This window comes from Miniopterus natalensis, chromosome 12, assembly GCF_054644295.1.
Source record: "Miniopterus natalensis isolate mMinNat1 chromosome 12, mMinNat1.hap1, whole genome shotgun sequence".
In the NCBI taxonomy this organism is placed as follows: domain Eukaryota; kingdom Metazoa; phylum Chordata; class Mammalia; order Chiroptera; family Miniopteridae; genus Miniopterus; species Miniopterus natalensis.
This window is the reverse complement of record NC_142092.1, coordinates 41,168,576-41,456,933: the sequence shown is the minus strand read 5'-3', so window position 1 is coordinate 41,456,933 and position 288,358 is coordinate 41,168,576. Positions and strand designations below refer to the sequence as shown.

General features: G+C 40.5%; 1 protein-coding gene across 4 annotated transcripts; it reads right to left on the bottom strand.

The window, feature by feature from the left end:
* Positions 1-72,972: 72,972 nt before the first annotated feature.
* LOC107544921 (transducin-like enhancer protein 4) lies at positions 72,973-208,211 on the bottom strand. 4 transcript variants are annotated; one of them, XM_087822713.1, is made up of 20 exons: positions 208,024-208,211; positions 207,065-207,162; positions 205,860-205,923; positions 204,626-204,670; positions 175,196-175,258; positions 161,437-161,511; positions 141,010-141,214; positions 139,609-139,625; positions 94,668-94,787; positions 93,626-93,679; positions 92,975-93,127; positions 91,532-91,664; positions 90,987-91,180; positions 90,434-90,510; positions 80,868-81,117; positions 79,500-79,747; positions 77,901-78,048; positions 77,298-77,448; positions 76,859-76,935; positions 72,973-74,648 (listed from the first exon to the last, which is right to left on the bottom strand). In XM_087822713.1, the coding sequence occupies exons 1-20, from the start codon at positions 208,066-208,068 to the stop codon at positions 74,541-74,543; spliced, it is 2,325 nt and encodes a 774-aa protein (XP_087678839.1). In that variant the 5' UTR covers positions 208,069-208,211; the 3' UTR covers positions 72,973-74,540. The 4 variants fall into 4 exon arrangements, with proteins under 4 accessions (XP_087678839.1, XP_087678840.1, XP_087678841.1 ...); XM_087822714.1 differs by having other exon boundaries at positions 141,010-141,211; positions 208,024-208,209; XM_087822715.1 differs by lacking the exon at positions 208,024-208,211 and adding an exon at positions 207,469-207,533.
* Positions 208,212-288,358: the final 80,147 nt, after the last annotated feature.

Genomic DNA, 288,358 nt, shown 5'->3' with positions numbered 1-288,358 from the left:
GGGAGATCTAACAAGGCATCCCAGGGCCCTAGTGAGGCCACAGTTCACAAAGTTTCGTAATGATTAGAGTCATGGTAGTATTAGAATGATGGTGGCTTGCTTAACCATATAGTTGCCGTGATTCCTGATTGAGCACACTGCCTCCTGTAAAGAACATTTCTGTTTAGCACCTGACACAGCAGGTGTTCATTCTTACACCAGTCCCTGCCCACTGTCATTTGCTGTTTTATAGTAATTTTAGAAACTTTTTATTTTGCCAAAATGTCAAAGTTACAGCAATGTTGCAAGGCCAGTTATGAAAACTGTATAGCTTTTACCCACATTCACAAATTTTGTTTTGAATGAACACATGTTAAGGATAGTAACTCATTATTAAGGAGGAAAGCAGGTGAATGTTACAGCCAGTTCAAAGGTTCATTTATAGATCAGGAATATGGAAATGAGTTTGCAAACGAATACAAAACTAGCTTCCTCCACAGTGGGGGGTGGGAGGTCCACAGAACCCCCACTGGACAGAATTCATTTACATTTCTTCAGACAAGAATTATTCTGCTCTGTTATGAAGATTCACTAATTTTTAACATTTTGCCACATATCCTTTATCGTTTCCTCTTCCTCAATTAAATTTTTTCTGAACCCTTTGAGAACAATTTGCAAGCATCATGCCCTATACCCATTCATACCTTTTAATTCACTGTGAATTGTGAAAGAAAACACATTCCCTTACATAATCACTGTAAGTCATCACATTCAGAAAATTTAATATTGATACGCTATAGTATAGTCCACATTCAGTCAGTTCTAATAATATTCTCTCTTTTTTTTTTTTATTCTCACCGGAGGACACTTTTTTTCCCATGCTTTTCAGAGAGAGTGGAAGGGAGAGAGAGAGAGAGAGAGACATCCATGTGAGAGAGAGAGAGAGAGAAACATCCATGTGAGAGAGACACATCGATTGGCTGCTTCCTGTACACACCCCGACTGGGGCTGGGGATCGAGCCTGCAACCGAGTACGTGTCTTTGTCAGGAATTGAACCTGGGACCCTTCAGTCCGCAAGTTGACACTCTAACCACTGAGCCAGACCAGCTAGAGCTCTAATAATATTCTTGATGGCATCTTTCATTCTCTAGTACTGAATTCAGTCCAGATCACATATTTCATATAGTTATCATGTCTCTTTAGTCTTTATTTTCTAGAAAAACTTAAAGTTGAAAATTTAGCCAAAGATTGTGGCATTTCTATATTTGCACGTGTGATTGTGTTGCTTCATTTATGATAATATCCTCAGCTATTATGTCAAAAGCTGACATTTTTTAAAAATGCATTTTGACTCCAAAGTAATGCTTGGGCGGGGGGTCGGGAAATAGAGAGCATAAATCAGAACATCAGAGTAAGTCCCACCATGCCTACAGTGTACAAATAGCTGCTGATGAGTTTGCCATGCTTACTGAACTGAATAAGTATGAAAGCTTTTCCTGTGCATTTCTATTTTCAGGCCCCATACAGCACGTTAACCTCAGAATATCAAATGGAACCAGGGGCTCTGAGAAGAGCCGCCCGCAAAGCAGTTAGAGTGACACTCTTTATTACACTATCTAGATTCAGGTTTCAGACAAGCATAACTCGGCTTTTCCAACCTCTCACCTAAAGTCAGACACACGCCGCCACCCAGAGCAGGGCCGCCTTCCCTCCCGCATGGGCTCCCAGGCCTCCGAGAATGTGGACCCACCGAGGCCCGGAAAGCTGAGCCTGAGATTGTTAAGAAGAACCTTCCTGTGAAGGATTTCTTCTGGCGAGGCCCAAATAAACAGCCCCTGCAAGGCTGCTCGCCACACAGTATGTCAGCACGTATTATGCAGCCTGGAGCTGAGGGGATGTGTCAGCTGCCCATTAGACCACACTAAAATAGAATTGCTGGGCGCCTGAAGCATGAAGCATGATATTAGATAAAGTGATGAAATTGCACTCGATTAAAGAGCCAGGTCAAGGACAGTTACCTCGGGAAATTCCTTTTTTCCCGGAATATTCTCGCAATTTTGATGAATTTATCGTTTTCTTGCTTATTTTTCATTATCGTCTGGGGTTTTATGAACAATAAAATGTGCCCTCAGCAGGCACTGACATATTGGAGTGATCAGAATCATAGGGTATGTTGATTCAAAGAAAGAAAGTCAGGGGGAGGGGGTAAGACGGGATTGACATTGAGGCAGGTCAAAAGCCCCTGGAAACGTTGAAATGATTTGCTTAGACAGTTGTTTGATTTCTCTCTCTCTCTTTCTCTTTTTCTAGCTCTTTTTTTCCCCCCTAGTTAAAGGGATAGGAAAAAGAATAGAAAAGGGTAATCTTTTTTATTTTAGGCCAGTTGAAGGATAGGAGCAAAAGCATATGGCTTGGCAGAAATTTTTATTTTTATTTATTTGATTTATAAGGACAGGAGAGAAATGCTTCTTGCAAAGGGCTTCTTTTATCAAAAGGACTTGCCGGCTGAAAGTAAATGACTGCCTACCTGCCTTGCTTCTTAAAACCTAGGTTGGAAAACTATAGCTAGACAGGGGAAAGCTGGCTGGCTGCTCCCAGAGTAGGAAGAAAATGCCTGTTGGTTCATTAGCACTGTACTCTGGCTTAATTTCATTTATAGTAACATTTGAGAAGGAGAAGTGAATATTCAGAGCACGCCAGTTTCACCTTTAGAGCTTACTGATTCTCCCAACCCCTCCCCCGTCACTCATAGCCTGCCGCGGAGATGGAGGTTTTGAAGTCAGAGAGACATCCCTGGACATCCTCGAGGGAGCAGCACCAAGGCCAGCTAACCTAATCACACAGAACTCTAATTCAGTTGGTTCAGCTGCTCCTTCTTTAGGCCAGAAAACCCACAGTTGCAAACATACTCATCGGGAAGGTTGAGAATATTTCCAAGGTATAAGCTTTCAGCATCCTTGAGGGTCGTTGCAAACTCAAAGTCAATACGTGATCGAGTAGCCTGAGTCCAAGGACTTTCCCGGGCAACATTTTAACTTTGGTACTCAAGTCCGTTCTAGGTATGTAGGCTGCTGGAGCTTTTAGATTTTTCTTTCTCCCTTCATAAAATAGGGATTGCGTTAGCATATTGTACCCCTTCTAACTGACAGGACTGTTAATGAAGATGAAATAGTTCATCTATGTACAGGAATGTTGAGTTCTTTAGGGAAAAAGTATTATCTAGATTCCAAATGGTGCCATAATTATATTTTCACGACAATATTATTTTTTAATATTGGGGGACCAAAAATTTGTGCCACCCATTGAGCTGCACTTACTGGGAATGTGAACCCTAGATACACTTAAAATTTAGATCTTCTGCCTGGCTGAGTGTGGCTCAGCTGTTGAGCATTGACTTAGGATCCAGGAGATTGAGGTTCAATTCCCGGTCAGGGCACAAGCCTGGGTTGCGGGCTCGATTCCCAGTCGGGGGTGTGCAGGAGGCAGCCGATCAATACGACTCTCATCACTGATCTTTCTATCTCTCTCTTTCCCTCTCACTTCTTCTCTCTAAAATCAATAAAGATATATATATATTTTAAATTATCTTCTGTAATTCCTTAGGCATTTTCTGAACATTTCCATTAATCAAACTTCTTTTGTAACAGCATTTCCCAGGTAAAAATCAATGTCCAGGGGAGGAATCTGTTAAATAGCCTGGTGAGACTGGTAGAAAACGCAGGACGTCTTGCTGGGCATAACGTTGGTGCCTCAGATTCTTCCTATCAGATAGGACAACAGTGAGAGGACAGACATTTTTTCTTTTAATTATAGGAGGGGAAAAGTACAATTACTTGCTACATAGAAATGTTAGACAATTGCTTTCAGTTCTGATCAACTGTAATCTTTCTTTTCTTTTTCCCCTGCAACCAACAGGTTTGGGGGGGGTTGTTTGTTTGTTTTTCAAAATATTGAAGTGGTTTGAAAGATCGTAAGGCAGCTGTGCTAAATTTTCTATTATCAGCGTGGAAGTGATAGCAGCTCTTTTATCCCCCGGGAGCAGCAGCAGCAGTTGGAGGCTGTGGATTTCTCAGTGCAGTATCGGCAAGCTTTTCACCAAAATAAAAGGCGCAAGGCTATCTGCCTGTAATAAAATGATGGGTCTGTTACTTTTTGTCAGTAGGAGTTGAGGGTTAGAGACACACGGATTAAAGTGTGTTCTCAGCGAGCTGGACCCTGGTCTGTCGGAGGCCGTGGGTCGCTTGGCTTCATTTGACACGTTTTCTTCTCTGCACCAAGCACCCGGGCAGCACCAGACCAGAGCCGGATTCTACTTACGGCCGCCTGGCTCATGCTGAAAGTTCCATGTTTTATCCTGAGCAGCAATAAAAAAATTACCGGGAAACCTCTCGCCGGCTCTTCTATGAACACAGTAGGTAGAAGAATATGCTGATCAAGATCCTCCTCTCTGCATGATAAACTCAGTAAATATTCCATTAGAAGAAGGGCCTGGTTTCCCGGCGCGGGTTGTGAAATCTCTTGGGTTATATTAAGGCAGAAAACGCAGTTCAAAGGAGCTCAGGGCTTCGCTGGAGGCAATGGGTGCTTTTTATTTTTTATTCTTTCCCAAGAGGCTCCGATTAGGCCAGAGCTCACTTGTGTGATAATGGAGCAGGAGGTTTCCGGCAAGGGGCTGGAGCAGAGCCTCCCTGGGGTGCGTGCCACCGTGGGGGAGTCAGTGCCACCGTGGGGGAGTCAGTGCCACCGTGGGAGAGTCAGTGCCACCGTGGGGCAGCCAGTGCCACCATGGGAGAGCCAGTGCCACCGTGGGGGAGTCAGTGCCACCGTGGGAGAGCCAGTGCCACCGTGGGGCAGCCAGTGCCACCATGGGGGAGTCAGTGCCACCGTGGGAGAGTCAGTGCCACCGTGGGGGAGTCAGTGCCACCGTGGGGGAGTCAGGGCACTTTCGCATCTGCTGGGGAAACACGTGGCCCCTGAGAGCAGGCGGCCGGGCAGCGGCCCCGCTGGGCCCACAGAGCTTCCTCGGGCCAGGCGGCGCCACAGGAGAGGGCCCGTCTCCCAATCTAATTACCTGCACGCTTTCGCCATCTCTCTTCTAAAACTGATGTCTTTATTTTACTTACTTTAACCTAAGAGAGCCAAAAGGACGAAACACTCCAGTGTGCAGTCATCTCATCTGAAGGGCGCGTCATTTCAGTTCTGGACACCGATTTCTGTCACCTCGGCCAGCGCGAAGGGAGAGACACATTTCTTTTTCTCTCCCCGATGCCTTCAGTGACATGACACACGAATGACGGACTATGTAATGATTTAAGCAAGCCTGATCTTTCCTCCTGGGGGCACGCACAGCACTTAAAGCCTCAGCGAGCCAGGCGGTATTTATTTATTTATTTATTTATTTATTTAATCTCTCAAGTAGACAAGCCAGGGTATTTAAAAATGTTAACTACTTTTGTAATCCTTTACACAGATAATTTTTTTTCTTCTTCTTTTTCTGAGCAGCTATTCCCCGACAGTCAAAATGGTCAAGTTCTAGTTACAGGAAAATTCTACAAATATTGTAATCGTAATTCTTTCATTTTTTTAATTATTGGGGTTTTTGTATGACACCCTCCCTCCCACCGCCACCCCCTTATCTGGGCACTGTGCAGAGGACAAATTGCTTGTCCTTCAATCTTAAGGTTACTCCATCAGTCATGTCACTTTGACTGATTATTTTCTTCCCCCGGGTAGCACACGGCGCGCGCTTTCTGCTGGATTCAGCTCGATTCATTCCCGTCTGGTTCACTGTGTTTCAGGTGATGTGATGGGCCAGGCAGCTTGCTCACAGCCAACGATGGGTTTCTTAAGAGCACTTGAGCACCTCTTGAATGACATGGGAAATCCTTGAACATCGCTGACATGGTAACTTCTTTAGCATAGGACATGCCACAGTCTTTTTTTTCTTTATTTCTTTCTCCCTGGCTTATCCAGGTAGGATTTCATATAAGGATGAGTGGCTGAGCAGAAAGGGAGATGAGGTAGGTCTCATAGAACTAGGTTTTAGATTAATTATAGCCACACGGAACATTAAAAATTAAACTACATTTGAAGTGGCCTCAGGAGAAATCTGTCAGTTCCCAAGATCCAATAGCATTTAAGTATCATTCAGGACAAAATTGAAAAGTGGCCAATTGGTCTTAAAATTCATCATAAAGTGTGTAAACAAAGAGCATGAAGGAACAGCAGAAACATATTTTGCTTAGGAGGGCCTTGAACAATTTAGGTGTGGTCAAAGACAGTTCTCGGTGGCCCTGTCTGCAAGATGTTGTTAATTGTGCTTAAGGTCAGTTATTCCCTAAATCCAATCGAGACTGAATTTCAGGTCCCAACCAATGAAGGAGAGAAGAGGGAGGGGTAGGTACTGCTGGTGACAGAGGGACAGAGGGGTAGAGGTTAAAAAAAGTATCATTGAGAAAATGACATTTGATCAAGAACTTGAAACAAATGATCACGTCAGCCTTGTAGGATCTTTCAGGTAGAAATAACAAAGTCAAAGGCCATGAGGCAGGGTTTCCTGGTGAGGTTTGAAGAAAACTGAGGAGACCAGGTTTCCATGGAGAGAAATGGGGAGACAGAAGAAAATGTGGGTGGGTTCTCTTCAAGATGCTTGACACTGGCAGGCATGACCCAAAAGACAGGGAGAAATTCATAGTGTAGAGAGAAGGTTGGGAGAGGGGGATGTTTCAGGAGTTAGATTCAAAGAGAGGGGCGATGAAGTCTGGTATACATGTGGAGGGTTGGCTATGGAGAGGACCCTAAATAGTTCACCCATCCATGGGCACTCCTCTCCTTCAGGGAACAAGGGAAATTTGGTTTGGGGAGCTTTCAAAGTTATCGTGTGTGTGTGTGTGTGTGTGTGTGTGTGTGTGTGTGTGTGTGTGTGTGTGTGTGTGAAGTCACTGACTGAGAGTAAGAATGAGGAACACATGTTGGAGGTCTGAGGAGGAAAAAAGTCATAAAATAGTCATCCACGCAGTTCTCAAAGTGTGGTCCAGGCCAGCAGCAACAGCATCACTGGGTACATGTTAGACATGCAGTTTCTCAAACTGAATGATTCAGAAACTTTGGAAATGGGGCGCAGCAATCTGAGCTTTCACGTGTCTCTTCCTGGTGAATCTGTGGTAGTCTTAAGTTCGAGAACCACTAGTTCAGGGTAACAGGAGAGTGATGGATTATGGAAATGTTGTATGATTGGTGGGCAGAACAAAGGACTTCCTTTCAGACAGTGGTCGGGAATTTAAAATGAGATCAGTCAGCAAGCTTGTATGGCTTCCTCTAGCCGTGACAATCTCTGTGAGTGCCAGGAACAAGCCAAGAACAATGAAACAAGACTTAAAAATATATGCAAACATAATATAACGATGGATCATCACAAACTAGGTAAGGTAGGAACCAAAGGATCATGAAACTATATGAACAATGGTTAATAGCTCCTAGTGGGACCAAAGTTTCTTAGAGTTGGGGTATTAGTGAGAAGGGGCCAGAAAGAGAATGCTTGAAATTGCAGTTCTGGAGGGGTTATACTTGTTACAGTGACATACCTAGGGTATGAACTTTGGAGTGAGTGGTTGAGGCAGAGTAGAGGATATGAGAATTGGAGAAGATGGCATCAAGAAACTGAGAGTCTAGAATATTGGAAAGATCATACATATGGATAATGAAGTCATCGAATATGCTGGAGAAGTGGTAGTGAGCCAGAAGCTAAAATCTTCAAAGAATTAGAGTTGTGACCGGGGAAGGGGGGGAGGGGGAGTAGGTGACTGCAACAAGTTGGAACAGTGATTGATAAAGACCATAATCTCTGGTGAGCTACTTTGGCCAATGTGTTGGCATATAGTTTGAGATATGAATTCAGCCTACAGTTTAACTTGAGCCTTTGAAATAACTTAATGTCCATTCATTCCTCCCGGCATGTTTCCACACAAAGAGGCATTTGGTTTACTCTTTGGAGAAGAGATGCTCTTAGGAGGCATCCTATTTGGTGGCTTGAGCACGGGTCTTTGGTGTAAGGAGTGTGTCTAGGATATAATAGTGTATACTTTTCTGGGGATGCACACCTGGAATGCAGTGAAGAGGATTACCAAAAAAGCAGTTGTTTTGGATGCAAAATCCTTTCAGAACAGCTAACTCCGACAGAAACCTCAAGTCTGGCAAGAATTCCAAGGTCTCCAGACAGCACATACTCAGTTTTCACACTCTAAGCCCTTGCTTAGTGTGGAAATGCTCAAATGCACTAGAATTCATGTAATGTGTCTTTAGTAGCATAATACTGTATGCAGAGAGGCAAGTCCCATTAGAAAATGCACTTGCCCTCATAGCTAGGCTTAATGTGTGGCAAAGGAAGGGACTGATGAAAAATAATACCTCTTGATGATTAAAGATCAATTGTAGAAGAATTTAAAGAAGGTATTTTCAAGAAAATGGGTAACAGAGGAATCTCTGGACAGCTGCTGGCAATTTGGAGAATCTGCTGAGAGCCAAAGGGATGACAGAAAAAGATTTGCTTCTTTAAGGCATGAACTAAGGAACAAAACAAAACCAAAACAAACATGAAATGACAAACAACCCTTTAAACCTGTAAAGAGGTCTTACCTTTCAAGTGGACGTCAATCCGTTTCTCAGCCACTTCCCTGTCATTGCTGTTACTACTAACCACTGTCAACAGGTTCCTATACAGATATTTTCTATGTTTAGAAAATATTATTTTAAAACACAAATGGAATCAAACTATAAATATTATTCTGCAATTCTGTTTTTAATGGAATGTGTTTTTGACATGAAGATTTACTATAATTTTTTTCAATTGTTTAGTGTTCTTTGTATAGTTATGGCATAACTTATATAACTCATCCCTATCAACATTTAAATGGCTTTTATTTGGGTCTATTTAAAAAAAACAACCTGCAGTTAATGTCCTTGTGTATATATTTTTGTGCAATAATGCAAGTCTACCTATGGCTTAAATTCCTAGAAGTGTAATTCCTCGGTCAAAGAATACAGCATATTTTTTTAGCTTGATAAATAATGCATGTTATTTTAGGTTCAAAGTGTTCTTATGAAATCAGTCAGTAAAAGATGAATAAAAAATATAAAACTAAGTAAAGGAAAAGGTATATGACAGAAAAAGAGATACAGTTTGTTAATCAGCAAATGATAAGATACTCAATCTCACTTATAGTTAAAGAAATAAAAATTAAAACAAGATTGTATTTTACCTGTAAAATTGATAAACACTTACAGGTTTGATCTTACATATCACTGGCGAGAGGGAGGGGAACCCAGCACAGGCATGCCCTGTTGATGGCGGTGTAAGCAGTCCTCACTTGTTTTGGAAGGCCCCTTAGCCATAGCTTTGCCAGCGCTTTAACTCCCTAACGCCGTGCCACTTGGCCTCAAGCTACATACACTCTGCTCACCTGATGAGAAGATATTTAGACATTAATTATTGTTTATTTCTCAGTTTGGAAAGCTATCTGACTTAGCTCATTATGGATTGATTTACTAGTTTAACTTTGAAGGCATTTTGTTTCATTCATTTAATGAATGTTTGTTAGGCATCTACTATATGCCGCTGGAAACATCATGGGGGGCACGGTGGTGGATAGCAGTGGCCGTGGCAGACAAGGCCCCTGCTCTCTCAGAGTTTTTATTCTAATGGGAGAAGGTGGCAACAGGCAAACATACAATCTGATATATGATGTACAGCAGGAGGTGACAAGTGCTGTGGTGGAAACAAGGCAGGTAAAGTGACAGCTAGTGACTGGGGGCTATTTAGATAGGACAACAGATACTCTCTAAAGAGATGACATTTAAGCTAAATGCTAAATGTCAAGAAAGAGCTGCCATGCAAAGACCTGAAAAGAGCCCTCCCAGAAGAGAGCACAGCACGAACGAAGGTCACGGGCAGGCAGAAGAACCAATGTTATGAAGTGAATCGCAAAAATTCATATGGGGAAGCCCTAACACCCAGTGTGACAGTATTTGGAGATAGGGCCTTTAAAGAGGTAATTCAAGTTAATGAAGTCAACAAATATGAGGCCCTAATCAAATGTGACTGGTGTCCTCATCATCAGAGGAAGAGGCCCCATGAGTACGCAGGCGCAGAGGGAAGGTGAGGTGAGAGGCAGCCATCCGCAAGCCAAAGACAGGGGCCTCGGGAGAGACCGAACCTGCTGCCGCCATGATCTTGAGTTTCTGGCCTCCAGAATTAGAAGGAATTAAAGCTCAAAAGTGAAATCAAGATGGAAATCCCTTTCCCTTTTCCTTAATTCTATACCTTCTTCTTCCATTTCCCAACCTGCTCGGAGTCCGAGAGTCCCACCGAACTGCTGCTGGCTGTGCCAAACCCTCTTAAGAATGGATTTGTCTACCCCCGAGATTCTAACGTGCCCCGTGTTTCTCAAAGAGTCAAAAAGTCACCCGACTCAGGAGGTGATTGATCAGAGCATCAGATCCATGCAAATAGCATTCATATATGATCCCCGATGGAAGTATTTCACAAATAGAAGCAATGTGCCCCTCTTACTTGAGCCAACCATGGATCGAAACTGAGGAAGTAGCACAGAGGGGGAAAGCGTATGAAAGAAAAAAAGTATCTTGTCTTTAGATTTGCCAGGTTGACAGTTACTCTGTGCCAGCTGTCTGGAGTATACAACATGTTCACTTAAACCCAATGGGGAAATTTTTCCGTCATGAGCTTCCACATTCTGCCATATGCTCCTCCCTGAGCCTTACATAAGGCCAGAGCTTCCTTGCCTGAGCCCCTGCTGTTGGAACTTTCCCCCTCAGTACCCTGAGGAGAAGCAGACCTCTGTTTGCCTCGTGCTTATCCCCCCAAAACTTGCAGTAGCTATAGATTCCTTTAGCTTTATGTGGCTATCGGAATCCCCCAAGCCTGTGCCTCAGTGGTCCCTGAAAAATAATGACCCCCAAAACTTTGTCTTCTCATTTTTTCTTAATTTAACTGCTTAAGAGGCAACACAAAATCCCTTGTTAACCACCCATTTCCTGGTACATTAAGGCCACCAAGCAAATAGCATGGCAATCCTGGCCACTACTAAATGTGGTGACATGAATGTTTGACCTTCTAACTCAAACAGCTCCATAGGTGAGGACTGGAAGCTTGCTGAAACAGGTGTGCCCCCAGGTGTGCATGCCTGGGCATGGGATTTGAAAGAGAATGCCACTCTTTTTCCAATTATAAGAAGGAATAACTCCACCTATTAGTAAAACATGAGCCACTGACTACCAGCCTCTGACTATTTGGATTGGCTACTTCTCCAGTAAGGAAAAGTAACTTAGAAAGAAAGAAGAGAGAGGAGACAGAGACAGAGACAGAAACGGAGAGGGAGAGGGAGAGACAGAGAGAAAAAAAGGGAGGGGAGAATAACAAGGGCTGACTGTAATACTTTCTCCTTTGTTCAGAATGCCGGTTTGAGAGGCATGAGTGTATCAGGATTCCAAGAGGGAAATAGCACAACTAGGGTGTGTGCATGTGTGTGTGTGTGTGTGTGTGTGTAAAATAATAAGTATTGCAAGGAATTTGCTCATGCAATTGTGAGGGCTGGCTAGGCAAGTCTGAAACCCATAGAGTGGGTCGTTAGGAAGGCCAGGCTGGAGACTTGGGCCAGGAGCTGCCACTGCTGTCCACGGGGAATGTTCTTAGTCAGAGAAATCTCAGTTCTGCTCCTCAGGTCTTTCGGCTGCCTGGATTGGGCCCAACCAGATGATCCAGGATAATCGGCTTTGCTTAGAGATAACCAGTTATAGTTGTTTATAGCAGCTACAAAATCCCTTCACAACACCTAGGTTCATGTTTGAATAACCAGGGGCCACGGTGGAGCCAAGTAGACACATAAGACTCATCATCACGAACAGTGAGAACTGTCTACCCATCTCCAGCAGCTGGAGGGAGATGAGGGGCCGTTTCAGGCAGTGAGAGCAACATGCAGAAAGAGGAACCAGGAGGAACTCAGAGCAAGGAAGAAGGGATGTAAGCACAAGAGGTGGACTGAAAACTAGGCAGAGGCAAAATCATAAGTTTTCCTGAATTTTAGAGCTAGAAAGTTTGAATGTTATCCAGATAGATAAGCTTTGGGAATTTAAGTTAGAGAGGGATATGACAAGAAATGTGTTGTGCAAAATCAAGTGGGTGACTTATTGGATGGGACTGGAAGAGGCAAAGCTGGGGACCAGATGGCCAGTGAAGACACAGTGGAAAGGATCCAGGTCAGAAATGTGTTTCTAAGGGTAGTTGGAGAGCAGGGAATAAATTCATCATCCCTTTAGAATATTTAAGAGCTTGAATTTACAACACATGGTAAGGATTGCAAATGGGGTTGGGAGGCAGAGAGAAGTCCAGCTGTCTGGGATTTTGGTCAAGCATTTGCTGAATTAGGGAACTGGGGAGGAAGTAGGACTGGTGTCCCCTCTGCCCATGTGTCCTGTGTGTAATGGGTTCAGTGTGTGAGGGTGTCTGTGAACATCCACATGTCCATAGGCAATTCCAGAGCCCTGGGGAGATGACTGAGCTAAAAGCAGAAATTTGTGATCTGTTAATATATATTTAGTAGTGAGTTTTGCAACTGGAAGGGATTATTTAGGAAGTCTGTGAGCAGAAGACCCCAAAGAGAATAGGAAAAGAGGAAATGAGAGAATAAATGAAGAGAAAAGGGCCAATGAGAGAATCCTCAGGGACAATAACATTTAACGGGCTGCATAGGAAAAGAAACTAGTAAATAACAAAAATTCAATGAAGAGGAAGTGTGTGCTCTTTCCAACCACTCCTTAAATGATGGTTTTTAATGAAATCCTGCCTTTCATGTTCTTCTGTTCCACCAAGGATTTGTCGAGTGCCCTCTGGAGCGAGACCACATTCTGGAGACACACTGATGAGCAAGTTGTGACTTCAGTCCTCAAGGCCTCAGCATGGGCACTACTGACATTTTGACTCAGATAACCCATTGTTGTGGGAGGCTGTCCTCTACATTGTAGGCTGTTTAGTAGCGATCTCTCTGGCCCCATTGTAACAAACAACCCAGAGTGCCTGTCAGTATTGTCACGTGTCCCCTGGGGATGGAGCAAAATCACTCCCAGTTGAGAACCACTGCCCTCAGTTCAAATGGCAGAGACACACATATAACCAGAATAAAATTACATCACGATCAACGTTATAACAGGTTTACCATTGCTCGAGATAGTTGCAAATGACTGAATCCATTCTTGCTATGTAAGCAGGAAGAAATGATAAACATCACCAGGTATTAGGCGGCTTATGGAATCCACGGAAGGCTGCCCAGAACAACACAGCCAGAAGCACTGCAGCCCGAGAACACTCGGAAGCACGCCTCCGTGCCACCCTGGTGACACGCCACCGCCTCCACTTGACAGCCAGTGCGTGAGGGCCTGGGTGCCAGACCTGCCCACCCCCGGGAAACCTGCCCACACTTCTGCCCCCAGGAGCTCCACAGGACCTTCCCCTCTGATGCCTGCTCGCTCCCAGATTGTCCACGGGGACGTCTGATTGGCAGAACCAAGGTTACATGCCCGGTTGTGGGAAAGCAGTGCCAGTTTTGAAGCAAAGAAATGAGACTTATCCATGACTTTAAAATATCACGCCTCTTTCCAGCTTATAACGTTTGAAATTTATGTTGAAATTCAAAGTCATAAATAAATCTCCTTACCCATTTGCCCGAGCCTTCTATGTCTAATGGACTTCTACATATCCTCACTGGCCGTCCCAACCTGTATTGCGACTTGTCTTCCCTTAATGACCACTCCGTTCTGCTAGGTGTCTAGTCAAGAAAACTTGGCAGCAACTTCAAATGTCCCTTGAGCCTGTGTCTACTCAGCTGTCACATTCCATTGACTCTACTATCCCATTCTCTCTGTGCTCACTTCAGGTTTTGGACATTTCTCCTGATTTATGTGAGCCTAGACACTTGTCCCATTCAAGCTCCTTCTCTCCCTGGCTTCCCAAGTGCAGAAAGAAGGAATTAAATTCATTGAAATTCTGTGATGTGTCAGATGCTGGGACTTTGCATAACTGATCTCATTTAGGAGCAACTGGATAGTGTGAGAGGAAGAACTATAAAGTAAGATAATTCTAAAAAGCACAGGCAGCCAAAAAATAGATCAATTAGATTTTACAAAATTAAAGTCTTTTTGTGCATCAAAGGATACTATCAAGAATGTGAAAAAGACAACCCATGGAATGGGAGAAAATACTTACAAATCATACACCTGATAAGGGACCAGTATTCAGAACACTAAAGGAACTCTCAGAAAGAGACAACCCCGGTATCACACAGACAAATGCATTAATTTAAAAAATAAAAGATATAATTTACCCAATCGAGGATACCTGAGCTTTCAGATCTTAAAGAAGAGGATGTTCTTATAATTTCCTTTTTAAACATGATAACCAACTAAAGCCTTAACAAAATGATGAGAGAAAGAGAAATCTGTAACATATATTAATCTTGTGCTTTTGTTAGCAAAACAAATATGGAATGAACGTGTTTTTACCACATCTGCTTAACCTTGGAAATTCATCGTTTTGTTCCCTCTTGCTTTGGAAGTTCTAAATGCCAAAGTCATTCCTGGTTTCATTTGCAGTCTGAGTGAGTAATTCAATAATAACAGTGACATCTGAAAAATGTGTGGTTTTGTGTAACATTCCCTCTGAGAGTTATAAATAAACCAAAAACATTGAATAATGCAAAGAAGACCCTCCTTAAAAACCATAGAAGAAAACAAGACTCAGTGAAAAAAGCTTTTTTTTTTTTTTTTTGGCAGTGTAGCCTCATTAATAGCAGAACTCACATGACCCAGACTTGTCTTTTGACTAATAAATTCATTAGTAATAAATTTCAGTACACATCAGTGAATTGACATCTAGGTCTCTGCTTCTGAACTAGTAACAACCTTTGCTCAGTAACAGTAACATGCAGGTTTTCAAAAAATTTTAGATTATGTAAATTCTACAATAGGTTCACAGAATATAAAATGATTATCAAACAGATTTTTACATATGTGTTTTTACATATGTATTTTTATATATTATTATCCCCTCTATTTTAGCATAAGGGTCACCAGGGGAGGGGGGAATCGTATGTAATGTTCTAGTTCAAAGGATGTTTCAGTAAACTGAGCCTAAATCCACTCGTGCTATATGTGGGCATATTTTTAAGGTGTACACACAGTATTAATTGATCTCCCAAACTATGTGTTTTTAGATCACCAGCATTTATATTAACTATAAATCCTTTATGAATTAATCAGACCATCAGCCACAATACCGAAACACTTCAAAGAAAGTTCATAAAAATAACATGCTTAAGTTTTCTCTGTTACTTCTGGCTAAATGCACTAAAGAAAGAAACAGAAATTTCCCCCCAAGCCAACACATAGCAGAAAGAAAAAAGACTTCAGAAATCCATGCGAATGACACACATTTTAAAAATAATACTGGATTTTAAATTAAAGTCTTAACTAAAGGTGGTTCCAAAACTCCATGTGCTCTGCGTCGGGGCCAGAGGGAGAATTCCAACACAGTTCTAAGTACATAGTAGGTGCTCAATAAATCGTCAATTGATAGAAAAGCAGTGACAAAAATCTCGTGTCTTTCTATAAATAGAGGCTGAATCAAGGTTTCCTTTCCATCTGAGAGTCCACTTTTTTTCCTGTGCAATGATCCAGAGAGTGTGACATTCAGATGGCAAAAGGGAGTGAGACGGAGACACCCATAGAAAGAGGGACTTCAGAATTGGCAAACACAAAGAGACTAACTTTTCATTTTCCCACCACTTCAAAAACAATTTTTTTAACTGAAGGTATTTCCTCCTTTTTTCTGTGATGTAAAGAATAAATCTGGGAAAGGCCTAGATCTCCCTAATCGATTGGTCCTCCTTGCTCTAGAAGGTGGGTAAGAAAAAGATGGCTCCCAGTTTGGAGAGAGTATTGATCCCTTCCCCCTCCAGATCTTCCTCAATATCCAAAAGGTAAACAAAGTGGGCGACAGCGGGACCATCTGGGGAACTCCCCCGCTGTTTCTTTAATCTCCAATTGAATGACACCTTACAGCGCCCAGATAAATATTATTGCTCCAGGGGGGAGCTTTGGGTATTTGTACAGAAGGTGCAACCCTGAGGAGACTAAAGTACAGAGAAGCTGAATGATTACTCTTCTAGGCAACACAGAGGATGACAGGTGGTGCTTCCATGAGAATTAAGGAACATTTTTCCTAGTGCCCCGGTCAAGCCGATGAACACTGCATGCCCGTGCATCAGTCCTGCGCAAAAACACCAGCGCTCCTCTCTCTTAGAAGTGTTACCGTTAAAAGGGAACGATCCTATTTGGGAAAGAGGGCTGTGTGTATTTAACTTGAAAACAAGATTTGACAAGGTGACCATCTGTTTTCCTTTTCCCACTTAATTACAAAAAGAATGGTACTTGAAGCCAACCCAAATACCCAGGGAGGAATTGGGATTATGACGTATTCCTTTTCTCTGCAAAGTGGAAACCTCACACTTGCTCATATGGCCACATTGAAGAGTAGCAGAATTAGCACCCCTGCAACTCACCTCCCACCACAGCCGCTCGGCTTGAAGCCAAGCAAGTTGAGAACAGTGACATACTCAAGCCATTGGCAGCATCTTCCCTGGGGAGGGACAAATGCCCCATCGGATGGCGCTCGCCTGGAATCATCTCCATCCAAGATCAGAGTCTTCCCAGCAGAGTTTGTTTGGTGTTTATTTGTTTTCAGATAAAATATGCTTGAATGCCAAAGTGGGGAAATAGCCTCTTGTAATGGAAAGCACAACGCAGAAGTAATTACTTCAGAATATTTGCCCTGGTGTAGGCATGACTTCGCAAGAGTAAGAGTAAAACGTGTGTCCCCTAACTCTTTGGTATCATCCTGAAAATATGATGACCTTCATTCTAGGGCTGCGCTCTAGCATGGGAGCCACTAGCCACGTGTGCCCATTTAAGTCGAAATTAATTAAAATGAAATAAATGTAAATTTTAATTACTCAGTCACACTACCCACATTTCAAGTGTTCTTCAGCCCCACGCGGCTCTGAGCACCGTGTCGGGCAGTACAGGTAGGGAACATTTCCATCAGAGAAAGTGTCACTGGATAGCACGTTAAAAAAAGAGTAAGGCTTCCCTGGGGTGGAAGCGGGGAGGTACACATAGGGTAACCTTTTAAGTTCAAGCTTTGACTCAACTCTGCCTTTTACTTGGGCAAATGACTTAGACTCCCTAAGACTCAGTTTCCTTCATCTGTAAAATGGCAACAATAACAGTACTGCTTCATGGGATAATCATGAAGGTTAAGTGAAATAATATAGGCAAAGTATCCGGCATATTATACCACACCCCATAAATGTCATTTATTACTGTAGTTCATCAAGCCTAAGATGCAGAACTTTTCACATTTTAACATATCTCAAATTCACATGGAATTCACAGTCAGTGCCAAAAGGAACTTGGCAGAGGAGCGAGTTGTGACATAGATGTCAATGCCTGCACATGTGCAAATTAGCACGTGCCCAGAAGGTTACAGATGCTTCCGAGTCTCACCTAAGCTCAAGTAGAAGCCTTGTTAGCATGAAATGTATTTGAACTTTATTTTAAATTTGCACCCTAATTGTCATTTAAAATGTCTTCAAAAAGATATGTGAAAATGTAACAGAGAAACAAACAATCATTGTCTTTGAAGAATGTTGTCATGCATAAATTGCCAAATCTTTCGGAACAGGCATGGGTTTCTCAGAACGATGAAGGTTTGATGATCTCTATTTTTAAATGCCAAATGGCTATCACTCTGGTACCATTATCCATCAATCAGAAATTCCTGGCTGAGTTTTAGGAGCTGTTTAATGTCCATCAATATGTAATTCAATAAAGAGAGAAAAATGTAATGATTATTTTAACCACAAAGGAACTGTTCATCAAGCCTGGCATACTGATATGCCTTGAAATTAGTCTTTTGTTCCGAAATGTGCTAGAGAGGGACAGATTATAAAAGATAGACTATGAGGTGCAGTGGAGGAGGTTACTATGACAATGCAGATGGTGTCCAAAATAGACTAGGAGGACATTTGAATTCTGAATGTAAAAAGGTTTACACTCAGACCAAACTTATGAGCTGAAAGGTGTCTATCAGAAAGAAAGAAAAAAAAGTTGTGTCATTTTATAGGTGCTCTTTTTTTTCTAAAATGTATAAAATTCATGATGTATGTAGCAACTTATGGTATCAGGTATCATGGATATGTGGGGATTATCAACAAAAGACACATGAGGGAAAAAACAGATAAATCCCTAAATCTCCTAACTTTAGCAGCAGAACAGTTTTTTTAGTTGTTCTTTTTAGTCCTATTGTTAGTAATATATTTCATTAAAATTGATGAAAACTTAGTTGCAAAACACACAATTATTTTCACAGCAACTGACAAAAAGAACATGCCAATTAATCTGACAAAAGTGCCTTCTTATCACTTAAAATTTTTATTTTATATTATTGAAATGATTTCTTAAAACTTCTTTTACAGAGACTTATGTTATTTACCACTCCTGTGTATCCACAAAAAGGAAAACATTAACAAAAATGTCAATGATTAAGATACTCCAGGAACCCTTCACATAAAGAATCCAACAGGCTTGAGCTCCAGGCTCATCATGAGAATATTGTACCTGACTACCCTGGAGGACAATTAACAAGGGTTGAAAAACATCCGTCACCAGCTGGCACTAAAACAGCTCTGGAGTGGAGAGCGGCTGGGGCAGATCCCAGGCGGGAGAGGGAGGCAGGCGCCTGTCCACACAGAGGCTGCCAAAGGCCCCCTCGGTCAACAGCTAAGGCCTCGCACCAGCCAGCCTGAGAGCATCCTCAGCCTCCCCTGCACGAGCCGTCCCACAGGCTCGCATGTCACTTTTCCATCGCGGTGTTTTAAAAAAATAATATTTACTGGAGGTTTTTCCCCCCTCTGTTGTTTAAAGATGTCCTTTGTTCATTATAAAGAATTCAGGAAAACAACAATAAGATGTGGAGAGAAAAAGTTAATGTCCCAGCATCTCATCAATATTGCTAGCAATTTGATATATTTCCTTCCAATCTTTTTCCTGTGCATTATGTGATAAGGCTGATTATGCAGTTTTGTTTGTACTCTTTTCACTTAGCATTTCCCAAAATAATGAATGTTTTACACACACAAAAAAAAAAAAATGGAAAAAGAAATCCAACAGGAATCACTTTTATGTTCAAAATGGTAGATTTCTGTGTTTTTCCAGTTTTATTGAAAGGTAATGTATATTTTGAATAGAACTTGAGAGAGTGCTTGACTGCTGACTGTGGAGTGTTCTTGCAAGCGGCTGACTCGCGGCTGGCGGTTGCTGACGCTGCTGCTCCACCTTTTCAGACGTTGGGACTCACACTCCTTCAGACGTCTTTGCTTGGTTGGCCGGCTGAAGCCTCAAAGGATCCTAGCGGCCCGGGCATGAATAAAGTAAATGCATACCCCTCTGCTCTGTTTCTGTGTTTTCCTACACACACGGTGACTTTTCTTTTCAATGTGCAATCATAGGGTAATCATTTTGGGAAAAAAATGCTAATAAAGATTAAACTCAACACAGTAGTGACGATGCCCATAATTCAATTGAAGTGAAAACAATCTAAATTGCCATACCCCGTACGAGGCGAGGACAAAGTAGTGCAACGATCACCTGAGAAATGCCACAAGGCTTCTGATGGTAAGAGTCACCCTGACTTCAGTGTGTAGAAAATGCCATCTTAAAATCAATGATTATCAGTTTGTAAGGAAATATTAAGGACATGCTTAACTGATACTGCAGGGATCCAGTCAGCAAAACCCAGACCGCAGGAAACTCCACAGGGCAAGCAAGCTGGCTTCTTCAAATAAATTATAAGGGTGTGGGGGAGGAAGGAGGAAGAAAAAGAGGCTTAGGGGGTATTTAAAAATATATCAATCTATTTCAGTGTATTAGCATATTCATGAGATCATTGGAAAAATGAACACTGATTAAAATATTAGAGAATCATTGTTCAATTTTAGGTATAGTGATGGTATTATGGTTATATATATTTTTTGAAAGATCCCTTCTCTTAGGGATACCTGTTGAAATATTTACAGAAGAGATGATAAGAAATGTGGGATTTGCTTCAAAATATTATGGCAAGTAGATGTGAACGGGCGCGTGTCTGTGTAATGGGCAGACCCCTAAAAGAGCCCCCAGTGATCCCCATCTCCTGGTAGTTACCCCTTCATGTAATCCCCTCCCCTTTTTCGAGTGTGGGCTGGACCTAGAGACTTTTTCTTCAAGAGCAGAGTTCAGCAGGGAGGGGAAACTCCTCTCTGGTGACCGGGTTGGCTGGGCTCTGCCTCCCGTAGTGCAGGCCCCTCCTGCCCTCTTCGCCCGGTGCCCTGAGGTCGCTCCCTGCCCTGGTGTGACAGGCTCTAAACGAAGCCCCCTGAAGGGACTGGAGGGCGGCCTCTTTCCACGGGCTCGGGCTCAGTGAGTCCTGCCAGCAGCCACCCGAGCACGCCCGAGGGAACCCTTCTCGGGGAGAGCTGAGATGACGACAGCCTGTGGGAGACCCGGGGCCAGGGAGCCCAGAGTGGCCCTATCTGGGGACCTAATCCACGGAAACCGAGACATGATAAATACATGTTGTCTTAAGCTGCCAAATTTGTGGGTAATTCATCTCACCCCAGCAGATAATTAATACATTCTGTGACAAGACTGGCCATGGTTTGTTGACTTTTGAGGCCAATGAAAAGTGTATGGAGGCTCATTTCCTATTCTTTCTACCTTTGTATATGTTTGAAATTCCCCATAATAAAAATACTTTAAAAACAATCAGTGAAATGTGGTAGTAACAAGCCACTGCTTTTCCTATCTTCCACCATTTAATGGAAGAATAGTGATTTTCCATTCTGCTAAGGTTTGTCTGTTTCTTATGTTTTGGTGTGTTTCTTACTCTGATTTGTCTACTGCGCTCCGTAAGACGGTAAATATTTACTGAGTATCTGCTAAGTACTAATGAAGACATGACCTGATGCACCAATTAAAAAAAACAAAACTAAGAGAAAAGACTCTTCTTACATTACTTTTATAATCAATTTAGGAAATGACAACAGGATAAATGAATATAAACTAAAGTGATGATTGAAAGGATATATAAATATAAAAGGAGGGAAAGAGTTCTGGCATTAAACTGAAGGAACATAGATAAGGGCAAGTTTGTTAGTTCAGTTTCTAGGCTGTGGATTAATTGTTGTCTCTGCTTTGGTTTGGTTTTATTGTGGTCTGCTTTGTTCAATCTGCCTGAATTTTGACTATTTCACTAGTTTTTAAACCCCTATTATCAGGGCAGGAGAGGAAACATGTAATGCAGTAGTCAGATATTTCCCCCTGTCAACACATGTAGAAAATACTAGAGATGATGGGAACAAATAGCAAAAATTAAATATTGAGTTAATTAACACAAATTAAATATTGAGTGGGGATTTGAATTCCTACCGAGCACACAGCTTGCTGATACATTGTAGGTCTAAGTTTATAAGGTCACATCTCGATAAAATTTAACAAGTGTTTTAGAAGAGATATAAAATGTTTTTTATCAAACCCACATGTAATTTTCTTATCTTCTTTTGACAGGGATAATTTTAAATGAGCTATTTGCCACTTTGTTCTCATAAAACGATTATAGGATGTGACTCACTGAGGCCTAAATTATGCAAAAATGCTAGAAAGACATCTGCTGAGCATCAGCTATTAGAGGCCAGTAACAAGTCAGCCCATGGGAGCAGGTTTCCTTCCTTTGCCATCTAGTCCACATAGGGAGAAACTGTATGTAAGTAGTTCAACCTACAAGTTCTGGGTGGAATCACCTGGATTTAAATACAAACTCTGTAATTTACTCAGAGTACAAGCTTGGGCAAGTGTTTTAAATGCTCCAAGCTTCAGGGTACTCACCTGATAAGATCATCTGATAACATAGTTAACATCTCTGTGTGTTACAGGGATCCAGTGAAACAGCACATGCAAGTGACTTAGCACAGAGTGAGGCTCCATACCTGCCCCTTGTTGAGTGGCAACGATTATTGTTATTATTACCAAAACCAACAGAAGATCATCTGAGGCTCTTGGCTACCCAAACCCATACTCTTAGGAAGTGTGAATGTGAATTATGGTATAGAGTGCAATTAACTTCCCACTCCTCTTCAGTTAATATTTTCATGTTAAAACTGGGGAGGTAAAATTAAAAGGATAAGTTTATACCTATAATTTGCTTTTTTATGATACTGCAATGTAATGTACTTTGAAGATCCTAGTATTGGCCTAACTCGGTGGTTTTCAACCTGGAGCAGTTTTGCCCCCTAATGGGTCCTAGGGGACATTTGACAATTTGGGACATATGAAGACATTTTTGATTGTCACAACTGGGAAGGTGCTACTGTCATCTCTTGAGTAGAAACCAAGGATGCTGCTAAACATCCTGCAATGCACAGGACATCCCCCAACCACAAAGAATTATCCAATCCAAAATGTCAGTATTACTGAGGTTGAGAAACCCTGCCCTTAGCTAAAGCCAAGAACAGGTTTCTCCCTTTAGGTGGCCTTTAAAAGTCTGGAGCAAGCATTTAACAGCTAAGACTGCTCTGAAGCTCTTTTGCTTTCAGCCAATGGAACTACTCTTGATTCTTTAATCACACTGACCAAAACTTCAGAAGGCCTCTTCCTGATGCTGTTAGCTAAAACAGACTTTACTTTTTGAGAAGAAAGAAGAAAAGAATAACTGTGCCTTGAAAAACAAGAACAAAAAAACACACCCATATAGTTCCTCATTGTTGTGACCTGGAAAAACTGATACATATTATATTGTCTGCATTATAAATATATGACATATAAAAAAATATAATGTACCATTTTGTACTTTCCTATACCAAGAGTTTTTGGCCCAACTGACCCAATATCACTGCATGTTAAAGATGGGTAGAAGGTAGAAACCAAGCACCACTTATATTTCTTCAGTAGCCCTGATCTTCCAACCAGAGCTCCTCTCCACTTCAGTCAAAACACTTCTGTGAATATATCTCCACTAAAAACCAACAATAGACCCCCGCCACCATCAGCTAACACAGCATTTCACACCACCTATTATTATTTGAAGAGCTTGAAACCAGAAGTCATCTTTTTTTCACATTGAAAATATTTGAATGGGCTGTCAAAAAGCCTCTCAGAAATGTGCCCCATCCAACAGCAACAAACCCTGTGCAAACAAATCAAGTGGTGCAGAAATCCTTTGCACAAGATGATAGGGGAGGCCTCCATGCTGACACTGTAGGCGAGCCAAGTTTTCATGTACTTGGATGGCTGACCTCCAACTTCTGACATATTCATTATATTCCAGCATGTCGGCTGCAGATTGCATTGAAGTGATGACAGCTACAAGACAGCCAACGAGGAATATGGCCATTCTGGCAACAGGTGGCCTTTCACTTGTACTGGGAAAGTTAATCTAGTTTATCATCAAAGTATATTATGTTCGAGGAGTGTCATGTTTTGAGAGCTCTAGTGACAGATCAAATAGAGAAAGCATTCTTCCGTGGAACATGACATTTTGGGGAGACGAACCCTTTCAAACCACTTCATTGTTTATGCTCGATTCTGATCTGTTAAGTTACTCTATTGTCTCAAGGTTTACATTACAGGTTCCAAATTATGGTTTGTGTCCCCTGTCAAAGGCTGACAGAGCACAATCTCACCTTAAACAATCAAATGCCTCTACTGCAAGGGATTTTAATGGCCTTAATTTGTCAGCAGAAAAATATTTTGAAGAAAAGGCCAGCAGCAAAAGTATAACCATATCCATGCAAATTGACCATCACATTTCCAGATGAATTTTCAAATTATAGATGTTCAAAACCACTTCTGCCTACCCTCATTCAAAATATAATTTTTAAAAAAGTCAGTAACATGATGTCCTATCCAAGTCTCGTAATGGGGAAACAATGGCCCCTGGAGGGTACTAACTTCTCTTTGGGTTTAACCTTGGGTTTTGGCAGGAAATCCCTCTCCAACCTCTCTCACATTCCCACTAAAGCCTGAGATAAATGATGCTTCATGGTAATATTTATTCAGTCATCCGTTCCATGGCTGCCTTCCAAGTTAGATGATTATGTTTTGCTGCACTTTGGACCTCATTTGAAGAAATCTTAATACTTCTAAAACATAGGGAGACAATCAAACTGCTCATTTGCCTTATGGAAAATAATTTTGATTTGCTCGAAAGACTTACAGCCTCCTTGGGTCATTCTTTATGAAGACTCTTAATGTGGGAGAAATAGAGTAACACTGTTTATATTTTTTTTCATCTTATGTGAACTCTTTTTATGCCCAGGAACAGTTCAAAACATTTAATCTCTAAAAGCAAATTAATGTTTTTAATCCACAAATACTTTTCTACACTTAAAAGGTTGGCAATGGCCCCATAAACGTACGGAGAGAAGGTTATCTGTTCGTAATACTTCTCTTGTGATCTTGGGCTCTACTGAAGAACCTAAGAGTAGACATCAGCTGACTCATCTCAGATGCCGATGATTCTGGAACATTGACCTTCCATCCTAGCAGTCTGGGCAGTGCTTCACTGGGTATGGGTCAAATTAAGTACTTTCAGGCCAGCGGTCTCAGGCCATGCAGTTCTTCTGGTTATTGAACACTTCCGAGAAAAAGAAATATTGACACATGTAAAAAATAAGAGTGACGCGATGTAGTTAGGTTCTATAAGTACTCCATCCACCAATTACTTAAAACATGAATTCAGGATTTTATTTTAACAGTCATTATACAGCACTTGGTACGTACCAGATGTTGTTCTTAGTACTTTTCATACATATTAAGATATTTAATCCTCATAAAAATACTATGGGGTAGATACTATTATTATGCAGATGTGGCAAAAGTAGGGTTACAGTTATAAGTATGTGAAACGCAGAGTTAATTCTTGGGGTATTATTTATTAACTATTGTATTATTTTCCATATGAACAACTGTAAACCTACTTTTGTCCCACCCTGTTCCTTCTCACGGGTGAGAAAACCGATGCACAAGAGGAAAAGTGATTTCCCACAGACACAGAACAGGGAGCCACAGGCCGTGTTTGAGCTCCGTTAGCTTTCCTCCGGAGTCCCTGGTAACCCGACGGGACGCTGTCTCCACCAGCAGTGTAGGAACAATACTAATACCTAAAATGCATTAGCTATTATTAGCCACTATGAGGACATACTTAATCCTTACCACACACTTATCATCCCCATTACGCAATAAGGAACCGAGGATTAGGGAGGTTCAATCATTTGTCTAAAAACTCACAGTAGCAAGTGGTAGGACTTGGGCCGGAGATTATGAGGTAAAGAGGTAAAACACAAAATATTTCTGTATCTTAAGTTTCTAATAGTTTATAAAAGAAGATGTTCATTGGCCTGGAAGCACCGGGGACATTTTCAGAAGTGTGATCTGTACTCTCCCTAGCAATGGAAAATGAAGCTGAGATTCTGGGGTGCTGCCTTCCTCACCCGTTGTAAGTCCTACTCCTAAAGGGCCTGGAGATTTAGTTGTTACTCCGTTAGGTGAAGAAGACCCTAAATCTTTCAAAATACCCAAAGCTAATTCACTTATGAAAGGAAAGTAAACAAAATTGAATCCTTTAGCAAAGGTAAAATTACATTGCCTTTAAGAATCTCAGCATTATAATGCTTCTTTTAAAAAATAATAATCAGAAATGTAAGACATTGACTTAGACATGTACTGATATCAGGAAGTAAATCATACTAGCAGATGTCATTGCTTTATCAGGCAGAATACAAAGGCTTTCATGAAAAAAAATAACACAAATAAAAAATCAGAATAAAATATTAAGTTTAAAATCCACACACATACTGGAATGTTGTGTAATCAATTAAATTGTGTTTACAAAGATTTTTATGGGCTTGAGATAATATTCATGTTAAACAACAAAGTAGCATAAAGTCTGTATGTAGAGTATAAATCCAATTCTTTTTTTAAAACTTGTTCTTTTAGCCATTTACATACATATAAATTCCAGGTAGTAAATGCACCAAGATGTTAACAGAGGATAAGCCTAAATTGTAGAATTAAAAATTGTATTTGTACTCTTATTTATGCTCTTTATATTTTTTAAAGTTTTTACAATTCAGCATATATTACTTTTATAGTCAGGAAAAAATAACAGCAATCAGAAAACCGTGAACTAACTGTCCCACTCTGCAAGAGCCCCAAATCAGGAATCCACGGCCCAGGTCACAGCAGGACTGAAAACAGGCTCTCAAACTAAACCGAAACCTAGCGAGAGGGCTCTTTAACTGAGGAAAGACATGGTATAAAGGAATAACAAAAATCATTGTCGAAAAGGCCTGAAAAACAAATGAAGTCAATCAATGGCAAGGTCATAGGTGAGAGCACAGCAGTACCTGCCCCGTGGGATGTGTGGAATGAAGGTCGTGTCTGCAAGAACAGAGCAGAAGAGTAAGTTTGGAAAGGGGACGGGCCTGGCAGGAAGCTATAGGCCTTTACTTTTGTGACTTAAGTAGCTAAGGAAGGCATGCAAGGCTGGACTCGAGTCAAAGAGACAGATAAGCTCCCCCCCCTTTCCTGGTCTGGTAAGTGGCTTTGCGCTTTGATGATCATTTGTTTGTTTGGTGCCCCTGCCCGGATACTGCCGTCATTTAAGGTAATTCCCTTTAGGCTCCTATCTGTGGGGACTTGGGGTGGAATCAGTTTCCCTTCCAATTCCTCTCCTTACATGGACCAGAGAAGCAGCTCCTGTTTTCTGCTTTGTGGCCATTAAAACGAACGCCTGTGATCTTCGGAGCCAGCACCTCACCCCCATCACAAGGCAGACAAAAATTAACTCCTACATTCAGCTTAATTTCTCTTTCCTCTTCATCTTTGGTCTCTAAGATTTTTTTTTAACATTCGTGAATTTCAGCTCTTTATTTAGAAATATCTTTGTTATATTTTACCAAGCAATTTCAGCTATTCTGTAGTCCAAGATTTTGTTGGATTTTTATGTTGTCTAGTCTGCCTTATATTGCCAGGAATTTAAATCCCATTAAATTTAAAATATAGCACTTCCTTTCTCTTTATAATCTTTTGCTACTACAAATTCAAACACCCTTCCACGTGGAACTTACTATTAATCTTATAGAATTTGCTATGGGTTTGTCCATCAACCATGGGTAAAGATTTCTCAACACCCAGGAAACTATAGCGCTTCACAGAATGATATCCTTAACCATAGCCAACCATGTGGTCAACATCTGTTGGCTGCCATGAAGAAAAAGGCACATTGCTCTCCGTGGGCCAGACACTTCCTCACCAGCTTCCCCAGGCCAGCAGCTCCAGTCGGGGCACATGTGAAGCTTTCCCTTTTCTCCACTATCAAGCTTTCCCACTCCTCTGCCTGCCTTTGAGTCTCTGCCAAACGCAAGTGTGGTGGCTGACTCCCTTGGGACAGCAAGCACTAAATAAACAGGCTTTGTTTTTCGTATTTCGTTGCTCTTCATTTATTTCCACATCACGAAAGAACAGGGAAAAGGCCATGACCAACGTGTAGAAGAACTCACACAGACACAGCATCATTTAGCTACTGCAAAGTGTGTTATGGAATGTATACCCGAATATGACACAGTGTAATAAACACACCTAAACATATTAGCAAGTCCCCTCTGAGAGTCTCTGCATCTCTTTTTCATATGCATTCTCACTCACCGTGATCTCCGAGCATTTTTAATGCTGAACACTATTGATAAATTTTGGTGAACATACCCAAAATATAGATATTTATTTACACATTTATACATGCAGCAAATTTAGGCAATTTAAAGGATGAAATAAAACTTTTTTTTTTAAAGAATAGTTTATTGATTTTCAGAGAGAGAGGAAGAGAGAGAAACATCGATGCTGATAGCCTCCTGCATGCCCCCTACAGGGGATCGAGCCCTCAGCCTGGGAATCAAACTAGCAACCTCCTGGTGCATGGTACGAAGCCATCCAACTGAGCCACACCAGCCAGAGCGAAATGAAACTACTTATAAACATTCTGTGAACCGTGATAACTTCACACTATCAGTAGTTAATCCCTCTGTTGTGGGTGTAAATTCGAATGTGAAAAAGCCTCCCTGGTAATTTTTAAATATCAGGTCCAATATATTAGATGGCTAGCTTGCTATTGTTTTTACGTCTTAAATGGCTAAATACACACTCATATTAGGGGTGGGTTAAATATCAGCTCTGCCCTGTTTTTGATATTTGCCTGTGCTTACTCATTGTTAATATGTTTTATCTGGGGCGTCTGCAGGAATCCTTTGGTCCACTTTCTATCTAGACATTGGGATGCAAACAACATAATATCCCTATAAAACCACTTGGACAGGCCCATATAGGTTATAAAAGGTTGCAGGATGATAAAAGTAAATACATGGGCACTTATCTGCCAGTATCCCATTTTTTGTGGAACACTCCAAAATAAGGATGCCAGAGTCAACTAATAAATTAAAAATTAAATATTAGAAAATTTATTTTTCTTTTTAAATAATATGTTAATGCAGTTAGAAGATTAATAGATAAATAGAACTTTTAATATTTCCCTCACAGAGCTCAATAGATACTTCCGAGGAGACGTGCTTTACAAGCTAGACAGTCTACTATATTTTTTCCCTGAGTGTAATCAACAAAGAAGCTTTTTTCCTTTTTGCAAATAAATGTGAGGAAATGTACTTACATTTCATTAGCTTAAATTCACAGTAGCTAAAGGAATATGCATAAGTTTTTGAAATTATTGGCCTTCTGAGATAAAGGTAGGAGAAGGTCAGTCTGAAAAATAAAACCATAGAGGCTTCAAATATTTGTTATTCCATTTTTTCTACTTTCCTTCTTTGAAAATTGGCAGCTCTAGAGTTCGATGCATTTAAATATTTAGTTTATGTTAAATCAGCACAATTATCTTATAAAAATTATGCATCATAAGTGGTTTGGTAAGCACATTAGCTGATTCGCATATTACCCAAGAGGAGACATGTCAACCAGATGTGCTGATAGATCTAAGTTTAAATTTTCCAAATACAAACAGTCACTTATCTGCATTTTTAGTAGCCATGTCTGCAATTTTATTCATTACTCACCCGTGATCTAAACTTCTCTTCTTTATTTCTCTTGGTGATGAGAGAATTTAAACACCAATATCTCAGCCGTTGTAGTCACTCATATTATGCCCATCTCTACTGATGACCAAACTTTTAAAAAAGTTTCATCTGTTTCTTCCCTGGTGCATTTGCGAACATTCCATTACCATTATTTCCTTCTGCTAACAAACCCCATTTGCTTTTCGGCTATTATCTTTTCCTTGTCAGTCATAACTAATGGGGCAGAATCTTGTTTCATTTTTTCCCCATCAATTCTATTCATGTCATGCTTTTATTTCCCCCCTACATATAGATCTTAAAATAAGTCAAAGGAAGCAGTTCATTTAAAAATTATCTGAATGCTTCTCACAGCACACTGGCTTTCACTGGGTGTCAGTTTAGATTCTTCGTCTCATTCTTATTTTCCCCATTGGATCTTTCTCTTAGCAAAATACAAGAAAGCCCTTTAAAATCATCTTTCTTAAAGTCTGATACCCACTGTTATGATCTGTAAAACTAATTTGCATCATAGTTCGCCTTCAGTTAGCCATGGTAACTGGGAAAATATTGGCCTGTTGCAATTAATTGAAATCCCTTAAAAGCAGCCAGGATTCATGAAACACAGCTCTTTACCTTCCACCAAACCTGCTCCGATAGTGAAATAAATTATATGCATTTGAGAGGTAGTAGCCTAAACTTTTCCATCTATTTTCCAGTAGTCATGCTAATAGACATTAAATTAATTGAAGGAAGAATATCAGAAATAATAACCAAAAAGGCAGTATAGAGTACTGATACCAATTCTTAAAAGTAATCACTTCTTGGAAGGAGTGTGCGATTAAGGAGTGAGAGCAAAGGTGAAGAGATATTCAATAGCAATTGAAGTTCTATACCCTCTTCTGTATCAATGTAATACTTTATAGCGAGCGTGTATGTTCAGTAGTTTAAAATAATATAAAGAAAAGGAAGGGAGCATATGGAAAATAATCACCAGTTTAAGTTCAATACCTCTATAAACAACTGTAAAAATTAATTCATTGCCTGGATAAATAATTAGCTACTTCCAGCAAATAATATGTCCAATGTTTTAGTCAAAACACTAGTTGTTTTTCTGAGTTAAAAATAGCTGCAATAGATTTAAAATATATTAGGTCCACATTTATAATATATTAAGTATATTTACAATATATTAAAATATATGTTTATAAGTCAGGTATACCTTTTATACAACTTGCGTATTATGTTGTAAGGCCTTCTTATGGCTGAGGTCTGCACAGGCCGTGGTTAGGTGCCCCGATGCCAGCTCTAGCCCAGGCATTCAGTTCCGTTCCCACCCGCCCAGCAGGAAGGAACGAGGGGCTTTGTCCAGAGCGCTTCAGCTCAGGCCCTGACTCGGCGGCCCAGGCACGCGGGTCACCGGGATCATGCAAAAGGTCGGCAAGAAGGCATTACGGTGAAAATGTGCAGGCTACGCAGGGATCTCCTGACCCCTCCCTCCCTGGTTGCCTTTCAGGACTCCGGCAGGCAGTCTCCTAACCTGCCCCCTGCTAACAGGCAATTGAGAAATTTGGATGATCCCATGAAAGTGCCAGAGGGAACCCGCCCAACAAAGGCCACTGGTTGCTAAAGCCCCAGAGCTTCCACTCACCTTTACTGCCTTGTTCTTCCGTGTGAGCATTTGGCCAGAGATCACCAGGGCTCACCACCAGCAAACATGAAAGTCCAAGATCAAAACAAACAATGGGAAAAAAATTGCAGAAAAAAATAGAGAAGAAAATTATAATTCAATTTTCAGGACGTTAGAGAAACTCATACCCGTGGAACAAGAACAAAATGCTATTTTTCAAAGAGAACACAGGAAGAGTAAGAAAAAATTTTATGAAATTAAAAATGACAGAAAAAAATGAATGACCTAAAAAAACTTAACCTCCTGTGCTCCTTTTCTCCTAAATCAACTGATGTATTCCACCAAAATAAAGAAATAAACTAAAAGTGAAGAGTACTTGTCAGATAATTCATTTTTGTCCTGATTTACATGAATCTGTTTATCTGTCTATCTAGTATTTTATGAACTATCTCGCAAGAATGATATCATACTTTGTGTACTGTTTTATAACTCACTTCTCTCACAAAATAACATATCAACATCCTCTCATAGCAAGTAATACAGATTTTCATCACTATTTTTAAACACTGGCTAGTAAGGCTTATAAGCATTATTGAATTTTATTAATCCCAATTTTATTTACATACATAAAAAATGTGGCATATACATTATGGAAATGTCTTTAATTGGGCCTCTTGATGGATGTTTGGGGACACAGGGATCCGCAATATCTCTGCTCCATGCTTTCCACGGCCCCACACATTGGAAACTACAGCATTATAGAGAAAAACAAGCTCATAAGCAAGGAATAAAAGTCCCTTAGTTTTGTGAGTCATTTATTCATTCAACAAATACTTACTGAGGACTTACTGTGTGGCTAAGCACAGTACACCTACTGAAGGTAGCAAAGCACCATGAACATTTTAAGGTAGATGGAAATATGGGTGAGGTTGAAAGGGTGAAAAAAAAAAGCTAAAATAATAGCCAAAAGGTAGTTATGTCAAATTTTCATGACCTTGACGTTTTACTAAGGGCCAACCATCCCTGCTTGAGACTTGCCACATAGCCACCCAAATAGATATGGCATTTCTTAGACATCCTTTCTTCCTCAGAGGAGACAGGTATATTTAGGCCAAACCTGGAGGGAGATGTGCTACTTACTACTGTGGTAAACGAGACCCTGTGAGTTCATGGGTTACAGTCAGGATGTCTACAATCCCTTTGTAAATGTCTTATGGGCAGTTGGTATAATCATCATTTTCATAGAAGGTTGGTTTTGTTTGTTTGTTTGTTTGTTTTTTACGTTTCCTCAGATATTATTATTCTCTTTTTTGGGAAAATTTTACAAATCAAATTTGAGTGGCAGCGAATGGGTGAGGTGGGAAGATATGGTAAAAGAAACCCTCCTACTGATAGTGGAGCTTTTGGAAAATGTTATGTCAGACCTGGCCAAGGTTCCAAGACAAAAATGCTCTGTAAACTTAGTTCTCAGCAAGATAAAATAACAAGAATGAAACTTAAGTCAGAAGCACTGAGCAGCAAAGAGGGAAGCACTCCTGCTTCCCTCAAAAAGAAGAATTCATGAAGTTTATTTTAACAAGTGACAAATAATATCTTATGACTCAAAGCAGAAATTTATGTATATGCTCCTGAGAATCAATTATTCAGGGTAAAGCATTTGAGAATTTTAAAATGTGCATCTCAGCCCTATATTCCTTATTGAAAATGCTGCTAAGTTTAAAAACAGTGTGCCTTAATGTGTTTAGGTAAAAAAGGGTGGGGAGATTACACAGAGCTACATCAGGGAAGGATGACAGGGGAAGCGTTGGGCTACCCTGGCATATATAAAATAGAACTTAGAACAAGGTTATCCAAGCCACAATAATAATAAAAAATGCTCTCTATTCAATTGAGTTACCTACGAAAACGACTCTCCCATGATTAGAACAGCATTGAAAGTAACAGTGACTGAAAAGGTTGGGAGGCAGGAAAATGTGATGATGATCATTTGAAGTGAGATCACACAGGGAATAAAAATATCTGTCCAATGGGGTCTGAGTTCTGTGCTTTCATTTCCTCTTTCAGTCAATCAGTCAGTCAGTCAGTCAGTCAGTCAGTCAGTCAACATACACCACACTAAGCATTTTATACAATCCTTACAAATAACTGTATCAGCTAGATACAGTATCCCTATTTTAAAGATAAGAAAAACAAAAACAGAGGAGTTAAATAAATAACTAGTTTATTGGATGGGGCAAACTCAGAAAAGGGAGGTAACATACTGTCAGCTTTTTTTTTTCCATTCCCCTTGACAATGTCTGAGACAGATTCCATAGCTTTCCTGTCATTTTTAGGCATCAAAAGAGCTACAATTTTAGGTGTTGAGAAGTCCAACTCATCACAAAAAATTAACTCAAAAAGGATTCAAGACTTGAATGTAAGACCTAAAACCATAAAACTCCTACAAGAAAAAACATAGGTGGTAAGCTCCTTGACATGAGTCTTGACAATATTTTTTTTCCAATATGACACCTAAAGCACAAGCAACAAAATCAAAACCAGTGGGATTACATCACACCAAAAAACTTTGCAAAGCAAAAAAAAGATCAACAAAATGAAAAGACAACCTAGGGGATGAGAGAAAATATTTGCAAACCATATATCTGATAAGGAGTTAATATCCAAAATATATAAAGAACTCTTACAAATCAATGGGAGGGGAAACAAATAATCCAATTTAAAAATGGTCAAAGAATCTGAGTAAACACGTTTGCAAAGTAGATATTGAAATGTGCAATGGGTACATGAAAGGACACTCAGCGTCACTAATCATCAGGGAAATGCAAATCAAAACCACAAAGAATAATCAGCTCGTGCCTGCTAGAATGGCTGGCATCAAGACAAGTGATAACAACTGCTGGCAAGGAGCTGGAGAAAAAGGAGCCCTTGTGCACTGCGGTGGAAATGTAAACTGGTGGAGCCACTATGGAAAACAGTATGGAGGAGCCTGAAAAAATTAAAAATAGAGCTGCCAAACCCACTGCTGGGTATATAGCCAAAGGAAACAAAATCACTATGTCAAAAAGATATTTTGTAGCCCCATGTTCATTTTAGCATTATTTATAACAGTCAAGACATTGAAACAACATAAGTGTCCATCCATCAACAGAGGGACAAATGAATACAAAACATGTGCTCATATATATATATATATATATATATATATATATATATATATATATATATATAATGTTTAAATATATATATGGTGTCTGAGTGTGGCCCACTAGTGCTAACTCCCCATTTCCCCCGGGAAGGCAGGTTCGGGCTGACGTCTTCTACGCCACCTCATGCCTGCCCCCCGGGCACCTCGAGCAATCTTGCTCTTTTAGGGCCTTCACTCCAGCACCCCTCTTCCAGGACAGGGCTGCTCCTGTAGCGTTCATGCCTGGCTCTCCTGTTCCTAGTCAACTCGGCCCTGAGGAAACATTAAAAATGCTGATCTAGCGAACAGTTATAGTGTGGGTCTCTCCCGGTCTCAGCCTAGGTTGCTAACGAGCCTGGGACAAAGGCGTGCCTGGTGGTTATGTGCCAGGAAGCAAGAGAGCAGGAGAGAAAGAGAAACAGGAGGTAAAGGCAACCCGGCCGGGCGTGCCTGAGCAAGGTGGCCCCAGCGAAGGACAAAGATGAGGATCTTGAGACGCATCCCTGAGCTGGGCCAAGGGGCAACTGAGAACAGTAGAAAGCACTTATCTATTGTCTTTCGTACCCCAGTGGCCAAGTGTGGCCTCACTGGTATTAACTCCCCACAACTGCAAGCTGAGTATAAATGAGTTCAGGGCCACAACCACAAAGGAACCCTAGGGCAGGAAGGCCAGGCTGTGCGGTGTGGGCCTCAGGCCAGGCCCTGTCCCTTTGGACCTGCAGGAAACAACGGCGGTGACTGGAGTAAGAGGTGAGAGGCCAAGAGAATTTTGAAGGAATGCACGAGAGATGCCCTACACGCTTCCTCTAATGCCTTCTCTCCCTTCCTCTATGTTAAAGGATAAAATCACGACTCTCATGCAAACATAAAATGAACATGTGCCTGGCTGGGCGTGGCTCGGTGGTAGGATCCAGGCAATCAGGGTTCGATTCCTGGTCAGGGCACTTGCCTGGGTTGTGGGTTAGATCCCCAGTTGGGGGCGCACAGGAGACAGCCAATCAATGACTCTCTCATCATTGATGTTTCCATCTCCTTCTCCCTCTCCTTTCCTCTCTCTGAAATCTATAAAGATATATTTTTTTTTTAAAAATGAACACGTGTAGAAGATCATCTTTAACTCATTAAATAATGAGGGAACCAGTGAGATGTTAGAACTAGTTCAAAATAGAATCCAAAGTGCAGATTTACATTCATGCCCTAAGGAACATGGAAATGAAAAGAATTTGCTTAATAGATATGAAACTGGCTTCTTTGGAGGAGAAGAGGGAGGAATCCATTGCATCTCCATCAGAGAAAATTCACTTGTGCCTCTAAGAGCAGGAATCATTTGCATTCCTATCAGTTTTCTGTAATTTACAAAGTTGTAAAGTAACTCAAGGGAAATGAATGCTACAGACCACAGAGAATCATATAACCGAGGAGAATGTTCTAGACAATGCCACGCTTCCATTAAAAAAAGACCCAGTTTTCTTCTTTGCCCATTTTGGTCTTTCACAGTTTTTCTTGACAAAGCCATGAAGGGATATTCTAGTCCTTATGTTCTCATATGCCCATCAGACATTCTTCCCGGAATTCCTTTGTGATCCAACCTAAGAATTAAAGGATAAATCATTAAGTCAGAAACCAGCAAACTAACCCATAGGCCAAATCTCACCAGTAAACTCTTACAGGTGAAGTTTTATTGGAAAACAGCCACGTGTGGGACTCCTTTCACTCCAGCTGCAGAGTTAACTGTTGCCTCACTAGGACCTCGTGGTTCATCATGCCTAAAATGTTTGGGTTTTATTATTTTTTTAAGCTTTTTTTTTTTAATTTTTAATTGAATTTATTGGAATGACATTGGGGAATAAAATTACATAGGTTTCAGGCATATAATTCTATAATATATCATATTGTAGTGTATGGTGTATTGTGTGCTCACCACCTCAAGTCAAGTCTCCTTCCATCACAATTTGTCACCCCTCTGCCCTCTTCTACCTCCCCCATCCCCCCTTCCTTCTGGTGACCGCCACACTGTTGCCTGTGTCTATGAGGTTTGTTTGTTTTTTATCCTAATATGCTGACTGTTTGGCTCCTTATAGAAAAAGTGTGCTGACCTCTGCTCCAGGTCAATCAGCAAACAGCAGGATTGCTCAATGTCAAGGTTCCTTTCCATCAGATGGCCCTGGTCTCTAACAATGGTTTTCCAGGATTTGAGGCCAAGAAAGGAGTACAGGAACAACACCTGGGCACTTTCTAATCCTGTGTATACTCTTCAAAGAACCCTCTTCTTCTCTACCATAGCATCTTCCTTTCTCTTCTAGAGACAGAAGCTGGGCAGTGAGGGCAAAGAGTTTAATGACTGGTTTTACCACTTTCTAATAAAATCTACAGAGAAATGCTTAGGCCGCTCCTCATGAAGTATGAGCCCTCACCATCCACTGTCTTCAATTTATGAACCTTAATTAAAATTCCAAGATCTTGGGAAAGGTCTTGTTCTACATTCTCTCTCGTTGCTACCTCAAGACAAAGGTGCTTCTAAACTATTAGGGCTGAGGTTCCAGTCCAAGTCTGACCCAGGATAAAGCTGTGCAGCTTTCAGGACAGGCACCAGTCACACGTTTACAGCCTTTAGGGGCTCACCTCACACTAACGCCATGTACTTTCAGTGCCATTTTGCTGTTATTTTAAAAGACATTGAACGTGGCAAGAGCACTGGGGTGAGAAAAAATCCTTCCTTGCTGCCTCCTCCACAGTTCAGATCGGGGAGGAGACGTGGGTCGGCTTCCACACCAGCCTGGCAGAGGAAACAGACATCTGTCTCAGGACGGCATTTCTTGCTTTATGGTAGCAGCCAGGAGTGCTTTCTGATCCAAAAGAAAAAAATGTGGCTCAGCTAAGAAATATGAGATGAAAATTCAAGCATATTGAAACTAAACTTCGAATTAAGTTTCTTTCTTTTTTTATTTTAAGGAACTGCTTAAACAACAACAATGAAAAAAATCTTCACATCCCTAAAGCACCAGGTAGGAAGTTTCTGATTAAGTCTGGAGGAAAAGCATTCAGAAGCCAAGTAGTGGAAGGGGAGGGGAGAACCAGACCATTGAAACGCAGCATTTCTACCACCATCCATCTTATCTATCCCTTTCAACACCCAGAAAAATCAACATAATGCTCCCTTTTTTCTTTGGTTATAAGAGGAAAGTAAGAGACTCAGATTTTGAGGTGGCTGTTCTGTGGCATAGATAGGGATTGTCCATCTAACTGTCAAGACTGTGCCTTGGGCTGGTGTTGGGAGACCTTCAATGGTTTCCCTCATTTTCTGTGAATTAATCCCTCTGGTGGCTCTCACTGAGGGAGATCCAATGTCACATTTGAATCAATTGTAAGGATGTCTTGGCTCACTCTTTCTTTCGGCATCGTGAAATAAAATAGTCTATGGATCCCATACACAGCTTGGCGATCGTAATGCACTGGGGAAAGTGAAAGCAGTTAGATTCAGATTTGGGTTTAAATACTAACTCTTTCATTTACTAGCTGTGTGATGTGGCACAAATTGTTCCACATCTTTGAACTCTAGCTTCCTCATTGGTGATTTAGGGATAATAATCATTTCTTAATTATGTTGTGAGAAGGATTATGAAAATTATAGACAGAGTCTCACACGCGGCAGTTATTTCACTAGGTAGTTGCTGCCTCCCACGCTGCTGTACTGAGCAGTTACCATGCTTCAGAGAAACTTTATAACTTTTGATTTTGCCACTACCCAGAGATGCAGTCCACTCTGTTAGGAATTTCTCCTATTTTCTATCCCATCCATATCACAGAAAGATTTGTGTTTCTCCTCACTTTAACTGGCAACTTCTTGACCAAGCAAAACAGAAAGACCAACTAGCTGTCCACAGCAAAACCCATCACTAGGGTTGGGTATGATTTCATAATTGTCCTATAAATCTTCAGTATTAAAATACCAGAGAGCCCCTCAGGAGACAACAGTGATGCGGTTGGAGATGATTAGTAATGATGGGCATTAGGGAAGAGTAGAACATGTATGTAAGAACAGGATGCTAGTCTTAGAGTTAAACACTCTGTGTGTGTAACACACCATCAGCTGCTTTGATGGAAGAGTTTCAGATCAAAGCCCTTCAGTGTCTTGAATTCAGAAGGAAAAGGAGTCTTAAACAGCATGGTAATAAAAAATAAAATAAAAATGTCCAGAAAGTCTAGAAGCAAATAGTCTATGAAAAAGATATTGGCTGTTTATTTTTAGTTAGATGGGATTTTTTTATTTTTAAGGTGAACTGTTTTGGGGTTTGTTTTTATTAAAATGACACTAGCGGGGGGGGGGGGTAGATTGTTAAGCTCCTCAATGGATTGAAAGTAAAAGCCAGATGACAATTTAAAATTTGCTTTTCTGCATCTTTCCAAACCAAATAATTTTGCAAATTACATTAAGGTTAGAATTTGCTGGAAGCCAAGAATATGACCCAAAATAAAGCATAGTCTCTGCCCAATATAAATATCACCAAAGATGTCTAGTTTCAACTGCATGAATGGTTTTGTGGTATTTTTCCTAGTTATTCTTCTGGAAAGTCCCTATGAACATTACCAAATACCTCCAGTCCAAGAAAGAAGTCAATCAAGATAATCTGAAGTCCAGAAATTGGCCCGCAGTGATCCAGCACGATCCATAACGTATGAGAGCCAAGTAGACCAGTGTAAGATGACACTTCCTAGTTCTTTCCCTCCTGGCAAATGCCTCAAACAGGTTTTCTGCCATGAACAGCTGTCATCATAGAGGACTTCCCAACTGCACCTTACCCAACGCAACATGTGTCAAAAGAAAAATTATTTTCTCATCAGTCTTGCTACATTAACACCAAGATAAACACATCCTCTTTCCAAGCTGAGAGGTAGGAAACTCTGATGGCTCGAGCTGCGAGCCAGTCACTCGTTCTTTCCTAAAACACTCACCATCTTCAGGACACATATTTTATGTTAATGTAAATTTCTACGATAATATTTGAGTTCCGTTGGTGATGACTGCCAGCTGAAAATCAAATTCACAAGCATAAAACCACTAAAAATGTTAAGCTCCAACTGTATCCCCAGCTCTCAGGAGAACGCCTGGCTCACAGGAGGCACTCATCAACCGCACTCATCAACTGCACTCAATAAATGTCTGTGGAGTTGATGACTGTCCACAATAAACAGTAATTAAGCCAAAGAGGGGATATGATTTTGCTTGGGGGTGTGGGGAGGGAGAAATAAAGGGAAAGTCAGGTAAGAAAATGGAAGAAAATGAAGGCCTTAGAAGTAACCATGAAGACACCTAATGGACAGAGGAGAAAGAGGCTACAGAAATCTGCGTAGGAGAAGCCAAAGAGATAGAGAAAGACCTCAAAAAAAATTATGGAAGAGTAAACATTAGACTGTTTCAGGATAGGGTCCAACATTTCCCCTTTTCTCACCAGCCTTTTTCTTTCTCTACAGTCTTAAACAAATGGATCCATTTTCACCTTTAAATTTTATTCTGATCTTTTGTAAAAACCAATTTCACAGATTCATCATTGACTCTAGGAGTACGAGAACATATATTAGAAAGGAACTAATTTCAATAGAAGCATTTTCTCTTATAATAAGATAAATGGATGGATGGATAGATAGATGATAGATGGTAGGTAGGTAGGTAGGTAGATAAATAGATGATAGAAGATAGATGATAGATAGAGATAGATGATAGATAGAGATAGATAGATGATAGATAGATAGATAGATAGATAGATAGATAGATAGATAGATAGATAGATATAAGATATGAACGGTTTAGTTATTCCTTAACAGTATCAATTTCATTTTTATAGAAAGTAGCCTGAATAAAGCAAGAGTATGCCATCAAACAATGAGAAGCTGCCTCACTTTTTGTATCTTGGAAATCACACAGCATTCCTTCTGCCTATTCTATTGGTTGAAGCAGTCATAAGTCCACCACATTCAAGGGGAGGAAAATTAGACTCAGCCTCTTAATAGGAAGAAAACAAATTCCTTCTCCTGTGAACTCCATCCTTCCTTTTGTGGGAGAGTGGTGGGGTACCACCTTCCATCCTCAAGGATGGTAAAGAGAGTTTTGAGGCCCCCTCAGAAAATGTTGAGGCTCATTGTTGGGCAAAGGATCCTGGGAACTGATGTGAGTCATACCAGAGAGAGACCCGCTCACCTGGTCCTGCCCAATAGAGCAACACAGCAGGTGAGAAGACCTCAGCAGGAGATAGAAGGGTGTCCCTGGATACCTACGGGCTGAGAGAGGAGTTACAAATGACCAACTGAAATAGAAATGAGTCCACATAGGTAATGGAAGCTGCAGGAGGAAGCACTCAACAGGGTACCTCAAAGAGCCCAGAGAAGCAGTCATGAAGCAAAGGTCTGCTTTAAGCATCAGCAACCTAACAAATCTGGGCAGCTTTAGGCTCTGGGATTACAAAGCTGTCAGTCTAGTGAAAAAGGGTAACGTTCCCTTCTCTCTTCTCCTACCTTTGACCTTGGAAAGGAACCAGCAGGTGAGGAAACGTGCAGGGAGGAAAAGGTGAGCAAGGAGGGCAAGGTGGGCAGGGAGGAGAGAGGAGCGGAGAAGGCAGGGGAACGGGAGGGGCAGCCGCGAAGCAGAGGCTGGAGGGCCGGGCCTGAAGCAGGTCCCAGCCGAAGGGGAGCTAAAGATGGAATGCTGTCACATTCAAAATTTTGATTAACATCTTTTCCATGACATTCTAATTACTGAACTGAGATTGTATTTGCAACCTAAAGTGACCTTGGAGTACCTTTTATATAAGACTGGAGGCAAAAACTGTAAGATCTGCCAGAGCTGACATCTCGGGGCAGGGGATATTAATCTCATGGCATCAGGCGTAAAGATATGTTGGGTGAAAGATTGACTGTAGTGCCGTGTTTTGTTTATGTCACAAGTGACGCTTGTTAAACTCACCTGTTATATCCTGCTGAAGCCGACTTTTCTACTCCTGGTGATTTATACACATTCTCTCCAGTGTCTTGTCTGCACTTAGGAATGGGTGAAATTCTTTTGCTTTCAGTCATTGGATCCTGGTTGTGGTCAGAAAGAAACTGTAGAAGGTGAGACTTGTTAGGGATCAACACTATTGGAGTATAAAATATACAAGGTAGACTGGAAGGACCAGGGGACATTTTTTTATCTCTTTCCAGGTTTTTACTGAGCACATGGAGTAAGTGAGATCTGTCCAGTCCAGTCATGTGCTTCCAAAGACCTCTCTTCTGTCTCTTCCACAACCTAGATGGCCCAGCAGAGTGGCCCGGGCTTTCATATTTTGTATCCATGTATTTTTATAAGATTTACCTACCACAGAAGTCTGCTAAATAGCCAAAAACCAGTCTCCCTTGAGAAAGTTAAGATGAGAATTAATATCAAGATCTAGAGATTGTCTAATACTTCATTCAGCTAGGGGCCATTACAGATGCCATTCCCTAGGTTTTAAAAACATACAGAAAACAATAAAGTATAATTTAAGACACTGGTGTAGAAAAAGAATCCTTTATTTACTTTTTTATTTTTAAACTATTGGGTCCTGTCCTGAAGATATACAAAAATGATCACAGCTTGTTATTTTTTTAAGAAAGCAACAGCACACTTTGCCTTGGGACTGGTGAGGCTAATCCTCAATCAGGATTATTTTTTATTTAAAGGTAAGTTGTTGCTTACATTACCCTGTCATCTCCTCATCCTGTACAAGCCCAAGCCTGGTGGCCAGGTCAGAGCCGCCCTGGCAGGGAGGAGCTCGCCTTGCACTGGAGACTAAGGCTAAGAAAGGACAGCAGCAACCCCAAGGGAACGCAGGGAGGCCCCCTTTGCTGATAAACCACGCTCTCTAAAAAGCAAAGGAGATGCTAGTGAGGCCGTTAGAGCATGCCAGAAAGCAGAAGGCTATTCAGTCAATTTTTGAAATAGCAAAAAGGAAAGAGACCATCCAGGGGGGGAAAAATGAAGATTGATTGTTTAGGGAGGAAATGTAGTTGACCCTTGAACAACAAGGGTTTGAACTTCACAAGTCCATTTATACACAGATTTTTTTCAATAAATACTGTCAATGCGTTTTCTCTTCCTCATGATTTTCTTAATAACATTTACTTTTCTCTAGCTTACTTTATTGTAAGAATACAGTATATAATACATTTAACATGCAAAATATGTGTTAATCCACTGTTTATGTTCTTGGTAAGGCTTCCGGCCAACAGTAGTTATAGTAAGCTATTAGTAGTTAAGTTTGGGAGAAGTCAAAAGTTATATGTGGGTCTATGGCTGCACGGGGCTGGGGGGGGCAAGGGGGTTCTGTCCCTAAGCCCTGTGTTATTCAAGGTTCAACAGCAGACCTGGGCTGGCTTGATGTGGAAAATCCCAACCTGCAGATGTCTCTCCTCCCTTGGAGGGCTCATCTACTACTGTCTCCATCCACCACACACATCTTCACATCTGCCGAAACGATTGATGTTCTCAGTTCAAGCTGGACTATGGAAGATTTTTAATCTACTTCAATTCAACAAGAAGTTACTAAGCATCCAGTTTGTACAAGGCACGGCGCATGGTGATATGGAAACGGCGATCACGAAGAAAACATGAATCCTACCCTCAGGGAGCTTTCGGTCAAGGTAAGGCATGAACCAAAACAATAGAGATAACTGCAGGATAGTCTTTGGTGCATGCTATGACACAGGAATCACGAAGGAGAGAAAGATTAAATCCAGCTCAATGCATGAGGTAACAAAATGTTGGGGAAGCTCACAGAAAAAGCAGCCTCTGGGGTGCACATTGAAAGGTATAAAGGATTTCAAGAGGTGGGGCAGAGGGAAGTGGCATGAAGAGCCTGAGGATAATGAAATAGTAGCATTTGCACCCTCTATGGGACTAGCCCATCCTAAGAGGCCAAACGGACAGAATTCCTGAAGATTATGGCATTGGGGGGAAACCAGAAACACACAGTGTGTTGTCACTAAGGTCATGAGAATCAGGCCCTGCTGCTTCTCCACCCTTAAAAATGCCTGTTGCCCTGGAAGATTTTGCTCAGTGGTTGGAGTGCTTGCCCTCGGACCAAAAGGTTGTGGTTTCAATTCCAAGTAAAGGGCACATACCTCAGTTGGTTGCAGGTCCATCCCTGGCCCCAGCTGGGGCGAGCGCTAGAGGCAACCAATCCATGTGTCTCTCTCACAGCGATGTTTCTCTCTCTCTCACTTCTCTTCCCCTCCCCCCTCCCTTCCGCTCTCTCTAAAAATCAATGAAAAAAATATCCTCATGTGAGGATTTAAAAAAAAAAAAAGCTTATTGTCATGGATAACTAAGCATTTCTTGGTTCATAATGAGCTAGTCCAGTGCTGTCCAGCCTAGTGTCCTGGAGCCCTTCGCCTACCACTTTCAGGCTACTCTGAAAAACAACAGTGACGACACTTGAGCTAACGGCCTAAGTTTTCAACCACTTGCCTTAGTCAGTTCCACATCCTTTCTTACTCACTTTACTCTAATTTTCAACATTATTTGCCAGCAATCTCCCAATAATCCAGCTTCTCCTTCCACTGCAGTATCCTAAGTGCTTTGCTAATACCACCACAGTTCAACCAGCACCTGGCTCTGGGCCTCCGGCTCTGGGCCTCCTGCCCCGGTCACGTCTGCAGGTAAATCTCACCCAGAGTCTACTGAGTTCAAAGAACAGGAGTGGATCTCAAAGGCAGTGTGAGAGCTGCTACCATCCTACCCAATTATTCTTCATTGCCAATGGAGTAACTGGATATTTAATTCCATTTTTCATTTCTCTTTATTTGTTTTAAAGTAGCTACAACAGAAGGTATAATTTGGAATTTGGATTTGCTCCACAGTTGTGTTCTAACTAAACGGGCCATCGAAACCCCTTTAAAGGGTCATCTGAGAAGAGATGTGTGTTGATGCCTTTGCTTTGGAAAGAAACGTGGGATGTTTTCTAAAACCACAGGTCTAAGGTCAGAGATCAGTGGGAGATCTGAAAACTACAGCTGTCTCCTATAAACATGACCATCGGGCTGCTTGCCCCATGGCATAGACAGGTCTAATGTTAATCAGTGACTCCCCAGTGTCTCCTTCACTCTGCATTGTCTGTCACTGTCTGAAACAAACATGTTAATCACTTAGGGAGAAAATGGTTCAGACCAGATCATTTAGAGGGGGGGAAATCTCTGGAAATTGCCACCTTCAAGTCAATAACTCTAAAGCTAAAATGATTCCTAGTAACAGAAGGGCATGGAGAAAGCTTCATCTCTCTCTGACTCAGTTTCTTCCTTTGTGCAGCAGGTATAAAAATGGTGCGCACCTCATAGAGGTGCTATGAGGAATAAATGAGTTAGGACCAGTAGAGCGCTTAACAGCAATCCCTGGCGCACAGCGAGCGCTCAGTAAGTGTGCACGCGGGATGAACGAGCGCCCTGTCGGCCATCAGTCTCTCCGTGGCAGCCTTAGGCGCGGGATCAATGCTCCGCCTGAGCAGATGCAGTGATGGGGGCTGAGCGGGATCCCATTCCTGCCTCTTTGCTGCTAACCAAAACCACACGCCGAGAGGGCAGAAAGGCTTTCTAGAGAAAGAACCCCTCCTTAGTTATGGCTTTAGCTCTCTCCCTCACATCCAAACCCACCCCTCTGTGCCGTTACAGTCTCGACCACAAGTGTGGTTATGTGGCTTTTCAAATGACCACAGGCTCCCCCAGTCCTTTCCGTGGCGTAACAGGCATCTCAGGCGGTTGCATGCTCCATTGTCTCAGATCACAGTCAGTAAGGGGGCGTCAGGAGCCCCACGGAGATCCATTCGCATGACTTCAGCGATCACCCCTAACCAGAATTAGATGAGTGGGATTTCACTGCACCCTTTCTGCTTGAAGGAGCGCACACCAACACACCCATGAAAGAAAACCCAGCCTTCCAAATGGCTCGCGTGGGGATAGGATTCTTTCACCCCTCGTCCCTGACTTACTAGAGACTCTGCCAGGAATCTGGAGGTGAAGGCATGTCCAGCAGGCTCTGCTCCAAGGGAAAAGGGAACTGACCTCGAGAGTCTCCACCACACGCTGACTCGACTGAGCTATCAGTTAGTCCAACTAAACTTCACAACACACATTATTAGAAAATCTCTAGATTTTGATGCTAATGTCCTTTTCTGCTTTCTTAAGAGAATCTGGCTTTTCGCTATTAAAGAGAACATGTATGGTAAATCTTTATTTTTATTTATTTATTTATTTTTAAATATATCTTTATTGATTTTAGAGAGAGGAAAGGAGAGAGAGAGACAGAAACATCAGTGATGAGAGAGTCATTGATCGAGCCTGCAACCAGGCATGTGTCCTGACTGGGAATCAAACCCCGATCGCCTGGATCCTAGACCGACACTCAACCGCTGAGCCACGCCTGGCTGGGCATGTATGGTAAATCTTTAAAAAGATGTATGGCCCAGCCGGGCGTGGCTCAGCGGTTGAGCGTCAACCCAGGATCCAGGCGATCGGGGTTCGATGCCCAGGTTCCTAGCTCGATGCCCAGTTGCGGGCCCGCAGGAGGCAGCCAATCAATGACTCTCATCATTGATGCTTCTTTCTCTCTCTCTCTCCCTCTCTCTTCCTCTCTCTGAAATCAATAAAGATATATTTTTAAAAAAATAAAAAGATGTATGGACACTAGGTCTCAGGGGAAGTCCCTGGAGAAGGGGATTCTAGTGGCTACTGCTGACTCAGCAGGAGCATGTGTACACCCATTTTACAGATGAAGAAACTGCGTTTCGGTGAGGTTAAATGGCATCTGACGATCACACAGATACTAAATTTGCTCGCTAGGAGTACTGATGCTGCTATCTGTCTGCTTTCAAGTTCAAAGCTCTCTCCATTCCACTCCACGGTCCTCCAATCCCATGAGCATCTTTGGTTCTTGCAGGAAGTAACTATAAGGCAAAACAGAAAGTGGCCACTGTGGCTCGCACGCAGGGGTGTGTTCGGCAGAAGGATACAGGCTGGGAGCACCCGGCCTGTCATTAGGTGCAGTTCTGCTGGTCATTTCTGAAGCAGAGGGAGGGACTGTTAGAATTTTCCTCATATCTGCTTTGTCCAAAGTGAAGATAATTAGAGGCAGGAAACGGGCGGCAACTCGGTGGCAAGAAGGAAAAGCAAAGCCATGCGGCAGAAGTGAATCTCAGGGGGTCTCTGCTCCCTTCCTCCAAGAGGAGCGCACTATACTTCAGCAGCCAACACGGGGGACCCGGGAACCAGGCAAACAAAACGGCCGACTCAGACGTCCCCTGGAGTCTTGCAGAAGTTCCGAGGGGACCCTGGCCAGGGGGCTTGGGAGTGTAAGATCCCCAAAGGAGGCAGAGAGTGAGGAAGATGGACCATAGGGCAGGTGTCCTGGGCGGGAAAGAGCCTACAGGTGTGAGAGTAGTTCCGATCATCCTATATAGCCTGTATCTATGTATCTATGTATGGTTTCCGCTCTGCTAATTGAATTTCTTTCTACAAACTTGCACTCAGAGTACTGATGAAAGGTCAGTACCTAGAGAAGACATTCCCTGGGAATGGAAGAGAAGCTAATGAGCCTGGACTAGGCCCTGAGAGCAGCTCTGAGCGCTTCCCTCGTCCTGGCATAATGCTTTCTCTTTCCAAACTTGGGTTTCCTTGCCTGGTGTGTGGACTCTGGTGCCCGCCAGGACCTTTCCTCCCCATGAAGTGGCCACATGATCTGCAAGTGGAGCTGGGGCTGCAGGGCTGGCGAGGTATTTAACTGCTCACCAAAAGTGGACCTCATGGGTCCCTGGGGAAAGAAAGATGCCATGTCCAAACGCAGACATCATTCGTTCTGAAGAAAAGCAAGAGAATAGATCATTAAAGCAGGTTTGGAGGGATGTGTTTTTTGTTTTTTTCAAAGAACTTACAAGGAAAAGACAGCCCAGATGAAAGGCTGGTTTCTCTTGTAGGTGCTTTTTGTATTTCTCTGTGTTATTAGAGGTGAAAGCTGTTAGGTATGAAGTCCTGCCACTTCAAAAGCTGGAGGTCTGGCCTTAGGGGATCAGAATTATTTTAGTTTCAACCTTCCCATGGTATCACTGCTACAGTGTAAGAAGAGAAAATGCCTAGAGTTGAGGGCTTTTGTAAAATGACATTAAAAATCTATAAGGTATAAACTACAAAGTACACAAGGTATGAACTCTAAAATGTGAGGGGGGGAAAGGATGTGTCAGAACTGTGATAAACTGTAACAGGAGGAAACATGGAAGTTTGATCTTGTGCAAACAGGAACACCACTGTAATTCCTTTACTATTTCTTTAGAAAATATTTCTTTACTATTCCTTCAGGTTATTCATACTGACTGTTAATGTCAAAGCAGTAACACTGAGAAAAGAATGTTAGTTACACTGACAAAATTCCATCTATTTTATTCAGACCTAGGATGGGTGTTTGAACTGATGTATCTCACTTTATGTAACAGATGGAGTGTGTGGGAATTGGAAGTAATTTGGGCACAGTATTATACATGTGTAAGGAAATGTCACTACTTAAAGGTATTTATGTATTCAACAATTGTTAGGTATTCAGTAAACTATTTTGTAAAGAAATCAGTCTTTTTGTACAGACATTAGCACTTTAAATCTATCTGGATTTTCCCATCCTGAGATTTCCTACAGTGAGGCAGGACTGTGTTTTATCATCTTATTATTTCTGATTGGCTTGATTTTCCTTTAAAGAGTCTTGTACAATTTGTACTGCTAGTATAAAAGTATCCGAGGCCTGACCCTATAAGTGAGAAGAGAATAATTTGGAGGCCACTTGGGTACCATTCGGCATATTAACTCACCCTTGATTTAAATTTTAACCTAATAGAATGAAGTCACAGCTGGGTGGAGAAAAGAATGGTTTCCTGCCAGTCAGTATAGCCCCTGAGTCAGGAGAGACAGGGACCACTGGCTCCTCCGTGGGTAATAACATGGGCGGAAGGGTCCAAGTTTCCTTAATTCACACATAGCCACAGATACACATGTGCACCAGCCTTGTCGCATCATTTAGAATGTAAGTTGTTACAACGAAGATCCAAAATAATAGGAGTTTTAAGAAAGCAATTTATTTGTCACTCATTAACAGACAGGTCAAGTCTGGCACCTGCTCGCTCGCCTGGGACTCAGTCTGCTTCTAGGCCTCCTGTTCCCAGTCACTGGGAAGTGGCTGCCATCCTTGGGGTACAGAATAGGGGCCAGGCAATCAATCATTCCATTCTCCAAAAAGTATCAGAGAAGAAAGACTGCTGAGGGAATTTCAGACTGTGATCTAAGATCTGGTCCCCCTTTCCGAAGTAATGGAGGGCCGGTCAGACGGGGCACCGTGGAATAAAATCCCATTCCCAGCCTCCCTTGCAGCCAGAACTTCTGGCTAATGGGAGGTGAGGGAAGGAGAAATGTGTCACTGAGTCGTTATGGCATTAAAGGCAGAGGCACTGTACCACTTCTGCCTTCCCTCCATCTGGGACAATGAGGCCAAAGCTCACAGGGACACACAACAGAGCCACTATTCCGACCTTAACCCTCACTGCCTACATGAAGACGTTTACATGGGAGAGAGAGAAACTTCTATCTTTCCACCCCCTGCTATCTGGATCTCTGTTAAATGCTGCTGAAACCAAAGCCTCCCTAATACACTCAGCTTAAGGGGAATTTCATGAAGAAGAAAAGGTCAATATTTTAATTTACTAGGGTGCCATGGTTAGCTCCAAAGCCTCAGCGATAGCCCTCTCATTTGCACATTTAATAACATCTATCTAGCATCTGCAGTGTTCCGGACAGTGTTCCGGGCCCTTAGGGCAATGCAAAATGAATGTGCCCTGATCCTTCCCTCAAGGAACTTAATATCAACTAGAGGAAAGAATTAAAGGAGCAAATACGGTTGAATGCTAATGTGCCTGGCACTGCTGTTGTTGTTTGCGTCCTTTGCATCTCACAAAATTTCTGTGGAGTCCTCTTTTATAGATGTGGGCATGGAAACTCCGAGGGCTTATAGGATTTTCCCAGGACTACACCTGTAACGAGCTGTGGGATCGAGATTTAGGTTCAGCATTCTGACTCGAGTCCACCAGTCACCAGGCTACTTCGTGGATGGGTATACAAAAAACAAAAATGCAAGGCTCCCTGTGACAAGGGCCAACATTTCAAATGCTTCAGCGGACGTGTAACTAACTCTCTGAGAGGCCACCCAGCCATTCTGGTTTTCCCAGGGTCACTGTGTCCTGGATGCAGCACAGCGTGTTCTTCTCCCTCTATAAGGAAGGCTAGAGCCACTGGGGGCTGTCACGCCCACGTCATGAGCACTTGCTTTTCTTAATCATTGTCTCTCACCTGCGTGTTGCTTAGGTTCGCACTAACTTTCCTCAAATAAAACCTATCTTCTAGAATTGCTTTTTTCCCTAATCCTATAGTTCTAAGAGACATGCACGCTGATGGATGCAGCAACATTTTATTCACTTTTGCTGCAGTCGTATGACTATGACAATTTGAATGCACCCCTGCTATTGGAGGGCCATCTGAGTTTTCTGTTGGGAATTTTGGTTATTAGAAACTACACTGACAGGAATGTTCTTGTGTATATCCCATGATACATATGCAAGAATCTCTATAGGGTACACACCTACGAAGGGCAGTGCTGGGTTGTAGAGCATTTAAACCCTCCCCTTTACTACATAAGACCAAATAGCTTTCCAAAGTGGCCACACCAGTTCACACTGCCACCAGCTTAAGTGAGAGTCCTTTCTGCATTGCGCCCTCACCAACACTCAGTAGTGACTTTTTCCCCACCACTCTGGTGGATGTAAAATGATATCTTATTGTCATTTTAATTTGCATTTTCAGCAGGACATGCTTTCATCATATGCAAACTCGAGAAACCAAGATGAGAAACCATTCAAAGCGCTTTGTCATAAATATTCCTTAAAACTGGATAAACTTCACAAACCAGGCCCCTTCTTGTAACAGAGGTCAAATAATTGGAAAAGGCACAATTATTCATGTTTGGACCTTAGAAAATACCTAAGGGCTTATGCTACTGTTTGTGTTGTAGGTTAAACAGTGATTTCTTAAGGGCTCCTTTTAGGGAGTTAATGATATCCAAAGCCAAGGGAAAAGCAAATACATTTCAGGGAAATTATAAACATTTCTTTTATCTTACCAGATAAAGAGATTTAGAGTAAATCCTAATGCATCCACTTGGCTGTACACAATTTATAGCAGATGAAGAGTTTGAAACGCTTTCATATAAACAGTCATAGGTTTTTTTGCAAAGGTTGCTAAAAGGCTGTTGGGCACTCATTGTAAGTGGGGAGCATCTCAGAGTAAGAACTGGTTCTGGATAATATCAGAATTTATTTCCCACTACCAAACCAGCTCCATTAAGCACTGTTTTCATCTCTGAAGTCTTTACTTTTATGTAATGTTTACATCATTGACACCTTCTCTTACTGAATCCCTAGTATAAACAGGAGACGTAATAAGCCCTAATGTATTTTAAGGAGATTTTAAGAAATGTGGCTACGGGATGATGATAACCGACTGGAGTACAGATTAGTGCAAAATTTTTATAACACCTCAGTCTCATGGGACAAAGACAACGCTATCATTTAAGTCCAGGAGAAAAACATTCTCCCCGTGTTTATTCAGCAATTAGAATTTGATGGACTCCAAATGTCCACTGACCCGCTAAATTCCTTTTAGCAGAAAATTAGAAACTCAGTTCTATTTGGAAGAGAGACATGAAAATAAATTTACTTTGCTCCATAGTATCAACACACTCATGACAACTGTGAGTTTCATGAACCACAACAGTAATACATGAAAAGCAGATCTTTGTAATTCAGCATCTTAATGCAGTAACATGAGATGATCCATCCATGACTAAAATGTTGCCTGATTTATTTTAGCTAAAAATGGTTAATCTAAACTGTGTGTAGTAACTGTCTAAACGACCTAGATGGAAGGGTGCTTTCTAATTAAATCTCATCTTCAGGTTTTTAGTCTCTGTGGGGTTTTGTGGGGTTTCTTGACAAAGCCCCATGAGTTCCAGGCAGCTGTGTGATCCTTCTGGAGGGAGGAAGCCAGTGCCCTGGAGAAGCATGGCTCAGAGGAGAGCTTGAGTGCGGCCTGGGGCTTGGCGTCAGCCCCTGAGCTCTTATTACATCTTCAGTAAGAGAGGTAAGCAAGTGGAGAGTCTGTGTTTAAAACTTCGATAGCAACCACCCAGGGAGTGATTGCTGGATTTATCTGCCTGAACAGGATGTTTTACAAAAGAATGGGTTAGTGACAAATTTCAAAGAAAATTTTTTTTTAATTTAAAAAATGAAAAAGAAATACCTTGCCCTTCACCACTGTTTGAGAAGCACTGGTCTAAGGGTAGTGTTAAAATGCAGATTCTTGATCACCAGCCCCAGAGATTCCGATTCAGCAGATGTGAGGTGGGGCTTGAATTTTCATTTCTAACAAGATCCCAGGTGAGGCTGGTCAGAGCTACACTTTAAGTAGCATTGGGCTAGATCCAAACAAAATGCTAGATGCTCCCCACCATTTGTCATTGATGATGAACAAACCTGAACATTTAATTTGTGGTCCCAAATATAGCACCTTTCAGATGTTTATTTTTGGCACCTTCTGTGCTTTTAGGAGAATGTGGAAGTCGCCGTTTGTCTACCTCAGAGGGGTTTTGCTTTTCAAGACCTTTCCATGGTATCACCTCCTACCCACAGGCGACACTCAGAGCTTCCTCTTTCGCTCTTTGAAGATTTGCCAATGTGTGCACCGCATACAGCAAGCTGAGTCTCATGACCATAGCGGGCAATGCCTTCTGGAAATAGGCATGGATTATAACTGGCATCTGGACAGGCCCGAACTTTCAAGACATATTCACGAAGGAGGGGCAAGTCTTGGTCTCTGGTGCTGGGAACCCCCAGTGCCTGTCACCCAAGCTGCTCAAGTCATTTCAATGACTCATCTGAGTTTCTTTGTTGCAGTTCCTGGAACACCAGCCAATTCAAGTTCTCTTTAGAATGAACAAAGCCTAGCACTTGGGCAGTTAACAGCCTCTGAATGCAGTGGCCACCTTCTCGGTTCCAGGGGGTATCTGGAGAGAAGAGCACAGCAGCTGCTGGGCCTCTTTCAAGGCTTCCAGGGGCAGCTCTGCCTGGGAAGTGCAGGCGCTTTCCCAGAGCCAGGGCAACTCCACAGGGCGTGGCGGGCTTTTAGAGAAATGCAGTTACCCTTCCCACTGAAAGAAAGCGATGCGCTCTCAAGTGGGAGCCCTCTAATCATTCATTTGCTCAGCTGCAGTGTCCTCCCGTTGGATCCACATGTTTGAATAAATGCCTCAGGTTCTGAGAAGTGAGGCGCAATTCAGTGAGCTGCTTGTACGTGAGGAAGGGGCCAGTGTTCTGGAAGGAGGGAACTGTTCTCAAGGGTCTGAGAGAGTGAAACCAAATCTCTAAATCAAAGTGCCTTAAAGAAAGTTCTGGATGACTAAGCTTTCAATTTGGAGTATATCTCAATTGCTGTAGTTTCTTTACTTTGAACTAGATGCTACTAAATATCTGTGTTTGTGTCTCTGTGCCTCAGTTTTCTCATCTGCAAAATGGGGATAATAATATAAGCTACCTCATAGAGTTTTGGTAAGGATTAAACGGATTCATAAATGTCAAGGCTTGAAAATAGCTCCTGGTATATAGCAAGTGCTACATAAAGTTTCCTAGTTACAAAAAGTCTTAGTGATTTAGTGTGCTCCCACCCCACCCCATCCCATACCCACTCCTGGTAACTTGCACCCCAGCCTAAATATGAATGTTATCCACCTGGAGGACACTGGAAATAGCATAGGCCGACTCTGCCCAAGGGAAATATGAGTCACATATGTAACATTAACAATTTTTTAAAGGAGTGAAACTATTTTCAATATTTAAAAAATTAAGCCAATCCATCCAAAATATCATTTAAACATTTCACCAATATAAAATTTATTAATGAGATATTTCATATTCTTTTTTTTTCTGAGTAAGTCTTCGAAACATTTCTATTTTAAATTACGGCACATTCCAGTTGGAATGCTAAATTTCAGTTGGGAATATTTGATAAGTATTTTAGATTTCATAAAATTTTCAATTGAAAAAGTAGATTCGCTTATCCAAGTTGTTACAAGCATACTTAAAACTTTTTCAATAACTAAATTGAGTTTTCCAATAACTAAATCCAGTAACAATTTTTTAAGTTTAAATTAAATAAATTCAGTTTCTCAGTCGCACTCACTATGTGTGTAGTGGCTCAGGAGCCACATGTGGGTAGTGGCTGCCAGATTGAATGGCACAGGCTGACTCTGAAAACAGTCCTGCCACTTACTCATACAGTTTTGGACATGTTATTTTATTTTTCTTAGCCCCAGGTTCCTGATTTAAAATTTACACATGTACAACAGAAAAATATAATATTTAGCATAAATTATCCTCATGAGTATTAGAGGCACTATATCTAAAATGCATAGCACAGTGACTAATAGATTGTAGGGGGTCTCCAATAAATAGTAACTACTGTTTTCCTTATATCTTATTAAGAACAGAATGAAACATTGGAAAAGCTAAGGAATTATACAGTGAATCCTCACATACCCACTACCTAGATTTTATAATTGTTAACATTTGGTTACTGTATTTGCTTTCTTGCATGTCTATATATCCATTCCTCAGTCCATCTTACTTTTTTATGTATTTCGAAGTAAATTGCAAACATCAGTATACTTCTCCTTCTTTCCTTCCTTCCTTCCTTCCTTCCTTCCTTCCTTCCTTCCTTCCTTCCTTCCTTCCTTCCTTCCTTCCTTCCTTCCTTCCTTCCTTCTTTCCTCTCTCTCTCTCCTTCCCTCCCTTATTAATTTTTAGGTAAAATGTACATATAAAGAAACACACAAATGTTAAATCAGCCATTGGATGAGTGTTGACAATGCACATGGATTCATCCCTGGTCAGAAGTGTAGCCTTTAGCCTCTGTCGCCATCCCTTTTCCAGTGACCCAAAGTGAGAGCCTAGACCCAGATCTGAAGTTTCCCTTAAAACCTAAAATCAGTCATAATAAGCTGGGCCCTGGCTTTTATTTTCCAGCCCTCTATGGGTCTCCAGAATTAAGTAGGACGCTGACCTCTTACCATCATGCCCCAAGTCCAAATGTGTGAGAGGATTTTTTAAAATATTGATTTATTTTGCCCTTCCTGCATTTTTCTTTCCCCTTTTCCAAGTAGATCACCGGACCTTTTTTAGTTATTTCCTTGCTTTAGAGGCATCTGTGATCCATAAAAGCAGAAATTGCCTTTAGAAAATTTGACCCTGAGGCTTGTTTTTCCAAAAGCACAGGATTCTTGAAAGACTCATCCAGGGGGAGGGGAGGAGGGCAAATGTGAGGGTTGTTAAAGGAGGGAGAGAGATTTCCCCCAGACTGGAAAGGGGTTTGGGCTGGCACAGCCCTTAAACACTGTGACTCACACCCAGCTCCCAAGCACCATGGAAAGGGGCAGGACCCCAGAAGGGAATGGCTGTGGGGTCCTGGAGAAGCTGGACCCCCACCACCAGGCCCCAACAGCAGCGATGGCCGAGAGGAGCCCCAGCTCTGCACTGACGCTGCGGGCTGCCTGCCTCCACTGTGTCACGAAGGTTGGGACACCCGGGCTCGGTGGTCAGTGTGATGTCCTAAGGTGAGAGGGCCCCCTTCTGATCTCTGAGTAAGCTTTCTGATTTGTTCCACGGCCCCAGAGAAACTCCTTTGTAATGGCCAAGATTGGATTTTTTTGCCATCTAGTAGAGGTAGAAACTCGGGAGTGAAACAATAAGGAAATATGACATTTGTTAGCATTTGAGATTATGCAGTAAGACTTACAAGGACAGAGGAGGGAAGAGAGGAAGGCGAGGGAGAAATAAAGGCATAACAAAGAGAGGAGAAAGGGAAAGAACAGAGAATGGGGGTAAAAAAGGCCAAATGTGGCAAGAGTTCAAATAGTGGCCCACCCACCATAGAGCTAGATCATTGTAAAACATGTTAACAAGCTGCTAAATCATATATATTCTATCTCATCCCTTGACAAACAAATACTCACGATGGTAGAATGAACAGCTTTGTTTAAAGCTCTGGTTTTTATATGAAGGAAAGTCAACAAACTCTCAAAGATGACTGTATTTAATTATATTGTGCATGTCTGGGTGTTTTCTTGATGGGCTAGTCATGTTTGATAAGTAATAAAATAACTCATTAATTCACAGATACATTCCATAAAATTTACTTTTCTTGCCTTTGTTTCAGCAAAACACTAATTATGCTCTAATCAACTCTTCCATATTTTATATTCTATTGACAGTAATGCTAAAACAGACAGTTTTTCTTGAAATATTATAGTTCTCAGATAATTCTTTATTATTAATTTCTATGTGGAGGACATTCATTCTACTAAAGCAGTAGCAACTGAAGTTGTTAATAAAATTCCCTTATATATCATGCTCAAACATCGTATTTGCTTTGCATGGAATAGATTACTGTCACCACAAAAATATTACAGGGTATTTTAATTTCAACATATAAATTGTCATCATGATTTCCACCATCTTTTAATGCACTATGTAGAGCCATATAAAGATGTAAAGAAAAATACTTCTCACATCATGTCTAGATCCACATCCGTACAGATTTAGCAGTAATTCGGATCTTTTTAGAAAAGCTTCCACGTGCTAGTGCTCTGAGTACTGTGCTAATTTGAAAATACCTCTGGAACCACAAAAAGAAAGAAGAAAGTGGGTGCTCAGGCCTACTGGGAAATGATAGTTGATCACAAGACCCTATCACATTCACACTACCAGGGAAAACTGATTGGACAAGTTCATTAATTTGCCTTTTTCTTACCTAAGCACTTCGGCTGCTCAAACCTTCCCACACCCACCAAGGTAGCGTTCGTCCTGGTGTGAGCAGCGGCGTCACAGCCCAGAAGTGTTCATGGCACTTGGAGTCACTTTTTTCTTTTTTAAGGACAAAGGCCAAGGATGGAGAAGTGTTCCCTGGGGGCCTGAACAGTGTCATTTCCGAAGGTGAATGACTAGGGGTACGCTGTCCCTGCAATCTATTTGTGTCTCTTTCTGAAAAGTGGAGTCCTCTAAAGTGTGAGGCCAAAGAAGGGCCCCTTATGTTTGGTCTAAGTTCAGTCCTGAGAAGGAGAAAAGGGAATGAAGAGAGGGAAGGAGACAAAAGGAAAGAAAGGAACAATAGATGAGAAATAATCTCAAACTACTTTCCACACCCCCAAGAAATGAAAGCCTCTGACCTGACAGGCTCAGTCAAAAATACCCCTAAGCTCTAAAACATCCAAGGGAAAACTTCAGGTTAGCTATGTTAAAGAACTTCTATGAACAAATATATGTAAATATGGGATCGTAAGTATTTTGTGTAACTTACATATAATTACATTATATGTCATTTAAATATGTAATTATGTAAATCTATATCTTCTTGTTTTACTGTAGTGAATGGGAGGGACTGTTTCCTTTTTCCATTTCCTTCTGCTTTAGCCCATTTTAGAATCTCTCCACTGATGGGAGTTTGGGGTTGTGGATGTAGGATGGTGAAGACAATAAACGTCACATTTGGCATTACTCGTCCCCAAATTTAGTGCCTTAAGGAACAAATGAATGTTTTTTGTTTTGTTTTGGTAAATTTAGAAATCCATAAAGAATTGACCATTTGCTGAAGCAGAAGGGCAAAATAAGCCATCGAAAATAAACATCAACCCCCTGTAATTTCCATCAGTTCATATAAAAGACATTTCTTTTCTTTTTCTTTTTTATATGTCTTTTATTGATTTCAGAGAGAGGAAGGGAGAGGGAGAGAGAGAGAGAAACACCAGTGACGAGAGAGTCATTGATCGGCTGCCTCCTGCACGCCCCTTACTGGGAACTGAGGCCGCAACCAGGGCACGTGCCCTGACCGGGAATCGAACCCTGATCTCCTGGATCCTAGGTCAGTGCTCAGCCGCTGAGCCACGCCAGCAGGGCATAAAAGACATTCCTAATAACATACACACAGTCATGAAGAACATAAACCTAGAGTAAAGACCATTTCTTTAAATTGATTCATTTTAAAAACTTACTACATTTATGTATTCATTTGTTTGTTCATTAATTTGTTGAAAAGACCTGGTAAAAGCATCATCAGGAACATGATATAGTCCTTGGACCGACTTTTGGGATCCAGCACCTGGGTGTGTCCAACCATGGTGAGCCCGAGAAGCTCTTACAAGATCTCTGCTGAAAGACAATGCAGAGCTAAGATGCTGTAGGACACACTTTTGGTGAACAGGTTGGTTCTAGACTTCTACCAAACTGTTAGAAATCTAGACATCACTCGGTATTTTCATTGCATGAGCTTCCAAACATCCCTACAATGGTGGTCCTGAAACATCAAGCCATCAAGATGTCTTTGGCTTATTTCGATACTAAACATAAGAAAACCAGTAGTATATCCACCTAAGTTGACCCAGGGACTAGGGAAGGAGGGAGAGGGCAACAGACGTCACCGTGAGACATATGACCAGGTAAACAGCACAAACACTTGCACCCTAAGGGCCCAAATGACAGCTGGATGACAACAGTCCCAGGGGAATGAATGAATTTTTGCTCACCCTGAAAATGGAAAGGCTCACAGAGTGCTGACAAATGGCTTTTAATCCCCTCTGTATGCAGGCCTGGTGCCCAACTGCAATACGTAACCTCTCAACAGAATTGCTGCTCCTTTGCAGGAGTGTAAAGTCACGGTCACACCCCAGGCCACATGGCAAAGGCTTACTGGTCTCCTCGATAATCAGGCTCTCAGTGCACCCCACGGCGTGCTTTCCTCAAGGGAGGAAAAGACAAAGCAGCCGATCATCCCTCAAGCTCAAGTTGGGTAGATTGAACACACCACTTATTGATTAGACTTTGGACCATCACTGCACTTCCCTGAACCTCCATTTCCATGCACTTAAGTTGGACTGATGCCACTTACATAACTGTGTTACCAGGAGAATTAAATAAAATGTTGTAAATGCAATAATCTACTCAGCAGATACTATTATCTCTTTTCTAATGATATTATTTTCCTACCTGAATATGAGCATCCCATAATCCTCCCAAATTTTCTATAGGCCCTTCATCTCATAAAATGACTACCACCATCAAAAAAATGAGGAGGAAGGGAATGCCTGTCATTTTAGAGGAGGAGTTGTCACCAACTAGCTGTGGGCAGCCCCGATGCTCTGTGACACTCCAGAACTCGCTCAGCCTCCTCTGAGACCCTCCAGCCAGCTCTGCGTCCTAACCAAGCAGGGAGATCCCTGCTGCAGGAAATGCCCAGCTTCTCAAGGAGCACATTCAGAGAACGACTACTGGGCCCCTTTCTTCCTTCTGTCCCTACTCGCCAGCTCACAGCAGCTGAGTCCCGCCGGATACACACGAGCTGCCTTCACACATGTGCAAAAATCACAGCGGAAGCTCCCCATCCACGGCCTGAACCGGGCTCCTGCTATTTATAAGCGGCAGCCCAACAGGCAGGCTTGGTTCTGTAACTTGCATTTCTCAGCAAGCTGCACCAGAAGAGGGCTGTGTTCATACTTTCCAGGGCCCAACTGCCACTTCAAAAAGGGAGTGATAGACAAATATGGTGCAACCCGTTTACAACATTTTCCCATGTTTAACTTCCAAATTCGAGAGTCTTGAGCACAGTTGCCAAAAGCAATTTTTTTCTAAGTGCAATTTTTTTTTCTTGGTCTCTTAGTAAATGGTAACTGAATTTTACCCCCCCTGCTGTTTCTTCTTAGAGGCCAAGAGTTTTTCACTCCCCGTCTGCAATACCCTGTCTGGGCTATCACCCAAATGGCTTTCACACTTAAAGTGAGAAAGAATTAAGTGCTCCTGCAATTGAAAAATGGTTCTGTCTGCCTTGGAGTCACAAAGCTCTCTTTCCTGAACTATGGCTTTAAGACTCCAAAGTTAACGGTACCAATGAGCCTATGATGGTGCCAAGAAGGTAACTAGAAAATGAAGAAAATTCCTTCATTTCTCTGTCTGGAGCATATCCAGGTTTGTTCACCTAGTTCTTACCTACAGATGTTTTGGGGGAGAGGAGTTTTCACATCTGTTCTCTGGTTATCCCACAGGTGAGTTTAGTACAACTTCAAACATTGTCATCTTTATATTATTTCCACATAGTAACAAGCTAAGCTGGTTGCCAACCACATCTTCTTAAGTTAGTTAGAGGGAGATTTCACCTGTCCTTCTGATATTTATAAGCAGCAGCCCAACAGGCAGGCTTTATTCTGTAACTGGCATTTTATCATATTATCATCTAATATGGTATTGAATTTATCTTAATGACAGGGAAGAAAGGGAGTTAAACCAATTTCCCTTGGTGATTATTGTCTTTGGAGGGCTAAACAAATCTCTTCATATCTCAAAAGTATATGTTATCTTGTAATCTTTGTGTGTCTTTTACAAAGCAAGCTTGCCAAAGGGAAGAAATATTTGGATCAATTTGCCTCAAACATCTTTACCTATTTCACTAAGCATTACTTATTGTCAATCCCCTGTAATGGAAAACTTATAAATTCCAGCTTTGTTTAAGGCCAACCTTAGAACTGTGGATGGTGGTCTAGCCAGTCTTTTAGGAGTTTGCCAATTCGTAAAATACTCTAGACTTCAGTTCTTTGTTACCTGTGTTTTCATTTTTAAAAATTAACTGTAAATGTTCAAGTCATCATTTCCTTTAAGTGTTTACCCTTACATAACTTCTAAGCAAGTCTAATGATGTTTTTCAAAAGCAATTTAAAAAATTCTATGGGGATCAGTGAGGTCACAAAACAGAAAAACAAAAAAAGAAGAGATAAGATCTATATTTGAGAAAGGGATAGCTCTGAAAATCATAAAGTACTCAGTTTAGCTTTCATACCTTAAAAATACTAGAACAAATCATCAAAAAATCAATTTGCAAACACCCATACTATCACAGAATACCAGGTAATATCGACATTGCTTTGTGAAGAGCAGTCTTGTTAGAATCATCTAATTTCCTCCTAAAACAGAGTGACAGGCCTGGCAGATCAGAAGGATGAAACAGATGTAATGGAGTCTGAATTTTACAAAGCTCTTGTTTCCATCTTCCATGATATGCTCATCAACAGATGACTTCAGAAGACATTTGTTGTCAAGGTTTACTAAAAAGCACAACTCTCAGTGTCTCAGCATTAAATTGGGGGTAAGGTGTTGGGTAGAAACTATTTGGTGTGATATTTGGCCCGGAAATGAGTAGCTCCTGGGTGGTTTAATAGGCTCATCAGTCCCAAGCACAGTCCTAGCCCGTGCTCAATGGACACTTGTTCAGTGAAACAGTGATGGGTAGGAGGGCTATTGCTGGGTGAATTAGCATGACTCTAAAATGAATGGGTGGGCAGAGACCAACATATCAGAGAAGAAGATTTGCCCCTCCCTGTGAAGAGCCAGCTCCCTAAGGGCATTTGGGACAATATGTAAAGGGATTTACATTATTTGGGGTAGATTTAATTAGATTATTTTGAGAGGTTTTATACATATGCAGAAATAATGATATATTTGTTTGGGGGAAAATCAAACCTCGTAAACTTTATAAAATGCAGAAAGGGTGATATATAAAACGCTGGGTAAGTGAAGGACATGCCGTATCCTTAAGACATCTTGGGGTGAACACTTTGAGGAAGATTAAGTGATATAGGGAGCCAGCAGATAGATGTCAGGGTTTAAAGACTGGCTTGGCCACATGTCAGCTGTACAACTCTGAGTAAGTTATTTAACCTTTCTCAGCCTTCTATGTTCTTATATGTAAAATGGGCCTTTTAAATCTTAAAGTTGAAATCAGAACTAAGATTTCATTGTATCATATATATTCATAGATACAGTGTATTTAGGTATATATACTGTAAACCCCAAAGTTAGGCATAGGGTAGGCAGGCGGTAAATATTAGATCCTCGCTTCAATTCACATGCAGGAAAGTCCATCTCTAGAAAGTAACTTATAGAAGATTCAGCAACACACCTACCAACATCCTATCTCTTGCCCTCAATCTAAAGTGGCCAATGGCTGACTGATGTTCACCCCATGTTTTTGATCCCCTTTCCCCAGTTCCCATATTTTAGACACCATGTTTCGTCTAGTGTTTGGCTTATAACAGAAAAAAACCCAAAATTTTCTGGTGGATATCTGCGGGTTGTCTGTCCAGTCATTACGCCCCTTTCCCTTCTCCAAGGCTACATGGGTGTGACAGAAATTACCAAGTTTCCTCATATCTTCACCATCTTGGCCATAACCAATCCATCTGGGTCAATAGCGGCCAGTCACCACCGTCACCATTGGCTGGTCCACGTGTGAGCGTCTGACCCAGACCGGGCCTTCAGAGTCTTCCCAGAGAATGGTTTTGAACTAGAGCTCGGAGGGTTTGAGATTAGCCAGCCTCTCCTTCGTTAGTAAGGTCCATTGGGTCAGTGTTTCCCACCATGAGGAAAAGCCAGTCTGTCCTAAAAAGCAAGGAATATTCAGAGAGCAGCAGATAATAGTGATGAGACCAGACCTGGCACATTCACACCTAGATTCCAATTGCTCCTGAGACTCCACTGCACCTGTAACTCAACTCTTCAAACCTTTGGATTCCCCTAGTCAATAAATTCTCTGCTTATGTCTTTTCCGGTTGGGTTTCTGTCATTTGTAACCAGATTTAAAAAACAAAACAAAACAACAACAAAAACCCTGCAATTAAAGCCCTTTAAAAAAAAAAAAAAGAATTTGGCCATGCCTTCTGGTATTTATTTAGAGTAAATCATGGGCCCAGCCGGGCGTGGCTGAGCCCGGGTTGCGGGCTCTATCAATGACTCTCTCATCATTGATGTTTCTATCTCTCTCTCTCCCTCTCCTTTCCTCTCTCTGAAATCAATAAAGATATATTTTTTAAAAAAAAAGATTTAGAGTAAATCATGGAAATTGTAATTTTTAGTTAAAGCTTATATGCATTATTAAGATGACTGAAGCCCATTTCCAAAAAGTCTTTCAGAAAAGTTTTAATAATTTCAACTCTCATCTGCAGTACATGAGAATGTCTATTACCAACCACTCCCTAACATTGGATTAAATAATTATTTTTGCTAGTTTGATAGATGAAAAGTGGTATCTTTAATTTTTATTTATTCAGTTATAAATTCTAATAATAGTTATTTATTTCTCATCTTTGCTGAACAGTCCATTTGTGTCTTTTGCCCACTTCTCCATGGGAACATTTTCTAATTGACTTGTAAAAGCTATTTGTATGTAAAAATGTTAAAACTTTGCTTGTGATATATGTTGCAAATATTTCATGCGGTTTTGTTATTTGCATGGCTGCTTGTGCTCTTCTCCATAGGAGCAGATTGAAGGTTAAATAAAGAACTTCGCCCCCCTCCCTTTTTTTTTGAGAAACTAGTACTCTAACTGCTCTTTCAGGGAATTCTCTAATGCAATAAAACTCACCAGTTCTTAAGAACTATTAAATAATTTGAGTATAATATAATGAGAATATAATCAACACTTAACATTTCCTTAAAACTTCCAGATTTCACTGAACTCTCTGCCCTCCCGGGAAGCTGAGTGGGCGGCCTCTAGGAGCTGCCCATTTCTGCATGAAGGGAACATTCAAGCACTATCAGCCGTCTCCGTCCCATCGCGACATCGCTCCATCTCGACAGCTTTCCTTTCTTCTTTTTAGCAAGTCAGTTTCCTTGGCCTCTCTTTTCCCCACTATAATTAAAGAAAGTCTTCTTTGTATAGTTTAGTCCTTAGATGTTTAAAAAAATGCATTGGAACAATAAAAATCCCAAGACGTTACAGTTGTGGGACTATTAAGCTTGCAGCAAAAAGGGAACAGATATGGCTATAACCAAATAAGCAGCCCTGAAAGTCATCACTGGTTTAACAATAATTTGGAGAGAGATCAGAAATAAAAAGTGATGCAAAGAGAACTGAATAATGGAGCTGAATTTATGTAGGAGGGACAACATCAACAAGACCCAAGTGACAGACAGCCTGTGTACCACGCATTTATCGCTGCCTAACAAATTACCTCCACACTTAGTGGTTTAAAGCAGCAGAAGTTTATTATCTCACAGTTCCTGTGCGTCAGAAACCCAGGAGCAGCTTCGCCTGGTGGTGACGGCTCAGGGTCTTTCATGAATCTACAAACGAGGGGCTGGGGCTGGCGAGGCTGCTCCCCGGCTCCCTCACACGGGCTTGGCCCAAGGCCTGAGATGCTCAGCACCCGGGCCTCTGCCTCGGGCACTCCCGGCGGGGCCGCTGGCAGGGCGAGTGACCCAGAGGGGGAGAGAGAGCAAAACAGAAGCCAGTGTCCTTCCTAAGCTATTCTAACTAACACACCGTCACTTCTGCGCGTTCTGTCAGATACACATCAATTCTGAGACAGTGGGGAGGGGACCTCATGCAGGGATGGCTAGCAGGAGGCGGAGGTCATTGACAGCCATCTCAGAGGCTGGCGACTAAAGCCTGTGTCCAACGCACTTTAGCTCTGTTTCCTCCTGGCTCTGCTCATCTGATTCTCGGGGTTCTGCCCGAGCCCCTCTTCCCCTCACACTGCGCACTGTCCACCCGCCTCCTCCAAGCCTGAGGGCTCTGTCTCTCTGTTACAGTGTGAAAACTGAGGGCTTTTCCTCAGCCTAAACACCGCTCTCTTGGTCGGAGGAGTTCCACTCTCCTGCAAGACTTCCTCATGTGCCTGTCCAGCCACCCCCTTCTCCTGGCTCAGGGATTGGCACCGCCATCCACCCAGCTGCCGGAGCCCGGTGGCTGGTCTAAGGTTTGGCGTCCCCCCCCCCCTCAGATGGTGGGACCGCTTCTTCCCTCCACTTCCCTGCCAACAGGGCACACCAGCCCCCTGCATGGCTGTGTGGGGATGGGGGGAGCTGGCCCCTTTGGGTTCTCCCTCCTGAGACTGAGCTCTGAGTGCATATATCTGAGAGGGGAAGGGATGAACACCAACGCATTGCACAGCAGCACTCTGGGGAAAATGGCACCTGGGGCTTTTGAAGACTGAAGGGATGAAGCTCTCTGGCCCCTGGGTCCCCAGGCTGCTTGTTCAGCTTGCGGTTTGGTTCTGTGACCTGTCCTCATGGCCTTCCAAGAGAGATCTTCCCCCATCCCGCCCACCCCCTTTTTTTCCCTTAAGTTTTTTGAAGTCTCTGTGCTCTCTGCCACCTCTGGCATTTGCACATTTCCCCTGCACTGAGTTTTCTCTCCCACATACAAAAACTCATCTGATCAATCCCTACACATTCTCCAGGTTTCAACTTAGATGTCACATCTTCCTGACCCTACCTTCCAAAAGCCAGCCCTGACCCTACAGTGGGTTAAGATCCCTCCTGTGTGGTCCTATAGTTTCCTGAACTCTGCTAGCATCCTATCCATCGAACTGTGCTTTAATCACTTACTTACACTAAGTCCTATTCCACCCCAAACTCTGTGAGGTCAGGGACCATCTCTGTTCTGTGGATTTCTGTGTCCCATGTCCAGCTCATTTCCTTAAGATTAAGGGTCTTGGAGAACATTGGAATAAAAACTGAATTTTCCTTTTTAAGAAGCTTCCTCCATGTTCATTATAAAAAAGTTGTGCAAATTTTTCAACACAGTTGCCAACCTGCTTGGTTATTGCCACATGGCAACTTCTTTACATATCGGTTAGTCACACAATAGTCCGGAGAGCAAACACCCACTAAAAATGCTATCTTACCTAAAAGCATGAGGGAAGTTGGGTGACTCAGGGGAAGAGCTAACATTTCTTACTGCCTGGTGTGCTAGCCACTGGCCTCATATAAAACCATTACCTCCAAAGAAAGGGTGACGTGGGCAAGGCATCAATGTTCAGTTCTGGACATAGCGACACCTCCCGGACTGTTGGAGATTTCAGGAAAGATTTTTTGGGGACCACAGATAAACGGGATTATAGTTTTGCCACAGCCCTAAAATATGATCCTTAAAACACTCACATTGCTCAGTTCTCCTCTAGGGATCCAAATATGCACTTGCCTAAATTGCTGTGCATCCCTGCACTGGCTCTGGCAGCCCCTGGTTTTCACAGGACAGCAACTCAGACAGTGACTTGACTGGCCCAAGTTCTATGATGAGATCTTAATTAAAATTCTACGAAGTCATCTTTTTAAATACTAAGAGTTCCTTTTTTGGCGGTGGAGAGAATTGACCTTTTTAATACAGCTGTGTGTCACCAAGCACATAGTACATAATCAAACTGCCCCTGAACTAGAGCAATCTATCAAAATGCCTTTCTGGACCCAGAATAGCAGCTCCAGGATTTCAAGCAACCTGTGTCTTTGCCTTGCAGCTCAATCTGTCCTGTGAGCAGGGCTTCCTGTCATCTCAGTGCAATTTTAACATGAGTGAAAACAATACTGTTTTAACCACCATGGTTAGGCCTTTATGAGCTCATACATCAAAACACACACCAGTAATCAAAGAAAATCTTCCCATGTGACCCATCTTTCAAATAAGACTATTGTTCATGCTACAAAGTGCTTTTCAAGAAAAAGAAGAAAAGTCCAAAACAAAACACACCATTTTAGCAAAAGAGTACTACAAAGTAAAAAAAAAGAAGAAAAAAAAAATTAAGTTAATCACATTTAAAGTTTGGAAGAGAAAAGAAAACATGAATTAGAACACTTCCAATCAGAACCTGAAAGATATTTTTGGTGCCACATACTCTTTGCTGAAGTTTTTGTTACCATTAAAGCAGCATATTGCTTATAACAATGCGTCTTGTCTAAAGATCAGATTTTAGTCACATAGAAAATAGCATCACCAAGAAGCAAGCTTCTCAGAGCTGAGGACACTGTAGCAAAGCCCAGGCTCAACTTTTTTTTTTTTTTTAAGAAAAAGTCTGGAATTTTGCTTTGGCATGATGAGAGAGTAATTTTCAGTAACTGATTAGAAGAAGAGAGCAGAGAGCACATGGAAGTAGTATATGGGAGTGAAACAGCAAAATAAAGGAGGGAACCAAAGCAACACTCTGGGCAACCGCGTTCCAGTCACTGACATGCTGACAGGGGGGAGAGGGAGAGGCTCTAGTGTAGACAGAGGCAACTCTGCTACTCAATTCACTTGACCTCTGTGAATCCAATTTCTCACCTGTAAATGGGGATGACAGAGGTACAGATCCACTAATCCCTTGTTTCCAATTCCAAGGTGGAATACTCGAAGAATATCAAAAGGTTTTGCATGATGCATTTGGGGCAAAACTGACCTGAGCTGATTTATATATATTTATAGTTATTGCTTACTTCATTTAGTATGAACATTCATGTTTTGCTCCAGAAATATTAATGTGTTTGACTATGGAGTGGTGTTGAGTGGGATGTAATAAAAGACCACAATAGAAAACTTAGGAATACATTTAACCAAAGAAGTGAAAAATCGCTACACTGAAAATTGTAAGACAGTGATGAAAGAAATTGAAGACCACATAAATAAGTGGAAAGATATCCATGTCTATGGATAATATTGCTAAAAGGTCCATACTACCCAAAGCCATCTCTAGATTCAATGCAATCCCTATCAAAATTGCAATGGCATTTTCCACAAAATAGAAAAAAACAGTGATAGAACTACAACAGACCCTGAGTAGCCAAAGCAATCTTGAGAAACAAAGCTGGAGGCATCACATTTCCTGATTTTAAACTATATAACAAAGCTATGCTAATCAAAACAGTATGGTACTGACATAAAAAGACACAGACCAATGGAACAGAATCAAGAACCAAGAAATAAATATATACCTAGATAGCCAATTATTATTTGACAAGAGACCCAAGAATACACAATGGGTTAGAGACAGTTTTTTTCAAAAATGGTGTTAGGAAAACGATATTCACATGCAAAAAAAAATGAAATTGGGTTCCTATTTGAAACCACTCACAAAAACTAATTTGAAATAGATGAAAGGCTTAAATGCAAGACTTGAAAGTATTAAACTCCTAGAAGAAAACAGGAAAAAGCTCCTTGACATTGGTCTTGGCAATGGCTTTTTGGATATGACACCAAAAGCACAGCAACAACATAAAAAATAAACAAGTAGGACTATATCAAACTAAAGAGCTGTCTGCACAGCAAAAGAATCAACAAAATGAAGAGGCAACATAAGAAATGAGAGAAGAATTTTGCAAACCATATATCAGATAAGGGGTTAATATCCAAAATATATAAGAAACTCATACAATTTAATAGCAAATAAAGAATCGAATCTAAAAATGGGCAGAGGACCTAAACAGATATTTTCCCAAAGAACACACAATGATGGCCTACCAATAAAGGAATAGATGCTCAGCATCACTCATCTTTAGGCAAATGCAGGTTAAAACTGTGATGAGCTATCGCCTCACACCTGTTAGAATGGCCGCATTCCAAAGGACAAGAAATATGTGCTGGGGAGGATGAGGGGAGCAGGGATCCCACGCACCCTGCTGGCGGGAATGTAAATTGGTGCAGCCACTATGGAAACAGTAGGGAGGCTCCTCCCAAAATTAGAAATGCAACTACTGCGTGATCCAGCAATCCTACTTTTGGGTGTATATCCGAAGGAGATGAAATCACTGTCTTGAGGAGATGACTGCACTCATATTCACTGCGGCATTATTTACAATAGCCAAGAAAGTGAAACAATCTTAAGTGTCCCATTGACAAATGGATTTAAAAAGTGACTCATACGCGTATATATACACACACACATATATATATACAGGATGGAATATTATTGTCATGAGAAAGGAGGAAATCCTGCCATTTACAACAACATGGGTAGACCTCAAGGGCATTGTGCTAAGTGAAATAAGTGAAATGAATCAGATGAAGAAAGACAAATACTACATGATCTCACTTCTGTGTGAAATTTTTTAAAAGCCAAACTCATAGAAACACTGTAGAATAGCGGTTGTCAGGGTCTGGGGAGAGGTAGTGTGTGTGTGATGGGGGGAGGGGAAGATATCGGTCCAAGGGTACAAGCTTCCAGCTATAAGATGAGTAAGCTCTGGACAATCTCATACAGTGGTACCCCAGTTTTTGGACGTCTCTGTTGGCGAACATTTTGGTTACGAACGCCGTAAACCCAGAAGTTAACGCTTGGTTTTCGAACACGCCTCAGATGTGGAACATGGCCCGCGGCTCCCGCTGAGGGCAAGGCCCTGAGGCCCAGCTGTGGGCTGTGGAGCCCTCAGTTTCCAAACGTTTTTAACTAACTTCATTATGGCAACCATTTCACAATATATGTGTGTATAAAATCATCACCTTGTATGCCTTCACTTTATATGTCATATCTCATTAAAGCCGAGGAGAAAAAGACGGAGCAACACCAGCGTGCCATATCTTATTCCCCCTGTGGTCAGGTTACAAGTTTACAGGAATTTTACAAACCTAATGACATGTAGTAGGAAAAAGACAGCATAACACTGTTCTCTGTAACTTTTGCAAAAACAAATCTTAGGCGAGAAAAAGACATAGCCAAACACACACAAAATTCCATGAGGTGGATATGGTGTCTTCCAGAAGCCCGGAGGAACTGAACTCAAGTCCGTTTGGTACTTCTGGCTCAAAGAGCACCCACAGAAGGTCTGCAAGGTCCAGCCCAACCACTCAGTGTGAAAGCAAGTCCGCCCCTCAGAGACTGGGGCTAAATCCTTCACTTTTAGTCAACTTGAGTCACCACGGAAAATCTCATTAGGGCATTTTTATGCTTTGTTTTTAAGACCCTCTCTCAAGGATCCAGCATCTGGCACCAAGGCCACAGGCCTCCAAGACATCTTCACAACTGTCTGGTGCCCAGGAGGCTGCTCTGGTCCACACTGAGACTTGAAGGCCTAAGATGTGCCTGCAGTGGGGGGACAGACCATCGCTGTGGAAAGCCCGAGTTTCCCAGCCCGGACATAACACTTGAAATTACATTTCGTTGACACTGATTACTTGGAGGAAAAATAAAAGGAGCTGTGAAAATCTGAAAGAGATTTAAGAACAAAGTTTAACACGATTTCTTGAGTGAATCCAGAAACAAAGTTTTGTTTTCATTCATCAGGGAACCACAAACAGGCTTCGGGGGCTGGTGCTGTTCTCAGCTGCACCAAGCTTTTCTGCGTTGGATACATGATGCCAAGACCTGACCTAATAGGCACTGAAAAGTAAATAGTATTTAAACAAAACATTTTAGGGGGAAATAGGCATTTTACTGAAGTTCTTCAACTAATGAGAAGTTGTACTGTAAGGAAAACTGCCCTGCTTGCTGAATGGAGGTTCGGGGGTCTCAGGCCATCTCTCGTGATGGTTCCTGTCAGTGTCTCTTCCTGTCCCCGAGGTGCTGGCCCTGGGAGAAGAAAGGGTACATGCTGACCTGGTCATTTTCTTTGCTGGAGCCCTTGTGACCACAAGGCCGGCAGCATTCTTCTAGCTTTGACATAGTTCCCACCGCTAACTCATTCTGCTACTTCCCCAACAAAAATCTCTAGCTCAAGTCAAACTTTCTGCCGTATGACACAGGATATGGCCAGGGTACCCCTAAAAGTTGCTTTTAGAAGAGATTGTGGAGGTATCTAGCAAAGACTGGGAAATGGCCAACTGCTGCCTGGGTGTGGGGAGAAAAGCTGGGCCATGAAAAACCATTTGGGCATTAGTTTGGACTCCACCTTAACTGAGTCCAAAAATTTACTGCCCAAATTCTCAAAACCCAAATACTTCACAATTACCTTCCAGTGTGTGTGTGTTTATCTTGCTGGGCCCAAGTCAAATAAAGCATGACATTTATGTGAGTTTAACTCTTTTTCCAAAATAACATTAAACTTGTTGGTTCTGGATGTTCTCATTAAGCCACAATATGAAGTTAATAGGGAGGCTGCCTGCCTGAGGCAGTGGGATGCCAGGGTCACCGGGGTCGCGCCTGGGGAAGCCCACTCACCGAAGAGTGGATTTTTGCCTTGTATGTACTGCATTCAGTCCACAGTAGGTACACACATCGCAGGAACTCAGAACACAATTTGTCATGGGTTTGAGTTATTAAGGAGCTTTGTGATGCTGAAATCTCAAGCCAGTTAACTTGCATGAAACTGAGCTGCAAAAAGCAGGGAGGTGGAAGCGTGTGGAAAATTCATTTTCGTTTTTCTTCCAATCTGCCACATTGGGCAACTGGCACGGAATTCTGAAAAGTTTGGAGCCTTGGGGTTCAGGTCAGCTGGTTTTCCTTGGGAGGGTAGGGAGTTTGGGTAAACCACTTTTCTCAAACTCCGATCCTTCTGGCGCTCATGTAAATTCAGCATCCGGCATCCAGCCTGTGTAGGCCAGCTGTGAGATCAAGGGGATCTTTTGTAAAAAGACTTGTGCTCATGATTTTCCTCTGGACCACAGGCAGCCCTGTGGGAATTCTCCTTCCTTGCAGGCCCAATATCTAAGATCCCATCTGAGAATTTCCTTCCCTGGGATAAACTAGAGATCAGCTCCCCTACTGATTCTATCTGGGACCCAAACGATTCTGTCACTTGCTGCCAAAAGCCCAAACAAAACTAAAATAAATGTTAATGGCAGCTTAAACCCAAAGAGTTAGTTCCTACCATTATGATAGCATCACTACTAAGTGTTCTCGTGCTCAGGTTATCAAAAATAAGCCATTTCCACGGTCAATTCTGAATGAAAGCTGGAATAGAAAGGCAAATCAATGCATTAGCTCAAAACAGCAGGAATGGTTGGGCACTGCTGGGTGGCAGGCCCCACAGCTCATTGTTGAATGTCACTCTACAGGTGGTCCAGGAGCAGGGTAGCTACAGAAATGAGCAGCTAAGAATGTAAAATAAGGAAGTTTTTTTGCACTGACATCTTTGCAATTATGTAATTGCTTAGTTAATGCAAGGAATTCGAGTACAGATTTCCTTACAGCTGCCAATAATCTCAGTTGGCAAACCCTTTGTTGGACATCCTGGTTCTAGTATACAAATGCCAGCGCAGGAATGTCCAGAGTGAGGGTGCTAGGAGTGGCCAGGCTGACAGCTGAGGGCGGCACTGACGACCTCACTGCTCACAGCCTAGTGTGCAGCCTTCTCACCGTGGGCTGCTGGCTTCCCCTGCTCATGGCCGCAGCGCCCCAGTTCCGAGGCTACGGGCAGATGCTCTGGAACGGAGTTTCTATTCCATGACTGTGGAATTCCAACCACGTGGAGGTGTTTCAGCGTTCACCGTTCCAGGACAAGGCTGTCCTGCTGCAGCTCACTGGCCAAGCGGCAGACCTGGCTAAGTAGTGGCTCGGAAGTGAGGTGTGTTATCTGCAGAAACTTGAAGATCCTAGAGTTTCCTCTACACTTGACCTGGCAGTCTTAGGAAGGTCTTGATGGCTTCTTTAGTCTGGTTTTTTTCCTATTTCTTGGCAGTTGTGTGTAAGTCAATCTTCCAGTCCTACACCACTCTGCTCTTTCATTGGAACTACTTTTCCCCTGGTTCAGGGGACTCCTATCTTTGCTGTCCTTCAGACTCCTTGGAGTTAAAAACTATGGTAAACCAAGTTATAATGACATCAACATTAAGATTTCTGTGCAGATCAATCCAGGCCCAAGATTTATATCAAAGATACAACAATCTAATCCGATAAAACCTCCACAATAAGAAACAGATGCCTATTTATTTTAAAGGGATAGGTCTATTTATGCATTCATTTCAATTTTTATTCCAGTATAACAGACAATGTTTGGGATCAGAGAAAACTAAAGGGCATCGCAGATTTGATGTCGGGCACCAAAAAGAAATTTTAACTTCTTGAGGGAGGCACTTTCTCCTTCTGGAAGCATAAATGCAATATGCAAATGTCATACTGTTTGTGCCAAATGATTTTCCTTTTGCTCCAAATCTCTATCACTTTTTAAGAAGTTTTAATAAGGATACACTGAAATTAATTGAGCTAAGAATACTTTAGAAATGTTATCATCTGATGTAGCAGCTCTCATAGTACTCGCACTTGAAGTGCTGCTTCCAGCCGTGTTGATGAACACTGAACTCTTAGCACGTAAAGTCAACACCTCTCACAGCTGAGCACGAGCACACTCAGACCAATGTGGGGCTCCCAGCCCCCAGCCTTCTACCCGGTGGAGCTTTAAAATGTCAGGTTTTTGAGCCCCAGGAATTTAGAATTAAGCCCCTCCTCATGCCGAATTTTCACACCCAACCAGTAGCAGTGCAAGATGTCTTGTGCGTTCAAAGACTTCAGTGCACCATGTTGGAAATGTCTCCCAAACCCACGTGGCTGGATGTGATACATGTGGGCCAACTCTAAAGCAGAGTCAGTCCCACAGAATCTACCTTGATGATGGAAATGTCCTATAAATGTGTGTCATCCAATATGGTAGCCAATAGCCACATGTGACTACTGAACACTTGAAATGTAGTTAGTGTGACAAACTGAGTTTTTAATTTTAATAAACATATTTAAACAGGCACAGATGGCTAGTGGTATCCATGCTCAGCAGCAGTTCTAAAGCAGCAAGGCTTTGAGTAACATAACTTTTTGATGGACAGTAGTTTTATACACCAAAGAGGGACTCAATAAATACTTGGTAGCAACTGGTCATTGATAACCTCTCCCCCTCCTGCTCTTCTCAAGTAAAAGTAAAAGTAAAATAGCAACAATAAAAAACCCACATTAATTTAACACTAATCTCCTTGAATAAAACTAGTAACTTTTAATAGCTAGAAGTGGCATAGTCCAAGATAAAAATAAACTAACGCCAGCAGAACAAAGAATTAGAAATGAGCATACTAGAAGTTATTTATGTTTAATGCTTAAAAGTCTGAATGCACAAACAATCTACCATCATAGAAGTACTGGTGGTCAATACAATGCATTAAAACTATGTACAATGCACAGTTTAGTATCAAAATCTTTCTACACTGTAGAGTTTTACGAAACTGTTAATGACATCAAACACTAAGCACTTAAGACACCATTTTTTTTTTCTGCTACCACATTAGGAACGTCAATGGACAGCCCATTTCAACTTGCAGCATCCATCCATTTCTAGTATGAAATTAAGTAATTTTCTACGTATACAATAAAGTTTATCTACACGGTTCTCTTGATTTTGATCCATAGCAGCAAAGGCACTGTACATCAGCAGATCCACAGACTTAAAAGGTTTTTAAAGCATTCAAACAAAAAAATAATAATAAAAAAAGGGGTCACATATCATAGTTTAACAGCAACAACGACAACATAAAAGGTAACACAATGTTTCTGGCACAATGGCACAGCCTGTGTCCATTTCGGGAACATCCAACTAAGACATGGAAAGAGCTGGAGGTAAGGAGAGCAAGTCCTCACCCCAGGTGAGAGTCCATTCTTTCTGGGGCTCAGCGGGAGGTCCTCGCAAATCCTTCTCTGCTGTCCTTGTTTTGTAAAAGACGTGACTTGCACAGCGGGAGGCATCTGTGCAGTTTGAGAAGAACATGCCAAAAAATAGCCCATAATCTCTCCTAATGACAAAACTGCCCAAAGATAAACATCTCCCTTTGCAAAGAAATGTGGCAAAAATATCCAGAGGGATTAAGTTCTCTCTTTGAGGCCAAATTTAACTTGTTCATCTGTCTATAATACAATAAAAAAGGAATTAAAAACATATTACAAAGACACTTGTCAACAAGTCAAAAAAAGAAAAAAGAAACAAAAAAGAAGTCCAATTACTTTTATCGAATATAATCTAAAGCTATAGATATACTGGTTAAAGTTGTCCAAATAGACGCGAATGAATAGGATGTGGCCTGTCATTGTCTAACTGTTCAAATTTTCAAACATCTTGAAAATAAGTAGAAAACAAAAACAAAATAAACCTAACAACACAGCAACATATTGCTTCAATATGTAATTATACATTTCACATCTCTATACAGTCATTAGTCTACATTTAGTGACATTTTTATCGATTATTTTAAACCTTCCTTTGCCCTCCTTTGCCAAAAAAAGGGGGGAAGGGGTATCAAATACAATGCATCTTCATTACCAATGCAGGAGCAGACAGCTTTATTAGTCAGTCATTGTTAGAAAGCCTTCTTTAAACAAAATAAATATATTACAGATATAATACATAAAGATTCCGTTCACTGTTAGGTATGGTTATTCCACGTTCTTCCAAGTAGAGAGCTGAAGATTTGGTATCACAGGTTCTTAATGAGTATTCACAATTCAATAGCAAGGGGGGCAGGGGGATTCAATGCCACAACTGCGAAGAGTATTTGAAATCCTTGGTTTTAGATGGGGGAGCGCATTGGGGCGGGGATGACAGGACAAAGTGCTACAAGGAGGAGGAGTCCAGTTCGCATGAAGATTTGTCCTTAATAAATAACTTCGTAAACTGTGGCCTTCTTATCCCCAGAGCCAGTGACAATGTATTTGTCATCCACAGAGATGTCACAGCTAAGCACCGATGAGGATTCTTTGGACTGGGAAAGAAACATAAACAAAAAGGTTAAATGCTGAAAGAGAAGAGAAACCCATTAATACTGCGAGGCAGGACTGGGGGACTTAGAACAAAAGGGAGCATAACATGTCCCGCTGGCCGAACAGGAGCCCAAGCGAGGCAAGGCAGTGATGGTGCGTCCTTAGTGCAGCGGAGTCAGGGCCTCCTGAGGGAGCCTTCTCCATGTCAGTCTACAGGCTCTGCCCCGGGGACATCAGGTGCCAGGCAAGTGACCTACTGAAGCCAGGACCAATTTCAAATCCTGTTCTCCAGTCAGTTAAGAGCAGGGTGTCTTAGTATGAAAAACCCTAAGCTTCACTCATACGACTTGGATTTAGGTGGAGCTACAAACCCCAGACATGTCACTTAACCTGCCTGAGCCTCAGCTTCCTCCTGAAGGCAAACAGGTAAAGACTCCTTACCTGTCTGCCCTCTCTAGAGCGTTGCCATAGCATTCAAGTGAGAAAATACATGGGCAAGCGCACTGAAGTCACTGGGATTAACCAAAGAACATATATGCATAACCCATGGACTCAGACAACAGTGTGGTAATGACCAGAGGGGAGAAGGGGTGGGGGATGGGTGGGGGTGGGCAGAGAAGGGGTGGGGGATGGGTGGGGGTGGGCAGAGAAAGGGAAAAGGGGGACATCTGTAGCAGTGTCATCAATAAAATAAATACATTTAAAAAAAAACACACACTATAGATTTTTAATATGAAATGTAAAAATATTTCCTATTTTCCCCTGTGAAAAAACTGGAACACAAATTAGTTCGTTAGAAAGAAAAATGTACTGTACTTCTGAGTTCTGGATACCTTGTTCAACTGCAGAAGCTACAAGGGGCAACGTTAACTTTGAACTGTGCTAACAGACAGGCAGACAAAAATACTCACAGGATTTTAACTAAGACTTTGAACACTTAAAAAAATGAATGTTTGATATGTAGCTGCTAACCCACTACCAATGTTTCTCAACCTTTTTAATGTTTATTTTTTTTTAATTTGATTTTTAGAGAAAAGAAGAGTGAGATTGAGAGAGAAGGAGAGAGAAAACATCGATCGGTGGCCTCTGGTAGGCGCCCCAACCAGGGATCGAACCCACAACCTAGGTATGTGCCCTGACCGGGAATCGAACTTGCACCTTTTTTGGTGCACAGGATGACACTCCAACCAACTGAGCCACTGGGCCAGGGCTCTGAAACTTTTTTTTGATCGCAACCTGTATAATACATTTTACTTTGCAACCCAGTATACACACAATATGTAATACAAAACAAGGATTCTTATTGATCGATCGATAGATTTTATAGTCTTGGTTGGGACCATTTAAAAGGCTATGACCCACAATACAAAAAATGTGCCACTGTACAGATTATAAACTTTATGACAGCCAAGAATCAGCTATTTTTCTTCTACTGATTATCTTACACAGTACTTTCACTCAATCTATGCATTTTTGGAATCAACTATAATCTACTCTATGATGACTAAATATCACTGGTCAAGAAAACTGTAAATCTGTTATGATCCCCTCCTGGCCCACAAAACCACCACCAAAAAAATAATATCCTAAATATATAAAGTTGAAAAGAGGTCTTTTTTAACTTGCCTATGAAATTCTCACATGCTAGTAAGAGTGAGGAGAAAGGCTGTGTGTAACACGTCTAAAATTTACTTCTACAGATAATTTCACAAATTACGCAAAGTACCACTAAGTCATTAAGAACATAAGTTTATAAAATCAATCAAGATTTATTGAACTTTTCCATAACACTCTTCTTTGGGAGAAAATTCAAATAAATAGTAATACTAGTAAGAGTAGTCAGCAAAATGCTCAAATGTTGGAAAAAAAAAAGACAATGCAAAAAAAAAAGAAAGAAAATCACATAACAGAAAATGTCCACTCTAGTGTCTAAAGGATCAAGGGATGAGGAGCTCGTGAGTGCGGCAGGCACAGCACCGTGGCTCTGGGCGGAGAGAGAATGCGGAAGGTCCCAGCTCCCGGCCTGTAGTTGTGACACCAGCCTCCCTCAGCACAATCTTTTTCCTCTGTGCAATGGGAACAATACTAGCTCCTACCTCCTGGGACACTTACGTGCAATACTAATCTGCAAGGACGCACGGAAAGAGTTTCGTTAAACAACTATCATGCAGTGAGCACATGGTAAGTAAAGGTTAAAGCAGTGACGTGTTACCTGGAATATGCTGGCTCCATACGGCGTTCGCCAGGCGTTCAGAAGGTTGTCCTTCCCAGTGCTCACAAACCATTTGCCTACAGGAGGATTTCAAAAAAAAAAATAGCGTTCCTGATACTTTGTCAGACACTGAGATCTGCTTTACAGAGCTCCAAGCTATTCACAGGAACCTCATCTAATTTGCAACAAACAAGAGTTGTTTTCACTGGAAAAATAAAGCCCACTCTACTAGACTCAATGAGTATTTATACCATGACCAGGACACAGTGGATTAATGCCAGAAAAATCACACAGCATTAGGGAAGTTGGTATGTGTAAGGAAGTGGTACAGTTTTGAAGAGGGACATGTTAACGACTAAAGGACCTGACTTAAAATGAGTCAGCAGAAGGGTGGGAGGAATGGGGCTGGCCGACAGAAAAAGTGGAAGGGCTTGCTTACCACAATGGGCGAACTTGAGCGAGAGCACGCAGCTCTCGTGCAGATGGAGCTGGTACTTGTCTGGCTTGGTGACATGGAGCACCTCCACATTACTGTTCTCCATCCCCACTGCAAGCCACTCTCCAGTCGGGCAGTAGCCCAGAGAAAAGATCTAGAATAAGAACAGGTGACAGTGACAATGGCTACAGAGGACACACCTCCTTTAACTGGGAAGCACTGTTTCTTTTAGGGATGCTACTTAAATTATAAAGGAAATCAAGATTATTTAAATTGCACAGGAAAAAAAATCAAAGCCAAATGGGTGATCTCAAAGTAATGAGAGATCTCTACAATATAATTTAGTGATAAATTATGTACAATTCAAATATATACAGAGTAATAGACTTTGAAATAAAAACTTGCTAAAAGCTTATAATAAAAGAGATTTCTTAATCCTTTAATAAAATATATGCTGTTGTATTTTGAGAGAAAACAATGGAATTTTCGCTATCTAATCCAGAGTCAAAAGTGACTTCATCGAACAGTAAGGAACCACCCTCCTTAAGCATGTCATTCATTTCACAAAACCACGGCTTCTGAAATGTCACGGGCACGAGGCCTCACCTGCGAGGTGAAGTCGTGCTGCTGCAGCTGCCGCCCCTCGCGCAGGTCCCAGGATCGGACCGTGTTGTCCAGGCCGCCCGTCCAGAGCTTGGTGCCATCATTAGAAATGTCAATACAGCTGGCCCCGTCTGTGTGGCCCTGGAATTGCCTGAAAATGTCAAAATAGAGGGAAAATCCTTGAAAAGTTAGTTTTTAGGTGAACTCACTTTAGAATGCCTCAGCAATCAATTTCATTGCAGGCCCTATTTGTGGATTTCATTTTGGTTTATTATGTTTTCTAATTATTCAAAGTAATGACAAAGCATATACATGAGAGAGATTAAAGTTAAACTGAGAAGCTGTACTTCCTGTACTTTCGTTTATCTTTAAACACTTAGGAAGTACTTGAAATTACTTACGCTAAAACACACTGTAACTGATGGGAAAAAGTCTCCAACTGAAATAAACAAAAGGAAATGCACTGTGGCTTGCCTATGAACTATCAAAGCCACATTCTGAGGCCTATTCTCACTGCGATATGCAGGAAGCAGAGAATCTGAGAGGAAGTAAGGAATATTTCCCTTCTACAGAGCTGTGGGTGGGCGCAGGGAGCAGCAGAACGAACTCCGCCAGTTAGCAACAATGCGATTGCAGGTGGCTGTGCTCTCAAGTAAGGAACACGCGAGAAACTCAGCGTGACTTGGCTGCCCCAGGAGCTGGTAAACCGTCAAAGACACTCAGGGGAAGAAGGGATTAGAAGCAGTTCCTCTTGAGAGCCTTACCCAAAGGGAACAAAGTGATGACTATTTTGTTTTTGGAATCATAGACAGAGTTCAGTCCTGCCAAATATCTTACAGAAAGACAGCAAAAGCCTCTTCTCCTTGCACACGCCCCCGACTTGTAGGAGGCTTGATTACAGCCTTCTCACACCCGTTAGCTGATCACACTTCAGGCTTCCTGCTCTCACTGGTGCTGACATGTGGAGACTTGTTCCAGGGCCTTACATATCAACACCACCCTCTACAATCTCATTTCTAAACAGACGTCTTGGTTGTGTCTATCAACCCTTAAAGGTGGGACTACAGATAGTGCAGACCTTTTCAGGTGAAAAGTACCAAACACACGTCTGGGCCCATAGTAGGTGCTCAATAGCCATTTGTTGAAGGAATGAGCATGTCAGATATATGTGGCACCAAGAACAGCACCATGAATCTTCTCAGAAGTGTCTAGTGACAATGGTGGTTTGTTAGCAAGAACAGATGGCAAATTACAGATGTTTAATGAGCTCATGAGGTCATGGGAACTTTATGTACATTAATTATGTAAACGTGACCTCATTTTTTTAAAACCTGAATTGATACTGCTTAGTATAATGTCAAAAAAAAAAAAAAAAGAGAAGGCAACCCCTTTCATTTGATAAAGTTCAAATACTGCTGAAAATAACATTTTAATTAATAATCTGTTTCTAGAATCTTAAAATGAACCTATTCTTAAGAATTTTTAGTAAGATAATTATATTTCATCTCTTAGACATACAGACACACATACAGATCTCTGGCACATTGTGGTAGGTACAACCAGCTCCACCGCACGCCCTGGTGAGGAATCCTGCGGACTCACCTCACCAGCGTCTGGTTGTGCAGGTCCCACACGGCGATGTTGCCGTCGCTGCAGCAGGAGAAGCAGACCTTGGAGTCGGGGCTGATGGCCAGGGCGTAGCAGGCGGGGGCCGAGGATGTCAGCTCCGCCTTGATGCGCGGGGTTGGCGCGGCGAGGTCCCAGATGGACAGAGTGCTGGCTTCCCCTCCCACAATTAGGGTTCGGCCATCGGGGAGCAATCGGCAGGAACGGATGTAGTTATCCCTGTTCTGTAGAGACAAAAACCATCAGGAGATTACTCATGAGGAAAGGAAAACAGCATTAACACGAGAGCAGAAATCCATAAAAGTATTGTGTTCCCTCCTGGTTTTAATGAGCCATTTTTACTTATGACAATGATAGAGTGGATTAATGCTAGAAAATTACATGAAATTAGGGAAGTACTTAAACTTGATCTACAAAATTTAGTACTGAGATATTTAATCTTAATTAGCATATAAATGCAAAGATCTAGCCCACTCCCACCACCACCAGTCAACCAACTGCCTGAGTCATTTGCACACACAGGAGCGCATGCTCCTTAGTGCAGCAACCCACACACAGTCCTTGAGCAGCCACGCCTGGGAATCTGGTACAGTCAGCCTGGCTGGGGAGAGGTCCTGCTCCTGCAGCCAAACTATCAGGAGGCTAAAGGGACCTAACAGGCCCCTCCATTCATTATCTGTGTAAAGGCATCATAGGTTTGACTGATTAAGCAGCATCGGGTGGAGGTAAGACATGATTAAGGAGTGTTAAATGACAGGAAAAAAACCCGATTTCCTCCCAGTTTGTGAGGTCACGGGAATCTTGTGTATGTTAATTACGTTAAACTAACCTAGCATCCTGCTGTAGCAAAAATCCTACTGCTAGTCTAAGGAAGAAAATCACTCTCAAATTTCCTGAAAAACTCAAGGACAAATACCCATACAACAGCTAAGGGGGGTCTGCAGTGTTTTGTTACATGAAGTATGAAGTCACTCGTCTCGTAATATGACAGATTACGACAGTTAGGTGTACTCTCTCAGAAACCATGGGGGCTTCTCACTTTTCCTACATTCCTTTACCAGGTAGGAAAACAAGTGGTTTGGCGGCTCCCAGGCACTGGGCTGGCTGACGACAGCTGTCCTGGTGCAGGGTCATGTGAAGAACTGGATGACTCTGCCTTGAGAAACTGAAAGAAGACATGTGTCCTCACCAGCTTTCTCAACCTCCAAGTGAAAGACCACAAACCACTGAAAATAGCTGCCCACTTGCAATCAACACTGTGTGTGGCTCGTACATCCTGGTCTCTCCCCACCCTGTCCGAGTTTCTGAATGAAGGTCTACGCCCTGTCCACCATGCTCACTCACCAGACAGTCGAGCTGCGAGACAGGGCTCTTGTTGCCGGGGTGGCTGATGTCCCAGACCTTAACGCAGCCCTTCCCGCCCGTGTACACGTGTCTCGTGGGGTTGCTGATGGTCACTGCGCACACCACCTCCCCGTGGTTCAGGGTGTTGATCTGGCGAGCGTGCCGGGGGATGCCGGGTCCGATGAGGGCGTCGGGGGGGAAAGGGACAGGCTGCATCTGCCCATCGGCCGTCACGTGGAAGGAGTATGCTCTAAGGCAGTGGAGAGGAAAAAGACGGGAATGTAAAAAATGGTACTTAACTAATCAATGCAATGAGATGAAACAAAGCATTTTCAGTGCTACTTATGATTTGCAAACAAGTAAAATTTACTTAGTACAGTGGGAAGAATATAATTTTCAGAGTCATAGAGCAAGAACTATAATTAAATCTCAGGTCAACTCTTCACTAGACGCTGTGTGACATCAGTAGTTACTTACCCTCTCTGAACCTTAAACATCTTTAAAATGGAGAGAATGCCACCTACAACTCACAGAGAATTAAATAAGAGAGCCAATGCCCAATATAGTAACTGCTCCTTCACGGTACTCTGCAAACTTGCAGTGCCTTCCACTTTGGATGACTCAGAAGCCTCCTGTGATGAGATTTTGCCTATAGATCATTTCACACCAATCAAGACTTACTAATTTGAGATCAATAAGCCAAAATTATGAAGCTTTAAGGAGTTTCTAGGCTTACATCATTAAGTGGCAGATGTGACAATAAATAAATAAATAAATAAATAAATAAATAAATAAATAAATAAATAAATAAATAAATTCCTATCAGACTTGCAATAACAAATTCTAGTAATTCTAAATGGCTGAAAAAGTGTCCTGTGTGACTGCCCCACAGGCCCACCTGTGACTACCCATCAGCAGCTCCATCTCCAGTGAAGCATTTGGTTCCAAATGCAACTTAAAAGATAAGTTAGAGCATCTCCCTCACAGGCCTCTCTATTCAGGGCATGGAAGTCAGGAGGGGACGAGAGTGGGGCTGTTATGATGCATCAGGAGGCAGGAGGTATGGGTGGTGGGTGGGAGGGTGCTAGGCTTGTCTTGGGGGTATCACAGGTAATAGTCCATTTGAAATGATGCCATCTGCTTTTCACGGAGCTTCGGAATATGCTCTGTTTGTGGAAGAAGTTTACCGAAGACATACCAAGGGAAAGCATTTGTGAGTACACAAAGGACAGGTGCTTTGGAAAAAACGGCAGAGAAGTTTTAGAATCAAATAAAAACAGTTATGGTTCCTTAATGCAAAAAGCTACAGGACAGCCACATTCATCAAAGTTCAGCCCATCACTGAGGGGCCCCACGAAGGATGAAGCATGCCTATGGCTACAGAAGATGTGGGCTCCAGAGAGGAGAGGGCTTCCTCTGTCTCTGTAGACTACAGAGAAAGACGCAGAACTGGGTTGTAGAAGAAAAGTAGCATGTGAAACTTGCTGAGGGGGAAGGAGGGGGAAAGCTAGGAAGACAACACATGTAAGGTATTTCTTTGGTCAAATCAACAGAAGTTGGAGAGACCGTGGAGGTGTGACCTGAGACAGAGAGGTACTGAGGAGGACTCTAGGGCTTGGAACCCAGGTGACTAGGTAAGACATGAAAACGTTTGATTTTCTTCAACTTGAGGGCCTACGGGAACCGAAACAACTCAAGCAGAAGTTGAGCACTGTGATTCAGGAAAGAAGTCAGGTTAAAAGATCAAGGTCTGGTCATCCTCAAAGAAATGGCAGTGAAGTTAAGGTGCAGAACAATAATCTTGGAGCAGAGTATGCCGTGAAAAGAACAGATGCAGCGTCCAAGAGCATCCTACTTTAAAGGAATCTCCAGCAAGAACAATCAGGGAAGTAGATAATCAGGAGAGAGGACACAGTGGAAAGAGGTTCATTGAATGACAACTTATTAGGAGATTCATTCATTTAACACATATTTCCTGGGTACCCCAGTGTGCCAAGCACCATGCTAACAGTACTGGGGATACAACAGAAAGAAAAAACCCACATAGCCCCTATTCTCCTGAAGTTACAACCTGGGGGGAGGGGGGGGCAGGTGGCAGGTAGGTGGAAGGGCAAATTCATTAGTGAGAGATTCACATAAATCAATATAAACATGTAAGATGGTCCATGCTGTGAACAGTGTTTGTGCCATGGTTCTCTGGGAATCTGAGAGTGAGGACAGGGAAGACGGTAATGGGGCTGCAGTGTGAGGAATGGGCACGAACTTCCTAGGCAGGATGGTATGAGGAGGAAGAGTATGGAAAACTGAAGAGCAGAGTGAGATACAATGCTTATTATTTAGTCAGAAAATACTTATTAAATGCCTAATGAGCCAGGTTCTATCAGGCGCTGGGGAGTCAGAGGCGAGTAAGATAGACCAAGTGCCTACCCACCAGAGCCTAGACCCCAGAAGGGAAAACAGATATCATATCAACAGTTAAATAACCTCAATGGTGGTTAGATGCTGCCTCTCTCTCAAACACACACATGCACGCTTTTATTTGCAGATAAAAGAGACTAAAGATGCACAGAGAGGTCTTAGGTGGAGTATGAGCTGAGACGCGAACAAAGGACACACGAGCCTTGCGTGTTTCAAAGGGGAATGTGCCTGGAAGCGGAGCAGCAAATGCAAAGTCCTCAAAGCAGCGCCAAGCGAGAAAGGCCAGGCCCAGTGGAGAGTGACCAGATGCAGAGAGGCAATCCATGCAAACAAGGGCTTTGTTGGGTTGTGATGAGTAGGGTGGGCACTATTCTGAGCAGAATGGGAAGTCACTGAAGACTTTGTGCAGGGAATGACATGATTCAGTTAATGTTTTAAAGGATCATTCTGGTTGCTGGGTGAAGAGTGAAATGCAGGTGGCAGAATGAATGAAGGAAAGTAGTTGGGGGCAGGGCTAGTGCAGTAATCTAGGGAGAAGCCCATGGCTGGGGTTTGGGAGACTGGGAGAGAGCTAGGAATGAATTTGCAATTCAAAAAATCACTCTGGCTGGGTGAAGGTAGAGGAAGTTGTGTTGGATGGGACATTTGAATTTTGAAGGTGATGCAGTGAGGGGTGATGACAATGTCTTCTTTGTGAGTCTGTGAGTAGGTAACAAGCTGAGAAGGGCAGAAGCTCACTAGAGGTGATGTGGTCCAAGCCCCAAGATGCGGTTACTGGGGGACTGACCTTGTGAACACTAGTCACCAGGATGATGGTGGGCTCTACTGGAAGACCCGAAGCCAGTGCCGAATCCTTAATAAATCAGGGAAAGTGTCACAACAAGATGGAAGAGCAGGTAGAGTCCAATGACATAAGCCAGAGAGGCACAGGGTTTTCATAAAAAGGTCAAGGAATATGGTTCCAGAAGAGACTGGAGAAGCAAAGGGGGGTACAGGGACAACAATGACACAGCCTTTATCATCATGCAGTGGCCCTGAAGATTGTGAGTGTGAGACAAATAAAAGGGTACCCCCCCCTTAGAGGGCTGCGGTGGAGGGGTCCCTCAGGAGAGAGCTGGGTGCCAGGTCAGGCAAGGAGGGGAAGGTGGTGATGGTTGTAGAGAAAGGCTGACATTCTGAGGGATGGTGACGGAGAAAAAGGCTAATTGACTTAGCAATTAAGAGGTCATGAAGACTAAATCTTAAAGGAAGGGAAAGAAAGGTTATTCCAAGTTTAGATGGTGTTATGCATTCTTAATGATAATTTACTTGAAAAGACATCCCTTCTCTCCTCTCTAGAATCACTAAGTGGTTTTTAAAGCGCCTTGAGAATTTAAATAGTTAAGAAACCAGACATACAATTTCTTTCAAGGTTTTCAATAGGACAATTCTTCAACTTGACCACAACCACTCTGTGAACACCTACTATGTTCCTGGAACTCCCTTATTAAGAATCTCAAGAGCCTACTTGTATTAAGGACAGAATGTTATCCTCTGTTACAGGAATGAGTAATAAAAGGCAACCTTTCTAGAAATCAGAGCTGCTCAAGCTTGAAGTACTATTCTTTTTCTATCCAATTGGATGCATCAGTAAGTACACTCCTACCCACACGCCCTGCTATGTCATGCTAAGAATACAAGATCAGGCAGGGCAAGGGCCTTGCCCACAAATGGTTTACCATCTAGGAAGTGTGATGAGAAAAATACAGAAGTGACTATAATACCAGGTGGAAAATGCAAAGTAGGAAGTTCTGTGGTGGTTCAAAAAGGAAAGACAAAGCTTATGTTTCACGAGAGACATGGTACGAGAGACGGATTTTACTCAATGGAAGGGTTTCGCCAAGAGGAAAGAAATGGAAAAATGATCCCGGGGTGGGGGGTGGGGGTGGGATGAATAGCAGAGGACAAAGGGTCTAAAATGAGCTGAAATGATGTGGGTAATTTCTGGATTGGTTTTAATCCAGAGATTCACTTATTCAACAATGACTCCATAGTAAGTGGCTGGAAGAGCTGGCCCGAGTACAATCTGATAAAATATATCAGATATATGTACAACTCAATATAATGATATAAGAGAGGCGGCTTAGAATGCCAGCCTGAGAACATCACAAACAGAATTTAATGAAGGCCCCTTAAAGACTTCAAATAAACTCAGAAGGAACTGCAGGGAGACAGATCAACCAATTTAAGGTGAAATGAATATGGATACAACCCTAGTGGGAGAAAGTTCAAAGGTGACTGGATAGATCATTTAACAGAGGCTCTTCACCCTGGGTATTAGCTCCAGGGATCAAGATGGTGAGCAAAGCCTTCAGAGAGTTACAGGTGGAGAGTTGCCCTTTGGGAAATGTTGCTGGAATGAAAATGACAATGAATGGTAGATATGCATGGAAGTTATATGAAAATGATGAATAAGAAACCTTGCTCATCGGTAACCCTCTTCTTTACCTGACTCTTCTCCTTACCCCTATGCCTCCTACCTGTCCCACCGCCCCACCCTTCCTCATTTTACTGCTGTATTCTCTTTATATTTCTCTCAACTTACCAATGTTGCACTGATATTATAATGATTCAACTAATGTTTAGTGGTTAAGTGCAAATACACACACACACATACACACAGGGTGTCCTATATGTATACACACTTTAACAGCTGATAGCTGTAGATTCCATTACATTTTGAAAATGAAATGTAATAAACACTGCCTTTATAGTGTATGTACATTTTCTGGAACACCCTGTATACAGATATATAATACAGAGTATTTTCCTTCTTCTTTTTTCAGGGAAAGGGGTGGGATATCACCGGGGAAACCACTTCATAGGCTATATTTGGTAACAAGGGGTCCGATGGTAGGAGGAGTAAGAGGCAATTACTTCAATGCTCTAGATAAGACGCAGTGAGGGTCCTGAACTAGGGAGGGGGAGGATAGCACTAGAAGTAACAGACACAGGATTCTGTAGGACTCAACTTAGGGGGTATGAGGCAGGGGCCAATAACAACTGAGTTTCTGATTTCAGGAAAAAAGAAAATAGTAGTAGTTACTGAAAAATGGGCAAATTGGGAGGAAGTCTGGGAGGGACTTTGTGAATATGATGAATTTGAAGAGGAAGTAATACATACTCGAGATGCCTAGCTGAGATGACCAGCAAATAACTAGAAACACAGCGCTGGAGGGAGAGGGTGCAAGGAGCCAGAGAAACACGGTGACCTGCTGTGCGTACACAGGCAGGTGAGGCTACTAAGAGCTAAGAATGCATCTCTAAGGCAGATGGTGAACAGAACAGAGGAAGTTTGGACTATACTTCAAATAATCAAGGAATCTGCAAATCATTCTTTTTAAAACACGCATATCAGTTATTTTATTTGGATCACCATCTTTTGATGAAAACCCAGCTTAAAGAAGGTCCTTGGCTTTCCCACAACCCACCTCCCTTACCTTCCCTAAGAGGCTCGTAATTTTATAGTCACCTTTCTCATACTTTGTAATACCTTCTCCAAGTTTTTGATATTTCAAGACTAAACTAGACCTTGGATTCACAATTAAAGCCTGGCTATAATACTTTATGAAGTATGATAGAAAAATAGGTTCTGTATGTAGCATATGAACCCAATAGTAGGTTAGCCAGTCAACAAATACTTGAGGGTTTACTATGTGTCAAGCATTGTTCCTACTTTGAAAACTCTTGCTTTATAAAAACAAGTAAATATAACAGCAAGAAAAGATTTCTGAATTGTGAGCAGCCTAAAACCATAAACCTGAGGTCTTTGTTATGGCTGAATTCACATGCCATAGCCCATAATACAATTAGTACCACGGTTTTAATCAAATAGTTTCACATTATTTATAGAAGCCTCATTGAAGCAGAGGTAGGGGAGAAAGTCCATTTTTGGTTTAGGTTGAAATTAAACTATGTTGTCATTCCAATTACATACTGAGTGGAACCCTTGCTAATTCACCAGAATAGACAAGACGACCCAATGTGAATTATCAAATAAATGCTATTTTATTCATTAGTTTGGAACATGCATTTAATTATAATTTTTGATAAGATCTAGCAATTCATTTTATAAAAATAATTAGGACAGAGATGCTCAACTCTTAAGTCTTTCTTGAGGACAGTTGTGTGTGTGTGTGTGTGTGTGTGTGTGTGTGGTAAAGGACAGTTACTGTGTGTGTGTGTGTGTGTGTGTGTGTGTGTGTCTGTCTGTCTGTCTGTCTGTGTATGTGTGCGGTGGGGGAGACCTTAGGTCATTTATTATGTTTTATGTTCTAGCACAAAAGATAGTTTTTCTGTTGAAAAATATGCACAACACAAAATTTCACAATTGTGTATCTTATAATCTGAAGAGCCACATAATCATTATAATAATTTCTTCTGTAAAAATCTATAATAAAAGTGTATTATCTCTATATGTATAAATGAATGTGAATTTATGCCTTGATGCCATTATAGAAAAGACATACCAACAACAGGAATGTGGAGTCTAATTTACTCAGTCTAATCTTCTTTGGCCATTTCTGCACCCTACAATATGATAAAACCCTGAGGCAAAGCTAAACAGAAAATAATGCTACAGTTGACTGAATAAGGCACTGTGTACCAAAGATGGTGCTAAACATGTAATATATTGTCTTATTTCATCCTCATGTGTCCTCCTTGTTGGGTGGTGCCAGCTCTGGTTTACAGATAAGCTGACTGAAGCTCACAAAGTTAAAAAACTACATAAAGTCACTCTCTTCGTAGTTGTCATCTGGCAGAGTCAGAATCTATCTTGGATCTGCCTCACTCCAGAACCCATACTCTGTGGACCAAACCACATTCTCTTTGGGATTCCTGGTGTCATTTGCCAAATGCATTAGCTATGACTTATCACTCCCAGAACAAAAATTCTCAATTACCCTCTAACCCATCAACCCTTCCAAAAGGATTACAAATTTTTATAATACTAACAGTCAAGACTGAAGGAAGGAAGGGAGCCCAGTTCAAGGTTCAGAAGTACCACTTGGACCAGACCAGCTGTTGATTCTACAGTGGTGCAACTGGCTCAAACCCCCAAACACAGGGCTGTGATTGCTTCTTTAAATACACCTAATACATTTTCACCCCTGTGGCCTCTGGGCAGCAGCTGAGACGAGAAGCACCACCTTACCTGCTCTGGTGGTTATACTATAGCTGTGGGTGCGACTGCTGATTAACTAAGCAGTGATGCTGTACCTGAACACAGGACGAACCCCTCCATCCCCATAGCTTCATAAGGAACTCATAGGTATTTGAGCGATTTGATTAATCCTTTGACCTTGTTATTTAGTCACTGCTTGCAATAGACCAAACTTTTCACCTTCAAAGGCATCAGAGTTCTTGGTCAATAAGACTTGTTAGTCAGTAAACAACTATTTGCAGAACACACATAAGTACACAGAATTTTATAATTGATTATACCTTCAACTCTCAAGGAACTTGAAGTCTAATTTGCCTTAACTCCTTTATTAATGTCAAATATTTACTGAACAACTGACTATGGAGCCAGCACGTGTCTGATCCAACAGAAAAGAGTCTGTAAAGCAGTAAGTTACAGAAAAAAGAACCAAGAGTTTGATGTATCAGGTGGAAAGTGAAGAAAAGGTCAAGGTCAGGATTAACACTGAGGGGCACGCAACTTGGGGAGAGAATGAGAACACACAGGAAATAAAAAGGTGATAAGTTCCTGAGAGTATACTTAGTGAATAAATAAGTAATGGGAAGTCAGAGATGAGAGAGACTGACACATGTTTTCATCCATCCATCCATCCATCCATCCATCCATCCATCCATCCATCCATCCATCAGATATAAACTGTGATCAACAACTATGAACCAGGTGCCATTCTAGGCACTGGAGCTATTTCTGTAACTGAACAGCAAAGAGTTCTTCTGCTCTGCTATCATGGACCTTACTTTCAAGCAGGGAGAGGTAGATACATGTATGAAAAAAGCTACAGACAAGTATGAAAAAGGCAAAGAACAGAAAAGAGCCATGATGGAGAGAAAGGGAGAGGAGGATGCTATTTTAGATAAGGTTGTCGGAGCAGAACGCTCATAAAGTGAGATCTTAGCAGAGACCTGAAGTGAGACAACAGGCGAGAGTAGAGCTGAAGTGTGCAGGAAGGACAAGAAAGAGCAAATGCCCCAAGGTAGGCAAGCCAGTGGGGGGCCTTAAGCAAAGGGGACTCAGCTCCTACTGAGGACCAAGTCTGGAAAGCAGAGGGCAGGTGAGAAAGCACTAGAGATTGGGGAAGCAGCATGGATGTGGCGTGTAGAGACAGACAGGATGCCAATGGAAAGAGCAATGAGAGTAAGAAACACATGTGACTACTAAGGCAGGGGAGGATCGGAGGGGATGCTTCCCAAAAGAGAGGAGAGAGGAAGCAAGCTGGGATTTTAAAGGAAAAGCAAGTGTTATTTCATGGTAAATTCATTGTATCTGGGAAGATGAAGCCAAATAGCAGAGAGAACTGTCTATGGGTAGTAATCGAAAGCTATGAAGGATGAGGAATGAGATTTGGAGAGATCGAAATGTCCAAGAGGAGGCTGGAACGATGTGTCTGAGTTCTGCCTTCATGACGCAAGGGGGCTGTGAATACAGGGACTCCCAATACCCAGCTCCCAAGACAAGAAGCCAACTGACAACTGAGCAAGCCACCTTTTCCAGAAATACAACTGAGCATAAAACCACACGTCTTTCTTTTCAGCCTTTGAAGTCTGGCATGTCCTTTCCCAACATGCTCAAATTTTGAGCATCCCTCCCGGTTTACACATAAGAATTTTTTTTCAAGGCAACAGAAGAATTGCCTTGAAAACTGTAACAGACATAGAGAAAATTGCTGATTGCTGGAGATGCCTCAGCAATTTGCATTTCCCTATTAGTTCAAGATTTTAAATTGAAAACACAAAACCCCACCTCATTACCTCTTTTGTTGTGCTCAGAGAAAATGGAAAATACTTTGCAAGGGAAAAAATGCAAGCCACGGGAAATGCCCTACACTGTCTAGCAGTACTCAAAATCTAAAGGGCCAGAAAGGGCCCAGGGCCTGGCACACCATGAGCAGGGGCACCGAGGTACTCACGGTTTTCCTCCTGGAATGCCTGTCAGGTTTGGAGGGATTGCTGGCACGCGCATGTGATGGTGCGGATCAAATCCAACCTAAAATTTTTTGCAAGCAAAACAGAAACACAGTTACATTTACTCATTTCATCCTACTCAATATCTTTTCTAAAACTTGGGAAAACAGATTATTTAAAAATAATATTTTAGAAATATATACAGAAGTACTTATTTATTGATGAAATGATGGGATGTTTATGATTTCATGGTAAAATAATTAGGAGAGGAACATACATAAAAATATACTAATAATTATTCATGTTCCTGATGGAAAGGATTCACTAAATTATTATACTACTTGCTATACTTTTGTACGTTTAAAATTTTTTAACTGAATATAAAATTTTTTAAATTTACCTCACAAAAGAAAATGGATCTCATGATATAATTACATATAGTTTAACCTATAAATGCACACTATACATAATTCCAATTATACAAACCACATTAAAAGAATATGTATGACAGTCCTCTGTGCTCTGAAATGTTCATTACGTAAGAACCCGCACACGTACCACCGGTGACCTCCCATAGGCGGCGGCCGCGGCGGCGGCGGCGGCGGCCGCGCTCATCTGCGGGGAGATGTTGTGCAGCCCTGCGTAGGCGGCTCCAGGGCTGGTCAGCTCCCCGTTCATGCCAGCATGGGGCACGATCCCAAACGGGGCTGGGTACGGACAAGGGACTGCCATTGGGGTCCTCAGGCTTGAAGCTACACACGAAAATGGAAGGAGGAAAGAGAAAAGCCCAGAACACAGGAAATAATGAAGTATGACATTCTTATATACATCAAGAAAATAGGTTCAAATAAGCTTATTTTAATATTCTCCAAAATCATTCAAGTCATCATTGGAGTGCATTCATTCACCTTATTTTACTGAATACCTACTATGTGCCAGACATAGTAGGTACCAGGTGCCTGGTTTGGGTTAAATAACTTTGTCAAACAGCCATTCAATGATGGTTATTAACACTCTTAACAAATTACACTTTTTAACTGCTTTAATTTCTTTAAAAAAACAAACAACTTATAAATACGGAGAAAAACTTTTTTCTTACTAACCCAAAGGGTCGACGCCTGGTGGTTTCCCAGGTACAGGCCTCAGTCCAGGAGTGGAATTGCTGCCTGGGGTGGGTGCATCGGTTCGTGGAGTAGGGGTATTGGACTTTGAAACAGGAGTAGTAGATTTTTCATTCTAACAAGAGATGCAATAAGATACACTGGCAATGAGAACACAGTTTTAATAATGATGTTTAAAAACAATAATGTTTTACACACTGATGCTTCTATATCTTGCTCTCCCTTCCTCTCTCTGAAATCAATAAAAATAATAATAAAAAAACAAAACAATGTTTTACATTTTAAAAGGTAAAGAAAAAAGAAAAATGGAAAAGATTATTCAGCTTGGGCCTTTATTTTCATTAATTATAAAGAGCTAAAAAAAAATAGTTCCCTGAGAACACAAAACCAATGTTCAGGAGAACATACAGTGTAGCTGAATTTAGGATAGAGCAACAGACCATTTCCAGGAAACTTTCCAGGAAACTGGCTAGTATCAGATGGAGGCAGACAAGTCGTAAGTTCTGACTTTGACCGCCACTTGCTGGTGGCTTTGATTTAAGATTGAGTGGTTTGAGTTGGGTTCCTGGAGTATTATTCAAGTCACAAGGGATTTCTTGTTAACAGGTCCCATTAGAAAAGATGCAAGCCTGAATCATCACACAGATTGGCACAGAGGAGTTGCTGTAACAAAAAGGCCAACAGGCAGAGAGAAAACAGAGAAATCTAGCTCATGGTCAGACATACTGCCCCGCCCTAATATGCAGACAAACTGACAATTTTTTTCCTTTAGTGGTGAATTCAAAAGGTTATTTAAAAACTGAATTTGTATATTTTTGTTGTTAATGTTATGTTACAAGGAAATAATTGGTGAGGAAAAAGGAAGACACACCACACAAAAAAAGCAATTAACTGCACGGTTACAGAAGGGGTTAGAAGAGGTCGTCCTGACTTGCCAGCATTTTCATTTTGCATTTATTTGTGGTGTGAGTCGATGTGGATTTTTATAAATGACAAGATTACTTTTGAGATAGAAAGGTAAAATTATTGCAGTCATATACAGTGTGGTCATTCAAACAAAACTAGAAACAAAATCACATCCAAGCGAAAAACTAAATTTACCATAAACCACAGGTGACAAAACTATGTCTGTAACCCCAGTGTGCATTTCTTCATCTGCACTAGGACACATTTCATTCAATTTCCCCACCTCCCTCCTCTCGCCTTGCAGAAAGACTCACAAGATAAACATCCATCACTAACAAGTCAGTAAACCCATCTGTTCCCAAAATACTTCTGTCAATTAAACTTGAATACTGAATGTATACACACATTTGGAAATAAACGTCCTACAGAAAAATATGAAAAATACAAAATTAAAAAAATAGTCAAACCCAACCATCCCGAAACAGGCAACACTAAGAAAGATGGTGAAGAACTGCTTACAAGGCTAAGTTCTTTGGATTTGGAGGAAGGAGTGCTGCTGGAGGATGCAATTGAGGCTGGGCTGATGGGGGCATCTTTCTTGAGCAGGCGTGTCTTGTCCAGGCCATTCTCTCTGGGGGAATGTGCTGGGCTCCCTCGAGGGGAAGATGGATCCTACAAAGTAACATCTCGGGTATTAATGCAGCACAGCACATTCACAATGCTGGAGTACTTGGGTGTGGACGTTTCTAGGTGAAAGTATTTAATAGCTTAGAAGCGCAAAATGTTCTGGAGATAATAAGACTCACTGAATCACTGAAGAAAATGTTCAGTATTGAGGCCAAGAAAGTACTACAAATTTATAGTATATACTTAAAACAAAAATCAAAACCCTAAAAATTGGCGAGTCACTTGTCAATGGTATCTATAGGCTAACCACAGAGGCCTGGTGTGCATGTGTGGTGGGAGCAAAACAAACTTGCACACCACAGAAAAGAATCACAGTAACAAGAGGATCAGTAACAAAGAATATCAGTAATACACAAATTTTCCAGGTAAATATAAAGCGGGTCCTTTTAGAAATTAAGAAAACATTGTGGATGCTAATTGTTAGGACACTAGTCATTGTTAGAACTGGGTAAGAACAGGAGGTTAAATGAACCATAAACATACCTCATTGGAAACGTCAACCACCAAGTTGTCATCACTCTTCTCACCATCGCTGTCCTGCATTGACAATTGACAAGTATTATCTCCTCCCCCAGTAAAAAAAAAAAAAGCCAAATTCACCCTAGATAAATCCAGATTAACTGGTCATGTCTTATAAAAATGAACTGCACCAAACAGTGCCAACCACTCTACAATGTACTGTTCTTTAATCTTCATGCTGGAAGTTCTGAGGTAGCTAATATGATGATTCCACTTTATAGCATGAAAAGTCAAAGCTTATGTCTTCCTTGTTACTCTAGTCTAGAGTATCAGCTGCAAACTGGAACGCACACACTGAATCCGCCTACACATGGGCATGATGTGTTCTGCCAGTGATTTTTTTAAAAACTGGGTAAGTAGCCACAATTTAAATTGGGAGTTTACACACAAAAATCCTAATTTTCAGCTTTTGTTTTTCCCTGAGGCCTGCAGTCTTGCTAGGCAGCACCACAGGAAGCAGAGTGGGGACTGCTTTTCTCCATCCCAGTCCCATCCAGCTTGCTCCCTTTACTATGTGACCTAAAGAACCAGTCACTGAAGAAAAACGAGTGTCAACCCACACCAAGGACAAAGTCCCAGTCCACACACTTTCTGTACTCCTCAGCACAGGAGTTCATCTAAACATTGTAACAGGATTCCTGTGATTTTATATTTTCCTTTACCATTTCTAGCTGACCACAAGAAATTCAGCCACCTAGGACTATATGGAGGGAAACACATACATCTATAGGAACAGTAATATGGAACACCCAAGTCTTCTGTTAGCTGCCAGATAAAGGCACTCTGTTCTCACTCACATACATGTGTGCTCACCTGCGCCCAAGCAGGACTTTAGGCTAGCAAATTAAGACAAAACTTGGACTGCCATAAAATTTTTTTTCCTCCTAGGATGTTGTTATACTGTATTCTAGTTTTGGCTGGTAACAGTCAAAGGGTAACATGGCTGCTGATAAAAAGCAAGGTAAACTGGCCTCCCCCCACCCAAAGCAAAGGTGAATGAACCTACATAACGAGCTGCAATTTCCTTTTCTTCAGTTTTCTGCTTTTTGCTATCAGAGGAGTAGTCCGTGGAGTTTCTGTGTTTCTCAGCACCTCGGAAACTGGCTGATGGGGATACAGAAGAGCTCTGAAATCAGAAAGAGAAGCAGGGTTGACAGATGATCAGTCATTTAACAGTGTGGTTTTTTGAATCATTTGAGACTTTATCTCCTTTTTGTTCATTAGCACACACTTGCAAAGCTGGTAAGAGGAAACAGGAGAGAGGGGAGGAGGTGACAGGAACAAGAAAACAGGTATACAGAGAGAAACAAGGAGAAGAAAAAGGGAAAAGGAACCGGAGGAAAGCTTTAGAGAGCTGAGAAAGGAAGTAGATAGAAGAGAAAATGTAAGGAAGAAAAAGGCAGGCACCTTTTCTTGAAGTTGGCTGGCTAATGGAAAGCCGGTATTTTAAGCCTCCACAGAGAAACTGTGAATAATTTAGAGTCCAGCTTGAGAGATAATTAGTAGTTCTTCAATGAAAAAAAGAGGAGAGGTTCCCCAAAATAATGATCATGTGCACAATGGTCATATTTACAGAATTCTGCTTCATCTAGTACCTTAAGGACCTGGGAGATGCACTGACAGATTAAAACAAAACAAACAAACAAACAAAAAAACCCCACAGCTACAGAAAAAAAATGCACTTTGTTCCTTTGCTCCTAGAGTTATCATGAGCCTGCCCCTTTTTATCTCTGGAAACCCGGAACCCCATTAGGCCCACGGAATGGAGGAAGGTGGTCCCTCCCTCTTGGGATCATGGTCAGGGGCAATCTGTACGAGTTCAGGCCACCTCTGTCATCTCTGCTCTTCCAAAGAGTTCTCAACCCAAGGAGTCTCACATACAGCAAACAAAAACCAGTGACAAGATCTGAAGCACAGTGAATGAGTCTGTCTGCCATTAAGGCCAGGTGGTTACTGGGCACATTTAGATGATATGAGAGCTTAAAACCACAGATGAAAAAGCACTGATGAAAACTGGAACTAACCTTAGGAACTGGCTAGTGACTCAGTTCCAGAAATACCAAACAGAAGCTCTACATAAAGGTGAAGCCTAAAAGAGGGAGCAGGGCTGAGTGCAGGAGTAACCTGCCAATTTTACAGGCTGAGGAGCCAAGTCCCTCAGTAGGGCTCCAAGACTAGACTCCAAGTTCAAAGTTAGTGCAGCCTTGGTAGGAAAGGGCTGGTCTTGGAGGACAAAGGGTACCTGGAGATAAGAACAGAAGTTCTAGGAAGAACAAAGAGTCACTGCCAGAACATCCTTGCCTGGCATCCAACTCAGTTCAGAAAACTGTTCAGGAAGGTCTTCTATAAAATTAATTCTTTGTAATTTTTTTTTTACCTTACTTTGTTAGTAATAATTAACATTCATAAAGACACACAAAATTTCCAGGGGCCTTTTAATTAACTTTGGGACCCAGTGTAATAGCCAGAACTTCAGGCTCTATATTCTGTTTTACTTCCATTGCACCATGATGCCACATTCTCTTTTTTGGCTAAACTTTCAAAGCATGTAGTTAGAGGAAAACCAATAAACTTTTTCACACCTGGGTTGGTACAGCTACTAAGAGATCACCCCCTAGTGGTCAGCTGTAGTGATGGCAACTCCACCACCAGCTCCAAAGGCAGCGATGTAGGGTGGGAGTTTGGAGAACGATGAGACCGACCAGTGAGTGGGTTCCCACCAATAGGGGCTGGCTGGTTCTAAACCCTTCCTTCTGGTACCAGTCCCTTTCAAGGTTTTATATGACTACTCTAGATGTAGGCACCAAACCGAGCAACTATCCCTACAAACATTCACCCTTAAGCTTAGTGGCAGAAAAGATGGCAGGCATTATTTAAAAAGATGGCAGGCATTATTTAAAAAGATGGCAGGCATTATTAAATGAAACCAAACATTAGAAGCCAAACAATTTTTAAAAGTGGACTGCTTCCTGACTTTCATATATCTCCACTGAGTTCCATTCCTTGTCCCCAAGCTATACTTGGTTCAATGCTTCTGCTTTGCTTTCACACCAGGACCCAACGAACTCAGGTTTTCATGACCAGGATCACTCCACTGAAATCACACACACACCCATCATCTGTGAGCCACTGTATTAGTGCAGAGGCCCAGGTTTACTTTCTCCCCTGTCCTCCACATTTCTGGGATTTGTATTTCCTAAACAGATATTCAACAAATGAAATCCCTAAGAAGAAGTAACAAATGGTTTCCCACCACCAAAATGTCTGGGTAGAGTTATTCTCTAAGGCACTTTGCTTCATGCCCCACCTGGGCTCCTGGCCTGTCTCAGCACTATGAGCTTGCTGTTCCCCAGTGCTCCCTGTGTTTATAGTGCAACTGTAGCCCTTTTTCCTGGCTTATGAGAATGCTCTTTCCCTCAGTATCTTCCCTTTGAAATCTCCTCATTCTTAAGAACAAGCTCTAACATCACTTTTCAAAGCTCCTTCAGATACTGGCAGGCAGAATTAATCACTCATTCCTCTTTGTCCCCTTAACATTTTGTTCAACCAGTGAGTAGAGCCCTCACAGTAAATTCAGGGCTATTTGTTTACAAGGCCATTTCCCACTCCAGACTGTAGGTTTCTGGAGGCAGGGCAACCGTTCCGGCACAAGGAGCAGCACAGAACTGCCCAGAAACGTTTCTGAACATAAATGACAAAACATCCCCTTTGCACTCCTTAATCTTAATCCCAAATTCCTGTGATACATTACCTTTCAGTGGGCCTCCAGGCTGAACAGTTCCCTGGGAAACTACTCGCTAGAGTAAGATCTGAGTAGTGGTGCCCCTTGGAACTGGCAATATGGAAGCTCTGCCCTCCTTCATCTTTACTCCTTAAACTACTTCTAGGTGCCTTCATCCTACTAATTTGATATTTTACAAAAAGAAAAAAAATAAATGTACATGTATATGGTTAACACTATTTGAGCCTTTTGATTCTGATATGCTTTACTGAGTTATTTCCACTCTGTCCAAAAGGCCAAACTGATTTAAGAAACAATGATGAAATACTTTTTTAAAAATTAATACTAATTGGTAATGTTTATTTAGATTTTTATGCTCATTTATTGGCACACATGTACAAACAGTTTGTGGTTTTTTGTTGTTTTTTTAAACTGGCTGTTTCAGGCTCTGTGAGCAGTATTTTATTTGTGGATTTTACTATAGATCAGAGTTACATGTTGGAGCTTCCTGGTAGAAACGATAAAGTAGTTAATTATCACTAGCATTTAAAGGTTAAGCTAAACAATGGGCACTGGGGCAATAACGATGTTTTAATAGCATAATTGCTCTAGAATCAAATTGGACTTGGCACGGACTCTCATCATGAATCTTACAAGTCTACCATTCTGCCAGTAGAAGACCGCCTCCATCTTTGCTGGGAATTCGATAAATACTGATAAAGACAAAGTCACGCTTTTACAAGAAACGCTTATTTTCATTTCTTTAGTCTTATTTTAAAAGCTTGGCTAGGTTAGCTATTTCTCTAACTACATAAGAAACATGCTGGAGCTGCATCATGATTCCATAAAAGTCTACAAATCTAGAAACATTAAACATTAATATTTTCTTATTACAGTTTGGTCATGTAAATACACTAGCAAATTTGTTATGAACAGGAAGCCAGCGGCCAATCCAAAGAGAACAAAATACCTTAAATGTGAATATTTAATATAAATCTCTGAAGAATCATCAGCTCAAATGAACTTTAAAAGAAAAGCTCTGTATTTTAAAAAAATAAACAATTCTATTGGAATATTAAAAAGAACAAGGTAGATGTTTAATGAAGGGAAAGAGGGGGGAAACAAGGAGAAGCCGAGAAAAAAAAAAATAATTTATGTTTTGTATGTAAAATCCTGATTGCTTTATTAGTAAAAGATAAGCTTTAAAGACAGTTATAATTACCATAATAAATCATGTTATCTCAAAATGAGAAAAATTCCAGATCCTACTTTGAAATCCAACCTAGACCTCACTAAGGCGGTTTTGGCAAGTCAGCTGGAAAACTGATCCCTTCAGCAATCTAAAGAGACAGCCTTGCCCCTTCACTTTACTCCTCTGCCACCTCAAGATCAAAGATGGCCATGTATGAGAAAGAGCTCTACAAAGTATTACCCCTAGAAGAGGTAGTATTGTAATAATTAGCTAATTTTAATAACAGGTAGCACAGACTTGACTAGCAAGCAGGCAAGAGCATCTCTCTGAGTCAGACTGCCTGGGTTTGAGTCCCGAGTCTTCCACTTAACAGGAGTGTAGCCTTGGGGGTGTTGCTCAGTCTCAACCAGTCTGTGGTCAACAACACCCCACCCACTCCCTCAACTGGGCTTCTCTGAGCACTAAGTGAAAGAAACCACATAAGGTCCAAGGCACAGTTCCAGGCAGACAACTGAGCCCTCTACAATAGCAACTCAGCACTATGACTGTATCGCACTGTATTTACTACAGAGCCTGTGTGGATCTTCTAATTTAAGTCTCACATAAGGACTATTTCTAGGCATTTGTGTGGCACTACCCTTCAGCATAGATATACAAATGGTCCATAATGATAGGGTTTCAACAGGCTGCTATTAACCAAAACACATCTCCTTTCAACAATCACAGTAAGGTTTTGGTTCAATACTGTAGGCAGGACTATAAATACCACCTCCACAATGGACTTTCTAATTTGGTTTCAAATGCACATCAGGTTGATTCTGCTTTCCCTTTGCATGTGTGCAGAGCTCAGACATCCTTGCTCACTTAGAAGATTCCAACCAGAAAGAATATGCTAAAAGCCAGGTGGACAACCTGGGTGAAGAACTCTAAAGTCTCTCGTTACCATTTGTTCGCTCACCAGCCATGGCATTCAAACACCCCATCTACTCGGCACCAAAGGGTAAGTCCGTTTTCAAACAGATACGGAGGTAATGACGGGGCAGAGGGCACCACAAAAACCTGGCTGGGGTGACTGCAAGTCCCGGGGCATCCCTGCCTTACACCTGTTTCTAGGCCTCTCCTTGTTCTCAAAACAAGCACACAGGCTAGAAGATAAATTACATTGCTACTCTACCTGTAGTTCAGGAATCCGTTTGGTAAGGATCAATTCAGGGGGTCTGTTTATGGCAGTGGGCATGGGGAGAATGGAGGGGGCAGGGTCAAGAGCCCTGTAGACCCTTTACTGATGCTATAACCAAAGTCCTCAATCATCACTTCCTCTGCAAAAGACCAATACCTAGAAATGAATACTGGTGACTTTCTTGAATTCAGAAAGGCCAAGGTACTGCTGGAGTTCAGCAGAGACTCAGCCCACCCTTTCTAAGCAGAAGGCCCTTTAGGAGAAGCCCACAACCACGAGTCATCCAGAGTGAAATCTGGTCATCAGTCCTCAGGCATCTCAGTTACAAAATACTTTCATCAAATCCTAAAGTAAAGGAATATCCTGAATAAATCTATATACATCAAACTAGTAAGTACCCTATTCCAGTGCATTTCTGATTGAGATTCTATTATACACTAGTACACAAAATGCTTACATATTCCTGTTTGTAGAGCTCTTTAAATGATAAAACATTTTAAAGTTTATTATCTCATTTATAAGGAAATAATCAGGAGAGATGAAAATAATTCTCGACTGGGCAAAATTAAATATAAAAACTTTAAAATAAATATTGGTCAAAATGCACATGTCTTACTGCCTCATAACACATGCAAACTTATGTAAATTAGCTTAAAATTTACAGCATGCTAGTGGTGAAATACTTGACTATAGTTGGACTCTGAGCCAGTCACTGGTGTTTGTTTACTGCTCATTACAATAAAGCTTTTTAAAATAACCTAGTTGATTAAAGAAGTCATTAAAAACACAATCTGTACATAACCCTCATAGAACTTCCTCTTTTTGAATTAACGTAAATCAAAATTCACCTTCAAAGATGACTGGGACTTTCTGAAGACCTGCCCTTGCTAAAACAAGATTTAATATAATCTCCATATAAAACAATGAGTCTGTTCTTAATACATGTTTCACCTTCTATAACATTTCATGAACAACGTGTTCTTTAAAATGTTCTACACAGGGGTCTTTGCCTTTCAGCTCCTCTCTCGGTAAGAGTAGCTTGGTTTAAGACGAATTTCTTTTGCAGATAATCACAATTCTATCAAACCAGAGAGGCAGTATCCACAAGGGTCATGCTATGGGTGCTCGAGTCAAGAGAGCCCTGGATTCATGACCAGGCTGTACCATTTGCTATACGGCCATGGACAAGGTAATGATCTCTCCGAGCCTCCATTTCCCAGTGGGTAAAACGAGGACAACAGGAGTTCTTCCTTGGAAGGTTGGGGGCAGGACCCAGGAGTGAGTGCCTATTATGAAGCACAGCACACAGCATGCTACTGCTAATGTGGAACCCACCACACAATCTTAGTGCACTTACAGACTCACTAAGTATTCACTGAATACCCACCAAGTACAGAAACAAAAAGACAATGATATACACTCCTTGCCCTCCAGTAAGGATCCCTTCGCTGAAAACACTTAGGATACAAAAGTCCTACATATTTTGTTCCTCCTTGTGGTAGAATATACAGCACTTCAGTATTCAGTCATTCATGTTTTGTTGCCATGGCCTCAGCATTATGTATGACTTGGTCAGGATAAAATGCCGTAATAATTTATAAGGCATCAATAAAATTGATTTTAAATTAGAACATTATCTTAATGTCCTCTTGGGGTTTCTTGACTGTTATTTCCTCTTCCTGGAATAAAGCTGTTGGCTCCGCCCCAGAAATTTCATTAAATACAGTTACTTTAGCTGGTGAGCTGAGCTGCTGAAACACGATGCTTTGACACCAAAGATACAGGTTTAATTCTTGTGTAGGCACCTTAGTTTCCTCTCTTGAAAGCCACAGGCTGCATGTGGTCCAAACTATGGGTCACACGAGAAAGAAACCAGGGAGACTGAGGGGGGACAAGCACATCCCCCTGACCACTGCACAAGCTAAATTAGTCAAGTAATCTCACTCCTGAGTTTAGAGAGGTAGAGTATTGCTTCCCACAAACTGTAAAAAAAAAAAAAAAAAAATTGCCAAGTGCACACAAACATAACACAGAAGCACTTACATCTTTTAAACTGTCTAATCACCCCAAAGCCACTGCATGCTCTTCAATCCAATGCACCTCCTCAAATATTGCAACACCTAACATTCCTACGTGGACTTGTACCCCACCAAGAAATCCCTTCCCTTATTCATTCAGATTCTATAAATCTTGTATGCAGACACTATGTAAATTATCATCACATGTAGTCACCACCTTCTTCTGGGATTACTTTTTTCAGTTTAGCACCTATAAAATATATCCTAAATCATTCATGTACCTATGGCCTTATAATCAATGTCACTAAGTCTCACTGACAAATATGAATCAGTACATGAGTTTGATTGCCCTAAAAACAGAGGAGTGGGGGAGGCTTTGAAAAAATTTCCTTCATGAATTTTCTGGGAAGGTGAACTGGTGTTAGACTTATTCTTATACTGTGCTCTGTTCTTGAATCAAAATATATACATACTTTTTCTAACAGCTGCTTTGAAAAAGGCTGAAGTAGGGTAGCTGCACAGAGAAAATAAGTGACTCAGCGTTAAGACTTGGCAAGCTGTATCTTAATGGACCAGAATCCTCGTTTTAGTAACTATTAAAATTTATTGGAAAAGGAAGTCTTTTCATGTTGCTATTTTTTTCCAGTAAACTGTTTTAATCTATCTGAAAGGCTAAACATTTTCTTTTCTTCCAAAGAGTGTTAACTCTACAGAACCTCATATATATTCTTAGGTATTGTGTATGCAAATATACTCTACAATATTGAAGGGTAATTCAGCAGGAACAGAGAAGGAAATGGCAGTACACTGATTTTCAAGGTAGGTTGACTAACAGTGTCAAGACTGCTAACCCTTAAAAACTCCAGGTCTTCATACCACCTCAAAAGGTGAAACAGTTTTTAGTGATCACTTAGCTTACATAGTCTTAAGGCTCTCCATTAAAGTATTAAAGTGAGTTGCATTCTAGAACAGAGCTGACAAACAGAAATACAATGTGAGCTACATGTGTACTTTAAATTTTCCTAGTAGCCAGATTTTTAAAAAATTAAAAATAAACATGAAATTTTAACCATATATTTAACCCAATGTATCCAAAAATACCATGTCAACATGTAATCAATATCTAAGTTATTGAGATATTTTGCATTCTTTTATAGTTTTAGGTCTTTAAAATCTGGTGTACACTGTTGTACAGTACATCTCAATTTGGAGTGGCCACATTTCTGGTGCTCAACAGCCACATGTTGCTTGTGGCTACCATATTAGATGACATAGGTCTAAAAGTTCTTGAGTAGGAATCAATACCTATTAATAGAAGCATCTAGCACTTTAGAAGTACAGGCCTGATATGGCTGTTGCCTCTCTCCTCCAATCTCAGCTGAAAGCCTCTTTTCTCAGAGTGCTGACACCCCATCTCCTTCACCCCTCAGGGCAGGCTTCTGCCAAGAACTCTTTCTCAGACTTTGAATGACTAGCATCTTTTCATCTTCTATGTCTTAGCTTAAATGCCACCTTCTCGGAAAGGTCTGGTTGCTGATGCTATCCAAGATTTCCTCCTGAAAAGCTCTATCATAGCCCCTTTTTTTTATATCCTTGCATTTGTATCTATTTGTATTATTTTGATTATTTGCTTGTCTCTTATACTTGATCAGAAGTTCCTGGAAGGCAAGGGCTATGCCTGGTTTCATCACATGAAAACCCAGTACTTGGTTTAACGCCTCAATGAACGGCTGCTGAGCAAACAAATCAGGACAACACTTGATTTGCTCACGCACCAATGCTTATGCATAGGTCTTCCTTGTGCCCACGTTATTTTCATTATGTTGAGATTAGAGATTAGGCATTCCTAAAGGGCATGCACTATCGTACCTTGTTTTTTGTACTCTCGGCACTCAATATAATAACTGCCATAGTCAAACTAGCTGTGTGTGTGTGGGGGGGGGGGTGGTATATGCACGTGCATGTATATAGGCATATCAAGTAAGGGAGACAGCCTTCAAAAGCGGTAATTTTGAAAGTGATATAGTGGCAGAACAATTTTAGGACTATGCTGAAAAGATATTAAGAACACAAAAAATAAAATGAAACAAAGATCAGAATGGTACCAGGTAGAGAAAAGGGTCAATAGTGGTGCCTTTTCCCTGTTTGCTCCCCCAATGCAATGCACATGCCCCTTTTCCCCAAGGCCAGCACAGGCTTGACCTCTGGGTAGGCATGCAAGGAATATTTGCTGTTGCATAATTGTATTAAGACCTCTAATTTCTTTTTACTCTAAAAGAGATAAATCTTCAGCCTAAGGGAGACATTTTTCAACTGGTGATTCCTCTTCATGTCTCATCATGTACTCATCAGCTTTTTGTGACCAGGGAGAAACAAATCTCACACAACTCTGACCACCGAAAAGGTAGGATTTAAGTGAACCCTGCCTGAACACCACGTGAAGAATGCAGCATCAGCAGTTTTTCTGTGGCCGCTCATTTAGAGAACGGGGATCTGCATCTCCTGGATATGCCTATTCCCCAGGAGGTACGTGGTAAAAAGAAAAAAAATCCTCTGTACTTCCACTGTTTTTTCTGGACAGTAAGTCACCACCACACAGGTATGAAAGAGAAAGCCAAATATAGGGCAGACAGATATAATACTTGTTTTTTGTTATTGTTGTTTTTTAAAGAGCTTTACATTGTTGTTGTTATTGTTTTTAATATATCTTTATTGATTTCAGAGAGAGGAAGGGAGAGGGAGAGACAGAGACACCAATGATAAGAGAGTCATTGATTGGCTGCCTCTGACAAGCCCCCTACTGGGGATTAAGCCTGCAACCCAGGCATTCCCTGACTGGGAATCGAACTGAGATCTCCTGGATCCTAGGTTGATGCTCAACTGCTAAGCCACCCTGGCCGGGCACACTGATTGATTTTTAAATCATAGACAACTATCTAGAGCTTTATGTGAATTTTTTGTATGTAAAGCAACATAAAGCATTGTCAGTTTAACAAAGTGGCTTCAGTATACTGAGGAATGAAAACAAATGAGACACAGACACTTAGAGAAATAATTTCAAACCATTCCAAAGAAAAGAGTTCAAGCAGCAGCTTTCATTTGACAACTAGATCTAAAGATGTGAGGGTTTGAACAAGATATATAAATCATTGGAAGAACAGGTTGATCAAGCATGTGCCAAGATTACTCTGGTCTAACCAGGAAATAGCATTCCACTAACCAGGGCTGAGATGTTGAATGGGAAATCAGGTCAAGGTCAAATCTCCCTGCTCCCTCAAATAATCATAGGTCAGAGAGCTAAATTATAAGTGAATTATGGAAAATATCTCAGAGCTCTACTTGCCACCCCAAGCAACTGTGAGTGCTGGTCTGTAGCTCCGGCTTCTCTGACCTCTCCCTCGTCCATCCTCCCACCCCTTACTCAGCCCCCACCTGCCAGCAATACCTGTCAATACTTAGTCCTGCCAGTTGCACTATGGGCTAGAGAGGCTATTGACCCTTATTCTAACATGTCCTTTTAGGTTAATTACTTTTGTATACTCAGTGTACCCAGTGACATTTAATCATTATAGTGCTACTCGGGTAAACAGAACTGAATGGAGCCAACTGCAATTTGGCATCGAGCTAAATGGTGCGGTAATAGCAGCCCGCTGAAAATGGACCAGAATAAAATACTCTCACTCACCACACTGAGAAACGAGGCGAATACCATTCGATCAATCACTATTTTATTAAAAAGGAAGAACACCAGCTCAGTGGTACGCTTTTGCTATTTAGTAGGAAATATGGCTGGAAGGACATCCTGCACTTTGTAACCTAAGGACAGTCCAGTATTTGCTGAACGAATGAAGATAAAAATAACTCCAAGTATAGGTATGATTTTTGTGGTATGTCTGCCCCTCTTTTCACATGTGTACACATGCACACACACAAGCACACAGACATCCCATCAGAGGGCAGCCCTCTGCTAACACAGCCAACACTGCTCTCTCTTGCTAGTCTTTTGGTGTGTAAGTATCCAGGGAACAGACACCTAGATGCAGAAGATCCCACAACCTAGTATATACAAAAAAGCATCAAGGAGCACAGGATTAATAAAATGTCATGTCACAGACTTTGAGGCACTGACAAAGTTTGCTAAAACAGGTACCCATGGCCTTCCTTCTACTGGGAATAGAGAGTGGGTCAGAAAGGCCATTAGCATTCTTGACAGAGCCAGCCAGACCACTGGAAGCAGGTGACTCTCTGGTACGTTCAATATTAGTTAGTAAATGGAAAAATGAGGCTTTACTCCTCTATCTAGAGAATAATAGGCTTTGCAAGCAAAGTCTCATGTTGTAATGCCAGTCGAATCCTGTAAGTATAGCTGAATGGCTACTCTGTTCCTAGACACTGGGGACAAAAGTGAGTAAGGCACCAGCTTTACAGCACTGCGGGGTCTAGAGGGAAGGGCATGGAATGGAATAATAATTACAGGCTCTAGAGCAGTGATTTTCAACTGTTTTCATCTCATGGCATCCATAAACTAATTATTAAAATTCTGTTGCACACCAAAAAAACATTATTTTTTGCCGATCTGATGAAAAAACAGAGGTATAATTTTGATGCATTCACACCAGGTGGCTACTGCTGTGTTGGCTGTTGATTATTTTGACAATCTAAGGGAAAAGAAGTCAGTGCCCCTGACTCAATAGTCAGGTACTGCATGTTTTACAAATTCTTGCAGCACAGCAGTGGAAAATCGCTCCTCTAGAGTGAGCACACTCTGGTTTCAAATCTCAACTCCAGTACTTATTAACTGTGTACTGCCATGTTAACCCCTCAAGGCCTCAATTTTCATACCTGTAAAATAGAGATAAGGATATTTATCCTACTGGACTGTCATAAAGATTAAATGAGATAACTACATGAAGTGGCAGGCATACTACCCTTCCTTTCATGCTTATTTCTGGAATCTGCCCTAGGAGACAAAGGCCAAGCCTTTACTAGCAACCCAACCCAATCCAAGCACAGCAGGAGGCCCTGAGAGTGGCTGTGAAAGTCTCCTCTTGGCCTTCCTTTGAAAGAGGTCAATTGGCACTTCCTCAGGCCTTGGATTCTGGGGGAAAACCACTCTGTCCAGATTCAAACATTTCAGACAGCATGTTCTTCAGTCTAGGCCTCTACGTGACCTCTCAGCTTGGTACCCTCTTTCAAAGTTCAGCTCTTTCTTCTTATCTGTAGAATTCACGTCAATGCACCTTTTAGCACGACCTTGAATTAAGAGTGACAGAGAGAAGACTAGACTTGTAACTCCAACTTCACTGGAACTTGACAAATGACTCTAAAGTGAGTGAGGCATCAGGACTAATGGGGTGAGGAAACAGCACATATCCCCTGTTAATAGCTGAATACCTTCAGCTCCTGAATGCAGTCCCAATTATGTGCCAGGTAGTCTGCTGGGTCCTAAGGCACTGAGACTCAGAACACAATTAAAAGGGCTTGAGGAGGACCCTGCCCTCATACAGCACATGTTCTAGTAAAGGGACATAAAAATAAAGTCAATTAAATTATTAATAAAAAAATAAGTACAAATGACAATGTGGTACAAAGGAGATAAGCAGGATACTAAGACTGAGATTGACCAGCGACAAGGTGATCAGGGGTGGCCTCTTCAAAAAGATGACATTCAATCTGACATTGAAAGCAAAAGTTGGAGCCAACTATCTGAACAGCCAGGAAAAGAATGTTGCAGACAGAGGGAATGACACATGCATCGGCCCCAAAGATGGGGAAAACTTGAGGTGATCCTAGAGGGATGAGAGGGCTGGGCGTGGCTGTGGAGGGAGATCATGAGGAGATAATGTTGGGAGGAGAAAGGGGCTGGGCTGTCCAGAGCCCAGCAGGTCACAGTCCAGTCTGTGTTTTATGCTAAGTGCCACTGAAGGGAGCAATGAATGACACACGTTTTAAAATCTCCCAGGAGAACTTCAGAAACTTTTATGTGAGTCGGGGGCGAGAGTCAAAGTAAGACTTAAAAGCACTTCAGAACAGAAAAGATTATGTTGCCTACCTTCACCCAATACTAAGCAATACAATATAAACCTTATAGGTGTGCTAAAATTAAAATAGCAAAATTCTGAATCAGATCATCAAAGCTGGGTTGTCATCACTTTTGGTGCCCCTGCTTTACGAGAGCTGTTAGCGTGGACTTGAGTGGGCCTGCCAGGTAACAGCTTTAGAAAGGAAGCAGTGGTCCAGGGGGAGATGCTGGTGTCTTGGACTGGAAGGGGTGCTGGAGAAGGGAAGAAGAAGATGGATTTGAGAGAGAGGTAGAGGTATAACCCAGTGACTCAAAAAAATATAGATATGAGTGTGCATGTAAGTATGCATGGGTGTGTGTAGGTATACATGTATGTGTATAATTAGAATGGAATCAAGTGTGTCAACATACAGATGTCATCTTCATGCACCTGCAATCTGATATAGATTCTTACTGGAAAAAGAGAAAAGAGGAGCCTTCGGGTGTCCCACAAGAACGCTCCCAATCTGAAGTGGCTTATGGGACCCACATCCTCCAGGTTTATCACAGAAAGGAAAAACACAACTGGGGGTTTAGAACCTCTGATCTAATCAACCTGAATTACATCTCCACAGAGTGGTAGACCAGGTATTTGAGATAGATGTTAAAGCATAAATACTGATCCTTGCTCAAAGAAACTTAGAAAAAAGAAAAGGAAGACACATTTCTGTGATTGACAGAAAAGTAATTTATAAGAGCCCAGGGAGACATTAATAAGAAACGGTGCTCTCAGGTTTCAGAAGAAGTGGGATTTATCCACTGAGACTTCCCATGGGAGACACAGGCCCAGGAACTGCTTGGGACAAGGAGGTGGGGGTGGGAGGTAAACACTGCAGGGCCCACACCTGGACCGCAGAGTTTCAGACATGTGAGGAGACTAAGTATGTCTCTAAGGAAATGGAGGAAGGAGAAAGGCACAGAGCAGCAAGGCCTCTCAAAAGGTGTCCTGTCTTGTGGGACAAGGTCAGGGGCTGAGTGGGATAAGACAAACTGGCAGGTTTCAAACAAAATTCAACCCACGCTGCTTATCAGAATTATCTATGGAGCTTTAAAGCAAAACAAAAGAAAACAAACAAAAAAAACACAACAGGCCAGCATGGGCCTACCCTGACTCTTTGGAGGATGGTGTCTGGGCGACTTTAGCAGCCCCCAGGTGACTCAGAGGCTGAGGGCCTCTGATCTCAGGCACATTGAGAATCAGCAGGCACTGTGGCTGCTGTCAGAACTCCTCGCCAACTAGAGAGGCCTACCTATTAGCACCCACCACCTACAGCCCTTTCAGAAGGCACACAGCTCAGTGCTAGTGACAACAGCTCAGTTCTCCTCAGGATGAACCACATTCCACTGGTGAGAAATCAAAGTTTGGAGTTGAGAGAGAAAGAAACTCAATCACAACTATGTCACAAAATGAGGCAAGACGCTCTTTACACATCTCTGAACCCCTGAATGCAGTGTTCCTATGTGTGACTCTACAATGCTGACAGTGATGTATTTTGATTGCCATAATTAAAACAATAATCTCAATAAAATGGGCATTACGAGATAATTGACCATCCTCAGGTATTAAGCAAGCTGTGGTGAAAGCCAAGGATACTCATCACCAAGGTCAATTACAATAATTGCTTATCTGAATTACATTATTGCTATTGTAAACCCCAGTTGATTTAAAAAAAAAACCCCAAACTATAAAAACTGATCTAACACATACCACAGGGAGATGACCTGAGAAGGAGTTCTTGTTGCTTGACTACTGGTCATTTAAGAATTCCTATGATCAACTTTGCAGCACCCCCACTTACCCTCTATCCCTTTAAAGTACGTTTCCTCAGCTTTACAGTCTGAGTTCATGAGAAAAACATGCCTATCAGACATCAGAGAAGTGGCTCAGAAGGGCAATATGTGGTAACATAGAAAAATGAAGTGGCTCTAAACTAATCATGTAAATAGGGGGCACAAGAGAAAAACAAATGCTGCTATTCCTTGAGTTGCACCCCGCCCCCACCAGCACATTACAGGAGGTCTTCACTGCCTTTAGCAGAAACGGAGTCTCAGTTATGCTGGTTTACAGTTGTGGGAAGATATTTCACCCTGCACATGCCATTGTCAGCTTGTCTACATTAAACACTCAGGCTCCAGTAACCAATGGTCAACCAGAAAAGAATCGGGAAAAGCTTTGAAGACTAGAAGAGAGAAAACAGAAATTTTGACCTTCCTTCGGGTAACTGGAATGTGTCTGGCAATTGAGTATAAAACTTCTTTTTTAAGCTGTGATTAAACATCAAGACTTTGATGTTTTATACCATATTTTTTCCCAGTAATTAACTGCACTAATGAAGTTAATTAGTGGGGAAGAATGCCGTATAAAACATCAAAGTCTTGATGTTTAGTGTCACCATCAGTTCAACTAAACAGTAATAAAGAAATAATTTCTTAAGCGCATTTATGCATGCTCAGCACTTCTATTTACAAGCTCAAATTGTATGACAGGAACATTTTTCAAAATATGCAAAGATGCTATCCACAATGCGACCCAACTGCACTGACAGCAACAACATACCACTTAATGTGGTGTAATTAAGTGGCCAAGAACGCCACATAAAGCAAAAGAATTGAGACGTTTAATCATAGTTAGGAGGATGGTTATAAATCTTCCATTACTGTGAAATGAAGGAATAGGGGAAACACAAGGCAAATAGCCACAAGAAGAACTATGTAACCTGAAGGCAAATGCTAATTATGCACTGGGTAGTGGATTTAGCCTCAGGCTGAGAAAAGAAAAAAAATGGGCCAAGCTATAAAACAAGAAGTTCAGAGAGCAGGTCCTATGGAGCACTATCAGATGGCACGGTGTGTACTTTGCCCTCTCCTTTGGAACACGATCTCATGCAGGGATAGTAAGAATGCCAGAATGTGAAGACCAGCGAGGGTGGGCCTTCTCAACATGAAGGTCACAGCTACAAACAAGCTCTAGCAAACAAAGCAGGAAAGTTCTCATCCTTAGCTGGGAGGGATCAGAGAAATCATCTAGCCCCTTGCTACAAAAAGCATGATGTCCAGCAGCACTGAGATCTGAGAGCTTGTTAGAAATTCAGCATCTCTGGCCCCAACCCTCCAGACCTACTGAATCATAATCTGCATTTTAACCAACGTGTGCTTTTTATGCTCATTAAAAGTTCAAGGAGTACCTGTCTACTTCAACCTCCTCACTTCATATAGGAAGAAACCTGAATCCCAAGGGATGACATAAGTCACACAAGGTAACTTAGGGCAGATACAAGAAGACAATCCAATCCTCTGACTTTAATAACAGGCACAGGAAATGATGCCTGGATACTGTGAAAAGAAACCAACCTGCTTCTAGAGCAGCAAAACACCATCAATAAAAGAACACAAAAGAGGTCAAGGGAATGACAAAGGGGCTTGCTTCATTAAGTCTGACAGATCTGAGTTCAGATCTACTTGACTTAGGCCAAGAACTCTATCAGACATGTATGAAGTGAAAACTTACAAATTCTGTAAATATGAAAGATGGAAAGGACCTTTAAATGTGTTAAAAAACCAAAACCAAACAAACAACCTCAGACAAGGACGAGCTCTGAGGTCTCCACTTAATTTTTTTTAAGAGAGAGGAAGACAGAGAAGAAAATGTGGCATCCACGGGGCCACCACATGTGACTGCAGAGGATGTGAGTTGCACAACTCTGGGGACTGTGACTGTGCTCTGCACAACTGTACCAGCCGCCCAAGCCCGGGAGGGAGGGAGAAGCATGGGCAGGTTTGCTGCATCACCTAAGGTTGGATCCAAAGGTCAATTAGGGTTCCAGAGGATGAAAAAAAGGGAACAAGAATGTAGGCTACATAAAAGCCAACTGAGGCAATTTCATCAGGCTTGTTAATCGCATAATGAATGTGTGTGTCTCCAATGAAATGTGAGCTCCATGAGGGCAGCCATTTCTTTGTCTTTTTTACCACTATATCCCCACAGCCTAAGCACAATGCCTGTACTCAGCTAGCCACAGAATAACAAAAGTTTTAAAACACTGAACACATAACAGTTTTGTGGCTTATTATATATAGATGCTGACAGATAAACCTAAATTTTGGGATCTATATTAGTTTCCTAAGGCTGACCTAATGTAGACCAACAAAGCAGGCAGCTTAAAACAATAGAAATGTATCTTTTTTACAGTTCTGGAGGCTAGAGGTCTGAGATCAAGGCATGGCAGGACTACTCTACCTCTGAAAGCTCTGGGGAAGAACCTTCCTTGCCTCTCCAGCTTCCGGTGGCTGCTGGCAATCCTTGTATTGCCAGGTTTGTGGCAGCATAACTCCAGTGCCTGCCTCCACCTTTGCTTGGTCTTCTCTCTCAGTTTATATTCCCCTGCTCCCACCCCCATGCCCCACTTCCAGTTATGGAGACAATGTCACTGAAGTGTCTCAGCAACTATTCCTTCTAAACGACTATCTCACCACATCCATATGCCTCAGTGTCAAGGTAGATAGAGGCACTGGCTTTTTCAAAGCTAGGATCCCTATACAAAAAGTTCTCCCATCTAGTTCTTATTTCTTTTGGATTCTTGTCTCATCTCCACCTTTGGGAATATTAAGAAATTCAACCTGTAGCCCTTCTCCAAAGAGTAATATTTTTAGTGCAAAAATGATAAACATGACCATCCATACAATCCCTGACTCAACTTGAATGAGTGAGAGCAGCAACAAACAAGGTGTGACAGAGCCACAGAAACACTCCTCATGCAATATATGGTGGGTCCTTTGAGACACAGGGCTATTGGATTGAGCATGAGCTGAGAGTACATGAGCTTTTTCCTTGAAAAACTTTTAAGTTTAATGATATGTCTAAATAATGTGAATGATACATAAATTTTCTTTGTTACTTGGAAGTCAGTATCTGCAATCAATAAGTTTCAATCATGAAGTTACTTCTAACTTGAAAATACTTTTTGGGTAAGTAATACGTAAACTGAAGACCTTTCCAAAATTCAAGCCAACATAGCTAAAAAGCAGAAATCATACTCTCTTACATCCTAATATTCTGCCAAGTAGGTAAGTGTTATAATTGACAGTCAGACATATGACCTTCTGTTCAATTCATATGAGTTATCTTTAGATATTTTGTGATGACTATGCTTGGAATCTAAGTACCTCATAATAAAATCCATCTTTTGTTTTGCTTTTGTTTAGAAAAGGCTTGAATAATCTCCCTAAAACATTGTTGGCAAACACTCTTAAATTATGTAATTCGCCAGGTTTAGCTCTGCTGGTACAATCACTTTTAAAGAAGATGGCTATAATACATTATCATTACAGCTATATAACACAAGTTGAATTTTCCTTGGCTGAATTCCTAACATTTTAATGCTGAAATTGATCTGTTTTAAAAACATCATGTGAAGGGTTTTTAAATACCATACATGCCCAAGCTCTTTACTTTAAATGCTTTAGAAATGAGCTTGCATAAACAGGAAAAAAAAAATCCGTTCTCTAATCTAGCATTAAGCATATTTTAAAGAACACAGGCATGTTTCCAAACACACTCCTGCAGTATACAAATTACCCAGCAGGAATGGGGATAACAATGCTTCTTATGTGGGTTCAGAACCTACAGAAAGCTGACATTTCATCAAAGTTGTCTTGGAAACAATATTCTTTGTATTATTTATAACACAAGAAGTGTGTATTTGGGCGTGGGCTATTTCTTTCCCAGCAGTCAGACTGTGAGGCTGCCAAGGTCCTAGTCTAGTGATGAGGAATGGGAGCATGTAAGCTCTGAAATTATTTATGTGAGGTGTTCGCAAGAACACGGGACCATCATGAAGCATAATGCCCGGCCACAATCGAGCTTCCACTTGGGGACATTTTTCTTTATCTGTAAGACCATTGTGTAGAAAAGCTTCAATAGTAGCAACAACTTTTCATACCTCCCTGTATCTACATTTGGCAGGGCTTTGTCATACTGATGCCAGACTTGGTTACTTGACTTGCTTTGGCCAAGGATACAGTAACATACTTGATGCAAAGAGAGGCTCTCTTGCGCAAGGCCACTGTCAAAAGAACAAGCCTGCTGGATGGTAAAGAGATCCCTGGGGAAGAGCTAGGTTACCTGGGCTGACGACATTCTAGAACACCCAGCTGACTGCAGACACATGGGCAAGTTCAGCCAAGATCAGCCAAGCCCAGCTCAGAGAGACTCCCCCCCCACAGTGGACACAAAAACTAATGAGATACAACAACTAGTTTTCATTTTACACTATTAAGTTTTGGAAAGGTTTATTACACAGCAGTTGCTAGCTGATCTAACCATTTAATTGAGAATATGCACTACAGAAATAAATGCCCCCTCCCCTTTTTAAGCCATCCATATTAGGAATAGATGAAAATAATGTAGATTAAAAAGCAAGCTCATTCCTCATGATTTCTAATACTTTTAAGAAATTAATCAACATATACAGAAATGATAACCATAAATTCAAATTACCAACTAATATTTGAAAAACATTCCGTAATTTTCAGGTTATTTCCACATATATCATTATGTTTGCCCTCCCCAAAATTTTGTTAGGATAGTATTAAAACCACCATGTTAGTGGTGAACAAACAGAACCCTAGCAAGATTAAGTGACGGCTTAAGGTCATACAGATAAAAAGTAAATCTGGTATTTGAACAAAGGCCATCTGACTCTAGACCTCAACTAATTTTCACTAATACCCTCACAAGAAATAAGAATATGACAAGGTCAATGACATTACTTACACTTTATCAATTCATGGAGTAATAAAAGAAGATATTAAAAACTGTATACTGATGTAACTGAATAATTTAGAGGAAAAAAGAATGTCTCACAATATGCACCCTAAATTACCTTGATATTCCAGGATTACGTAATTTATACACGTACCATGAGTTTTAAAAAATCACTTGTTTAAAAAACTGAATATTTTCCCAGATCAATTTTGAAAATATTCTCAATATTCAAATTCTGTACACAAATTTGCGAATCAAAGGAATTCTGAAGATAAAGGGACCAGAGCAATGATACTGTCATAAAATTAGTCACGACAGGTACCGTGGAAGCTCCATAATTGATTCTCTCCACATTTTATTATTAAAATAACTTTGAACTTCATGTTTCTGCTAGCTGAATTCTACATATCATCTTCATTTAAATTTCTTCCTGAATAAATTTTTTAAAAGGGAATAAAAAGCATATTTTAGGGTTAGCATTTCAAGAAAAAAGTACCACCTAAGCCCTAGGGAAATAACCATGAATGGAGTCAGTAGAGTCTTGAAGACAAAGGGGAAGAGGAACAGAGAAGGAAAGAATTCACCCTAAAGACAGGGAGGAGTAAACTGGGAGTTAAAATTAAAGGTTGGCCAACTTCTTCTATAAGGGCCTTGATAGTAATCATTTTAGGTTCTGCAGGCCAGATAAGGTCTTTTGGTTGCATATTTTTGTTTCTTTGTTTACAACCCTTTAAAAATATAAAAACCAGTCTTAGCTCATAAGCCACAAACAAACAAACAAACAAACAAGCAAGCAAACCCAGAAAATGGATTTGGCCTGTGGGCCATAGTTTGCCCATTCCCTCGTCCATTTAATTACAACAGAATGGGGTGTATTTCTACATTTTTTATCGTCTAAAAACTATCACCACAACAATCTTATCAAGTGTCCAGCATTCTCTCCTCAGGGTGTACTCAATAAAACCCAAAAAGGAGAGATGAAGGTCTGCATGATATGATCTCCAATTCCACCCAACAGTCATTTCACCACTCTGAGACGCTTGAGCAATTTAACTTTCCTAATTTTGACTGCAGGGGAAAGGTTGTAAATCATAATCTGATAACTTCAGTTATTAGTCAACTCAGTTTCATGGCTTAACTTATGCTCAGGACACTCGATGAGAAAATGCTGGCTGACTGTCTTGGAGTGGAACAGGCTAAAGTTGCCTGAACATTCTTCCCCTCCCCCTCCACTGATTTATTCAAGTGTAACAAATGACTACTATAACAGAGGCACCCTGACAGGAATACAGGAATGTTCAAAGCTGAAAAGGACAAGGTCTTTGCCCCTAAAAGAGTTTTGAAAAGTTAGAGATAAGATAAGCATGTAAATTCCAAGGCTGCAATTAGATACTGCAAGTCAGAAAATCCTTCTGGGCCAGATGTGCTTTAGAATTCAGTACTTTGATAATCTGAGAACCAAAATGATACATTTACTGTAGCAGTGTCTGAGATAACACTCCATAATGAAACATTAATATTTCTATAGTCAATTCAGTTTTGTTACCAAATGAGATGCAAAAAAACCCGTTTTCAGAGCTTTTTGGGTTTCAGAGTGGTGGAAAAGGAATTGTGGGCCTGTCTAATCTTAGAAGAGTCTGCAAATCGATTTTTTCTCTCTCTTTTAAAATAAAATTTTAACTTAAGAGAACCACAGAATGTGGTGATTTCAGATCCAACTTCTAAGCAATTGCCAACCTCTGCTGAACTACTGTGGCCTTCTTTATGGTACAGCAACAGGTCACCTGAGATACCTGTGAGGTGAGTTCAAGCTAATTAAGACTTGCCTTTAAGTAGCATTTTCTTATGCCACACAAGACTCATAAAAATAAAAAAAAATCAGATTAAAAAAAAAAAACATCCAGGAGGTAGTTAAGAAATCTTTGGGAATTACGTAGCATAGCTTTCTTAATAAATTACCAATCAAATCACTAAGTACCCAAGAGAACACACTCAAACACCCAATAACAAGAAAGCTAGACATCTGACCTTCTCACTATTTATGTCCTGTCACTAACTCTATGGGGAAAGAGTCTGTGCCCAATTCATCTTTGCTTCTGCACAAGACCTGTATGAGGCAAGCCCCTTATCAAAATCTAACAAATATATGAAAGCCATTTTCATTGGTACACCTAAACATGAAGAACAAAATGTAACATTCATTGAATTGGCAGATGGCAAGTTCCTTTCACCACAGTGGAGAGAATATATCCAAGATCCAAGGCTCATTCTAATTCATCAGTACATAACTTGCCCCAGACTGAATCTTAACTTAATTTTTAAATGTAGACATAAGCTTAGAGAGCTTTCGGTCCAACTACTTTGTATATACTAAGTAAAAGCAAGGGACTTGTCCAAAGGCCTATTGCTAGTAAGAATCAAAGCTAGGATTAAAACAAGGTGTCTGCATGTGGTTTCCCATTCAAGCTGGCAATGAAATTCTGTTGAGAAACAAGGACATCTGTCGAATACAATATATAGACAGATTAAAGCCTACACATTGTTTTTGGTCTTACTACATTAGGTTCACAGAGTCAGAATCACCAGGAAACAAAGGTTCTAATTATCAGAGACAGTATCACACACGTAACTGGAGGAGAGGAAGCTCATCATCTCTTGACCTAAATATCCTGGATCCTTGGTAAGACTGTGCACAATTTCTTTTATGCCTCATTACAGTTCACATATTTCCTGCTAATTTCTATAACAGACACAGGGGCTGTATTGAGTATTAAACAGTTTCCTGGATTTGTATAGCAATTGCATCACTTACTACTTGTTTTGCTAACAAGGTATCAATTTCATACTCACCTTTATACACAAAAATAATTTTACTCCGAGTAGCCAGGGTAAGGTTCACCTTTCAGCAACATTCCTTCTGAAGTTCTCGAGTTTGGTAAATGTAAAGGCCTCTTACATTGCCCACTTCTAATTCTCTAAGTTTAAAGCGCACCCACCATTGGACCACCTTTGTACAGACACGAAATTAATGACAAGCCTATAAAATTCTGAAGGATGGTTGTAAGGATGTCACATCTTAAAACTTCTAGGATAGTGCAGACTCAATAAAAATTTGCTTTGGTTACATATAATTTCAGAACACAGAAGTGTCCTACAAAAGAGCTTAGCGCCCGGACGGGCATGGCTCAGCGGTTGAGCGTTGACCTAGGATCCAGGCGATCAGGGTTCGATTCCCGGTCAGGGCACATGCCCGGGTTGCGGGCTGCAGCCGATCAATGACTCTCTCATCATTGATGTTTCTCTCTCTCTCTCGTCCTCTCCTTTCCTCTCTCTGAAATCGATAAAGACATATTTAAAAAACAAAACAAAAACAAAAACCACAAACAACAAAAGAGCTTAGGGAATAACAGGTTATCAGGACTCACGATTATCAATTTTAAAAAATTTAAAAATTTCTAGCATGTCATCTTGTTCCTGCTGTTATCATAGTCCAGTACTTACGGGTAAATTACTATCTTGAAGAAAAAGGAAAGGAAGCCCTAAAATGCAACAAGGTAAGGAAGGCACATGGACTAAATGCCTGATCCATAACACGTGCTCCAGATGCTTACAGTGGAGCTATTACTATTCTTTCTACTGCAGATACACCTTCAAAAGAACAGAAAATCATGAAGACGCCACAAACTGAATTAAATCTAGGCATGACAACTTTTAGTATGCAAAGAGTGTTTTGAATTAGCCAGAATACCATTTAAAATACATGTTAGCATTTACTGAGAACTGACTGGTTGCCAAGCACTTCGCAAGGTACTTTACACACATTGTCTCATTTAATTTTGTAACAACCCAATGAAATGAATAATATTATTACTGTTGTCATTATTATAAAGAATCTAATTAGGACAAATTGAGTAATTTGCTAAGTCATCTATCTGTAGTCTTTGAAAGACTATGATTTGAACCTAAATCTATCCAATTGCAAATACAGTCTCCTTCCATTACACCATTTTTTGATTCACAGCTAAATCCATAATTTTCACTGAGTTTGGGTGGGAGTGGGGGGAGGGGGGGAGATGCAGCTTGAAACATGAAGCAAATTAAAATATCAAAAAAATCTTTAACTTACACGTCTGAGTCAGCCCCAACATTTCATTCAGAATACCTGAATGTACAGACCACCACCTGGCTCTAATACACTGGGGATTCTGCATAGTAAAATACTACTATTAAATAAACAAAATACTTCACAGGGTTTATCATACAATATACCGATAAACCCTAGGTTCAGAAGAACCTGAGCTGTCATGCAATAGGATGAGAAACCTGAAGCTGAAAGAGACTAGAGGGCACACCCAAGGTCAGATGATGGTGACAGATCCCCTGATTCCCAGTCCAGTGCCCTTTCTACAATATCCCTAGTTAGCTTTTCCCAATCTTTCTACATATTTTATTTTAAAAATGAAATAAACTCAGTGAGTTAGACTACTGAGTCAAGACAGTGTCAGTGGTAACAAAAGCAATAATTTATTTACTGTATCTGTTGTGCCCTTTGCTAGAAAGGCCTCGGGATGTAAAATCAGTGAAGATTCCATTAATTAGAGTATCTAAAACAAACATCAGGAGCAATTAACAGATCACCAAATATGACAGTAGAATAAAATGAGCATAAAATAGGTTCCCTTACTGCCTCTCTACCAGGGCACACTAGCTTGAAGCATCTTGCATGATGCCTGTGATTCAATCAGATCAAAGTGGCTGGAATAGGGTTCTAAGACATCTTCTTTTTCACCTCACTTTAGGTCCCTAATATAAGCTAAAAACTATGTTTAAAAGAGAAGCAAGCCTGGCCAGGCGTGGCTCAGTGGTTCAGCATGGACCTACGATCCAGGAGATCGTGGTTCAATTCCAAGTCAGGGCACATACCAGGTTGCAGGCTCGATCCCCAGTCGGGGGCAGCTGATCAATGACTCTCTCATCACTTATGTTTCTCTCTCTTGTCCCCTCTCCCTTCCTCTCTCTGAAACCAATAAAGATATATTTAAAAAAAAAAAAAAGAAAAAGAAAGCAAAATGACTAATCACAGTGGCACTGACAGTGCTTAGTTAACAAAGATTAAGCTCCCCCCGTCACAAATAGCTGTTATATATTATACATTCTGGACTTACAGGACAGCCTAGTAGCATGCTTTATTTTTGTTTTAAATAAAAGTGGCCTGTTAAATGTAGAATAAATGAGATTTAATTTCTATGTCTTAATTCTTTTTGAGTGGATTCACAAATCAGTAAAAAATGCTTTTTTGTCAAGCCATGGGGCCTAATTTTGTATTCTAAAAGTATAAATCACCATCATATGCAGCCCTCGACTTACTTAATTCCTCAAGTTATCCTCAACAAATTGATATGGCACCGGAATCAAGCATTCATTCCTCTGTGACTCCCACCCAACTATCCCATCTGTTCTATTCTAAAGGTACTTAATTGTCTGGTCCCTCCTCAATCCTGTCATAAACCTTCAAAAGTCAGTTGATAGGATCAGTAGCCAAAATACTGAAAGCATGAGCATTTGTTCATCTATTAAAGAAAAGCAGAAAGCATAAATTTAAGATTATAAATTATTATGACAGTTCGTTTAAAAATATTATCATTAAATGTAGTTAGTGCTTATAAAAAACAGAACAAAACAACAACAGCAAAAACTACCCTTGCTTCTCCATGAAATGAAATGACAACGAACTATAAAATCCAAATTAGAGAATTCTTTTATTGTAAGAGTATTCCTATTAACCTCCAACAAACTGAGGAGGCTACCAATTAAATTCTTGGTCAGATTTTTTAACCTGTATAAACTTTAACGAGGGAACAGATTCTGAGCTGTAAGAGAAGGATATATCTGCTAGATGAGACATTTAACACAAAAACACGAACTGTGCGTGTGATGACATTCCAAAATGCTGTGGGGAAAAAAAGGCCTCGAGTCATTTTGAAGGTATACAAAATACGAACTACTAAAAACACATGACACCTCCTCTCCCCATGAGAGGAGTACGACAGATAAGTCACACAAAAGAACACATCACAACAGCATTATTACAGATACACAAAATCAGAATCTATTTAGTTTGGATTTTTGTGGATGTACCATTCATTAACTGACTTCCTACATGGCAGGCACTTTGCTGGGTCTCCTCATATATGTCTCTAATACTCACTGATCCTACACCAAGTAAGGTACATCCAGATGAGGTTTAAACTGGCCCTTGTATAGAGATGAAGAGGTTGGGCTCTGGAGATTAACTTGGTTCTAAACAGCTCATCTGATAGGTTACATTTCTGGGTGACTAGAGGCAAGTTGCTTGGCCTGTTGCTGTGTCTCACTTTTCTCATCTGCAACTTAGAAATAATAGTAAACTCCACCTTAGTGGGCTGTATGACTGAACAGAAGGATGGCTGGAAGGACCTCACCAGCACACAGTAAATGCATGCTTAGTGTTAATTATTTTTATTACTATTGTCCAAGGTCAGAAAGCTAGCAGGTGGCAGGTGTCTCTAGAACCCATGGCAGCAGCTACAAAGCACATTCTTTTCATTCTGTACTAAGCAGCCTTCTAGCAGTTTTCATAAACAAAGAGAAAAGCAATAGGCCACCTCTCAATTTTTCTTATCTGGGAAGGAAATTCTGAGGCAAGTGTCATGTGATAAGACTAGAGAAGGTGAGGGCAATTATGAAGAAGACTCCCGGGTGATAGGCCCAGGGCCAGCCAGAGGCAGGACCCACCTGGCACTGACCAGAACTGCCATCCCACTGAGCAGGACATACACAGCCAGAACAGGAAGCAACTAGCCCCAGAGGCACAAACTGCTCACACAAGACAATGACCACTCACTACAACTGTATTTAGAGCCTGTGTTTTGTTTCACATTTACTACATTTGAATAAGTTGTAGCCTGCGGTTTTTGGTGGCTGACAATGAGTGAAATGTTAATTATGCTACAACTTTAATTTCTTTTTAGGGAAAAGTTATACATGAAAAACTTTCTAGATATTAAAATAATAGAAACTAAAATATGCAAAGTAGGGAACTGACAGCAGCATTACCTTTGGGGTAAACTCCCACAAAAGCAAATACTTCAACATGAAAAGTCATCTGTAAGGAAAACTACATTTTAAAAATCATATAGTATATTGCAAAGGTAAACTGACATTTTTTAAATCAATTACTGCGAATCCATGTATATGATTCCAGGAGGTAAGAAAACATGAAGGAAAAATGTCCAAGACTAACCCACATTGTTTTGGCTGAATGGAACTGGGTTCCATTCAATACTGTTTTAAGTAAGTGGAATTACTTACTTAATTGGGGGGTCTAGAAAATGTTTGGTTATAAGGATGTTTTTGTTGTAAAGATATGTTAAAATCAGATTTGATTTGTACATCTCCCAAAACAAATGTTGTGACAGCCATTAAAAAAATTTCAGGATCTTAGGCCAAACAAAACTAGATCTTCAAAAATTTCCTTTCTCGTAGAATGTGCAATGTAGAATATACAATTCTCTGTGATATTTATTCAGAATATTTCAGTGACGTAGCCTCCAGGTTTCTGAAAGCCAAGGGCAGGTAATTTATAGCAGGGTTTCTGAAACCGTGCCCTTTTCACTGGTTGCTGGCATTTAAAGCATGTTTTCACACATCTTGCAATGTTCTAAGACTATCCAAATTGATTAGAATTACATTTTTAAAGCATTTTTAATTGAGTCCTTGGGCTGACAGTGTTCTATACTTCACCTGCCCTCACTTGCACTTGGTTCTCTAGAAAGTTTCCACTTAATCTAGTCCTTTCTCTATAGGTTTCTAAGATACAGGAATGCATATTCCTTTTCCTTATCTTTAAAACAAAATAAATCTCTAGAAAAATACACTATTGGTGTTTAGTTTGATAACCAGAAAAATCTGAATCCCTCTTGATCAGATTCCCAACCTGAGCTAAAAAGCATTAGAAAGTGGCATCTCAGGTAGGAGAAATTAGAGAGATGCAAAGACCCAGGAATTCTCAAGCATAGTTGCCCCCAGAAAGGCTTCCTGGCCTTTGGTGGAGATACCACTTCTCTAAATACAAAGGTTTGGTGGCTGTTAAGAATGGGCTGCCTGACGGCTCCTAGGTCCTCTTCTCATAGAAAACATCATCTAGGGAGATGGCACTAAACATCCAGGTGAGGTAATTCTCTATAACACTTGAAGGATACTTCTAAGGCCTTGCCAGACAGGCCATGGCCCCTGTGGAGAGCTGACATCCTATCTGCTCAGAGGCCCTTCTCAGCCTAGCCCCAGTGGGAAACCTAGCTATGTCAGCACCCTCCCCAGGAGGGCAAGCACCACCCCATGCCCAAACTGTACCTTGCTTTCCAGAACTCTGGTCCTTTTGTCACTCATATTAAGAAATATGGAATTTGCTAGAGCCCTGTTTCTTTGAGTAATGTGAATTTACATTCTGGACACCACCCCCCCCCCCACACACACACACACAGGAGGGTTCCTTCATTTTGTAAGCTCTGAGAAAGCTTACATAGAGCCCTGATCACTGCCATGGCACACACCAAAAAATAAGCAAAGGAAGGTAAAGTATTATTCCAAGCCCCCAAAAAGCACAGGCAGCAGAGAATCTTTCAGGCGGACACTTGTTAGGGGAGCTGAGACTAACTTCTCTACTGAAGACACAGCAGCCAAGCAGCAGCCCGGGGGAACCCTTCTCTTCTTACTCCTCGCCTTTAAGAGTGCCTCTCAAACGGCTGCAGCGCTGAGCCCAGGCCGCTGGCCCCCAGAGCACCCTGGATGCTGCAAATGTCCTTTTCCCCTCCGATGCACCCCTACCAAACTACGTCCCCAGGCTGCCTGTCACTGCCCTATGAGATTCTTGTTAACTCAGCCTGAAGGAAAAGAAGGAGCTGCAAGTAAATCAGTGTTTCAGTGTAGGGAAGTGTGTTCCTTCCCCGAACAGCCAACCTGACCGACAGGTATTAGGCGTCTGAATAGGAAAATAATGGAAAGCAGCAAGAGTCTCTCCCGCTCAACAAGCATCTGTTGGATATGCTCCCTTCTCCCCACACAATTAAGAGAACACCAGAATTGTTACGGCTTACCAGACTGGTGGGAGAAGTCCATTTTACTGTTATCTGACATGGAAATAACAGAGGCTCTCTGCAAAATGCAAGGTACGCTGGGCCCACGGTCCTCAGGCCACTCCTGCAGCGCCTGTAAGGCTAGGTAGGAGCTTCTCCTCCCCACAGCAGCACACAGTGCCAGCACAGTAGGGCAATCATATCTAAAAGGAGGGTTCAGATTTAGACTGACAGGAACCTGCAAGGTTCTCCCTGTTTGGTCTCCAATTTCATCTATTATGAGTGGCAAGTGGTTTTTGCTGTAAAATACATAAAGGTCACGTTCTCGGCCAAGGCTGAACTATCCCGAAACATGAAATCCCCTTTGGAATTAAATATGTTCTCAGATAAGCTGAAGTTAATTCTCAACCATCTGCACGTACAAGATCCATTTTGTAGATTTTTTTTGCAGCAAAATTTTAATCCCAGAATAATTTTCCCCACAGCCTGGCACATTTCTATAAGTTTATTTCTTTCTGCTGTCAGTCTGCTGCCTGCCTGTGGAATGCAAGTTAATTTAAATATTAAACCCCAAGAGAATAAATAGAAACAAGTTATTTTCAAATTTCCTGTATTGTGGACTAAGACATAGTAAAATTCACCAAGTACCTAAATATCAGGCACCTTTGAAAACTTACCTTTACTATCCCTGTTAGAGTAAACAGAACATGAGAGAAGTAGCTCACCCAAAATCACAGGTTGGTAAATGCTGGAAGGCAAGATTTGAACCCAGGCCCCTGACCCCTGAGCTTGAGTTTCTAACCAGTATCTCAGCACTGCCTTTCACCTGCAGGCTGGCTAGAGTTCACAGCATGTCACATGTACAGATGTAGACGGGTCACAACACACACCAGCTTCCCAACTTTAAGCAACGTGGTTCAAACAGAGTGTACAAAGAGCCACCTTGAGTCACCCTTTACAAGCGTGTTATTTTAGCTTTAAAAGCACAGAGAACATGAATACCCAACTAAGTAGTGGGAAAGGAGGAGGAGGGAAGGCTGAGACGCATCTGTCTATAAAACAGGTTTCTTCCAAAATATGCTTACCCTTGTGGCTCTGGCCACTGCCTGAGGGGTGGTGTACCAATCTATTTGTCTTGGACAAGTCAATTTCTCTTCAACTCATTCTTTTCACTTGTGAGCCTTTTACTGCGTTTTTGCCCACAGTCTCTCATAATTTTGGAGTCATGCTGAGTCAAGTCTGGAGTCTCAGCTCACTCTCTCTTTTCTTCTTCTAGCTTGTTAACCATGATAAACTTCTTGCCTGATTGTCTTTTCAAGTTTTCTAACTTGCACGATTTCCCTACCTTCTCTCCTGAGGACAAAACCCCAGAAGAAACACCAACTTCTCAGTCACACAGATGCATTTGTCTCCACTCAGTACCAGCCCTTTCAGGGGTTCCTTCCTTACAAACTTCAGATCTAGGTCCCCACACTTGATCATCTAGTTCTGAAATAAGCAAAACGTCAACTGTGAGCTGAAACCTGGCGGGCATTCGTTTTGCGTTTCTTTTCAGCAAACTGCAGAGCAAGTCACATAATGTACACCTCCATTTCTGTTTACCCATAAAGTCATCCTCACCCTCCTCTCAACTGATTACTAGTCTCTAGAACTAGTGATGTGGCAAAGATTAAAATAATCTACCCTTCCCACTTCTAACATAAACAGTAAATTCCTACCATTTCCCACTATAATTCCGTAAGATTTGGTTACATGAGGTACTGGAACCAAAGAACAATGACACAAAGGTACAAGCCATTCTTCTTGTCACTGGTAGGGGAGGGAATTCAACAGATGAGGTTGGAGCGCAGAACACAGAAGAGGAAGCACCAGGCTCCTCCTTGTTCCAACACTGGGTACTCCCCAGTATCCCAAGTCCTTTCCTTGCCAGGGACGGCGATTCTGTGACAGCTATCCCTCTGTCGCATTATGGTGAGCTGTGCTGGTTAGTGCTTTTAGACAACTCCCGTAGACCCATTTAGATGAATTCTGCAGAGACCTTTCTCTGAAGCCTACCCACCTCCATGGACCGTCTGTGAACGTAAAACACACTCTGCAGCTTTTAAGTCAATACTCAAAGAGAACTTTCACTTCAGGAAATTTTAAAGGGAGAAATATGCATACAATCCTGGCCAAGACGACTTTATATTTTGGGTTGTGCTAGGGAAAATACACGCACAAATGAAGCCCGAGGAAGGACTAAATGCAAAATGGAATCACGGAGCAGAAGGACAGCGGCTTCTCCGACTCGCAATCATTTTCAGTCACACTATGTTGTCCGGTAACCTGCATTGATAATTCCTCATGAATAAAATGCCAGCATTATCATCTGCAGCTATGTTGTTGACATGCCTTTGCTATTTCACTGAAAATACCATTAATTTTCTGGCTTCACAACAGCTGAGCTACTCTCCATTTGAATATACAAAAGAGTATTTTGTTTAAACCAAATTAAAAGCGTTCCAGTAAATGACTTCCATTTTGCTAGCTATACTATTTTAGCATATACTGTTTTTCTTAATCTTCCCTGCCTCAACGTCATGCCTGTCATCTCCCCAAGCCAAAATACTTCCATTATTAAAAATGTGGGTTTTTTCTAAGTTGGGGAAGGGGAATCCAGAAACTATTTCTGTTACAGTATTCCTGGCCAGCAACATACCTGAAGGGCATAAGTACAACATGGCTTTTTTAAGGTTATAAGACACGGTGGCTCCTTAATTCTCTCACCTCTTTAAGCCAAGGTAATAAACACCAAACTACTTTCCAGTTTGGTACCTGAAAAGATAACAGCTACCTACCTACACACACACACACACACACACACACACACACAGACACACACACACACACACACACACACACACACACACACACACACACACACACACACACACACACACACACATTTACACCTTCCATTTCCCATCTAGATAAGTTCTGACATCCCCCATTTAAGTTAGAATGAAAACCAAGACTGCTGCCAAGCCCTCCTGGCATCTCACCACTTTATTTGTTCCCATTTGTATCTAATGCTTTTGTCAACAGTTCAACAAAAGTCAAAGCAAACAACCCACTGCAAACACTGGGGGTAACAGCAACAAGCATGAATCCTTCACAATTATCCAGCCCAGCTGCTCCGAGCTTGTCTGGGCTGCTTTCATTTACAACAATGTCAACAAAAGACTGAAACCCAATAACTAGATGGGTCAATACGGCCACTGTATACCCTCTGGAGGAGGAAACGCTGTGAGCCTCCTTTGCTGCTTGGGCAAACATGTAGAATAATTCAGTCAGATGGACAAGTGCTTGTCTAATCATTTGTCATGTGAATTATTCAACGACTTTCCACGTAAACTACTAAATAGGGCTCTTGAAATATTTCTGCGGCACTTCCAGCTGTCCGACTGCCCGTGCAGAAGCACATGAAAGGAGCAAAAACAGATGAAAACAGAAATCATGACCAGAGTTAGTTCCCAGTGATAATCTCTAGTCTAAGAGAGCCAAGTCTCTACAACTAATCCTTTCAGTCTAACCTTGCCTGGCACTGTCACTACAGGCTGAAGCTTCACTATGGACCAGACTGGGGATGAGCCAAGAGCAAAGCCGTTTACTCGGCCATCACAGCCCACAATCATGGCCTTGACCATCTTTTACCTTGCTCAACTTTAAAAGTCAACCCCTCCCTTTCACAAGCACTGCCAATAGGTACAGTATGTGTTTATGATGTTTAGGAATATTTTAAAAGTATAGCTAGATATGTATTAACAAATTACAAAGCATAGTTTTCAAATACCTGTTTCTAAAGATTTTATTTTAGAACGTCGATTACCTGACCTAATTTTGATTAAAACATTGACATATATTTAAGAAAGAGTTATTCTGAGATGTCACAGTTGTGAATTCCAACTTCCCTTTCTTTCCTCTGAAGTGTACGGTTTGTGAAATCATATACAAACCAAACAGCCTGGCAAGAGGGGCCCTGACCTGGGGTCTGGGCCCTCATCCAACTAAGCCCCTCCTCAGGAGCAAGGGGACACACACACACTCTCTGCCCACCCACTGTGGACTATGAGCTGGGTACCAAGACCCTGAAATTCCCTGCCCAAAGGCCCAAGTTCAGGATTGACTCAGTTCTCTTCCTGGGGACTTTCAGGGATAAACTAAGCTGTTGCTTTGAGCACATCTAGGCTTCAGGGCAACCATCAGGGTGAAATGAAGCAGTAAAAGGCAAGGGGCTTGAGAATTTAAAATTCAAACCTGATCTTTCAGATCATCACGAAGGTGTATTTATTAACTGGATTTATAATAACTTGTAAACTCTCAGACATGATATGAGGGCCTCCACTTTTACTCTTTTCCAGGCCCCATAAATGTCAGGGGTAACCCCAACAGGAAGGTATCATGTAGTTTTGGGAACACCACCCTTTGTGACAAGTCCTACCACCAAATGTTCTACTGTAATACTATATTTAAGAAAACCATGCAAGAATTTTTCCTCTTAAATATCTTTGGTTTTTACAGATCCATATCGCCACAACAGTAATGAAAATATTCATTTTATTTCTGTAAGTACTTTAAAAACACAGTCATAGTTAACAAGTTAAAAATAAAATTCAAGGATTACTGCTGTTTGCTGGGCTTGCACATAGAGTAGGGATAAAAAATCTGAATGCTAGAGATCTTTTCTCTTCTAGATTATTTGTGTTCCCTTTCCTTTCCCAGGCTTCGAACATCCAGATTACAAAAATTACTGCTTTTAACAGACTTAGTCAAACACAGATAAAGGAAACAGCAGAGTCAAACTCATTCAAACTCATCTCCACTCTTCACTATAGCCAGTTTACTTACTGTCATTTATCACTGTGGCAGAATTTTCAATTACTACAGTTTCTAAAAATTTTTAGTTTGGGGCATAAAGATTTGTGCTTTCAAAAAACAAATTGTTACCCAAGATGTGAAAAACACAACTTGAGAATTCTACTTCCTTATAAAGGTCTCTGATAATGCCTGTAACTGTTGTATTTTTGAAGCTGTGTTTCTAGAAAGTTGGTACCTGAAAGAATAAAATTTCATCTGAATAGAAATGGGGCTATTAACTGAGAGCAGCAACAAAAAATTTTTAAGGGAAACCACCTGAGAAGCAAGTAAGGGGGCTCAAACACCCACAAGTCTGATATTATTAGCATTTTGTTTTGCTGATTCCTACAAAACACTATCTGAATGTCAGTAAAAGGCACCATCAAGATTGGGAGTCTACAGAATGGTGCCACTGGTACTGCTGTCAGGGTCTGCTAACTGCTTACTGTTGCATGTATTAGCACATCAGCCCTGGCAGCTTCCTGGGAACACTGCCTTCACAGAAGCCAGTCCTCCAATCATCATAAACTAGTTTCACATGCACATTTTAAAAGACTTCAAAACTAACTGGAAGCTCAGATAAATGAAGAACAGTCCACTAATGTATTTTACTCTACCCAGAAGGCGGCATACCTCAGTTCCATACTTTTAACAGGAAACTGGTTTGAGGGAAGGAATTGTATCTAATCTTTACTATGCACCCTAAGAATAGAGCATAGGCCTATTTGCCCTCCAGCTGCCAAATCAATACCTACCAACTAATTTTAAATATTTTATTTAGACTGCATTGCCCAATTTTCAAGCTCATCAATCAAGACCAACAGGTTTCGATGTCAGAAACCATTAAAATAATCATTTTTGGTTAGTTGTCTCACAGAAAATCAGGAAAATCTCTCAGCTACAAAGGTACAGCGGTGCCTTTTTAATGTCCAAAGGAAAACATGTACAGATCGACAAGTAGTTCTTCCTACTTAAGGGCCCTCAATATTAATGACAATCAAGCAAACTGAATGCAGCACACATTTGTCTTAATACATTAAAGAAATTGTTCACCCTAAATATTAACATACGGACTACATCCAGCATGAGACATTTCAAATGTAATATTTGGAAAGAAAGAGGGCTGACCCCCTAAGGAAGAACGATGGAAGAGAAAAAAAGGGTAGAAGAAGGAAAAAGGAAAAGAGAAGGGAATTGAAAATAACAAGGGTGAGCAAAACAGTTGACAAGTGAGCATCTGGCGGGACAGGAGGAACTGAACACAGTCTGCAGAGTGGTGCTGCAGTCTGGAGGGAGGGGTGTCAGTTTGAAGATGGGGGCAGGGGCAGGAAAGGGGAAGAAGTGAGGACAATCCTGTTAGGAGTGGGGGAGTAACTAACCAAAGGACTGCTCCTGAATGCTTCTCTATTTAGTCACTGTTTGCCCTATTCTCCCTAGGGCAAAAATGTCCCCAGTGCAGTTTAAAATTTCTCTAAGTAAGGTCAGAATGGGATACTACCAGATTTATCAAAACAGATCCCAGCCAAGGCATCCAATTCAGGAGTCTCAGACTAATCCAATACGGTATGGTTATAATCCCCAAGGAGGAGGACCCCCAGGGCAGAGGCTGGGCCTGGGTGTGAGACTGGGACAAAGGTGCAGAATATAACTCAGAGAGACCTTTCAAATCCTGATAACTGGTATAAACACAAATGATTATTTCAATTTTCTCTAAAGACTACTTTTTCAGGGCAGCTCAATAAACCCAATAATGCTCAGGTTTACTACAAAAATTTTTATTCATTTCCCTATGCACCCAAAAGTAAGCTAATAATGTCCCACTGAGAGTGCTGCCAGGCCCAATCCTCCACTGCTGAACGCACTACCAGGATAAATCTCCCCTCACTTGCCATTCCACCATCCACTTTAGGGCAAGGCCCTGGGGACTGCTCCAGATTACCCCTCCACACACCGTGTCACAGGCACAAACAAGCCTGAGTGGCCCAATCAGTGCCAAGAAAAGAACAAACTAAAAGAGATTAATTCACAGATGTTCATGCATTTCACATACACTGTGCCCCATGGTCCGTTGCTAGGGCAACGGGAGACCACCAGTGCGCGCTTTATTGGCTTTATGAAGTGCGTCGCGGGGACTATAGTCCGAGAAATGCTGCATAATAATAGTGTAGCTTTTCTGAAGCCTTGTTTTGTGTTTATCCACATTTAACCTTCTGAGTATTATAAAGAGCATCATTATGCATAGCCTTAAAACCCTCTACCACCACCACCACCACCACCACCATCATCACCAAACTGCCTCAACTTTCTATCTAGAAACATTAAAATGCATCTCCTGGGGGTCCATTTTGGGATGTTCCACGTTAAACTGCTCAACCAGTTCCACGAGGGAGAAAAAAAACAACCCTACACCATTTAAAGATTGCTATATTAGTGCAGCCAACCGTATCGACCATGCCCAAGCAGAGAAGCCACAAAACCGAATCACACATGGCCCTTACTTTCTAGGCGTCGGGAAGAACCTTGCCTTACAGTACTGGTAGGTAGTTTTCACGCGATGGAGCAGAGAACCAGCATGCTTATCAGGCCCAAGGCTCTCCCTGTCCAATAGAACTTTCTGCAATGATGGGAATGTTCTGTATCTGCACTGGTGCGGGAGTTACCACAGCCACATGTAGTGAGACTGAGCACTTGAAATGTGGCTAATGCAACTGAGAAACTGAAAATTTGGGTTTTCAAATTTTATTTCATTTAAACTAATTTAAATTTAAATGGTTTCATGTGGCTGGTGGCTACCGTACTGGACAGTGAAGTTTCAGAGGCTTACTGGACAACTATGCAGGTTTTAAAAGTTCATAAAAAGCTCTCTCTCCATGCTTTTATAGTTTCTGCTTAATTCCTAAAAACATATCTCCAAGTAAATGCACACAGAACAGTATTCAGGACTGCGGCTGCTGCTCGCTGTGCCAGTTCCAAACAGCTCTCAGCACTCGGCCTCAGCAGCCTGGTTCTTTGTCCAAAAGGCCCAGGGATGAAGAGTGACTCCCCCACTCAGGGTGGGAGGTTAAAATCACCAATGTCACAGCTCTCAGAGCAGAAGCACAGATCAAGTGTTAATCTAAAGGGAAGGGGCGGCTGAGGGGGAGAACACAGGCTGGCGGGGCGAGGGAGGATCTGGAATGAAGAGGAGAAAAATGAAACCAGTGAACAGATCAGTAGAAGCAACAGCTCACATTAAGATTCACAGGAGAAAGAACACACCGAGACAATCATTTCCTGGGAAAAGCTCAAGCCTAATGAGAATTTACTCTGCTCCTTTATGTGACAACCAGCCCTTTTGTGGCACGGGCTTCCTGACTGACAGGAACCCAGGGCCCCTTAATAGGATTTCCATATTATTTCCAACACCTGCCCAGAAGTTATTTGTTTACATTGAAGGAGGCAAGATTCTCAAATCAGACATCTGCTTCTAGTTCAGGCATATCTTAGGAAACCATCTAGAAAGCAGCTTTGTTACCATGGTGACATTTTTATTTTCTTCCTTTAGTTGGCTCAAAACATTAGCATTTCCAATTTTATTTTGTTGTTCAAAAGGCCAAATGTCGCTCAAGAAAACAGAAGTTTAAAGAAAGATAAGTGAATGGAATACTCAAAATTTTCTAGAATAATTGAAATGATCACAAGGAAGAATAAATAAAAATGAGGTGGAATTATATGACTTCTCTCATTGGGCGGCATCACTAACCTGCTTATCTCCCCCACCTCCTCAATCCTTACATTTGAACATTCAGCAACTTGAAAAATACTGATTTTGGGAAAATAGTTCAAGAATCCTTAGGATGTGATACAATTAATTAATGAGTCATTTCCATGAAAAAGAATCCTCAAACTCACCTAATCACTGTATCTTAGAAAGTTCACTTACAGTACTTAAGCCATTTTAACGTCCACCTTGCTGCCTGCAATTCAGTCAAGGAGAAGGTGGTGAGGGGCAGGAAAGAGAAAGCTTTTCATGAACGTGCCGTGGCTGAAGAGGGGCTGGAGTATCAAACAGTGTGAGGGAAGAAAGGCAGACTGCGCATGAGTGGGTTACATGCATGTGTACATGTGTTGTAGTTTTCCTGTTTCTTGGGAAGCAAAACTGGAGGCATCATAGAACCTAGGGCAGGGGGAAGTTGGCTACCAATTACAACTATCACACATAAACACAAGTTAAAGTTATAATACTAGCACTTGAAGTTTAAAATGTTTTTTAAAGCTGTATAATGTATTACATACAGAAATACATGGGTTGGTTCTGAATAATGAATCTGATCAATTTAAAGTCATATTTTTTTCAACATTTAGATCAATTCTGAGGTTTAAAGTTTTGATTTACCATATCTAACCAGCATTACTTAATCTTGAAATATGATTTTATTACTTCCATTTATTAAGAGCAAGCTTATTTAAAAGAATTATACAGAAAGTATTACTCAGCAAACTTCTTTCTAGTCCCCTTTCATGAAGCAGGAATTCTGTTCAATCCTGTCCCAAGGCAGTTGCCATGGTAATAATTAGATATAACTCCTCATCATGTCCAAAATTATAACCCTTGTTAGTAGTGGCCCCTTCGTATAGAGTATTTAACCCAGAATATATCTGATTTACTTTAAACTACTGTGGAACAAAATATGGAAGTTGGATAGAGGTAGCTTTCGCAGCAGAAATGATTCAAGAATGCAAAGAGTAAGAGTAATAAGTTTCCCCTGGGTGATTTTATGATTTTTCCAGAGCGGGTCATGGGATTGTGTTAGTATAAGAATACAGAAAAGGTGAACAATTCTTTAGAATAATTCTTTTGGAAGAATTATCTATATTTTGAGAAGCAAATGTGAAATCCAGAGCCAGTTGTATAGAAACTTCACGGTGTAGTATTTTTGCAAGAGATGAAATGCATTCTAATTAAGAAAATTAAAGACATTAGACATCAGGATGAAAACGTTTCTTGTAACTAAGAGGGCTTGTTTATGGAGGAAAATAATTAAACTTCTCTTGCCAAAAATCAACTGGAAAAAGCAGACCCCACAACCAGCCCGCCCCTGTTAATTAATATTTGCTCTGCTTTGGCAACTGGTGTAGGAGGGTGCAACAAACAAGCTCGTCTCCCCCAATCACATCATTAGGCCATTCATGCTCACCACTTCCGGACCAGCTATGCCCTAAAGATATTTATTCATCTGTTCCATAAACAAACAATTACACCATATTTTCCGGAATTAAAGCACCTGTTACATTTCACAAAGCTTACATGCCCAGAGGCAGGTATCAATTAATACTGAACAAAGTACTGCATCATAAACCAATAGAATAAAACTTCCTGATTGCCCTTTGATAAGATAACTCTAAATAATAAAATACATGGTAGAAACAAATGCCTCAACAAACAATTAAAAAGCAACAGTAGTGTGGAAAACATTTAACTTTAAATTACCATCTCATTTTGGAAAACTGAAGGAGTTAAACATTAAATGCTTAAAAGGCATAACTGAAAACATTAAACTATCCCAAAATGAAATATAATTACCACTGTTTTATTTGGCTAATAGTATGGCCAACTTTATTGCTGAAACATACCCTATGGCATAAGATTTTTATTGTAAAATTCATTTCTAGGATGGGATTGAATAATGTAAGAAAACATCTACATTCCAAATGCCTGAAAAAATGCCTAGAGTAGCAGCTTTGAGATCCCAGAAGCTGAGTGACTTGCCCAGACACACAGCTTCCCTGGGGGGGGGGGGGGAGGATTTCTAGCAGTCAGGATTTTCCTAATTTTTTTTTACAATTCCCTTCTCAGACTAAACCTTGATTTGTCCTTCTATGCAGTTCCACAAAGAAGATTGATTCTTGCCCTCAAGGAGCTAAAAATTTAGTGGGAGAAACTTTACTCTGTGGGAAATGGGCATCAGGGACATCACCTATAAGGAAATAATTTTATTTAAAATATTTTTAAAACACTGCTTAAAAATGTACTTTAAAAGCATATCTCAAGCAATACTTATGTTCGGAAAGTGGAGCTGGAATTTCAAACACATCACAGTCTGTGTTTTAAAGGTTAAAGGGTGCAAAAAGAATTGTTTATTAATGATCGGCATACATTTCTAGATATTTTACTCCCTTAACTATTGGTAAACTTCATTAAATTGTTCATTACCAGCATGTATATACAAAATCTACACTTAGTTCTACCCACATGGTTATCCCTCTCCTACTCGCCCCCCTTTCCTCAAGTAGTTTCTCCTCTGGAATTCTCCCACACAGTACATGCGAAGGGGTTAAACATATTAAAGGCACCTCTTTCTCAGACAGATAGTCCTTTGAGACAGGAAAAATGGGGGTAGGTAGACCAAGTCTCACAGGTCACACACAATCCTGGACTACACAACCCTGACCATTAAGTCTTGATCTACAAAGTGAAGAGGCAAACAGAAGTAATCATTCTGTTAATTCAGGCTAAAAACTCACTTTCACCTGTAACACCCAACTAAGGAGAGCCAAAGTTCTTTGTTGGTCTCAATCATACACTTCAATTTGAACACAAAAACGCTAGTCTAATTCCCCACTGATAAACCTTTATTGCCAAAAGAGAGTAACTGAAGACACAAGAAGAAAAGCAATGCATGATGATTTATTCATCTACATAGAATATACACCAAAATACAGCTGGGGCTGAGCAAACAGGCATTGCCTTAGGACAAGCAATGAATGGAACATAAAAACTCTTAAACAGAAACGAAGAATTCACATAGGAGGGAAAAAAAGCTTAACACACACACTCACAGAAAAGCATTCAGCTTGAAAAACAGCTATATACAGGGTGGGGCAAAAGCAGGTTTACTGTCGTGAGTACGTGAAATGTGGAGTTTATTCTTGTATTGTTATTTATTAATTATTGTATTATTTTCCATACAGACAACAGTAAACCTACTTTTGCCCACCCTGTATATATATTTTTTTAAAGTACACCATTCATACTTACACTAGCGAAAATTGCAAAAACCATGACGTTCAATATTGGTGGATTGTGTAGAAACATAAACGTTGCATGTGGCATTTTAAAATGGTACAGTGTTTCTGGAGATAAATTTGGCAATGTACAAGTCAGTAAAAATGATCATACTCTTTGATGACAATGCAGCATTTTGGGGAAGACACTCCAATGAAATAACAAAAATTAATACCACTTAGAGGTAAAAGGTGTACTTACGCTATATTTTACAAATAAAACATTGCAAATCCCTCGCAGACCTGACTTGAGGTTGCTGCATTCAGGAGGACCATGTAGACACATATAAAGGACTTAGGAGGTAGCAAAGCAAGCAAAATACTATCGAGTTCGGAGAAGCCCTGCAGGTAATCAATAGCTGGTGATAGTGAATTTTGCTCTTTATATTCAAGCTGGTCTTGATTTTGGGGCCTATATTTTGCTAGAAAGTATTAGAACTGTGCAGACATTTTGGGGGGTGGTAATTAGACTAATTTCTCAGCCTCAAATTCCTACCAAGTTTTAGGCAATTTGTCCTTCACAGCTCTGACTCATCACCCTCATTCCAGCCACTCAGGTGAAAACTGACAGTGATGTGAGGACACTAATGACTCCTTTTCATGAACTGGGACCTCAAGCAACTGGGAAGCAATTGGGAAGCAACTGTTAGCATGTAGGAATGTCCTCTCTGCCACCATTTTATCCCCAACCGACTTCTACCTCTCAGCCCTCAGTAGTAGTGATGGGCAGGGGAAAGTCCCATCACCTCAGAACACATTTCCTTGGTTTCACTTATGTCTTTTCATGGGATGAGAGAAATGATTCTAAACACTCTAGAAGACAGCGAGAAAACTCCCACCCAGAAAAGAGAAGTGGGAACCTATTTGGAAGCCTTTTAGAACTTTGAGCTTTCCACCCTACCACTTAGCATGAGAGCAGATCATGGTCTGTTTCTTGCCATTTTCAGCCCTCAAATCTGGGGCTTACTGTTGGGCACACAGAGTCACTGGATAGCCAAGTGACAAGCAGGTGTCAACAGCCCTAGAACACACACCATTCTGGTTTCTCATCACCAAATAAGTTGATTCTTGGGCTCCTACAGTGCCCACTCCTTTAGGTCCATATTTACATTCTCCACCACAACTTCAGATACAGGTCTGCAAATAACAGACTTAGGAATGAACTTGGCTACTGGAGATACAGAAAACAAGATCAATAAAGCCAATAGAAGGTGGTTTAGTGTCCATTGAACTTCCAGGAAGAGAAAGGAAAAAAGAGTAAAAAGCCTGACACTTTAACAGGAGAATTTCTTTCATTTTACTTGACACCTAAACGTAAAGCACTTTAATTACCTGGATCTTTACATTAAGTTTAAATTTATATATTATGAGCTATTCTGAAATCTGCTCTGTTTAATAATCTGAAACGTCAAGAAAATATTTTAAAGAGTCTTTCACAATTAAACCTATCCACAACCTTGTATAAATCAAAATTTTGCTACCATATCAAAATGTTACACTGGGACTGTATAACACTGCCCACATCCTCATTACATGCAACACTAATTACTACCAGCAGATTCAGAATTTTCTGCACATTAGAGGCTTTTAGGAAAGCTATAAAAAATTTCAGGCACCATTAATTTAAATTTGTATTGAAATTTCCTTTTGACAGATGGCCAAAAATTACTTATTATTTAGAGTGCCAGAGCTGCCTGTTTGCACATTAGAAGAGGAAAGGGAAAAATTAAAAGCAAGAAGGAAATTTATGTCACGTTCATTACCTGTTAAATGTTAAGGAGCATTATCCTGCATGAATAAATTATTTCATACAAGCCTGACTCCAGCTGCAGGCAACCGGCACGCTCTGGCTGATAAAAACCATCTCAAGTCACACAGCAGACAATCATAAAAAGCCCCTCTTAACCAGGAACCACTTACAGGAGGGTGAGGAAGATCAATGGAACAAGCAGCTAACTGCTTCTCGGAGCATCACAGAACACAGTTACGGAAATCGGCGAACTATTTCACCTCGCAAAGCCACTGGAGAGCCCCAAACGTGAGACCACACAACTTGGAATTTGAGAATGGTACCCCCAATCACTTTATAGTTACCTCCCATAGTAAATCAAGCCAAAATCGTCCACCTTGATTTCCTTTTTGTTTTGCCCCTGGCTTCCAGCTATGTAGAAACTCACTCCCAAACTCATACTGAATGATTACAGATGATTTCAAAATATACCCACCTCTGGTGTGAGGGACTATAAAATGTAATTGACACAAAAGTATGCACTGGAGTGTAAATAGTTGCAGTCTTCTGGGAGTGGGGCAAGGGAGGAGGCTTTTGTTTAGTTCACTGGCCTGCCTGAAGGTATGTATTTATCAAAAGGCAGGGAATGTTTATATTATGGCCTCAGAATAACTAGACAGGCTTTCCAATGGCTCCTATCAGCTAATCCTGGTCAATGCATTTACTTACGAGTTCCTAAGTACACATGGGTGGAACACTTACTACACTCTAAAAATGCTTTTTAATCTAGGTATTGATATGCATATTATACAACAAAATACACAACTATAAATGCATTAAATAATTCAATGTGTGTAGTTCCAATTGTAAATGCTGACATTTCTATGTGTGTGCAGATGCCCTTTCAAATGACAAAGATTCTTGAAGGGTAAAATGGATTACAGTGGTACCTGGGTTTTCGAATGTACTCTGTTCTGGAAGACCATTCGAGTTCTGAAACGTTCGAAAACCAAGGGATCAACAGCCGACAGCTGAGCCTCAGGGTCTTGCCCTCAGCAGGAGACGTGCGGCATGTTCCACTTCCGAGGCATGTTCAAAAACCGAAGCATTTCCTTCTGGGTTTATGGCATTCGTAAACCGAAATGTTCATCAACAGAGTTGTTCGAAAACCGAGGTACCACTGTAATTTTTATTTTCCCTTATTTAAGGGCTTTGGAAAAAACCCTACTTCCCTTTGATTGTAAAAGGACAGGAATAAAGAGGCATTCAAAGTGACAGCACAGGTGGTCCAAGGGAAGATTTTAGTCTTCATACACAACTTCATTAAAAACTGCAAGGGATCTCACTGACTGTGCTCCAGAACATTCAATTGTGAAATACAAGAAAAGGAACTGACAGCATCTGTACTTTGGCCAGTGCTTGAGAACTGTCCTTTCCTTCCTAGGCTACACAAACACAATCCCATACACAATACAATTACGCACAATCAGTAGCATATTTACATTGTGCCTGGCTCAAAAGTGATCAAGCAATTTTCATCATATTTTACTCATTTCCTGCCATGGTAGCCTGTTTTTCTTATTTGCTTACTATATAAATTCAGGCATCCTTAGTGTATCCCATTCTGGTGTTATACAAGCATATCCAAGTCATTAGGCCCTAAATACTTTTCCTCTTTCCTGAAAACTTGTCTATAAAGAGATACAAAAAGCAGATACAACAAATGCAAAACTTAAGGAGAATAACTTGCTACTCTGGAAACCAAGATGTTACTGAATTTTTTACAAATTATCTCTGGTGAAAAAAAACACGCTTTTAAACAATGTTTTGATAATTTTGTAGGATAAAATTATTTCCCAAAATACCAGACTAATGTGTATTTCCTTATACACTAATTTATCTACTTCCTTTCCTTATTATTTATCTTATATCCAAAGCCTGAAGAAACCAGTTTATTTTTTTCACATGGCAGGACATAATAAAATGAGCAATGCAAGCCAGATCTTATAACTCAATGTTGGTCTACAAATCTAATTCTGATAGAGAAATGGGACCAATATTTTCAAAAATCCCAACCACACAAGTGAAAGTAATCCAAAAATGCAGTTAACCACTATTTGGTAAGGCCCATCAAATCATTCTCTAAATCTTGGAGAATCCATTACGCAATATACTCAGATCACTCTGAGCCCCTTAAAGCTATTCCTTCGCCTGTGAATTTGAGTCCTACCTTGATGGAGTCTCTGTCTACAGGCAAAACAGCAACAACACAGGCAGATCAAGTGGTGGGAAGAAGGAAAAAATAAAAGTTCTAGTTAGTTTACATAAAATTATACATTTATCAAACTTGATTACTGCTAAATAATGGCACAGATATCACCTTTGCTGTAAAGTTAATTATCAATCCTACTCGACCAGATTCACTAAGTGCCAATCTACTTTTGACACAATTTCAGAAAGCAAAGCTGGATATTCCTATTCATACTCCTTATCAACGTCCCCACTTATAAAAGTGTTTATAATTATGCCTTAACTCTGAACCATAGCTTTAAGATAACTGGATGACAAATATTATAGTGCTTCCAACATCAGAGATGGGAAATTTATTTCATGTAATAAATATCATTTACCCGGGATTATAATTCATGGTAATGATACTGCAACAGGAGTAGATAAGAGGTTTTAATTATGAGCCACACCCTTTCAACCAATGAACCACCCATGTGCTAAGTAAATTCCCACAAAAGAATGCTGGGAGAGACCTTTTCATTTGCTTTTCTGCCATTAGCTAATAAAAATTATTAGTAAGCACCATACAAACATAGAGTCACACACATCAAAGGGTCTCTACACCATCATCTACTTTAGTGGAGGGAGGAAACCAACCTTGAAGGAGCAGAACTGGCCCTTAAATCAATTATGTTGCATAACAATTGTGTTCTTATAGGAAAAAATAAGTTAATATCGTGCTTGTAATCAGACTGGGTGAGAGAGGTAGTTAAGGCAACAGGTTTCACTAATTTGGGCTGTATTTTCTCAATTACTAAGACTAACAAAATTGTTTTGTTACTTGTGAGATTATTACTGCACTATATAGGCTGATGTGATATATAAATAATAATTGATTCTATCAAACTATAAAGTAAACCTTTATCAGTAAGTCTTTCCCCAAAACAGATTTGGTCAAAATTAGCTATTAAGGATACTCACTATTTTAAACACAGAGCACTGTGGGATTTCATTACTGATTTACACTCGGGGAACACAGGAGGTAGGAGCAAGGGATGAAAGGCAATAACCAGGAAACAGAACCCCTTGCCCTTGAGGAGTGCATCAACTTTTTTTTTTTTTTTTTAATGTATGTTTACTATTGAAAGTATTACAGATGTCACCCTTTTTTCCCCATTGACCCTCCTCCTCCCCATTCCCTGCCCCTCCCTAGGCCTTCACCTCTTGCCAATCACTAGGGTATCATCTGGCAAAAGACTGCTTCCAATAATTAATTTACCTTCCAGCAAAAATTCTTTGTTTAGTCAATGATAAAACTAAATCTAGAGAGAGAGACAGAATAAACAATGGCATCAGCAGCAGGTAGGTAATATCAGGTTGACATCCCAAAACAGTCACTCACCTCTTTGGTGATCATTGTCATGGTGCTTCTTCTCATCTTTAATTGGAAGGTGGGACTGACCTCCGAGGGCACTGGAGAGGGCCAGGAGGCTCGCACTGCTACCAATGGGTGGAATGGCAGGAGGCTGTATCCCTGAAGGGTGTGGGGTCAGAGGCACAGGCAGACCATGTCCATGTGATAAATGCTGGGCCTGGAGTTGTTGCTGCTGTGAGAAATGAGACAAAGATATTGAACTTGTTCCATATACATGAACTCAAAGAAAAGGAGAGAAAAGACATACAACGAGATCATGGTAAACCCAGCACCAATGAAGGAAAGATTTATATCTATCTATCTATCTATCTATCTATCTATCTATCTATCTATCTATCATCTATCATCTATCTATCTATCTATCTATCTATCTATCTATCTATCTATCTATCTATCTATCTATCTATCTATCTATCATATATCTCTCTCTCTCTCTCTCTCTCTCTCATCATCTATCTATGGAAAGAGAGAGAGAGAGGAGAGAGGAGAGAGGGAGATGTATAATGGAGAAATGTTGTCCTTTTTACTTAGATTTGGGAGTTTGACAATGCACTGTAAATAACAATTCTTAAATAGTGAAATTATCTAAGTAACTTTTAATAGCTAAAATTCATCTTTCTTTAATAAAGCATCTATATTTTATTCTCCAAAACATAAGGCTGTACTATCATGCATTTCTAATCAAAACATATACGTGACTAACTGTTAAAGCAGTTATGTTGAACAAAAAAAAGCTGAAAATTGAGAAAATTAGTGTTAAACAGTTCTCCCAGAACTGCTGCACAGCATGCAGTGAGAGTTAATTTGAAAGAGAAAACCTGAATTAACAACCCAGAGAAGGAAACTGGTTGCAGCCACCGTTTTAAGCCCCTTTAAGTGTCCTCAGCGGTACTTGAGCAAATTACTAAAGAAAATCTAATGTAGCAAGGCTTGGGTCCTCCTGTAGGCTTGCTCAATAATGCTGAAATAATTGGGCACTCTGTGCACGTTTAGTGATGCTCGAATGAAAAGCTAGAGGCCTGCCCTTGTACTCTTCTCCGGCAGCCGCCTCCGTGTTGTGACAGGTTTATCTGAGTGGGACTGTGAGGCATGCACCAGTAACTGTGCTGACAAGAGTTTAAAGTCATTTTTACCAGCACACTGGCAACACATGGAGAAAGCCCTGGAGAGGCTGGAATGGGAGTGCTTGACCTCAGCAGAGGCCACATCTAGACTGAGGCTGCATCAGGCTTGGCTGTGGGCAGGACTTGCTGCTCTTCCGGGGGGCGGGGGGGGGGAGATGACAGGAGGATGTCCAGTTCATATGTCCCTCAACAAAAATCCCTTCAACTTGAGACCCTACCCTGCTTAACAATGTTCTATGAGAACAAGTGCTGAGAAATTCTCTAACTTGAGTAGTGATTATATTTTAATTAATGCCTTGAGATAAATCACCTGTCAGGCCCATCCTATGATAGCCCAATAGTCTCGTCTGTAATTTTCTAAGCAGGATTTCACAAAAATAGCTTATTCAACATGTGTGGGGTAGAAAATTCTGCTCCCTTTTACTGATAAGAAGGATCCTGAAATACTTTTATTTTTAAAGGAAGTACTTCAAAGGGAAAAAAGTGAAAAAAAATTTCTGCTCCCCAAATTACTTTTATTTCCTTCCTCTTCCCCTCTACATGGTCTTCCTGTTTCAGACTATAAAAGTCAAAGCATAGCAGTAATTACTAGCTCTTTTCTCCAACTGACCTGCATCTATATTCTGGCTACGTGCACTTAAAATGTTGTCATAAAGTACTAACACTTTTAAGACAAGGCGACATACATAAAATGGAAAAATCAGTGCCATGATCCAGATTCTCCACCCAGCAATGCCCACGCCCAAGTCCTATCAAAGCGTTACCTAGCTGCCTAGCTCAAAATAATGCATTTCTTCGTTTGTGTGACCAAAATCACATTCATAATTCTTTATGTACTGTTATTCAGTTGTGACCAAAAAATATGAACACACAAGCACATTTTCTAAATGAGTTGAAAATAATGTCTGTAAAGAAAACAAGGCCTTCAGGTAAATATATGGTAAATTTATTTTAAGACCTTGTTCAACTGAAATTGCCAGAAAATTGCTCCAATTCTCTTTCTCCTCTAAATCCCCTAATACTTAGTATGTAAGGTTGGGCACGCAGCTACTTTCTATCTCAGATCAGAGTTCAATTGGCAAGCATTTATTAAGAGCCTGCATATATGTCTCTCTGATCACCTTTCCTAGACTCTCAAGCTCCGTGAGAACCTACAACTGAAACAAACCCTAGTTGACTAAAAGGCACTGACTGAGGAATTCATATAATACCTGAGCAATTTAAAAATATAATTCTATTTCTTCAGACACTAAAAACAACAACAACCCTCAGTCAAAAGCAATACCTTCAGAGATGCAGGTGTTTCCCTTTTATTTTTCTCCTATAGGACAAAACATAAGCACCAACAGCCCCATTTTTCCATCTGACCAGGGACTTTTCAAAGGCAGAAAATACACCCCTCATGTGCTGCACACGCCATTCACAGTGAAGACTGCCTGGGACCCTCACCTGTGCTCTAACACCACACCTTACCCTCTTCTCCCCCTGTACCTCCACGAAGGGTCCCTTCCCACGAAGGGTCACCTTCCCTCACCTGCACAAGCAACTTCATCTTTTTCCCCTTCTTGTTTCACTGCTCTCTCCCCCATCTTCAGTTGTTCTGTCACTGACTGTGTCCTTCTGCTTGCAAGCTTAATACCTGGGTCCCTAACATTTCACTTAAGGCGATTTGCCTACCCAATGCCAAAAGAGCCTGAAGTAGCATTTTTTCAGGAGGAAAACACACTGTATTTTAATCCCTTTTTGTGTCCTCCACTGCCCCTAACACAGTGCCTTGCACATTAATTGGCACTTGATAAATGTTTTTTAATTTAATTAAAATAACCTTCTTTTGCCCTCTTGAGCTACAGCCCTGTGTGTGTGTGTGCGTGTATGTACATATATATATATATATATATCCTTGTCTTTGCACAGCCAAACTTCTTTTAAAAGATTTACTGTCTCCAGTTCTCAGCAACCTGCTTCTGGGTACACACACACTCTCCTTTCTCTCTAATCCCCCGTAATCTAGCTTCCAGGTCCACCATTCTCATGAACCTGATGACCATTCAGACAGCAATTATTTTGAGATTTTCAGCTTCTTTCTGACAAGTCTGCAGCCACAGACAGCATGTCCTCCCTGCTGACACTCTTCTCCAACTGCCTCAGGAGCACTGCCATCACCAAGGCAGCTCTTCACCTCTCTGACTGCATCCCTTAGATTTCCTTCTTGGCTTTTTCTTCTCTTGCTCACTAAAGAAGAGTCCTAAACCTTTTGCTCCTCTCCCGTGCTCAGTATCCCTGGTCTAACTGATTGCCAGACAGTTCTACTTGGCAGTCCACATTTCCTGAAAATGAAAATGTTTAAAACAAAGCCCCTAAGTAACCTCCACTGGGTCAAGATATATATCAGTCGCCATCAATTCGTTTTTCTTCTGTGCTCCTCTATCGTAAGCACTGACTCCTGTCAATTCTCAAATAATTCCTTTTATTTCTACTGCCAGCATACTAGTCAAACCCTTCTCACCCCATACTTTGATTACCACAAGTCTCCATTAGCTCATTTCCATTCCAATCCTGCATCACTATAGGAAATTTCATTTTCAAAATTCATGTCATCTCCTGTCTGTTAGAACAATCTCTCCATTACTTATCTGAGTTAAGTTGCACTCACCCATCCCAGCTCAGCTCATGTTTTACCTGTTCTACAAAGACTTCTCCATACACTCCAAATGCCTGCTATCTTACAGGACTCCCGGTATCATTCACTGGCACAGGCTGCCTTGTAAAAGTACAGTTATTCATCTTTTTATGAATAAGAAGACCTAACTTGCCAATGAGATTGCAAGACTGGAATGAAGAGACCAGTCTCACGCCTCTTTGCACCCCTGGCACCTAGAGGACCATTACAGTCATATGAATATGTATTTAAAGCGTTTGATGAATTAAACTTCTACTAAATATGAAGAGTTCCTATATGCCCTTTACCCATCTTCCACTAATGTTATCATCTTATATAACCAGGTTTTTTCAAAACTAAAAAATTAACATAAGTACATTACTATTAATCAAATTATAGACTTCATTCAGATTTCCCTAGTTTTTCCACTAATATATTCCAGGATGCCACACCGCATTTAGAGAGGTTCTGATTTTTCACTTGTTATCATACAAAAATTACAAAGCCCTTTCCAAGATTTTATGAATGGCAACATCCACACAGTCTAATTGTTTCATAGAATACTCCTTGAGCTTAGGTGAGAAAAAAAATTGAGAGCAGGTTACCACAAACCCATTTTACAAATCATCCATTATAATACAAAATATCAAACAAACGAAAAGCACACTCAGTAGGGAGTCCTATAGAAAAGAAAAATTTTTATCAGATAAAACTGTAAGATTAAAATAAGATTAAATAAGTCACCAAAAGGTATATGACATAAATTAAGATAAATATACTGAAATACTATAGTAGGTTTTAAAATGTTTACATCCATAAAACAGACCACTTTCTATATTTAAAGGTCATTTTTAAGCTTCTTTGTAAGTATCTACCTTAGAAACTATCTTAGCAGTAGAGTGGTAGATGTACTTATAATTGATGACTCCTAATTAGTCAATAAAACCAATGTATTAGAGGCAATCTTTAAATAAGAACACAAATGTCACCAACAGCTAACCTGAGCTTCACCCTTTCCTCTATTTTAAATAAATGGCTTTAATTTATCAAATTTCAAAAAAATTTAAGAATTCAATATTTTTAAAAATCTCTATCAAGTCTTCTCATCAACGGAGGAAAAAGTCAAAGCAGACTCCTTGGAAAAGGAGTTAGATTTCCGTGGATATTGTTCAAGGAACTTAGAGCAATGTCAATTGCTCTACAACATAGAAAAGCTTCCTCACCATTCCCAACAGCTTTAAGTTGTCCTCTGATCTCTGCTTCTGCCTCATCTATGTTAATTACAAGAGCAATTAACCTGCAAAGGTTTATTACTTTATCCTACAATCACACTCACACTAAGAAAAAAAGACTAGAAGGAAAGAAAATGGATAAGAGTACACAGTTCAACACTGATTTGTTACTAAAATAATTTAAGATAAATCACCACTGCAGATAATTATAATTCAGTAGTTTAAAAAATGTTGACTTCAGAAGGAAAAAAAACAAACAAACAAAACTATCAAGCCAAAGAATCAAAGAGGAGGGCATAGACCAATTAAATATTTAAATAAAATACATGCTATGTAACCAAAACTGAGAAACCAGACAGAGGTTTTCTTTCCACCACCTTTCATTTCTTCTACACTATCAACAGAAGAATCCTCAAAAAATAAATAAGTAAATTAATTTTTTTAAATAAGTGAGCAAGAAAGCTATGTAGACTAATGAGGTGACAAATAGGACGAGCAAAATAGAATGGGGTCTTCACTGGCAACACTTGAGACAATTTAAGCATCATAAGGAATAATAACTGTAACAGATAATAACACATTTTTTAAGTTTCTAGGAGTGGGGTCCATGGTACACCAAGAAAAAAGATGAAGCTGTGGGGCATTTTAGGGCCAAAGCCTAGAGAGTTAGACTCCCAACTCCACAACAATCTTCCAACCAGCAGGCCAAGTTGGGTGCACTGAGCTTGTATATGTGCCTTGATCCAACCAGGAGACACCAAGCTAGGAGAGAAGTGAGAGGCTGGAGAGGAGACAGGAAAGAGAAGGCAACAGACTCTGAAACACAGCAACAAGCACAGGGCAGGGCCCAGGACCAGGCTGATAGTCACCTCCTGGGACTGAGAAGTGCCGTTTAGTAAGGACACTAGGGGTTGGGTGGAGTCTGAGAAAGAAGATCCTGGATGGCACTCAGGAATCACAGGAAGTTGCATCAGAGTTACCTGGCTGGAATCCTTATCATTTACATGAGCAAGAGCCAGTTACTTAAGTTTCCAGGCCTCAGTTTTTTTGTGTAAAAAGTGGGAACAGTTATAAAATCTTCTCCAAGAATGTTGGGAGAATTATATGAGATTGTGTATATATAAAGCCCTTAGCACAGTGCTTGGCAAATAATAAACAATCAATAATGGTGGCTTCTATTTTGGAAAACGGTGTCCAGAAGTCCATATTCACACACACACACACACACACACACACACACAGAGGGAGGAGGAATACGAAAAGCTCTTCTTTACAGAATAATGTCCATTTAAAAGAAAAAAGAATTTAAAACATACCACACTTCACTGCTCTTAATGTATTAAGAGAATCAACAGATTCTATAACTCCTGAGTAAAAAGTTGTTGGGGAACAGGTAATTTACAGTGGCAAAGTATAGCTTCACCAATAATGTGATACAACTGGAAATACACATCACGTGGGTAGTATTTTCACTAAAAATATTTAGTCTGAATCTACATGAGAAAACAATCAGAAAAATCCAGATTGTGGGACATTCCCACAAGACTGGTCTGCAGTCTTCAAAATGCCAAAGTCATAAAGTAAAATGGTTTGGGGACTGTTTTACGTTACAGACTAGAAAGACAGGATGACAAAGGCATTTTTGAACGTGAGTCCGAGATTGGGGGAAAACTGCTATGAAGAAAAAAGAGCCACCAAGGACATTTGTGTGCACTTGGAGAAATCTGAGTATGAACTTATACAATGGATATATGGATGTGTTCATTGTATCATGCTTATAAAGAGAGGAAAATACCCTTGTTCATGGAAGACGCACACTGATGTGTTAAGGGGGGAAATGTCACCATAACTGTCTCTTACCTTCAAGAAGTTCAGCATAAACAAGAAAGTGTATGTATGTTTGTGTGTCTGTATACAGATACAGATATCAAGCAACAGTGAAACTATCAACTGTTAAGTCTAGATGATGAGCACACAGTGTGTCTTTTATTCTTCTTTCTACTCCCCTGTACTTGTGGGGATGGAGAAAATAAGATGTGCCCTTCTAGCCAAAAGGTTGAGAGTTCTTGCTTTTAATACCTATCTCTAGCAAAAGCTAAAAGTTAAGTGAATCCATGGAAAGAGCCAAGAATAAAAAGAACAGAAGAATTTTTTCAACCTGAGCTTATCTGCAACTCATTCCTGATGACTTAAAACAGGGGATTTACCAAGGGAAAGACCTGTATTTAGAGCAAACCAAAAGAGATTATCACTGCAAGGCTATTTCTCACACAAAAACCACAGATTCCTGGACTGGTCTTCAAGGGAAAGACAGTTAACATGCTAAGCAAGCAAATCCCCCAAGTCCTGTGCCAAGGAGTTCACTGTCTTAACTTGCAGTTTAACTCACAAAGAAATAACAGCAAGAAGTGGGGAAAATCCAGAAAAACCTGACTAAATTAACTTTCCCACTGAAGATCCTATTAAAAATTTTTCTGAATTTGTCCAGTTTACTGGAAAAAATATTTCTAGGCAAATTAATACTAAAAATACAATTTCCTGGAGGCCTGTTTAAACTGCTTAAGGATTTTTTTTTCAAACATTATCCTACTGAAATCGATGCTTCATTTTGTGTCTTAGTCGTTTAGTCACCAAGCTAAGGGATCATGCTCAGAAAGACTTTCTTTAGTGACTTCAGAGTACTTAAAAGAAATAAAGCTGCATTTAAAAGACCTATATCCACTTTAGGTTCTTCAATAATCCAGTACTTGACCTAAGAACTTGAGAAATAGAATGAATCTCAGATGACATCTAGATGAGCTGTTTTCCAACATTTCAGCCACGGCTTGTGTGGTGCATGCGTGTATCTGCATAAAATACACATGTAAATGAAACAAGTTTAGAAATCTAAATATTATGTGCAGCACCTTCTAATACTTTCATTCTCTTCTATTCTTTAATAAAAAATGTTGACTATGGCTCACTAAATTGATTCCACTGCACACTTGCACACTTCAGACTTGCAATCTGAAGAACACTGAACCGGGCTGTATACTGTGACTTATGAGAAGAGAGCAGGAGACATCTTTTGTTAGGTAAATGAGGTGTCTTTGGGAAAACACTAAAGAATGGGGTCTGGTTGCTAGAACCAACCACGTGATTAGAGGATTAGAACTTCCAGTTCTATCCCCAGAAGTAAGGGAAGGGGAGAGGGGCTGGAAATTGAGTCCAGTCACCAATGGCCAACGATTTAATCAAACATGCCTATGTAATAAAGCCTCCATAAAAACCCAAAAGGGCAGAGTTTGGAAAGCTTCCAGGTTGGTGTCATGTGGAGATTTGGGGAGAGTGGCACAAGAGAGGGCATGGAAGCTCTGTGCCCTTGCCCCGTACCTTGTCCTATGCATCTCTTCCATCTGCCTGTTCCAGAATTATATCCTTTTGTAATAAACAGGCAATCTGATTAGTAAAATGTTCCCGAGTTGGGTGAGCTGCTCCAGCATATTAATCAAACCAAAGGAAGGGGTTGTTGGCAGCACAGATGACCACCTCAACTTCCAACTGGCATCTGAAGTGGGGGTGGGGAGCTGTTTTGAAGGGCTGAGCCCTTAACCTGTGGGATCTAATGCTATCTCCAGATAAACAGAGTCAGAATTGAGTTGAATTGTAGGATACCCAGATGGTGTCAGAGAACTGCTTGGTAGTATAGGAAAACCACACACCACATTGGAATTGGGTGCAGAATTTTATAGGCCAACACCAATCGATGTGAGGCACAAGATAAAGCCGTGGGAGATTCTATCAGCAAGAAGAGAGCACAAGTCCTTACCATCCAGTCCAGTGGTGTACTGGCTGCATCATCAGGACCTTTCCTAACTTGGGGGTCTTACCATGAGAGGTAAGCAATCATTCATTCACAAGAATCAACAGAGACAGCCACTCTGGGAAATAAGTTTTGAATTGAGACCTGAAGGATAAAAACGAGAGCACCTTGCAGAGAGCTGGGAGAAGAGAATGAGATGAGAGAAAACAGTTGCAAAGGCCCCGAACAGTAAAAGCCCTGTAGTGATGAAGGAAGAAAAAAGAAGTCTGGTGGGAACCCACTGAGCAAGGAAGAGTGTGGGACAAGGCAAATATTATGTGAATCAGATCATGGTTTCAGTCTCATCTAAGAAAACTGAGACCTTTAGGCTGTGGTGAGGATTTTTTTGGTTTTAAATTAGACTTTTAGTTTGCACTTACTGGTTGGTATAAGCTGGATCATAATCATTTGTTGGATATATGTGTTACAAATATCTTCTCTCACTTTCTAGATTGACTTTTCATTTTCTTTAGGATATCTTTTGACAAACAGATGTTTTTAATTTTAACTGAGCAATATTATCACTCTTTTTTCTTATAGTCTGAACTGTGACTCAATAAGAAATCCCATTCTACCCCAAAATAAAAGTTCTGTCTTTTTCTGTTTTTCAGATTGACTTCTGCACATGAGATAGGTGAATCCAATTTCACTTTTAGCATAAGAATAACCAACTATCCACCCAGTACTATTTACTAGTGTCCATCCTTCCCCCCAGCTGAAATGCTTGCCCTTCTGACATACTGAGTAGGTCCATTTCTGAGTACTTAGCTCTATTTTGTTGGCCTACATAAAGACTAGGAAGTCTTCAGCTGTGAGGATGGCTAACAGAGCACCTGAAATGTTTTACCTTCCATAGTAGGAGGTAGGCTCTGCTCTGCCTGCAAGAAAACACCTCCCAAAGCCTGCTGACACCTATCTTTGCTCAGAAGCCATTCTGAGGCTATTAGCTGAAAGAAACCAGAAAGCAACCTCTGAGCTTTCAATCCGAGTAGATGGCAGCTTAAACTGTTTTCCTCCCTCCACAGTTTCTTCTCCCAGATATTACTTTGTGCAGAGCTGTGTCTACAAATTGCTTTGGGTCAACCCAGAAACACTCTGGGGAAATAAAAAAAATTCAACGTGACTGCCACTTTGCTTTGGGACCACAGTGGCACTGCCCTTATTGGTCACAGAAGACAACCTGGGCAAAGATAAACTCTCCCCTTTTTTATGAATCTACCAAGGGGAAAAAAATGCATGAGATTCACAAAGAACAGACTAGCTGTAGAGTTGCGCTAAAAAGGGTTCAAGAAGGTGCAATTTTTAGTTTTTTCTGGAAAGTTTTGGGCAGAGGGAGGGAAGTTAGTTCTAAATTCTTGTTAATTATTAGGTCAACATTGTTATTTAAGTTTGTAATATTACCCTATCCCATGAAGTAGTTGTTATTCACAAGCAGGATAGACAAAATTTTCTCAAGATGAAAAAATGGAAGCAGAGGAAAAGTACAGTTTATCATAAGGCAATGAAATAATTTCAAAAATATACTGATAATGCCTATGGTTCTAAACTTATTTATGATCCTTGAAAGGCTCTGGCGTGAGCCTTTTACTGTCTTCCTCTACCAGTCATCGCCCTCCCCTCACTCACTCACTGCTGCCTGCAATTAGCTTAACCTTACTTTTGCTTTCACTGGGTAACTGCTATATTCCGTCTCCCCTTATAACTTTATATAAACATGATTTATCCATCTGTGGATCTATCCCTCCCATGAAACCATAAGCACGGAAGAGGCAGGGACCAATTCTTAGTGGTCATTGTGTCCTAGAACTTTTAAGCAGTGATTTTCATTCTTTTCCACCTCATGGCACATATAAACTAATTACTAAAATTCTGCCACACACCAAAAAAATCTTTTTTTGCTGATTCTGACCAAAAAAAAGGGTATAATTTTGACTCAATCATACTGACACCTACTCATTTTTTTATTTGACAATCTACGGGCAAAGAGGTCAGGGCCCGACTAAATAGTCAGATATTGCATGTTTTAAAAATTCCTGCGGCATACCAGTTGACAATCGCTGCTTTAAAGGATGCTTCCATAATAGGAAACAAACAAAAACAAGTAATCTGAAGGAGTATTTATTCACATGTCTTTTCTTTTAATATGACTACACGAGCTGCTGGCACAAATTATTTCTTCTTAACCTAAGCATAATCCCAAACAGGCATTATTATTAATTGTTAGGTAATGCTTAAAAGTTGAATGTGGCTTATTTTCCATAATACCTACGACAATAAAAACAAAACACAGCTTTGTTTTTGGTTTCTTTTGTTGTTGTATTTTGTTTGTTTTTTAACCTGTCAACAGTTCAAGAAACTCCTCCATCCCCTGGACAATATTTAGAAACAAATTCAGTGTAAACTCCTGATTCCAGGGTTTCTGAACAAGTGTCAAATAGTATCTCCTTATAATGCTATAGATAACTGTTTGCTTGTCTACATGTACTCTACCAAATATTTTATTATTTCATATCTAGATCTTGTATAGTTCTAGTCCTGTGAGGAACAGCCTCAAACATTTTGTGTGTCATGGGACCCTTTGTGAATCTCAGATGAAAATTTCTTCTCCAGAAAATGTACATACCTGCTCCCCCTGTCTCCCTGCCCAACACACACACTCTATTTTGCAAACATTTCAGGGAGCTTATTGGACAGCCTAATAGCCAGGCATGAAATCTGAGAAGATCCATGGACCTAGGTTTAAAACACTTGCCTTGTAGTGGTGTTTATGACAACTTTTCATTCTTACATATGACAGTAAGTTACAACACACAGGAAGATACAAGTCATGAGTATTCAAGTCAACTATGGAACTAATAATTCAGGCATTTTATGCTAACCAGTTAGTATGTACATTAGGCACACCCAATTTCCATTTCCCTCATTGAGCTCTGAACACTAAACACTGGACAACCCTATTAGTGGATAGGGGTAAAAGAGACTACTGGTATTAGTGTAAAAGGAAAAAGAACATGGAGTTGAGGGAACAAATAAGGGACAAGTGTAAACGTGTGAGCTCTGAAGTCGGTCTAAGTTTAGATCCCAGTTCTGCCACTTTCTCCCTGTGTGGCCTTCAGAAAACTACTTACCGCTTCAGAGCCTTGGTCTCTTTATTTGTTAAGTTTGGACAATAATCCTACTTGTTGTCCACATGGGGTTGATGCAAAGATTAAACACATGTAAAGGCTTAGCACAGTACAGTACCTGACAAAAAGCAAGTACTCAATAAATATTTTCTATTTTTAGTTACCCATTTGGGGAAAAAATATAAGCCTGGGGATATGATAAATCTAGATAAATAAGTGACACAAAGGCCCCTAAACTAAAAAAACAACAACTCTGTAGTCATCAAAACAAATATGTTTACAAAACCATACAATGTAAGAACACTAGATAGCCCTTTAGAAGCTATTAGCTCCACCCCTGTATTCTACAGGTGAGAAAATGAAATGCTTAAGATCACACTCTACGTGACACCCAGGACCATGTATTTTCTACCAGTCCATGCTTCCTCTCAATCTTGGCTCAAAATTGCTAAGGGAAAAATCCAAATGGGAAAACAGCTCAAAATAGAGTATTTGTTCCTTAAATACTTACTGAACATATCTTTATTAAGTATTATAAACAAATTATTGCATGTTTATTGAACAAATAGTTACTGAGTATTCACTGTACAAATATTTATTGAAAATAATGAGCTACATATTGTTCTAGGCATAAAAGTTAATAAGACCACACCTGCTAGTGAAGGGAAAGTGACACACACATCAATAAATGGTAAGTGCTATAAGGAAAATAAAATGGACTAATGGGACAGGGAGAGAATTGGGTGAAGGAGCTAAAGTCTGCCAACCAGGGAAGTCCCTTCTCAGGAGATCACATGTGAGCTGGGACCTGAGGAAGACCTTGGCAAGACACGGAGGTTGAGTACTCTAGTGGTGGAACAATCGGTGCACAAACCCTCAGTCGAGAAGATGCCTGGGGTGCTATAGGGACTTAAGAAAAAGGCTAACGTGGCTGACGGGCAGTGACATGAAGAGGGAGAGTGGTACGTGAAGTCAGAGAGGCAACATGGCATACAATACCATATATACGACATCCTCAAAAAGGCCCGCTTTGGGCCCTGTCTATTGTGGCTCACTTGGTTGGAGTGTCGTCCTGCGCACCAAAAGGTTGCAGTTTCGATTCCTGGTCAGGGCACATATCCAGGTTGTGGGTTCTCTTAAAAATAAATAATTTTAAAAGACCCACTTTGGAAGAAAAAAACATTAAGGGTGGTTGGCCAAGGTCTAGGTTAGCGAAAAGAACTGACTACAAAGAACAAAGGAATTTGAAGGGGTAGGGAGGGGCAGAAGAGAGATATTCTAGATCTTGATAGTGGAGGTAGGTAGTTACATGACTGTATTCAGTTGTCGAGTCTCATAGAGCTGTATGCTAGAAGGGGCAAATTTTACACTTTATGTAAATTATACCTTGATAAATCTGACTTAAGAATACACCCCGGCCAGGCGATCAGGGTTCGATTCCTAGTCAGGGCACATGCCCGGGTTGCAAGCTCAATCCCCAGTAGGAGGCATGCAGGAGGCAGCTGATCAATGACTCTCTCATCATTGATGTTTCTATCTTTCTCTCTCCCTCTCCTTTCCTCTCTCTGAAATCAATAAAGATATATTTCAAAAAACAACAAAAAAAGAAAAGAATACAGAATATATCAACAATGAATGAGTACTGCTAGACTCCTAATTCCATATATCTACAAGTATAAAGAAATACACAAATTTGTAAATTTATGCAGCCTCATTTTTATTATGTTTTCTATTATCTGTTTCCCTTTAACTCTGCTATCCTCAGAAACTAAAGTTTTGTTGAAATTAAATGTATAATGAAAAGTTGATTAGGTGTAGTAAAATGTAAAACCTGAAAGCTTATAACTACCATTGCCTTAATAAGGTGATTTAAATGTAATTTGAAGATCATTTCAGAATACATCTCAGAAAACATTTAAAAATATCATTCAAAGTGAAAATAAAATGTGCCCCTTTAATGGATTTGGTAAAGGTACTCAAATATTTGCTGAATGGATTAATGAGTAGTTGTAATAATTAAATCACGCTCACTGTGCCTAAAAGGTTCTAACTTTTTTGCAAAGGTCCTTAGAACACTCAAGATCACAAATGCATTTTTAGGTAAAAGAATTCCCAAACTGATATTCCTAAGAAGCTCTGAGGAAGACAAACACCAACCCTCCTTAAAACTTAGCTTAAGTCATTAACCTTTTAGTGGCCTTTTTGGAGACAGCCTACCTCCTCCCTCCCTCCCAACTTTGAGGGACACAGGCAGGCTGGGTCCACAAGAGAAAAGGTCTGACTAAATGGGATTTGGTGATGTTGCTTGTAGAAAGAACATTACTGGGAAGAAGCCAGTAAGAAAATTAAAAAGGTGTAGCAAAATGGAAAGAACAAACAAAACCCGCTAACCAATAAAAAAGGATAACATTGTACAAGCTTGCAAATTGCTATGAGTGTAACCTGCTTCTCTGTGCAACATTTCCATCATGATCCCTGGGCCCCTATACAGGCCTGGAATTAATGAAATGCAGTTTCACAGACCTGGGAAACTGCTTTCTTTAGTGGAAGCCCACTGCCCACAGCCTTAAGCAATGTCAGATGCACCTACCCAGACACATTTTGCATGCAACTCTTGTAACACTGTGTGCTGAACTCTACCCTGAACTATGGAAAGACATTTATTTAGGAGAAGGAGGGAGAAAAGGGCTCCTCCCCTCAACAGAAATATAAATAGTAGCACTTCATGTTAGCAACAATTTATAAAAACAAAAACCTGATACTAGCTTCTAGAAATTTCTTCTGGAGAAACTTCGCAATAGAAATGGAGTAAAGAACATAAGGACAAATTAGAAATCCTGTCTTTTATCTAGGTTTTTTTAGGGAGTTATGAAATGGGGGCAGAGCTAAAAAATGACTTAAATATATGAGTCTTTGTTATGAGAGAAGGTAAATTACTGCCTCTTAGAGCCTCACTGAATTGTAGCACAAAGATTAGATTATGACTACATCACTCAATAATTTAGTTCCCTGATTGACAGTAAATGAACCAGTGAAAAAAAACAAAAAAGGTGAGGGGCAGGCAAACCAACATAAGACACACAGGAAGGTGTAGACTTACGATGAAAAACTGCTTTGGCTTACATGCAACCACAGCTTTATCATATTCTGTGAGAGCGGGTGAGCAAAGCCTGCAATTGCAGAAAATCTGCCTTTTGCCCCCAACCCCCATCCCAGCAAGCCATGTACATCAAGCAGCCAGTGGCCAGAATATTTTATAAAGCCTTTAAGCTCCAGGCACACTGTTCAGTAAAGACAGTAACAAAGCTGGAATAACACAATCTCTGATAAAATGCAAATCTATGTTATAGCTCATTTTTAAGTTTATCTCATATAATATACATTTAGAAAATAGCAGAAGTAATCAGTGCGAGAAGAACAAGAAAGGGAAGCTCATCTGTAAGTTTACTGAAAAGTATTACTTAAAAAATAATGTAAAAGCGGAGCTGTTCACAAATCATGATCCTAGCCCATGAGAGGAATATAACTGCCTATCTACACCAGAAAACCCCTTTACAGAGCCTGAGGCCTATGAAGTCCAATCCCCAGTGTCTCACTTCCTCCAGAAAAGCAGAGCTTGGCTGCAGGTAACTTTGAGAGATGATGCCAGAGCAGGAGTAGGAGCCTAGGGAAAATGAATCAGAAGACAGGAACGCAAAACAAGGATGTATTCTCGATCACTTCACCAAGAGCTGATCACCACCATGGGCAACTGAAGCTCCATCCCACTGGGACCCTTTGTGGAGGAATGTAGAAAGCATCTCAAAATTGTCCACCCAAGGGGCAGGAGAGGCACATTCCACTGACTCTTTGCTGGGAGGTCCGGGATTTACCCCACAGGGTGGTAACTCCCCCATGTTTCAGAGCTGCATATGCATAAATGAAAGGTGGAGTCCCACAAAGGCCCCATAAAAAGCACTGGGAAATGCAGGCACTTCAGCGTATCTGAGCAGAGCTGCCAAGCCAGGACACATGTTGTAATGGCTAGAGAAAAAGGGGTTATGAGGTGGGCCCAGGAAGGACAATATCTGTGCCCCACAAAAGATAAACACAACTACTACAAAATGAACAATACCTCTGGAAAGCCCTTTATTAGAAAACACAGAAGAGATGAATACAGGGCTCTTGGGTACTTAATACATTTTTGCTTTTGTTAAAAAAGCAGTTGTATTTTTTTTTTTTTTTGAAATTTTGCGTTATTGGAGTCTGTGTTGTAAGGGAGGGGAAAACGCATACATGTTTTTATATATGCCCACGTATTTATATCTTTCAGTCTTTTTGCCTAATGCTCATAATTTTTAAAAGAGGCTACAAGGGAAATCACCCAATGGTGCATCTAAATGCCTCTGAAACTTAAAATGGCAGCTTTGAAATTTACAATGAGGGGCATATATTTGAAAACTGTCATCTGCAAAACCTTCTGCCAAAATGCCAATCTGGAATGTATACATATATAATTTAAGGGCCAATCATATGACAAGGACAATAAAACAAAATGCTAAGAGGAAGAAAAAACCCCGAAGGTATTGTCTTTCATTTTTTAAAATAACTCTAACACATTGGATAGTAAAGGCAAAGTCATTTAAATCATTTCCTTAGTAATACAAGTAATATTTAAATAGATTTAATAGTGCTGCTCCAAACCAATGAATTATGGGTTTAAAACCTATTAAAATGTAATGTTTTTTTCCTGAGCTGAGAGGAGAGAGATTTAAATCCACTGAATTTTAATATTTCAGCTTGAGCTGCAGGAGGTAGAGAAAGTCCAAATGAACTATTCCATCAGCACCATTCAAGCATGAACATTTTAATCAGTTTTACTTCCTTGGAGTTCTCTAACACAGTTTACGCTGTCATTCTGAAAGCACTTAACACAGAGAGTGTGAAAAACCACCAAGGCTTGTTATTGCCTTCACAATTGATGGCAAATAATTTTGCAGACTTCCTATCATTAAAATGTCACTGCTAAAAATTGAGGTTCAGCATTTCTTGTGCTAAACTGCATTTTACTACACCACCATAGCATACCTGTTCTGAAGGATTTTTTAGGGGGTATGCTTTTTTTAAAAATGCATTATTTCTATCATGTTTTCTCTTCAAAGAGTTAGCTTTAAAGAATGGGGGTAATCCACAGGAACCTCATTTTATATTTTCACAAGCCAAACATTTTCTTTTCCAATGTTTATACTAACAAAACTTTTGTTTCTTAATGGTAGCTTCTTTGGTGAAATTTTACGAGGTTCCTAAGTCAGCCTCCTTTATTAAGCATAACTACATTCACACAGCATGTGCTGATTATATAGTGCAATGGATTGAAAAAGCATTTTAAGATAGTCAGATGACTCAATTTAATAATACAGGAAATGAAAACATCATTTCTAATTAGATCATATTACTGATTTAAAACTACAATTTGTGTGTTGTTCCAACAGTGTGATCTCACAGAGATTCTAATTTAAAAACACAGTGGCTAGTAGGACACATGACAAGATCAAACTAGATACATAACATTCCCTCAGCCCATTTGGGGGAACTCCGGGAAGGCTTCAAGGAAACGTGAAATACAACCAATTCAAAACAAAACACAAAATATTCATTGTAGAAAACACAGGAATTTTCCTGTTTTATTTTCCTTATAAATAAAAGATAAATGATATTTAACTTATTTCAATCTATCAACAGTTTTAAACTGAACATGACCTGTGAAAGAAATCATTATAACTGTGTTTCATTCCATTAAGCACAACTAGCTTATTGTCAGGAGAACAAGCAGCCTCTCTAGGTTCTGGGCTCACTTCAGCATTTTGCATTTAAACAGCATGGATCACTGGTTTGGCTCATTTACCAATGAAGGTAGAATAATACTGCAGAGTTAAAAAGGTGCTTCATCAGATTTCATTAAATCTGGGAACATTTGCACTTGTCTGGATGGTATGCATACATATAAAAAAGATACATACGTAGTGATAAATAAATGAACGTCTGCAAGCGCTTAGATGGGTCTTTGCTTCTTGGGAGAAAAATTTTCATCCCCTTGGTGCAGAAAATCATTGCAGACTACAGTCTAAGACTCAAGTTAACAATCTAACATTGACCCCTGATCACTTTGGGTAGCTGGTCAAAACACTATCACCTCACAACTCAAGCATGTCCAAGGGCAACAGCAGGTGCATTTAAAATTTCACAATGTTACAACTCTAAAACTACTAGCCACAAGGCACTACCAGGGCTGAAACAGACAAAGACTAAGGAGACAGAGAGCAGCAGTAGCAGAAATGCATCGAGTGAGCTTATTTTTTAGCTCTTTCCTTCTCACTTGGTTTGTGGCTCCCCAAAACTGTGGGGTTTGTTTTTCCATTTCTGCAATCTATTTTTCAGAAGTCAGACTACGTGATTTTGACTTCATTTTCTGCTCAGATACAAATAATTTGGACTTGCCACCAGATCCTGCAGCTCTACTGAGTTAGTTCTTCAAATAAGTTTTAGGTCACAAAATTAAATTAGTTTTATTTTAATAATTAAATCCATATATACAAAATCTATATCAGTTATTCAGCTACAGTCTAATAAATCACCCTTTCCCTGAGAAAAGGCAATCCGCCATCCCATTCAAAACAAAGTATATAAAATGAAATAGATACAAAAGAGTAATAAAATATACTTGATGTGAAGGGAAGGGAACTTGTTCTGATTTTTTATCTTCCCTCATATTTTTAAGAAACATCCAACACAAAACAATGTGTTTTTGATTTAGATTAATCTCTCCGCTGTACAGACAGTAACTAATAAGACTGGAATAAGAAACAAAAAAGTGTTGTTTTCCTAGAGAAGAATGCCAACTAGACATAAGGTAGGATTGGAGACCTATATTTTAGTAGCTCATACAAACAATGAACACTAAGCCAGAAATGACCCAGCAAGCTCTCATTCCCCCCTTCTCTCCCCTTCATCAGCAGGCACTGTACTGCCTGAGGAATATAGGTTCTATCCCTAGTGACCCTGGGAGAGGTGGTAACCATAATGCATCCCAACTTGAATACAACACACATTTCAAGCAAACACAGCTAATATTTTATATATAATACTAACTTTAAAAAGAAAGCTCTGGAATTTTAGGAAATAACTAATTGTGAAATGCATGCCTCTCTCATCTCTCCCCCAACTCCCTAGTGAAGAAAATGTATGACAAATGAGTCTACATGGCTTGTTCTGATTCAGCCTCTTCTTTCCAAGGGGCACTTCTGAAGAAATAAAGGTCACTTTTCCATTTATTACGTCTTCTAATTTACTACCAGTATTTTCGTGTGGTCAGAAGGGCAGAAAATAGAGCTCAAAATAGCCCATTAAAAAACAAGCTACAATCAGACTATCTGCTCCACCACCATCACAGTCGTCCCAGAGTTCTGATTTCCTTGTTAAAAGACAGAGGCATAATTGAAGCAATATCTTCACTTGAGATTGATTATCAGGCGACCCTTATCCGCATCTTCACTCAGCAATTTGAATTTTAATGAAAGTAAATGGAATAATTAGCATTTCAAAGTGTGTTTGATACACTGGGAAAAAAAGAGGACTTTTGTGTATAATCTATACACAAAAGAAAGTATTTGGGAGGGGGCAGAAAGAGGCAAGTACAGTTGTAGTGTCTTCATTACAATAACCTAAGGAACTGCCTGTACCAACTACATAGATAGAGATGTGAGTATTGTGCTCTTTCAGCTATGATTTCTCCATTTATTTCTAAGTTTTAGCACCTAATTTTATTACTTGTTACCTTAATCTGGGGGAAACCAAAATGTAAGTGGAGTTGGAGTGACTGCCCAAACCCATGAATTCCAGCAACATTATTAATGCTATCACCAGAAAAGATTTTATAACTGGGCCACTGATTTTCAAAAAGGTGTTGTTCATCTATTATTTCTACTAAAAATGGACATAAAAATCACTCATCACAAGACAGAGTAGCAGGGTGATGCAAAAAATGTTAATTTTCTTTCACTAAAAATGATATTAAGGTACTCTATATTTGAGGAAAGATAAAAGAAATCAGGTCATTTTAACATCAGGGCAATATGAATCTTTTTCTGGCATAGGTTAGCAACAGACGCTGATTGCAAAGGAAAGAAATATTATGAAAACTATCCAGTCTCCTTAGACGAGTTTTCAGAAACATGTCAACTTGAATTGGTGAGAATACCATCCAAAGTATCTGAGGTAGCCACCAAAATTTATGAGATTAAAGGCAAAGTGCTTAATTTTCACTCTGTGGTCCTCTACTGCCTTTTGCCCTTCTGATGGAATGAAACTTGAGAGAGCGAGCGAGAGAGCTAATGACAAACACCAAGATCAGAGCTAAAATGGAAAGGCCACGTACCCCAATGATGGCGTTCAGTTCTGCCATGGTCACCTGCTTGGCCCGTTCCACAGCCTGCACCACTTGTTGCTGGTGCTATAAATGAAGATCAGAAACAGAATACAATTATTTGTTTTCTAGTAGGTCAAGAACAGCTTTTCCTAACATGTCTGCCAACTTCAATTACATGCAAAATAGGATTTAGGGGTGTCCGTATTTCAAAGAAAAGCCCTGGGTAGTGGATGACTAAACGTCTATGGTACAACTGGTCTATACTGCTGAGAATTAAGTGGGCACCCAACTGCACCCCCATGAAGGATGCTCCCTTACTAATGGTAGAAGCAGCTTAAATTTTACTTTCCTTTCAGTGGTACACTTTAACTCAACCTCTTCCCACCAATACTAACAAATAAAATGACACAACCCATTTCACCTGCTTTCTTTGTACTCTCTCTTCTCTTTCCACCTACATAAAAATTTTCCAAATATTTCCTAGAAATATTTATTTTTAAAATTTTTCCTGATGCTTGTTAAACATTGGAAGGGGACACAGAATTAAATGTTTATGTTTCTTCTATAAATGTGGAAAGTGTTCATATCTTAATTCCTGAAATGAAGGGCTGCATATTTAAAAGAGGTTTAAAATGTACACTCTCGCTACTAGTCAAGTTTAAGGACATCAGGTATTTCTTTTAAATTCAATGGGAAAACTAAAACCTTCAAGTTGAAGTCATTTTTCTTTGAGAAAAATTAGGATGGGTAGTATAGGATCATCTTCTATCCATGATTCATTTCTACAAAGAATGATCAAGAACTGATATTAGTAATTTTTGTAACATTAGAAAAATTAAATAGCACAGAAGTCTCCACATGGAGGCACTCACATATGGACACACGGATGCCCCCAAATGTAAATATTTTTGCCACCTAGATACACTTGAACGCTCTAGTATCTGCATACTCAAATTCAGTCTACAATAGGTCTCTTTTGGACTTCTTTTAAATAGGTTTAGTGAATGAAGAGCCAAAGGGACTGTGCTATGAAACAGCCACTCCTCTGTATGCCTGGGAAGAGTCTTGTTTTGGTTGATTCCAGTTAAGAAATGTAGCTAACCTCCTCCACTGCTTTAAAGTGAGTATGTAGCTCAGCTATCATATTGAGTATTACATACAAGGAGCTAAGCCGTTAGTTAAACATGAAATTCCCCTTGAGCTACCTGGTACTATACATTCCAAAACCTTCAAATAAATAATTACTGAGATTAGGGTGACCACCATTTCCACCTCCCAGCTGTGTAGGGGTAGTGCGGGGGGCTGGGGGGGTGATGTGGCAGAGGAAACTGCTTTAAATTAGTTATCTACATGTGGTATTTTCACCCTTGATTTCCTAATAGTAATATGTATTTAGTTGTATTTTTGCCTACAACTAAAATGTAATAGAAAGAAAAATGTCAAATAATAGATCACTGCATTTGAAGCTTTTAATAAACTCTGAAAATTAAATATACCTTTGATTTTTTTTAATTGTAAGAATTTTAAATCAAGGGCTTAAGAAGCAACCCCAAAGTCTTTATAGATATCCCTGTCATCCACTCTCTTACTCTTTATTGAAATATTTGCCAAAGTGAAATAACTCATTTCTCTCTACCTCTGAAGAAAGTAAAAATCCTAAAGATTTATGAAAACACTAGAAGAAACGGAGAGGCACAATTAAGAGAGACCAGTAAGAGTAATATTTCCTTAAAGCCAACCTAATCATGTATGTTTACTGAACATGTGCTATGTGCCAAGTACAGAGCTCATGTTTAGATTTAAGGTCATCTGGATGTCAGAGTAGTGAAAATGGCAGCACTTGGAAAGCAGAAGAAAATACAACATGTAGGACAACTCTGGGATTTATCTAATACCAAAGTGAGTATATGGACAGAAACTTTTATGAACTTCACCTTTTAGTTTCAACAATGCAATTACTGCAATTCAACAATGGCTGCTCAAAACTTCCAAAAACCTAAAGCCCAAGAACCACATGTACACATATCCAACATATATACCATTCATTCTACTCATGCATCCTTTCATTCAACGAAAGCTTTTAAGCACATCTTACTCTCTGCCATTTCTGTATATTATTGAAATATCTTCATACTACTAAAATACCTACTTTATATTAAGCATTCAAAGAACAGTTCCATAAGAGAGAGATGCAGAAAACACATCTAGTTAGGGCCTTTCTACCATAAAGATTGTTCAACTCTTGCTTCATAAACTGGATTCCAACTGCCAAGATAGGCAAAGACACCTTAGGCAGTGGGGATATCTTTCTGACTCAGCATTAAAATCAAATCCATTTATTGAGAAAACCAGAAACACACCAGTGAACCATAACACTGACATCTAATGTTCCTACAGAAACTTGTTAAAAAGCTAAAATGACAATGGAAGTCATGATTCACCTACTTCCTTGGCTCTCCTGGCAATGGCCATATTATGCCACATCTGAACTTTACCTATAGTTCAGGATTTCACTTCCCCATTTCTGCTTACAACTGTGAATCATCTGCTGTTTAACGAAGGACCTTTTGAACAGACGCTCCCTAAGGCAAAGAATGCCTCCTCCCCAGTGTGCTCTGAAAGCACGAGAAACACCCTGAAGGTTGCTCACTCAGCAACATAGTACCACTAGACCAGACTAAAGAAGCATGTACCAAATAAGGTGTAAAAATTAAAATGTAGAGATGGGGGGAGCAAGTGAGAAAAAACAAACAGAAAAAGCAGCTCATAAACTGACTCAAAGGCTTTTTTCCCTCCAAGTTCAAATTTTAACAAATAACCTCTCTGAATCAGAAAATTTTCATATCTTCTTAGAAACACGATGGCCTTCCCATTATTTCTGCCATCTCTTCCTCTTTTCTTTCCCTTCCCCATCTGTTCCTCTCCTCCCACTCCACCCAGCATCTCATTTCCTCTCCCACTTCCTGCCTATGCCCTCTGCCACCTCACCACAAGTGGTGACAACCACTCTAGACCCAGGAAATCTGCACAAGGCAACAATCCTTATGGATCCTTTTATTGCTCAAGCTGCTCACTCAGACATAAGCTCCTGGTTTGAACTTTACACCAGCACCACCAAATTAAATACCAATAAGAATGTATTAATAAGCCAAAGGTGAAGGGGGGCTCCTCTAATCTGGATTTGGAGGAGAGAGGAAAAAAAGCCCAATTATTCTTTAAAACACTGTGATTTATAATTTTTAAAGAATCCTTTAAAAAAAAGCAAAAAAACCTACATTGTAGTTATGGTTATACAACTCTGTAAATTTGCTAAAAATCATTGAATCGTACACTTAAAATAAATTTTATGATGTGTAAATTATATCTCAATAAAATACTGTGATTTAAGGAACACAAGCATGGTTGAGGAAAATGGTCAGTAAATAAAATTCTATACATTAAATCAACTGCCTACTTTCATAATATTATTTTTTGCATTTGAAAATATAAACAATATAAGCTCTCTAAGTCCAACAAAGCCTGCTGAGAAACAGGCCTTAAAAAACCATGAATATGTGCACCACAGGTGTTTAATACTTCTCGGGACATTACGATAATACCTGCCATGCCAATACTTTTGAGTATAGCAAGGGATAAGGTAATTCTAATAAGAAGAGTAATTAAAGAAAAAACACTCTACAACAACTTAGAATATTTTTTAATACCCCCCACTTATTGATAGGGATAGTAAAGGGTTAGTAAAGACTAAGATGTAAAATGAAATAGGGTTCTTATAATGAACAACAATAATGTTCCTGACATGTAGAGATCCAAAAGTGATCAATAGATTCATGGCCCCAACTCCTCAAAGAACTCCCAGACATATAGGGATGTAGGATATAAAATACTAAGGAAGGTTATAAAAAGAATTCTTGGGGCATCAGGAAAGGCTTTGTTTTCTTATTCATTCATTAAATATTTATTTAGCACCTACTATGTACCAGGGATTATAGTAGGAAGTGAGATAAGAGTAATGAACAAGACAGTCAGTGAATTAATAATACCAAGAGGCTTTGTAATTACAATTAGAGGATAATTTCCATGAAGAAAATTATAGGATGCTATGTAATCACTTATCAGGGAAGTACCTAATTGAATCTCAGGCCTGGGGGAAGATTCCCTAGGGAAGCTGACCCAGCAACTGAGACCTAAAGGATTCGCAGGAGTCCTGTGGGTGAAGAGCAAGGAGAAAAGAATTCCAGGGAGCAGGAACCGCTTGGCTAAGGTCCCTGGAGTAGAAAGGAGCTTGTCTGCCAGGGAAGACAGAGTGCGTGGAGGATGCAGGGTAGGGAAGAGTTGGGAGACAAGGCAGGCTGACCTTTGAGGGCCTTCTTGGGAATGGCAAGACACAATGCCAAACTCTTTAAAGCGGAAGAGGTGTTCACAGAAAGAACGACGAAGGCAAGTGCGTGAAGTCATCTAAGTGCGGCGTGCACATACTCTCAAGAACCACACACTAGTGGGAAGCGGGACTGCTACGGCAGGAGGCGCCAAACAGAGAAGGGCTTCACACAACGTGCAAGGGAGTCGGACTTTACCCGAGTAAGACATTTGTTATTAAAAATGATTAAGTAGCTGAGTGCTATCAGTTCTGCATTTTATAAGATATACATGGTAACAGTAAGAAGATGGGACAGCAGGGAAGTGAACCAGATTGGAGGGAGCACAGTTAGAGAGCTAATCCAATACTCTAGGGTGAATGATACTTAGGCCTGAACTCGGACCAAATGCCCTTCCTGCTATAGGAATCACTAGCCACATGTACCAAAAAGCCACTCAGAACTAGAAAGGACCTCTAGAATGCAGAAGTCCCAAAGCACTGTTAACAACCAACCGTTTCCATATTTTCCAAATGCTGCCTGGGCTGAGGGGATTGGGACGGTGGCAAGGCCATATCAGCCACAGGCCAAAGGCCATTGCCATACCCAATAGATAAATCTCCTCCATCATACCCTAAAGAGTAGTCAGTCCATCTCTGCTTGATCACATCCTTTGAAAGGGAACTCACTACCTCATGGATAAGCTTTTTCCATTCGGGGATAATGGACCCTAATACTGACTAGAAATCTAGGTAGATAACTTCTTCCCACTGGACCGTTTTTTGCTTTTAAATTCTCCTCCACTGAAGTGCACTTCAAGTATTTGAAAATGGAATAATACATGTTTTCAATTTTCTGTATTCCAGGTTGAACATCCCCAGATCACTGGCTCTAGGCCGTTCATTGTGGCTACTCCTCGGGTCATGCTCAATGCAACTAGACACAATACTCCAGGTATGGCTGAGCAGGTCAAATCTGAGTGGAAAGTGTCACTCCATGTCCAGTAAGCTAGGCTAAAATCCTACCGAGCCTTTTTTCAGCAACTCTACCAAGTTTATTGACACAAAAGAGCTTTAAATTTGACCAAAACTCAGGTCAACCTTTCCTAAATGGTATTCCAATAAATGTTAGTCAAACAAGAAATTAGGCATTACAAAGCAAAAAAACCACCCCACCAAGTTTAATTTGGCTAATAACTGGCAAGCTACAGGTCTTCTCAGAGCTTCAAATTTCAGAGAGTGAGTAGGCATGCAAGACTTTCGAAACAATTTCGATTCTGGAACTTGGGATTAAAGCTCTCAGGAATACACCTTGGGATTTGGGTTTGCCCTGCCTTCACTCTGACTCACATGGGGGCAGGGCAGTCTTCACTGATATGTCCAATAAGCTCTACAAATCTGTGCTTCCAAGAGAACTTTCTGCAATGCTGAAACTGTCCTAGGTCTGTGCTAATAATATGGTAACAACTGGCCACATATGGGTGGGCAAAGAGCAGTTAAACTGTGGCTACTGTGGCTGGGAAACTGAATTTTTAACTTTATTTAACTTAATTTAAATCTAAATAACACATGCAACTATGGCTACTATATTGGACAATGCAGCCCTACTTAAGTATTTTAAAACTTAGCTCCAGTTATAAGTTAATCACTACCTAACTGAAAGTCAAAGAAATGAGCTAGTTTCTCAAACACACGTTAATTTTTTTAGACACACATAGACAAGGACTGGCACTGCTGCCTTTGGAAGGAGTCCTACATTTAAGCCCCTCCTGAGAATCATCTTTTACTTACTGGGGGCAAGCAGGCCAGCATGTCACCATAAGGCTCTCACCAAACAGTCAACTGTCACCATAATCACACAGAACAAGCCAATTAGTTAACCTTGGAACTTGGGATCAGATTATGCCCTCTGATGCCTCATTCAGTACTGTGAGGGGGAAAAAAGATTTTAAATGAAAGATTATCCAATGCAAGAGTCAGAAAAGTGGACCAGATCTTCTAAAGCCCCCCAGGTGTACTTAGTCATTTCCGGACATTTCTTAGATATACAGTGCTGTCATGACACATTAACCAACACTGACAAAATGACCCTGACTGGGAAGCAGATGACGCTGTGGAGGCTGCTGACACTTAATGATTTCTGAAGATGGTCTTCCAGGTGTCACTGCATACTGATCAGGGGATCTCTGGCGATTTCAGCCAACCTCTCCTACACCGAACCATGTTATCACAAGCCATTGATTTCCTTACAAAGTTAACAAGCAATAAGACGAGTTAACCTGGTGCCATTACGAGGCGAGAACACTGCCACCAGTGCATGTAACCACTGTATTTTGTTCATTTCCTCCCTGAGGTTCAATATGAAAGTGACTGATCACACTTTTCAACTTCCATTTTACAATTATTCTATACATGCAAAATGTGGTTCAGAGTAATTCAGTACCATTTTAAATTAGCCCAGGTGGCAAATAAATAGCATTTGAGATACACCCATGTCTCATAATGTAGAAGGGGTATGTTTTCCATCAAATTAAAAGGACCAAATTAATGGTATTTCCCAAATAGAAATTCATGTATCACTTGATTTGACTAGTTATTCAAACCTATTGGAATTAGAATGTATATAAATGCATAGTATCATGATTATGTAATTGTGTATTATGTTCTCCTATTTAAATGCAATGTAGAGCACACAAATAAATCTTCAGAGTTCTGGAGCAAACAGGGCAATAAATACCACGTTTTGAGTTAAAATTAAATTTGCACCAAAAAGCATTCAAGTTGAGATGTTCTCTTTCCCTAAGTAAATACAAGAACAAAAGTAGAAAGCTTAAAATTTTCACTTCTAATTTTCCTTTTATACTCCCAAAATTCTAATGATCATAGAAGTATTGTTAAATGTGGTCAAAAGAATGATTGGAATGTTTTATTTCTTTTGTTAAATCAGCATTTACAGATGCAAAGAAAAATAGCTGCTCACTGGTAAACCCAGGCCTCCAAGGTGGGCTCCACCAAGACTCTGCTACAGGGCTCCTCCACTAGCCTCTAAGCAGCCCTGCTTCTGCGTAAGTAACTCAAAGAACAAGAAAACTTAGCTATGGAATTACAGAGAAGTGGGGGAGGAGGGGCATATCCATTCTCCTTGGCACTGAAACAAGTTGTAACATTCTGCTGAAAACAAGGTTAAAGATGAAAGCCATTTCTCCAAAGGTAACGATGACCAGGGGTTTAATAAATGGGAATTAGGAAGCCACTGGTCATAAGGAACTGCTTTTATGTTCTCTCACTCTCTCCATACAGTACACACGCTGTAGTCTGGAAATGGTTTGAGGCCCAAGACATTAAAATGGATCAAGTCTGATGCTTCAAAACAATCAACCTGAGCTAATTTTTCTGAGCTGTCTTTTAAGTCCACAAAACAAAGAGTGACTTATCCAATATATCTTCCATGATTTCTGGGGAAGGGAGACTGTCAAAATGTTTTATCCCATTTTCTCCAGATCAAAGACAATACATATTTACAAGAATATGCCTGATGTCTGAGACAGGTAAGGGGAAAAGTTCTAAGTTAAGGACTTGCAAAATGTTCCACTCATAAGAAGAGATTTCCTTAACAATAACGTCTGACATTTTCCTTCCAGCCAGTCTACTATAAAATAGGGCAGGCCTATGTGTGTGATCTGCTATATTCTACTCTTCAACTAAGAGATGTCTTCAAATCTTTGTAATTTGAAAAATACAGGCATAAACATAAGCTGTGTACCCCCTGTGAATGTATGAATGATAAACAATCCCTGATGGGCATTCTTTTCCTTATAATTCATACTTTGGAGGAGACTTCTATAATAAGAACTATGTGTTATTTATATTTTATGTGATAAGTTAAAATAAGAGTTGTACTGATCATAAAGTCACAGCTAGAGTTTTCATATAAAGACACACCATTGGCTCAATATGACTTCCCCTCATATCAACAATGGCAATAATAATAATGACCACTATTTTTATTTCATGCACAGAATGATGTCTAGAAGAAACTGCTAATTGTCCCCTGATATCCCTTCTCTTACATTACTATGAGGTTTAGGTGAGCATACCGGCCACTAGGCTAAGACTACATTTCCAAATCTCCCTTGCAGCTAGCTGTGTGCAGGTAACAAGGTGTGGTTCACTGAAAAGTGAGCAAAAATATGAACATCTTCGAACATGATACCCTTTAAAAAAAGGGCAGGCTATGATGGTGCTAGTGATGATGAGCATCAATACAAGAGGAACCTGAGTTCATATCACTATGAGTCACCAACTTAGCTATAGCTGTTTCTATGCAAACTGTTCAGTGACAAAAAACAGCTTTTATCTTAACTAAACTAGTATTCCTTTGGCCTGTTAAAGCAGCCAAATATCCAGGTAGGTTCTTTACACTGTCACTAATCCAGAAATAACAACCCTATGGTGCAGGTATACAGTGCAGGTGTTCCACTATGTGGATGAGGAAACTGCAGCCCAGGAAGTATTTTGCCCAACTTGATAAAGGAAGCAAGTGGCAAAGCCGGAATTGGGCTCCAGGTCTGCCTGACCCTCAGGCTCTTCTCACACTGCCTCTCACATAACATAACTCTTCCAATGAACTCTGTTCCTTGTTAGAGGAGCAGTGAGTTTCTGAAAAATACAACTGTACCAGAGGAAAGAAGATTTTCAACTATAATGTAATAAATTTTCACCTATAGCTGATCAGGGGTTTGAAGTTCTCAAAGGTCTTAGGAACACCTGTTTATCACCATGAAACATACCCTGTCTCAAAAGTAAACAATTTTATAATCTAGAAAAAGAAGAGTATAAAAACACAACTGTCCTCCGAATTAGGTCCTCAGCTACTGCCTAATATTTAACACTTAATCTAACAGGTTAAAAACACTGTTACTGGCTTACCAAAAAAAAAAATAAAGTATCCCCCTCCTTCTGAAAGACAATCTGCATGGAGCTGCCTGCCAGCTGCTAGAAGCAGCCTCTAATGCTGCAAGGCCTAGCTAACTTCGCAGGAAGACAGCAGCCAGCTCCTTCTGAAATACTACCTTGAACTCTTCCCAGCTTTTACTAAATCCTTCCCTCTCCAAATGTTTTGGGACCCAAAATAAGGTGGAATAGAATCTATTTCCCAGGAAAAGGAAAATAAAACAAAATTGGCGTTTACTATTCCAAGTACTTTAACTTCCAGTACATATGATACACATTATAAAGACGGGGTTATTCCCACCATTCTATAGGAATATTAAGGCTCAGAAAGATCAATTTTCCCAACACAAAGCCAATAAGAGGCAGAGTTGGTCTGATTCCAAACTAGCAGAAACACTGCACTTTGTTGTCAGGGTATAACAAGCGCCCTACAGTTTTCAATCTACATTAGAATCTCCTTAAAGGTATGTTCTTGAAAAAGGAGGGGGATGCTGGTGGCATGTCTACTTACTGGCAGCCTTCAATTCTGCTCAGGGCCCTAATGTCTAAAGGTCTACAAAAGCTATATCCCGAAACCGCTGATAAAAAAAGAGACTGCATCCACATAAACTACTTCTAAAAACAAAACCAAGTTCGGCTAAACAATCAGGCATATTTTGAAAACAGCCAGATCCCAAATGGATTGAGAAGTCTGTCTTTCTATCTGGCTTTGTGGGTAAAACAGAGACCCTAACCAAAACCACAGTTCCTTCCGAGGTGAGTGCTATAGGTTGAACACCTTGAAGAGCCATGTCATCTAATGGATGGATCTCTGCTTGCTGATTGGGGGGAGACAGGTGTTTGCTAAACGGGAAAATTAATTTTTGGAGCTAGAAGAGAATCATTTTGGAGGCTACCTAATGTCTCACTGAGATTTTCAGCTAGTGTCACCCCTGGGTTTAGTTTTAATTTACACTTTTTCCCTCTATCAGAAGGACATTAGAGAGGAAGATAACCAACTCACAATTTTCCAAAAAGCAATGACTAAAAAGGGGAGGGAGTGCTGACTGCAGGTCCTTTCACAAGCAAATTCAGAGCTTTGCTGCAGTAAGTACTCCTGCTAGTAAACATCAGGAGGTGCTTACTATGTGCTAAACTGCATGTGTATAATCCCAAATAATCCCCAAAGTGACCATGTGTGTTCCATGCTATTATTAACCTCATCATACAGATAAGGAAACTGAGGCTTAGAGAGGCAAATCACTGGCTAAAGGTCACCCAGCTTAACTCAGTTATAGAAAGTCACTCGATTTGTAATAGGGAGGCAAAGGCTTGACCCAGATCTGACTGTCTCTTGCTTATGGAACTGCCAACAGGGGTTGATTATTTATAGTTCCTTCCCTGCAAATGAGACCCAAAGTGGGATAGAGAAGAGCTTCCCACTTACTACTTTGAGATTTGCCTTTTAAAGAAGAAATTTGAGGGCAGCAGAATATAGATTTAGTCTTTACCCATTCCTAAAAGCCAAAAGAAAGGGGGAGATAAAAACAGCTTTAGACAGGTAAAGACACACATAAGGTTTCTCTAAATTCTGATATTAGGGATCCTACAAAATTTTAAGAACTCTTAGTGAGTTACTTCAATAACAAAAGTTGGCAATATCTTTATTTAATGCCCAGGACTTTGGAAGTAGTCGTATATGAGTATAACAAGCATATCATTAAAATATATATTGACTATAAATTTTTTTAAATGTTTTAGTGAAATCTAATAGAAAAATACTTTTCTCTGTGATTATTATATCCACAGACACACTTAAAGTATTGATATACAATTATACAACTTATTTCTAAAATATAGTCATGCAGTTAAAACAATATTTAACAGTTTCATTCATTATATATAGTTTTTTAATTTCAGAAAATGTGGTACACTAAACACAAGCAACATTAAGCAGGTAGATTAACCAGCTCATGGGGGCTAACTTAAAAATAGACTTTACCTAGATGTATATAAATTTACCGCTCATTCCTGTCAATTTCAAAACAAAAAATCTCTACAACCACTGTCCTATACTTCATGCACTAGTCTTCAGGGAAGGTTTTTTTCTTTTCTCTAAGTGCAATCATTTAATTTTTAAATAAAAACATTTTAAAACAAATTCTAATACCGCAGCTGCCGTTTTGGCAGTGAGGCTGTCACACAGAGAGCCGGTGTTAAAAGATCAGATTAAGAGCCTTCAGTCCTGGCACCAGTGACGCTCGCAGCCATGCAAGAGTGATTTTCCATGCCTCTGAAGAGACAGGAAATAGAATTCATCTTCCTCTAATAACCTACCTCCTCCCCTCCCTCCAGATTACGGTCCATCTGGCCTCAGGGTAAAGGCGAGGAGTCTGATGCTCACAGAATGCCCAGAAGAGGAAAGAAGGTGGGCAATGTTCAGACACAAAACATCAGGGAGGACTGGACTGGACAGGAACAAACATGTCTGTGGCCCACACATTTGAAGATAATAAACACACCTTAAGAAACTAAAAAAAGACGAGCCAATTAAATCCAAAGTAAGCAGAAGAAAAAATACACACAGAATTAGGATTTAGTAAACCATGACACAGGTCATTCATTACACATGAATCAAGGATTTCAACCAAAAAATGTCAAAAGTAGTAGAGAAATAAATAGTAAGTGGTGAGATTATGGTGCCTACACTCCCAGCCTAAAGCAAAAAAAGGAGCTGCCACTATCTCCCTCATGGCTTTCCTCTACAGGGTACAACTTTTTCAGCCAATTAATTCCAGTCCAGTCTTGCTCAGTGAGACTACCATTACACATTCTGTTCCTACTGGGCCTGCTTACACAAACAACATAACTCACGTGGGAAAACAACCTCCTGGCAAATCAGCTCCACTAACACCCCCAAGACCTCCTTCCACTTCTAAACGTAACAACACAGATCCCACAACAATGCCATGGGAAGAAGCTGCATGGTGATTATATAGAGAGATCTGTGTCTGCAGAGGCCTAATGCCACCCTAACGATAATTCAAAGATCTTCTGTCTTGGGCTGTGACACATCATCCTGGTAACAGCTCTGTGGGTTATACATTCTTCCCCTTCTCCATCTCCATAAAGCAGAGCTGCTTCAAGTCAGAAGAAACACATTGGTCTGGAGTGGGCAGAGGCCACCCAGGCTTCCTAAAGAAATGCAAACAGGCCCCTCAACTCTCCTTCACCACTCCATCTAATCTAGTCACAAGCAAATCCTGAGTGGAAACAGGTAAATGGGGATATAGTGGGTGGTGGTTTTGTAGCAACAGCTAAACAGGGAGAAAGACAATATACCCTTTATTGTTTGTGATCCGGAGCATTTGAATTCAGGATTTTAAATTAGGTCCAAGGTTTGTGAATATGAGCACCCAAAGGGACTATATACCCAATGAAAGGTACCCATGGTTACTGAGGTCTAACCCAGTTCAGTCTGAATAAGAAGTCACAGAGATTCCACATCTCTGTAAACACACGAATTGCAAATACGGGCTGCACATTAACGTCATCAGCCTGTGCACACTGGTAGACAGGCAATGAACCAACCGCTCTCCCACAAAGCAGCGACACACACTAGAAAGGACTGAATGGTAGGAGGAAAGTGCCATGGTGCCTTCTACCCCACAACACATAGCACTGTAGCTGCAGATATTTCATTATCTTCTTCCTTCTCATAGCTGATCTTCCCTGAGCAATCAATGAAAGATTCAGTAATCCAGAAGCAAAAAGTATCCCTTTCCAGCACGCCCACCTAAACTTTGTAACTATCAAAAGCAAGCAAGCAAGCAAGCAAAGAGGAAAAAAGCCACATGGAAGCCACCATGCACTAGAAATGCACCCCGTCATTCCAACATGTGTGCATTTGCAGACTGTGCACACCCACAGGTGGTGAGCGAGAGAGCGCGACATGCCTGGCCTTGGCAAAGCATGAAGTCCATGGCGCTCAAAGCCGGGAGTCCACTGAGTCATCTTACATCTTTTCTCAAATGCACAGGCAATATAAAGTCTTCACAGAGTAAATAAGAAGTAACTTTTTAAGAGCAGCTAGCCAAATGTTACATTAGTTTGTTGACTATATAAAGTACTTTCTATTTGATAAACATCTTCTGGGCAATTTTTCAATCTATCCTATTAGATGACATTAAGACAAACAGTGGTCATTCTGAGCAAAACTACATTGCCCAATGACAGCAAAATATTTTAACAACTGAATTTTCCTTCACATATTAGAAAATGTTCCATGATATAAACACAATTATATTCCACTGAATGTTAATAAGGTGTAGAAGTTGGAATACGAACACTGTAGCTTAGAAATGTGCAATACAAACACCAAGAGGCTGACAAGGCCAAAGAGTCAGTCTCACAATCCCTTTTCTGTAAAACCACTAAAATGGCACCTTCTAGCCCAGTGCCTGAAACCAACTGCCTTACCTCTTGGGACAGGAAAGGAATGACTTGTGCACAGATAGCATTCAGCCTCTTGACAATCTCTGCCTGCAAAAAACAAAAAACAAAAAAACAAAAAAGGAAAGGAAAGCAATAAAGAGAACAGTCAGCTGGTTACAAATTCCCGAAACATTAACAGGATGATATTAAAACACACTTTATATTCTGGCTGGTATATTTCGTAAGGAAGAGGAAAACTCTCATCAGCAAGCCCATTAAAGGGAGGCAGCGACAACAGTACCACATTAATAGCACAATTTATTAACCAGAATTCATCTTAAAAAGCCAACCTTCAAGAACCAGGACAACATAAAAAGGAATTTAATTTTCATAACTGGAAATCAGGTTTCAAAAGGCTTCAGCAGGACCCTTATTCATTCTAATGTGGTTTTTTATGAAACCGTGAGTTTTTAGGATTTAGATAGTAAGTATCTGTTCTTCCCTATATCCCAACTTCTTTCAACTAGTACTCACTGGGATTTTATAAATCATTTCCTCAGTCTCCCACATAAAGAGCACCCAGCCAACCTCAAAAAGTTGATCCTTAGCAATAAACTGTTGAAGAATGGCATGTTTTCTTCAACCGTAAAAATTCCCAATTGTATTAACCAAAATTTTCTGTGTGAAGAGGTTTAGAACGTGCTAAAATCTTCCTATATATAGCAATTTGTGTGTATATGGAGACTAACCTTGAGAACATTGTCATTGCACTATATATCTGTAAAAGTCCCAATAATGTCAGCTAACAGAGATATTTCGCTAATAATTTTAAGTATAAAAATTTTACAAATATAGGATTCAACAGTAAGTTGGAAGGACAGAGGGAGGGAAGAAAGGAAGGCCACCGCTATGTTTTCTTTAAAACACTACCCAAAGCTTCACCAATGTTCATCTTAATTTGTATTATCAGGTGTCTCCTTATAGACTTTGAGATGTGACATACAAACACACATTTTTTAATACACATACAAATAAAACAGCTTGTATTTTAGTGATGGGGTGGGCAAAAGGAGAGAAGCATTGAGGCAGGAAACAAAGCAATTCCTAGTCTTGAAACATTCTTAAATTCCATCAGGGTTAGTTCCTCATTTTACAAGAGGACAAAATGTTCTCTTTCTCACTAAGTCACTACCAGAATGACAACGACATGCCTGGTGTTTCTAGGTTTCCTTCTCTCATCAGCAACCCTCTGACTTTAGAGCTAAGCAATCTTTTAAATGCCAGCACCTTAAAAGCTTTGCCAGCCAAGAGAAAACACAAATTCACCATGAAGTTTCAAGCCTAAGCTTTGCATTCCAGTTCTGCACTCCTAACAGGATGGACAAAAACCCAGCACCAACAAGCAGCAGTAAGGGCCCGAATGCGCCGACCTGATTTAATTTACAGCACTGGCCCCACGGAGCATTTAGCTACCCTTTAAGAAGGCTTAAACCACCATGAAAAGCTGCAATGGGAATCACCAAACCACTCTCCACCTGGATGAACATACCACAGTGGCTGTGGGGTGAAATTCCAGTGTGAGCTGGGGAAAGAGAGTAGCACTCACCAGACTGAAAGCAAGGCGTCTCAAAGGCATTTGGTTGTTAAGCTTTTTGTAGCAAGAGGTGGAGGGGGAGAGAATAAAAGATAATGAGACACTTTGGGGCAGACCAAACTGATGATTCTAATGCTTAGAACCATCTGCCAAGCATATTTTCCTCATTATGTTGTTTACATAAATAAAATAGTCCCTTGCTAGGAGGGTGGAAAAATGTGTGGGCACATAAGAAAACTGAGTTCTTTAGTTTGCCTGCATAATCTAGGCAATAAAAACTACTCTAAGGAAACTTACTCAGATGGCAAAAACAAAGACCAAGAGGTATTTATTTGGCTTCTATAACTTTGGATCTAGGTTATTTTAAGTCTGAGCTACTATGAAAAAAAAATCTACATTTTCTTAAAAATAATGTTGAAAAGTCGTTTTATTGATTCATGTATGCTCACACACATACATAACAGAAAAGGGGGGAAATGGGGCCTTCCAAACATTTTCTTTAAAGGCCTCCTTTTGTTTAAAAGACTTCTTAATTTCTTTAAGTTGTCATGCCAATGGATTTTCATGGTCAGGCTAATTGGCAGCAAGGGGGTGGGGGTGGGGGGTGTGATTTCATAAAATTAAGCCGGACATTCCTCACTTTGAAAGCTAAAGTTGCCTCGGAAACACTGCTGCTTCCATGGTCATCTAATTTTGCTTCTTTTGTCCCATAGGACCCAGCTTTAGGGAGGCATCATTTATTTACAGGCCTTTCCACTGGGCTTCAGTGATCAGCCAATAATACTGTGGACACACACTTCTAATGGCCTATGTTTTGAAACTGAGTCTAATCTAATGGCGTGAGGCCCAAACTCCTTTTCCAGCACAGCCATTAAAGGATGTAGGTTATTGCTGTTGTCACCATTGATATTTGTCATTGTAATGTAATTAGGGCCCTAAAATGATGCATTACAGCCCTTGGCATAGCTTCTATTAAAATCTTTTCTTCTGCTCACTGAACTGCGACCTGCTTTCTGATGAATAACAGACAGACAGCTTTAGGGTAAGGAGCAGATTCATCAAAGAAGTATTTTTCAGCTTTGGGGAAAGAGAGGGAAAAAATAGGCAACCTAGGAGGAAAAGCACTAGGGGAGAAAAAGCCACAATACACATTTGAATTTCATCTGACCACTTGAAATTCTGATTGCATCTGATGAATCTTGCTTAGACAATATATTCCCAGTCTTCGTATCACATGGTTAATCAGGGCTCTAATCTGCTATCCATCAGCCTATGCCAGCACTGTAGCTTCCAATCAAATTTATAGGCGATGTGGCTCACGCATCCCTGAGCAAGTACATTCACAGACAGCCCATTTAAACAGGCAGAGATTCTGAAATACTGCTGTTAGGGTTACTGGATGTTACCATGGTATTCGATGCTTTATGGACACTGCTAACTATTGTCTTCAGTTGCCCATGATATACCAAAATAGCATTAATGGTCCCAATAAAAGAACAATTGTTCATGTCAAAATATAACAAAAAGATTGTTTTTGCAGCCATAGTTTGTCAAATACATTAACAATTTTTGACACTTCTATTACGTCTTCCTCTATCCATCAAAATATTCATTTAAAAAATAAGTTATATATATTTTCCCACCCTCAACTCATTACCATTCTATTTCCTCCTCCTATAATTTCCCTTATACCACCCTAACCATCCCTAATTTAAAAAAAAAAAAAAATGAGCAAAATATTTTAGAAAAAGATTAACTTAAAAAAGGCATTCTATGAAAATCCCTTACCTATGCACTCAACACCTGGCACATGAACGCTGACAAACTAACTCCAAAGTGGTGATGGCCGGTAGACTAGTAGCATAACCAATAAGTAATAAAACAGAATGACACCAAGAACCTTTTATGCCTTTTTTCTTCACACTCCAACTCAAGAAGCATTGGAAATTATTAAGCACCTTGCATCATGGAAAAGGAATGCCACGCACTGAATAGAATGCCGCGATTCAATCACTACATTAAAAAGCAACAAATACTAAAGCACACAGTATCAAAAACATACTTTATCACTTATAACAAATTACATTAGCCATTTAAGACAAAAAACTAGTTAAGCCTACACTTTAATTGAATTACAACCTCTCAAATAGTTTAATACAATAAATCTAAATTTTATTTAGATTATTTCCGCCTATATAATTTCCTTTAAAAAAATTAAACAAATTTTATTTTAACCACATAATAAACCTGAAAGTACAGATGACTTTATTTTAGTAACCAAAGAGATGAATCAAAATCATTTGTTTTAAAAATGTTTCTTAGAATTTTTAGTTTCTCACTGAAATAGGAAGAACACTATTACACATTATTGAAATAAAACAGAGTAACAAAACATTATTAGAAAACCATTACAGCAGCCAACCGGATAAAAACAAATAAACAAAGGAACAAAATAAATCCAAACAATTATAGTTTCAGAAAAACATTCCTAAATAACATTTCACAATTAATTTGTTTTCTACAGCAGTTTCTATCCGCAAACTTTTTTTTCAAAGATGAATCTATTTTATTATGTGTTTATTAAGAACATAACACCCATTATATATAAAACACTTTTTTAAAAGTGAAGAATAATTCCTTTTTATTCTGTCTGAAATCCTTTTTGGAATAAGTACAAATAACTTTTGCAGTGCTCTCCCTCACCCTCAGAACCAAGACTGTAATTTTTAATTCAATCAGAAAGTAAATTACTTTGATTTGCTCATCAATCTACTCTAAATTTTCTGAGAAACAGTACAACTTCTGGATCTTGCCTATCCCTAGATTTAAATAATCAGAGAACTAGTGAGAAATTCTTTCCAACTTAATTAAAATCCATATCAAACACAGAGTAAATATTCAAGGAGTACTATTTCTCTACACTGACAACTCAGTTTTTATCAAAATTCAACTTTACAAAATAGATTAAGGACATGTAATGGATAACACTAATTTTATGTTTTTTTTGTTTTCTTTTTTTAAAAACCAGACTAGAATAAGGCTTAGAGATTTAGATTGAAAGTATTGTCAGCATTGCTAGCAAGCTGATAAACCAGGCACCTAAGTTTTATTTTAGTTCAGGTGTTTATTTTTTACAGAATATTTAATATTATTTAATAGAGCAATAAAATGAAGTAATAACATTACCAATTTAATAGGACATCTATCAGTTCCCTAGAGGACTGATTCAAACTACCAAGACTTTTTTTTTTTTTTTTTACAAAGTATTAAAACTTTTTAAAAGCTCTCATCATCCCACTTCCTCCAGGGAGAAAGATGTACTGTGTAAGAAGCGCTCCATTAGAATTGAAAGTGCCAATGTTCGACCATTTTTTTACCCTTTACCTCAAGAGTTCAACTAAAGCAATGATTCTACTGATGTTAATACCTCAAGCAAGGTCACCCTGCTTTGTGTTTTGAACTCCTGTGCACGCTATTTTCGCGTGTACTAAGTGTGCTATGAAGTACCTGGTGCACAGGTCAGCTAACGGCACACACAGAGGTGCTCCATTTGATTGTCCTAACAAGACTTATGGGTGCTACAGTAGGAATATGCAAGACAGTGTCTTTCCCAGAGAACATCACAGTACGCCTCCATTTCATGAAATTTTTCCAATCTGTACTCAAAGGTGAAATGATATTTTACTAAAGCTTTTTTGCAATGGTTAGAAAAAAACGCCCCTTTCTCTCACCTCTTGAGCTTTTTGGAAGGACTAAGGGGAATCCCAGATATTTGCCTATTATCATACCTGCATCTTCTGGGCTCAAGTTACTGTGTTTAAATACTGTTCCAAATGCTAAGAGTGGTATAGTATCAAGGCTGAGAATAATGATCATTGTGCCTGAGGTCCAGTTACTCCTACAAGGTCAAATCATTTCAGTTCTCAAATTGAAAAACACTGTAACCAATGTAATCGCTATTATATTCAGCTCCACCAGAGGGGTGGGGAAGGGAAAATGGAAAAAAATGGGAGGGAAAAGTGGGTCATCAGGAATAGGGGAAGAAAATGTCTTTTTCCGATGAGCTTAACTTCAGCCTTCAGGGAGCAAGGTGGGGCTGGTCACAGACCCTGGTTTTTCTGAGGACTAAAACACCCACACCCAAGTTGTACAAATGCTCATTTACTCAGCACTCCTGGGCCAGCAAGCCCTGCCAAGGTACTTTGTGATTTCTCTTCTCTTCCCTCCCTCCTTCCCTCCCTTTCTCTTTCTCTTCCCCTACACTTTCTTACTGACATAAATGTACAGAAGCCTTCAAATGCTGATTCACAATTAAGCATTATGATACTTAGCCATAGTGGAGGGGGCAAATACTCCTGTGCCCATCAGGTGAAAATCATTCATCTTATTTTTCCCCAACATAATCTTCGTGATTAAAATTTTACCTAGCCCAGCCGGGCATGGCTCAGTAGTTGAGGGTTGACCTAGGATCCAGGCGATCGGGGTTCGATTCCTGGTCAGGGCACATGCCCGGGCTGGGGGCCTGATCCCCAGTCGGGGGCGTGCAGGAGGTAGCCGATCAATGACTCTCTCATCATTGATGTTTCTATCTCTCTCCCTCCCTCTCCTTTTCTCTCTCTGAAATCAATAAAGATATAAAAAAAAAAAAAAAATTTTACCTAAAAGATGAAGGAATTCTGGATACTGGAATAAACCAAAAAGAAAAAGAAAAACACTAACTTCTTATTGAGTTCTCATCAATGATAGCTATCACCAGGAAAGCAACAAGACACCTTCCATACACTGAGAGCCACGCTGTATTTCTCATTCTGTTCTCACAGGCTAGGCTAAAGACTTTCTTGTCTCTTTTTTTTCTTATTTATCTCCAAGTTTCAACAAAGCTTCATCAATATCCACATCTCTCAACACTTCCTTTCCTCTTGTCCTTTCAATTCTAGCCTCTATTGGCCTTCCTCCTCCCAATTATAAATCATTTCAACTCTATGAGGCCATCACTGCCAAGCTGCCCTTCCATTCTCCTAGACTGTGTTCTCGCCTTGATAAATAGCCAGCTCTTATTAAAACAAAAGTGTTGCTCTTGTGCTTTCTGCACTTGTACTGCTCTGCCAAACACTACCATTACCAACCAAGTCCAGGCACAGCAGACAAGTGAACCCATGGACAGAACATGAAAGTAAACAAAGCATGGCAAGGATGAAGGAGGGTCCCTCCGCCTGAACTGCCTTCCCCAGATCTTCCCATGGCTATTCCCTACTCATCAGTTCCAACTCAGCCCACAGGAATTATAAACACAAGCAGACCAATTCACACATAATCCCACTCAGGAGTTGGACAGTCAAGAGGCAGGCTTGGGGAGCCAGGGAGACAGCTATAGCATGAGGCCTCCTAGAGAGAACAAAGTCATGGAATTCCTTCCAAACAAGGTCCAGGAATGCTGCAGCTCCACATGGATGGGATCCCAGGTATGGATTTGTATACACAAAAGCCCCTCCCCACTGGCCCTGAAAAACCTGTTTGAATACTCTCCCAGTAGGAGAGTTAAAATAATTAAAAGTTTTTACTTAGAACCTACTAATCCCTTGCCTGTTGTGTTTTTTTTTTGTCATTGGTACTGGTTGTCCCACACAAAAGTCCACTACTGCTCACTGATTCCTCACCCAAACTCTCTTAACGTCTCACATGGTTGTGACCCCTGTACACTGATTAAAAATTAAGAGAGAAAAAATAAGTCCTATACCGCAGACTGAGAACTCTATAATCAGAAAAGTAGCAGTATTCTCTCTACAATTAGGCTCATATCTAGTTTGCTTATTTTCTTCTCTTTTTAAATACTTGACTAGGCAGGTTGAGAAAATTAAAGGTAAAGAAAACTGTCGTCTATTTTTGCTCCTGTATTCCTAGTTACTTTTAAAATGTATTTCGAGCTCTTAACTAAATTGTGCAGGTAGTTTAAAATATTTAAACACATGTACATTAGTAAAAGTCAAAACCATGATGGCATTGCTTTCTGTCCATTCAAATATTTACTAAGCACCTACTATTTATCAGGCTGTTTTAGGAGATGAATAGAGACACAGGGGTGAACAAGACAAATAAGTAAGCTCCTGCTATCATGGAGTTCACATCATAGGAGTGGGAGACAAAAGCAAACGTCTAAGTACCTAAAAATGCTAAGAAGATAAAATAGAGGCTCTGAGAGAGAAGCCTGGGGCAGGGGGCGGTATAGTTCACATAAAATCAAGGAAGGACAAAAGAAAAGTGACTTAAAGGCTGAGATGTGGCTGGCCAGAGAAGGTTCCATACCAAGTTTTGCTGATGTCTGTCATTAACAGGTATTACATACATAAAGAGCTCCCTAAGCAGATGACTTCACAGAGCTTATACAAAGTTAAACAGGTTTCTTTCTGGTTGGACCTCTCAGAACCTCTCATTTGATAATGTTAGTTATAAATCTCTAGAAAGGAACACATAAAATGCAGTCCTAATCAAACTTCTTTGACTATAAAACGCTTTCTTCTCAAAGCTCTTAGAGGAGATTATATTTTGTGGGAAACACTGAGCTAGTCAGTGGTTTCCAGCCCTGGCTTTACACTAGCATTAAAAGTGGATCTTTCACAAACACCAAAACCCAGGCCTCACCCCAGGCCAATGAGCTCACACTCTCAGAGGGTAGAACCCACCCGCCAGTATTTTATTTTAAAGCTCCCCGGGTGATTCTAATGTACAGGCAGGATTGAAAACCATTAAGCTAGAGCACAGGATTCATGCAATAAAAAACCAAGTGGAAAACAAGGACAGAAAGGGTTCACTGGGGTCAGACTGTGGAAGGTCTTGAATGCCACACTAAAGAGCCTGAACTTTATTGGGAAGCCAGCAAGGACCTATCAAGGACAATTCCTAGGAAAGCTATGATAAATACCAGATAGGAGGTTAAGACACTCCAGTGCATTTCTGCCCTCCACTCCCCTTTCTGCCACTGATTATATTTGAGTGGCTGTGGAAGGACAGAAGAGATTTATAACCACAAAACATACCACAAGAGGAAAGATGGAGAATGAAAGATAATTTCAGAATAGAAACAATATGAATTCCCATAACACCACAGACTCAGGAAACTCAACAGGATGCTTTCAGATACCGGCTCACTCATTCACTCCTACTCTAAGCTAGCAGCTATGGTAGAAACAGCAGTGAATGCCCAATTGATCTGGGTCCTTGAAATGTTTATAATCTAGTGCAGCAGAAGAGCAAATGGAAATAAGCACAGTGACAGACACCATGTGGCACCGAGGTGGTACACAGAGGAGGCCTAGGAATGCAAGCGTGAGGATGGCAGAAACCCCTTCTCGCTGAAGTCATTACAGTGGCTTTGGGGAGAGAGCAGCATGTAATCCATATCAATTCCAGTTTTCAACAGTTGTCTACAATACTGTCAGGCACAGTATTACAGTCTAAGAAAAGAGTAGGTGTACAAGAAAGATTTATAGAGCTCATAACCTAGCAAATGAGAAAGACATTTAAATAAACTGTAGGGTATTTTTAAATGCTTGATAGGGGACTATTTCCCTGAGTAACTGATGGTGAAGTGAGTCAGCTAGACAAAGAAGAGAACGGCAGGGAAAAGGGCGAAGACATTCCAAACAGGGAGGAATATTCACATTGGACAAATGGGACAAGGGAACGGGAGGCATAAAATGAGGCTGAAGCAGCAGATCCTGAAGAGCCTAGTGAACCAGGATTATCTCCACCTAGGTTAGACCAGTGAGGAGACAACTGCACTACTCATGGTGAGAGTCATCTTAAATATGGTGTCTAAGGGTGCCAGTCATCATCATCATCACCATCAGCATCATCCTAAAATTCATGGAGAGTTCCTTAACCTCAGAACAATTTTAAAAGGATTGCTTTTGTCCCCATTTTACAGATCAAGACACGGAAGAGTAAAGTGTTAAGTAATTCACCATGACCAGATAGCAGGAGAGAAGTAAACAAATGAAGGAGTAACTGGGAATAGATTCCAAGAGACCAGATGATGACCTGGGTGTGGCTAGAAAGGGAGGGAAAGGCAGTCATCACCTGGCTTTGGATTCCTAGCTTGAGAAATTGCGTGGATGCTGCTGGCATTTCCTGAGGTAGAGATCACTGGACCAAGAGCAGGCTTGTGGAGGAGGATGTCTTTTTAGGATACGCTGAGTTTAAGTACCTATAAAGTCTCAGTTCCATATAATAGTCTCAGAGGAAATATCTGGGCTATAGAAAAAAATCTGGTGATTCACCTACTTAGCAGCATGGACAAGATCACCTATTTGTAAAGGGTAAAAGGAGCAGAGCACAGAGGCATGTTGGAAATTCTGGCTGGATTTCCAGGAGTAGAGAGGGCCCCTAAGGAATAACCCAATGTGAACAGATAGATAAGTGTACCCTGAGCTCCTTAAGCCCAGATAAGGGAGAAGAGAGGGCAAAGACTACAGACACAGCGATTAGCCAGGAGGCCAGAACAGCGTAACAACAGGCATAACAACAAAAGTCTGGCAGAGTGATGGTGAGGGAGAGGAAAGGAGACGCACTGCACAGGAAGAGTCAGCAGCAACAATGAAAGTAAGAAATCCACGATTCCAACATGTAAAGCCTGGATATGGTACTACCATTCATTAAAATAGGAAGTCACAAGGCTGATTTCAAGGTTTGTTTTGGGGGACAGTAAGGGAAAGGCAAGGGGGAAATCCAGACTCAAGTGATAAAACAACTTGGAAAGCATACCAGATATTGTCAATGATACAACTGTGGAGTCAATTCCCCGGTTGACTCTTAATTACGAATCCAGCTGCACCATGACTCTAAGCAAACCCCAGAGTGGTCTGGGACTCCATTTCTACAACCATGAAATGGGAAGAATAATAGCTGCCCCATATCTGGTTGGCAGAAATATTTATGAGGGTAGACTTATGAATAAAATCCCTTAAGGTAAGTAGTTCTGTTCTCAGACAGAACTGAGATTAGATAGTGCTACAAACTGAGTAGCTATATTGTTAGTTATCGATTCAAGCTTAGGGCTCTTCCTGTCCCTCAATCAAGAAGCCATCCCTCACTGGGGTGGGGGGTGGGGGAGCAGACTCACTGGCACAGTAATAAGAGAGGACAGTAGGACAGTGCCTCCAGACTGATTGGAAAGAGAAGTGAGGTCACAGGCCCAGTCCCAGAAAATTTGCTATTTCTCCACTTTCTTGAACTGTGACCCACAAAAGACATTCTCAGTATTTATGTTTCGCTACTGGCAAAGGATCTCTCTTCCTCTTTTCTTGGTAAACAGATACTTGCCCTGGATGCAGTAAATTTTATACATAGTAGTAAAAATTAAAGAATAGAAGGCTGGAGGGAGAGGTAGAGAGGTGGACAGGAAGTCAGGCTTACTTTCAAAATTTCTTACAATTTAAGACTACAGACTAACAGTTATGTGAGACTTATAGAAATATGTGCTTTCCATTAAGTAGATGGCAAAGTGAAAAATAAAAAAATTCAGTCTAAGGCAAGCTATTTAGAATTCAGAAGTACTCAAAAGAATTTAAATGAGTTTTGCATTAACCAAAGCAAACTGCAGTGTCTGTTACAGCTTCCTACTTGTGGAATCTGTGCCAACTACCTTGACTTAACTTACTATTTTGCACATGTCCCCACCACCTTGAACTGAATCTTACCTTTAACCTAACTTGTCTTTGAACTTACCTTTTATTTTTTGAGCTACATTTTCCTTTATTTTACAAACTTCAATTTCAGTCTATTCCTAATTTACAGAAACAACAATAATAAACCTTTTGGTTGAGTAAAATATTCTATAGCAGTGCTACTGAAAGTAGTCAATCCCTAAATTATTATCCATTGGCAAGAAGATAATGGGTTTGTGCTGGAGAATTAAATCAACTATTGTTTACTTCAGTTAGGTGGATTTTTTAAATTCTTTTTTTTTTGTTTTTTTTTGTTAAATAAAGACATTCTCAATGAAGCAGTATGTTGATTCAGTCTGGTACAAGCTCCTTATCATTTCACCCACCTTTAAAAAACAGTTCACACATCTGCAGAAGTCCACAGACCACACTGAGCAGCACTGCTCAAAAGCAACACTTCTAAATCATAAACTGTGTTCTTATTGCGTGGGACTTTAGAATAGGTGACAGGTCAGGGCAACGAAACTCTCCAACACAGCCCTAATAAATGGTGCAGCCCAGGATCCCCTTGTTGGTTTATGTGGAGAAGCTACATGTTCACAGTTCTATTAACTACTTAAAGGTAGGTGACGGCCTAAAAATCAGCTCTGCAGGGACCCCAGCTGGGGTCTTCCCACTCATCAAGCTGCCTGCTAGTCTGCTGCTGTGCTACAACAAACAAAAATAAGGGACTACACAGCTATAAACAGTATGTTCTTATTCCCAAATGACAGGGTTAAAAAAGCGCATGAAAAGCATTACAGCTCAAGGATGTTTGTGCTTCTCCAACAACAAAATATACTGAGAAGTTGGAGTTTTGCTTGCTTTAAATTACGTTTAATAAATTTTCTGCAGAGAACATGCTCAAAGAAAGCAACTTAAAATAAAATGTACTACTTCATGATTCTTTTTGCCTATTTACCTAAATTATTGCTCAGAAATGAGAAGGCACTATGGGCAGGGTAGCCACTGAGGAATGAGAAGAAAGGAGACAGAATTTGAAAGTGTAAGTACCTATTAGAGTGGGGTCTCAGTGAGCAGAGGAGAGAGAAATGAAACGTGCCCCTCTTCTACGTAGCAATGTGCCAACCCATCAGCTACCAGCTGGAGCTCAGGCAGGCTACCTAAAGCAAGGTATAGTACCATTAAAATTACTTGAATTTGCTGAATTATTCCAGAGATGCAACAAAGGTGATGCAGATACCACACTATGTATTAATCTGGACTTCCTAATCAGGGGACTTCCTAATCAAGCAGCATGTGGATTCCCATGTACTACATAAACTACACCATGGAAATAAGAAATGACATAGATATGAAAGAAATTTTGGAGATTTCTGGCTCCTTGACTCTCAAAATGTGGTCAGTGGGCCCAGCCGCTGTGGCTCAATGGTTGAGCGTCTACTGAGGAATCAAGAGGTGACCAGTTCTATTCTTGGTCAGGGCACATGCCTGGGCTGTGGACTCGATCCCCAGTAGAAGTGCAGGAGGCAGCCAATTGATGATGTTTCTCTCTCATGGATGTTTCTATCTCTCTCTCCCTCTCTCCCTAAAAATCAATAAAAAAAGTATTTAAAAAAAAAAAAATGTGGTCAGTGGATCAGGAGCATAGGCATCACCTGGGCACTAGAAATGGAGGCTATCAGGTACCGCTCCAGACCTGCAGAAATAGAATCTGATTTTAACACGATCCCCAGTGGCTTGTATGCACATTAAAGTTTGAGAAGCACTGCTCTAGTTCACTGGTTCTCAACTCTGCTGCACTTTAGAATCACCCCTGAAGTTTTCAGAAAAATACTGATGCCCAGGTCACAGGTTAGGGGAACCGGGAACCAGCATTTTATAAAACACACTGATCTAGTCCTATCCCCTCATGTTATGGATATGGATGAGGAACTGAGACTCAGAAAAGTTAAATGATTTACCAAGATTACAGAAATTACTGGCTGAATTAAGAGTAGATCCTAAAAAATACTTAGAAGAATTGTGTTGCCAATAAAAAAATGTTGAAGAAACCATAGTTACTAATAAATCAAAATTTATTTTAAAGATCTAAGGTTTCATTTTACTCTACACTGTGTTGAACTTTTGCACTTATTAAAGAAACAAAGGCATATTCATACTAATTTTATGTACTACCCTTTGAACCTTGACCTGTATTTTTCCACAGGGGGTAAGGGGATAATTCTCCATCTGCCACAGCACAACTGGTAGAGACACGGTGAAGCCTCAGCCTTTGTTCCCTAAGTCAGCAGTTAGGTCAGAGTAGTAGGACCACGGGTAATTCTTTTCATTTCTTTTGCTTTCTAAAATTTCTTTAATGTGAATGTTCCTTTTTTAGCAAAAAACGAAAGCAAAACAAAAGCACTTCAAAACTACCTTTAAAAAGAAACCTCAATTTAACTTAGCTTGAAAAGTCCAAAATACAAGGACAATCACTGTGTTCTGATTATAAATTTTCCAAAGCAGAGAAATGATACTTAGCACACCTAAGACAAGAAACTTCTACCACAACTGCTGACCCTTTTGGTGGTTGATGATTATGTCATTACATTTAAATTGCCCATAAATTAGCACTAGATACATGGGCATGTGGTGGGAGGTGTGGGTGGAGAGAAGGAAATTAAAAGCTGCGGTCAGACTTGAAAAAAATACCCCATAAAGCAACGTATGTTTCTGACAGTTGAAACAGACTGCATGACAGACAGCAAAACCACATTTCCGCATTTTTTTTTTTTTTTTGGAATGGATCTGTGGCTTCATGCCACCAAGCAATATTTTGGTTTACCAAAATGTACTCTTATGGCCTTTTTAATTTCATGTTTACTTAACTTTCCTTACTATCACTGCTGTTCTCATTCAACTACAGCAGCTTAAGACTAGCGTCTAAAGGGGGGCAAATTTAAAATACAGTTTAAAATGCCTCACATTAGGAAAAAAGGAAGAAAATTAGCCACACACATATAATTCACATTGACTAAAGCAACCATTGTCATTTCAGTATTTAATTCACACATAATGAGCAATGAAAAGAGTTATTTCTTTGAAAATATAGTAGTGATTCCTCAAGTAAATCACAGACTCAGCCTCATGTTTACATGAAATTTCTCAACACAAAAAGGATAAGGAATCGCTGACCTATCCACAGTTCTTGGCCAAATAATATAAAAATTAAAAAGAAAAAGAAGAAAGGAATGTCTGGCGCAAAGACTTTCCATAGCTGATGAATAATTTAGAGCATTGTGAGCCTATTTTTAATGTTAAAAAAAAGTTTAAAGAGAAAAGGTAAAAAAAATGAGGTAATTTGCAAACTCCCACTATTATATCTATATAAAGTTAAAGGCAGTAATCAAGCAAAATGAAGAGAAACATTCTCTCTCATACACTGACACAAAGGTCAAGCACCTTCCTTACAATCATATGTTCCTAAAACTACTGCCCACACAAAGGGCTGCCTGGCCAAGTCCGCTGTGGTCTGGGGTACACAATAAAGGCACAAATGCAGGTCTTGCTGAAAAAGAATCCTAGAGGCTCTTGGCAGAAGTACAGATTTGCCAGGAGGTGAAGGGAAGGTGCTGATGCGAAGACATGAAGGTCAAAGAAGCAACAAACTCACTTTTATTCCTCCCCTCTTCCTCCTGTCACTCCTTAGGTGCCTCATCCCCTAGCATAATCAAGACCAAGTTCCTTTTTCTATTAATGCTACTAGGATTCTGCCAGTCTGCAGAGGTCACTGCCCTAGGGCTTTCCGCTATGCATTTACACACCATCCAACGAGCTGCTGGGCCAACCTGGGTTCCTCCTTTCCAGCCACATGTCACCTGCTCAACCCTGTCTCTCTAAAACATTTATTGAAAATCTGCTGTCAGATCCCAGGCTAGCTGCTGAGAATAAAACAAATTAACCAAAAAAGACATGATCCTTCCCTACTGTCTGACTAATCTTCCCTTTGCTTTCCTGCAACAGCCATGTACTAGAACTAGCATTCAAGGCCTATTCTGCTGTAACACATCCCAAACCTACTTTCTTAACCATTCTCTCCCATATCACCCAACCAAGCGGGAAATGTTAACCACAGCCTGAACACGCACAGCATTTTCCTTTCTCTGTGGTTTCTACTTCAAATGCGCCCCTTTCCTCTCTTCCTGCCTAAGTGACCCCTGCTCTGAGGTCCCATTAAAATGTCCCTATATCCTCTGTAACAGCATTCTTAATCACTCCTGAGCCAGAAGACTTCCAACCTCATCTGCCTATGTCACAACAGTGTCATCACCACACACTGCCTTGTACTGTTCAAATGCCATAAAAAAGATTGCAATCTCCATGGAGACAAGTGTTCTACCTTTCATAACTCCCTAGTCCACAAAGCACCTTGCACATAGTGTGAGGTCAAGTAGCATTTGTTGAATGAATGGTAAAACGCCATCACAGCCTTTGCCTTCCGTTGGAGGTGCCCAACACTACTCTCTCTTAACCAAGTAACTCTCTCAATGAAGGAAGACTGTAACAACCTCATGAGGATTAAGTTCTTCTTCGGGCTTAAGTCTTCAGGTTATAATCCTCTTAATCTCTGGACATCTAGTTCTAGATATTTCAGTTTGAGAAGCTAAATATTTTCATTTAGAAAGTTAATTTTTGGGGTGTGCCTCAAACAAATAAACATGATAAAAGCGTGCCCCCAAACTATAAAACGGAATATCAAAGAAAGAATGGAATTTATAAACCTAACCTGGGAAGCTGACATGAACATCATCTCACAATCCAAATCCAACAAAGATTTCGCCAATTTTTTTTCTGTATGCATCCTAAATATCCTATGAGTTCTTACTTAGATTATAAGGAAATCCTCTCCTTAAATCTGGTTAAAGCAGGTCTAACTATGGGCCTCCTTTTTAGGCCAGCTGTATCAAGCATTTGGAAATGAGCTGCCAAGTTAAACAGCAAGGTTTTTGTACATAAATGTACTATGCCTGACCCAGCCTCTCCTAAATCTCATGAATGTTAAGAAAAAGGCTTACAAGGAAGTAGAGCTGTCATCTCAACATTCCTGGAACTTATATAAAAGAAGAGCTCGCTGGAATTTTGCAGGACACAATTTCTCCATTAAGAAGCCCAAACAAGCATTTTGTCTTTCCCAACTTAGCCAAAAAAATGTTCAAGCAAGTAACTGTGGAATTACCACCATGCTTTTTATTGGCCACTTTAGGTGAACTATAATATTTTTTTAGGTTAACCAAGGCAGACATACTTAGTGGTAATAAGCCACACTCCAAAACAGTTTTATGTCCCCAAAAAAATCAAAAGCCTCTAAAATAGTTACCTACATTCATAGCACAGCACAACAAGAGTATGCAAAGGGGGGAGGGAGTAAGCCCAAGTAAAACTGAGGTTCAGTGATCAGTGCCCACACTTCAAAAATAAAATGAACCCATGTTCTAGACTCACAGGCCACTTAGAAAATCCAAGGTTCTACTTTATTTATTACAATGAGATCAGGACAACACAGAGGTAAGCACAATGTACTTTGACCTAACCTAAGTGAAAGAGCAGGACTATTTTGCAGCAAGATCTGCCCTGATCCCTCAGCTGAGGCAGATTAGACAAAGGTCATGTTGAAATCTCAGGCGGCCCAGTCTAACATACACATCTTTGCACTAACCAGACGGATGTCCCGGAAACTGGCTGAAATGACTGAGAATGTTCAGCACTGACAAAGGAATGAGGGACAACGCTTGAAAAATGTTACCTAGAAAAGAATGCTAATTCTGAGGCCCTCAATGGGGAACCGGGACAACTAGGCCTCCTTTCAAGCAAGAAATTTCTGCTAATCCAACAATTCCAACAAAGAAGTCTATTACCCTCCGTTCTTTAGGAGAAAGATGGTCATAGAGTATCCCCATTCTGAGCTTGAAATAAGAACCCACTGCCATCAACTCTACTTTGCTCCTTATCAGGAGAAAAGGGTGAAACAAACCTAAAATGACAAGTATCGTTTCACAGGTTCTCTCAAAATGACGTAACTCACTAGAGAAGCCAAACAAAACTGATTCTTGTGTCCTCTACCCACTAGACACTAGCAAGCCCTCTAAGTTGTGGCAACCAGAAATATCCGCAGATAGTGCCAATGTCCTTGGGAGAAAGCAACTGCACCGGTTTGAGACTACTGCTCTCGACAGGCTCCTTTGTTTGGGTCCTGGTTTCCTCACGGGATCAGTTGAGAGCTAAGGGACACAATTTTGCATGAAAGTTCAGGAACTATGGGGATCCTCTGAAATCTGGTCGATGACCTCCATTCCCATTCTCACCCCAAGTAGGCATTCAATGGTTTTTCAGTCCTCTGGACATTCCCACGTGGTTATAAAAGGTACTGTGCCTGCTAGAAATTGCATAATCAGAAGTACAAAATTATCTACAGGCTTGTGGCCATCAGGCCATGAGCCAGAGGTGGAATCTGCAATAAAGATGAACCAATTGGTTCACTATCTCAGTGTACGTGCTCATCAAAAAAATAAAAAACAAAACAAAACTGTTTATCCCCAGCCTGGAATAACTGACCAATTCATGGCTGTGTGCATGGCTCTGAAACTCTGGAGCCCTGACTGAGAAACAGTTATACTAGTCAAAAGTCCTGAAGCAAAAAATAAAGGAATTGTTTTGCAAATTAAAAACTGAATCTGAAGACAAAGCTATTTCCACTTATTGGAAAAAAAAAAACAAGAAAAAAAAGTGTTCCTTCCACTTGCATGGCAGGTAAAGCAGAGCCAGAGCAGGACTGCATGTGCAGAGTCCTGGGGTCCAGTAGCTAGGTGGAGAAAGCCAGGTTAGTGTTTGAGAGGACTGCTCCCCCACACCACAATTCTCAAAAAGGACTAGCAACAAAGAACTTGTTGATCTGAGAATTTAAAAAGCATCTTCCTGATAAAGGCACATACCTAAATGGAGACCTGTGATTATTTGTTAACAGTTAAGCTCTCTGTGTACAGAACACAGCAGACTAACCAGGTACACTTGAAAAAACAAAAATAAAACAAGCTTACCATTAAAATAGTTGCTTAGGAGGCAGGTACTGCCAAGGGTTCAGAACATGGGCTCTGAAGCCAGACAGCCCGGGTATGAATCCCCACTCTGCACCTTACGGGCTATAAAACCCTGGACAATATCTTAGCTTCCCTTACATAATAGGGACAACCAAATCCCTTCCTCAAAGGGTTCTGAATTAAACACATTAATACATCTAAAGTACTTAATGCATCACCTGGTACATAGGAGGCACTCAATAAATGTTAAATGTTATTGTCATTAATATTCACCAAAGACACACATATGGAAAATCTGTTAATACATGTAGTCAAAAAAATTAGTATTTCCTCATACAAAATTTATTCTAAATCTTAACTTACTGAAGTGGCATGCCTCCAGTGTCAAGTAATGAAATTAGGAATAGAGCTTTTGCTAACGCTGGTAATTTTTAAATCATATGATGTAAGAGCTGAAAGATACCATAGATATAAATCATAATCGGAAATCAATTCAATCCTACATTTTAAAAATGCCCAATTGCCAGCTCAGGGACCTGTGGCAGAACCGTGACGAGAACTCCTAACCTTGGATGGCCTTCCAAAGCCTTTTTTGCTCATCACAAAGCCAAAGAGCTCAGAAACAAAGCTTATACATGCATAGACAGTTGACACTCAAATATAGAGTTCTATAGCACTGATTCATTCAATTGCTCCACCAAACACTGTTTCAGGTGCTAGTAAGAAAACACACTCTTCCCTTTGGAACTTATACTTAAGTGAAGAAACCTGATCTCTATTATGTCCTTGATTCATCAGCTCAAAAAGGTCAAGATTAAACATTTCCCCCTTCTTTTATTTACCTAAGATTAACTTATTATAAACCAAGTTGAAAAGTCCCACCCATCCCTAAGTAAAGGATCCTCATGGGACAACCCAAGAAACCTTGGGGCTTAAGGTATCAAGCTCATCATATGCCAGTTTACAGACATGCTTTTCTACTCCAGACTTCACCAGGTATACCCTTAGCTAGAGAAAATGACATATACATTGGATTCTGGAAGGGTAACTAATCCCAGGAGCTTATCAAACAATAGGTAATAAACTACTACATATCCCCTTTAACACTTTGGAGAAAATTATTGAATTACATTATAATTCATATAATTTCAGAAGTTGTATGACTAAATTTTCTAATATATGCCAAAGGAAAACCATAAAAACTGATCACCCTAAAGAAGTACTGGTATTATATTATAAATATTATTTTTACTACATGTTTTACAATAACTGCTCTAGCTCTGTATCAACATTACTTTAGCCTGAATGATGACCCTGGGAGAATCAGTGAATTCTAACCATCTTCTAATTAACTGTGGGACTTTGTCATTTAGCATCTGAGTCATTTTATTCATTCACACATGAAGGGAAAAATGCTTCAGCAACATTATTATATGAGTGAAAACGTAACCTGATAAAATATAAAGTAATATATATGTGTGTATACGCACACACACATATACATATATACATCAGGGTGAGGCAAAAGTAGGTTTACTGTTGTTTGTACGGAAAATAATACAATTAATAAATAATAATACAAGAATAAACTGTTTCATGTATTCACAACTGCAAACCTACTCTTGCCAGACCCTGTATAGATAAAATATTAAATACTATATATATAATATAGATAGATATCCATTTCTACTCACAGCTTTGTTAGGTTAATTTTGGACTTAAAAAATTAAACCTCTGAAAAGAACTGTTATAAGAGACTTTCTGAGACCAAAAAGAATAGGAGTCTTAATTTCTGTTCACTATGTCACAGAAAATAACAAACTAAAACCAAACAGTAATCTTAGACCGAAGGAGCTAAAAGAGATCTTGGTCTTCACTTACACTCTAATTTTAAGTTGACAAGAGCAGTCCTGAGAAGTTAAGGTACTCAGCAATATCACACAGCTGGTTACCCGCAAGGTCAGAAGTAGAATCTGAATGTATTTGGGGGGACGCAGTAGAGTATGCTGATACTACAATATTCCAAATATAGGATTTGGAATACTGCAGAAAAATCTGAAAGATCACATACCAATGATCTGAAATTGAGTCAAACCCAGGACCTACTTTACTGGCTAGCTGATCTCAAGTTATTTAATTTCTCTATGTCTCAGCATCCTCATATATAAAATTGGAAATATAATAATACTATAATTTCATAAAGTTGTGAGAATAAGTAAAATATGGCCTGCACAATAAGCTCTCTAAAATAGCTTTTTGTCATGATTATTACTCATTCAACACTATATCCCATCTTCACTAATAAAAAACACAGATAGCCTCAAAGTTCCTTATCCCTTAAAAAGAACTAGAAGCTTGCATTTTTACTGATTTGGAGGGAAGTTAAGCTGAACACATCACAGTGTAGTTAAGATCAATACCTCGCCACATTCACTCAAACCACATGCACACTAACCTATTAATAGTACAAGAATTCTTCACATGCAGACTAACTAGTGATAGGGTGATGTTCAAACTGAATTTTAAATTCAGTTAAGAAGGATTCATGTTTGCATCTTCAAAAAGGCAGATTCCACATGCTAAAATACATATATTCTACTTCAACTAGCTTAACTCTCCTGAAAGGCACATCAAGTTCAGTTGCTTTTACTTTCCCTTTCTACCTGGCATTTTTCCACAAAATTAACAATTAGGCACCACAGACCTACCTAACCTAGGCTTGGAAGCTCTGCATCTGTTATCCTGTGACCTATATATACCCTTAAATGATTAAATCACACAATCTGAATGCAAGTATTCCTTCATTCACCTGTGCTGACAGGCACAGTTCTCAGCAACAGGGACACAAAAGAACAATAAACACCCCCGTACCCATGGAGCTTACATTCTAGTGGGAGAAGGGAGACTGGCAAGAAACAAGTTTATGTCTAGTACAGTGTGTTTGCATAATACACTTTAGGAATGCAGGAACGGCCAGTTTTATTAAGCACTTTACTAAAAGGGAATCTAGGCTTCATATTTTAAATTGTGGATCCTAGCCTCCCAGGCATTGGAGGGTAGAGGGAAGAAGGCGTAGCCTCTGTACTTATATACAAACACACAGATCAGATCTCTAACTAGAGATGATACCGTTAACACCTCCTAGACTGCCAGTAGCACCCCTTGCTCCTCATGTTGCATAGAGTCAAGAACATCATAGAAACAAGCACACTATTTGCTGTTTTGAAAACAGCGTAGTCAGTGAAAGGAGCCCTGGAAGGGAAGTCAAGAAACCTATTTCCTTTTCTGCCAGGGACTCTGGCTATGCGACCTGGGGCATTTGCAGACCTACATGAAACCCTGGTCTCCCCGCCAGCATGCTGATCCTCCAATACTGTGACACTGGGCTAGTCTAAGCCCTTAAGCCTCAGTGTCATCTGTTCAAGAAGGCCAGTGGCATGACACTGCTTGGCAAACTGTCGGGTACTCCACCAACAGAAGCTATTTAAATAAATACATGGATCCAAGCTTGCTACTTGCTTTACAGGAACATCAGGAAGATTAAGGAGAACATATAAAATGCCTTAAGCTCTCTGTAAAGAAAGAGTACTAGAGCTCATAATTGCTACGATTACCATTCTTTCAGTTATATTTCCTTGCATTTTCAAATTCTTTAACCAAAATAATCCACAGACCTTCAGAAGCAGAATGCGGCCAGAAAATAAGAACAGAATCCTAATTAAAATAATAAGTGAAATAAGCTTGCTAAAAAGTCAGAAAGTCAATATCCATCTTCCTTCCCTCAACCTCTCACTGCCTAAGTTGCTGCAAACACCAGGTCATAACAGGACCTGAGGCACACCGTGACCAGCCAGGTTGTGGATGGAGCTCAAGTCCTGCTCCAGCACAGCAGCCATCCTTCCTTTCCATGAAACACAGAAGCTCCCTTCACAATACAAACTGTAAAGTGCTTGTGGGTAAAATCACCAAAAATGATACAAACTGACCCACTAACCAGAGGAGAGAGTACCTAAGAGTCGTCAAGAAGTATTTCTCTTCTGCTTCTTTGACAATACATCTAAGAAAATCCACACCTTGACCTTGGTCCCCCTGGATAGAGTACAGGTTTCACACTGCAGCTCTCTGAGGAAAGTTTTGGTTTAGTGGTAAAGAAATAGCAAGAGCTTGGCATAAACGCTGGGCCAAGTCCAATGAAAACAGAGAGGGTATACAGATTTGCGTTGATGAATGCCAGCTAAATACCTCTTTACAGACATAAAACAACTACCAAGAACAGCTGTTACCAAGGCAAAGTCAAAACAACTCCAATTTTTGCTTTTGACTATTACTTTTGAGGCCCTTCCCCCTTAAAGTAGAGCAATAATTTCATGAACTGTTTGTAGTGCACTTACTCCACACAAGTCAGCTCCTAAGCCTTGCAGACTGTCATCACCAGTGGAAATACTCAGTGGCCCACACCTAACTGTGCTGCCTCCTGCTTCTCTCCAACAGCCAAGCTTGCCAAACTGATGACACCTTTGCCACAAGGCCACTGGATGTGTTACCATTGCTGCAGTGCTAGAGTTTTTCTAAGAGGAAGTGGGGGGAGGGATCAAGGGAAAGTACCTTCTAAATATCACATCCCTTTCACTTGCTCCATAGCCATCAAATATATTATTGCTGTACTGAAGTTATAAACCAGACTAACCAGTCAAATCAAAGGCAATAAAAATGTTCTCATTATAAACAAACATAAATAACTACAAAGTGCACATTTTAAACATTTCATTCCCAACTGACTTTACCTATTCAATTGTGCAAGAAGATTTAAAAAAGGAAAATTTTAGAAAAGACAAAGAATGTGAGAGAGTGCCAGTGCCTGCGCTATCCCGACCTCTTTGAAGCTGCAACAGTACCTAAGACTCACCTTATTCTCAGTGCTTTAGTCCAACCTACCTTAAAGGAATTATTACTTAGGATACCAAGAACTTTGCCCGGCAAAACAAAAATGAAATATAAATAAACAATATCCAGTAGGGAATATGGGGCAGTGAGAAGGGAATATCCTTTTTGAATGCTGCAAAGAAAATCTTTTAACAGTAAAAGCAAAACATTTGCCTTCATTTAAAAGTTTGAGTTGCGTGTGATTTCCTGCATCTAAGAACCTCTTTCTGAACTACAAAGAGGCCACAAAACATCACATTTTCCCCTCCCAGCTTCCCCCTTCAAAAACCCACAAGATGGTGATTAACAAACAGCCCCTTGTCTTCAGGCATAGTTTTAGAAGCCACAAGGAAAAGATAAAAGTTAAATGGAAGAGCGAGTTTGTAAACAAATGAGAAAAATAGGTTGCCCAGGGAGGAAGCAAACCAGATCTTGATAAGCACACAGCTCTTCACCCCATTTGTGGGAGACTCCAAGTCAAAGTAAGCAACCCCTGCCTTCTTATCCACTAAAAAAAGTCCAGGCCCAGCTTCCAGGCTCTAACTTTGTCTACGGAGAGCTGCAGAGAATGCCTCATCACCGCAGGAGTTCTGGGTATGAGCCTGAAGTTCAGTGACTCAAGGACAAACCCAACGACTCTCCCAGCCTTCCAGAGGCTCTCCATTCCAGAAATGAGCTGAAGCCGAATCTCCAACATAGCACAGGCCCAACTCTTAGGAGACATCCTCCCAGGTAAATTCACCCCGGAGTCCTGAATCCACTACCTAATAACTATTATCACCTTCTGCAGATCTGATCCTGTTTAATCACCCTTTGATTGGACATAATCCCTTTCTTAGAATCAATGTGAGAATTAAAGAATTTTGGCAATGTGCCCAGATCAGTGGTAAGCAAGTGCCAGATATATAACAAACATTCACTTCTGTTAAAAGTAAATTTCAATTCCATTCCACAATTACTGCTGTAGGTGAAACACCTTCAGATATCCCATGAGAACTCAAGAAAGAGAAAATTAAGAACCCAACATGCAAGAAAAAAAAAGAGGAATCCTATGCCATCCAGAAAACACTCCTAATTATGCACATACCCTGACAGGTAAAATTTCCTCCACCAGATCTGCTTCTCCTCAAGACCATGTGACAAATAAAACGACAGTTCACTGGGTCCTTGCCCAAGACACTGCCACTTGGTATCAACTGTCCTTTAGATATCTTCTCACAGTTTTGTAAAAAAGTATGTAACTTAAAATTTACATACATCTAGATTTACTAAACAGGGCTGAAGTTGTCTCCCTACCCTCAAAATGTCCAAAACAGAACAGCAGGAAGAAAAAAACACACACCATCAATAACCTCCATTTGGTTACTATTAATTATGGAATATTATCAAAGTATGAGTAATCTTAAATTAGAAAAGTTCTTTAAATCTTAATGAAAAACAGAAATGCAAATAATCCCCCATCACACAAGTGCAGGATCACCTAATTGTACCTGGAGGGTTTTTTGCAGTCATCAAAATTCCACTTATAATCTCTCTCTGGCATTTTGCAGTCTAGTATTGTCCACCCACTCAGTATTCAGCCCCTCAAGATTATTTCCCAATGTTTATACAGCAAAAGAAAGTCATCTCAGCAAAATTTTATTGGTTTATTATTTACTTTCAGATAGAACACCTGAGCTCTAATGGTTCACTTTCATTATTATACAAGAGTTTAATCACAGCCATTTCTAAAAAACATAGTCATTGTGCAAGAATACAAGACACATTTTTGCCTACATTCTCAAACACCTACTCCTGAATCTACTCCTCCAAATCTAAGCATATACAATATAAGACAGGAGGTACACAAGAAATTAGTAATGCTCAAGAAAAGTATTCTTATGTGAAATTTGGTCTAAACAGAACTTTAAACAAACTGACTTCCACTGCATGCACTGTCCCCAAATAAATTTACTGCACCCCAGAATCAAGCACACTCAAGGCTGCAATGTCGTGCCAGTCGTATATTACTTCAACCTCAATAAATCTCTTGCTATTCTCCAAATCCTCGGCTGCTTTCTAAAATAGTTGACGAAAAAGCTCCAACCTAATTAACAACAGCTTCCTCTGCAACTGTGGCCTTGATTTCACTTATTTACACATTAACTGCAGCCTCCTTTTGGCCAATCTAGTCTATTCTCTTTACCATGCCGAGCCTTTTATCTGCCCTGGACAGCATTTTCTCCAGCAGATGAAGTAGATGCCGATTGATTTGCTGTCGAGCATGGTAAATTAATAGCAACAAATTGCTGAGGGCCCGTCTCCCTGCTCCACCATGCTTCGGCAGTTTTGCTTTATTTGCTCCATGATGGGCAGCAGTCGGCCTCTTCAAGTCAATTTCTTCTTAACAACCTGCAATACTTTTCAATGGTGAAAATAGAGCTGTTCCTTGTAAGTCAGAAATCAATATCCTATTGCCCTTAGAAAATGCTAAACAAGCAGTATTGGCAATCCACTTGGTACTAGAGGGTATCAGATATAATGCAAATCCATACTGCTTCCCTCCTTGTAGTTATTACAGTTTGCTAAAAGGTTCCTAATGTCATTTATCATCATTTACCATCGACCAGAGAGGCTACGATTATGATATCCTATCAGTTGGCAAGGCCCTTTCATTTCTATTCAATTAATATTTCAGCAGCACTCAAATGGTTGCGGCCCAAAATCTCATAATAAAATTTACATGGCTTGGAGTGAAACAGGAGTTCTCTTGCTCAGGATTTTTAAAAAAATAGTAATTTTATGTATATACACATATACACGCATACACACATATGCATTTATACCACACATAAACGCATGTATATATAAATATGCAATACTCACTTCTTTTAAGTTCTAAGTCTTGCAGCTTTCTAAAATATTCTAATTTCTAAAATTCAAATACTAAGCTAAACTTTTTAGAGGCAAAGAAAGCTTCAGAATACTGAGTATTAACTATGAGGAAGTCACGAGATGTTCTCAAAATGTGGTATGCTCATCTCCATTTACAGTTCCTAGAGGATGAATTCACATACTACCTATTTTTCCTAATCTGCATCAAATATTCACTTCTTAAAATCATAACTACTGCTGTCAGATTAAATCAGGGCAGTCTTCTTTAATTACAGCATTACAGGTGAAGGTTGGGAACAAGCAGTGTTTAGCAATGTTATCAACTGCACGCATCACCCTGTTCTGCCCACGGTCACTGACCCATTTAGAAGCCACACTGTGTTTTATAAAGAGGTACAATCAGCAAAAGAAAGTAGCTACTAAATGATGGGTCAACTGCCCCATCCAAAACAAAACACAAAAACTCCACACTTAAGAAAATCCTTAGGGAAGATCAATGTTCTTTTGTTTTTAAAAATTCCATTATGAAGACATCACGATAAAACATGTGCCATTTCTAACCATGTTCCATTTGTGACCTTCACTTTCATGCTAGAACTTAAGACAGGGGCAAAGCATTAATTCATGTTACAGCCTAGAACACTCCTCTCTAACTTTTCTGGGGGTTTTTTCCAACTTCATCAGCTCAGCTCTATCGATCCTACTAAAGATTACCAGAAATTAGATTCATATTTTATGCTCTAATTCCATGTCATGTCACCGAGTTCCCCTTTAAAAAAAATTCAACTAATTCTACCAGACTAATGCTATTTACTCAGTTACCAAAATTTAAATTAATTATGTTCTCAAACATAATTGTTAAAAATTGGCAACATTATGCAGGCTTAATTAAGATTAAATCCAATTTACTAAATGTACTTTAATTGGTACTAATTACATTAGCTTTCATTTCAGAATGACAAACTCCCCATAGGTTTCACTTTATAGTCTATCAGAATCAACACAGGGTGACTGCCGATGAGCATCCTACAGAAAAGGGAGGGGCCATAATACCAGACCCCCGACCCTGTTTGTCACTGCTCTGTGCTTTTATCCTTTTATCAATTTGCTATGTCACAGAGTCATGACTCCATCACAGCCATCATTTTCTGTTCCAATGAAAAATTTCTCTAAAAATAAATACTCTGTGGCTGGCAGCAGCCAAGAAGAACAGAAGCGTTAACCAAAAAAATACACAAAGGTTTCAAATATCAGTGCCACCAATTACTAGGGTACTTCCAAGGACTCTGGGGACTCCTACTCTTGAACCCTTCAGAGACACAAATCTAATAAGTGAATAAGCCTAACCCGATCTTGAGAACTAGGCCCAATTATGCCGCAGGGCAACTTCCCTGCATTATTGCTGCTTTCCATTACGAGGGTATCCAGCGAGTGCATCTGGAAGAGAAGCCAAGAGGAACCAAGGCTGTCTGCCTAGGAAAACAAATAAAGACAGATATGCCTCTGCGCTTAAGGGGGAAAAGAAAGAAAATATAATAAGTAGGTGGTTTGCAGGGCTGTCTGTATTTCATAATGTGATAAACTGCCCTCAGGATTCTTGATATGATTGAATTTAAAAGCAAGAGGAAAAAAGGGAAAATGTACTCCATTCTCAATTTTAAATAGGTGACATTTGAGCCCAACCGGACAAGAAGATGACAGAATTACAAAGGTAGAAAATGTGCAAAATTAAGGGATCTCCCAGACAGCGCCCCACCAAAACAATACATACAGCCAAATACTATCAACTCTGTGCCTCCTGTAAATGGAACAGAAAGATCTGGAAGCTAACTGGCTATGGTAAATAAGATACAGGAGGAGAAATAAAGGGACATTAATCATCTGGTCCAATCTTTAAAAAGGCACCAATTAATCTTGGGTGGTGGGGTGAGGAAAAAAAAAGGACAAGTACAAGATCCAGACCTAAAATGACATGTAATGAAGATAATTAACAAACAGTATCTCTCATGTAATTTATTCCTGTAAGGTAGAGCTAAGGGGAGTCCATCCATAAGCTTGATGGATTTTGTGTAGGCAGGAGATGTTTATACATTACTAATCTAAACAGAATTGGCAAAGATGCCAAAATAAGAATTCAATTTTAACACGGAGCAAACTATATTATAATGTTAATATTGACATAACCATATAGAATATAAAGTAAAAAGGTATCTGAAACAAAAACTTCTCAGTGTAAGGAACAACTCCTTTCCCCCCAACTTTTACAAATACTGCCTATCCAATCACTTTTATTATCTAACAGTCACCTTTTAAAGCTCTACTGAGTATATTCTGAGTATATGGTAATTAACTACACCCAAAAAGGAATCTAAAAGTAATAAAATCCTAATAATGTGATCATTTCATATTTTTTAAACTTAGAAGGTAATGACATCCACCATGAATATAGTAAGAGATGAAACGCACTAAGATTTCCCTCCTCTTTTCCCAGCAGGTAAACACACACCTACCTCTGAAATGGTTGAGACAGACCTGAAGCACTTTCACTAGGTGATCGCTAAAAATGAATGCCTGCTAGAGGAATTACTATTGCCAAACAATGTTTTTATATATATGCTATTTTTCTATCTAGATAACATAAGCCATTTTACTCAGTCTCCCACAAAGAAAAAAGCTGTTTGAATCATATGTCTCACTGCTCTCTAACTAATGATTATTTTCTTTTCTTTTTTTGGCTGTACTAATTAATAGGTTTTAAGACATAGTGTTGAACCTTATCACATCCTCCTATCAGGCTCATTTACTCTGTACAAATTTTGGAAGTAACAGTTACAGTTTCTGGTATGATCCAACTAAATAGCCTCAAGGGGACCAGTACGAGGATTTTACATCAATTTCCTTTGCAGCACCAGAGCTTTCATTTTGATCCTCACAGCTCACCCTCAATCCACTCTTTCACACCAAGCCAATGAAGGCCCACAGAATTTAGTTTTCCTTTTTAATATTTTCCAAGAAAATCTCTTTCATTAGACAAGTTTGCAATGCCCGAAATACATAAATCAACTCTCTCAAATGAAAAATAAAACCTATTTTAAAATTTAGCATCCTGGTTATGAAAGGGTACAAAGTTGAATATGCACTCAAACATTTTAAATCACATCTTTAAATGATTAAAATTAAAATAATGTACAAAAAAGATGGGAAACCACACCTGAAAAAAGAACATTCTTACCAAGTAGTCTTTTAAAATAAGTGGAGTCACAAAAATGTGAATAAAACTGCAAAAACATACAATGTTCTTTCCAAAATGTCATTTAAAATGGTTATAAAGAAATAAATAACTCACCTGCTTGTGCATTTCTATATTCAACCCATAGGACATCTCATAATACTGTCAAAGAAGGAAAAGCAATTAACTTTATGCCTTTCATCAAACAATTTCCCTTGTTTGTTCAAAATTCCCCCAAGTATGTTTAAAACAAACATAAAAGCTTCACCTAAACCAAAATATCCATAATACGTATACTGTTAAATGAGGAGAAACATTCTACCACTATCTTCAGCCTAATAAACTAGAAGCCACCTTAAGACACAGACTCTAAGAAAATAACTCCCAAAACTAAGAAAATCAAGTTCAAACAGAGCATTCTAAACATCTCAAGTTGTCTTTATACATCACAAGCAGGTGAATGAAAAAGGTCTGATGAAAATCTGGAGCCATAGGGTCTCTAATTCCTAGGCACAGCAGGCAAGTTAATGGCAAAAATGTGTCTCATACAAATGCAGATGTTTTAAAAGAACTATTCAAAAAGGTGATGCCACTTCAGTGTTCAGCTTCTCATACATGGTATACTGCTAATGTTCATACATTCAAAGGAAAAAGGCTTGACAGGAAATGAATGAGTTACTCTGAAGCCTCCATGAACAAGCATAAAAATATGCTTGGTAATACTTTTGAAAAACCAGATCTGATTTTTTTGAACATGTAGTTGAACTGGCATTACAGAAATTCAGTTACGCAGGAGATGACAACACTCCTCAAGCCAATGTAACACTACAGAAACTGCAAACGCACAACACACACAAACACACATGCATAGTAACACAGAGTGGGGGAAATCTGAAAAGGTGTCTGGTGTCTTTTGTTATCCATCATTCTTTAAAAGAAATAAAACATTAAAATTTTAACAGTTTCCAGAAAAACGGGTTAAAATTGTTTGGAGCAAAAGCAGTAAAACAACAAAGAAAACCACTAACAGAAACATTTTGCTTATGACTCTAAACAAAACATAAATGAGGTTTTGTTTTTTGGTTTGTTTGTTTTTTTCCACTCTGTAAAAACAAAGCACAGAAAATTATACCCCATGCAGCTGAACTTTTTGAAATTTCAAATCACAGCTGGTTGTCAGAGGCAAGTTGTAATATCCTGGAATTACAGGTTGCTAATGGTCACATTCCCATAACCTCAACTGCACTGACACTGAAACTGTGATCAATCTTGCAGCCTCCAGCAATCTGAAGGTTTTCTTGCTTTCGGTATCCCAAATAGACACTATGAATCTATGACACAGTTTTCTTACCATGACATAATGCCGCTGCATCTCGGTCTTCTCACTGGCCAGTTTCTCACATTCTAGCTTCAGGCTGTTCAAGACATAAGGAAATCTAAGTACAACAAAGATCTTGACTTTCAATCTTTAAATATAAATATACATTCTCTCCTCTAAATCATCACCTACAAAACACCAAGTCAACTATCTTAAATACCATCCTCATTATTCAAGGAGAGGCAGGAGAGAAAGGGGGTGACTGGAAGCAGCCTGGACTTACCCTTTCAATGAGAATCAAATGTGGGGGTTTTGTTTGTTTTAAGAAAAAAAAAAGCCTCCAGCCAATTTAATTCCAGAACCTCATCCAGACTTGAATATTCACTAAATTCGCTTAATAAAATAAGAACAATAAAAAAAAAACATCAATAATGTCTACATATCCAAGCACAAATAAGTCCCCCCGAATGTCACAGGGGAGTTTTTTCTTTAATGTTCCACGAAGTGATTAATGAAAATATGAATCAAGCCATGTCTTATGAATGATGTCTTATTTTTTTCCCTCCAAAACAGAGACAAGTTGAACACCACCACCCAGGGGCAAAGCGTGGACTGGGTTCAGTGGCTTGTTTTGATTCTTGCATTTATGAAATAAGAATTACACGTCATTAAAAAGCCAGTGGAAAAAAATATTTCAAAAGCACTCTAAGCCTACTGATAGCTTCTAAAACAAAAATATTATTTTCAGCATAAAAGTAATGAAATCGCTCACTTGTGACTTCCCAGGGCTCGCGGCTCATCGTATTTCAATGAAATGGCAGAAAGTGAGAAGGAATCAAGCCCGGAGTACTAAATCAAGGAAGTCAAAAGGCCCCAGAATCTTCCCAACCTTCCATTCTCCCCGCCCCAATAAATCAATATCGAAAGTTTGGCCTCAGCGTTTTCCAAGTCGCCTCAGTTTCGACTGTTCTTTTATTTTTTTTAATTTACGGGAGAAGGGAGGCATGTTTAATTTCTTTACACCTGCCTAAGAAAAAGAGGCCTTGACTTGCCCTTCTGCCCACAAGGAAAAATTATCATAATAGTGGCAAGAAAAATTAAAAATTAAAAAGAGAGAGAGAGAAAAGAAAGAAAAGGGAGAAGAAAAAAAAAACCGGTGGCGGGGTGTTTGTGTGTGTATGGGGGGGGGGGACAAGAGCTAAGCAAACAGGAGGATCAGCTAAAGTCAATATCGTTACCTGTGGTATTGAGCCTGTAAAAACTGAAACTCTTCCTTAATCCGATCACAGGACTCGGAAATTGTAAATTTAAAGGGTTGAGCAGGCTGATGCGGTGCCTAAAGAACAACAATAAAATATTTAATTAGCCCACATCACAGGCGAAGCAGGGAGATGGAGAAAACACACCACGCGGCGCGAGCGGCGGGGGGGCCCACGTCGCGCAGGCAGGCAAAGCGCGAGGAAAACTCTCCTCCCGCCACCCCCACTTCGCCGCACAGCCCGGCAGGGGCTGGTTTCGGGTGCCCCGGGGCTCCCGCGTCCTCCAGCCGCCCCGGACCCCGGGTGTTGGGGACGCCGCTCCCCTCCCTCGCCAACTGCATGCGCCCAGGGGCAGGCGCACCCAGCCCACTCCCTCTCCCCACCCGGAATCGAAACTGGCCCGTCGGGGGGACTCGCGCCATGGCGTCGGGCCACAACCAGATCAGGGGACGTAGGGACGAGGCCGCCACCCTCTCCGGCCCGACAGTTAGCTGGCTCCCCCGCTCGTCCCCGGGGCCCGAAGCGCAAGGGGCCGGCGCCCCGCACTCCCGAGCCGCCGCCAGACCGGCCGCGCCGCCGCCGAGGGCGCCCTCCCCGCCCCGGCGCGGAGTCGCGCCTCCTTCATCGCTCGCCCCCCCCCCCCCCCGGAGTCGCGGCGCGGGGACGACAAACGGCTCCGCACAGCTTCCAGGGGCTTCAAAGACAACAATAAGAAAATGGCTACAACTCAATTGCCTCTCCGCACCCCCTCTACGAGAGTGCCACCGCACGGGGGCGGGGGGGGCGGGAGAGGGGTGGCGGGCTGCTCCCCGAGCGGGGTGCCGGGTTCGAGCCGCCCTCCACACCCCAGCAGCCAAACACACAACTCTGCGCGCAGGGGGCGACGCGGGGAATCCCCAGCCGCCCGGCGAGCCCGCGCCCCCGCCGCCCGCACTTACCGGGTGTCTGGTCTGCGGGTACATCTTGCTCAAGTCGCGAATCATCCAAACCGATTTAGTTGGCTGCGCTGGGCAGAGGCGCGCGGCTCATTGGCTTTAATGGCCCGGAGGAGGAGGAGGCGGCAGCGGCCGGCCGGGTCCGAGGGGCGGCTCAGGCGGTCCTGGCCCCCGCCGGGTCTCGCGTGATGCGGGCGGCAAGAATGCACGGCGGAGGCGACGGCGGCGGCGGCTGGGTGCGGGCGGGCGGCCCGGCCGCTCCGCATTCCCCGCGGGCGTCACTGGCCCGCCGCGGGCATTGTCCGGCGCGCGTCTCTCGCGGCAACGCTCCGACGTTCGCTTCGCCGAGGCGCGCCCGCCGAGCCCGGCGCCGCAGCCGCGCCGCTCGCCCGGGCCGGCAAGTGCGAGCTCCGTGCCCCGGCGCCCCCGGCAGCGCCGCCCGCCTGCTCGCTCGCTCGCTCGGTGTCCTACTCCAAACTTTTTTTATTTGTCTTTTAATTGGTTGTTATTCCTCCGAATGAATGATCTCTCTCTTCTTTCCTAAAAGCAAACACAAACTCCTTTGGTTCGGAAGAGGTCTCAGCGGTGCTTTTTGGTTTCTCTGGAGATTTTTTCACTTCACAGCAACGATCTTTTAAAAGGCACCTTTTAGCTTCTTTAACCACATCTCATTTCCTTATTTTTCTTCCTTCCTGTTTTCTTGTCTTTTTTAACCCCAAAATGAAGGGGATTATAAAAAAAATTAGAGTGAAACGCTTGCGGCTTTTTTTTTTTAATTCCCTCTCCTTTCAAACTCTGCGAACACCACCTCAAAATAATATACAAGTGTGTGAGAGAGGGGGTAGACAGCAGCCAACAGCCCAAACACCCGCTCAGAACAGCTCTAACAACACGCTCTGTGTAGGTGACTTCTTTGACCAAATTTAGCATCAGCTAATCATTAACATTCTGATACATATTCACAACAGTCGGTGGAGGGACCGCGGGGCATCCCGGGAGATGTAGTGCGCCCCTGGCGACTGCGGCTGAGGATTCCGCCAGATTGACTACAATCACCGGCCCGCCACGCGACCGCTCTGGGGCGCTCTCCAAGCGCCCCGCCCACCCTCGGCGCAGTAGGCGTCTCCAGCAACCAATCAGAGATGGCTGAACATTAATCGCCGTTCTGTGTTACTGCCCATCATTTCACTGCTGACAAATGGCGAGCCAGGGGGGTGGAGCCGGCCGGGCTGGAGCCCACGTGGGGGCCGGGCGTCGTCCGCAGTGCGGACCAATGAACAGCACCGAATGGGGTTGGCGTAGGCGGGGCGGAGATGGCCCGCCCAAGGCGGAGCTGCGCCTTGGCTGACGTTCCTTAGCGCGAGCGTTCGAACCCGGCAAACATTTGTTCAGCTGTCAATCAAAGTAACGTGGGCCTGGGAGAAGCGGCGGTGGCTGCCGCCGCTGTTGCTGCTGCCCTGGCTGCATCTTCGGAACTGGGTGTTGGTGGCGGTAAAATAAAGAGGGTGGAGGGGGTGGTGAGACTGGAGGCTAGTCTCCTTCCGAGTCCCGTCCCCTCACCCGCCCCCCTCCAACCTAAACACCTCGTCCGCTCGCTCCGCCGCGGTGCCAGGAATGCGGACTAATTAGGGTCCAATGTCTCCTTAAAGAGACAAGCTCGGCCTTGTGTAACGCGCCGAAACCCCTGTTGAGACAAGAGAGGGAGGATCAGGCCGATCCCACTTCGTTCGGTTCACATCAATTTTACGCGCCGCTGGAGCCGGCATAATTTTCCATGTGAACTCGGACTCGGGCCTCTGTTCTTGTTTAGAGCTGGAGACCGAGCTGCGAGACGCAGCCCGGGATGAGGGGAGGGAAGGGGACCGGGGGGCTCTCCCAGCCCCGAGGTGGCTGTGATTGCGGCTTAACCCCGGAGCAGAGCTGTCTGCCCCAAGCTACTCTGCAAGGAGGCGCCCCAGGGTGCAGCGCCCGGGGCGTAACCGAAGAGTAACGGAGAGGGGCTGTAGGCCGGGGACGTGGGTCGCCGGATTCCCAAAGAAACTTTGTCGTGGGGGCCACCGGCCCCCCGCAGACCGAGTCGGCCCGCACTAGAGCAACGTCAGTTGAGTGCCAGCCCCCGGCACTAGGAAGAAAACGCCCCTGCGCGCCCCGAGATGCTCCCTCCCGTGTCCTTCCCCGTGCCCCTCTTTTTCCCGCTTTTTGGAGGAGCGAGTCCAGTTCGTCCCCGTAGAAACTGGCAGGGGCGTGCCACGAGATAGGGAGGGTCGCCACCGCGGCGGGGGTGGGCGAGAAATGGGGGCTGGGAAGGAGGAGGCGGTCGGGGACGGGGCGGGGGCAGGGGACGCAGGGGCGTCCCCAGGGGAGGCGCGGAGGAGGGGGGCGAGGGCTCGGTGGGAAGCGGGGCGGCCGGGCGCACGCACGGCCCGCGGGCAGCTCCCGGGGCGGCCTTGCGGCTCGAAGCCTTTCCCGGTGAGCCTGCGCCTTTGGGGGGAGGGGACTTTGGGAAAAGCCTAGTGCGGGACTGGCCGATTTAAGAGTATGGGTTTCGGACGTTCATTTCTGAGCGTCCTTGCTTTGCCGGCTTTAACTTGAGACGTTGGCCGAGGCGGTTCGTCATTAGTGGGGAACCGTGGTTCTTGATGACATTCCTTGCCTCCGTGGACAGATCCAACGACGACCTAGCACGTTTTAGCGGCCTTTCTCTGTTGTGCACTATGGAGGGCCGAGGCCAAGGAGGGCTATGGTGGTCTTCAGCTTCCTCTAATATATATATATTTTTTTCTTACTAAAATCCTGGAACTAGAGATCACAGAATGTTTTAATTAAGCAAGTATCTTCTCCATCCCCAAAATAAGAGGATGGAAGACTCTGTGGGCAGTTTTCTGAACCTTCTTTGTTCCTTACCCCAACACGTGGCTGTTGGGCACTTGAAATGTGGCCAGTCCAAAATTAAAAGTGCTGTAAGAATACATACACCAATTTTGAAGAGTTAGTACAAAAATAGGAAAGTGAGAAAGTGCAATAATTTATAATAATTGCGTGTTGAAATTCTAATATTTTGAATATAATTGGTTAAACAAAATATACTAAAATTAATTTTGTATGTTTCTTTTTACTTTTTTAACCCAGATACTAGAAAATTTTAACTTACTTTATGTGGCTCACGTATTTCCATTGGACAGCACTGTTTTGAAACCTTCTCAAGAACCAAAAATTAAAATATTTGAATGGTATCATTTGTACACTAGGCCAGTGAATTTCCTAAGAACATCAGCAAAGACCACATTTTGTTCTACAGTTATTAGTTTGTTGCCACTGGAGCTTTTCAATAGTTTTTGTTAAATCACCCACAGTGCCTCAGTAGGAAGTTCCATGTTAATCTGTTCTTGTCGGAATCTTAGCAAGTTCCATAAGAAGAGGGACCTGGTTGTATTCACGGCTGCATTCCAAATTCTAGAATATCTTTCACATAGTTGACAGTAAATATCTGTTGATGGCATTCTGAATGAATGCCACATTGTCAATATAGAAAGCTTCCTCATCATTTGGGCCATACTTCTTGAAATTCTCTGTAGTCATTTCCCAGGACAGGGAATGAGAATCCTAATAACAGAACCTGAAGAGCTATTGAAAGGGTCAGTGGACAAAGGGGAAAATTTTGATCCATTCAGAAATATCAAATAGCTGGTAGCAGGATCTTTTCTCCTAAACTCGCTTGACAGTTTGTGTCAACAGAAGAGTGTCTGGAGAAATTAGGGTATTTCTTTATTTTTTTAAATAGAGTTTTAAGATACAGCACTTGGATATGTTTCACATTTTGCCTGCAGAGCAGATCTACAGAATTCACAGTGATGTCTCAGAAAGATGCCAAATGAAGCAACCGGTGGCTCAGCCTGGGCCCAAACACAAAGTGGTGCTCATGGCTATGTTTGTCTTTTCTCTCTGCTTGTGCTTCTCCCATTGTGCTTCTCACAAACTGTTGAGCCAAGATGTGGAGTCACTTGGGTGCTTGTTTTATCCCTACCACACAGTGGGGAGCTCCAGAAGCTTCAAGTGGGAGGAGCTCAGCAACAGCATTCATGTTGGAAGCTAGGCCTGAGGGTTCCAATCCTAAAGTGATATATGTAAGCAAGCACATTGTTTTCACTTAGGTTATATGTTACAAATCATTTATTCTTCCATCAGATATTTATTGAGCACCTAATATGTGCCAGAATAACGGAATTGAGCAGTAAATGTGGCTATTTTTATTTATTGTCTCTCAGTTTCAAATGTACCCTCTTTGCCTGCTCTGTGAAAATGGATCTGGGCCTTTTAAGTAGTTTCCCTTGCCAGCTGTTACCAAAGCTTTGTCAATAGAAGGCACTGGAAAAACATTACAAGAGGAAAGAGTTTTGCTTCCTGGTTCAGTTATGCAAGCCAGGCAGTTCCTACAGCACAGGTGGCAATCATAACACCCAGCAGCCAGCAGCTGCCTTAAGTGGTTTTGGAGCTGAGTATGTCTGATAAGACATCTCCCTGAATAGCTTTCCCTGGTACCCCAGAGGGTGGATTTCCAGTAAATTCTGGAGTGTGGATTTCTAGCAAGTTCCAGAAGGCGAATTTCCAACAGGGTCTGCCTGCTCCAGCAGTGTGCCCTCTCAAACAAGATCTGGATTTCAGCCATATGGGTGTGTAGGTCTTGGAGAGGCTCTTTCTTGAGTCCTCTAGATCAACACTGGGGGGTAGAAGCTGCTCTTTATATCTGCTATTTCTATATTCTTTAGGGTTCTCTTTACTCACCAGTCCCTCTTTATTCCCATTTCCAGTTATAGTTAGTTCTTTATATTGAACTTACCTTGTTCAAATTACTGTGTGCTTTTTCTCCTAATTAAACTTGGACTTATATAGTAAACGACATAAGCAAAGTCTCTTCCCTGTTGAGCTTACCTTCTGATCAAGGGAAGTAGACAAACACTTGGACAAGTAGCAGCATAATATGAAAGTGGCAGTATGTGCTCTGAAGAGAAATAAAACGGGGGGGGGATTGGAATAAAGAGTGTGGAACTCGTATGGATGGGAAGTAGTGGAAATGTTCTCAGAGAAATTGACAGTTAAACAGAGGCCTGAATGTCGAGCAAGAGCCATCCAGGGCAGAGATCACCGAGAAGCAAATTCCAGGTGGATACAAAGGCTCCATCTGGGGAAGTGTTGATGAGTGTGAGGATTTTATTTTTAATCTTCACCCAAGGATATTTTTTTCATTGCTTGTCAGAGAGAGTGGTAGAGGAAGGGGGGTGAGGGTAAGAGAGAGATTGATTGGTTGCCTCCAGCATGCGCCCCAACCTGGGTGGGGATTGAGCCCACAACCGCAACCGAGGTACGTGCCCTTAGCCAGAATCAAACCCTGGACCCTTCAGTCCATGGGCCAACGCCCTAACCACTGAGCCAGACAGGCTAGGGTGAATATGAGGATTTTTAAAGCACTGGTGTGTGCCAAAGTAAAAATAGTGTAAGATTAACTCAAGGTTACACATTTGGGTCCAGATCACATGGAATTTCTTATATCTAATAAAGGCATTTGTTTTCTATTGAGTGCAATGGAAAGCCATTGTTGGGGGAGGAAGGATTGTGCACAGGGAGTAACAGCATCATTACAAGTATGTATGTGGTTTATGAGTGCTCTTATCCACACTTGGCCTAAGATTAAGAAACACCCTTTTTCATATGAAAGAATGACTATTATTTTTATTTTGATCAGTGCCTACCCCCACTAACAAGTGATGAGTGAATTTTAATTTGCAATTTAGAAATGTCAAGCTCTGCATTGAGTATACAACTAGAACAGCAGTGCTTGCAGAGAATTAAGGACATGACCCACTTCCAGATCAGCAATTGACTTGCTCAGTAACTGACTTGACACCACCTTCCCTTCTATGAAAAGACAGACATAGCTGTATAGTACATTCCTTATTTTAAAAGATTTAGTACATCAGTGTCAATGAAAGTGCCAAATTTCTGAGCTTGTCTGGTTAGGCTGAGCCTTATCTTTGCCAACTGCCTCTATGTTTAGTGGTGGAGATTGCCAAGCTGTGTTTTTGTTGGGACATCCCTTCTTAACTTGATAGATAAAAGGCAAGTGGACACCCATTGCTTTTTATTAAGTTGGTGGACAAATTTGCATAGGGACTAAGGAGGTTTCTGGAAGAAAAGAACTCTCTTTATTTAAATGCTATATTGTTTCAATCCCTTGAGATGGTGTCTAATTAAGTCTGCTCGCAAGAAGGAACACTAAGCCTTTTTCTCCTCTCCCATGGGTTGGGGTGCAGACAAGGTGGGGTGTGGAGGGTGGTCTAGAACTAACCATGGAGTCAACAGAAGGATGGACCTGTTGGCCAGGTTCAGTATCAGTAGCTACAGGCAGAGAGTTGTGGGTCTTTCTCATTCTAAAAACTCTTGGTTGAAGATAGGCATCCCCTTTGGAGCTTACTCATCCTGGCACTAATGGGCTACTTTGGGATAAATAGCTGAGTGTGTAAGGATGACAAAGGTTGGTATAGGACCCCTGTCTTCAATAGTCACACCTATGTCAGCAATTGTCCTAAGTGTCTGAAAGGAATCCAGGACTTCCAGCTAGTCTGAACAATTAATCGTCAATATTTTAAAGCATCCGTGATGTTATTTATAGTCCAAGCTGATACAGCAAATCATATTTAAGAAACACTATGAAAAATGGCCCTCTTGCTTGAGAAAAACCCATGTTACCTTTACTTTCCTTGAATCTGGAAAGGACCGTGAAGAGTTTTTTTCTTTTCCATTCTCCTGTCTTTAAGTAAACAAGATAGTATTATTTCCACTTTGAAGACTAATCAGCTGAGGCTCAGAAATAAGTTACTTGTCCAAGGTTATATAGCTCGAAGTACTGAAGCAGAGATCAGAACTTCTGTCTCCTGCCTCCTTATTTCATCCCTGTATGAACCCCGAGTTCCACAAGTGGATATTCAAATAAAGGATGCAATGTAAGTACTACCCGACTCACCTGCATGCTTTACTCCTTTTCAAGCAGATGTTTTATTGCTTAAATGGGGGTGGAAGGTGAATCAGGGAGAGGACTGTGTTGCAGCTGCCACTGGGCAAAAGCTAAACCTGAGGGTTTTCCAGGCTGTTGGAGGCGAACCTGGCTCCCTCCCTTTTTCCCTCCCTCCCTCCAGCCCCCAAGCTGGGAGTTTCTGAAGGTGTGATAAGCACAATTCAGGAGAGATGAATGGTGCTTAAGCTCTAGTCCTTTACTTTCCAGTATCAGCAGGGTTCACACCTATTCAGCTGCTCTCTCCATGCCTTCACACAGGCTCCCACTCCTGCTAACTATCACAACAGCCTACAGGGCAGATATTATGGGAGACAAACTCTGTATTTACTTTCTGAAATGGGTGGCGTGGGAATGGGGTGGGTGTAGGAAAGAATAACTAGATACCACACTGCTTTGTGTGAGAAAATTCATGTAAGTTCAGTACTATTCTCCCTGGAACTGGGACTCAATTCATAATCTACCATGATCTGGTTAACTTTGGTTAGTCCCTTTAACCATCCTCACTTTATTCATATGGTGTCTTACCCATAAAGGAGGTATAATCTCTAAATCCATCTCCACTAAATGCAAATATTTGCAGCTCTAAAAATGTTTCATTTTATAATCTGAGAGTTGCATTGGTTGTAGAGAATGGATTTTGATTCAAGGTCATCTGTTAAGCTTGATCACTCCCCCCCTTTTTTAATACCTCCAAAGAAATGAACTTCTGGAATGAATATTATTTAGGGAAAGTAGACACATTTGGTTGAAAATTGATTAGTTGTCTTATAAAGTGATCAAAACTGAAAGGATCTATAGCCTTGATGCTAGTATGTGGGTTCCCACTGCTATAATTTAATTCAGGACTTGTCCTCAATATGATGTAGCCTGGAACAATTCTGGTAAATCACATGACTTCCTTTAATAGAAATCCTTGTAAAAATAGTGTGAATGAGCCATCAGTCACAGTATAATATCTAGTCCAGTGCACTACTACTTTTAGAAAAGACTCTAATATTCTGGGAAATTTTCATTCATGAGATACTCCACTGCTTCCACTGCGTGATTTTATACAGAACAATATTTGAATGCTTTTATTATAGATTTTTATAAATATATCCACAAAAGAGACCATTCGATACCTTATGTCTCTATGGACCATGAGTGTTTATATAGTGCCAGCACATATTATTACAACTGGTAAAATGTAAAGGCACCAAGAGATAGGAAGGACAGATTTTACGGATTAGGAAACTAACCTTCAGAGGAACGAATGGCCTCTTCAAGTATACAACTAGTAAGCAAACAAGTTGGAAATCAAAGTTGAGCTTTCGGGTTCTACTTCTTTCCACTACACTACAGTTTCCTTTTAATGACTTACATCAATTATAATGCTTTGTGCTTTACAGAGTGTTTCCACGTGCCTCTCCTTCCTTACAAACCCTATTACACAGAGAGAGCAAGTATTGCAACCATCTTACAAATGTGAAACGGTCAGAGAAAAGTGACTGGCCTGACTCGTGTATATATGGATAGGTACACATCAACTCTATAATCTATATTTATATGTATAGCAACACAAAATAATAATAACTAATATCCTAAAATATATGTAATCAGAAGATATATAGAAAGGCGTTTTCAGTATAACCCCTATGTCAGCTAATTGGATGCCCTCATCTTTCAGCCTGCTGGATTCCTTGCTCTTACAGCTTTCAACAGGAATGATTCATCATCAACCACGCACCATCAAAGACCCAACATTCTTCCCTATAGCTCCAGGGGTTCTGGAGGGGTTCTGTTCTCTGGGTCATCACTGGCTGTGATCTCTTGCTTCTGATGAAAGCTTAATCTCCAGTCTGTGCTTCCTGCTCCTCTGCCTCTTTCCTGTACCAGGCTACACTTTAGGACATTCTTTACTCTTCTGAACTACCCTTTATACAAACTGTGTATGAAGCACACTTTTACTGAAGGTTTGGATGATGGAGGAAGTTAACTCAGAAGGGCATACAAATGAAAGTAGACTATTAACCATCCCCATCCCTTGGTTATCTCATTCCTCTTGAACTGCTCAGTCATAGACCCCACCCAGCTTTGTTCCATCTAACAACTCTCCTTCCTTCACCTCCCCTCATTTCATAGGAAAGGTCCCAATAATATGGTTGGCATACCTCTTTCCTATACAGTTACTACTGTGTAGTGTTTTTGTAGCTTAGGGTAGATTTCTGAATCTGACAAATTTTTGCAACATTTATATATGAAAGAGAAATGCAGAAATCGCTCATTCTCCATTCTCAATTTGTAATCCAAACCAAGGCATAATTATATTAAAATAATTTATCCAGTTTTTATTATTTAAAAAGAAATTAAGGATTTTAAAAGGGAAGCCATGCTGGAAATAATCTTATAATCTCTAGGAATGACATTCTTTGAGGACTTAAATAGCAGCATAGACTCCTTTTCCTTTGCAGGCTTAAGAAATTTGGCACTTACGCTTTCTTGAAAGGAAACAGTTGTTTTTAAGTCCTTGGAGGATTTTACATTCTTTGAAAATTGTAAGATATATAATTAATCATGTAGAAAATGATTTATTATGATGGTAATTGTCATGTATAAATACAATTTAATAAGACATTGAAAATGTAAAATGAAGAATTGTCAAATGTTTATTGCAAATTGTATTTAGAAACCTTTTTATAACATTTAGATTTCTATGCAGCAATCAATGTTCTCTAACAACTTGCTCCCCAAACAGTAAACATGTGAATCATGTTGTAAAAATTAGATTCAGAAATGTACTCTAAGCTATAAAAATGCTACATAGTAATAACTACTGGCAAAAGGCATGCTAACTGCACATTTTCTATCTGTTCTAGAATGTTTACAATAGCCTAACACAAACAACCATATTTCACAGTTAGCTTTTGAAAGTTCACTTTTTGTTGAATGAAGTATGTTAGTCACATACATTTTTGAATTATTTATGCAACGCTTAGGAAAATTTATCATCAAAGTTGCATTAAAGTAAGTTTAATTAAATTTTTATTTTCTGTAAAGCTACTGCATGCACAACTAGAACTTTACTAATTATTAAAACCAAATCTATGTGAAGTCATAGCTTACAGAGGAAGACTTACCAAATAAAGTACTATCTAGTCAATTCAATTAGAAATTTAAATAGTGGTAAAAAAAGAAGGAATGTGTAATATTGTTTTTAATATTTTGAGTATCAAGACTTAGGGTATTGGAAAGCCTTTGATTTCTATTATGAACCTTGACTCACAGCCTTCTGTTATCCTAGGAATGACCTGTACTTAGTCCAGAGCTAGGTTACATGTAATCAGCCCCATCAGATGCTAACATGTACTGAGTGTCCCAAACATGTCTTTTAAATGATCTGATATAATGCCTTAATCTCCATCTCATCTTCATTTCAAAGGGAAGGCTCTTGGACATTCCCTAATTTGCATAAATTTCCCATCCCAGGATTGTTTTACTCTAAAAAATGTTTTTGTTTTGTTTTGCTTTGTTTTTGTTTTCAGAGTGTAAACTGTGGTTAATGATACATTTTATGTATCTCTCTATGCTGTGGGATAGTCTTTAGAAGATTTTGATATGAACCAGTGAGTCAACAAATGGCTGCTAAATTTGTATTTCCTTCATTGAACAAGATTAAATTCTAATTCAGGTTGTTTTCAAGTTCTGATGAATAATCAAATGACCACTCGAAAAGCCCAATTTTATATTTGTTACTTCTCAGCTGAGGAATAATCACTAAAATTAGTGTTTAAACTATAGAACTAGGAACCATACTCAAGTAACTATCCAGAGCTATTATCAACATGCTACCCTGGGAATTTGGAAATATTTTTCAAGTTTCAGGCATGGTAGTATGAAAAATATCTAGTCATAGAGAAAGTTATCATGGGGAGGTTAAAGATGGCAGCAGACTGAGCGGAAGCTACACTGACAGTCTCCTGGGACCGAACTGGAATTACAACTGAAAAACAGAAAAACCATCTTGAATAATCCACTGAACTGAAGACGAGCTAGAGAGCATCCTCATAACCAAGGAGGAAAAGCGAAGACTGCATAGAGACTGGTAGGAAGTGCAGAGGTGCAAGGGGGCTTGCTGGTCTCCCACAGGCAGTAGCTGACGGTCCAAAAGGATATCATGGTTCCCACTGAGGACTCTGGGGCCTAAACCCCAGGCTGGGCTTCCCAGCCAAGAGCACCAGAACTGAGAAAGGTGCCCACATAACATCTGGCTGTGAAAGGCCACAGGGTTTCTGTCTGCCAGGGAGAGACAGCTGGAAATGCAGGCACCCTCATAAAGAGCCAACACACAAAGTTTCATGTGCTGCCACTCACCTTGGGCTCCAGCAGAAGGAGGGCAGAGTGAACTGGAGCTGTGTGAGGAGAATCTAGGCTTGTGGGCTCTGGAGATAGAGCTCAGAGGGCACTCCTCCGGATTCCTGTACTGAGTCATTCCCCCATACTGCAGAGGACATCTTTCACGGGAAGACATTTGCCTTCCAAGCAACTTTTGCCTGAGAGGGAAGCAATTGCCCCACCTTGCTGGAAAACCTTTCACCCTACCTGGTGGAGTATCTATAGCTTGAGACTCATTAAGAGTATCAGATTAATCAGCCTGCAGGCAGATGCAGACTTCAGAGTGCTTTGAGTCTTTGCCTGATCTGCTTTTGACCCTGGCCTTTGGAAAAGCAGACTTTGGTGTGCATCTTGGTCCTGTCCAAAGGCACCCAGCCCCAACAGAACGGATCTCAAGTCATGGGTTGTTGATAGCTCCAAATAAGGTACTCAAGGCCAGTCACAAACAGTGTCTGACATTGGCCTGCACCAGAGACTGTCCAAAAAGACTGAGAGTCCTAGCAGGCCTACCTAATACATAGAAACAAACCCAAATACGCAGCCAAAATGCAGAGACAAACTGATTGTAAGGATGATCAATAGCATGAAAAAAGATAGGGAAACTATGAAGGAAAGGGAAGAATTACATAGCAGAAATAAAGAATACATTGAAAAGAATAAAAAGATTAGAGGAAGCTGAGGATCAGATCAGCAAATTAGAAGACAAGGTAGAAAAAAATCACTCAATCAGGGATCCAAAAAGAAAAAACAATTGAAAAACAGGCGGACAGTCTAAGGGAGTTGTGGGACAACATGAGATGTAACCATATTCCCATCATAGGAGTCCCAGAAGAGGTCAAAAGTAAGCAAGGGTTAGAGAACCTGTTTGAAGACATAATGGCAGAAAACTTCCCTAACCTGGTCAAGGAAAAAGTCACACAGGTTCAAGGAGGCACAGAGAGTCCCAAGCAAGAAGAATCCAAAGAGGCCCATGCCCAGACATATCATAATTATTATTATTATTATTTTAAATATATCTTTATTGATTTCAGAGAGAGGAAAGGAGAATGAGAGAGAGATAGAAACATCAATGGTGAGAGAGTCATTGATCGAGCCTGCAACCTGTGCATGTGCCCTGACCAGGAATCAAAGCCGGATCGCCTGGATCCTAGGTCAACTCTCAACCGCTGAGCCACGCCTGGCTGGGCACATATCATAATGCCAAAAACTCAAAATGCCAAAAATTCAAGACAAAGAATATTAAAGGAAGCAAGAGAAAAGCAATCTGTTACCTACAAAGGAGTTCCCATAAGGTTTTAAGCTGACTTCTCCTCAGAAACTCTACAGGCCAGAAGGGAATGGCATGAAGTATTCAAGGTAATGCAAAACAAGGATCTGAAACCAAGTCTACTCTATCTAGCAAGGCTATCATTCAAAACAGACAGTGAAATAATGAGCTTCCCAGACAAAAAAAGGCTAAACGAGTTTATCACCCCCAAACCAGCACTGCAAGAAATGTTAAAGGGACTGCTGTAATAATAACAAGAAATATAGAGAAAAACATAGGCATAAAGAAATAAAATGGCAATAAATAAGGACCTATCAATAATAACCTTAAGGACTTTAAGGGAGAGATCAACAGCAATACAGTCATAGTTGTGTACTTGAACACCCCTGACTTTCCTGGATAGATCTTCCAGACAAAAAGCCAACCCAGGAACAGTGACTAAATGGCACACTAGATCAGATGGATTTAATTGATATTTACAGAACATTTCACCCAAGAGCTGCAGAATATACATTCCTCTCAAGTGCACATGGGTCATTCTCAAAGACAGACCACATGTTAGGACACAAAACCAGTCTCTACAAATTCAAGAAGATTGAAATCATATCAAGCATCTCAGATCACAAGGGCATGAAATTAGAAATCAACTACAGTAAAAACACTCAAAAAGATTCAAACACATGCAGGCTAAATAATATTAAATCATGAATGGGTTACCAATAAGATCAAGAAAGAAATTAAAAACTTCCTGGAAACAAATGAAAATGAACACACAGGAACCCAAAATCTATGGGATACAGTGAAAGCAGTCCTAAGAGGGGAGTTCATAGCACTGCAGGCCTATCTCAAAAAGCAAGAAAAATTTTTAGTAAACTATCTAACCCTACAACTTAAAGAATTAGAAAGCTCCCCTGTGAAGCCATCTGGACCAGGGCTTTTGTTTGCTGGGAGGTTTTGTTTTATTGCTGCTTTGATTTCATCAGTTGTTATTGGCCTATTCAGGTTTTCTGATTCTTCCGGATTCAGTTTTACATGATCTCACTCATATGTGGAATCTAATAAACAAAACAGACTGAGAAACAAAATAGATCCAGAGACGAAGAAGCACAGAAGAGACTGATGAATCTCAGTGGGAAGGTGGGGGTGGGGGAGTGGGTGGGGAGAGATTACTCAAAGAACTTATGTGCATATATGCATAACCCGTGGACACAGACAATAGTGTGATGAAGGCCTGGGAGTGGTGCAGATGTGGGGTGGAGGGGATCAATGGGGAAAAAAGGGGTGGAATATCTATAATACTTCCAACAATAAAGATAAATGTAAAAAAATTATCATGGATAGTGGGTACTGACACACACACACACACACACACACCCCTATGAGTATCAACATTTGATTTCATAGATAATTTCCTGCACTCTGATGACTGTGTCCCCAAACATTTAATTACAGAGGAAAACTGATAATACTTAATAATATAGTTTAATTAGCTATATATCTTATATATAGAAGGAATAAACAGTTTTCTAATGCACTTGTTTTGATTAGATGAAAAATAAGTAAAGCAAGAACAAAGCACCGTATTGTTTGAGAAGATCCTTGACACATTTTAGGTTGACTGTTTCATAAAGATCCTTTTTTCTCAGCAAGGATCACTTGAGATAGTAGTCTAATGTAAAAAAACAAAAAAGGAAAAGAAAAAGAATATTCTATTAATAAATGCTGTTTTTTTCTAACAAATTTAGATTTATGAGTGCTATAAATGTCAGAAAAATCAAAATTTCATATCGAAGTCAAGGACAGAAATAAGCCGAATTCAAGTGTTTGTTTTCTGAAACGCTGCTGAATACATTGTCCAGATTGTACCACGGAAGGCTGAAAGCAAAACACGGGTGGGTCTATCAAACAATCCCTGACTCTGTTTACAACAACTGAAGCTGTGCCTTTCATATCGCAGTCCCATCAGAAAGGGGAGGGGGGAGGAAGAGATAAGCCCATCAGTGAAATAGTAGCCCTTAACAACAACCAGTCACTTCCTGCAATCAAAACCATGTTAGCATGTGGCTTGTTCAAATAAAAATTACTGGACTGGAGCCAAACAAGGAAAAAGTAATTGATAATGTGGTTTTTCAGAAACCATCCATCCATCAAATGTGTCAGTCCTTCATAATACTTTATTTCCCTTCTGAACAAAGATCTTTAAAATTCATTGTGTGCACTTAAAAACAAAGTGTCCTTGTGCTGGTTTATAAAGATTCTCTTTTAGTTTGGGTTTGTTTTGTTATTTGATTACATTCCCTCCCATCCTGCATTTTTTTCTTTCCAGATAGTTGCTGGAAATTTCTGCCATTCTTAAACAAAGCATCTTTGTGCTGTATCAGCTTGCATTTTCCTTGGATTGTATTTGGTTGATGCCTTTTCACTGACTTCAGCACTGGAGTATTGTAGCCACAGCTTTAGTAAGTAGACTGTAACAAACAGATTCACTGGCCCTTTTTGTGTGTTGCATCCTATTAACCTGCTGATGGGAAATGCTACTCAGAGTAAAGCACAGGAGCAATTGTAAACAGAAGAAAAAGACTGATGAGGAAATACAGCTAGAGAAAGTCATTAACAGCTACTAAATATATATAGCTATATATATGTACAGGGTGGGGCAAAAGTAGATTTACAGTTGTTCGTATGGAAAATAATACAATAATTAATAAATAATAATACAAGAATAAACAGTGTTTCAAGTACTCACAACAGTAAACCTACTTTTGCGACACAATGTATATGTAAATCCCACCTCTGACAGATGTGAAAATCTTTTAACTAAAACATTTCATTCATTTTAGGATCCTAAAGATCAGTTTGCAGAGCTGATAAGAGTTTAGCTCGCCATCAGAATCCTAAAGAAATGTCTGTAATGTGAATTTCAGCAACATTCATTCTCACTCTTGATGACTTGCATGTTAAAGTCAAGAGTTCTAGAGATTAAGTGCTACACACTCGAGTGTGCGCGCACACACACACACACACACAGTTTTGTAGACAGTTATGGTAAAGATCACAATTTAAAATGCATATTTAAAGAAATATGGTAGTTTCCTAGAAATTATATTTTAAATGATGGTTATGTGATTACAATACTGCAACTGAAAATAGAAGAAATAATGAAGTTTTGGTGAAGAAAAAATATGAAGGAAAAAGTCTGTATGATTCTTAAGATTTTCACTTCTTTCAGTAACTGATTTATAAGTTGAGGCAATCATATTATGATCTCTTTCGTATACTTCTAGTACTATTAACTGTTGACCTCCAATTACTTTAGGTTTATATTAAGATTTTTGTCATCAGTGACAAAAGACAGGCCAGCCAGGAGAAAGGTCCTTACAGATAATTGTTTCTCATGCATCCAGCTAAGTCCTGGCCAGAGAAACCACTCTATTACCTCACCAGGAATCTCAATAAAGTTTCTTTTTAAAGAATGCTATGAAGAAAAGGCCTCATAGTAGCACAAAACCTCTACGTTACAACTCCTGCCCTTGGAATTTTTCATTTGGCCTGCTCCAAAATAATAGTTTTAAAAAGACACATTTATATAAGATAATAATAACAATTTTCATGTGTAACCTTTATTCAGCCTATGAGATACTAATACTAAAATTGCAAAAAAAAAAAAAAAAATCAAATATTCACTCCTCATCCAAAGATTGCAACTCAAAGAAATACAAACTTGTCTAGGTCTCCAGAGTTATTTTTGGTGGGAGAGATATTATCAACTTGAAAATGGCAAAGAGGTCAACTACTAAGTCAACATCCACAGTTGGGTCCCTTGAAAATTAGATCTAATTTATTATTTTTTGGTGGGAATTTGCTAAGAAAGTCAATACTACAAACTCTGCCTTCAGAGGTACTCACATAAAAGGGCTGTGGAAACTAAGAGAAATATTTTCATTCTTTGTTTTTCTGCTAGAACTTACTACAGGTTGATTTTGCCCACTGTTCTATGGTAGGCCTTACGGGGAAAGGAAAATGAAATGATATAATTTTTTTTTTAATAATATTTTAATATACTTTCATTTTTGTTTTGTATTTTCTTTTTTTTTAAATATATCTTTATTGATTTCAGAGAGAGGGAGAGAGAGAGATAGAAACATCAATGATGAGAGAGTCATTGATTGGCTGCCTCCTGCAGGCGCCCCTGACTGGGGATCGAGCCTGCACCCTGGGCATGTGCCCTGACCAGGAATCGAACCCCGATTACCCGGATCCTAGGTTGATGCTCAACCACTGAGCCACGCCCCGCCAGGCTGTTTTGTATTTTCTTAAGCTGAGTTCCTCCCCATTCTGCCAGAGGCATCCAAGAAGCATACTTCTTAGAACTTTAGGATATATAAATGGTTTAAAAAGAAAAAAAGAGCTAATATTCAATTTGTGACATCCAAAAGGATTTTGTCACAAGTGAAGGTAGTCTTGAAAGCCAAGTTTTATTGAAACAGAAAGGACTTTCTAAATTTTTTGTATCCTCATGTCAAGAGCTAGGCATGGCTGAATAGATGAGTTTTCTCTGTGGGGAGGGGAAGTTAGGTGGTGAAACTTGTTGCCCTGGGGTGGCAGGAGGATGCAGTGACAAGAAACGAAAAGCTCAGAGCTAATTCCTCTTGGCCTGAGGGACTGTGAAGAGAAGGAAGTGGGAGAGGAAGGTTAGTAGTGGTCAGGCCTGCATCTCCATCTTTCTTCTTGAGCCCAATGTTTGGTGGACAGGAACATAAGTCATTCACTGATTTAATATACTCATATTTTCTCACTTTTACATTCCTGAAACCAGGATTCATCGGGACGTTTCATAGTTTCCTAGGCACTGTTATTTTCTTTTTTAGCAGTATATAGAATGATGGTATATCTTAAAATGAGATGTACTAAGTTGAGGAAAAAGGTGAATAGAGAGGCTTCTGTCATCCTTTCCACTTGGGGATCCATGAGGACAGAGCCTTGTAGACCACCCTCAGCAACCAAGAATGGCCATAACAAAGAAAACCCACAGATACTCCATAGTGAGCCATTTGCTTTCTCCATGGCATGACTGAGACCCAGAAGAACCAAAGAGCGTGGAAAGTTAAGGGAGAGTCAGACGGGGACTTCCTACGAGGAGGGCGCCAGGCAGGCTGGTTGGGCCCGGATCTTTTGGGAGTCCTCAGCACCAGCAAGGATGAATATGGGACCAACTCACCAAGGGAATGATCAACTCTAGACCAAGCTGAAAGAGAAAACTGATCATCAATTACATTAGCCCCAGGCTGCAGAGTCAGTTCCCAGAAGAACCTTCTGGAAGGAGAGCCACTAATACTTTGTGGTCATTCATTCCTGGGCAGCCCAGGCCAACCCCTCTACCACAGAGCCAGGAGGATCCAGGGTGGACTTTGCTGATTGGAGGACCCTGTCACCCCAATACCATGACAAAGCCTCAGGAACCTCAGCTCTTCCCATGTCCACAGAGGCCATCTTGAGAGAACAGGGAGAGAAAGCAGAAACCTGAAAGATGGGACATTTCTTCCAAAATAGATAGTATTTAGGTAGAGAAAGTATAAAAATGAATAAAGAGGATGAACTTTTATGGGTTGCTAAAATAGTTTTTCTTGATACCCAGTTAGGCATTTACAAATGGGGTCAGTTAATAGACAAAGGAAAGAAACTATGTTCTCTGTCAATATCTGACTTGTACTATAAGTGAAAATGTGACTCCAAGATCCCAGAATAATGAAGAGACTGCCCTCAAAAAGCCTAGAGGGTAATAATCCGAGTAGTATCACGAGAGCCTATATAAATATAACATAAGGTACCCATTAACCTAAGAGCCTAAGAGCTCATGAGAGAGACCATCTTTCAACTATGCATAAATTAGCAAATTGTGAGTCTATGGCCTATATAGTAGTATTAATGGTGTTTTAATTGAACTAAAGAATACTGTCATTATCTTAACATTGTTTCTACATCTTAATAGTATTCCTCGATCCTGGTTAAGAAAGAAGCAGATGCTATGGGTGAGTTATCAGCCTTTACTGGTAGCAGTCAAATACATGTGAGCACAGAAGTATCAGAGTTGGGACAAATCATTGTCTGCTTGCCAACCGGCCTTTCCAGGATATGATACAATATAGTAAAAGAAAAAATGAGCCTATGTCAGGGACATTGGGATAAGAGCATTTTGAGGGCCTGACAAGACAAGCGCAGAATGACTTGGTGGAGGAGGTAAGCAGGATTGGGACAGGGACAGAAATGGTACCACGGTTCCTTCCCGGACATGTCAGCTCAGTGGATTTGCCACGGGTATCTTAAGCCCTCACCTGTGCCCTCGAAGGCTGTGGTTCAGGAGAGGAAGGCAGTGGGCATCTCCCACTCTTGCTCTGGAGTTGAATACCGGAGTCTCCCCACCTCAGCAGGATCTCATCAGCTACTGGGAAACGTTTCCCTGGGTGCTGGATATAATCTGTTTTATTCTTCCTTCAGCCCAGGACTCCAATTCCTACAGTCCTCCTACATCCCCAAAAGGTGGGGGCCCTGGGTGAGCAGAGTATCCTCTGAGTAGATGGACCATTTGGTCACAATGAGAGAGAATACACTGAACATCCCTTTTAATGCAAATAAGCCCCTCTTTAGAAAGCTTGGCTTGTTGACTAAAGACCATTATCACGGTGAGACCCAATGAGAGGAAGCAGTTAAACATGCTCTTTTCCTCCTTTTGTGTTTATAGTTGCCCAGAAATGAACATCAATATTTAAATGTCTGAATTATCTTAGGCTTGTAAAAAACCAATTAGCTGCTCCCTGGGCTCAGTGTTTGGGGCTTCCTCTGGGCAGAGTATGGGACTGTTTAGTTCTTGCGGTCAGAAGCAGGGAGCTCGGGGAGAGGTCAGAGTGGCAGGGGTCATTGCTGGGTTAGTGGGGTCTCCTGGGACCATCTATCCTGAGGGGGCAGGCCAGGGCAGGGTCAGGAGTCTGTGGCAGCCCTTGTAAGGCTGTCTGGATGGATTTAGCAGGACTGTTGGCAGCGCATGGAATACTTGGCCAGCATTGCTACATCACGCAAACACATCGCAGACTGGAGCCCCTCATTCCGGGCAGTTTAGGGCCATCTCTGCCTCCAGATAGGAACCTGTAGGCTAACTATAGTAACCCTGTTTCCTCTGAAGATATGAGTCCTCCTCTCCAGCCAGAGCTTATATGTTTGTATCAGAGAGTAGGGCCCCATACTCAGACTTAGCATTTCCTCCACAGGGACATCTTACTTGGCACGGGGCAGAGGGAGTGGACCATGGAGGCCAAGGCTCATGTTCATTAGGAAGGTTTCCCACTTCCTTCGTGGTCCAGATTCCCACGGTCTCTAACTCTCAGGGGGCCATGATTATTATTGCCTCTTATTGTCTCTTTTGTACTAGATTTTTTTTTTCTGGCAGACATCACTATTTGTCTATCCAATTCTTCCTTACTAATGGAATCCCATATCTGTTTGTGGCAACAAAGGACCCAGCCCCAGGTGGGATACATGATTTCCCAACCTCCATGGCAGCTGGGAGTGGTGAAAGAAGAGTTAGCAGAAGATTTCAGGGCGATGGTTTCTGGGAAAGATTTACCTCCCTCATCAAAGAGGACAGATGCAGTGGACATGGCTCTTCCTGCCTTAACTTCAGATGTGTTGTCTGGGGCTGCCATGGGATCAGCATGTGGCTGATGAGTACAGAAATCAGAGGCCCATTCTATTTCTTACTTGCATTTATTCAACAATTATTTACTTGTACCTGCTACATTTCCAGCTCAACGCACAAGACACAGATACAGGGACCATATTCATTACTCCTATCAGGAATTGCATCACCTAGGGCTCCTGTTTGTAATAGAAATTACTGGAATAAATACATTAAAATATAAAATATTTTATGTTTCATAGACGAGACTGGATATTGAGAGTTTCACTGAGAGACGGAAAATGTGACTTAGAAAACGGACAGACGATAAGGAGGGAGGCCAGGCATCAGAAGGCACAGCCATGGTTACCCCCAGGAACGGTCAAGTTAGAATTGGATGAAGGCCACCCCCCACTAAGGTGGGGGCCATATCTATTGCTGCTGCTGACCTCCACTCATATTCTAGAGCCATATCTCAGAAGCAAGCATCTGATTCTGATGAGCTTTCTCACATGTCTTCACATTCGCAATTTCAGAAATGAGTCAAAGCAGGATCTGATGCCTCCACTCTTGCCCTACTTTTTGTGGATGGGAGTAGTGGAATCACCCTCCCGTGAAGGTCACACTCCCAGTGCCCAAGGACAACCCCCAAAGGAGATAGGAGCACTCTGGGAAGAAGGATCAATGTTAAGTAGCCAAAATAAAAAAGTGCATGATAGCAAAAACAATTCACACAGAGTATTACAGTTTTCAAAGTGGAAAAGAGTAAAAATAACTTTCAGACAGTATTTTAAAGGTTTCAAAGCATATCTGATTTTTACAAGAATGAGATACAGGCAGAGTAGGTATTATATCTGAGCCTCGAAGAGATGAGCTTATTTTTATATAATGTAAAATGTTCAGTTATTATCTGACTTTTTATTTTAAAAAGGAAGAGATGTGTAACCTTAAGTCTGTGGCTGTTTCAACTGGGGATGACTTTAGCATATTTGGAGGGCAAACACATTTTCTGTCAACAGTGTTGATTTATATCTACAAATGAACTAATTTACCCAAAAGCGGAGGTATTCTATTTGGAAGTTTAGGTGACTATTTTTCATATTAGGCTCTTCTTAAATTTTATTTCAAATGCTTATCAAATTCTCAAATTCTTATATTGTAAAGACAAAGCCACCCAGCAGACCTGATCTTATGCTTAATTGGTAAAGAGCAGGGATGGGGAAACTAACATGTCTTGTTACTCTTCTCTCTCTTGACCTTTGCAGACATAGCTAATTAATCACGGCATTCTTTCTCATAGAGCCCAGACATGGCCTCAGCATCCCTCTCCAGGCAGCACTGAAAGCAATCCCTACCCATCCATCAGAGTTGGCAATCCTGGAGGAGCTGTGTTCTCTACGGAGTTATAGGAGCCAGGGAATTCTTTTGTTTTCCCAGAATGTTGATGTTCTGGGAAGGGCACCCTCTTCCTCTGGAAAAGGCTTCCAAGCATGTGGTTCAAACCCTGGGCGGTGAAGCAGATTGGAAGTTATTGGTTAAATTGTCACTTGTGGTCTTCTGGAATCCAAAAGATGTCTATCGAGGCTAAACTGTTGAAGGATGTGGTAGGAAAATGTCATGATAGTAGAGTGAGGTGGCTAGCTCTTAGGGCATTCAATGTGGTGCTGCTGGAGAAAGATGTGCTTTGCCCGTGCTAAAGGCAGACCTTCAGGAAAGAGAAGTGGCTTTGTTAGGAGAATCCCTTACCATCCTTCAGCAGTAGTCCTCTAAGTCCATTTCTCAGCCCAAGCTAAAGTGGGATCCTGGGGAGAGTCCAGGGGAATTGGGAAGACTGATGTCCCAGGTCCTCCCAAGCATTAGCTGGGGTGAGAGGAGAGATTAATTTTGCCTCTCTTTTCTACCCACCCTTCTCAACCACAAGATAGAGATCGAATACTTTAAGACTAGGCAGATAGAGGCTAGGAGAAAAAAGTGACAGTGATGTTTAGTTCAAATATCAGCCTGGGCCACAATTCTGGCACTGGTGAATAGGCAGTTATGATGTTGCCAGAGAAATGTCAAATCTGAACATAGGAGCCAGTGATTGCTTAAACCCCAGGGAAATCCTTGGGCCTCTAGTTCTGAACAATGGTAGGTGAGCTGAGTGGTTAAAGTGCTCAAACTTCCCAAGGCCTCTGTCCCTTCTCTCAGGGTTGCTGCTGAAGATAATGGAGGAAAATTACCCAGCTGGCAGAACCTGAGCTACCAGATTGGCCAATTAAAGAACTCAGTATACTGCCAGGGAAGTGATTCAACAATAAAACTTACTAAAGTCATCATTTATCTTATTCCCTGACGAGAAGAACTTTTTTTGGGGGGGTTGGGGGGAGGATGAGGAGTGCTGGAGTCTACCTCCTGCCAAGGCCACATAGACATAATTCCGGAGGGCAACTCCCAAAGGCAGTTGGAACAAGAATCAGTGCTGTGTAGCATTTGCCCTTGCCTGTGGCTTCTCTATCCCCCATTTCTAAGTGAGACGCTTTGATTGGCATCATTCTAATCTTCTGCCACATTAAATATTAATATCAGAAAAGTCACATTTGTACCTAATAGGCAGGAACAGACATCACTCTGTGATACTGGACGTTCCACTATTGAGGTGGGCTGGATATATCTATGTTTATATGTGGGATTATTGCATTTGTAAACTGGTGGCTATATTGGTTATCTATTTCCACAAAAATTCTATGAACATGCAACCACAAAATCCAGTGGCTTGAAACAACAACCATTTATTTAGTTCATGAGTTTGTGGGTTGGTTGGGTAATCCTTCAGTCTTGGCTAGACTTGACTGATCTTGGCTGAGCTCACTCGTGTGTCCATGACTCAGCTGGTGAGTTGGCTGGGGGCTGCCTTGTCTAAAATGACCTCACCTAGAATGATCTGCCTCCAGAGTATTTCCTCCTCCATCAGACTAGCCTCAGCTTGTTCTATTGGTGGCAGGGTTCTAATGGAAAGAACAGAAAGAAGCCTAAGCTCCAAACTAGTCCACTGTCATTTCTGCCCTATTCTATTGCCATAGCAAGTTACAGGCCAGCCCAGATTAAAGGAGCGGGGAAATAGACTCTACCTCTTAATGGAAGTTGCTGCAAAGTCATGGAACAAAGGGGTGGATAGAGGACAGAGTGAGGAAAGGGAGCCATTTTTATAATCAGTCAACCACAGATATTTTGGGGAAATTACATAAAGTGTATGAGAGAGCTAGGTGGCCAAGAGAGGGACAGTGGTGGAGATTTGTCTCTAAGATCTGCCCAGCACCCTTCTATTCTTTTACAAGCAGCACTCACCTTCTGTCTTTTCAGAAATGCTTATTTTAAGCACAGGTCTTACTTAAAAGGAAGTTGACATCTCCCTATTAACTCTGCTTCCTTGGCCATAGTAGTTAGACAGAGATGGGCACCTGACCCAACCTCGGTTAACCAAGGCTCCCCGTATCTTGCCTTAGTTCTTGGTCTAGTTGTGGATATGGCCTCATTCAAGTTAGTCAAAATGCTCCCACAGGTGAGAGAGCTGAGAACCTATGAATCCAGGAATTGACATCAACCATGGCAGCGTAGACAATGCAAGACTGCAGCAATGAAATGGACTTCCAGAGAGAAACAGAGGAAAAAGGAGTAGAATGAATGCTTGGGGGCATTCCAGTTCCTGGTACAGTTATCCCCGAAAAACATGTCACATCTGTCCTGCCTATCAGTTGGTTTGGGAATACAACTCTCTCTCTTCCTCTCCTTCTCAAATTCAAGTTGAGAGTTGGCCCATTGCAACCAAAGAAATTACTATAAGTATGATTTGGGAAATAGCCCTCCTCCCCCAAAACATCCTCTCTTCTTCTTACAACTAAGACCTAGGCAGGTAGAGTTGCAGCTTTTTCTATTAGCAATTCATGCTTTGGGTTAGGAAGGTGTATGAATTAGGATGAGCCACGCATTTTGACACCTCCACATATGGCCTGGAAAGAGTCTTCCCAACCCTGGCCTTGCAAACCTGTTTTCACCTTTCAACACTCAGCTCAACATTACTCACATTTTAAAGCTTCTTTTCCTCTTCTTTTTCTGCCACCTCCAAATTATTGGGCTTTTTGCCTTTGTGCTCCCGAAATACTTTAAATATATTTCTAGAATACCACTTATATATCACATTCTATGCTCCCAGCTGTATAAGTGTCTCCCTAGTTAAATTATGATTCCTTCCTTTAGGTAGACATTTAAAAAATCTTATTGACCTTTGTATTTTTGGGCATAGTATTGCATTGCTTTTAATAAAAATGCAAGTATTGTAAAGGTTAGTCCATTAATACTTTAAGCCATTAATATCTTAGCTTGAATTCATTGATAAATATTATTTAAGAACATATTCAAGCCTTGGTAGTTCTAAATCTTGGTTGCACATTAGAATCACCTAGGGAGCTTTTTAAACATATTGGTGCTTGAGCATCACCCCAGACCAATTAAATCAGAATTGCTGGGATAAGGGCCCAGACGTCAATATTTTTAATAGATTTCCAAGTGGTTCTAATATGCAGCCAGGATTAAGAACTACTGCCCTATATGTGGTTTCTAGCTATTACAAAAAGCTAGAGCTGAAGAAAAGATTCCATCTTGTTGGAAGAAAGCCTTCATAGGAGTGGTGACTTCTGAATTAAATCTTAATAGATGGGTAGAATTTCAGTAGGGAAACATAAGGGTAGAAAATAGAATGTATAAAGGTGGGGGGGTACCAGCTATATATAGGAAGCAGTACATCCAGCTTATATGTAGTGCAGGGGTGTACAGAGAGATAGTGTATATTGAGTATTTACTCTGTGCTAAGCACCTTTCTTAATCCTCACAATTACCTTCTGTGGAAAGAACTACTTTGTGGATGCAAAGACTGAAGCATAGAGAGTTTAAACACTTGCTGAAGGTCATTCCACTAGTTGGTGGTGGATCTGGGACTTAAGCCCAGACCTAGGTTGGTCTCCAAGCCAATGCATATAACCCACCCCAGGGCTGGAAGGTGGGCTGCACCTGTTAGCAGCTTCCTTGTTTCTCTGCCTCTGTTTTTTCCCAGCTGAAGCTACTAAAGGGCTCATGTGGCAGTCTCAGGACCATCTGAGGATGTCTTGAGTAAATATCAACAGGGTGAGTGCATTCGGCAGTGGCCTGTGTTTCCCTGCCAGGCTTAGCATGGTTGCTTTCCAGAGGGAGCTCTGGTGGCCCAACCACATGGCTAGTTGCCTGCCTGCAGCCAGGCAGAACCAGTGGACTGAGGGAAACTCACCTGGCCCTCGAGCTTCAGTGTCACCGCTAGTCCTTTTGATGATTCAGATTTCCCGGAATGATGCCTCTGAAATATTTGTTATATATCTCCAATTGTCCCTGTTTATTTTACTCCTGATTTTAGAAATGACCAGAGGGCACTGTTCCCAGGCACCACAATTGTCCTCTCCCAAGCAGGCCTCGTGCCCCGATTACTTCCCATGAAGTCCTATTTGTTCTTCTCCCAACTGGCCTTGTGCTGTTAAGCCACATACCTGTTCCAGCCAAGGTAAGACAGAGACCAGATGGTGCCTATCAGGCCAAGGGCTGAAGACTCACTGTTCAATGTTCTTTAACAGGGGGGTGTTAGCTCAGAAGGAAGATCAATAGCAGGATCTTTCTGGAACTAGAAAGTGAGACTGTAGTTAGAAGATATATTATTTAAAACTCTCTTGTGGCATGTGACAGAAAACTCAATCTAAACTAATTTAAGCAAAAAGAAGGACAAATTAACTAATATCACTGAAGGTCCAGTACTCATATCTTCAGTCATATCTTGGTCCACGGGCTTTAACAACGTTATTAGTTATCAGTTTCTCAGCTTTGTCTGCACTACATTCATGGACTTCCTTCCTGAACACCATAGCGGTGACCTATAACATTAAGATGATATTATTGTTATGCTAGTCATTCTAGCAGAAAAGACTCTTTTTTTCACCGGAACTTTTGAACACTCCAAATTAACTGTGATTGGATTACTTTGTGTTTATTCCCATCTCTAAACAAACAAATGTGCGCAGAGAGTTGGACTTTTGATGCTAGAGCAGGTCTGGTTCATGAGCCTATCACCGAACCAATTACATGGCTAAGGTAATTAGTGCTTTTAGTGCTGAAGCTTAGGTCATATGATCCATCTCAAACCACGTGACCTGAGATTTGGGATGGGGTCGCTTCCCAAAAGACAGGTGGGGAGAAAAGGGACTGGATATGAGAGAGGCTAAACAACAAACAACCACTATAGAAAGCTATTTCGGAAGTCCAGGTTTGGCCCAGATAAAGTCTCTTCTAGCATGTGGCAAAGATGAGGGATATAACAAGATGGTCCTCAGCAGCCTACAGCTCGCACATCTGTACTAGCACAGATTGCACACGGCCACAAGGCAAACCAGATCAGTTTGGAGCCAATGAATTCTTTCTCTTCTCTTTTGCTAAATATGGTTTAAGCTACAGGGCGGTCCAAGCTTGAGGAAATTTACAGCAATGTCTTATCCTTCCATGCTAATGGATATCATGGATAATTGAATCCCACTGTTAACCTCAATATGTCATCTTACATAAATATTTTAAATTCATCACAAACCTTTTTGTCAAAGCTGTTAACAAGTCATTACATTAGCTTACTGAAGGGTTCCATTTTTATGTATTTTTCTGGGCTATCATCTGATAAAACAGAAAAATGGGCCAAGCTGTCCAGAGTTGGATAAGTATCAAGCCTCAATAATCTATAATGGTCTATTTATCCCTTGATATTCCAAAGTGAGAATTGCTATTTATTTCTTTATAATGTTTTCATTTTTGAGCATTGAAGTCTATAAAGACTTTATTTGGTGGTTTTGTTGACCAGTATGTTTCACAAAAGCAGCTTAACAAGTTAGTAAAGCCACTTTACACTGTGAGATGCAGTTGTGGCCACATGCACATTACACAATCATTTCACATCTCTCAGAACTTCACTGAACAAAGCAAACATGGGACAAGTTTAAGGCCTATGGCAAAACCATTCTATCAGAGCTTTGCATGTAGGGCTTTAATATAGATTCAACAAAGTGATCAAACGTGGCTCACAAATATTGACCAAAATCATTTAGGAAAGGGAAGGACAAATATTTCAGTTTAGAGGGAAAGGCACAGAAGAGAGAACATCTGTGAATGGCAGAAGCCAGCAAGTAGATAGACCAACTTAAAACCTTCCTCATCTGATCTCCCTTCTGTTCACCTTGCCTCTGATATCTTTTTTCATATTCTTTCTCCATCTTTGGCAGTCTTGCATTTTATTCGGTTAGTTTTCATGCAAAAGTTTTAAAAAACACCAATCATAATTTGCAATATTAAAAAAAGTGTATAATGCACTGTTGAGAGAGAGAGAAAGAACACTGAGCTTAAAATACGGGGTTCTGTACCGTGCTGTTTCCAAAACCACAGTCATTTATTTCTGGTGATGTGACATGAAGAAGTTAATGAACTTCCTCTAGCCTCAATTCTTCACCAACACAATGTTAAAATAGAGATAATGATAGTACCTACCTCATGGGTGCTTTGACACATAGTAAGCATTCACTAAGTGATAACTATCATTATCATCATTATCACCACCATCATTAATTTACACTTCTAGCCAAAACAAAAGTATCTTTGGGGGGGAAATTTGGAAGTCAAGAAAGCTGCAATGAGGGAATAAGGGTGATATATATACACATACATATTGATCAGGAGAGAGTTTTAAAACAAAGGTCTGACTGAGGTTCTCCTAACTTTCAGACTCTTTACCCCTTGCTATTAATGCAAAGGAGAGTGCAGGCTGTCTGGGAACAGTTTATTTCAGCCAAGCAAACACAGCATGGACACTCTTGCACAGAAGGAGAAATAAATGTATTAATGCAATGCTCCAGGTTTTCAGAAATGCCTTTAGTCATATTTTCATCATTAGCATTAGCCTGAAACACTTAGCATGAGCTCTCATATGAACCCATGTGGAAATGCACAGGTCCCATTCCTGCCCTGCGGTATAGCCCCTGGTCTACTCTCTTCCACGTATCCCTCCGGATCCACGGTCTACCTTTTCCATTCCCGCTCTGGGCCTGGGGAGCCGAGCTGCACCACCCAGCTCCCTTTGGCTTTGATTGGGATCTGTGAGTAGAGTGGATGAGAGGGCAGGAGGCATGTGCGGTTGGGATATCTATTCCTCGGGCTCCCCCAGCCAGGATGCTGTGCTTTAGCTGCCGCTGTCCTTTGGTGGCCCTTTCCATTCAGCTGCCTCGCCTGAGTCCCAGAGATCGCTCCATCCTTGGTCCTTCAAGCCTCTTGCTTCCTACTCCCACAGGAACTGCCCTAACATTATTGGTTTCCCTAAGCCCTGCCCACACCTTTGTAAATAGTCTCTTAAACCCTCCTCAACTATTGGCTTACGGCGTGCCATCTGTTTCCTGTTGAGTTTCTTCTCTGTCCCCTATGTGTAGCTTAGTCTCATATACTACATTGGCAGAAAGTTCTGATCAATCAACATTCCTCCCACCCCAGCATGTTAACAAAATTAACTAAACAAATAGGGTATTTTTGCAAGTCCCAGTGACATAACTAGTACTGTTTCCACAGACTCATCAACAAGAGATGTCTTAAACGTATTTATTTTAAATAACATAATGTCTACTAATAGTGGAAGTACAAAGTTAGCAGAAATAAAAATGATAGAAAAGTACATTTATGATTTATCTAAACAGCTTTCATTTTCTTAGCGTCCACTTACAGGAAAAATACACTTTGCTTATTATTTTTTTACATAATGTTATACCATAAATTTTCTCCAAATTCTTACAATTTTAAAAGTTTTTCCAAAAATGATTTATCTATTGAGAGCATCCAGTGTATCTTCTTTGACATTTTCCCTCTTACTATCATGAAGATTGCAAATTATTTTTATTTAGGGATTGATATAAAATTTTATTATAGAACCAAATATGCTACTTTGGAAACAGGTTCAAAAAACTCATTATTGGACTCAGATCTCATAATTGGAAACAAATTCACACATATCAAATCCCTTAATTAGCACATGCCAAACTTTCTTGTGTTTTCATTGTTGGAAGCAATTTCACTGATATTAAGTTTTTCAACTCATCTCCTTATAACCTTTTTACTTGATCTCACATGCCTTTATACTTTCTCAAAAAATTCTGCCATAGAACTGTTAGAGCCGAGTGGGGAAAATTATTCTTGAAGCATAGGCCTAGGAAGTTCAAATCTGAGCTAGGAGAAAACAAAAGAAATATATATATATTTTTTTTCCTGGAGAGAAAGATATTTAGTCATCTTTAACCCAGACCATATAGATAATGATCTGGTGAGATTAATCCCTTGCCCTGGTTGAATCACAAACTATTCATCAGTGTCTTTATGGAAGATCCTGACTCTTTGTTCAAACATTTAAATTGGGAATAGCATACAGGGTGATGCAGAATCCTAAATGGGTGCATTTTTCTAGTAAGTAAACATGTCTCTAAACTCATCAGGTGATACTGAGAAACTCTGAAACCACCCCAAGTTGTCTAGCATGAAGCCCCAAATTTGGACCTTTAAATATGTAATAAAAACTTATTTGCAGTATCATATCCTTATCTACCAATTTGCTAAATGCCTTAAAACGATCATTGTGTAAGCGTGACTACTGTTTTTTCAGATCCTGTACTGTCTAGATCCTTGCTACTCAAAAAATGGTCTATGGACTCGTGGCATTGATATAACCTGGCGACTTGTTACAAATGCAGAATGTCAAGTCTTACACAGACCTTCTGAATCTGCATTTTCACAAGCTTCCCAGGTGTGTGTTAAAGTTTAAGAAGCATTGAGTTTACTCACATTTGTCTAATAAATGAAGAAGTGTGTTTCTTACTTGTTTTTCAGACATTCAAATCATAAATGCATGATGGGATTTTAGAAATGATCTAGACCTGCATTTCCCCCGTGTGTTCCACGGAACTCTCATTTCTATGAATGTCAATAGAGGTTATGTTGAAAAAGTTTAGGAAATACTGCTGGTTAAATAATGCAAATAATTTTCTTTGCTACAGGATTCCTCAGAGTCTTTAATAAACTTCTGTGCATTGTGAGTCTCCAGGGAGGGAGGGAGAATCAGATTTAAACAGTGAGTGTATTGCAAACATATTTGAATATGGAACATTATTTTCACCAGATATTGGATAGGACTAGTGTGCACTTTGATACATTTTGAAAATATTTATTTAATTCAATGCCCTCATTTAACAGGTTCATATCCTTTATTTTATCACCTTATTTGACAAAAATAAGGTAATTTATTTTAATATCTTATTGATTTTCCAATAAGAATGTGACTCCTGTTCTACTGGTTAAGGCTGTAAAAAACAGATAAAGTGTAATGGCTTGTTCACATAAGGGTCCAGGGGTTTCGTGGGGTGGGAGAGCGAGTGGGCATTAAGAACAGTGTATATCTGAGGTCTTACCCTACTCTCAAGCTCATGAGTTAGCCTGGAAGTAACTTCGACAAGTTTCTTGGAAGTTGGCAGAAGGCACAAAACATCTGGGCTAGAGAGAAGGCTTGATTACTCATGCCACAGCAACAGGGTAAGCTTCATGTTTGTGTCATTTCTCCATGTCCCCTAAGTCCTACAGAGGCAATATGCAGAGTCCCAAGTGAACACTGCATATAGAGTGGGCTTGAGTCAAAACTAAGGATCCCTGAGTTTAGGAAACCTCAGTCTTTTAGAGTGAACTGCAAGTAAAACTGCCCTTTGCCCCACAGGGGGATGTTGCCTTTATTATACTGGACAATAAAGAAATATGCCCTTTGCTTCTAAGGGAATTACTAGCTCTATCTTTTAAAGCTGTTCATTATACCAACATCCTTGAAAAGATAGTCTGAAGCAAAGGCGGCCCATGCCTTTGCTCACAGGACACGCAGAAACATGCAAGACCCTTGGAGAATTGTCTCCCAACCTTTCTGGGGTGAGAGAGGGAGTAGGTTACCTACTGCACAAAGTTACTCAAAGATCCAGACTTATGGGGACTCTGCTAGGTTTAACACAGGGCTTTTAAGGTAAGGCGTGTCACCATCACAGACAGCCAGAATGGGGAGGATTTGGAAGAGTATCCATGGGAGGTTTTATGAGCCAAGCTTGAAAGCGGTGCACACCACTTCCTAACACTCCAGCCCTAGAACTTGGGCATGTGGCCACACCTCACTGTAGAGGAGGATGGGAAATGTAGCTTAACTTTGTGGGCAAAAAGAAGGAAAGAACAGGTTTGAGAGGACACCCAGACGTCTCTACCACAATGCCATTTTTTTTTTTTATAAATGTATCTTTATTGATTTCAGAGAGAGGAAGGGAGAAGGAGAGAGAGATAGAAACATCAATGATGAGAGTCATTGATCGGCTGCCTCCTGCACACCCCCGACTGGGGATCGAGCCTGCAACCCAGGCATGTGCCCTGACGGGGAATCGAACCAGGATCTGCTGGTAGATGCTCAACCGCTGAGCCACGCCTGGCCAGGGCACATTGCCAATTTTGACAGTGATTAAGCTACAAGTTTCTCTGTTTTCATCTCAAGTGAAAAATGTATAAACATACACACAAGTTCCTGAGGGTGGGGCTTTATATTTCACAGCATAATAGAATTTTAGGATTGGAAGAATCCTTAGAATAATTCAGGCCAGCTATCTACCCTTGCCCCTTCATTTTAGGGGCAAAGAACCTGAAACTCAGAAGAGTTCAATGTCTTAGGTATGTGACTTACTATACACAACAGGTGAGTCAGCTGAGTTGAGATTTTTCAGATCTCCATTCCACTGCTCTTTGGCCTGTACCAAACTTGCAAGCTCATGGGACCCTTTTGTATTTTTAATAATCATTCTCCAATTACTAGTTTTTTAATATTTGGAATTTTGATTATTAAGATTTCTTAAATCACAGAATGTCTATGTAAGTTGTTCATTTATTTAAGACATATGTATTGGGGCCTACTATGGCAGACATCATTCTAGTTACTGGGAATACAGCTGTGAATGAGCCAGGCATGGTACCATTCTCAGAGAGCTAATATTGAGGTGATATTCCATGATATTTAGAATACTGTTGAATTTTCACTATGAGAGATGCTATGGCTAGTTTATGATCTACGCCATTATATGTGGATTCCAAACAATGTACATTTCCTGTTGCCAGCTTAAATCAGACAGCACAGACATTACAGCTTTTACATTTCTTTACAATTAGTTTATAGCAAGATTCCCTTTGTAATTTATATAACAACTAAGCTTTTAAAATAAGCCTGATGCATTACCTCTGTAACAAATAAGTTATTATTATTTTGTTGTTGCCTTTGGGTTAACAGTTTTTATTATGTTAAAGATGGAGCTTTATTTCAAGTCTCAAAGCAGATTGGAATGTTTTTAATAGAATTCTCATTCACATGTTTTGATTTATCAAAGCAATTTATGTTTATGATATAAAGAATTCCTTCCTGTTCCCTAGAGAGGTCCATAATGTACTCACTGCAAGTCGAGCATCAGAAATATAATGCAGTCAAATGACAGAATAAAATTCAAGAGAAACTGCTGAAGCTTTGCTCTTTAAAAGAAAAATCTATGTTTCTATGTTACAGTGTGCGTATTATGAAAATATCGGAAAGACACACAGCACCTCATGCACAAAACTATTGTTTATGAACAAGTGTATGGAATGCAGTTTGTTGAAAAGGGGTTCAATTTAAAGTAATAGTGCATGAAATAAGCATAATCTGGCATGTGGCAAAGAGGTCTAGATTGTGAGCCTCAGCAATCAGGATCTATTCGTGTTAGCGCTTACAGAAATATGCAATAGCCCTGGCCAGTGTGGCTCAGAGTTTAGAGCCTCAGCCATGCAACGAAGGGTCATGGGTTCGATTCTGCTCAAGGGTACAAACCTTAGTTGCAGGTTTGATCCCTGCAGAGCTCGTGGGGGAAGGGCAATCAATTGATGTGTCTCTCTCACATCAATGTTTCTCTCTCTCTCTCCCTCTCTCTCTCTCTCTCTCTCTCTCTCTCTCTCTCTCTCTCTCTCTTTCCCTTCCACCGTCTCTAAAAAGCAATGGAAAAAATATCCTCAGGTGAGGATTAAAAACAAACAAACAAAAACCCCTATACAATAGAAATATTCATATTACATTTCATGGCTGAGAAAGCTTCCCCTCCCACTTGACAAGTAACATTTACTGAGCACTTACCATGTGCCAGGTGTGGTGATCTCATTGAATTCTTATAACATCTCTGTGAGGTAAATGTTCAGTGTCTCAACAGCCTATTCTCCAACCTCACCCTCCTGGGTGATTATAAGGTCAGGTTGACCTGATTCACTGACCGCCTGGACACCTCTCATCCCAGACTGGGGCACTAGGGAGAGCTTCTGCCTCCTTCCTCCGGTACACAGGTCTCTCCTTCGGGTACTCAAATCTGGTACGTGGTGTTGATTAGTTGGTGGAATGGGGGAGGAAGCACAATCACATTATTTTTTAATTTCTGTATCTCACCAGGCTCAATGGGAGAATTAAACAGGCCTAGAGCAGAGTTCCCCCAAAGTTCTCAGGCATTCAGGCTTTGATGCATTTTACAGACCTCACAACAATCCTCTCTTATTTTGTCAAATCTTTTGACTTTACCCAGCTGCTATCCCAAAAGCAGCCTGTATTCCCCACCCAGCCTGGGTGGTCCCCAGGCTGCCTACTTTCATGACCAACTTAGAATTGCACATCTGTGCCTACTCTTAACCTGCCATTCAGTGCAAGACAGGGGATGGGTTTCAGTTTTTGGCCAAATTATTTGACACCAGTGCACATCTTCCTGGGATGTAACTGTAATTCTATTTTGTTTACATTTTACTTTTTTTTACTTCCATGTGTGTAAACTGTCTGTGCTTTTCTGATCCAAATTGTACAAAGATTGAGGCTTTACTTCCCATTATATGTTCCCTTTGTTTCTTGTTTTTCCACATCTTTCCAATGTTGTTTTCCAGTGGCAGCCTGATTTTCTTCACTCATGTCTGCTTATTTTCAACGACCATTGGACCACCTTTTTATATTATATATCTTTTCCCTTTGGTAAATACTTTCATATTACACTGATTCTAAGTTGCATATTTTATCACATTTTAACATTTCTGAAATCAGCATGCATCTGATGGTGGTTACTATCTTACAATTAATTACAGCACTTTTAAAATTTCTTAATGAAATATGAAATAATGATGCATTTTAAATGATCAAGGCTTCTTATATCTGATGAAATAAAGCAAATACAATCATAGCAAATGAAGAACCTGAAGTATAAAGAGGTCAGTCAAGTTGCCCAAGATCATGCACTGTAACAGGTGAAGCTAAGAGGGCTTGGTCCAAAGCAAGTTGACTCCCAAATCTTTGCTTTGTGCTCAGTACTATGGTGGGGAAAGTGAGGGTTAGAGAGGCAGGTGAATTGCTTAAGGCAGCAGGCTGCCATGGGATAGAACTAGGATTTGAATCCAGAGCCCGTTCTTTTTCCACTATAACATACTAGTTGGTCTATGACCTTGAAGATCACTTAACTTCTCTAGTCCTCAGTTACACCATTCTAAATTCAGGAATTTGGCTTAGAAAAATATGTAAGGTCCAAGTGACCTCTAATATTCTAATTTAAAATAGAGCTAATTCTATTTTTTAATGTTTAAATATTTTAAAAATATTGTCTGGTGCAGGTAACATCAGCATATGGCACAAAATTTAAAAAGTAACAAAGAAAATATAAGAGAAAAGTAATTTTTCCATCTCATGCCCCAGCCATCCAATTCTGCTCCCTAGAGGTAAACACTGCTACAAATCTCATGTGCATATGCCAGAGATATTCTATATATTTATACGCATATAAAGCACACACACACACACACACACGCACATATATATATGTAACATTTTCAAATGATCAACCATGAGTTCACACTGATACCTCCAATCCCAGTTCCACAATGCAGGACTCATTCTAGTTTTCTCTCTTCTAGTTTTCTCTCATTCTAGTTTTTCTCTAGTTTCCAAATTTGGAACTCACATCTCCAACATAATCCTTAATTTAATTCCTTGTTTGATCAATTCCCTTGTATATAAACAATCTCCTAGGCCACATCCCTCTAATTTATGGATGTCCTTGTCATCTCACTTAGCTCTGACCCCCGTGCTAACTGAGGCCTGCACTGCCCCATCTCCCATGCCAATGCACTCCTCATCTAGGCTAGGGTCTGACATCCCACACTGGTAGGGTTGGCAGATAAAATATAGGGTGTCCAGTTAAATTTGAATTTCAGGTAAACACTAATATTTTTAGTGTACATATGTCCCAAATATTGCATAGGATATACATATACCAAAAATATTATTCTTTGTTTAACTGAAATTCAAATTTAACTGGGCTTCCTGTGTTGTTATTTGTTAAATTTGGCAATCTCACACACTGAGCCACCCACCAGGACCCAGTAGGGAACCTTCTTCACTTCCCTGGAGTTTTAACAATTCTAGCTGAGCTGTTCCCCTCCCCCATTGTGTCTGCCTTGATCAGTACTACCTGATAGTTTTTGGACTGAATTGTTGAGAAAGGAAAGGAATGGAAGGGAAGGGAAGGGGAAAGAAGGAAGACGGAAGAAAGAGACAGGGAAAGGAAGAGAAAGAATGTATTAGACTTTTAAAGTTTACATTAATGATAATAAATTTTTCACTTTACCTAAACTACATATAGTCTGATTGTTAGACAGAAATGAGCAGAGCAAGGACAATGGGCCAGGTACAGAAACTCACCGGGGCAGAAAGCCCTGGATGCCTAGCAAGGGGCAAAACTGGGAAAACAAGAACCTCACCCCCAGGGTAACCTATCCTCCCCCAGCATATTGCTAGTTGTGCGGTTCAGACTCGCCCTGACCTTTTCCTCCCTCACGATAACATCTAGGCCTCAGCTGTATTTCAGCTCCAGGCCCAGAAAAGCAGCAAAACCGGACGAGTGATGCCCTGGCTGCCTTAGGACCAGCTACATTCACTAATGACCCCCTGCTCTAGCACCAACTAATCAGTGGGGACCACGACCCTGAAAGAGCACACCCGGAAAGCTGGTGAATATCCTATTGAGACCCTCCCCTGAGGCCTCCTCTAAGATTTCCACCAGCAAGAAAGAGATAAATACGCTCAGCTCCCTCCAGGGGAGCATGCCAGCACCATTCCCTTCCCCCATTTTCCCTCTGCAGGGTCCCCATGAGACTTGCAACCAAGGGAGCAATGGGCAGAGGCAGCTCCTCCCAGACTTACCCCTGAACCTGTCTCCAAGGTCCCTGAACCTGTCTCCAAGGCCCCCTTCTCTCTCTGACTTCTCAGTGAGCCAAAGCAGCCCAGCCTGGGCAATCCTGTTGCTTCTCCTATGCTCTTCCTTGTTTCACTGTCCCAAGTACATTTTTGCAGCCATTATGGATCCAATACCCTTTGGCTCAGCGCTGTGTAGCCCTTCCCTTTGGATATTCCAATCCCCCATCCTCTTTTCCTTAAATAAATTCAATTTTTCTTTATTTACCTTATGAGATGGCTATTTAGCAACCTTTCACTGATGATTTTTTTAAAAATCTACGTGTACAAAAATGCCACCTACAGTCTAACAATACTAAACTATGTCAAGCCTGTCAACTAATACTAAGTCAATTAAGTTAATAAGAACTATACTGGAGAGGTAAGTTTGGACGTTCAGAAGGACTATTAAGTCCTGCTTTGGGCAAAATTAGGAAGGCAAAATTTATTGTTGGTGCTTAGTACTTCCGTATTCAAAAAAAGAATCATATGCAGAAAAAAGTATTTCAGGCCAATGAGCCTTCTTTTGATGGTTGCAATAAGGGAACACACACATATTGTAAATAACACAAAAAGAATTAAAAAATTCCTCAAGCCAACCTTGCCTACTTTACAGATTGAATATTACCTTTTAGGAACCAGCAACAATTGGGTTATGATGTTCTATGTGGCCCAAAACAGTCATCTTGGCTTTTTACAGACTTATTAGAGAAAATAATCTATTCCAAAGTGCAGGTACATTCAAAGTAAAAGTTTTCCGTGCTCTGTTATTTATTTCTTCCTAGCCCAAAGTGGACAGCCAGCAAGTGAAGACGCTCAAAGTCAGAAACAGGGTTTGGCAAGACATCCATAGCATGTGAAAATATTTAAAAAGAGAAAAAGAGGGAAGACCCCCAGAGAACAAAGTGGGAAATTTCATATAAGGCCACCTGATTGTGGTCGTGCTAAGGGGAAATAATGCAAGCACTGATTTATTGGAAAAGGCACCAAGGGCAAGATGCATGGGCAGATCCCAGACTTCGAGGCATTATGCTGTATGTGGAATAGTTGGACATTCATTTTGTGCCTCCATCAGAGGAAATGGTCTATAAGCAACTACACACACAGTGTCTGGATATGGCCTTTTGGGCCAGAGTGAGGAACCACTGATCAAGGAGTTGAACTGGTTTTTGGAGAAAAAAAATGCTCAGATATACAATATATTCCTGTACACTCCACCTTCATATTTGAGAGCTGTGGGCAATCGGGGCACTGATGGAGAGGAAACAGCTCTGAGCTCCCTCTGTCCTGCATAAGGTCTCAAGATGGCTATGGAGGGACAGGGAGCATGAAGAGGGAAAATGTGGGCTCTGGAGCCAAACACAACTGGCTCCAAAGTTTTGCTTCCTACTTACTGGTTGACTTAGGGCAGAAGGCAGGTTACTCGGTTCTCCAATAACTGTTTCTTGTTTTGTTGAAATACCACCTTGCCTGGTAATCCAGAGGATCAAAAAAGATAAAATAGGACAGAGGGCCTCAAAGTGTGGACCCTGGACCAGTAGCATCAGCCCCCACATGGGATCTCGTTAGAACTGCGTTACTGGCTCCACCCCAGGCCCATCAGCTGAGAGTCGCTGATTCTATGGTTTAATGAACCCTCCAGGTGATTATGGTGATTAGAGAACCAGTGAGTTAGGAAAAGCCCCTGGCACGGAATCTATGTGCAAAAGTGGTTACTATCTCTATAAGTATGCTCCTTTTTCATTTGCTGTCTTCTGTTTTTCCAACTTTCTCTCTACTTTTTCATTATTAAAATATATTTCTGTCTTCTCTGTTATAAGGGAAGGGAGGGCTGAGAGCAGAACTTGGGCAGAGGCTGGGCTTCCACAATCAGACTCACACCCCAGGGATCCTGACACCCACCCCCTGATGCTTTGCAAGTTTCCAAGACTCCTGTTAAATGCCACCCCACTGGACCCATACATCAATGAGCCCACTCTTGAAACCCTGAAGGAGAGGTGAAGGAAGCTCACAGGAAGAATCGTTCTCATCATCTGGCAGGTCCCATCTGGATTTGTGACATTTCCTTCTCTCTCCATCTATCCTCCTTACTGCAGACAGGTCATCCTGCTAATTTAAAAAGATCTGAGCCTGTCATTCCTTGACTAAAACTGTCTGTAGCCTCCATAAAATTTTACCCTTAAGATTCAATCAAACTCCTTAGTGTAACAGGCAAGGCAATTCCCAATCTGACTCTAAAGGACGCCTGCAGCCTGATACATCTCTTATTTCCTGTATACCCTTCTCTCCCAACCCCCTCATTCTCTCCTCCCCACCCCAACACACACAAGCACACATGCACATGCAGTACTTAGAGGGGTGGGAAAGCCAGTGGGGAGACGAGGCTTCCCGGCGGATGCTACCCTTGAGTGGATCATGAAGAACATAGAGAAAGTTCCAGGCAAGAGGAACGGGCATGTGAAACAGCATGGGAGACCACAGTGTGGTCTTGTGGGTACCATTTCTAAAGTGTAAATTAGTAGGAGAGAGTGTGGAGACAGGTGAGGCTGAAAAGCAGGCTGAAGGCAGATCTTCAGCGACATGCTCGCAAAGGCAGCCAACAAAAACCAACCCGCACACACATATGCAAATTTCAACACAATGCAGGGAGGCTATTAGTTAGATTAGAATGTTTTTGTTTAGGTCTTAGATAAAAGTAGGCTTATTATCTCCATTAAATAGCTGGAAAAAGTGAGACACAGAGAAGATGAACCATGATCCATGAGATGCTCACACTATAAAATACTAAGGATATGCTTTTACGCTGTCCCCATGCTCCCAACCACTGCACTCTTCTGCATCTAGTCTCTGTCTGGCCCTTTAAAAACCAGAGATTGAGCCCGACCGGGAGTGGCTCAGCAGTTGAGCATTGACCTAGGATCCTGGAGATCGTGGTTCAAGTTCCGGTCGGGGCACATGCCCGGGTTGCAGGCCCGATCCCCAGTCGGGGGTGTGCAGGAGGCAGCCGATCAATGACTCTCTCATCACTGATGTTTCTATCTCTCTCTTCCTATCCCTTCCTCTCTCTGAAATCAATAAAGATATATATTAAATCAAAACAAAACAAAACAAAAAACCAGAAGTTGACTTCAAATTTGGACTATAGCTCTAACTCCAACTTGAAATCTTTTCACCAAGGTCCTCAATTACATGTTGACTATAAGAGGTTTCTTTATAATTAGAGTCTTAATTGTTTGTTATTATTTATTACTTAACACTGGATAGGAATAGTCTGAGATTTACACAATTATTTATCTTGTGGATCTCCTTGATAAATTCTTGATGGAGAGCCTCCTCTGTCTGCACAGCTGGTATCAATCTCCATAAAAGGCCATTTATGCAATTTGTCAGCTCTGTAAGTGTCACTTTCCTAGAGTGGGTGTCTTTAGTGGCCTCCACTTATGTTAGAAAAATTTTTATGAATGTATTTACTTCTGAATTCCTTTCTGAAAATATGTGGAGAAAACAACCTTGAAAATAATATTTTGTTCTTGAAGAGATGGCTGTTTTTCTCCATCTTTCAGGAGCTGGTTGACAAAACTTACATCTAAGAAAGCACAGTGATACCTTAAAGTGTAGGAAAAAACAGAGAAATGAGCGTGTTAAGCTGCCAACTGGACTTAATAGAAATGACCCTAACAGTGGCAATGTTAATAAATATTAATAGCAACACTAAGGCTGATAAGTGATTTTAGTGAAGTATCTAAAAGTCTTTAAGGTTTTCCTTTCCATGTTGGCAAAAATTTTATATACACCTTAGGGGGGAAAAGTGTTCTTAATTCTTTTTTGGCCTCCATTTAAAAATTGTCAATATTGAGACATATCTTAAATTGGAAAAAAATTTAGATTAATTAGCTTCGGCCTGCTGAATTTCTCAGACTTTTATGTCTTTGAAGGAAAAGATCTTGGCTCTATTCTGTAATCAATACAGAGTTTACACTATAGTATCAAACCAAAAAAATATTTGTTGAATGAATAAATGAAAATATTATTAAACCTGAAAAGACTTTAGCAAATACTTTGTCATTTTGCATTGTGCACTCTTTGTGCCGGAACATGGCCTCCATTTAAAATTAATTAAACTAATTTTTATTTCTAGATATTTATTTCACAGATAAAGTGGCATATGTGCAAAGTAGTCTACGTACAGAGATATTCACTACAGCATAGGTTGTAATACAATAACCTAAGACTGAAGCAATCTAAATGTCTGCCCATAGAAGACTAGTTACAATGGAATACTATGCAGCCATCACCAAGAACTGGCATCTTTATACAAGAAGACCTCAGAGATACTGGGGACTTGGCTCCAGACCAATGCAATAAAGTGAATATAGCAATAAAGCTAGTCACAAATTATTTGTTTTTCCAGCTACATAAAAGTTATGTTTACATTATACCATAGTAATTGCACAGTAGCATGGTATCTAAAAATGTAAATATCTTAATTATAAAATACTTTATTGCTTAAAAATGCTAACTATCATCTGAGCCTTCAATTAGTTATAATCTTTTAGTGGTGAAGGTCTTACCTTCAATTTGTAAACAACCGCACTATCTGTGAAGCACAATAAGATGAAACAAGCCTATAAATCACTAAGTGAAAACAGCAGAAGAGTGTTTTTATTTTGAAAGTCTCAACTTCTAGAACGCTTGCATACAAAAATCTTTTTTTTCTGATCTTTGGAGCATAAGTTGCTGACATAATGCTCTTTCACTTCTAACTCCAACCTAAAATCCTACAAAAAAGGGCATTCTCCAGCATACCATTACTGCAAATATCAAAATCAGGAAATTAGCATCAGTATGTCCCCACCACCTAATCCTCGGATTTCTTTACAGTTTTACTTGTCCTAATAATTTTTTGTAATAGCAAAAGGATGTAGTCATCCAGTGGAATCATCCATTGCATTTACTGTCATTGAGGTTTAATCTCTGTGCTCACTCCTGAACAGTTCCTCTTGGTTTTCTCTTAACTTTCATGACCTTTGCATTTTTGATTATTATAGGCCAGTCAATTTGTAGCCTACCCCTTTTTCGGGCTTGTCTGATGTTTCCTCATATTCATAGGCTATACATACTTGGCAGGCTATTCTCATTGCATCTTATGGCTTCCATTTATCTCATTACTAGATACTAACTTTGACCCTTTGATTAAGGTGATGCCTGCCAGATTTCTCCACTGTAAAGTTATTCTTTTCCCCTTCGTAGTTAGTAAATATTTATAAGGACTGAGCTTTTATATGTATTTACTTATTTACATCTGTATTGTGTAGTTTAGGATAGCTTTAATAGAGCACAGGTTTTGTGTACTGACAACCTCATTCTAGCCAGGTATAGAAGTTCTGTTTTCCTTTTCTCTAAGAAATTAAGCCTTCCAATTCTTTCATTTACTTGTTCTCCTGTAACTTCTCCTCTTAATTTTTAAAAATCCACATATTGAAAGAATATATTGAAGCAAGCGCACATAATAAAACAATAGGTGGGCTGTGAGAAGATGTAATGTACCTTCAAAAAATAATAGAACCCTCACACTTCTCAAAACATTCAATTGCATGATATTACACATCGTAGTCACTACTTCTGGCAACTACTAGTGACAGATGTTGGCTGTTGCCCACCTAATAATCATTCCTGACCCGCTTCTTTCTCATTCAGATAGAGACCCAAGATCCCCGGAACTCTGGGAAGACAGGATCCTGCCCTGTCTTATTTCTAAGGTGGTTCATTTCTAAGGTGGTTCATTTCTAAGGGCCAAGGTGACTATATTCCCCTTGGCCTGTGATTGATCAAGGAGTGGGCATAGGCCCGTTCTGGCCAATGGGTGTCATGGGAGGGCTAGTCAGGAAGACTTTCCTTCCCCAATAACAATCCAAAGCTGCTTGAGAACCAAGTCTTTTAATCCCTCTCTTCCCAACGGAGATAATACCCAAGGGCGCACTAGCCTGTCACAGTTGCAAGGAGACGGCACAAGAATAAAAGGCAACTTTCAAGAATGAGAGCCCGGAAAACAAGATCCAGGCCCCTGATTTATTGCTGGGCTGCGGACTCGATGCCAGCAACCACCTACCTCAGGGATTCTTGTTATAAGAGAAGAATGAAATGCCTATTTGTTCCAGCCTCTGTGAGTCAGGCTTCTGCTATCTGCAGTCAAACTGCAGCCTTTCTAACTGAAAGCCTGATTACAGCACTCTTGTTCCACGGTCCCCATTTCTGCTAAGAAAAGATCGCTGCCAGTGCGATAGCCCTCAGTGAAAGATAGGAGCTGGAGAATTCAGGGAAATAGGTGAGGAATTTCTCTAGAAAGGCAGCGGAGTAAATGAAAGTACAGTGTAGTGTCTCTATGCTAATTTTGTGTTTAAGGGATTAAGTAATGTATTCATATTTTCTTATGCTTACCTAAAAACACCGAAAGGGTAAATACACACACAGTCTCGTAACGAAGGGGCGGGCAGGAAGGAACAGGTGGATTGGGCACGCCGAGGGAGTGAGGAATACAAACCAAACAGGAAACAGAAGAATAAACTCATGACGAAACACTGTGTTTACAGAAAAGACTTTTTTTTTGGATAAAACTATATTTTGGTTCTCTCTACAACACTAGCTGACTAATTTTGGGCAAATCCCTTAAGGATGAGAAGTCAACAGCTGTGTGATTAGACTTTTTTATTTCTAGAACTGTACAATTCTATAATATATCATTCAATAACATCATCCCATGCAAAGTTAAATGATTAAATTTAATGATCGAAATTATTCCAGTTACATCATTCCAACTGGAAATTCCCATCTGGACGACTTTACAATGGGTCGGTGGCAGCACCTTTGAAACAGCCTGGAATGGGGCAGATTAAACAGTTCTGACTTGTTTCCATCACTAAACATTAAGCTATTAATTCTACTTAACACTGCAGCCCACCTTCCCTCTCCCTTGTCTGCCCTTCCTGATTCCCTTTACTCTGCCCTACTTTTTCTGTTCTCCATACCACTGGAGACTTCTAACATCCCAAGTAATTCACTTATTAATTGTGCACTGTGTTGATGATCTCTGCCCCCACGCTACAAACTTTGTTCTCAGTGTATATCAACTAGTTGGTGGAGCAAGCACTCGACAAATGTTTTCTGAATGAGTGAACGAAGTCACGGTAGTGTGCCAGACCCATTTACATGCCGGATAAGCTCTTACATATATTTAGGAAGAGCAATCAAGAGATCAGTTTCCACACTTGGATGTTTGGCCAGTTTGTCAGGAAAATACATAGGCTTGTAATTTGTTCGTTTGTTCCTGGTTCATCTTTTCTAACAGAAAGTTATGCCGTAAAAGTTGGGATCTTAAGAACCCAATAATAGAAAGCAAATCTAATAAAGTGGACTGTTCAATAATAGTGTTATCCTAGGTGTCCTTGGGCGCTGAGAGAGTGTGGGTGTGAGAATGAGTCACTTTAAAACTTTACTCCTGAGGCTCAGAACTCAAGAGCTCCTTGGCCCTCAAAGAGAGAAATTCAGTCCTTTTGCTTTCTTGGGCATCAATTCAGGCTCCCAACAAAGGTTTCCTCCCATGAAGTGCACACGGCACCCTGCCCGCTCCTCTGCTCTCCTTGGCTGTAGGTCCTGCTCAGCCTGTCCCACTCGGTGGCTGAGTGCTGCACGGCTCTGAAGCCACCAGGCTGCTGATGTCACCTTAGGCTGCCAGGCAGTGGTGCTGACCCATCCTGTACCTCAAACACAGTGAGGTCACTGCTTTTCCCACGGCCCTCAGAGTAGTGCCTGTCCCCTCTAAGATTCCCCTCTTTCGCTGTAATGGGCATGGGAGAGGGTTACCCTGCAGAGTTGCTGGAACATTCAGTTGCATTTCTTTTGGTTTTGAAATTTCATTTTCATCTTCCTAGGGCAGAAAGGCTCTAGGTTAGGGTGGATTCCAGTGCAGTGTCCTGTATATCCTGAACTGCTATTCCCTTCTCTTCAAGCAGTTACTGAGGCTGCCCTCACTTATGAGTCTCTTCCCTCTCTCTTTCTCTCTCTCTCTCTCTCTCACACACACACACACACGTTTCTTGATTGATATTTGTACAATCTCGTGTCCGTAGTCCTCCTGTCCTATAATGTGTTGGACCTGTAACACTGGATTTCTACCAGAACTCAATTACTGTATCTTCCCAACACAGCAAACACACTATTTAATTTGTTTTGGAGGAGGTTTTTAACTTCCTAAAATATAGTTGCTAATTGATCAAGAATATGACAGAAAAAATACTGCTTATTATAGTTTATAATGTAAATAAACAGTGAGACTTAGCAAGATTCCCTTTTAAAAATGATCAGACCTAAAAGATAGTCTTGAATGTTAGTCATAAAACTCAATATTTAGAACTAAAGAAATTCACAGAGAAAACATGAAATTGGCTGTATTACAAAATTCTTACTCCTAAAAAAACAGAGAGAGTATAGATATTCAGTATCTTTCTGCTACCATATAAGTCCCCCTCCTTTAAATCCAAACTCTAGGGGAGAAAAGATAATTTGAGGCACAATACCTCAAATTAAAATACTAGGTATTGTCTAGGACTTAAAAAATCTCTCTGTTTTTTTCTACAGGAGATATGATAGGTGGTCATATTGAGAACATTTATAAAACTTTAGACAGGATATTTGGAAGATGGCCTCACTGAGAAATATTGGCAAGGGATACACTTTGCCAAAATGATTCTCTGAGAAACTAGAAATCAATAAATTGAAATAGAGAAAAGTGGACGTAAATTTGGGACTCAGATTTTGATATCCATCTCCTGGAAGACAGACTTGGGTGAAATTGACAACAATTTTTCCTTGTTATATTTTGATAGTTTAATACAACCCTGAATTATTTTTTGTAGGCTTTCCGAACCATTGCTTCTTGCATTTGTGTGTATGTGTGTATGTGTGTATGTGTGTGTGTGCATGCGCGCTTTGCTTTTTAAAATCATGGCTTCATGCCTTTTTATTGAGGGGTGGGGAGAATTATGATTTTTTTCTTAAATTTTAATTTTGAGATTATTTTAAATTTAAGAAAAATGTACAAAACAGTCAAAGATCTTTGGTGTACCCTTCAATCAGGTTCCCAAATATTAATATTTTAGAACATACTTTTACCATTCTCTCTCTCACACACACATACACACACACTATACATAGATGTGCATATTATGGTACATTTTTGAAGCATTTGAAATAAAGTTTCAGATCTGATATCCCATTGCTCTTTAATACTTCAATGTGTATTTTCTAAAAATGAGGACCTTCTCCTACAGAATCATAGTCAAGCCTTAAACATAGGGGAATTGACATTGATAAAATATTACCATCAAATCTACAGATCCATTCTATATTTGCCAATTGTCCCAATAATTTCCTTTATAAAGTCCAAGGCCTAATCCAAGATGACATGTTGTGTTTAGCTGCCATGTTTCTCCAGTTGTCTTCAATCTAGTACAGTTCCTTAGTCTTTGCTTGTCTTTCAAGACCTTGATATGTTTGGAGCATAAACCAATTATGTTGTAGAAAGTCCCACAATTTTGGTTTGTCTGCTGTTTCCTTGTAATTTATGGTTTTTTGGCAGAAGTGATGTGTCTTCTCAGTGCGTCACTACTGGAGGTACACTGGTGCCCACATGTTTCATTCTTGGTGCTGTTAATTCTTATCCCTTTCTTTAGGTGGTATTTTCTAAGTTTCTGTATTGTAAGGTTACTTAATATGTGTTTTGTAACTATTAATTAATGAGTAATTAAGTAATTTGAAGAGAAAAGTTTTTGACTATGTAAACATCTTGTTTCTGAATCAGTCATTTCTATAATGGTTGGCAAATGGTGGTTTTGTAAATTCTATCATTCCTTTTACATGTATGGCATTCTACTGTAAAATATAGCTTTCCTTTTTCTATGAGAAGCTCTACCTAGCCATCAATCTATCTATCCATCCATCTATCATTTATACCAGTATTGACTCAGGTTCCTGTTTTACTCAATGTTTTATAATCCATTATTATTACTATTATATATATTGATGATCAAATTTGCCAGTAAAGCTCCTTCAAGCTGGCTCCTATGTCCTTTTGACATAATTCTTTAGATATATTCTTACTTTCTGCCACAAGATATTCCAGCTTATCTTTTTGTTTCCCTGCCCCAATCACAGCTTCAGACATTTCTCCAGAACCCTTGGCTGGCTTTCTTTCTTTCTTTTTCTTTCTTTCTTTCTTTCTTTCTTTCTTTCTTTCTTTCTTTCTTTCTTTCTTTCTTTCTTTCTTTCTTTCTTTCTTTCTTTCTTTCTTTCTTTCTTTCTTTCTTTCTTTCTTTCTCTCTTTCTTTCTTTCTGAGGTATAATTGATATATAACATTATATTAGTTTCAGGTACACAACATAATGATTCAATATTTGTACACATTGTGAAAAGATCCCCACAGTAAGTCTCATTAACATCATTACCACAGTTATAAATTTATTTTTCTTGTGATAAGAACTTCGGTTTCTTTTAATGGAGAATGCTATTTAGAAATCAAGAACTTAGTAGCTTGGATGCTTGTTGCTACCAGGGTGTCATTGCATCTAAGCCCTTTCTGCAGACAGAGCCAAGGAACATATGCATGGAAACACATATCCACACACACAACATATAGCTGCATCTATTTCAATTTATGCGTATTAAAAACCATGATTCTACATTTGCATTTCCAATTCCAACTCAGTATTGCATGGTTAATCCCAGTATTCCCTTTTTTTATATTTGTAACTCCCTCTTCCTTGGTAAGAAATCTGCTTTCTATGATCTTCCTTTTATTTTTTTATGTATTTGCTCAATACCTGTATATAGCCAATATTCTGATCTCATAGGCTTTTCCCTCCACCCCAGCTCTGCCAGCTAACGTTCCCTGCCCCACTGAACGTGCCAGTGGATGGCTCAGCTCCAACCAACGACAATACAAGGGAGGCTGGATATTTTACACTTTTGTGTTATTAACTAACATTCCCTAGAGACAGGATGAAGAAAGAGAAACTTGAAATGCTAATAGAAACTGTTCAGATGCATCAAACATTAAACTAAATATTTTGCCTGACTTATGCTAAGCATGATTTTTTCCTTGTTATACAGGCTTTGGTGCTAGTCTACATTTATATAAATCTCCATTAGCAGTACAAATGGCAACTTAAACTCATTTAAGTTTATTCTAATCATTTTGTAATTCAATTTATCATGTATGATTGACAGATAGACTTATTTGGGGCACGTCTATGATTTCATTGTTGTAAGTGATTATGAAAGCTGGGCAATGCAGGGCATGCCACCGCTTCTCAGAAATGTGTAAGGGTTGTCAGAATTGCCTGGTTCTTTCTTTTCTGAAGCAAAGGTACTTATATCATAAAGCTGAAATTTGAAATTCTACTCTTGTCTCTCTTTTTTTTCCCTCAGAAAGGTGTCTTTTTTTTTTTCTTAGCATATGATGTACTTAAGAATAGGAGATATCTCTGTGGGACATCTGGATCCCAAATATGCTCTGTGAGCGACCCTCCTCTCTCAAATGGGGCTGAGGTTGGTGCTTACTGAAGTTGGTAGAAGATTAAACACAAAAAGAATTTTCATATTTTTCCTTTTCCCTTTCTTCATTTTAGAGCGACATAATCAGGGGAATGAAGATGAGATATAGAAATCTGGGGGGAATAAAGGGTTGTAACACACACAAGCAAATCCATGAAGTAAATATTTTCTGCATCCACCCCCTCCCCCTTTTCCAAATCATAGTCACAATGCACTGAAAAGCTAGAAAACACTAAAGTGATATGAGAACCAAGGGCCTCCAAGTAAATGATCATTTTATGGAAAATTTCATAAAATTCTGTTGATAAAATTTGTATTTACGTGTTCATAGTCCTTAACAACAGAATAATTATGCAGAAGTAGTCTTTCATCTTACAGTGTCATGAAGTTGTGTGTTTTTTAAACTCTTATTAAGGGTCTATTTCAAGGAAATGCAATCATGATTGTACATCCTCACATTCATTGAACATTATTTTCTAGTCAAATGTGTTCAAATAAATGGAGTCCTTATAATAGGAATGACAATTATGAGTTTGCTCTTCTATTACTAGACTTTTCATGTTTCTTTTTTTCCCCCTAAAATTCTGAGAACCCACTGGTTCTCTGAATTGTAAAATCTAGCTCAGGAGAATGTATCAATGCACTCAAAGAAGTTAGTATAAATAATTTTAAACATAATAGTAAAGTTTGGTCATTTTCTATTTTAACATCTACAAACCATTATTTTGTTTCAATATCCAGGTGCAGAGAAGAATGCATATCATAGAACTTTGCTAATAGAGAATCTTTATGGACTAGATTAATTAGTATCCAAGGACTTAGAGATCTTTAGGGCTCCAGATTACAGATTGATTACTTGATAGCATATACTTGAAAGGGTCAGTCTAGAAATGTTCCATTAGTCAAGAAACAAGAGACACTCTTAGGGATCAATGGAGGGTGATTAGATAGGAATACTGTCAATAACTTTTATTTAGAGAGATCATATTTTATTTTGCTTTCTTTACTTCCAATACTAATCTAGTATATGAGTAAACATTTTTATGCGTAAAGCACTTTTCATATACATTACCTCATATAAATCTGCTTGGGCATATTTACAACAGGAAAAGTCAGAACCTTGCAAAAGGTTAAATTCAAACAGAAGGATTCTCAAAACAATATGATAATTTCTGCTTGCAATCTGGCACAGATATAAATGTTTCTTAATGTACAGCACATTAAACAAGGCTATAAGAATAGCCCTCAAGCCTGGCTGGCATGGCTCAGTGGTTGAGTGTTGATCTATGAATCAGGAGGTCATGGTTCTATTCCTGGTCAGGGCACATGCAGGGGTTGAGGGCTGGATCCCCAGGAGGGGGAATGCAGGAGGCAGCCAATCAATGACACTATCATCATTGATGTTTCTATCTCTCTCTCCCTCTCCCTTCCTGTCTCTGAAGTCAATTAAAAAAGAAAAAGAATAGTTCTCAAAATCTGCCAATTTAATATATTCTGCTATCTTATTTCATCTTCTTTTTTTGGTGGGGTGTTTCTTTTGTTGTTGAATTCTAGTTTAGTAGTTTCAGATACAGTATAAAGTATGTATGGCTTTTGCAAAGAGAAATAGATGATTTTTTTTTGGAATGACAGAAAACTGAAGTCAGTTTTTTGTTTTTGTTCTTTGTTTTTAATGAATATTGGAAGAAACGTTTTCCCCATAACTGATCTCTTATGGTTGCCAGTTACATTACTTTTAGATTTGCCAGTAAAAGTGAAACTAATACAATGGAGATACTGTGCTATGGTGCCCAGGGAGTAGGCTGAGGTGTGGAGTGATTGAATATTTTATGGAGTCAAGCTTGATCATCTTGGACAGTGGCTGAGCAGTCTTGGTGCAGAGTAATTGGGTTGGAGACACCTGTAGGCAACATTTAGGAAAAGATTCCAGAAGTTTAAATTGAGGAGTTGGTTCTATTTTTATTTCATTTATGGATGCCTGGTTTTCTATCCCTTGCGCTATAAACAAGAGGCTGTAAATTTTCCCAATTAAAATAAAAGATGCTCTCGCAGGGTTTATGAAGCAACCAATAATTGAATGAGAACCCTCCTCAAGATGGAGCCCTGCTCACGATTTCTCAAATACCCAGAGTTTAGCCCATAACCTGCTAAACATTGGGCTTACAGGAAGATTGTTTGACTGAAGGTGTCAGTTTCCAGGCAGATGCTGTCATTTTGTGTCCAAAGTTGGAGGGTTAGCAGGGATCATTGGACATATATTTTATCTTGAGTATCATCACTTCATCTATTGATTGTATTTCTTTTACTGATGTTAATTCTACCAGCTAAATCAGAGGTTCGCAAGCATTTTGGTCTCAGGACCCCTTCAGGTTCCTAAAAATGTCTGAGGACTTGAAAGAGCTCTTGTTTATGCGGGTTTTATCAAATGATATTTACTATATTAGAAGTTAAAACTGGCAAATTTTAAAGTATTTTTTAAATTATTACATAGTGACAATAATAAACCTATTGCATGCTATTATAAATAACATTTTTATCAATATATCTATATAGTCTAAAACAAAAATATTTAGTGAGAAAAGTGGCATTTTTATACATTTTTTACAAATCTATTTTATGTCTGGTTTAATAAAAGACAAGCCAAATTGGGAAAAATTCCAAAGTCCATTAAAAATGAATGGATCAATAAATTGTGGTACACTTATTCAGTGGAATACTATACAATGAGAATGAATGAATGACAGCTATCTTCAACAACGTGGATGAATCTCACTGATAAAAGGTTGTCTGAAAGAAGACAGGGACAGATGAGTCCATGCTATATAACACAATTTATAAAAAGTAAAAAGTAGGCACACTGATCTTTGGTAACAGATTCCAGAGTTCCTTTGCTGTGTGGTGGGAATGAGGTTAGTAATGCCTAGAAGAAGGTATGAAGGAGGCTTCTGGTTTGCTGGAAATAATCTATATCTGGGTTATGCGGGGGTTATGTTGATTTTGTAAAGTTCATTAAAATGTTTATTTTAGATCTGTGGTATGCATGCTATACTACAATAAAAGAGTAAAACAAAACAAAACTTTTGTTTTCTAACTAGAATAAAGGCATAACTAGAATATTTAGGACTCCCGCCTATACTACTGATTTGCCATATTACTCTTTTTATCAGAAATACTTTTTATTAAATATGTATATACCGAGTAATTAAATTAACACCTAATTTTCTTATGCCAGGGCAGCCAAGAGTGTTGGAATGCCAGGCTCTTTGAAAGGCTGCTAGCAGACCAGGAGATACTTGGCTCAGTGTGAATGGTGTTTGCCAGACAGTTTGTTGACCCTCTTTGAGTATTTAATTCTGCTGTTGCTTTGCATTCAGCTGAATAACGTGGACTCAGAATAGCTAATAATAAGTGCGTTTTTCAACATGCCAGAGGAGGGCAACAGCGCAAGTAAGACTATCGAGCAGGTTTTGAAAATGCGTGGTAGACAATGGCTTGAGGTGCCCTCAAGGGATGAGCTTGCAAGTGGGAAAAGAGAGGGTAAAGATCAGCCTGCACCCAGGATGGGCGGAAGCCCTCAGACAGATAAACATCCCTGCAGACAGGGAGACAGGCTCCGACGGTGTGACTAGTACCCAGAAGAAACAATGTTCAAAGGCATGTGATGACTCCGGGGAAGCTGAAGTGAATGGATAATCCATTCGTTCATTCAACAAATATTTATTGAGTGTCTGCTCTGGAACAAGGACTATTTTCGGCACTGTTAATGACTGAGCAAATGCCATGCAGGGACCACAGCCTCACAGGCGCTCTGGTGTAATGACACAGAGGGCACTGATTCACCGAGCATTCCCACTTCCAGGAAAGCATTTCCTGTGCTAATGAGCGTATATCTACATTTACCTTAAACAACATCGTCTTTCTTTGTAAACATCATCTATTGCTGACTTGTACAGAAGACGCGGTAAAGGAAGAAGGGAGTCTGGACTGATTCATCCCATTCTTATCTGGTCCTTCTACAGGCGACATTATGTATTTGTCAAAAATCTGGACAATAAATAGTGGCCTCGAGTTGTAGTAAAATGCATCAGTTTATAAGTGACCTGTACCAATGCCAACTGAATGCAGGATTTGCCTATATGGCACAGAATGAATTACTCAACAGTTCTGCCCTAAATGGCCTTTTTAAGAATCTGTAAATTTGAGGTTTTTGTATTTTAAGTATGTACCTTGTATCATCTTGGTTGTCATCTCTGCGAGGTTTAAATGAAAAGACAATATATTGTGTCATGATGTAATTTATTTAATAGCCAAGTGAGCTGATAAAACAGATGGGAGGAGTAGAAGCATTGTAAACTACAGTTAATCAAAACATACATCCCATCAATGTCTTTGGTAGTCAAGCTTGGAACTTCTTAAGAGCCAATTATATATATTTAAAAATTTTTAACAATTTATTTCTGATTCAGGGTTTATAGTTGAGCATACATAGAAAATTAATCAAATCTTTTTTTTTCTGGGGCTGAATTGTGTAGACCCAATACCCCACCCTGTCCTATGCTCTTCACCCATTCTGCATGTATCATTTGAATTATTGTACTTAAGATGAATATTTGGATCTTAAATGAAAGGGGAGCAGGGAGAAGTCTATTTTTTAAATGAATTCTCCTAAATTCATGTAAAAACTGCTATCGACATACTTTTTGATCAGTATTTTAAATATAATTTCTCTCTTTCCTGCTGCAAGAATTCGGATGCTTCCTTTTCCAAAGTTAAGATTGTTATACATTAAAGAGTCCTTAGAGCTCCTTGGCCATTGGTTGAAATCTGGAAACATTACCTAATCTCTCATCCAATCAAAAAAAAAGAAAAAGAAAAAGAAAAAGAAAAAGAAAAAGAAAAAGAAAAAGAAAAAGAAAAAGAAAAGGTGAGGGAGGCAATCAATAACTATTTCTAGCTTGTCTGAGAGTATCTCTATGCCGACAAAGGTCATTAGGAACTTAGTTCATGCTGCTATAAGAAGAATACCATTGCCTGTGTGGCTTACGTGACATTTATTTCCTCAGTTCTGGGGCTGAGAAGTCGAAGGTCAAGTAGAGGCAGATCCGATGTCCATTCCTGGCTTGTAGCGGTGCCTTCTTGCTGTGTCCTCGCGTGGGAGAGGAAGAGGAAAGGAGAGGGAGAGAAGAAGAGGATCTTTTTTTTCTTTTTCTTTGTTAATCTTTACCCAAGGATATTTTTTCCATTTATTTTTAGAGAGAGTGGATAGGAGGGAAGTGAGGGAGAGAGAGAAACATTGATGTGAGAGAGACACATTCATTGGTTGCCTCCCACATGCACCCGGGCCAGGGCTGGGCATTGAACCTGCAACCCAGGTACATGTCTTTGACCTGCAATTGAACCGGAGGCCCTTTGGTGTGTGGGCCGACGCTCTAACCACTGAGCCACACCTGCCAGAGCAAGGGTCTTTTTTCTTATAAGGGCACTAATATGATCATGAGAGCTCCACCCTTATGAACTAATTATCTCCCCAATGGACCATTTCCAAATATGTCACATTGGGGTCTTAAGCTTCAACATATGAATTTTGGTGGGACACAAACATGCAGCCCGTCATAGAAACATTATCACCCTGCTTGCATTTTTCAAGTTTCCACTTCCCTCTGGCAAAATAAGGAAGATTTTAAGCTACCCCATCACTAATACCACCTATAGCAAGACAAAAAGTGTTAATTCATTTATTAGCAACATCTACTTGCTCCCTACAGTTCAGCTTGTTGGAAAGTGGGGAAAGCAGGAGGCACAGATAAGTAAATCATGTTTGCAGTAAAACTGACTTTCATCCAGCCAAGCTTTGTCAAATTGGGTATATTCTTTCTCTTGCTGTTACTCACCCAGTTTTCTTTGCAGTTTGAAGGTTATCATTTGAAACGCAATTTGAGTGACATAAAGTCAACTCTGGGATCCAAAGTAGCTTTGATGTTTGTCAGGAAAACACTGGCCTGCTGGAGTCCTAGCACACTGTGGTTGCCACAGGACGTGAACAACGACTCCAGGTAACCTTCGCAAAAACTCAGAGAGAAATTAAATATATAAAAAAAGAAATACCACTGGTGAAACAAAAAAGAATTGATAGCTTTCTTAAAGGCTCATCTGGAAGATGTTTTGACCCTTCTTCCTTACGAAATATGTAGGCGTTAAATTCAGTTCTTATTTCAAACAGAACATTTATATGTCAATTGCAAGAAATATGAAGAGGGGTGCAGTTGACTTCAATATCTTATTGAACAATGTGACAAGAATTTTTAAATGTACGAACTAACCAAGGGATGACCTTTCAGAGCTGAGATGCATAGGTGTGGGTGACATTTTCCCATTCAGTTACTTATTTTGAAATCTAAATTAAAGCACACACAGCACAAATTAAATATCTCCTCCCGAGAGTGAATATCCCAATCATTTATAAAGAAGCAACTTAAACATCTAGCAATCAACAAACATTAACATGTAAATACTTTGTTTTAATAAGCCATCAACATTAATAAGCACATGGCTGAAATGACTCCTGCTGAAATTATTCACCTGCAACCTGAAATATCAAATAAGGGCTGCAGAGAAGTAAAACTGTTAAATTTGATTCTGAAAACATTCATGTGAGTTTGAATAAATCTTTTTTATTTTCCAGTGGATTTTTTTTCCAGATTTTTTCCCCCCTCCCCCTGCTAGGAGACTTACGGAACTGAAATGTCAAGTGAGGGTTGCTTTATATCATGTTCTGTCAGTCAAAGGAAGGGAGGCTTTATGCATCTGTTGCTAGTATATTGGCACTTTTTGAAGAGTGTTTCGGTGGGAGCGAGAATAAATAAAGATCCTTCAGGCGCTTTCTCATTTATGGATGAGGAATCAAAGCAGTCTGAAACTTCATTTTCAGCCTGATACCCAGAAGATTGTTGGCTGATAATTCTTGATGGAACAGCTTATCTTGGAGGATTAGGGAGAACATGGCCTACCTATTACTTCTGGCTTCAGCCTATTCAGCTGGGTAGACTTTGTCACACAGTATCTGGGCCTTTACATATGTCACTAATCTTATCTATATCTTTTCAGCTCCTGCTGTTGGAGCTGTGGTTTCCCAAGCCTAAACCTCCCATTTCTTCATTACACCATCTGTGTAGGCATTAGCCTTCACTAACAGCCTTTCTACACCGTGTCATTCAGTAACCGGCGAGTTTTGCAAACGTGCTGCTTTCATGAGCAGGTTGGGGGAGGATTTTATCCCAAATCTTGAGACTCTCTCATCAGTCATATTAAAAAGCTCCCTGTAGTCCCCAAACACACTCATTTTTTTCCCCTTTACCAAATCCGCTTAACAAAATGAAATAATCTCTGCAATACATTATCTTTGCAGCCGTTAAAGATAACGATGCCTCCCTTGTGCCCCAGTGTGTCTGTGCCAGGCTGCCGCTTCTTTCCCACAGGTATGAGGCCTCATTCACCCAAATACTGACCCTTCGTGCGTGAGAGACAGTGAGACCACAGACATGATTTCAAAACTGACTCTGTCCTCAAGATGTCTACAATCTGGTGGAGAAAAAGTGAACTCCCACAAATCATTAAGATGCAAGACAAAAATCATACAGACCCACCCGAACCAGTTTGGCTCAGTGATTAGAGCGCTGGCCCTCAGACTGAAGGGTCTCAAGTTCGATTCTGGTCAAGGGCACATACCTCAGTTGCAGGCTAGATCCCCACCCCCTGTGAGGAAGGCAACCAATTGATGTGTCTCTCTCACATCAATCTCTCTCTCTCTCTCTCTCTCTCTCTCTCTCTCTCTCTCTCTCCCTCTCTCCCTTCCACTCTCTCTAAAAGCAATGGAAAAAATATCCTCAGGTTAGGATAAAAAAAATCATGCAGACCCAAGAAAGGTACATAGAGTGCTTGGATAGTTCATAAGGGGCAGAAAAGCAAGAGGAAGAAGCTAAGAAAGTTAGGTAAAGGAGGTGGCATTTAAAAACAACAAAGGTTTGAACTGTTGCAATGGGGTTTGGAAATTCTTCCAATGTCTGTTTTTCAGTTAGTTTCAGAGTAAGGGATATAAGTCGAAAGTGGGGATGGTGTTAGTGACTGAGACTGGAAGAGATCTGCATCAAAGACTGTTCCTTGCCCATCAAATATTTATTCCCCACTGCTTTCCAATGAACCTCACGTCTATCTGAGCACACTTCTCCCTGAAAGCAGACCATGTTTGTCAGTTTGCCTTGCAGCTGTGTGTGGCTATTTGTCTGGGTTCTCGTATCAATGAGACGCAAGGCGACAAAATTGTCTTTGAAGGCAGAGGGTGAGCCCTTCTTCCCTTCTGCCCTTTGAGTTCTTGGAATGTGGATACGAAGGTTGGATCTCCAGCAGCCATTTGGGACATGAGGATGAAGGCCACACTCTATGGATGGTAGAGTGAGAAGATGGAAGAAGCCTGGGTCTCTCACCCTAGAGAGTCTCCCTGCTGACCCACAGCCTGTTTTACACAAGAGAGATGTAAACTTCTGTCTTGTTTTAAGGATGATTTGTGTGTGTGTGTGTGTGTGTGTATTGGCTTATCCTAATCAGTCTAGTCTATACCCACTGCTAAAATCTGGGTCTTATGTGCACCTATGATGTAAAGCTACCTGATTATGTTTCCAGTTTTCCAGTATAGCATTAAAATGACATGATGCATCAGCCACAAAATATGTGAGTACCTGCAATGTTCAGAGCACTTCTCTAGGCAAAAAAACCAAAAACAATGGGGGCTGATCCTGGCCTCATGAAACTTACATTCTACTTGGGGGCTTAAAACGTGCTTGCTAAAAGACAATTACTCAAATACAGTTATTAAACACAGCGCCAAAGGAGGAATACAACTTATAACATCACAGGAGTTGAGAGGAGGCAGCAAACACTTATAACTGAAGAGGTAGGGCTGCCAGATAAAATGTAGGATATCCAGCTGAAATTGAATTTCAGATTTAAAAATGAATAATTTTTAGTATATCTATATTACAAATATCACATTGAACACATTTATATTTAAAAATTATTTATTTATTTAAAAATTCAAATCCCAAATTTAAACTAAAGTTCTGAATTTTAATTGTCCAGAATATTGCATGAGATATACTGTGAATTATTGTTTTTTTGAAACTCAGAATTAATCAAGGCATCCTATATTTTTACTTGCTTAATCTGGCAACTCTTAGGTACCAACTTCTGCGACAACTTCACAAAAGAGGTGGGAACTAAAGTAAGATCAATGGAGAGGCAGGGATGGGACCATGCTTTTCAAAGTAAGGTGCACTGGTACAGGCCGGAGCCCAGACCAGGACATCAGAAAAACATGATCCCATTTTCTTTCAATGTCAATTTTACTCAAAGAATAAAAACATATAAAATAATATTATTCCCAACATTGAGTAGAATGCAAAATTTGCATAAATTTTAATATATATCAGAGCTTCTCAACTTCAGAACTATTGACATTTTGGGCTGGATAATTCTTTGTCGTAGGAAATTGTCTTGTACATTGTAAGGTGTTGAATAGCATTGCTGGCCTCTACCCACCAGATGCATGCTCTTCCCAGCTATTACAACCAAAAAATGTCTCCAGACATTGCCAAATGTCCTCTGGAAATAGGGGACAAAATCACTTAGTTGAAAACCACTAATATAAGGCATGACACTTTCAAAAAATTTTGTGGTTGTGATAGACCATTTGGGGCATTGTCTCCAAAGTGTGAATGATATGCATTAATTCTCCTCATCACGGAGGTTCTTCCGTGGACAATTTTGAAATATACCCAAAGAGAGCATTTCTGATAGTGAGAGAGATAAGCATCTGAATGCCAATTTAAGCCAGGATGTTGCTTTTCTTTCTAATTTATTAGTTTTTTCTCTAATTTTCCAGATTGTACACTCCTTGAGGCAAGCACAATGCATTTCCCAAAGCACCTAATACCTAGCACATGACCGATATTCTATCGATGTGAACTGAAGTATAGAAGTTTTTAGCTTCTGTTTTGAAAATGCTGGAGATCAATGAATGCGAAAGGGAGGGAGAACAGCCTTTAAGATGACCTCAGGTAAATTGCTAGGTGTAGGCAGCACAGTCAATATTAGCAACATAGAGGTTTAATTTCAGCCGTAGGACTTTAACACCAACGCAACCTTGCCAATAGATTCCCCTAACACTTGCTGTTTGGAGCCTCTGACATTGTCTGCTTATTTCCACACGGAAATGCCTTGCCTCTCTCCACTTAGTCAGGAGCAATATTCCCTCTAAGCTCTGTGCCACTGTGGCTGCACCAGCCCTCAGTTACCACTGCCTAAGGCCTCTATTTGTAATCTGCTGCCTACTCTGCTCTCCTGGCAACACACGCCCCTAAAAGGAAAACCAGCCTCTAGCTTGGTGCAGCATACTGATGAGAAAGGGCTTTGAGCTCCAGGGCTGCACAACCAATTCCTACACGGCGACAGGAGAGTCCAAGAGAAGGATGATGTTTGTAAGAAGTGTGAAGATCCATGCAGGAGCAACTGGAGTGGTGAGCGATTAAGACACTGTGTGTGTGTTTCCGTATGTGTGTGCACGCTCACACGTGGGTGTATGTGCATGTGTGTGTACTTGCAAGACTGTTCTCACATTGAGAGACTGGTGCAGCCACTAGATATTTTTTCCTTAGGTCTAGTGAAGAGCTGTTTTCATAAAGGTCCTGGGCGTAGAGAATGGATTTCGCAGGCATGAGATGTGCCTGAAAGCAGTTTCTCCTTCTGGAATGGTTCTCTATTCTTTCCTCTCTTCGACTTTTTTCTCAAGTCTATCCCCATGCTTGTTTTCAGCTCATTCTTTGGCCACCCTCTCTCTTTCTTAGGCAGGCTGGAAGGATTCTCTTGCTGGCCTGGGCCACTGCAGTCTCATGTCCGTGGTTCTTGCTCTCTTAGGTTCTTCAGGGGCTGTGACACTGAGGGCAGGTTCTCCTTAGGAATGGGAAGGATCACATGATACTTTCTCAGAACCACTGAGATGAAGGAAGACAGACAGACACTTGGATTTCTTTATGTCCCAGGCACAGAGTAGACATTGCTCACAATTTTTCTAAACACAGTTCCTCTACCAAACAGTCCAAAACAGGCGGAGTTAGCGCCCAAAGTCCTTTGTAATCCAAGTCTGAGGTCATAGGAAATGGGAAGGAGTGGGAAGAGGTCATCAAGCATATGAGGGGTGGATGGAACAAGGGCCTTTTACCCTGAAACTAGCTATGAAGGAATCCGAACTCAGGCATTTGTGGGTAAATGAGCATGCATGATTCTTGGTATGAACTGTGCTGTGTGAGTACATGTGTTGTTATGTGTGATGGGAAAAAACTATACAAAATATTGGCAATGGCAATAAACACTGACATGGTTATAGAGAAGACTAAACTAATAAAGAAAAGGTAAATTGCTAAACCTTGGCTTTGCTACATAAGATTAATAATAATTATAGCCATATGTATGAACTTCTGACTGCCTTAGTCTTTTTACTGTGCAGTGTGATAAATAAGTGTATTACCGATGGTATATGAGATTAACTTTGCTGTACATTTTATTTGATGACAACATTGAACTTACACAATTCATCTCAAAAATTAGCAACAAAAGGCATTTATCCTTCTCTGTTCTCTTTATTTTACTAGAGACAAAGTTTTGCTTACCTAACTTACGGGGTCTTGTCACTTGCTCAGAGTACATGGCCACCAACTGACAAGTTAGGAGAGACTGTAACACATTATAATACATCTCTCATAAAACGAGGGGGCAGAAGATGAAAAACCTAATTTTCTGCAGTTGGAATCTAGCCTCCAATTGTTACTGGTGAAGTACCCATACTATGAGTCCATCTTCCCATTTTTCCTAAAATTTCTTTTACATTTATTCAAATTTTCCTTGGCCCTTTCACAGTGGGACACTGATAACAATTTTTGACTAACTCACTGTGATGCAAAAAGACTGGGTTGAGTTTTCTCCATTCCACTGAGGAGGAAACAGGACGGGAGCTGTGGGAGGGCTTCAGTCTTTCCCACAGGATAATAAACAGTTGAGTTCATACAAGCTTCAATTCATGAACATCCTCTTTCTTATTTCTCTTTCTTCTTCTCCCTCTCTGATTCAGACTCTCTCTCTCTCTTTTTTTTTTTTAAACTGGAAGTTTTTTTTAGCTCTGTCTGCAAGCTATAACATGTGAATAACAAGTAGTCCCAAAGTCTACCGATTTGCAGACATGTGGCAGACAGTCTCGTGAATAAGGTGTGGCCCTCAGCAATCTTATGGTCAAATTAGAAAGTGGAAGTGTTTATTGATACTTTCCATATTACATGGTATGTGGTAGGATAGAGAACTGTGTGGGAATACAGAAATTTCTTCCTACCTCAACTTGGCTTCTAGCTCAATTTCCCATAAAACACTGCTTCCTTCATTAATGGACAGCTCCTGTCAGTGGCATATCCAACTGTCATCATTCCCACTCCACTTCCTCTTTGTGAATGGAATCCTAATTTTGTCTGGACCAATATGTTAAATGATTACTATGAACTGAATGTTTGTGTCCTACCCAAGTATATATGTTGAAACTTAAATTTCCAGTGTGATGGTATTTAGATGTGGGGCCTCTGGGCAGTCATGGGAATGGAACCCCCATGAATGGGAAGAAGAAACACAACAGAGATGTCCGCTTTCTACTGTCCATCATGTGGGGACACAGAAGGACGATGGCCATCTGCAAACCAGGAAGAGGGTTCTCACCAGACACTGGATCTGCTGGCACCTTTGATCTTAGACTTTTTGGCCTCCCAGACTGTGAGAAATAAATGTCTGTTATTTATGCCACCCAGTCTATGGAATTCTGTTATAGCAGCCCAAAGTGACTAAAGCAAATGATCTAAGCCAATAATGATAATTGCATTTCCCTTTGCAGTGGGAAGACGTGGCCATGTGGCCCAATTTTAGCCAATAGGTGGTCGGCTAAGGGCTTCTGAGAAAGCATTTGCTTCCTGGCAAAATATTATTGATATGGGGGACAGTTCGTTGGTGAGCAACCTTCCCCTTCTTTTATGCTGGGGATGCTATTGAGAGGACATGGTGTTTGGAGCCCTAGCAGCAACTTTAGCGCTATCAAGTATTGAACATAAATATGGAAAGCCAACATGCTGGGAATGGAGGCGCAAAAGGATGAATGAGTCTGGGCTGCTGATGACATTGGTAAACTTCTGAACAGATCCTGAAATCTCCACATTCAGATGTCTTGTTCACTGCACTATAAGATTCCTTAGAGTCCAAGCTGATGTTAGTCAGCTTTTTTGGTTCAGTGTAGCCCAAAGCACTCCAAACTAATATAGTCTTGGTAATGAACTTTAGTGACATTGTGTCGCCTATCAAACATTATCCAAATGAGTCAGCCACATCATCCGTTTTCATTGTTCTGGAGGAAATCTGCAAACTATGTCCTGTGGGCCCACTGCTTGCTTTTAGATGACCAGTGGTTTAAAAATGTGTGGGGTTTTGTTGTTGTTGTTGTTTTTCATTTTTAAATAATTGAAATAAAAATCAAAACAAGAACAATATTTTGTGATATGTGAAAATTATATGAAATTCAAATGTCTGTGTCTATCAGTAAAGTTTTATGTGAATTAAGCCATACTCATTTATTTCATGGCTGCTTTCATGCAGAGATGAGTATTTGAGACAGAACAGATGGGCTCCAAAGCCTAAAATATTTACTCTCTGGCCCTTTACAAAAAAGTGTGCACATCCCTGCTCTACCACACAGATCCCCACTCAAGTTAGTGTGATCTTAACTGTATTGTAGGTATCTCTCTCTCTCTCTCTTCCCATGCCCTTGACCATGTGGTTTCCTCAATTGGAATTATATTTCCTCTATGCTCCCTAAAAAATTCACAATCATTTATTATTCTCTTGAGTTTATAAAACACTTTCACAAATATTAGTTCATAGATTCTTAAAAGAATTTCTTTGAGAAGGTAAAGCAGAGGTTGTTGCTACTATTTTATGGAGCAAACACTGTTGCCAGGATGCAGTTCAGTATCAAGGAGCTAGATTGACCTAAGTCTCATGTTCAGTATTTCACTCAGTAGCTGGGTGACTTAATTTTCCTGAACCTTAGCTTTTCATCTGTCAAATGTAGATAAAATACTAACGTGTTCTATGTTAAACCATTATGTGGCTGGCACAAGTTCGCAGAACTGGAGAGAGCTAGGGCTAGAAGTTAGAATCCAGTTGATAATCTCAAGCTATGTATAAATTCGCAGTTGGCTTTGAGAAATAGCATTAGGAAGATAAATGCCAATTCAAAGATGAACAGGAAAATATGTCAGAATTTCCATTTCTTAGACTGGAACGAATAAGCAGTTAGGAAGCTAACCTGCTTGCCTGGAAAAAATAGCATCTTAAGAAAAAGAGAAAAAAGGGAGAGAGGAGAGCCAATATAGTGTGCTCTTTCAACCAAAGTACATGCCTCATATTAATCAATCAGTGGTCGTTAGTGGGTTTCGAAATAGTGTGCAAGCAAGACCCTCAAGGCTTCCAACTTTCTTTCTTATGTGGTATTCTAGTTAAAAATACCACAAAATAAAAGAGCTAACTCATTCACTGAACTCCTTGGTCCTGAAACCTCCCTTTCTTGCCCAAACTACTTTCTCTCAGCCACTGGCTCTCTCCTAACTCCCACAGCATATTTTGAAATTGCATATTTCAATCACCTACATGTGCTAACTGAAGCTGAGTAATGAGTGTCTGGAAGGTTTGCACAAGGTTATTAAAAGGTTTTTAATCTGCCACCAACTTCTCTTCTAATATTGTTTGTAGATTTCCTAAAGCACAGAAATAAATTCCCTTGACCCTTTTACTCATTAAGTTGGAGAGAATGGCAGAAAATCAAAGGTACAAGGCTGGTAGGGTATTTGGTCCCTTTTAATAACCTCATGACTGTAGCCTTGAAAAGATAAGGCTGTCTTGATCAAAAAGACAAGAAAAGGCAACTACAGCAACACATACATCATTATGCAAATAGTGGTTTAAAAATCACTGCCTCTCGATTCATTTTTTCAGAATAGTATCTTTTAATTAGGAGGCATTTAAATTAAAAAGAAAATAGGATAGAGAAAATGGCAGCTTTAGAATGTCCTTTATACTGGGAACTTTGAGTTGACAACCTAAAAGAGGGTGACAAGGATGGATTCATCTTAAAATGGGTGTATAGCAAATACAGTTTTTGCTTAGATTGGCTCTATTATATGAAGAAAATAGGAAGAAGTGAATTTTCAGGTGAAAGAATAGGGCTTGTTTTTAAATTCAACCACTTGTAAGCTATAAGAACTTAGGTCGTTTAATTTCTTTGGGATCTGATTTCCTCATTTATAAATTGAAAAAACAACCCCCCAAATAAAAATAGTATTCATCTTTGCTTGAAAGATACCTACTGCGTACTTTAAAAATGCAATTTTTTTTTTTTTTAATCCTTACCAGAGGACATTTTTCCACTGATTTTAGATAGAGTGGAATGGAGGGACGGAGAGGGAGACACACACACCCCTATCCGCTGCCTCCCGCATGCACCCTGACCAGGGGCAGGGAGGGAACTGGCAACCGAGATACTGCCCTTGACTGGGAATCAAAGGGGACCTTTCCCTGTGCAGGCTGATGCTCTAACCACTGAGCCACAGTGGCCAGGGCAAAAAATTTAATCCTTTTAATAAGACTTTGAGCTACTACCCCCAGTGATGCTCAGAGAGTCTAGCTATTGAGTCAGAGTTTATTTGACCAGTAAATGCTGGGGTCAAGAAACAAACTCCCCTGCCTATAAAACAGGGCTGCGGAGAGGGTCTGGTGAAAAACCAAAGTGTGCTTTTCCAAACCGAAATTGCCAAGCACCTCGACCCTTTTTCAGAGGCGCCCTCGGGAGGATTTTGCCTGGAATGTTCGAAGAGAAGGTGGTTCAAAGGGCGCTCTAAACGCGTTCAGATTCGGGCGAGTGAGAGAAGGGAGGTCTGTGTGTTCTTCTAAATGTGTAAGTAATAAAGAATAAATAGAACACGTCCTTTTGGTTTGTTTAGTTTTCAAATCATTCCAGCGCAATTTGCAGTAAAAACTGCTTTCATTTTTAAGTGATCAAAGCAGTGCGTGATCCAATCAGGTCAACAGCGGCAACGGGCCAGAACAATGCAAACCCGCCGGAGCTCCCTGTTTACTGAAGACGTCCCGGGAACGGGACCCTGTGCGGGGCCGGGATATTTAAGGAAAAATAAACACACCCGAGGAAACTAGTTCGAAGGTGACTCTGAGGCTGGCGATGACCATCCGAAATGAGCAATTGTCATTTTACTACGCTCGTTTTTCAGAATTATGCTTGAGGGGAGTAGTTGAAATTTATTCTTTCTTTTTTCCTTCCCTCCTCTGGAATTTCTCTTCCTTTCCCCCAAAGGACAGTTTACTGCTGAGGAATCTAATTTTCTTTGAGTCATAGAGGCCTTTCATGGCCCTCGGAGGAAACTCCTGCAGCATTTACAAAATGCTCTGGCCGCTTACGTGTCCATCTGGGTGTCGGCAGGGCAACGGGGCTCAGCCAAAGGTTAAGCGGGCCACCAAGAGCTCAGCTCCAAGCAGTTTACTTCTTAGTCACACCAGACCCACTGGTGGCTGCCCTGGGACAAGGGCAATGGCTGGGGTGTGTACACTTGCCAAGGACAGACAGTGCTGCCCTCTGAAGAATAAAAGTAAAAATTAACTTTGGGGGGACTGTAGGACTTGGACTTTCTAATCCAACTCTTTCAAGCAGTTGCATTTTTAAAAAAAATGCATATCTTTATTGATTTCAGAGAGAGGAAGGGAGAGGGAGAGAGAGAGAGAGAAACATCAATGATGAGAGTCATTGATCGGCTGCCCCCTGCACGCCCCTGACTGAGGATGGAGCCCGCAACCCGGGCATGTGCCCTGACCAGGAATCGAACCCCGATGTCCTGGATCCTAGGTCCATGCTCAACCGCTGAGCCATGCCGGCCGGGCTAGCAGTTGCATTTTTGTATTCTCTCTTGCCCCTTTCAAAAACATCTTAATTCGTAGAGACCCTATAGTCACAGAAGGTTTACACCTAAAAAGGTCTGAGCGGTTGCTTAGAGCCAATGTGTGTAAAAGCCAGTATAATGCCTCCCTGGTCACCGTTGCCGTGATGAGCTACAACGGGCTCTTCTTTCTACAGTGGAGGAACTGAGGCCGAGAAAGCTGGGCCGCTGGCCGAGGTTACAGACGGATGCTGTGTCTTCGCAGGGGCATCACATCTCCTACTATATTTTTTACCTGTAAATATTTTATTTTAAAATTGTCCTCTGTAGATGTCATAAAGGAATCAGTTTGTGGATGAATTTCCTGGGGAAAATGAGTAAGAGGGACTATCACTGATTCCCACCCTTGTTAAGGGTCCTCTTGAGCAGAAAGAGAGGAGCATTGGTTAGGGCTGCAGGGTCTGGAGTCTGGTCTGATTTTCAATCCTGCCACTTGCTGCTAGCTTGCTAACCCCTGGCAAGTTGTCAAACCTCTCTCTGTGTCCCTGATTCCTCCTCTGTAAAGTAGAAAATAAAGACAACATTATAAGGCTGGTGGGAGCATGAAATGAGATAGTACAGAGAGCACTTTACATAGTGTGTGAAAAGCAGTGAAGTGCTAATCAATGATAGGTGCTATTAATATTAGTTTTGTTGTTATTTTCCGTCATTTATTGTAGAATAACATTGGTTGAGCTGGACTTTTCCCAGGTTTGTTCAGGTAGGTGCCAAGATCACTTCTTAACAGGGTATTTCACCTGTAACACGGTTCTGAGCACCAATTTATTCATGGCTGTCAGACTATCCAGTGAGCGGCAGGAAATATTTTAAATTGTGACCAAAGAGGCTGAACAAATGAAATCAAGAGAGGAATCAAGAATATATAATTTGGTAAAGCAATGAGCATGTAAGTATCCAGAAATTGGAAGAATTATTTCAGTTAGGGACAGATTGAGACGGTGAGTCCAAAGTTGATGTTTCTATTACCCAAGACTTTCTCTATTGTAAAGTTTTTTGTTTTAAAAGGAAATGTGGTGGAATTTACTGGCTCGTGTAACTGAGGAATCCATGATTTAGAGACAACTGGTTCTCAGTGATCAAATGATTCCATGAGGTCCTGGGTTCTTTCTTTCTACCTCTAAGTTTATTTTCTTCTGTATGTTGGTTTCTATTTCATGCATCCTGTTTATGGAAGCTCAGGCTAACATGCTCATAGCCCCAAGTCCAGCAGAAATAAAGTGTCTCTCTTCTGTTTGTTCCAGCAAAATCCTGGCATTGGTTTGTCTCTGATTGGGGCAAGTGCCCATTGCTGATCCGATCCACTTACTGAGGCCTAGAGAAATCAAGGCTGTTCTGGGTTAGGTCTGCATTTCATGTCTAGCCCTGGAGCTAGGCGTAGTATCAGCCCGCATGGACCAAGAGTGTAAGAAAAGTGGTTCCCCAAGGAAAATAAAGGTTCTGTTCTGAAATGATGTTTTCAGAATAGACAAAAACAACATGCATCCACTCTAGCATCCAAGTTGGGGAGAGAGATATTTTTGTGGGCCTATGCCAAATGGGTACCTTGTCTATATATTTTGTTTCCATTCATAGTCATTCTTCTATCTTTAAATAAATGAGCTCTTTAATTTCCCTATCTCTACGGGACCTTAACTTTTCCAATTGTCAAGCCTTTATCACCCGTTGCTGGAACCATCACCATTTCAACTGTTTGTTAACAAAGCTGGTCTGAGGAGGGAAGAGGTGTAGCTAATCAGTAAACCCCGCTGGCCATTAAGCATCCACATCTCATGCTGTCTTCATCATAAATATTGGAGCTTGACGGAGCCCCCCAGATAGTAACCTTTCCTACCCAAGTCTAAAATAAATGGAGAGAGTGAGATTCAGGACTCAGGCAGAAGGAGGTTAACTTGTTCTCCCCATTTTTTAAACTAATAAGGTGTAGGGAATGCAGATATGTGGGCTCGCTCTCACTCCCCTGAGCTGAATGGATACCCCAAGCTGCAGGTCTACCCTGTGGATGGCAGAAGCCCCACTAAACTTACCCAGTGGAACAGTGCAAATGGTGGAAATGTGTGTTCTCTGTAAGCAGGGAAATCACATAAAGAAGTGGAAAGGGCAAGGGACTGATTTAAGAATCTTTAACCTCTCCTAGGTTTAACGTGATTCTAACTCACTCTAGATCAGGGTTACTCATACTTGACACTATTGACACGTTGGGCCGGATAATTCTCCGATGTAAGGCAGTGATTTTCAACTTTTTGCATCTCATGCCACACATAAGCTAGTAAAATTCTGCTGTACACCGAAGAAAAGTTGTATTTTTTGCTGATCTAACAAAAAAAAGTAGGTAGGTATAATCTTGATTCATTCACACCTGATTGTATGTTGGCTGTTGTCATTTTTTAATTTGACAATCTAAGGGAAAAGAGATCAGTGCCTTGACTAAAGTAGTCGAGTGCTGCATGTTTTAAAAATTCTTGCAGCACATGGGTTGAAAATCACTGTTGTGAGGGGCTGTCCTGTGCATTATAAGATGTTTTAGAAACATCCAAGAAAGAGAAAATAAATAATAAATAAGTAAATAAATAAATAAGTAAAAATAAAGGGTTTTTGAACAACTAAGAGCTTTAGGAAGATAAATAAGTATAATATCTATTTGGCAGTGACTTAAGTAAATAAAAAACACAAGACCATCATGAACTCCATATGGAAACTAGAAAATTATATTCAGGAAACTGTTCAGAAAAATGTGTGAGCCACTGCCAAAATTACTGGATAAGATCTAGACTTCAAAGTTTGAAACAATATTTAATTTGATCTGAAGATATATCTAAGAAATGTATGACTCTCAACAGGAATGTCTGTACTAATAGTTCGGAATTCACAAATCTGGAGATTCCAAAGATCTGTCAGTATCCCCTACAAATGTCAAGTATTTACTTTAATTACATATAATTACCACTGTATTTTTGTTAATTTATTATGTAGGTCGGCAACACTGCTGTTATTTCTCCTTCACCTTTATTCACGTTGCCTTTTAATCAAGTTTCAAAGCATTTCACAAAATCACATCTGATTAAAACCCAATAAAAACTAGTATAAGAAAAAGTCAGGATAAAAGTGATGCCATATAATGCCAGCTGTCAACAATGTATTGCTTTAAATCAGCAAATTACTCTGAGGTTTGCTACTCCTGGCAACTTCTGAAGACTCTGGAAACCCCAGCAAGAGGGACGACTTTTGTTGTTTTAGGGAAAACATTGGTGATGTCTTTAGGCTTGCCACCTGAAGGAAAATGAATGCCTAGGGCTTCTATTAACTTTTCTCTTTAATCTACAAACTTCTAACACACCATTTTCCAGACTTTCTCACTATTTGGAATGGGTACTACAGAGTTGGTAAAAATAATAATTATACCTCACATTTCCAATGCAGTATTAACTTTTAAAAGTGCTTTTGTATCTATCTGAGCTTCCAGATACCCAGAAAAGGAAGTTATTAATTTTATTTTGTATATGAAGAAATACACTCAGAGAGGTCTAAAGTTTGCTGAAGAGCTCCCAAAGCCTGCTGTTTATATCATGCTTTCAATTTCAAGTACCTGGACCACTCCCTGTGAGCCATATCTAAGCTCTGTCGCAAACCTAGATCATCCATGGTTTAGAGCTTTGGCTAAGTGCTCAGTGGTGAGGCCCAGGGTGAGGGGGTAATGAGTGAAATAAGGGCTATCTCGAGATATCTGGTTAGAAGGAAACATTTGTTGGTATGTATTTATACATTTAATCATTCTTTCACTCAGTAAATATTTACCAGCATACACTGTGTGTCAGAAACCTTCTTGGTATCTCAACAATGCAATACCATCATCTTCACCTCTTTATAAACAGCAGGAAATAATCTTAACCTACAATCTGAGTGTGTGATAGTCAAAAGCAGGTAGCTCACTTTGCAGCTCATAAAATCAAGAAGCCTCACAGGGAACATACATCAGGAGACTAATTGTATATGCACCTAAGGCAGTGTAGAAATATATTGCTGATTGTATATTGGTAGGTTTTCTCAGTCACGCTCAAATCCAAGAGCAGTAGTAATTGTGCATAATGTCATAAATGACTATACAATAATATTATATTTGCCAAAAGGATATTTAACACACTGGTAAAGCAATTAGAAAGCAAATTTGGCTATATGCAGCAAACACCTTAAAAATATACAAAATTTTCTACTTGTTTTATTTTAACTTCTAGACATTTAGCTTCAGAAAATAATTCTAAGTGCAGAAAAATCTGTTTGCATATGATGTTAAATTCTTAATTATTTATTTTAGTAAAAATATTTCTTACAACCTAGCTATCCAATAATAAGGAAACGGTTAACAATTGTTTTCTAAAGTGTGCTCTGGGGAACACCAATGTTGTACAATGCTCCATGGTGAAATGGTTCCACGTTTAATTAAGTTTGAGAAATGAGTACACTAAGCTCCTCTCCCAGAGTGTCACAGTACATAACAGCATAAGGAGATGTTATAAAGGAACTTCTCTAAATCTTACAACTAGATGTAGTCCAATCTGTTTATTTTTTGACCCCAGTTATTGAAATAACATATACTAATTTTCTGTGGACTTAATGCAAGATTAAATAAATTATAATCTACTAAGAAATAATATGCAGTCATTAAATTTCATTTTTAAAGCAAATACTAACATGAGAATGATGAAAATATAATTTATGAAGAAAAGATAGGATAGAAAATTTATACATATACATGAAATTTATACATATAAATATATGACATGTATGAATTATTATAATATAATATAAAAATGCAAGGTAAAGAGAAAAGCAAAGGAACATACATCAACATCCTTAAGGTGGTTATGGGGTTAGGTTTTTGATAATTTCTGGTTCTCATTTCACTCCTTTCCAAATTTGTAGCAACATGGTTATATTACTTTTATGATAAAAATTTTCTTTTAGACTCAGGAATAAAAGAAAATATGCAGCTACAATAAATACCTTGGTCAAGCTCAAAAGTACAATTTTGTGAAGTTAACATCTTTTGATATGTGTGGATAATAAACAGATCAGTAGACTAAAACTTAAATGCCCATGGTAGGTGTGATATATAATTTTGCTTAACCCTGATTGAAGATCAGCTGATTTCGACAAATGAAATTTCGTATGACGCATCCATAGAGCATAGTTGACCAGCTCCAAGTTGATCTGACATGCACTCCCACCTAGGGAACTACCATCTTAGGTGTCTATAGTATTGTCTTCTCTCCCTGCCCTTCCCCCTCTCATCTTATCCACCTGCCCCCCACTTCTTACAGAACCAGCAAGCATTTATTACCCAGTGCCCACACCATGGCTTTCCCATGAGGTACACTTGACTGTACTTACCAAGTTCCTCGGAAATGTGCACTCTTTCTTTTAACTTTGCACACGCTTGGTACTTATAATAGAAAGAGACAGGAAGCAAGATGTTTGCTTTTTCTAGTGAGAGAAAATAAAACAAGAAGACAATCCAAAGGAAGCCATAGTGAGATCACCAGTAGATAAACATTTCACAAGAGAAACGATAACCACTATTTTGAGAAGCAAATGCAGCTTTTTTTTCTTCTTGGCCATAGAACTTTAAAACAGTCTCTGAAAACATCCCTTTATCCCTCAGCTAGCAGACACACATCTTCCAATATTTGACAAATACCATCTTGAATCTTTCTTAGTGCAGGTGGTTCAAACTATGTCATGCTGTTACTCTCTTCTCAGTTAAAGTCGCATTTCTTTTTCAAATTCCTTCTGCACAGCAGAAGAGAACCCTAGCAGATGGATTAGGGTAGAGGAAATAGTACATAATGAATCACATTTGAAACCACAGCATGCAGATCAGTATATAAATACATGTAGTCTTCCTCCTCTCCGCGTTCAGTGACTCTGAGTGTCAGAGACCCAAGAGGCCAGACTCCTGCCATGTGCTGAGTGTCTCGCTGCAGCTGCGTCTCTCTCCTGCATGCAGCCTGATTTCTTTATCTCCCTGCCACTGTGCTAGAAATGCAATAGTATCTCCTAGACCCAAGCCCTCTGAGCATTTGCAGCTATCACAGCCAGAGTTCTCATCTTCTGGAATTCCAGGGACACTCTCTAGTGATGCATTTTCTGTAGACTGAATGTCTATGCGCCCTCCAAAAATGTATATGTTGAAACCTAATCCCCAGTGTGATGGTGTTGGGAGGTGGGGCCTTTGGGAAGAGATTAGGTTACGAGAGTGGAGACTTAATGAATGGGATTAGTGCCCTTAGGAAAGAGACCCCAGAAACCCCTTATTCATCCACCATGAGAGGAGAAAACAAAAAGATGGCCATCTATGAACCAGGAAGCAGGCTTCACCAGCACTTAATCTTGGACTTCCAGCTTCCAGAACCATGAGAAAGAAATCTCTGTTGTTTATAAGTCATTCTGGTATTTTATCTTCACGTAAGTCACGTATAGTATTTTGTTATGGTAGCACAAACAGACTAAGACAATATGATTTCCCCCTTTTCACAAAAGATGTGACAGTGGCTGAGTTAAGGGGACTTGGCCAAAGTCACAGAACATTCTAGCAGTCTAAAGCCAAACGTTAGAATAGAAATTGTTCCTTTAACCAAATTGAGTTATACCAAAGCACACTGTTAATTTTTTTCTAAAGTTTTACTGCATGTATTCACTGCTTATTTTTCTTCCAGTTCCATTCCAAGGTAAGTTAGCTAGAATATTTCCCTAATAAAACAGCATGGAGTAGCATAGCATGAAAGGTCACATGTTCAGGCACCCCAACACCTATGTCCCCAGCATGCTGTTACCTGATTGGAATTTTGACACATTGGATTTACACACTAGGTGAGATTGTAAATTATCAAGCCTATGTGAGGTCTAACCTTGCATTTTAGTGCTACCAGGACTAACTTTTAGGCTGGAGCGTCTGCTTAATGGGTCAATTTGTAGAATCCCATAGCTTTTGAAGTCAGCCAGTGGACTCGTGCTTTTGAGCAACTACTCTTTGAAAAATAATGTATCCTTGGTCCAACTGAGGAGGAAAATGTATACATATAGAGGGAAGACCAAGTGCTGTCATGCAGTTTACTGAGAGAATAAAAAGAATTCCGATAGCTCACAACAATCTTGTAATAAGCATTCTTCAGTTCTTTAATTTTTAGGTTTCACTTTAATTAAATGGATTCTTTTACCTTCTTTCCTTGATATCAATTTTATGTAGATGTTTTTTAACTAAAGAGATTTGCCATCATTTTTTTTTCCTTTTCTATTTGATAACAAAGCTTTTTGGAAAGTGAGAGTGTGGTTTGTATCTAACTGCAACACACCAGACCATTTCCCTTATGAGCTATCTATGGGCCTCTGAGTCAGGAGTGAGGCAGAAAATTGTCAGCTTCTTTCTACCAGAAGTTACCAAACAAGCCAAGATTTGATGATGCTACACACGAGGAAAGTATTTGCTGTGACTAATAATTTTGAAGAAATAATCTTCATGCCATAGTAGATAAAGCTGTGAGAAAGCCGTGACTTCCAGGGTCAGGGGTAAAGCTGAAGGTAATTCTTGCTGCATATGGTACCAATAATGAACAGAAAGATCAAAATGTGTCAGGAGGTCAGGTTTTTGGGTTACCATTTAAAGAGCTTTGGGGATATGAGTGGGAAAAAATATCCCATTAGAGAAGCTCCACCCACACGGCATGTGCACATTTCATCTTCACTCTCATATGATATTTAAATAGCAGACAAAGCTGGTAAGATTTTGAACACACACACAGAGTGACTTAGGACTTCTTTTGTAAGTGTATTCACAAATAACACTAAGAAAATGTGAGACAGGAGTGGGTGGGCCCCTTATAATTTCATCAGCTACCACTTGGCTCCATCCCTTCATTCTGCATCAGCAAGGTAGTATTTGGTGGGAAAGTTACCCTGAGTTTCCCATCGAGAGGCTGTGTTCTCCATGGGAAGCAAATCAGAATGGCACAGAGAGAGGGCAGACCCTGGGAGTCCAATCCCTGACTCTCTCAAAGCCTGTGAAGCCCGGGGCTTGGGCTGGTGTTTCTTTGCATGTCTGTGTAGCTGCCTCCTTTTCTCATTTTTAATTCTGTTGCTTTATGTTGCTTACCTGTTGAAATCAAATGGGAACATTTTGGCTCATGATGGAAAACGAAATTGGTGGTAGTGATGGTGAGTTCTGAGGAATGGCTGGGTGAGAACAAGAAGTGGCTTCATAGTTTGTGAATTCTAATAATTGGAACTTTTTATAAACAGAAAATAAATAGTTACTTCTAGGAAGTACTTTTCAGTGTTTTCTGGGGTTAGGACATGGTGTGGAAGACAGGCAATGAAGATGTTAAAGACAAATGATGGGATGGCTGCCGCCGAGTTTGGTTATTTTGGGGGATAGACTTGTTTAAATTGAACCTCCAATTCCGGACAGTGATGTGTTGGTAAGTGCATAACAACTGGCTCTCTGGGAAAAAAGTGCAACTTAACTTTAAGATACTTAAGTTGTACCTTACTCAAGGAACACAGTGAGCATACCAACCAAACACTAGTAGTTCTTATGAGTGTATAGGTACAGGGCAGGTAAGAGGCCCAGCGAAAGAGGGTGGAACACAGGACTTAGGAGAATGGCTTTTAAAGTCAGAAAACACCTACAGTGGAATTGTACAGACAGACAAATCACATGCTGAACTTTCCTAAGGCTTAGTTTTCTAGAAGGTAAAATAAAACAGTACTTCCTTCATAAACAAGGAGGGGACAAAAAATAAAATCAAATCAAGTCCTGGTTTGTAGTGTTTGTGATTTCTGGGATGTAAATGCTCTCATCACGGCTGATTTCAGGCCATGTCACTGGATGTAGAGCTGGGAAGAGACGTGCAGCGGCAGGTCATGTAGTAGGACCCCAGTGGGCACCTGAAATTCTGGAGGGCACCCACATATTCTATGTTTTTTTCCTATATATATACATACTTATGATAAAGTTTAACTTATAATTTAGTCATAGTAAAAGATTAACAAGGATGATAAAATAGAACAATTGTAACCATATGCTGTAGTAAAAGTTATGTGAATGTGGTCTCTCTCTCTCTGATAACTGACCTGATAAACAGGACGGCTTCTAAGTGACTGAAGGGTGGGTAGTGCATACAGCGAGGATACACTGGAGAAGCGGGTGATTCACATCCTGGGCGGGATGGGGCGGGGGACTGCACGGGATTTCATCACCGTGCTTCGAATGGCACGCAATCTAAAAACGAAACCTTGGAAAGCAAAACCCGGGTAAGAGGGACTACTGGATAGAGCATTTTCCACCATACAGACACACTTCACACAAAAATAACCTCAAGAGCACAGGCAATAATACAATGAAGTCAGAAAACACCTGCAGTGGAATCCTGCAGCCAAATCATTCCTCAAGAATTAGTCACAAAATATTTAGTTTTGTAGTAAAATACTGAGAAAGTGATGAGTTATATATTTACCTTTTAAAAAATGTAATTTAATTAAAAGTTGATATGCTTTGCTTTTGAATATCGCTTATGCATAACAGCCAGTGTATAAAATCCCTGAGACACGGACAGTCAACCACCACGAGCCCCGAGCAGGCTCCCACACTCCGCGGTTCCTGGTTAAATGCGAACCTGCTTTTTTTGTCGAGGAATGGGGCGTCAGTGGGAGCATCACTGGGCTTGACTTGTTCGACACAGAAACTACTCTTGTTAGACCTAGTTCACATATGTTAATACTTACACAATTAGCTTCTTCAGTTTAAAAACAACAATCCTGTAACTCCCTCAGGCTGTACTTAAAATCCCAGATCTGCCAAACCCTACCCAGGTGGCAGCAGCCAATAATTTATGATGGGATTAGGAATGAGAGTGAAGAAAGGTTACTTGTTAATTATGACTGTGAAGACCACACACACATGAAAGGAAACATTATGTACAAATGAGAGGATTCCCAGTTAGCACGACTTGGAGATAAGTAGTCAACCAGCATTTCCTCTGCTCTCTGCAGCTCCACCTAGGGGCTTCCTGTTTGCCTTTTTCTAATGGAAAGCCCATCAATGAAATGTCTTAACAAAAACCCTAGCAACTGTGCAGTTCCCAGGAAAAAGCAGTTGACAAAGGCATTTACAGTGCCACATCATGAGGGCTGTTAAAGAAATCCAGCCCTGGTGATAATGTGTGTATTCATTCTGTGTAAATGATTAAGTTAAAAAACCATACAATGAATCATGGTAGCAAGGCCAGACTTGCTTTGATTAACTACACTGGTACAATGAAACCCAACAGAGCAATCACTGAAACATTTAGCTCCAAATGTAAATCTTCTTGAACTATGAAAAAAAAGAAAAAACCCACATCAGGCAATGCGAGGTGGTGTAGAATACAGCCATGTTTCATATAATGAAAGTAGAGGCAATTGTAAAGCAAAGAGAATGTTAAAAAGTTGTTCTGCTGTGTTTGGCAAGAATGAGTCATTTTCAAAGTGTCAATCATGATAATCCAACATATTTTTAATCTAAAGGTCAATAGAAGCCGTTTCTAAGGTGGTACAATAGTTATGCCAAATGTGAAAGCAAGCAGTTATAAGATGATTTCAAGTGTTAATACTGAACCATGATGCGTCTTGGAGAATTAATCTCACCTCTAAATTGTAGAGCATGGATTGATCCAGGTAGAAGAATTTTTATTAAAAATGTACTGAGATAGCTGGTGACAGTGTCATTCCAACTGAAGTGCTCTGCGGAGCTCTTACAATTCAGATGCGGATCGGTGAGGGCACTGTGGTGTTTTCTAGGGAGTCGGAATGATTTTTCCCTTGAGGTTAGATAGTCATCTGCTAATGCCAGTGTCTACAGAATGAATACTCTTTCTTTACAACAGCCTACAAGTCATTTTCTCAAAGGCAAGAGAAATGCATGCCTGTGAGACGTAAAGTCAGCCGTCTCTGATGCAATGGACAGCCCTTCACAAAAACACAGAATCATTCGATTCCCTGCATATTTTCATTTTTGTCCTTGAACAACTTTCAAAGGTGCCTCAGATGCGCTTGGGTTATGCTGCACACATGCATTAGAAATATTCCATAAGAGAAAAGCAAAGTTATGTTCTGTCTTTAAGGTTTATGGGGACATGTGGTCTTCCTTATAGGAAAGCAATTGCCACCTTGGCAGTAGTGGGCTTTCATCTTGTGAGTTTCATATGTATAGGTTAAACATAGGAGAAGTTTTATAAGGCTATAGAAATTGTGTCAGAGAAAACAATCTATAAGAGGTATGAGCTATCTAAAAACCATTGGACACATTCGGTTTCATAATAAAGCTCTTTCTAAAGTTATTAGATTGCATAATTCAATCTATGTTATCACAGGGAACTTGAAATCAACCATTGCTGTAGTAGATTGTTGTAATAATTTTATACACACACACTTGAGTTACACAAAAGCTCTCTCAGAATTGCTTGCCGACTAACACTGGGATATTCTTTTCTGTTAAACCACATAAATCTAACTGATAATTTGTTTCTGTTACCACATGACTTAAAATCATTTCCATACTTATAAATACCTAGCACAGGTGTATATATGCCACTTTTCCTGTTAACCTTTCAAAAGCATATTTTGCATAATTTGTTAGCTCACAAACATTGTGGAGAGTTTGTTGTGTTTTCAGAAAGCTTTTGGTGATATGGCAAAACAACCACAACAAAAGAAATCAAAGATGAGGGAAGCACTCAACTGCCTTCTGTTCTTTCCCTAGGAAGTTCGGGGGAGAAAACGATTACACGAGATTGTTATAGAATACATCAGGAGACAGACATGTGGACCCTCTGGTGCTTCTTGTTACTCTTCTTTTTCCTTGATTTTTTCCTCCCTAGATTCTTGAAACAAGTAATTTATCTTCAAAATATGTGCCTCACAACCATTATTCCAAGGAGCTGAACGTGTCTGCGGTAGAATTTAGCCACCAGTCCTTATATTGCATAGTAGATGTGTGGACATATAGTCTACCTTGTTGTTTTTCATTTCTGTTTTTTTCTCAACACAAAAGTAGCACATGCTAGTATTAAGAATATTGGAAATATCAGAGAAACAAAAAAGAATAAAAATGGTATGTACCCTTACCTCACAGAGAAAAACACTGTTAGCATTTTAATATATATTTTTCTGGTGTTTTAAATATGCACTCATATATCCACACATTTAAAAATAAATTTGGGATCATTTTGAGCAGGGTGTTCATAAAGTCTGAAAGCACAGGTGATAAAAGACATTATCTATGTTAATATCATCATAGGCAACCTTATTTTATTGTGCTTTGATTTATTGCACTTTACAGGTTTTTCCTTTTTCACAAATTGAAGGCAAGACCCTCCACCAGCAAAATGATTAGAACTCCCTTCATTACAGTGGTTGGAACCCTACCCACAGTATCTCCAGGCATGCTTATATTAATATTACCATATTGCTAACATGAGCAAAGACATGTTAATATTATTTCATATAATTTTATTTTTCTTGCAAATTGAAGATGTCATTGATGGCATTATATGTATTCACATATGTTTCTATACACTTATTGACACCTTTTTTATGAATGGTATATATTTCTAGACAGTTTTTTTCTGGATCATCACAAGGTCCATTCTTGGCAGGGCCATTAAAGGTCCTCCAGTGATTCCTCTGGCAGGAAAAGCCATGACCAGAGAGTCATCTTCGCACTAGCAGAGGCCCAGCTGTAAAGGAGGTTCCAATAAACATGCAAATGAACAAGTGACAAAGGCATGGGTGTTAGAGAAGTCGTCCATACTTTGGTTTGTTACTTTATCTGTGTTGTGCCAATGACCTTCTTCTATCATGGTTTCACAGCTAAGAGAATATAGCTTAATCCACAGCCTTCGAACTAAAGAGTCCATGAGCAATCTGACACGTAATCTGCATTGATGCCGAACACATGTTGCATGTTCAAAGGAACAGAGAGGATGTTATGGAGCATAGTGAATAAAAACCTCCGACATGCTCTAATAATCCCCAAGCTGCATTCTAGCAGCTTAATCCTCTCATTAATTTTTAAAAGTACTCAGCCTTCCTGTTGATCAGATCAATGGAAAAAGGAGAAAAGAAATAAACAGTAATTGAGTATAATTCAGGAGGGTTATGCAAGTTATCTTATTTGTGCCTCGGGGCAATCCCGAGAAGTAGATATTTTTCAACTTCTTCTGAAAGTTTGTCTTCCTTTCTTCTTGTTATTATTCCCATGCAACAGGAAACCAAGCAGGATCAGAAAAGTTAAGTTACTTGACATCACACAGAAAATGAAAGGGAAATTAGAAGTAGAACATAGGCCTCCTAATGCCAAGTCCAATTTTTTTCCCACTGAACAGTGTTTCCTGAGACTAGAAGCATTGTAATAATTGAGACTCAGTTATGCAACCTTTAAATAAAGTCCTCATATCCTTCACTGATGTATGTGCTGGTAGATACTTGAAGAAACTGCTTCTCTGGGTTGCAAAGCCACAGAAGAACTTCAAATAAAAATAAGTTGGGCCCTGGCTGGTGTGGCTCCGTTGGGTTTCATCCTGTGCCCTGAAAGGTTGTCAGTTCAATTCCTGGTCAGGGCATGTTCCTGCTTGTGCACTTCATTCCCGGTAACAGCAGATCGATATTTCACTTTCACATTGATGTTTCTCTTTCTCTTTCCCTCTGGATTCCGCTCTCTCTAAAAATCAATTTTAAAAAATGAGTTGGTAGTGAGCACTTTTTGCTTTGGAGAACAAATCTACATGCTTTCCTTCTTGCTTTGGTGACAGTTTTTATCTCCACAGTTTCACAGGTTTGATCACTTACTTGAATCTGTTGCATGAGACCAAAAATGAGAGAAACAAAAAAAGAGAGGAGGGAAGGAAGGAAGGAAGGAAGGAAGGAAGGAAGGAAGGAAGGAAGGAAGGAAGGAAGGAAGGAAGGAAGGAAGGGAGGGAGGGAGGGAGGGAGGGAGGGAGGGAGGGAGGGAGGGAGGGAGGGAGGGAGGGAGGGTCTCTGTTATTTCAAGGGCCCCACGTTTTGTGCTGGTGAAAACCCACATAGCAAAGCAGGTGGCCCCTGAGCAGACAGTGAGATGAGTGTTGGTTTCAGTTCTTGTGGAGAAGAAAGGTTGCACGTGGCCTGTGTTTTATGATGGGGGCTGGAATGGGGGAGGGAAACACTTTCTCCATCAGGACAAGTGGGCCCTTTCCCCTCATTGGGTGATCCAAACACACACTGTGTTGTAAAGTTGACAGTCTAAACTGGAATACAAGTACAACTGGTGCCAGATTTCCTTTTTAGACTTTTAAAAATTTTGGACAGAAATGCACATTTGCAAGCAGGCTACACTCATCCTGAGAGAACTGGCGTCCTCCCAAGGGGGCATGAATGCTTCACTATTGTGAGTCTAACAGGGACATCTACTGGCTAAGTCTTGTGCTTTCAGACCAGTTTCTACTGGACCCTGTGATGGACCAACCTCTCATCTCTTGACAGCTTGTAAATAAATAAAAACGATAATAACAATTATTCTGTTTGTTTGTTCAGAATTATTAGTTGCATACTTGGCACGCCTGTAGAGATTGGAAAATTCAGAGAGGTCCAAGTGGGCATGGTCGATAAAGAATCAGCCATTTGCGCGTTGACTTTTAAAATTTCTTTACCACAGCGGAGTGAGGAAGAGTAAAGATGTTTCTGTTTCCCCATCTAAACAAATAGAATCAGAAGCTCACATCTGAGAGTAGAGCATCATGGATAATA

Bases quoted from the DNA above. Each gene is read 5' to 3' on its own strand.
- LOC107544921 (XM_087822713.1), bottom strand. From the start codon at position 208,068: ATGATTCGCGACTTGAGCAAGATGTACCCGCAGACCAGACACCCG. The intron at 161,512-175,195 runs GTAAGGCAGTTG...CTTCATTTATAG, and splicing joins TTCCTTTCCTGTCCCAAGAG to CACCAGCAACAAGTGGTGCA. The intron at 77,449-77,900 runs GTGAGGCCTCGT...TTCTTATTCTAG, and splicing joins AGCACGACTTCACCTCGCAG to ATCTTTTCTCTGGGCTACTG.